The 288,358-nt window shown below is 30.9% G+C and overlaps 9 protein-coding genes and 2 long non-coding RNA genes across 23 annotated transcripts; 8 read left to right on the top strand and 3 right to left on the bottom strand.

Annotated features, from left to right (window-relative positions):
- The first annotated feature begins 67,294 nt into the window (after positions 1–67,294).
- Positions 67,295–124,796, top strand: LOC121129837 (uncharacterized). 6 transcript variants are annotated; one of them, XM_071893384.1, is made up of 9 exons: positions 67,295–67,381; positions 113,548–113,873; positions 115,367–115,570; positions 117,769–117,936; positions 119,408–119,559; positions 120,303–120,498; positions 120,549–120,724; positions 122,051–122,244; positions 123,262–124,796. In XM_071893384.1, exons 2-9 carry the CDS (start codon positions 113,820–113,822, stop codon positions 123,516–123,518), a joined length of 1,401 nt encoding a protein of 466 aa, XP_071749485.1. In that variant the 5' UTR covers positions 67,295–67,381; positions 113,548–113,819; the 3' UTR covers positions 123,519–124,796. The 6 variants fall into 6 exon arrangements, with proteins under 6 accessions (XP_071749485.1, XP_040581492.1, XP_040581491.1 ...); XM_040725558.2 differs by lacking the exon at positions 67,295–67,381 and adding an exon at positions 67,390–67,670; XM_040725557.2 differs by lacking the exon at positions 67,295–67,381 and adding an exon at positions 108,585–108,815.
- Positions 124,797–128,950: 4,154 nt separating this feature from the next.
- LOC139907265 (uncharacterized) lies at positions 128,951–129,828 on the top strand. The gene is made up of 2 exons (XR_011783729.1): positions 128,951–129,058; positions 129,122–129,828. It is a non-coding gene; the product is annotated as an uncharacterized lncRNA (long non-coding RNA).
- Positions 129,829–142,147: 12,319 nt separating this feature from the next.
- On the top strand, positions 142,148–144,262 carry LOC121129315 (zinc finger and BTB domain-containing protein 24). Its single transcript, XM_040725027.2, has 2 exons — positions 142,148–143,817; positions 143,894–144,262. The coding sequence occupies exons 1-2, from the start codon at positions 143,121–143,123 to the stop codon at positions 144,145–144,147; spliced, it is 951 nt and encodes a 316-aa protein (XP_040580961.1). The 5' UTR covers positions 142,148–143,120; the 3' UTR covers positions 144,148–144,262.
- Positions 144,263–146,019: 1,757 nt separating this feature from the next.
- On the bottom strand, positions 146,020–149,813 carry LOC121129311 (integrator complex subunit 6-A). Its single transcript, XM_040725020.2, has one exon. The coding sequence runs from the start codon at positions 149,595–149,597 to the stop codon at positions 146,733–146,735; it is 2,865 nt and encodes a 954-aa protein (XP_040580954.1). The 5' UTR covers positions 149,598–149,813; the 3' UTR covers positions 146,020–146,732.
- A 1,771-nt stretch (positions 149,814–151,584) lies between these two features.
- On the top strand, positions 151,585–155,056 carry LOC121129312 (uncharacterized). Of its 4 annotated transcripts, XM_071893334.1 has the most exons (5): positions 151,585–151,691; positions 151,753–151,811; positions 152,285–153,006; positions 153,111–153,392; positions 154,554–155,056. In XM_071893334.1, exons 3-4 carry the CDS (start codon positions 152,286–152,288, stop codon positions 153,359–153,361), a joined length of 972 nt encoding a protein of 323 aa, XP_071749435.1. In that variant the 5' UTR covers positions 151,585–151,691; positions 151,753–151,811; position 152,285; the 3' UTR covers positions 153,362–153,392; positions 154,554–155,056. The 4 variants fall into 4 exon arrangements, with proteins under 4 accessions (XP_071749435.1, XP_040580956.1, XP_040580955.1 ...); XM_040725022.2 differs by having other exon boundaries at positions 153,111–155,056; XM_071893332.1 differs by having other exon boundaries at positions 151,613–151,811.
- Positions 155,057–165,548: 10,492 nt separating this feature from the next.
- Positions 165,549–170,282, top strand: LOC121129313 (zinc finger and BTB domain-containing protein 24). Of its 2 annotated transcripts, XM_040725024.2 has the most exons (4): positions 165,549–166,117; positions 166,953–167,379; positions 167,457–168,182; positions 168,261–169,881. In XM_040725024.2, the coding sequence occupies exons 3-4, from the start codon at positions 167,471–167,473 to the stop codon at positions 168,518–168,520; spliced, it is 972 nt and encodes a 323-aa protein (XP_040580958.1). In that variant the 5' UTR covers positions 165,549–166,117; positions 166,953–167,379; positions 167,457–167,470; the 3' UTR covers positions 168,521–169,881. The 2 variants fall into 2 exon arrangements, with proteins under 2 accessions (XP_040580958.1, XP_040580959.1); XM_040725025.2 differs by lacking the exons at positions 165,549–166,117; positions 168,261–169,881 and adding an exon at positions 170,050–170,282 and having other exon boundaries at positions 166,651–167,379.
- Positions 170,283–172,347: 2,065 nt separating this feature from the next.
- On the top strand, positions 172,348–175,217 carry LOC121129314 (protein bric-a-brac 1). The gene is made up of 3 exons (XM_040725026.2): positions 172,348–172,529; positions 173,623–174,335; positions 174,491–175,217. The coding sequence occupies exons 2-3, from the start codon at positions 173,624–173,626 to the stop codon at positions 174,739–174,741; spliced, it is 963 nt and encodes a 320-aa protein (XP_040580960.1). The 5' UTR covers positions 172,348–172,529; position 173,623; the 3' UTR covers positions 174,742–175,217.
- A 5,123-nt stretch (positions 175,218–180,340) lies between these two features.
- LOC121128963 (uncharacterized) lies at positions 180,341–192,496 on the bottom strand. Its single transcript, XR_011783597.1, has 4 exons — positions 192,365–192,496; positions 183,410–184,313; positions 180,862–183,342; positions 180,341–180,760 (listed from the first exon to the last, which is right to left on the bottom strand). It is a non-coding gene; the product is annotated as an uncharacterized lncRNA (long non-coding RNA).
- Positions 192,497–194,546: 2,050 nt separating this feature from the next.
- LOC121129005 (WW domain-containing oxidoreductase) lies at positions 194,547–196,998 on the top strand. The gene has a single exon (XM_071893386.1). It carries the CDS (start codon positions 195,611–195,613, stop codon positions 196,871–196,873), a length of 1,263 nt encoding a protein of 420 aa, XP_071749487.1. The 5' UTR covers positions 194,547–195,610; the 3' UTR covers positions 196,874–196,998.
- A 135-nt stretch (positions 196,999–197,133) lies between these two features.
- Positions 197,134–206,071, top strand: Pgk (phosphoglycerate kinase). Its single transcript, XM_040724647.2, has 5 exons — positions 197,134–197,942; positions 197,999–198,208; positions 200,198–200,363; positions 203,147–203,721; positions 205,688–206,071. The coding sequence occupies exons 1-5, from the start codon at positions 197,881–197,883 to the stop codon at positions 205,926–205,928; spliced, it is 1,254 nt and encodes a 417-aa protein (XP_040580581.1). The 5' UTR covers positions 197,134–197,880; the 3' UTR covers positions 205,929–206,071.
- Positions 206,068–273,120, bottom strand: LOC121129003 (uncharacterized). 4 transcript variants are annotated; one of them, XM_040724640.2, is made up of 5 exons: positions 219,294–219,322; positions 219,008–219,123; positions 217,646–217,907; positions 215,884–216,205; positions 206,068–210,117 (listed from the first exon to the last, which is right to left on the bottom strand). In XM_040724640.2, exons 3-5 carry the CDS (start codon positions 217,894–217,896, stop codon positions 207,193–207,195), a joined length of 3,498 nt encoding a protein of 1,165 aa, XP_040580574.1. In that variant the 5' UTR covers positions 217,897–217,907; positions 219,008–219,123; positions 219,294–219,322; the 3' UTR covers positions 206,068–207,192. The 4 variants fall into 4 exon arrangements, with proteins under 4 accessions (XP_040580574.1, XP_040580577.1, XP_040580576.1 ...); XM_040724643.2 differs by lacking the exons at positions 217,646–217,907; positions 219,008–219,123; positions 219,294–219,322 and adding exons at positions 245,235–245,301; positions 272,903–273,117; XM_040724642.2 differs by lacking the exons at positions 217,646–217,907; positions 219,008–219,123; positions 219,294–219,322 and adding an exon at positions 272,903–273,120.
- Between the last annotated feature and the right edge of the window lie 15,238 nt (positions 273,121–288,358).

Raw genomic sequence — 288,358 nt, 5'->3', positions numbered from 1 at the left:
CTCATTATGTCATCGGAAAGTTCATCCTTAAGAAATAATTTAAAGGGATAAAATATATTTTATTCTTTTGATAACATAAATATTAATTATATATTTTTCAAATTTTTAGTAAATAAAGTTTTTTCGTGTGATTGTGATGCGTTAATCATTCAGGAAGAAAGAAACATTTATATTTTAAAAACAGGATTCTATGACAGGTTGATCTTTTTAGGGTTAAAAAAAGTAATAAAAAAAACTTTTATGTTGTATTCCAAATTTACGAAACCATTAATCATTCAAATTTAGATTGTATAAATTTATACTAGCTTACACGTCAATGCTTATAACTTTATATGTTTTAGAATACAAAATCAAAGACGACTTTTTTTTTCTTTTTAAGTCAATAATATAAAAATTTACTGCGAACTAAAAAAAAATACACTACAGGTTAAATGGTTAGTGGGATATTGTTGTACAGTGCCTCAAAATGGTAAAAAAAGAAGAAGTTAAAGTTAATATTTTATGGTATTGCAATATATCAAAAGAAGGGTTTTGGGGATCAAATAACTTTTTTGTGGTTAATTATTCTTTTTTGAGCAGGGTAAACGACATGATTGTAACTAGGTAAGCACATAAAAGTTATAGGCTTTAACTAAAGATGTGATGGTCCCACAACTTCGACGCAAAAGCTAGCACATAGATAAAAATTGCTGAATGACGTCATCATATATATGATCCGGTGACAACTTCATCAATCAATATTCCCTAATTTTTATAAGAAAAAAAAACTTTCATTGTGCCTGGAGTAAGAAAAATGGAGAAGTATTCTATGACATTAAAAATACTTAAAGTCTTCATTTACTAATTCAATTGTACACTGATTTACTGATTAAAAAGGGATCTGTGTAAAGAAAAAACAAAGTTTAGCTATTAAAAAACAGATTTTTGTGTGTTCTCTTTCTTCTTTTTGCTCATTATTTAATAGGTCGTCGTTGTGTTAACTTTTCCATCTGAAGTAAGCATTCTCGCCCATCTTTGTAATAAAACGTTTTAAAAATAAAAATAAATATACTTAGGTATATAATTGTGATATCAATTGTAGTAATCATTTTTTAAATGGAGAAGAGTGCTTGAGGGTACCTTGAAATTTGGGATATTCCTCAAAAAGATGTGATAGAAACGGGACAGAATGGAACGGGATATATTTTAATTCCCATATTAAGGACCGATCCAGTCCCAGTTTAAGAGTAAATGTGATTTAACCCATCTGTCATTTGTGAACTCACAATTTTTTTTTTGAAAACTTTGGATATTATAATTTTCAAACATCAGCAACTCTGTCTAAATAATGAGGTTCTGTGATTTACAGTATGTCTTGCTTGTATTTATGCCCGTCATTAATTTTACAGCTTCTAAAACATAATTTATCATGGCCCTTCCACTCCTAAAAACAAGATATTTTTTAAATCACAGCACCTCTTTATTTTGACAGGGAGAGTTGTTGAGATTTGAAGATTATAATATTCAAAGTTCTTAGAAATATATTGTCTATACACATATTACGTGTGCACCTATGATAGATGTGATAGGTGGCCTAAGGCAGCTCCTTTTAAAATAGTTGAGATCTTAAAATATTTTACATACTCTTATAATAAGTAAAAGTTATTGACTTTATGGGTCAGCCAAATCTTTCTTTAAATAATAAAAGTAGTTTAGTTCACTTTGGTTGGTTTACCAATAGCTTAGAATGGGTGTTTGCTTTAAAAGTGACTTTTTGATAATATAGAGGGTTTTTGAGATAAATTTGGACAAAATTCAAAAATTTCTTTCTAAAACTGTAGACTAGATTGAGATGTAAGCAATCAAACACAACTATCTGTTTGAAATTTAGGTTTTATTTTGCTCAATGTGACTACCCTCAGCGGCAATCCTTTTCTTGATCCTGGCCCTGAAGCTATTGCAGGCATTCTGCAGATCTGTTGCTGAGATCCTCGTCCACTCCTTCTTCATGGTTGCCTTCAGGCTGTCCACGCTGTTGTGGTGCTTTGAGCTGGCCTCTGGAGCTGGAACTTTCCCTAGAAGAAGTAATCCAACGGATTGCAATCAAGAGAGATGGAGGACAGTTCTTAGGGGGGGGGGCAGAAATAGTAAAAGTTGGTCCAAATGAACTCTTGGCTGATCTTGGACGTTTGGGAAGGACAGAGTCCTGTTACCACACGTAGGACTCAGGAACGTTTGCCTGTACCCACGGAAGCGCAGTGGACCTCAAGTACTCCATATACACAGTAGAATTGACCTTTTCTCCCTTCTTGAAGAAAAATGGTGGCATGACCTTTCCTGTACTCGTGTTAACGCCTAAGACCATGATAGAGCAGAAGATCTTGGACTTGTTCCCATAGGGGACATTTTTCTTGGAAGTGGAGACCCATCTTTCATTTCCGGGGTTCCTTTTGCATTCAATAGTGAATATTTTCTCATCTGAGAAAATGATGGTGTGACCTGCATTGGGCATCTTCAGCCTAGATAGCATAGTCTTGTAGTAGGCCAGCCCGACCTTCTGTTTCTCAGTCAACAGATGACAACCATAAAACTTGCAAAAGGGCATACCAATCTCCCCAAATGCCTTTGAGGATTGTGCTAAGAGCCACACACTTCCTCCTGGGCAGTGTTTTCTGATTCAAGGATGGATCAGCGGTCATGGTCCTCTTCAGGCCTCTCAGAAACCTAGGAGTGACCTTACGATCATTTATGGCACTATGTGGGAATTTTTCTCCTTTTGCTCCTTTTGACAGTGCTCCTGGCTTATCCCGTGAGCTTGATGATAGATACTTCTCCATGGCCTGCACGGGAGATTGCGGTGGCACTGGACCTTTTGGTTTGCTCCATGCCTCTAAGTACTTATTTTGATAAAAAAACTGGAAGAATGTTATACACAAGACAGTTTACATTAAAGTGTCTCAATTAAAAGGGTGCTAAGTACAAGGATACCAGTGTTATTATTAATTGAAATTTGTCCAGATTTATTTTGGCAACCCTGTAGGTATGAAAACATAGAACTCTGTTTCTTAAAATCTGTCTTAAAATAGCAATTTTCTTAAAACGAATTTATTTGACTAACAAACAACTATTTCATAATAATAAAGAAATAAAGACTGTAGAAGTTTAAAAATTATTATATCGGTATGTTGGTATGTATCTTTGCACACCTTTTTTTTAATGGAGACTACCAAGTAGTCCATTAAAATCTTAACACTTTGAATTTTAAACTTTAAAATATATAATTTATTAATTAACACTAGAATTTCAACAAAGTTAATACTATAAATAGATGTGTGTCTGAGCCTTTTAATCACTAATGTGACCGCCCTTAGCCGCAATGATAGCTTCTAGGTGGTTGGAGAAGGCCTGGTACCCTCTAGGGATGTAGTTCTCTGTCAAGGCGTCCCATTGTTGACTGACAGTGGCTTTGAGGGTCTAGGTATTTGGATGATGGAGACTAAAGATCTACCTCTCGACAGGCACCCAAAAGGTGTAGTCGAGGGGGTTAGCATCAGGGCTGTAGGGGGGCAAAAACTGTCCAACTGTTCCAAAGAACTCTAAAGCTAACTCAAAACTCATTAAAAATAGTCTTGCAACGGAAGAGATGGGTTTCTTTCATTGCTGGAGTCAAAAGTGCCCTCTCCATCCTCTGAAGCCTTTTTCCGCCCACCATTTTGATAGCTTTCTGGACAGTCTGGTAACCCAGAGATGTCTTGCATGTGCCCTCGTGGAATGGAGGGGATTAGCTTGGACTGTTTTCTTTAACTTCTGCGGTTTCAGCTTAGCCTTTTTAACATTGACCTCCTCCTCTCCTACGTTCCAGACTTTTTAACAGCGTAAACGGTGGCCTTGTAGAAGCTTAACACCTTGGAGTACACGAATGGAAATTAGCCGATTACGTTCAAGTGCCATTTTATCGACTTGTACTGAAGCTGGAGGAGTCAGATTTTTTTAATATTATTATTATTGAATTTGTAAGTTTTCAGATTTCAGTGGACCCCCCAGTAGAGTGAGTTTGCCCTGCGTTGCTCGGGACATTAAGTAGTTAAAATTAATTCTGAATTCCTTTGCTTTATATAAAACAAAGAATAAACACTGTAAATTTTTAAAATTATTCTCTTGCATGTTGGTATGTATATGTGCATACTTTTTTTTTAAATGAGATTTGAAAGTTTAGAGAAGATAAATTTTCAAGCTGAACTGCCGTTTGCTCATTTTTCATGTTATTGTGAAAAATCCTTTGTCTTGTTCTCTCTTCTTCTTCTTTTAAGCTCTAAAATTAGAAGATAACTCCCCGTTTTTTTACGATCACACTCGCAGTCAATACTTATATCAATTCATTTGACGAGTTATGTCCTCAAAAATGAAAGAATAATCATAAGTGTTTGAGAAAAAAGTAATATAATTTGATTATATTTTAATCTCTCCAGCTCTCACTAACAGAAAAAAACACATTATTCCCGTATGCTAAATACAAAATACATATGAGTGTCACTTCATTTTTACATAACAGCGTTTATATTTCATTCAAATCTTAACATATACTGAAAATGCATTTGAATTATGGATGATATACTTTATACATAAGAGAGTAATAACAAAATAAACAGAAAAAGTGCAGCATAATCGATGCTGCATACACAGCGTGCAGTATTATTTCATAACTATTACGACCACATTGTTATTTTTAGATCAAATATATATATATGATATGCATTAAAGATCACTATATACAGTACACCCTGTATACATGTTCCATGTTGTATGCACAAACCTATAATAGTTTATAAATACGTCTACATTGTTATTTTTTAGATCAAAATATGTTTATAATATAAATATGGGGCTGTGTTTCATACAGACTTTATTTAAATAGATGGATGGTTGAATAATCAATAAAGGAAAAACCTCATCACTGACGTCATGGGGATCAATTGGACGGATTTGGATTAGACTGTGGACATAAAGACGGACATCAACACGATTTTTCACCTCAAAAATTGAGAAATACAGGACATAATTGCCGCCTTTTTATCTTTTGATATTATAGTTTTCAACTTTACCATTATTATTTACTAAAGGATTTAGTATCTCAGCTATAGATCGAAGAAAGTGGAAAAAAGGAAAATAAAGAAGTAATAGTTATAATAACAGCTAAGGAGTAATGAGTCACGGATACAGGATCATAATTCTATTTTCAAAGGAACCATTAACTAGTGGCACATTACTCATAGCATTGATTTTAGTTTGAGGCTCGAAGAATTGTAAGAAACTCCATCGGTAGGAATAAATAAATGTTTTAATAGTACAAACTAAAAGTAAAGTTAAAATCACTAATATATAGTTTAAAAAGCGACAAATATGGCATGCGGCAAAATCTCTGAAGGCAAAAGTGTATGCGTCAAAATTACCAAAAATCGATTAATTTATTATTATTATTCATTTTTTTATGTTATGGAAAAAATAACGCCATATTGACTTTCTTCCTTTGGCATTTAGAAACTTCATTGGTACACATTTGATTATGGAGCGATATACACTCAATCAACGATTATAAACTATCCAAATTTATTATCAAAATAACCGTAATAAAAAATATGGAAAACATTTGTTTTCAACAAAACGGTGGCATTTGTCACACAACAAACGTTACAATTGATTTATTGTAAAGAAAAATTTGGTGAGTGCATTTTTTCGGAAAATGGACTATTTTATTGGGCGCCTTCATCGTACGATTTAACGTCTTTAGATTATTTTCTTTGGTGTCATGTGAAGCCATTGGTCCACACCAAGAAGCCGGCGACGTTAAAAGAGGTCAGATAAAAATTCGAACCCCAAATTGCTACAATATCGGTGAGTTTATTGGAAAAATAGTGTAAAATTAGGTTCACTTCTGCACATGTGCTCCGGGTGGTCATGCTAAAGAACTCTATTTTGATATATAAATTAATATGTTTATAATTTAGACTGAAAAAATAAAATTGGCAAAATTTTTAAAGGTTTATGTTTTATTTATTTAAAATTTTGAAGCACTTTTAATGAAAACCCCTTTATAAGTAAGGATTATAATATCACATTTACTCCATCTGACCTTGAAATCGTTTTTGAAGCTTTATAAAGCATATTGCCTTCTCACAACCAGAGCGCAACCCTACGCACATTGAGTTCAAGAGAATAATTTCACCTGAGCGCTTTGTCCATCGAGCTCCATCGTTCCACTTATTTCTTGATATATTACCAGTACTTTCACCACGAGGGGCTACCCCTGTTAATATGTCATTCGTAATAATCAGGTATCGGTGTGAAAAGTTCATGTATGTAAATGAGATTTGTCTTATTTTGTGGAAAGTAAATTTAAAGATTCTCGAGAAAAGGTAGAATATTAAATTATATTAAACGACCCAAAAATTTAAATAATTTAAAAGAAAAGTTGTTCAACAAACTATAGAAAAGATTTAATCCATTTTTGTAACTCCTGGGTGCTACAAGGATACCATTCTCATAAAAACAGAAGAGCAGACAAACATCGTACATATACAAAGTACCTATTCAAAGACTCATAAAACTTAAGGATTGATACACCCATTATAAACTCAGAATATGCACAACTATTACTTATTTGTTCGTATTTATGACATCACTTATTTATCTAATTATGAATTGATATGTGTTACTTACCAGATTCCATTTTGATTTGGGTGTGTATGTGTGTGCTTTGCCATAAAATAATTTTATTTGCATGTAAAATATACATCTTTATGTTAGTATTGCAAAAAATAATATTATTTTATTTTGTGAATCTACGTAGGAACGTGTCGTATTTATTGTTGAGCGAGTCTGTCACCTGCATATATTTTTCTATTTATTACATATAACGAATACATTAATGCAGGAGCGATGTATTTGAAGAACACCCATGGTTTACATAAATCTACACGTGCTTTTTTTGAAGACCCTGATGAGTAAGAAGAAATATCTTATTTTCTTCTAATCCAGCGTGTTTGCAACAAATAATATATACCTAAAATATATTATCATACACATTGAGATCTTATCCTGTGACAGAAAATCATGCCTTTTTGGTTGATTGATCAGACAAATTCATGTCTGTACATTTCTTTTTCAAAATTAGTTTAACCGTTTTCCCTGAACAACGAGTTTGAAAAGGTTACTCTATACATTGAAAAAATAGAAACTATTATAGGGGTTCCATTAACATTTACAGAAACACACTGAATATTTACCTATAATCTGGGGCGTTGAAAGCACTTCCCCATTAGGGCGGCAAAATAGACTTTGTCCTTTTTTGGGGGGGGAAGTTGGATGGAGTACAACTCAAAGGGAAGGAGTTTTAGGATACAGGCAAGGTGAAAACTTGGACTCGAGACTTGAGTTAAAAGAAAAAAATTGCTCTTCAAAGTACTTTTAATATGATGAGTCCCTATTTAGATTAGAGTAAGTAGCAAAATATTATTAACTAAAATTTATATTACTTAACAATTTAGATTTGGTTGCGGTCCTTACTTTTGAATTAACATGTAATACGAAGTCCAAGAAAATCCGTAGAATTCTAATCAACAATAAATAATAATGGACTTGAAATAAGTGTAACATAAATCAGGGGACTCCCAAAAATATTTATGACTTAGGACTTGACATGGACTAGCAATCTAAGGGAATTTTCTCCAATCTCAGGGATAAATGAGATCTTAATCGATTAAAGTCTTAAGATATTTCAAAATTTGATTTTTGGTACAAACTATTAGGAGACCAAATCAATATTTAGTGCAATAAAATTGGCTGAGAGGATTAAAATATGTTACAAAATTGAAACTTATATAAAGAATCATCAGTAAAATCCAGGTAAAAAATATTCTTAAAAGGTAAAATAGATTTAATTTTGTTCCAAGAGTAATTAAAGGGAATATTCAGCCATAGTCCTGATTTTAGGAAGAACAGATTAAATTTTTGGTATATTTTCATAGAATCAAGGATTGTTCAAGTACAAACTTTAATCTCGTCCAGTTTCGTCCATGATATTGGTCTTTTAAAAATAACAAATTATAAAATGCCTTTTACATGGAATTATTTTCACATATATATTATAGTAAAATATCTGTATATTTCTTTCATGCAGGATAATCTTTTCTTATTTTTCTTAATTTATGATTTAGTTAGACTATTTGTTATTCTTATGAACAAAAAGTCTTTCAAGATGGAAAGAGGTACTTATGATGACGTCAATATCTTGTTGATGTAAATTGTTCTTTAGGATAGAAGTTGCAAACGATTTTGACGGGAACTCCGTATGATCTTAAGGGATAGCTCCTTTGAGTATAAATGTAGAATAAGAGTCATTTTATGAGAAATTTTCACAAGGAAACGGATTTGACTAAAATTTGGTATTATTGACTACTAAGTAAACAAGCTTTAAAAAAAAGGAATTTTTGGATCTACAATTTAAACTAATTTATAAGTTCCAATACATTCCTACATCCTTGAAAACGAGCCTCAAAAACCAGGAAAACACCTTCACTAAACAATTAATCGTAAAAGATAAATACAGAGGTTGTTTTTTAAAAGCGTTCATAAGATTTATTTACTAGTACTAAAGTTTGCTTGAAATATGCATGACCTACATCCTATTGCAAACCAGTTTATTATAGAGTTGTATATTTTATCATCAAAATTGCTCAATTGATTTTTTTTTTCTTCTTTTAAATCACTTCCAAATATATTTGTCTTTATTTTCGAGGCATTCATTATTTGTACATTGTAGAATTGTTAAAAGAATACCATGATGACAGAATTTTCACTTTCAATAAAAATATTGTATCCTACAGTACGAAATAAAAAGTATACAAATTTGAATAAACCACTCGTATGACTTCTTTTTTTTTTCCAGTTTCTTTGTAAGAAGTTCAACTTTGTGGATCAAAAGTAGTTTTTTTTTACTTTATTGACAAACGCCGTACATAGATACGAACGAGTTGTTTATAAGGGTCATGTTGACGTCATCAAACCTGTTTTTTTCTCTCTCCCTATCTTTTCTTTTCTTTAAATGATTGAATCACCAATTATAAATTGTTTTTCTTTAATTTACGTTGTCTTTGTTATGAATTGAAAGGAAATAAGGTCTTTTGGGACATCCACAGAATAACAACTCCTTAATCTGTATCGCTACTTGATAAAATATCGTTTCTTCATTAATGGGTAGAATAATAGCTAGAATACGTTTCTAATGAGATAACCTATGTTCTCTCATTTCAGATGATGATCCCTTAAATACAATTATTTGTACGTCTTTTTCATAGAGTCAATCAGTCGAGAAGATCCTCTTATCCTTTAATTGTTGCATTGAATATTTCCTGTAGGAATTATCTCAAAAAAACTTATATATTTGAGGAAAAATCCCGAATAGTTACACAGTAAATATTATTTTGAATAAGAAAAAAAAAAGGATTTAAAAAAAGTTGGAATATCACGTGTATGAAAACTTTATAGAACCTCATCAATCTAGATTTTGTTTTTCCATTAACATATTTGGTAGTACAGGCACATAACATACTTGTTTTCTTGTATTTGTGTCGTTGTTAAGTCCTCAAATACATGTTCATTAAATTCAACAACAAACAAAGTAATATTTGTTGAGGCGGGGCAAATGTACAATCAGTGGGCCAGCTACGAAGAAAGAATATAAAGAGGTCACAAGTTGCAAAATATCTTGATCTAAGTTTCAGTTGTTAACAAATTTGAAAGAAGATACAGAGAAAAGAAATATATTGGAAAAGGAATACAGTCACACCAGCTAATTATTCGAATAGGAAGAGGATTTTTTACTTTCTGATGGGATATTGTTTAGTCTAATTATTTCATATATCCAATTAACGTAGCTGATGGAAAAAAAATGAGTAGGGTTGATGTTGAATGGTCAAACTTGTTCTTCAAAAAAAGTACATCCTTAACCAATCTCTCTTTATAGCAAATGAATTATTCTACACAAGCTTTATTTTCAAAAGGACCTCTGCCTCACCATGCCAAATTGCGATTTAAAAAAATTATTTATTAGTGTTGAGACACGGTCCAGCACCAATTTTTTTTTTTTTTTTTTTTTTTCGTTATGGTCTTAAGTAATTTTTCTAGACTGATTTGGACCGATTTTTGGACCAGACTGTAGTCTCGTACCCTGAACCGATATTTTCGTCTCACTTCGTTGACCGATTTTTATAAGTCTCACTTTATGTACCATTGTTTTCGGTCTTATTTTGTGGACAGATTTTTTTGAGTCGTACCCTATGGACAGATTTTTTTATATTACATATATTATGAGAGATCTTCTTCTTTTTTTTTTTTGTTTTCTGGATCAACCATCATTGATTTTTTCAAAAAAATCTCAAAAGTACACGATATAAAGGCCTAAGATCATTTTTAATTCATTCAGGCAGGAAGAAGTAGACTTCTATATTCTCGAATTAATTTGACTTCAGATGAGGTTTAGCAACAAGCTGAAATACTCCTTGGCTCATCAAATCATAATGAAAAAAATATGTATATATCAAGGTGTTGATCGTTAAACCTAGGAGGCTGAAAGTTTGCACAAGTGCCTCTTTCTAACCTGGTAAGACTAAGACTGGGGTACCTATGGGGGGGGGAGGGATTATGTAAGGTGTACTTATCCCAACACAAAAGCTGTTTTTACAGCTCAAGGAGACAAGATAGGGGTTTGAGATAGAAATCAAAAAGTGATTGCCGTCTCAAAAACAACTATATAACAATGTTCTCTAAATTTATTCCAAATTAAAAAAAATATGAGTAAAAAAATAAATTGGATAAAACTGCTATTTCATGTTTTTTTTTTTTTTAGGTGCAAAAAAATGAATTTCATTTCCAATCAAATAATGGACATGTAAATGAACTAATGTTTGTAGAAATTTGTCTAGAGGTTCGTTTGCATATAAATTTGACACATAAAAAATTGATGTTAAACTCAAATATTTGTCATTTTCTGAATAATTTTTCATTTTTTTATCAATTTTTGTCTGTTTTTTTATTTGTTATTTTATTATTTTTAAGTGTATAAAATAATGCATTTTTGCAATATAACGTTATAGTATTTTCCATTTCTGGAAAAGTGTATAAAATAATGTTTCCAAATATTGCAAAGATGAACCAGTCATCACGTTATATTTTTTCGAGAACGATATTCCCATAACTTCTTTATTTTTGCAAGTACGTTAAAATACTGGCAGTGGTGTGTCTCTCTTTAAAATGTCAATAAATTATATATATATTTTTTTTTTTTGTAAAAATTAGCGTAAAATGTTTATTTCGAATTTCGATTACACCATTTTTGGACAAAAAAAATTAGGACCATTTTTTGATACATATATGTTGCTATGTTATTTGACGTTTATGACACTTTTTTTAAATTCATACTACTACTACTAAGGTTGAAAGAGCTAATAGTGAGAGTATTTTGGGCGGGAGGGGTCGAGGATTGTACTATGATGAGACTTTGTGGATTACCTTACTTATCCGGATGTATATAGTTTGATTAGTATATGTAGTATAACATATGGTCAATTTCATGTTCGTTCGTTATTGTCATAGCCAGATAATTACAATTATCAGGATCTTTCTCCACAGCGACGAAACATAATTATTAGTATAATAGAATAATTCTGTGAATAGAATTATTTTCTAATTTATTTTAAAAATTATTTTGACCATTGTTGATGTGGTGTTCCTCTCCCTCCTTATCCGAGCAAATCCGGTTAACCCTTTCCTAGTTATATTTATTTATTCTGAAGGAAAGAAAGAATAAACACTACGGATTTGTAGGGGAGATATCTTGTATACAGGGTAAGGAATCAAAAATTAGTATCCTTTTCGAGGCCGTCTAGCCTCAGTTCTAAAAGTCTGACAATTTTGTATTTAGCACCATTTAAAAGAACTATAATAGAACTAAAGTTTGATGTTTGTCTTGTTTTTGTGAGATCAAAAATGTCCGAGCAACAAGCAAAACAGGTAAGAACGCCCAGAAGCTTCCTTCCTTGGATTCCTTGAGATTTATTAACTGTCTCAACGAGCATAACATTTCCCCGATCTCTTGCCCAAATTTGATTTACCTGATTATTTGGGATACAAAACAGGGCAAAGGGTGACTCGTCACCAAAAATAACAATTTTCCAGTCTTCAAGAGTCTGTTTCCTCTCAATTTTCCAGAACTCTAACATGTCAATATTTTTTTAGTCTATCTGGGAATTTTTTACCTTTTGAAGGACTTGCAATAAAGATTTTTGCTTAGATATCCAATCCCCGATAAACGACGAACCAATTCTCTGAAGCTTTGACGCCTTTTCCACAAAGATTTGGAAATAATAATTTTTGATAATAAATAGCTGTGTATTCAAATCCGTGTTGTTTTTTTGTGTACTTTTTAACCTTTTTACGCAACAAGTATGTCCGTTCGAATTAACATGAGAGAAATAGGCTGATTAATCAATGTACCATTCATTTTGAGACTTGGTGTATATGAATTAGTTTTCTATTCAACTATTTTGGATTTTAGTTCATTTAAATTTTTTTTTCCTCATGACTACATCAATATTTTTCAGAGTAAATTAAAGCATCTTGAAAAAATTATGGAATAAAAAACCTATATATTGATTTTTTTTCACGATAATCGAGAAAGACGTCTATTTTTTATTTTTTTTTAATTGGAATTTTCAAAACTTTGTGTCCGTTGTGCTTGCTCTAAACATTTTTCAATTTTGATGCAACTTTGCCAATTGTATTTTTTATCAAAAGGAACAGATTTTGACCTAGTCACCCTGTCCGGGTGACTAGGTCAAAATCTGTTTCAAGAAAATAAAAATAAGAGACACCCTAATTATAATTTTAAATCCCTCAAAATGAGAATGATTTAAAAAAAAAGTAACTAAGCGCCTTATATTAGTACAAAATTTCGCAATCGAATGTGGCACTACGTCAAAATGTGTCAATAGATTGAACAATCCCATTTTTTAAAGTTGTCCTTTAAATACCAATCAGTATGAAAATTAATTAAGAAGGTTTGAATTACAGGTTTGTATGTTACTTTAATTTTCATTACAAATATGTCAAAATATTTACCTAAACTTTTTATCAAATGTACAACCATCCCTGGATATCCTTTGACATTTGATTTCAATCAGATGTCTACGCATCAACTCATTTGTTCAATACCACTCATGAGTTGAAACATGATTTATTTTGTGAGAGACTATCAATGACAGACGTCGGAGACAATCCCAATAAAAGGGCATGAAGAATTAGTCCCATCCTTGTCACTAAGTGATGATCTTTGTTGAGGCCCTGATTAGTATTTTGTCAAATTTTCTAAATTAGTATTTGGTAAAACGTTCCAGAACTCAAAAAAATTGTTACACGTAGAAACTACCTTTATTATTTCACAGGTTCCCATTTTTCATGTAATTTTTCCTAATAAATGAGTTTGTTTATTTATTCATTTATATACCTGACAAAAAAAATTATCTGTACTTCAATTGATTAACTTGCTTATGTTGAAAATCGATTAGTTCCATCATTCTGTTTACATTTCTAACTGAATACTTATCTATCTCTACTGTTCTCACCTTTTATTGTATTTTATATACATGTATCGAACTGGGAGTATAATAGTCAAAAGCTTAATAAATACAAACATACTCATATAGAAACTACAATGATTATCTTGATACATTTGCAAAAAAAAAAAAAAATGAAATCTATGAATAACTTTTAAAATAGAATTATTCACATAAAATAAATTCAGTTGAGTTCCTATGAGTACCATTGTACTCATCATAATTGCTTGTTAATACATGTGTACTTTTTGCTTATACAATAACCATTTATCATGCTTATTTTTAGGCAATGTGTGAAACACACCACACCCAGACGCAAAAAATTGATTTATTTCCTTGTAAATATATTTATACAACAAAGGATTTGGTCGGAACTTCATGTATGTCATGTTTGCAAAATGGTTATATATTATTATTTATGAAAAATACTTGGATAAGATATTTTCCCCTTTTTGAGTCATTACAATTTTCACTTGGAGATAAAGAAAAAAACTTGGGAAATTTTGAGACCTTTTTGGCTATTTTTGACGTAGTACAGGTCATTATATTATTCTAAGGAGAGTTTGGGTAAAAAAAAAAGCTATGCCTGAGTTTCTTTACTATACCTAATAAGAGTCAAAAGTTGTACTATTAATATTTTTTGAATATTTCGTTTATAAGTAAAAAATATTTTACGACTTCTTATTAAATAGTTGAAATGTGTTCAATGATCTTCGATTTCCCAGTTTTATCAAATATAATGCTCCCCCTCTTGGATATTGATCATCTATTACTTCAAAAAGGGTTCAATTTTGAGAGATTACTTACTTATCTTTGATAAAATTTCTAAAAAATAAATCATTGAGGGCAAGTTAGGGCCATTAAATTATCAAAAATCAGGTGTACAATCTTTTTTACTCATAAACCAAATACTAAAGAATAAACACATTTAAATAATACAATATTTTTCATAATTTAGTATGTATTTTTGACAAATTAGCTGTGAAATTGGTCAAATTTTTTGGGAAAAGGGAAATGAATGTATGAGTTTTTCACTTTTATGAGTATTTTCTTAAGTATCTTCAATTTTTTTCTGTCTAAAAGTAATTAGCAAGGGAGGGGACAGTTGCAACACTTTTTGACTTTGGCTCAAGTCCTCAGGTTCTGTTGGACTTATTGTGTTTTATGAAACATATTTATTGACGCAAATTTAACAGAACATGACTCATTGTTATAATCCATTTAGAGATTAGAGCAGTCATTAGTTTTTTTCAAAAAATATATTTGAATACGGCCATTGAATGTTATAGTCGTTGCAATATTTAAAATAAATCAAGCTTGAGTTAGAAATTTACAAAAAAACTATTCTATATAATATTTTGAGGAATAAATAACTACAAATGTAGATCTTTCAAGAAGTTGATTTATTAATATTTAATGTATTACAGCGCATTAAGATATAATAATGGATAATCATACATTAAAAATTTAATTATATGCGTGTGCTGTTTTCTTATAAAGTGCAAATATATAAGATAATACGGGCTAATAAACAATACAGGCAATTCGTCTTTGAAGTCTATTTAAATAAAATATATTTCCTTTTCTAGGAACGACTGGGGCTTGAACTTACACACATTGAGTTCAAGAAAACAATTTTTACCAAGTGTGTTGTCCATTGAGCTACGTCGCAAAAAAAAAATATATTCCTACTTCAACCGTCACACATTTTTTTTTTTTTTTTTTTACCTACAAAAAGTTTATACAGGGTAGGGCAGCAAAACGTGGACTCGTAAGATGGATTTGTAAATGCATCAATAATTTTATATTTTCAATAATAGTCAACAACATAATGTTAAAAAAACAATTAGACAAGGTTTTTGCAAGGACTTGAGTGAGTCGACATTTGGGTGTGAGGTCCTCTTGGGTTCCCTCTTCCTCCTTAACATTATTTTCCTAACTTAACAGGAACTTCGTGTCCCTCTTTAAACTATGCCCTCCACTTCCTGATATCCTGGAGAGGTCTTCTCCATTTGTTTCATCCTGGCCATCTTAAAAACCAGGCTCCTAGAACACTTAACAATGTTCGTAATCTTCCTCACATCAATTTTAACATCTAGGAGATCTGATATGTGCTACCTTTTTGCTTGTTTTGCTACCCTAAACTATAGTTTACTAGCAAAGGGTTACCTGGCGTTGCTCAGGGGAGTGTTAGAGTTTCTTTCATGCATTATAATATAGCGCTTGTATAGTATATGAAATGTATTATTATGAATTTAAAAATATTGTCTTATAAACTTCAAATAACATGCCAATATACTAATAAAATAAAAAAATTGTTTAGATGAGAATTTATCTTTTATTTCTTTCAAAAAAATGGCTAATGTAAAGTTGGAAAAAAAAATTAGCTGAAACAGTTTTGCACTAATTTCGCTGTAAAGTTGTAAAGAAAAACACAAAACTACTAAGATTTTTTTCGTACTTGCAAAATCTAAAAATTTTTGGCGAATAATGTCGTCCAAAAAATATCTTTAGATAACTTCATCTTCACAAATATATAATAAAATGATCTCGAAATTGAAATACTTTATTCTACGGTTAAATTTTAAAATTCGATGCCCAAAATCTATTGTTATGTGGCATTTCTTCATAAAAATTGAAAATTGACGATTGATGAAAAAAAGGAAAAATTTCACTCACACAAACTCTATTATTTAAATAATTTTATATGTATACTAGTGTTGAAAGGGTAGAGACAATTGAATCAAAACAATTCAAATATAGAAGGCATCTACACCGAATTCAAAATGAGACCGATCAAGACTTTTTTTTTTTTTTGTGAAACCAATTCAAACCGAATTTCTCTATGGGATATCAGCCAAACTTCTTTAAAGGAACAAATTAGTTCGTTCTATTAAAAAAATCATTTTTGTCTCAAACCGGTCTTGGATTTTCAAATCAAAACCCAACACATCATCAATATCCTACAATTAGTATATGTAGTCATAATGATAAATTATATGTAGGTATATTTCAAAATGCCGATTGACGGGGCCAAAAAAACTTGCAGAAGGCGTGCTCTGAGGTCTAAAAGTGTTTTGGGGATCTATATAGAAATGATAGATTTTCATTACTTAAATGGGGAAAATCAATTGTTTGATGAATGTCTTAAGGATTGAAGATTTTTGTAGATTAATTTAATAATTTCATAACATAACCAGTTGAAATAGGTTGCTTTTTTAATTCATAAATACATTCATTACATTATGATGGTTCTTAAAACTCCTAACTATTATACTCTAACCAAAAATACCTTATTTGGTCAAAGAGTGTATGTTCTACATATTTATAGATTGTTTCTCACTCTAAGCGACAAAAAGATGTCATATAAATGTCCTGAAGTTATGTAATAATTCAATTTGAAAAATGGCAAAATCAAATTCAAATGTATTATCTAGTAATAGGACGATTCCAAAAAGTAAAAAAATTCTGAAGCGATTCTAGTAAAAATTACCAATTCCATAATATCTTAAAATCGGCAGAGTTTTTCCAGATTATGTACAAATGTACAAGCAATATATAAAAGAGTATTTTTATGTTCACAGATCAAAAAGTCCATTGTTCTTACCAAACTTGTAAATGGAACACAAAATTCACCTGTGTTCAGATGAATGTACGTTCAATGAAAGGAATGCAAAATAAAATTTGAGCCTTAAACGCTGAAAATGAGATTTTAGGGATCCCTTCTACTAATTCTTGCAGTATTTAATCTTAAAATTGAAATGAATTCCACTCAAAAAATGAATAAATAGTGTCTCTCAAGGATACGGTCAGAACTTCTTTTGAAATTTTCTCTAAAAATTGCAATTTTCAAGAATCCAACACCTATAATCTCTCATTCTCTTTGTTATGTTTCAAGCCTTTTTCAAAATGTTTTGTGTTCAATCGGGAAAACCCCCGGGGTTGTGCTTATGTTGGGCAAAGTCATATTTTTCTAATCCCCCCCCCCCCAAAAAAAAAAAAAAATAGTATAAATCTTAAAAAATATTTTTGACACGGGTCGGGTTGTTTTTTAGTTTCTGTTATAGCGGCAAGGACGGGTTGTCAAAAATGCTAACCTCTAGTACGTTAGTACATTTATTATATCATGCAACCTTTCATTCCAAAAGAACTAGAAAAGAGGCCGAAAATGAGTTAGTAGTTAGCCAATTCTTCACAACTATGGAACTAATGTTTTATGATTGTTAAGAATTGTTCCCAGTTTAAAAGGAGCCAATTATACTTCAAACAATCAACTTTCATGACAATAATTAGGAGAAAAGAAGAAAAAATATCGACAGCTGACAATAAATCCCATGTATATTTTTTATGCTAGTGGGGTAACGCCATGCTGCATCAGAAATATATATGTCACAACGAATTACTCTACAGATTCTGGATTATCTGATATAATTTACTTTAGCAGGTATGAAGTAGGCATATAATAATTTGAACTATTGAGTCGTAGATAAATAATTGTAAGTGATTGGAATCGAGTTATTAAAATTTAAAAAATAATATTTTGAGTGTTTAAAGTATTTTTGAGGCTTCACATCTTTTAAAGAAGACTTCATCTGGTCCTTCAATATTATTATTTCAGCAATTTAGTTGAACACTAAAACGGAACTAATGCATGTAGTGTTTGGATGGGACCAAATGCATAGGCTCAAAGAAGTGACCCCGACATATAATGACCAACCTTTTGAAGCTCAGTCATAGGATATTAGAAGGGGTCCTTGATATTCAGAATAGCAGTGGTGATAGTTTTTGATCATCCATAGAGACTCTTTTTTTTTTGGAGTAGGTAGGGGAACAGTCCTTTTTATTTTCCTAAGCTGATATCATTATAATTTTATTCCTGAGGAATCAACTTATTTATCTACGATATCTTGTACTATGTACTTTTTATATTGAAACCTCAATTTAATTATGCGCCATCAATTGAAATTTGCATTCTCGATCGCACAAAATGGATGTGAAAAAGTTTGTAAAAAAGCCGATGCTTCAGGGAACTCTAGGTCTTTGTGATTTTAAGACTAAAACCATGAAAAAATTCAACATTCTGTAACATGATTGAAGTATTATTCACAAGAGGAACTAGGATATGTATTCAAGCAAATTATGTTTCCTATAATAATGAGCCGACAAAACAGATATCGTAATCAAATGTATTAAAATCATTTTTTGTTCCGATTTCAGAGGAGGATTAATGAAGGTTTTCATTACAGATGGAGCAGTATATTGTATTATATCAGCCCAAACCCAAAAGAACAATTTATTAATGATCGAACATGTCACTTATCTTGCTTTAAACAAGATAACAATGTTTTGTTCTGATCACTTACCAAATAAAATGATCCCTTCTAATATTTGAATAAGATCTAATTAACTATTAAATTGAAGAATACTACATGTGCTACAACAATTGTTGAAAATTTATGTCAAGATATGTTACGTTTTAATTAATATCAATAAATACACTTCAAACACTTAGAACAGGCTAACTCTTTAATTCATGCATTAATACATATTTGCATATACTTCCTATTTACACGTTGATACTTATATCATATCATCTCCATCCCAAGCTTGATCTTACTCGAATTCTTTTTGACCTTCTGGCTTTGAGTTCATGTAAATTCCCATTGTCTTTCACACATTCCATTTCTTCCCCTTTTCTTCAGCCTCAAGAAAGGTCTATTTTGCCATATAATTCTTCCTATATTTAATCGAACTTGGTATTTTCTATTTTTTTTTTTTTTTCCTTTCCAATAATCCGTCCGTCATCCGACCATCGATTATTCATGTGATTCTGTACTATCACCTCCATTCCTATTTTCATCTCCGGTAAATCCCTATTATTAATATTATAAAGGATTTTCTCTTTCCCCCTTTCCTCCTTCATTCTCCTCAAACAGTCTTTTTGTTCTTTTTCGGATCTTGGACCTTAGCTCTTCCAATGAATAGGTAAACACAATCTTACTTGATGACCAAATAAGATCTCATTTGGTGATCTTCCATCTCCCTATGCAGTGTTTTGAAACTCCAGAATTCCATGTAAGAATTCATCAAAACTACATTTTCCTCTCGTTTTCACTAATAGATTCTTCATATATTTCACCAAACTCTCAGCATGTCCATTACTTTGAGGAAAATGGGGTGAAGAAAGTCCCCATGTTACTCCCCACATCTTCAAGAATTTCTAAAATTCCTTGGAACAAAAGTGAGGGTTTCAGAAAATATTTTTCTTAATGTCACCATTACTTCTCCCGAAGATGGAACTCTTTTGAATTCCTCTACATATGGATATCCTGAAAGTAATGGTTTCCTCCATACTCAAACAAATCTGCAGACGTACTCTCAAATGGCCTCATTGGTATCAGTTCCCTCATTATCGTTTCTTCTGGTAAACTGGGTAATCTTTCTATACATTTTCTACATGTTCTCATCATTTCTTCAATATTTGAGTTCATTCCAGGCCAATAAATTGTCTGCCTAGCTCTTCTTTTCGTCTTTTCAATGCCTTGATGTGAACTGTGCAAATAACCAGCCTATTACCATGTAAAACAAGACCATTTTAAGTATTTAAATCATTTAATATCTTGGAAAATGGTTGTTCTGAATTGTTTATACAATTAATTGTCTTCAACTGCATTGACTAAATCTTTATATATTTATTCTTTCATTGCCTCGTTTCTAATATCTTCTATTAATGGATCAACAAATCTTTCTTCATCTTCTAAATAAGTAGCTCTAATAACTGCAACTCTAATAACTTGTCCTCTATGATATTCAACATCTCTAACCAACTTTTGATGGTATGGTATAAAATGTATAAACACGTAAAATCTACTCAATAAAAAGGTGCATCACTATCTATTTAAAACAAATCCCTACGTCATGAGATAAAAGTAAATAAAAGACAATACATAACATTTCCCTTTATCCATTTCCTTTCAAATTGATACATTGATATTTTCAATTTAAATTTAATTAGTCTAGCATTATCTAGCTTATCTATGGTGTAATGATTAAGAATAGGAACAAGTGGTTTATGATCCGTAATTACACTTAATGTAGGGTAAGCCTGCTAGATACATCTGACATTTCTTTATAGCCCAAACTACACCCAAACATTCTAATTTTATCATGGAATATCTTGTTTCATCAATGATAGAATTCGGGAGCCACATTGAATTAATTTCCATTCTTCTTTGTGCTTCTGACATAACACATATCCCAATCCATCTATTCTCGATGCATCAGTTTCAAGTTTGGTTTCTAATCTTGGATTGAACGGTACTAATGTTGGTGGTGTAGTTACAACTACTTTAATTTTCTTCATTGATAAAAAAGGATTTTTGGTCTCAAATGTGCTCAACTGGACTTGACCGCTGTCATTGTTCCTAAATAAGGAGCGATATATCAATAGTTTTATTCTTAAAAATCACCAAGACTTAAAATACCTACAACCATTATCATATTTCGAAACATTATCCCCTTCAATTTTGGCAAGCAATCATTTAAAGTTTCCTTTCCTATATATGTATATTAGGGGTTAACACGGGAGCCTGAAATTGAGCTATTACGCATTCTGACCCCTCAAAAGTTGCAAATGAAAATAGAAATCCATTTTACTAATAAAATAAATCCCGGAGAAATTACACCCACTTTTTTGGTCCGAAAAGGTTTCTGTATGAAAAAAAAAAAATGAAATACACTTTATTTTTTTGTCTTTATAAAAAGCCATATGTGCTTAAAAAAATTGTAGGATAAGTAATATTTTGCTAAAGTTAAATCCCCTACTTCTACAGAGAGATAAACTTTGCACGCCCCAGGATTTAGTGCGAAAGTAGACGAAAAAGATGAAAAGGAGAAAATTCTGCCAATATGTTATTTTTTTAATTCCATATATTTAAGTTACTGGTTTTTCAATAGGTATGGATTTTTTGAATTTTTTTTCAAAAAAAAAAATAATTTTTTGTGAAAAACTGTGTATTTTTGAAATATTTATGGAAAAAATTTAATTTTTCCATAAAAAACTGTGTATTTTTGAAATATTTATGGAAAAAATTTAATTTTTCAATTTTTTTCCGAAAAATGTACTATTGTGCAAATAACTCTTGATTTGTGTAAGTTTTTTACTAATATCTATGGATTTTTCAAAAAAAAATCCATAACATTTTATATCTAAAATTTCATTTTTTCCAATAAATTTAATTTTTGGAATTTTTTAAAAATAAATTAATTTTTGTGAGTAGCTATAGATTTTCGAAATTGTAGGATTTTTTTAACAAAACAATGAATTTTTTTATTGTTTTTTCAAACAACCAAGCCTAACCCCTCCCCCCCCAAAAAAAGACCATCTATATATAATCCTGCGGACGTCCCTGAGTCAACTCATAATCTATACAACCCTATTCATACGTGTATAGCTAACCCTTATATTAAAAAAAGAAAAGAAAATAGTATATTATATAAATTAAAAATAATTAAATAGATTTTAGCGGAGCTTTAGCAAAGAGCGTGTGTAGCTAAAGCCCAGTCAGGGAGCACTGGTTCATCATGTCATATTAAAAGAGGAGTACTTATATTTAGCGTTGTAAATGCTAGGCATTTTATAAAACGCGAGTTGTAGATAAAGGTTCATTTTTATTTTTTGGCAATTGGAACAAAAAAATATTCTTAATCTTTTTCTTCTTTCATCTTTTGAGAAGAGCCCATCTAAGTATTGAGTAAGTAAATAAGTGTGTGTGTACTCATGGAAAATGGAAAATAAGACTGATGATTGATGGGGAAGTATTCTTTTATATTAATAAAACACTGTTTGTCTGTTCTTCGGCACACAAATATATGCACTTCAGATATATGTATATGATTGACGTAGCCAAACCATTGTTAAAAGGAGTAAATTGATCAAATACGTCATTTTGAATCTCATTGTAGCTCAATGTTTTTGTGTATCAAGGATATGTATTTATTTTTGATTGCTAGGTGCATAAATATATAAGAGGGAGATGCCTTTATTTATAGATTTTTTTTAAACTGATGCATTTAAGTATGTAACAACTTATGTCCATTCAAACCTGACAAGCAAACGTTTGATTTGACGATGCAATTTTAAAAATAGGAAAGTGAATTGCACTTTCAAACAAGGGAAGTAATTGGGTTTTTTAAAAGCCAAAATCATCGAATTATGTCATAGGAAAGAGCAAATACACTCAAAGCATAATGATGACCTGTAGTTAATGATGTTATGTAGGTATGTATGTATATATTCAACAATATATCCCTCAAGTAATATATGAATGTACATTTCAAGAATCGGAAATGCCAAATTTAAGGATACCAGCATTTTTATAAATCTCAACAATGTGTTGTTAAGATTACTCATCCCTCGTATGAGATAAACAAAGGACTGCATCTTCATGTAAATTAAAGACCATGACTAAAAGTGCATAAGCCTAATCCTTTAAAAAATTGTTATTATGTAGATTATTCAATTAATTTAGCTTAAGACGTCACGTCATAGGGATCATTCATAAACCACGTGGTTATTTTAACATATAATTCTCCCCCCCCCCTCTTTTGTACCCCTTCAAAAAATGACGTTTTTTTAGAAAAGAATATTTTACTTTATTTTTAAACAAACTTTTTTCAAATGCCTTGTTCAGACATATTTGAATTTTTTTTAATCTTTTGACGTTTTAATAATAGCAAATAATTGTTTCCAGTGCCTAAATGACTTTTAAAATTGTTGAAAAAGGTCGATCCTTTTTCCATTTTTTTTCCTTTGTTCAATATGATATTACTTATGCCATCTTGGTATATTGTTTAGATATACGTGTTTTAACGTTGATCCCCTCTTGATAGAGTAGACGTAGTTTTAGGCCTTAGCCATCCCACTAAGTGGCCTCGTGGCTTGTGAATGTTATCAGTCCTATTCTGCAGAAACCATAAACTAAAGAGACTAACATGCTTCATTTCCCTCTTTCCGGGGACTTTTTTAACATTTTCTGAAATCTACAGTCTGATGTGGGACAAAAAGTTGAAAATCCATATACAGTAAAAATAAAGTACGACCTAAATAAAAATTTTAGAAACAAAGTATTATTTCTTAATGAATAAAAAATTAGAATATTAATAATATTTACATTCTCTTAATCTAAAAACCTGATTTAACTAGAACAGGCACTTGATAGAGCGCAGAACCTCCGCCTGAAATCAAATATTTACGTTTTGTGTTGTCAAATATATTCATAAATAAAATAAAATAAATTGCTTACAAATTATTAATACAATATAACTAGAAAATATGTCTGCAAAATAACCTCACATCCAGTGAACTTCAATATTCCCATATTTATAACAACCCTGTTTTCCACTAGAAAGAGACTAGTATTTCTCTTCACTAAAAAAAGAATAAAGATTCCTATTTGTTATCCTAATAAAATTGATTCGACATGATTTTCTTAATTTCTAGATGTAAATGATTTAGTTAGTGAGAAGGCTATATGGAAGTATAAAATATTCATTTAAGTATATGATTATTCAAGAGGAAGAGTAACAATTAGGGTTTGATTGGGAGTTATAATTGTAAGTCTTTGTCGGACTCGGAGTAGAATTGAGGATCGACGTCATTGTAATGGTAGTGTTGACATGTGTGTAGGGAAAAAAAGAAGGCGAGGAGAAAAGAGGAACAAGAAATATGGCACTGTTGAATTAAAGACCTTGTTAATATCAGCTGCTAGTTATATAATTTTAAGAGGAGAAAATTAATAACTGCTATCAAGAGGAGACTCTTCTACATTTAAAATGGCATATGTGGGGAAAAAAATATCTTCTTTCACTTAAATTCATAAATATTTATTTTATTATGCATTTTTAAAACAACTTACATCAGAGATTGGGCAGAAGAATTACTTTAGAGAGAGAAGTTAACACCACAATAACCAATTAAAAAATAGACAAAAAGAAGAGAGTGAACATGCCATAACTTTTTTTTTCATTTTCTAATTTGTCAAAGGTAGTTTTCAACTCTGGTCATAAGTAACTTTACAAAACTTTTGACCGTTATATATTTTCAAAAAGAGAAGGACCAATTACACTTAGCCCGCCCTCCTATTCTGGTGTCTATGGAATATGTTTCTGAATGTAGAAGAAACCATAGATAAATATTGATTCCTTTAGGGTGCTGTTGTGATATATATGTACTGTTGCAGGAGAAACTTTCTGTTTATATATATATATAAAAAGCCACACCCTACAAACAACCCAAAAATGTCCAAGCACTCACAAATATACGAAAAAGAGGAATGATCAAAAGATAACTTTATTACTATAGAGACTAACTATACGGAAAGAAGACGAATACAAAAGAATTAAAAAGTTAAAAATATATGGCATAAACGCATCTACCAATAGCTTACATGGAATACATATAGCATTTTATATATTTTACTCTGTGTTTAATCATGATAGAATAATAACACAGGTCCACAAAATAAAACTTTTTGTTTTGAGGTACGAATTTCATAGCATTTTTCTAAACACATTTTTTGTGCTAATTTCAAATCTTTTTTTTTTTTTTTTTTGATGTATTAACAGAAGTGAATCATTTGCTTCTGAGAAATGATATGGTAGCTCTTGGAGACCTAACGGGCTTCCATCAGCATCTTCTGGCTAGATTTATTTCTAAAGGTTAACGTAGTTGCGGAGGAAAAACAGTTGCAAACTACATTGTTCAAACAATCTTTTATGCTGGAGTCAGATAAAATAACATTAATGTTAAAAAAAACCATGGTTGTATTTGTCATAGGATACAATCAAATCCGTATTAAATGGCAGAAACGTCAATATCTCCGCATCTGAGAAATTTGTTCCCGTATCGAGTTATGGCAGGAACACTGGAAGTATCATGATACTTATCCAAATTGTTACTTCTACTCTTCAGAAAGAGAGACAGCTTCAAACCTTCTGTGGGAGTGTCCTGTTTTAAAACCTGTTTACCCGCTCTCGGAGAGCGGGTAAAGGAACGCTTCGAAGACTCAGTGAACAGAAATTACTTTTTTACACTAGCTTCCAATGACAAAAAAAATCAGGATGCGATCATCAAAATTAGATTTTGCATCAATGTCACAAAGACATCCATCCCACTACAAGCTTGACGGGTGCGTGATAAATATTTAAAAAACTATATTAGCATTTTTTAAATACAATTAGGCTTAAGTCTGGAATATTATATTAATATTTGTGTGCGATGTTTAAAATACTCTATGGAAAAATATATTTATTCACTTTCCAAATAAGTAACAAACACATTTATGCCGAAAGGCATATAAAAACAATTAAATTGTTTTTCCATAGCTTATGTTTCTATGGGGGTTTCTTTTTCTCGATATACGCAGAGCTATTGATATTACAAACATATTATGACAAAACTAACTATGAGTTATATTGTCACTTTGTTTCTTTGATTATAATAGGTAAATTAATGTTTGTTTGAAATAATATTTTTCACCGGTACCTCATAAAAATCTTAGCAAAAAACAAAAATACAACACGAGTCAGCCAACTCCAAAATTATCTGAATCATAAAGTTGCTAGCTTATACACATTAATTGCTTAAACTTTATGCAACTTATTTATCAACATTGCTGTAAAATGGTTTGTTGTAAGTATGCTTCAGTCACAAAATTTTGACGTCCTTCACTCATTTTTAAGGACGCGACCAAATTGGACACAAGAAACGTCCAATTTTTTTATAAATGACACCATTACAGACATCAAAATAAATCAATTTCTGTTTATTTTAATAAGCCAAATTTAGGATTTAATTTGGGCAAAATTAAGAATAACGGCAGAATATTTACGTGCTTTAAAGATTTCTAAAGTTTTACTAAACTAATTCATACAGTTAACTGATATATTTTACCTTAATATTAGTGAAAATAATGCCTTGCAAAGGGTACTAACACATTTAGGACGTTTTTTTTAGGACCGATAAAAAGAGCGAGACAGAGAGTGGGACGTGACCAATTTTGAGTCCCATACTAAGGACTCCTACGTCTCTAGTTTATTGTATTTTTTTTTTTTTTTTTTTAGCTTTGAGAATTAAAAAAGCATTTGTGTCTCCAATGGAAAAACTTTTTCTTTTCTATAAAAAAAATAATCTTTAACGACATTTTTGCGCAATATTTTTACTGTAACAATTTAGACAAAATACTGGTCTCTTAAAAACGCTTTGATTGACAGTTTAAACATGAAAAATTATATTATTGCTTAAAATTAAACAATTTCGACGTCTTCTACCATTTTTATTTAAAAGAAATGAGCCAAGTATTCTGATTTTATTATTGCATAGATCTTAATCCATCCTTAAAAAAATACTGTCTTAAGATAAATGAGATGGCTTGTATTGATTCAAGCTAATTAGCCGTCAATTCTATTATCATAAAAATATTTAAGATTAGTTGGAGCAACATATAATTTGACCGTATTTCAAACGCCTTGGATTATAAAGGACGTCAAGTTGCACTATAGTACTCTTTTGTAAATTTAAGTCTTTGCAAAATGACAATATTTGCTTCATATCTTCAAAGCTGTAAAGTGTCATTACTATGGACAAAATAGCTTGAGGGACCTTGAATTTTACAAATAAGCCTTATGAAACCCTCTAAAAGAAAAATGTCTTTGTAGAATTTTAAAAAATACTACAAAAAACAAGACACTCTACTCTATATTACAGATTTGTCTATCTTTTAACCTGTAGTAATCAAACCTTTTTTCATAGAATGTAAAAGAAATCCTGGGATAATTGCTTCTTCTGGTTAAAATCATTACCCAGATACTAAAGAGTAAATATTAATTATATCTAATTAAATTACCATTTACATGTATTCCCAACATCGACGCTCTAATGACGTCAATCTATTTAATATCATCCCATATATATGTGTACAAAGTATGAATGATGGTAAGCAATCCTACTAATCATAGATAATATACCTACATCAGTAAGATTCATAATTAAGTCAGATTTGTCAATTATATAATGATTGCCTGATTATGAATGTCTTTCTATTTTTAATCAATCGGGAAGAACTTATATACATACACGCCTTTTTACAAAATAAGCATGATTAAATCACATTCATTTTACCCTCTGATTCATCATCAAATACACTTGCATTAATGAGGAATCTTGTATGAATGTTTTTCTCTGAAATACGATGCCTATATATTACATTTTATTATAAAAATTTATAGCAATTCAAGCAATAGTACAAGGCATCCCCTGGAGGAATTAGGCGTCGGCTAAAAGACAAATTTTGCTTGAATATTATAGAAGATAACAACCAAATAAATCCTTAATATAACTCTCTGTTTTTCATGAGCACACTCACACGTAAGAACTCAGTACTTATACCAATTCATATGACGTGTTCTCTCATCAAAAATTGAAAAAAAATAATTAGATTTTGAGAAAAATGCTGAAACTCCTAAAATGGAATCGTTTGTTTTCTGTTATGCATTGCAGAAGAAGCAATTTCCAGGTTTGTCATTACAATACTGTGCAGCAACATTGAGAGTGCCAGATAGTATTTTGTATTTAAACTGCCTTGAAAAAATCGAATAATTGAGGGATTTGTTGTCCAAAATATTTGGAAAAGGCACGGAGTCCTCCTTGGAATATGCACTAAGAGTAACAACATAAAAATTGCTCAAACACTGGGACTTAGTAAGACGTTCGTGTACAAGGTAAGAAGAGAATTTGTGGTCTTGAAAGGTAATTTTGAGGAAACATCAAAGCGGGTTGATGTAAAGATCGAAGTGACTTTGTCCGGATGCCGGAATTTGTGACTGGAATCCAGAAAACCGTAAATGAGGACACAAGGGAGGCCCTTCAGGGCATTGCTTGAGAAGTTGGGCAGTGAAAGCCGCTGATCTGGCTTTGCATTAACGAAAACCTGCGTTACTTCTTATACAATATGAGAAAGGGCCAAAGAAAAGGCGAGGAAAAGTTCTTACAGTACTCCCAAAAGCTCCTCTACCGCCTCAAGCACTAACTTCATAGAGACGTGTTCTAGTTTTTCTATGACGAGAAAAACTTTTTCCAGGACCAAAAGGTCAACAGCCAGAAGAACAAGTGTCTGGCCTTCTGCCTGACGTAAAGTAAACAAAGTTCCATGCCCACTTCATGGTTTTGGGGTGGTTAGCTTTTAAAGGAACGCTATGCCTCCTCATGTGTTCCCCTAAGCCTTCATTGTCAACACTTTGCCTAACTGGACGTGCTAGAGATCCAGGTGACACCCTGGATTTACATGGTCGACAATTAGAGGCCTTACATGTAGCCGCAGGACTCTGCTCCTTGCCACACCTAAAAAAAGTATCAAATGGTTCTAAGACAATTTTGACCCCGGGACTTTTGGGCTCCAAGCTCAAGAAGAAATTCTATGACTTGCCAAGGATCCAGGTGACGAAGGTTTGCTCACGCTTTCAGCCTCATATAGAGGATGTAATTAAGGTTGGAGGGGATTTAATTTAATTTAATAAATTAGAATCCATCAAGCTTTCAGAATCTTGTTTTATTTTTTTCTGATATGTGGTTGGAGAGAAAATTATATTTTTTAAAGATAATTTTCACGGCACTGATAGGTTGTGCACCCTGTATTTCTTCATGTTTTAAGCTTTTGAGAAAATAATTTAAAACTTTTGTCATATTTTATATAACTATTAATAGTTCTCTGGGAAGATCCTTTCAAAATTATTAATCAGCTGGAAGTTTATAGGTATTTATCTTATATCTATGTATATCCACATCTGTACTTAATACATAGATTATTTATCGTCCATTAGGAACGAAAATAATTATTTCATCAACAGAAATGGGGAAAGAGTAAACATGATAGCTGGCATTTCCATGTTATTAATAAATGATCATTAATAGATAGTCAACAAATGTTCATTAGCTATTTCGATTTAATACATTCGTAAATATATATCCCTCATTCAATTATATATATATATACCGAGTGTTTTAAAAGTGTTTTAACACTTGAATATCAGATTAACCTCTCGCCTTAATTCAGATTGATGAATTTACACAAGGTTTTGTTTTTAAAGAAATTTATTCGACTTAATCAATCATCATTAATATGACCTCCTGGCGAGACGGGAAAGTCATACAAACCTTAAAACTATAGTCATATCTCAATTTTCTCCATTCTTTATTGACAAATGACTTCAGTTCAGAATATGGACTATATATTTGTCCCTGCACAGAAAACTGCCCTGTAGAAAATTGCCCGTATTTCGTTCAAACTTCATGATTAATTATAACACATTATACATTCGCTTAATATTATTTATAACAAATGTCTAAACATTTTTGTTAGTTCCACCCGCAAGGGAGTACCTTCAAGTGTGAGCCAATATTGTTGCCGTATAGAAAAATGAATGAGGGGGGAAGGGGGAAATAAATAGCTTAGGGCCTCTTAAAATATTGTTGAATACTCTCCGCCTCGGATTGGCCAGTGTCTCGGGGGTAGTTTGGGATTGTTGAGAACACCACTAATTCATCCAATACACCCAAGGAACCCCTCTAACACCACAAACTAGTTCAAAGCATTCGGTTTAGCCGAAGTCTGGGGATAGTGTGGGATAGTTAAAAACCACTGCCAATGCATTACATACAGACAATGAACCCTTCTTGTAACAAAAATAGTTCAAAACCCTCGGTTTGCCTGGGGGACTTGAGGGTACATCAGGATCCTTAAAACCCACCCCAAAGTATCACAAACATCCAAGGAACCTCTTAATACAAAAAAAAAAAAAAAGTTTCAACCCATTGGTAGGAATTGGCGGTGGTTTTTAGAAATTCCACAGTACTTCCGGGCCAATGCAAGGGCAGAGGGTATTCAACTATGCTTTAAGAGGTCCTGCTATTTATTCCCTCTCCCTCCTTACTAATTCTCCCAATCCAATAGAAGATTGGATTGAATTTAAAAAAATGCAAGGAAATTGTATTGTAATAATATTACTCATACATGAAGGAACTACCTTGGTGGAAGGAACAAACAAATATGTTTAGATTTTTGGTCATAAATAGTATTAAGCGAGTTTATAATGTGTTATTACTCATCATGAAGTTTGAACAAAATACGGGCAATTTTCTCCCGTGCAATTTTCTCCATGGCAATTTTCCTAATACCATTATGAAAAGAATGAAAATATTCAACTAGGCATTCGATACTTCCTAGTTGTTTCATATATATGTGGGAGAACCTATCCTCAGAGATCACCAATTAGTCTCCCATTCTTAATCACCATCTTTTATCAAATCAGATTAGTGGTATTTTGTTTTACGTATAGCATCATTGTGTATACTAAATATTTTGTCTGGTTACGTGATTAAATTCATTAGGGCTACTCTTGACATGGTTATTTTGTCGATTTATGAAAGAATCCATATCGAAGTTCTTCTCACCCAAAAGAAAAAAGGTAAACAACATTTCCATCATGCTTAATAAAGTTTAATTGACACTAGCCACGTTCGAAACAGAGCTCCCTGTGCCAATTAAACAGAATGAGTTTATTTAAATATATAAAGGACTAAACCTTGCATCTTTGATAGAATGATACAGGGTGGAATGGAATATGGACATTTTCTAGGAAAGTTCTACTATGGATATTCTTGAATTTTTTAAACATTTTTTTTGTAATCTGACGATCTAGTTTGACCTCCCTCCCCTCTTGAGTAAAGATTAGCCTTAGACCATAAGGTTTTTTTTTTTTTTTTTTTATCATTTACAAGCATTGTAAAATTTAAAGCGGCTGATCTTCGCCTGTTTAATGATTTTGGGAATGATTTTCTTGGTGTTAATCAAAGTAGCAACTTGTAACTCTTCTATCTATTTATTTTCTAAGTGAGTTACAAATATGATTAAGGAATTGTTTTGAAGCTAGATACACTGACTTTACTTTTCCCTCAAGGAACAATGTCATAAAATATCTTTAAAGCCTTCCAAATGCAGTTGATAAGGTTCTATAATAGTTTTTTAACAACCGATGTATATGTTTATATGGAGGCCCTCAAAAGTGCTAGGGCAGTAGAGAGGAGGGTTCTGAGATTTAAAAAAAAAATATGTATGCAGTGGGTCAATAAGGTCCAAGCCTGACAAATAAAATGAAGTTTGTTTTTCAAAACTCGAATTTAATTTTAAAGATAGTACAATCAGTCCATTGCTTCTTTCACATTTCAATGCCTTTTTTATAGTACGATTTGTTAAGCACCTCAAAATAGGATTCAGTTTCGGCAATTGCCACATCGTTCGATTCATATATTTTTTTTGCTGGAGCATTTTTTGAGTTCTGAGAAGAGCCAGTAGTCGCTGGGGACCAGATCTGGAGAATGTCTTGGGTGCCGCAGCAACTTGAAGCACAATTTGTGTATTTTTACCATTGTTTTTAAACACTTCTGACATCTCATTTGGACGTCCAGAGCGTTCCGCATCGACAACGTTTGAAGTCAGCAAACCAACGTTCCATTGTTGTTTTCTATGGCGCTGAGCCCGGATAATACTTATCAAGCCAAATTTTTGTTGTGACGGCCTTTTTCCCATCAAAAAGCAATGCTTTATCAAAACACGAAATTCAGGATTTTTTTTTATATTTTTCGAAATAAAAAAAGTATGTCACTTAGACCACTGTAATTTGTAAGCAAATGATCAGATTATCTTGAAATTTGGACACATGACATATGAAGGATGGATATTTCCAGAAATAATATGTATTTTATATTAATAGTACCATCTATATGTCAGCCTTGAACTTATTGACCCACCGAGTAATGGACATACGAAATTGAAAAAACTACTTTATTAACTTAATGCCGTCTCTAAATTAATATTACTATCGTCATATTTCATTATTATTACAATAAGCATTTTAAACAATAAAAATACTTTATATAAGGGACATTTAGGATTTTGACATACTAAACTATTACAATTCGAATATTTTGGTCAACTATTACTATTGCTATTTTTGACGGCGTCAAAAAAGAAGTTCACATCATTTATTTTATTTTTATGATAATAACTAGTTATAGAATAGTTACCAGTTGGCTATAAGAAAAATACACAAGACCCGTTTTGGTTTATATTTTCCTTTTCCATTTTGACAGTGGAAGTTGAGAGTGAATAAAAAACTAATCTTGCCTGTGATAAGTGAAAATGCAAGAAAGACACTATTTACATATATTTGTATACAACGTAATTGTAAGCATGTCTTACTAAGTTTTGAAGACAAATGAGAACGCCATATAAAACATCTTTTGTGTTAATTATTAAATCGCGCCTCACATAAAAAAAATCAATTGGATTCAGATCCGTCGAGTTTGGAGGCCAAAAGTCCAGCGAGATGAAGTCGTCAAAATTATCGTTTTCTCAGTCATCACTTGTACACAAGTACTCATTCAAAAAGGAAAAACTCAAAATTACTCGGATACAAATGGGTACGAGTATTTCTTTAGGCCAGTAGTATGTTATTATTTCATTTCAATATTCAGAAGACTTACATTCATTATTTTCTTGTAATTCTATGAATAAAAAAAGTGTACAATTGTTTCTACTTGGAATTCAAAAATCAAAAGTTTTAAAACAATCTGTAAATGTAATAGCTGGCTTGAATCAATAACTTATTTAGTACGGAGTGGTCATTAAAATCTGAACCCGTTGAATTTTAAACTTTAACAAGATATAGTTTATTAATGAACTATAGAATTTCAACAAAGTTTATAAATAGACGTGTGACTCAGCTCTTTTAATCCTTAATGTAGTATGCCTTATCGGCAATGATGGCTTTCAGGAGGCGGCTGAAGGCTTGGCAGCTACAGCAGGTGTATTCCTCTGCCATGGAGTCTTAGTGCTGGCTGACAGTGGCTTTGAGGGCCTGAGTGTTTGTATGACAGATACTGCAGGGATAAAAGTGTCAAAAAAGAGTTCAAAATAACTTAAATGGTTCATTCAAAAGAATCTTGCAATGGAGGAGATGGGTTTCTTTCATTGCTGGTGTCAAAATTTGCCTCTCCACCCTCACAAGGCTCTTTCCGCCCACTTTTTGATAGCTTCCTGAACAGCCTGGTGTGAAGCCCCGATACTTCTTACATGGGCATCATGGACTTGAGGGGATTAGCCTGGACTGTTTTCTTTAACTTCTCCGGGTCCAGTTTGGCCATTTTACAGAGTCCTTCTTCCTCTCCAACGTTTTGGACTTGTTGATTGCGTAGACGGTTGTCCTGGAGACACTCAAGTACTTGGAGTGTGCGAATGGAAATTCCTGGTATCGAAATATGAATTAATTTCAAACACTCAACCTTCATTAATTATTGAATTATTAAGTGTTTAGATTTCAATGTAACAACTGGTAGTTAATGAGGTAAAGTTATTAAAGAAATGTAATTGGATTGATTTTTGACTTATGCACCGATTGAATTATCCAAAAAACTACTGCATTTATACATCCATTTGAAAGAGTGAAGTCCTTAAAATGCCCTACGTAAGACTGTGTCTTTATTGAATACAAGTGTACATATTTATCTAGAAATAATAAGTACAAATAAAAGTTCTTTTGAAAACAAGTGCTGGAGAAATGTGAGTCTTAGACAATTATTTGGTTGTCGATAAAATTATTTAGATATTTACATTATATGCCAGCTGGAAGACGATACCATAATTAGAACAAGTTTTATACGAGTTACCACCAATACATATGAAGAATTTAAAATTGAAAGTACAACTTGTGATATGTATAATGCAATTATTTCCATTTCAATAGATATTGAACATATTAAGAGTGTTTGTTTGTAATAACAAATGCAAACTAGAATGGGCACATTGTAGAGCGCAACCCTCCGCCTATAATCATTTTCAGTTTAAAAATTAAAATTCATTAGTGGAGGTAATTACAAAATGATAATTATTCGTTAATTCATAATTTAATGAAATTATCCATAGTTCCATCTTCATATTTAGATACTTGCACTTTAAATAAGTGATTTTAATGGTACATCAAAATGAAATGATGGATCATTCATAAATATCTGGTAATTCAAATACCATCTTCATCAAATAAAATAATATTATATACGTACAAATTAAAACTTGTACGATCTGCTAACACTTGCTGCAACTCGTACAAAATCTTGATTTGTACATAAACCTCCGTATGAAAAGTGTAACAGGTCGCATATGGTAATGGAATCATCAAAATAAGAACCACGAACAATTACATTCAGTTTCTAATCCAGCGAAAAAGGTATAGTATTGAAGATTTATCAATAAATTTATTCATCCTCAGATCGTTTCATTAAGTGTTCATTACTTTTGAGAATGCTGTTTTTTGTATAAGGAAAATATATATTGGCGTTCTTTCTCATTTGTATTGTGTTCTTTCGAGGATTGTACGTAAATGAGTACTTAATGAATTTGCTTGAATGTCCATAATCACTTTTAAACGGAACACAGAGACAATAGAGTATTTTAAGGGGTGCTTGCCCAAAGTGCGACCCTTAGCGATCAGAACTATTAAATTTTGCCGTTCAGAACTAGACTCACCATGTTATATCCAAAATATAGGTTTTTAACGTATGTCGAAATAGTCTCAACGCTATTGTGTCGTTAGCCTGAGATCAATGTAATGCGTTTTATTTTATGAGAGTTGAATCATACAATTCAATGCATTTATTAAACCCATATACATAACATGCAAATTATATGGCATATATTTGTATAGGGTTTGATAACAAAAGATATAGTCTATATACCATAATATACATATATGGGCATATTGAATGGAACTTAAAAGCCAACACTTTATTGAATACATATGTTCAACAGTTAGTATTGCGACTAACTAGGTGGCATTGTACTTCGTAAGTACATTTATCACTAAATATGTAAAATATCTATTTTTTTGTTCTTAGGTACACACATACGTATATAAAGAAATACATTAGACCAGGGGTAGGCAACCTTTGAGACATGGAGTGCCAACTTCAACATTTCTAATCCATGAGTGTGCCACTATCAAAAATAATGATAAAAGACATACAGAAACTACAGGAATATGTTCTAAATTTGCACGTGCCAGTCGTGTACTCAGCATTGTCAAGAGTTATTGGGCATCAACGAAATTTTGCTGTAATAATATAGGAGATAACTCCTCAACAAATCCTGGGTGTTACTTTCCGTTTTTCATAAGCACACTCACACGTAATTACTCCCTCAATACTTAAACGTTCTCTCTTCAAGAACTTAAAAAAACCGTTAATAAGAGCTAAAGAAAAAACAAGTATAACTTTAGTTCGTTGCTAAACCTCGCTAAAGTCAAATTATTTTCTTTTTTTTAATTATGTATAAAGTACTTCCCTTTTTTTTCTTTTTGAATATGAGTTGAACTAAACGGTGTCAAGATTTCATTCCTTTGATACAGTCCTCCAAGTGTATTTTTCTCAGTTTCTTCTTCTTTATACTATGTCGGTAACTGATATATATGAGAGAGCACTGTATAAAATGCACCCTGTGACTGTTTATCATACATTCAGACCCTCATTAAGACAGACTTTACTTTATTAATAAGATTTATCTCTAACATTATCAGTGTTGGATCGGTCTAAAAAGCTAACAAGGAGTGGAAAAAAAGAAAAGAAGATATTGCTAGGACCAACTAATCGGTCGTTAGGACTGATGAATGTTGAAAAATACGGGACCGAGTTGAAATTTAGACGGAAAGGGAGGAGAAGACTTATTAGGAATGCAGTCCTAGGATCTATCTAACACTGATCGTAGAATCACAATTTTTCAAATTAAGAGATACCAACTCCTATCAATAAGCCCTAGAAAAAAGCCACAAGTCCTGTTTAATGTTTTTCTGAAGTCAATAAATATTCTTCATTTGTCAGTTGATATTTAAAAACTTGTGAGGCCAATTAAATGATGCCATAATAATGATAACATCATCATTATTATCTATATTAACCAAAGGAAAGTTTGTCTTTATGAGTGTCTGAATGAATGAATATGGGAATAAGAGTAAATATTCTAGGCGTGTGTATATGGAATCGAACTGTTATACAGGATGCACTGTAAATAGTGGTCATGATGTAAATCATTTAAACATATTTTGATCTCAGAAATTTAGTCGATTTAGTCTTATAAATGAAATATCGCAGATGTGTGTATATAGAATTGAACGTCAAGGGCGTCCACAGGATTATATATATATTATTTTATAGGTGGAGGGGGCGTGGGGGAATCTTGGTTTCTGGATTTTTTTTAGTATGGATTTAAAAAAAATTTTAAACAGCTGTGGATTTTTTTTTTTTTGTCAAAATCTGTTTTTCTTGCCCAGCAGTCGCTAAGATACATTAAATTAATAATTCCAGCAGTAATGACGTCATAGACTTTAAGTCGTTGCGTGTTTTGTCCAAATCTGCCTATCTTACCCAGCAGTTGGTACAATACATCAGATTGAAAATTCTAGCAATCCCGATTACATGATGGTCTAACCTTGTGTTTTTATTAACCTTGGGTATGAATCAAGGTTAATAGAAAGACAAGGGTATACCATAACTTGTGTACGATTGATATTTGACTTCCACACTGCTCTTAATATTGACGTCATAGTAAATGAGTGATAGTGTGTCTTTTCAAAATATATTTTTCTTGCCCAACAGACGGTGCGATACATTAAATTGAAAGTTATAGCAATAGTGTTGTTATAGACTATGAGAGGTTGCGTTTTTGTCAAAATATGCCTGTCTTGCCCAGTAGTCTCATGAAAACACTGAGGAAACAGCAATTTAAACCGAAAATAAACAATAACGACGTATAAACCTCATTTAATTATATATTAAGTCAAAATATTCTTAAAGCGAAATATCCTAAGGCAAAGGGGTTTAAGGCAAAATGTCCGGAGGCAAAATAGTTTAAGGCAAAAGTACCTAGCGCCCTTATTACATTCTCATTCAGTAATTAATATTTTATTTCATAAAAATGTTTATGAGAACACTATTTAAAAATTATAACGAAATTAAAAAATGTTTAATAAATAAATTTCGGTTCTCGGACAATTGGCGAAAAACATTTCGCCGCATAACAATTTGCTGAATAACATTTCCCCTAATGAAAATTTGCCGAAGGTACATTTGGCCGAAGCACCATTTGGAATATTTGGCTGAAAAACAACATTACATTTATTGATATATCGATTGCATATTTTCCTTCAATTTATAAGGAAGGATGGTATAATAAAAGGGTAATGAGTGTTCTTTTGCAGAAAACTATAAATTTAATTAAAATATACAATCATATATATCAAGAAATTTAGTACTGTTTTTGGGCCAAATATACCAAATGGTCCTTCAGCCAAAAAATATCTGTTCGGCAAATTGTCATTAGTCCAAAATGTTTTTGGCAAAAGTCCGCTCACGATAAATTTCAAGACCTCATTTTTTAAGTTATTATGGTAAGTAATTTTTTCTTGCTTACTCCTTTCATTCGATAGACACGTTCCCCTTCTACTTCTTTATATTTATGGTGAGTCAACTAGAAATGACGCTAGAAGGAGTTCTTCTCCAAAAAGTGTGGGATGGATTTGTATTCTCAATCAATTTATCTTCCATTTCTTTTAATAAATTACTTTGATTAACACTACAGAGGCCTCGTTATTCATACTTAAAGATTGCAAAAATTTACAGTCACAATAAAATAAAGTAAACATATGGTGTCTGATTTAATTTTCTTTTGATATATGAGGTGCGTCAATATACAAGTAATATCGAACATAAATCAAGAATTTGTAAAATCCCAAATTTATTCGATAACGTATTTAATAATTATACTATCTTCGCAAGTGGGTTCTAGGATTTAATAATGAAGAGAGCGTTAGGGCAACTACTCTTTAATGAACCAACTAATTTAGAAATCTTTATTGAAGAAGCTCATCCTGTATATATCATTTGAGGTTCGTAGTCATAGTGAGAAACTCTTTTGACTATTGTATACTTCAACTTACAATTGAAATACATAGAATAACACGAATGTATTGGCTGTATTCGTCTCTCTTTTACCAATACCTTCCAATATTTCCAATGAATCCTCTGAATCCCTTTACTTCAACTTCTGTTATAGCCATTGACAAATATAAACACAATATTATTGAGAGGAATATCAAATATGAATTAGGATCTACGCTCTTTGGAGGATGAAGAGGACGGTGATTTCTTCATTCTAAGCCGCCAGAAGTAAATGAATAAAAGGACTACGCGTTAAAAGAGTGGACGTGCAAGAGTTGTCATAACAAAAAAGAAATGTACGTAAATAAGTAGAGCAGAATATAAAGAATTAGTTATTATAAACACATACCTTTTTTTAGGTACATTGGTGTGACTTTTTGGCCAAAGAATGTTCAAATCTGGATTATTGTGAGGCCATATTTTAGCCCAGACAAAAAACGTGATCCTCTCTGATAGGAATGACTGATATAACTGGGAGGCATCCTGTACAAGTACGACATTGTTCACCCCAATATTCTTCTCCATCCAGAGTTGCAAGACATCCTTAAGGATCTTCAGGTAGTCAGCTGTGTTGATCTTACCTCCAGCCTTGATGAAATGTGGTGACATCATGGCAGCTCCAAGAACCAATTTTGAGTACAAAAGTTAAAGATGGAACCGAGATATAGCAGTTTGAAAAATTCACAATTTATCTACAATGCTCTGTGTTACTTCTGAAAAAACTTTACACGCTCCAAATATTCATAATTTCCTTCAATATCGGAAACCTATATAAATATATTTAAAGAATCTAATTCATAAATTGAATAATTCATATAATTTATATAATTAAATGAAAATCTTCTCATGTCAAATGGATCAAGTCCAATCACTGTGATCGAAGTTCAAGTAAAGTATCAAGTCATTAAATTTACGACTTGAGCCCAAGTCATGCTCCTACATGACACGAGTCAAGAACTTTGATATATGTATACCTCTAATGATATAGCAACATTACGATTTCTTAATTTCTGTAAATATTTATGACATAATAAATAAGATCCTTATTTATTTAATACAAACATAATAAAGTTAGCCATAAGTTTGAATTTATGAAATCAAACAATATTTGGCCATATTTGTTAAATAGATTCCTCTAGATACTTATCTTTAGATATGGGTTACGCTCTTTAAAAAAATGAATAAATGGATGTTTTACCTATATTTAAAGAGTTTTTCTTTTTTTTCTGCAAGAAATTTCATCCCATTTTTGCAAACTAATGTTTTGAGATAAATTTGCAGACACCTATTATAACTAAATGGCATTAGTCATCTAAAATATATATTAAAACAGTTTGCATTGGCTCTTAAGGAGGAAAATAACAACTGGGTAAGTACTACTTAGATAGATATTTACAACAATGGCTGTAGATGATCTCAAATTGGCAGTTATTGAAATAATAGAAAAATATACTCTTCCATGCAATGCCTACAAGGAAAGTTTGGGAGGTAAAATTTCATTGCAAAACATCGTATTAAATAGATTGTTCTTTCGCAGATGTTCGTATATGTAAACACTAACATCCAATATCAAATCTGACCTCAATAGTTTTGCTTCAAGCTCAATATACAAAGACTTACTGACATCTCAGGCTATAAAAATAGGTTTATTTCAAGTTATAGCTATAGGAGATCTTAGATATTTATTAAAAACAACCCAATTAAGCCTACCCTGACGTCTACATACCTCAGCCCCTTCCATTTTTTGTCAAATCACGGTCGGATTTTCAAATTGGATTTGGGACATCGGAACGACTCTGTTTCAATCAATTGTTTAAAAATAACTTATGGAATAGGAAATTAGCTTGTAGGGAAATAATTCAGTTCCAACAAGGAAAATAGTCAAATGGCATGATCTTTGTTTATGTAAATGTAGTTTGACAACCACTTCTTGAACATTCATATAGCAATCATCCCCCCTAATCCTAGGAATTGGTACACTAGCATGACACACTACATGTATTACTAAATTAAATACTGTTGCGACATTATGCAGATACAAAATATTTTTGGTTTGCGCATGACTTATTGAGGACATCCTCCCGAATTTGAAAACTATTAACGAAGCCTCTTTTGGTTAGAATCTGCATGTAAGAGTTTTATTATACTCTTTTATCACTAAGTATTTTATTTGGACTTTGATATTTGTATTCATTATATTTTTATAACTCATTCACATTTTCAAATGTCATTGTAGCCATTCTATTGCATTGTAGGAAGACTAGTGTAGGATCTAGTATATGAGCAATCAAAATGGAATGGTCCAGGCTCTATTCCAACTATATTAACTCTAAAGCCATTCTAAGTTTAAACCTTCTCGAGTCAATTTCCTTCTTATATGTACATATGTCTTATTTTTTTGAAAAAGGAACATGTTAGTTTCTTTCCTTTTGTGTTGGTCCTGACAACGCCATCAAGACTTTGAGGGCTTGAAACCAAGACCGATCTCAAGAACTACATTACTATTTAATAGTGATGTCACGATCCAAGTAGTGATTCCGTTACCGAAATTAGTAACATTAGATTGATAATTTTCCATACTTTTACGTCTAGAAATATAAAACAACCATGCCATGTAGCGCAATTCAGATGCACATACAAGGAGGGTCTGCATGATTTTTGCCTAGAATAGGGAGGGGCTTATCTCAGAAATTTGGGGGTTATTAATTTCATGATACAATGAAAACTGAAAATACCAGTTATAATGCTAATGTAGTATATGGTGTACTAATGGTGTCTAAAATATGTCCTAGAATGCTGGAGATTATATTGGGATTTGTGTTTACTTACTTCCTCTTAAGGCAGCTTGTAGCTCATGTAATACAAATCCATGACAGCTAAGCTTCTCTCCTCCCAAATACTCTTCAAATTGTCAGCCTGACAGCGTTAATTATCTGTTTCATTTTGGGCACGACAAAAAAAACAAAAATCCGCATGGATACCCTGATAATTTGAAGAGTGTTTTGGAGAAGACTAGCTTATTTATCATGACGTTTGATTAAATAAGCTACAAGTAAGTAGCTGTGACGAGAGGGAAATGGAAACAAACAAGGACATGGGCAAGAATGACTGTTCAATTAATGTTCAATCCGATTTTGTATATAATTCTATATAATAGCAAAGGAACTTGCCGGCTGATGAATAAAAAATTAATAACAACAGCATTGGAAAAGAAAATTAACTCTTCCGTTTTGCCAACTCCAAAATAACAGGCGACCCAAAAATTGCACCTGATTTACATCACTACAAATAGGCCTAAGAGAAAACTATAAATAATTGGGAAATAAATATGGTATTTTTGGAATAAAGGGGATTAAAAAAACTCCCAAATTCCTTGAGATTAATTTCTAACAAAAAGAAAATAGAGCACTCGCTCTTACCGATTTCAGTTTATGAATCTGTAAACTGCGTTTTTTCTCTACAAAAACCCAATTTCTATACCTATATAGAGACTATATAATGGGATGTCATATCATCTCTGAAACAAAGAAGAAGAAAAACCTCCCATTTGTATACCTTGGGTCTTTTATAAAAAGCTAAAATTTGATTTAATTTTCATTATAATGAAGTATGTATATTTATCCTAGTCAAAATAAAAATAGGATCTAAATAATTAGGTTCTTATATTAAAATGAGTCGTAAGAGTATGTAAAACAAACAAAAGGCTACTAAATATTTTATAATTGTGCAACTAGAAATCCCACAAGGTTAGTAAATAGGTACTAACGTATGAAATTGGATATGCACCAGAGTTTGGTGAATAATTGCAAAAAAGACGAACTTTTTTTAAATTTATGAGGAATCAATTAAACATTAAGTAACTTTAATAATTAATTAATTCATTGAGAAAGAAAGACAAAATGATGAATGATCTAATGTCCAATCATTAAACAAACAAAAAAAAAAGATCAATTAGTCTAATAATTATTATATTTAATTTTCTTTGACACCATTAAATAGTCACATGAATATTAAAATATTTGAATAATTATTGCATAAAATAATTTTGATTTTTAAAAAGAAGAGTTCAAATATTAAAGGGTGGATTCAACAAGTTGACCCTTAATTGATATATATCATTTTGCTGAATGTAAATATATGTATGTATATGAATTGACAAAACAAAGTCATTGCTTGAGAAATCCAGTTATATAAAAAATCAAGTTTGATTTCTTGTGACGTCAATTTTCCCCGATACTTGTTGACTTTATTCCCATATTTGTATGACACTACTTAAGTTATAACTTGTGACCCATGAAGTCACTGGCATGGAAATACGACGTCACAATATATCACACTTGAATTAAAATTATGCACATTTTTCAAAGCAATGAATTAGTTTTTATGCATAAATACACACTCAACTGAACAATGTGATTCAATTTTAGGATCAACTTGTTGGATCATATGGAGTATATTTTAAGAGGAACAAGATATTACATTTTTGGAATTAACATTTTCCCATTTCATTTTTCTGGTACTTGAAAAATGACTTCCTAAAGTCAAAAAAAGTATGTAAAGTTGAAATATTGTGTATCTTATGAACATTTTTAACAATAAAGCAGACTGGGGGCAGTTGTAATACATTTCGGATTATAAAAAAAAATTACTTTTACATATCAAAATTTATACCAAAACGTACCAACAAATGTCAACTATTGTTCTATTTTATGTTGAGGTTTTACCTGGTGGTGGTTCTAGCTGAAATGACGCCCTTGAAGAACCTCATCTCCTGCGTCTAACACCCCCCCCCCTACAAAACCCAGAAAATGGTGAAAAATTCGAACTAACTTATTAATTAATACCACACACACACACACAGTAGAACCTATAATACAGATAATATCAATGTAATTACCGAGTCGTCGATTGAAATCTGAACACTTACTAATTCAAACATTAATTAAGGTAGAGCAATTTAAATTTATTCATATTTCTATATATGTATTAAAGCATAAGCAATTAGTTACAAAACAAAATAAACCTGAACTCTTTAGGTTACGTCCAAGTCGAGAAAATGGCACTTGAACGTTATTGAAGAAATTCCATTCACGCACTCACAATATTTGGGCATCGCCAGGACCACCATATACACCGTCAGCAAGTCCAAAACGTTGGAGAGGAAGAAGGTCTCTGTAAAAAAGATCAAACTGGACCTGGAGGAGTTAAAGAAAACAGCCAAGGCCAATTCCCTCAATTAATATAATTTTTAATAAGGGTCCATGCAAGAGATCTCCTTGTGAGGATAGAGAGGCCACTTTTGACACCAGTAATATAAGAAGCCCATATCCTCCGTTGCATGACTCTTTTGAATGAGTCTTTTTAACTCTTTTTTGACAATTTTGGCCCCTTTCAGTCCTGATCCCAACCCGCTCGACTACACCTTTTGGGCGCATTTCGAAGGGAAGGCCTACAGTGTCTTTCATCCAAACACCGAGGTCCTCAAAGCCACTATCATCCAGCACAGGGATGCTATGACAGAGGACTACCTCTGCAGTGGTTGCCAGGCCTTCCTCTGCCGCCTGGAATCCATCCTTTCCACTAAGGGCGGCTACATTAATGATGAAGAGAGCTCAGACACACATCTATTTATTGTATTAAATTTGTTGAAATATTATTATCAATTAATAGATTATATCATGTTGAAGATTAAAATTCAAAGGGTTCAGATTTTAATGGACCACTTGGTACTAAAGGGTATCCTTTATGTTTATAAGATTTATATATATTACATCACAAATTTGGCCGTGTCTATCGATGAAATTTTCACAAAATTGTGTATTTGACATCCCTTATCTCTAATTATCCATGTTGAAACCAAAATCATCAATATAATTGACAATACCATTGTAATTATAAGGAATAACTTTGACCTTTTTTTTTAGTTTGAGGTCATTGTTAAAAAATAAAAAATATATACCGAAAAGCTGGAGCCAGAAAATCCCAAGAAATAAATAATAGTCTGAATAATTTAGAGAACATTCTTGATGAAGAAATGTCCATCCAAAATAAAATTGACTTATTGATCGTGGAATTTCTGAAAATCGAAAAAATAATTTGTGATGAAATTGAAAATGTCTATTCAAAACTATGAGGTTGGTTGATTGTGAAAATACGAGGGAATGCACAAAAAGTGAAATTAACAAGGCAGACTTTTGCTATGACTATATTAGTTAAATTCATAGCTCCCACAATGACTTTTCAGAAGACAGCAATCTAATCGAACACCATATCGATGTTGAAGAAATTTGCCAATAACTATTGCTATTACCAATAACGCTAAATTAATTGGGCACCTGGCCCCTCTGGATATACCTATGAATTTTATATAAAATATGGCAAACAATTATTTTGCCTTTTTGCTTTATTTTTATGAAGAAGTTATATAAATTGGTTCTTTTCCTAGTTTTGCATCTTAGAGAAATATGGCTTTAATTCCAAAACCCATTAAAGATTCTAGATACTAAGATAAACTACGTCCTTTAATAAGTAAAATGCATTATATAAAATCTTCTCCTATATTCTTGCTAATAGATTTAGTATAGTTTTATTCAAAATTGTACATATGGTTTTGTAAAAGGCAAAATAATGGACAATGTAGCTTTTACCATAAAAAATCTATTATAATCTGATAATAATGTATCATTAATGAAAATTGATTTTGCTAAAGCTTTGGATACTGTATTTATTATTCGAATGGTGTGCGATATCCTATCCAGAAATTGACATTCTTTTCAATATGGAACTCAAAAATGCTTCTTTTAGAACAAAAGAGGGGAGCACTAAGAAGAATCTTCTTTTTTGGTACTTTTTATTTTATGCATCGACTTTTTAATACAAGATATCCACAAAAATGACCAAATCATTGGATTAAAATATTCGAATTCTCTTTTTAAAGGCTAATATTATGCAGATGACTTGACTTTAATTTTTACTGTTACTCCACTTCAAACATTGAGTGTTTTAAAATATTAATAATTGTACTTTTATATATGATCTTCATTATGACTTAGTGGATAATGGTTGTTTGTTTGTTATTGTTTTTAAGTGTTTATATGGATCCTAGTACTCCATACTACTCTTTTGTCTATTTTTTTGTTTGTAAAAATTTGAAAACAATGAAAGCTAATAAAAAAAATAAGTCATTAGGTTCATCAAATAGAAGTGTTGCTTTGCAGAAATCACCGGTTTTGTTTTTAGACAGACTCCACATTAGGGCGGTTTGTTTTTTAACTTTTTTCGAATTTCACTTACGGCTAGTGCAAAAAAGTAATGACATGGCAAGAAAATAATCTATAATCTTTTCTTTTTTTTTTAGTAAAGTATTACTAAAGTTTTACTTTAAAGCAAAAGGAAAGAATAACAAAAGAAAATTTTGATCTTTCCTTTCTGAAAATTATAAAAAAAAAAGATGTGCGTTATACGTAAATTATCAAAATGTCCTAACTTTTTTGTTCCTTAAGCGAATTTTTGAAAAAAAAACTTGTAAAACACGGTTTAAAGGGTAAAAAATGTCAATCAAATCTATCATATGCAAAATAACTAAAAATGTATTTTTAGTTTCTATATTCATAAAGAAAAGAGTTTTTATCCTTTTTCATAATTAGATTGAGATACAGATGACCTCATAGGACAATGAAATTTTGCATAGATAATTTTTATATCATATTACAATCGAAATTCGAAAAAAGTGAAAAAACAAACCGGCCTACTCCACATCAATTTGTTTGCAGATATCTGCTGCTGTTATTTGTTCAGCCAAAAAGTATGTTGCCCCGTGATAACAGAGACCTCTCTCCGTTTTTTTCAAAAGCTTGACCTCATCATCAACATGCATACTACGAGATTTATACCGCTTGTTAATTGATTTCGATTTTTTAAGGTCTTTGTCTAAGTATCAGCTCCTCAAATACCTTGTCTTTCTAGCACTGGTAAAGCTGGTAACCTTAAAAAAACATATATATATATATATTATATAACAAAAACTCCTTATACTCATGTATTTAACAAATGGATTATATTAATTTAAAATTACATATTTTATTCACCGTGCTAATGATACAATCCACTTTTAAAATTCGTTTGAACATAACGTTTAAAATATACAAACTGACGTAAGAATGTCTATGATGCAAGGATATCAAATATTTTGATTCTTAATATTTGGATTTAAATACCATTTAAGGTATGCAAGACATTTAAAGCATGCTCAAGAGAACAAAAGGTACTACGTACCAATAAGAAATTTATTAATTAATTTTTTACATATATTTGACAACTAATAAAATAAAATATAACATATAAAGCATTTGTTAGAGTACTTTTGTTGTTTTAGAGGGTGGGGGAATCTCCATGGAAAAAACCTCTGATAGGACAACCCCTATTATTGAGAGATAATATTGATGAAAAGCTGAAATACTAAATGGATTAAAACTTGATGAAAAACTGAAATACTAAATGAATTAAAACTTAATAAAAACTGCCATCAATCAATATTTTCCATCGCATCTAATCCTTCCTCTGCTAGTTCTTAAAGAAGTTAGTTACCTTCTTGTACATTTGTTGTCCTGCTAAGGGTTTTTAATAATAAAAATGAGGATGGAAAAGTATATTTATAGCTTTGAAATTTTATGGTCGTACTGAATTACTTTTTATCTAAGTATATTTAAACACGAAGAATTACTTATAATAAATTATTTGGAAATTATTTGAAAATATAATTGAAAGGTTTGATCAGAAAATGGAACTAAAATCTTTGGAAGTTGACTTATAAGTTATAATTAAACTAAAGCAGCGTTTATCAAACTAGAGATATGCTGCATGAGACCTACCTGGAGGGATGTGTTTAATTGGAAAATATTATTGGTTTATTCATTTATTTTCTGAACTTATTTGTTATAGGGAACGACGTAGCTCAATGGACACGGCACTCGGAAGCAATTATTCTCTTGAACTCAATGGGCGTACGTTCGCACCATGGTTGTTCCTAGAGAAAAAAATATACATTACGTATATTGCCTTCAAAGAAGATTCCTAGGCCGGATGGATTAATTGTAATTAAATTTTCTAATTTATTAAAAGAAAAACAATTCATGAGCTAGTGTATATGAATTTAATCTCTAGTATCTTGGTTATTTATTTATCAATCAGGTTTATTTGCAAGCTATTTTTGTTTACCTTTCCATTCATTTTTGAACGGATAAACGTTGAAATAATTACGAAATGAACACCGTTCATTTTGTAATTAATTTTCTTATTGTCTCTAACGGGTCATTTTGTAACTATTTTTTACACGGATTACCTCTATTTTTATTTATGTCATTATTACTATCTTTGTGAAAGCCTGGAATAAAAATTGATTTATATTGAAAAATTATGGAATGGGTTTTGTGTATCAATTACTGTGTAAAATGATTACTTTCTATTAAATGTCGTGCATATAGTGCACATTAAATATCAATGGTATCAATTTCTTGGGGCCCTGAAGTGATTAGTATTAGATCATGTATCACCAGGGTATTGAAGTTAGGAGCAAAGAGAAGTAATAAATGAGGTTTTGACATTTTGAAAAAATGTAATAAAATATTTTTGTTCCCTTCATATCTTCCCATCTGATTTAAGTTTCTATTGATTCAATTTTATAAAATATTTAATATTATAAGGCTTTTGTCCTCTAGACATGACCAATTAGTTGCAAAAAAAATCAAAAAATAATTGTTTGTAACAGCTTCCTGTTTTATTAATAGATTTTCTTTAAATATACGTATGGATCTTGTGGGTATTGGGAGCATAAGGAAAACTCATAAAGGCCTATATTTCCATTAAAAAAACAAAGGGGTCGAGTCTTATGAAAACCTTAATATCAGGCAGGATTTATTTAATCAATCATTTTTTCAAATGATTGATTAAATACAGGATTTATATAATTACTTATATGCCCCCTATTCAAGTGATGATGATTTTGCATTAGTAATAGCATATAAAGCATTATTATTAAAACAAAAAGCTAGGGAACCCGAATCAATTAAAAAGTTTAGTTTCTAACTTAGTTCCCCCTTAAGTAATTATAATCATTGTTATTTCAGTAAATGCCCACTTATCAGGGGAGTTAATACCACTTCAACAAGCACATCATACAAATTTAAACTCTCAAGTCTTACTCATTATGGGATATCACAAATATAGTTATAGTTTTATTAAGCTGTCAGATAAGAAAAACTGAAAAAATGACCTCACAGAACGATGACAGACTTCAAACAAGTGGGTATTTTTTTATGTTTTTTTCCCAAATTCAAAAATGAGAGAATGAAAGAAAAAACGGGTTAAGGGTGAGGAAGTCTAAGTTTGGTTATTTTTCATTGATGTTTTTTTGTTCTAGATGGGTATATCTCGAAAGGTTTTCATTTCCAAAAACTTAATGGATTCCGGCTTAAGAAACAAGTAGGGATTTCTTTTCTATCTAGCCGATTTCTTTTTACAATTTTAAGAAAGATACAAAAAGAATCCACGTCAGCTACGGAGAAAAGACCAAAATAAGGAAACGATGCTCTATTATATTTGTATGTATATACCTATAAAATATCAAATTATTTTTATTTTATCGTATAACATAGCGAATAGATCAGAAAAAAGCATAAACGCTTGTATGCTGTTTTTACAATGATTATATTATTTTAAATGTCTTTTGGATATCTTCAATTCCAATCAAATTTAATGTTGATAACTTTTTATACATGTAGCAATATAATCAAGATGTATAAACAGTCAAATCCAATAAAGTTTTGCAATATATACATACATATTATATTAATAATGCAAAGAGATGATACATTTTTATGAAACCAATCTTATAATAGGCTTTATTCGCTCATATAAAGATTTTTGTCGAGTCATTTTTTATGCTAATATGAAAGTTGGCAAGTAAGGAGTTGCAAAGTGCTTAATAATTTATACATGATATGTATATATGTACATTATACAAAAAGTTATATACTGAAGTCCTTAAATTATATGCAGAAGCCCTCAAAAGCTTTTTAAGTGACACTTTCTCATAAAATTAAATGAGAGAAATTAAAGTGTTTTTTATCTTATGAACAACGTGAAACTCCCAACAGTGGTCCGTGGGGGGAGGGACCTCTAATCTAATTATCATAAGGTTCAGATGCCATCTTTATGAGCGTTTTTGATACCTACATAGATAAACAAATAACAAAATGATTGACTTCTTTCAATGATTAACTTTTAATAAATTAGGGTTAGACGAGAAGAAAAAAATAAATAGTTCTTTATTATTTAAAGTTAAAATTATTTAAAAAATTATTTTTTCTCCGTCCTCATAAGTAAATTTATTCCTAGTTGGCTCATATATATTGCTAACACTACTGAATAGACTTTTATTTCAATAGATTGACCTGAATTTTGTCATGCAGGTATATTATTATTGAACTTATTATTTGATAAAGTAAAAATCAAAGAAAAAATAGTTTTATCCGGGGCCGATGTAGGTAGGAGCTCTTAGTCTTAAGCCTAGGTTAGTCTATAATATTATATGATTGGTTGACCATTTGAAATAATAAAATTAGAATTTACCGTAGAAAACTGTAAAATCTGGGGTATATTCTCTTTGCTGATATCTATTTTTTACACGCACTCAATCAATACTGAGTCAAACAATCACTAAACTGTCTTAATAGTTTCTTTAGTACGAAATATTATTTTTCTAATCCCTTTTAATTTTTTTAAGGTTGTTTTCGCTATTCCTTCATTCTTGAGAAGAGAATAACTAAGTTTAAAGTAAACACAAAATAATTAACTCATGAAGCTCTTATTGTACTCAGAGTAGAATTGAGAATGGAATGTGTGTTTATTTCCTCGCACTCAGTCCTGCTTATAGTTATTCTCATACAACTGCTCTCCTCTCAAACATTTTGATATATTGTCAGAGTTGTTATTTTGAGCATACTTGCATGTCAGCTTATTAACAACTCTACCTATGATGATATTATTGTGCAACCGTCAGAAATGGGGTCCGAGTGGATTTTGTATCTGGTCCGACTCTGAAGCAGCAATTGGAGCCTTGCGGACGATCGAAAACTCTTTTGAAATCGTTCGATAGTGAGTTTCTTCTCTCTCTCTCTGTTAGGTAAGAGGTCCCAGGAATATCACTGGAAATGAGGTGGTTGATATGCTAGCCAGAGCTGGAGCTCTGTATCGACCTCCTTCCCGAATTGTTTGTATCCCTTGGTCATCTCTTAGCGAGAAGGTATCTGTCCATTAAATAGAAAAATGGCATAAACTATAGTCAAACCTTGAGTATTACCGTCAAAGCCGTGCAATGCTACCAAGTGTTAGCCTTGGGAGGTGGAAGCATCTTTTTTTCGAAAGGAAAATGGAACTCTTTAGCTCAGTTTACCACTGGGCATGGTCTTCTACGCTGACGTTATCACCTAATCTACCATGAAGTTTGCCTACTATGTCGTGGATGTAGTTTAAGAGATGAAAAACCACTTCATATGGTTTATTACGAATGTCCTAAATTTATAATCGAGCTGACAAAGCTTCTGGACAATACGACTTTTTCAAAGACATTCCGTCTCCAGCCTCTCCAGTTTCTTAATGAATTCTGATGTCGGGGACGAGCTGAACAGTACACCATCCCTAGAACACGTTCAGTAAGGACAGGAGTAGGGAGACCTAACCGGTAAACTATTGCGAGGGAACCACAAATTAAAGTTAATTTTACATGTGCCCGTAGTGTGTGTATGTTATTATATGATGTGTAGCAATAAGGGTTTAAAATAAATAAATAATTTATTATGCAAAGTTTTTTTCATCATGGAAAATACAAATCATAGAGATTTAATGGGAAGTTTTTTGTGTCCGATTTGAAGTGTCCTTTTAATAATTAGGACAGGACATTTAATTATGGGACCGATATTTCTCATATAATACATGGTGTTATGAAATTTTCAAAGATATGTAAATAAAAATAAAAAAAACTACACTTTCATTACATAGGTTTCTTCAACAACAAAAAAATGAACAACTGCATTTCTCTTTTTATTTCTTCTTAGAATAAAGATTTCACACTACAAATCGAAAGGGTATCGATATTGCTAAGCCGACAAGTCATTTATCTGAATAAATACATACAAATTTAGCCTTTAATTCTTTTTACGTGTCAATTCATTGTTTTGCTATTTGAATGATTTAATAATAAATCTTGAATATAATCAAAAGGCATTTTGAATGAAATTTCTTATAGTAGTCTTTTTTTTCTTGGCCTTTACTTGGCAATCATATATTTTCAACCTTTACTAAACAATCAAAAAAGACATAACCACAAACAAAATTAATAACAAAATATACTATGTCATAATGGAGATCATATAAAAAAAGTACTATTACAAATATTTTAGAACACTTGCGTACAGCTTTAAGACGTTTAAAACTCATCCTGTGTATTTATTCATCCTTGAACTAAGAGCCCACGAAATATACAGTGTCTTTGATAGGACAGTATTAACCTTTTGATTGTCTGTCCCACAAAAACAAAGGGTAAAAAACATTCGTTTGGACCTTTCACCTAAAGAGTAATATAAAACCGAAAGAACGTATCTGTAAACCTATTATACTTAAAAGAAGGCATGCCCACAAGAAATGGTCAGTCGTTTTCATTATACAGCATAAAGGTACACGTTTTTCTTTATAAAATTGACTTCCAACTTCCAAGGTACTAGATAATTTACGATAAGTAAAAGATTTTTCTGCCGAAGTTAGAGGTTTACTACTTAATGCTCCGATAATTTCATACATATTTACTTCAATTTTTCTTAAGAGTTATATTCTTAATAAGAGTACCGTAATGCAATTTTCTTAACAAAAAATGGGTATACATATGGAAATGTTAGCAGGGACATACATATCACGGGTTCTTAACTCTAATCCTACACTGGCCTCTCCCATTTTAAAGATAGTTCATGACACTTGATAATTGTTAACATATGTATAGATAGTAGTTTTTCACACTGGATGTAAGTAAATATCAATTAATTACATTTTAAACGTTCTACATACTGTACCTTGCCTTGTTTGTACCTTACATTTCCCAGAATTGAAATGTATGCAGCTGTAATATTCGCCTCAGATTGACCAAAAACGTATTTCAAATTATTCAAATATGGAATTTAAGTTTGACTTTATTTCAATGCGTGCATCGCATTGATTTTTGTGTACTTTAAATGTATATATGAGTCCAGTAATTATTATGGAGGAGACAGGATATGTGGTCAGGAAAATATTATATATCTCACCATCTTTAGACCTAAATTTAAATATATCATTCAACAATAAAACAATTCTCGTATCCTTTGAAATCCTGTTTTAGCCTTTCAAAAACAAGATTTATCAATTATTCTATATTTATCTCAAAAAAACTTCTGGGAATCCTTTTTTTTAATGTGTTCAAATGAATTGACTCAAAATTGGATTCTTATCATCAATGACCAAAACATGTGTAAGGAAAATTACTGATTTAAAAGTTTTTTGACCTTGTTTATAAATATTTATTTTTGCAAGTGGTAATCTTAATGAAAAACTAGGAGGTCGGGGATTTCCAGTTAATATTATGGGACAAAAGAAGATTTTTTTATCATGGGGAAAACCCTAGTTATTCCGATATCATTAATTTGTTGACTGATGATTAAAATTTAAAATTGATTGAAAACTTTCATAATGGAATATCTGTAAACTTTTCTTATTAGAACGTTATTTCTTTGGCATCTTTAAAGCATCCATAATCATTCATTTGATCTACATCGCCCTCAATAATGACCTCCAAGTGAAGGTGGAAAGTCATACAAACTATATATTTATATAGTCCTTCTCAATTTTATCCATCCTTTGTTGACAGATGACTCAGATTTTCAATTTTAATATGGCATATTTGGCAGCCTCTGGAATATACCTCTCAATATTTGGAGTAGTTGAATGGTTTGAGGCTAAGGCTCTCTAGAGGTCAAAGTTCTTTGTATTAAATATTCATATTTATGGCTATTCACTCTTTAACAATATCTGTAGTATGAGAATACCAAACAAGATTTTTGAGATAGCTGAGTGATTTTGTAGATCTATGGGAAAACCTTTTTCTCTGAAATCAACTATGTAGTGAGGTGCTGGTGTTCATCGACATCTTTTATCAAACTAGATTGGTACATTTTGAGCTACATCACCTAGCATCATTACTCATGCGGGATGTTTCGACCTGAATATAAGGTGAATTTCATAAGAGCTAACGTTGACTTGAGTATTTTGTTCGGATCTATATAGACTGTCCACTTATCCGAGATAAAATCAACCAAAATTTTACAATGTTTCATGGAACCGATCACTCTCGGAACGGAGTTTCCTGTGCCTTTGAACCCGGAAGAACTTCTCTAAATAGCACAAAGAATTATCCGCTGGAACTTTGATTAAATTGCACTCGCTGGTGTGACACACAGACTTCTCTTGTCAAATTCAACCACGGAATTTTTTTAATTCTCTTTAAAAACATTTTTGGTAGTCTCAAGATCAAGTTTATCCAAACGTTTTTCTAAGGTTTCCCCTCTTTTCTATGTATTTATGGACATTGTAAGAAGTAAACAGCTGATCTCCAGCTCTTTGAGAATGTTTGGAGCGCTCTTGTTGGCATTGATCATAATGGCATCTTGTAATATTTTAACTTTCTTTCTTTCTTCTAATTGAGCTACAAATATGCTTAAGATCATGTTTTTTTTAGAAACTAAAATGATTCTGTTTTCATTCGTACAAAAATTTCACGAAAGATGTTTAATGGGTTTAAAAATAAAGTTAAATAGGTGTTAAAAGACTTTTAAAACACCTTGTATATTCATTCTTTAAGCAAGTGAATATATTTTTTAATTTATTTAAAGCGAAATAAGAACAAAAAATAAGGTGTGGAGCTATTTTGATGTATGTGATATACTGGAATAGCCCACGTTGAAAAAAGTGCCTTGCAATTTGTATTTTCTAAGCCGGAGTCTTCCTCTTTTGGAGCCTAGATCTTCTATTTAATTAACTTCCTATCTTTAAGCCAAGCTTATCAGTACGGGACATTGTGCTCCCATAAGTAAAATGTTTTTATGTCTTGTTCGTGGATGTTTTTTAAAGTCTAAAAATAGTTGCATATCTTCAAACGTATAAACTTTTTCATGACGTTCTAAATTTTACATCTTCCTTATGATCAAATGTTATTAATGTTTAATACAAGTTCAGCAAAAAAAAGACTTAGTAAAACACTGCAAAAATATAATGAAACCAAGTTAAATAGTTTAATTTTGAAAAACTTAGGTCAGAATCTAAGAAGATTCCATACCGAACTAAGTTTAAAAATTCTGCCTTATCTCATACTTTGATTACTAATAGATACTTAGATTTCTAATAGTAAGATTTTTTGGCATTTTCAATTTCATTTTATCCATGATTTTAATCTTTCTCAGGCTTAATAATATTTTATAGGTTAAAAACTAAGTAGCCCTTCGAAACTAGCTTATTAACGGGAGAGTTTGGTGTTTATTTCCAATTGTGTTTTATATTATATTGATGACGGAATACTCTAAGAAAAAAAATCAAAATTTTACGTTTTTTTAATAAAAGTTACATGTACAAGTATGTCAAGAAATTGATGATACCTTAAAAAAGAGTCAATAATACAATACAGACTTAAAATAACACATTACTTTATTTGATTATGCAACCACCCCTTAAGTTTTATAAGCCTTTTTACTAACTACTTATTTTTGACCAGGCAATTTCACATTTTCAAACAAAGACTCTTCACTTGTTGCTGGATTCAAAGATTAAAGTTCCTTCTGGACAATGGATGATTGGGCCTTTGACTCAAAATGAGTCCATACTTTGTTTGAATCCAATATTGTGCCAAATGGGAGTGTTGAGAATGAGCCCGTCCTGCTGAAAAATTGCCTTGGACCATTAGTTTCCTCTTCAAAGTTGATCTATTTTCTCTACTCTTATGTATTTCTTGCATAAGAGACTTATATAGGATGTTCTCCAAATAATATTTGCAGTTTGCCCCCGTAGCATCATATGCAAGTCACTCAGTGCTTTGTAGCTTATAAGTAAATAAATAAACTACACTTGAATTTTCAGGGGAAATTTCACAGTTTCACTCAACATCTTCCTTACTACAATCCCATACTCGATCAGTTTGCGGATTGGGAGGTGGGACAACTAAATTGAGGACTATTCAGAAAATAAAACCTTCCTCCACTCTAAAATGCCCCAATATTAACTCGCCTTGCAGAATTTAAGGCGTTTTTCCTATTGAATTTTGGTTAATTTTAGCTGAATCTGGGTGTCTCTGGAAAACATTTGAGATATTCCCTCAAATGTTTTCCCACAGTTTCATAGGAACCCATATAACCATGTTTCTTGAGTTTTGTGGCTAATTTCCTTTTAGATTGACGTCTTCAGGGATTTCGCATGGTGATTTTAGCAACTCTTGAAAGTTTATTCTTCCTCCCCCTACCAGGTTAGTTTTGTACTTCCTCAACAGTCTTCTGTTCGGCCCACCAACTTTTCATGGTGATAAGGGATACTCCAATATGATTGGCCACTTCCTTTTGAGTTTTGACACCTGTAAGCTAATCAACGGCCTAGTAGCTTCTGTTTAAACTTTGCTCCTTCACCATGACAACACCTTATTCCAACTAATATAACATACATTGAAAAGTACCTGCCTTTTGATGGTAAATATAGCACAATGCTACAAATTATTTAACCAGCTTTTGAAACAATTATAGAAATATTGAAATTTTATTTATTTCAGCATGAGCAATTTCATATAAGTACATATGTCCAAGCTTCTTTTTTTTTTTTTAAAGTTTTCCTCAATTGGTAAGTTGGAGTGGCACTTATTAAGATAAAGTAGACATTATCATATTACATTTGCCAATTCTGACCTAGGCATCTTCTTTGAAGTCATTATACATGAAGTATATTTCCTTATAGAGGAACGACCGGCGTGTAAGAACCTACGCTCATTGAGTTCAAAAGAATAATTTCTCATCAGCGCGTAGTCCATTGAGCTACGTCGTTTCAATCGAGCTTTTAATGATTTTTCAAATGTATCATAAATTTCTTGACATACTGTATCTTTGAAAATGAATACTCCGTACTTTTCAACTCTAATGATTTGGAAAAAATCATTTGAAGTAATAATTTGTTTTCAAAACTGTTATTATATGGTATTTATCTAACTCTTTCCCAAGGTTAGCGCATTTAATAATAGAAGGGAATTATTCACAGCTTTAAAAAACTAATTTGAGGTGATCAAATCAACGTTGAGCACCCTAAAAAGGAGTTAAGGGTATATACATATAATCCCCTGGGGACAAATATATATATATACGCTATTGATGTTCTGATACTAACCATGATTGTGCAATGGAGAAGTTAGGGAGAACTATGTAGATAATTGTAATATTGTTTACGTAAAGTGTCAATGTGAAAATGATTAATTTATTTTGTTGATTATGTAAAATTATTTTACTCTAAAACGAAGGTAATTCAAGAAATTTAACTCTTTAACTTTTAAATACGAATGTGTAGCATCATGTAATTGACTCATTTTTTGCATCAAGGAATTAACATCTTATATAATAGACAACTTTATCAAAGTTCAAACCTTATAAATGTTTAAACAATTTCTAAAGAATAAAGTCAAATAAAAATTATTAAGAAATTTATATTTACAAATGTTCACGACCTAATAGCATTCTTCTGCTTTAAAAAAAAGGAGTAAAATTAGGGATTGGCATTATCTGTTATTATTTTTTTGCAAAGGATTGTGCATTGAGACATTAACCTCAAACATTATACTCATAAATTTGTATGTATAGGAAATCTTATTTATAAAATTGGAAGGGGGCTGGAAAAAGAAATTTAATTTTAAATTTTGTTTTTTCGTGAGACTTTGCATATAGAATATGTATTTAATTAATTCAATAGTGTTGTACGAGACCTCATCATTTAGCGGAAGTTGGTCAGTCGGCCATTTTTTGCGAAACATAAGCAACCTAACTTTATACAGGGTGTTACTTACTTAGATAAAAATTTAACTATATTTTATTGTCAACTATTGATTTTTCGTTTTTTTCCCAAATAGTAGGCTGGGCCGTACTTTTCATTTCTTGAGAAAATCAAAAACTGGTAGTATTTTTTATAGTTTTCTTTTTTTTTTCACGTAAATTTCAAAAATGTAATTTTTAAAAAGATAAGATAACCCTAAGCTAAAACAATTTCACTTTGAGAATTAGAGAAAATGTGCTGTTTTTTGTTTTGTTTTTCTATATTTTCCATTAATTGATTTCTTTATTTAAATTATAGATATTTATATTAAGGGAATGTACATTTATTGTCCTTGATGCAAAGAGTTTAGATATAAAGAAATTTTAATCATAACTTAACATTGAATAATGTAAGTTTACGATTTGATGATGTTATACTCGGTGTAGAAATAAAAGTCATAATTGAGCCCAATTGGTAGTTTAAGGTAATTTTGAAATATTTTATAAATCCATAGCCAAAACCTATTTAAACATAACTTACATAGACTGTATATTAGTTAACACACATGATTATAGAGTCATGAATTAATTTAATAAAACGTTAACGTAAATCATTGACAAAAATAAGATTAGAAGAGCCTAGGAGAAGTTGATTAAAGAGATGAGAGACGAGTTTGAGAAGAAGTGAGGAGGGGAGGAACCAATCTCCTGTATTATATTTGATGGAATGTGTTGATGGAAGCAATGGGCAGTGAACAGTCATTTATGGGTAGGATCAAGCATGACTTTATACCAGATAATGCAAACAAGGAAGAATTACACGCTGTACAACTTGTAAAGTTTATTTTTAAGTTGTTAAAGGAGAGGAGTTTTCATAAAACAGTCATGGGCCGTTGGAGGGGACTCGACAAATGTGAACACTTATTGTAAATAGTGGAGTTATGCGAAAACTTGTAATTCTGTTTTGGAGAAAACGGGTCTGGTTGGAGTTTAGTCTGCATAATAATGAACTTCCCTTACGCAGGCTAATTCTTGAGTTTTATACCCAACTCTCTTTGATATTTAAACCGTACCCATAAGAAAGCTGATAGGCTTGCAAACTGGCTCGGATACAAATCCAAACTTTCCCCGAATCTCTACTCACCCACCATTACTCAAACTGTGTGATGAGGTTATTCAAGATTTGTCTACAAATCAAAAATACGGGTATATGATAGTGTGTGATATTAGAGAAAGAGTTATTCCTGAAAGAATTAATTTATTGTCGATCGGATCTGTTTACTACAGCCTCTGGCTCACCACTGCTAACAAATTTTTAAGACTCTTTGATCAAAGTTTGGTGGTAGGAGAAAAATCGACAAAATCTGAGACTTATAGTTGAGTTTATAATTGGTGCGTATTATCCATTTTGGTTCATATTTCAACTTGATTGTCTCCAGTCCCATAAAAAATACGTGTGTTATCTCGGGATGTCAAAGTAGAAAGATCTGCTTCAAAAGCCCACAGTGAAATGATTTTACAACCTTTGTGTTGCTCTGATGGCCAGAAGAAGATAATCATAGGGGTTGAACGAATCATAGCAATCACAGAAGTGATTGGAACAAACGGTCAACCGTGTATTCTATCTTTCAGGATCAGAAAAACGCCTGCTATAATCAGTGGGGCTTCTACCATGATTGGCCTGATCAACCAGTCAGAAGGAGTGTCAGAGCCACCTCTTACCTGCTCCTCAGCAACTTCCGAGTTGAAAAGCTTCATCTAAACACTATTGAAAGTGTTCAAATGGTCATGCCACACACAAAGATGTGAGAGGGTTGTTAAAATGGGCCCAGCAGTTTTTTCACAGTATTTATGTCAAAAAATAGATATGGGTAATTAGAATTCAGGAGGCCAGCATGAGACAAATGTGAAAGAATGACTCCAAGCAGGACCTCTATTACCTTTTGAAATTAAGTAAAATATAAGAAAGATATACTGAAAGAAAAAGTTGAAACTTTTTAATTAATTAAAATGTAATTTAAGAAATTTTTTATTAATAAATTATTCAGGATTATGATATTTATATTCTCTGATTAGATATTTGGAATCAAAAATAAACGAACTGATAAAATATATAATCAACAGATATGCATCATAAGGTTAATAAATAGAAGTATATATTTTTAAGTATTCTACAAAAAAAAAAAACAGTATTAAAATTACTGTTTATTTGTCTTTTTTAAAGTGCACAAATAAGTAGCTTATAATAATTTAATGATTAAAATTTCTTCATATTTGAATTTTTCACTTCAAGGACAATGCATGCGCATTCCCTTAATATGAATATCTATAAAGTATAAATAAAAAGGCAGCACAGGGAAGTATAGAAGAAAAATGCATTTTCTCCAATATTCAAAGTGACAATTACTTATTGGAAATCTACGTGAAAAAAAAAACACAGTAAAAAAATGCTATCGGTTTTTGATTTTCAAAGAAATGAAAAGTACGACACACCCTAAACTATAAAGTTTTCGGAACGTTGATTGTTTGAATTTCTCTTCACTCTTCTTAAGCTGTAAATAAATTACAACAATTATAAAAAAATCCTTTCATAGTTGGACAGAATTGGTGATTTTGGGTACTATTGGGTGTTTCTTTTTTTTTATCGTTTAGCGTGGAGCATTCAGTCATTATTTCTGTTCTATTCCTAATTCCAATCATAAGGTGGTATACACTCTACGACAATAAATCCCAACTTCCACTTTGATAGTCTCAGCCTCATTTGAGAACTAGGTTTTCAGATTTTTTTAACACAATTATTCGGTGAATATTAGTGTTCTAATGAGCTAAAACTGATTAAAATCGGTTGATTCATTGTCTACATAGAGGACAAAAGGCAAATACAGACCTCCTTCCCCTGTGCCACTGCTACAAAATAGGCCTCCAAAGGGTTTGTCTTTGCTTAATCAGCCCTTTATATTTTATTTAAAAAAGTAAAATAAAATATAATATAGCCATACCTATTGACAAAAAACACTAAACATATAGCCACCTACATTTTAATTTCTAAGGATTTCAAAATATTTGAATAATAATACTAATTTAAAAAAACTTCTATTAGGCCATAAATTGATAGATCCCATCATTTTATTAAATGCAAACCAAAAAATATCACAACTTATTTATACACATATATACTTTTTTTTAAACATTTCTTAAGTTTTTTTGTTTTTTTTTGCCTTATTGCTAAAAAACATTTCTTATCTTCAAAATAAAATGGAATTAATGTTGAAATTTTATAAATCTATTTATATAATATTATTAGGAAATTTTTTTCATATAGTCCTGGCAATCTCCAATTTCAAATCTATTTTTAGGTTCCTAATAACTTTTTTATTACAGAAATAGTCTAAATAATTGAAATATTGGTCCATTTTCCTCATTGGAACAAGTTGTACAGGCATTAAAAATTGATTAAATTCATAAATAGTTCACTAGGTTCAAATATAAAGTTTACAAGAGTAAGTACTAATTAAATCTGTACCCTTACATCGCAAACCCATTTTTCAAAATTTACAATGAAAATAAATTACTTAAAACTAGGGATGTACCAATGCATCGGAATTGACCAGTATAAGCCTTTTTTGAAGTATTGCAATCGGCTCAATACTCCAAATTCCACCGATATCAATACATATTTATTTATATACATTATTAAGGAATAACAAAAAAAAAATTATATTATTTTAAATGGTCAACCCATAAAAGAAGGTGATGTTCATAGTATAGACTAATCTGTTTTTAAATTTAGAGGTTTCTACCTGTACGAACCCCAGATGAAATTTAAAACTTATAAAAATATAGAAGTGACTTAAATAACAAAATTAAGGTCATAACATGTTAAGTATTTTAATTGTAAGTCGTTAAACACAAAAATGATTTTTAGAACCTTTAAAAGATTCAAGTTTGGGTTTCAGTGCCTTTAATAAAACTTGAAGTTTTAAGGATATTAATGTTTATTAGATGTCGTGTTGTAATAATTGGTCATATTTCAAAGATGTATAATAATATTCAACGAAATTTTTTTGGATACACAAAGCTTGGGAGCCCTATAAAACCAGTTGTTTCCAACATTAAGTCTAACGCATTGGTGGTGAGATGCATGCACGTTCCTCTCTGAAATACGATTTTTTTTTGTGAAGTAAAATGACATAATATATACAATTCTCACTCAAGTTCAAAATTTGAGAGCCCTTCAGTATAATCTAGATTTACCTAATCTGAGCAAGTACCAACTGTCAATTACACTAGAGCAGGAGCATTACAAGAAAAAGGTGCTAAAGTATTGTCATCTGTCAATTCTTAGAAGTGATATCTTCGGAGAAAAAAGGATTATTCTAACTCAAGGAAATTTCCTTAAACTAACAGGCGCGTTTGCCCACTTTGTTTTATTACCAGGATTCTAACTAATTACGGGAGGACATGGCTGGTGTTTCATTTATTATAAATATCTCTGACATGCTAATTTCTCTAATTCCAAAATAGTCCATTTTGTAACATACTCTTAACTTTATTATCCTAACTTTCTGTCATAATTTTTAACACTACACCCTGGTTTGTGATCTTTAGCCAATAACATTTAAAAAAATTAGTTTATTTGATATCAAAAGTTAATACGAAATTAAAACTACCATAGAAAATAAAATAAACCATTGGCAATCGTCGTGACGATTATCTTCTATGAAAATGTAAAATTTATTTATCATAAAATCTCATATTTCTGAAAATAAGTACATCACTAATTTACGAAACTAAAGTTGGTGGAAATTAGCCTTACTTCTCAAAATTACAAGGATTTTTTGTTTTGCAAATGTTGTCAATTGAATACAAGACGTCAATAAATTGGCTGAATGACGTAATTAACTAAATAATTTATAGACTTTAGTTACATTTTTATCTATTCCTCTTTTTTAACCTGTAATGCCTCATTTATCATTTATGATCCATTAGTTTTGGACTCCTAGAATAGTTGGCGACTATTTTGACTCAAATACTTCATAGATACAATTGCAAATACATAGTCAATGAAACACTAAACAGAAACAAATATAAATATCTTACATATGACCTTCCAGTCTTGCAAAGTACAAATAACTACATGTTTTTGAAAAACTACAAATCCAATTATATGAGTTTTATATCAAAACAATTATTTGTCTTCAAAAAAAATAAAAAAGCAAGAAATAACAATCAGCTACTTGCTTTTTTTTAAATATATATTTATCTCCAAAAGCTCAAAAATCTTTGATTTTTCAAAGGAAAAGATTTTTATTTTTAGAAATGGAAAATGATTTATTTGACGATTTATAATTTTTTTAATATTTATTTAGGCTATGAATAAATCATATGGTACCCTTGTCTACATATATATATTGAATAAATGTTTCTCATGTATCTACCTTCACACCGATTAGATATGTCAAATTTTGTAGGCTATGAAATAAAACAACGCATCACTCTTTGATCTTCTCCTTTTGAACTTTGACCCATTATATAAGTTCCCTTTAATCATTGTTCCTTTAAAATAAATCACAATGGTTCATGTTCAACTTTTGCAAATAAAATAAAGAAGAAGCGAGGCTCGTTTAAAAGATATATTTTGCAAATAAACAGGAACGAAAACTATTTTAATGGAAATACTTTAAGCCAAAAGCAAAATTGTATCCACCAAAATAATAAATAAAAATGCTTCACTTGATAAGGACAAAACATTAATGAAAAGTAGAAAAAAAATCCGCCTGGTTGTGAGTACATAATATTATATTATATATGTAAACTCTATGAAACCCTAAAAAAGAAAGAGTTTCAAATTACACTTTCAAATGTTGTGAAGAATCTGTGAATGACCTTCACAAAACATGTGAAGGATTGAGTGTGTAAATTGTACATATGTGATCCAAAGAATTTGATATCAATTCTTAACCGTTTCAGTACATTTTATGTGTGTACTGTCATCTATAAATAGAATATACACTATACAGACTTTTTTTACTTTAATTTAGAAAAGGATACAAAACGACAATCTATTTTTTAACGTACAAATTTATTTTGGATTTTGGGAAATAAAGAAAGTACTCTTAAAGCTAGGTCGTTAGGGAATGATTTATTAAATGTTAAGAGCTACCTAGCAAGGAAATTAACTGTAGGAGAACCTGTGCTTACGGAGGATATTCGTGCTATTTTAATTTCAGCGGCGGCAAGACATGGTGCGTTTGAATTGAAGATCCCTAGGACGATTTAGTGTGCTTGGGACTGGGCCTCAAATATCATTCATCAAAAGATATATTTTTGGACTTTACAGAAAATACTCAAACTTGTTAGAAAGAGCAAACAAAAAAAGGCCAGTTGTTAATTTGAAAGTAAATTTGCTCTTAATGTTAATTGTTTGTATTTTATTGATTTTAGATACTAATTTCATTAGATCAGATATATGAGTATTTTATATTTGGAAGCCTTAATCAGGTAAATGAATTTTAAACTATAAGGCGTAATTATATTTTTGTATATGCATCTTCACCAGAGAATTTTAGATAATTCTACTTTTTTTAAATTATTTGCTGTCTAAATAAAGGGTTAAAAAAAATGGGGTCACTTTTTTTTAAATTAAGCCCCTTACGGACGCCCCTCTATCGGAACCAGTATGTACTTGCAGCACCATGACGTTATTAAAAAAAGTGTCTTACCGATAACCTAACTTCCCAAATTTTTGAGGTACAAAATTATTCATATATAAAACAAAACTAAAAAAGAAAATGGTCTTTTATAACCTCAACACGATACTCAGCTATCCCAATTCCCAAACAGAAATCCTGCCAACGGTCTGGCAAGTGCCTGGAATTCCTTTCCTAAGATATTTCCTTAATCAATCGATATTCATTACCACTATTTTATTGCTATAATCATTACCCATATGTACTAGCAGGTGCTATTACAATAGTTCTAACAGATGGAAATTTGAAACGACTTTTTATGTACTATTTGATATCTAAACTTATTTTGATTTTTTGCACACGCAGAGGCCTATTTTTTAATTCTCCTCGGGTTTGTGCTCACTTCCCAAATCATTACACAAGAAACTGGTAAGGATAAAGCTTCTGGTTCGTCGGGTATAGTCCATGCTATAGTATCTATCGGGTATTTATTGTCGGCTTAAACACAGAAATCCACGCTTATTTTAAGGCCGCTACTATACTAATTGCAATTGCAATAGGAATTAAGTTATTTTTAGAAGGATGGAGCTCATGGATAACACGTTCGGGAGAAATTATTCTCTTAAACTCCTTGTTCGGAGGTTCGCGCCCAGGTGATTCCTAGAGAAAGAAATATATATATATGGATTTCACCAAAAAGATTCCTAGGTTAAAAGGAGTAAAGTTAATATTATAATGTTTACTTTTACTTAATCAGAGCAGCTCCATCATTCCAATTAAAAGAACAATACAAAAAAGTATTTAGATGATTAAAGACTTTGGACACTCAAAAAATGAACGGCATTTTTACTTTAGTAAAAATATAATCGAAAAGTATTAAAATACCAACACTTATTTTTATATGGGAAACGGCACCAATTTATTGGTATTGTAGCACACTAGTATGCTCCGAGGATAGTACCTTTTCTCCACTTTGGTGGAGATGTGTATTTAATGTACTGTCACGTGATACATTCTATACATTCGCGGAAGATATTGCTCAAACTATAAGTATTTTCACATGATGTCAACCATTTTGAGGACATAAACAGCCATGTTTTATGGCAATGAAAACTCTTGTTCATTAATATTAACGAAAATAGTAAACTATTAAATGTTAAAATGGGTCAACAAATCAAAGGGCATTAACCTTACTGTCTATTATCAACTGTCTGCCTCTTTTGGTTAGTTTTATTATATATCTTATTCTAAAATGTATTAAAGATAGGGTATGGCATTGTTGTACATGCTTATTTTCATGCTCTAGGTAATAATTATCTATTAAAACAATCTTTCTATTATGGTCTCAAATCGATACAAAAAAAAATTTATTAATTGTACAAATTTAGATTTTATAAGGGATGTTCAGCACATTTTACTTTGATTTAATTCAAAAAATAACTCTTTACCATTGACATCAAGTAGGATTCCATGCAGATGTTGCGTCTCTCTTCATTTTAAAGTAATTGGATTAACTTTAATTAAGATTGATTGAAAAATTTGTCTATTTAAGTTTGAAAAATATCAACTTTGAGCCCCAAAAGGGTGTCTCCTTTAATTATGATTGAATTTATGACCCCAGTGAAAATTCTTTAGTCGGGAAGTGCTTGGACAAAAGATGTTTGTCATCCCAGGAATTATTCTATTTCTACTACTAGAATGACTTTATAAAACATTTTATATCAGATGTGACTCTTGGAAATGTTCCATGGCGTAAAAAGACATGGTTTTCTGAAATTATGACTTTTAAAATATGTATGTATGGACATAGTAAATCAAATCCGTCTTATAAAATATTTGCTTTGAATGTTCATACTCGAAAAGTCAATGTACTTTTAATTAATTAGACGAGTGAATCCATTTAGTTCATTCCAATAGTGGATAGATAGAATTACGATAATGCCTACATAAATCCATCTTACGGAGAGGCCAAGAAAACTCTACAACAACGAGACAGGTATACCCATGTACATAAATATACTATGTATATTTCATTGGGCATTCATCATCAAGTGTGAGAGACGATGATAGTCCTTAAACCTCTTACTCCACCTTCAAGTAGTAGAACATTCTTCTCTTATTGTCTATTCAATAGAAGAAAAAGAGGAAAAAAGTTGCTTCAGAAACTGCGGGTATGTTCCATTAGTCTAAATGTAGGCACGACTTATGAAGAACTCTGTTACTATGCGCTAGGATGATGGAATGAACACACACTCAGAGAGAGGAGAAGGATTCTATCTACATACATATGTATGTAGAAAGTAGAAAATGACGTCATGACACCTGTGGATCCTCTCTCTCCCTTCTTCTTTAATCCTTTTCTTTTCTTTTTTTCACTCACAAAAATATAAATAATAAAAAACCGTCATTAAACACAATACATTATTTTTTATATAATGGAAACTCTCCCAGTTTTATAACAGGGGATTACGTATTCGTATTATTCTATTTGCAAAAGAGAACTGACGTCACATAAGTATGTAATGTAGGATCGTACAAACAGAATATTGTTTACATTAATCAATACATTTTACGCATGACGTCATTGCTCAAGGAACATGGGTATGGCACTACTACCAAGACTACTATGTACCACATCTGTGCAATAAGGTGTACATATGTATTTAGCTTAGCAAAACAGAAAAGGTATTTTCTACGGTGTCGTTATCTCATTTTTTTGCTATTATTTTTTTCTTTAGTAGTAGTCGTCATGAGTGTTTATCATCGTCTTAATAAGGAGTTACGCGTAGGCAAAAAATAAAAAATAAAAAAAATTGCGCACAGGTAAAGTTGTAATTTTTTTCTTCTTCTTAAGCTTTTTTCGTTGTTTTTTCGCCCAGTTATAAGTATTTTTCTGATTTTGATGTTTGGAAAAAAAAAAGAATTGAAAAACCTTTTTTTTTGTTCGAAATAAGAAGAAAAAAGGATTCTGAACATCCTCCTCACGTGTAACTCTGTGCTAATTATATTTGTTTAATTTATATTTACATGTGTTTTCATTTATTTATTTCTACAAAAAAAATAAAGTTGTTTTGAAACGTCATCATTCTTCCATATGATCATTTTTGCAAAGGTAAGAGAGTTGTTTCTACTCTATATCATACTATTACATAATCCCATTGAGTCACATAAATACATGTATTTATAAATGAATATTTGAGCATCAATGTGGCCCAATTTGTTCATATATTGGGCAAATACAAAAAGTGTTGTAAATATGAATATTTATTACGCATTCCTCCACCCTCAAGACTTATAATTGATGCAAGAACAAAGAATCCCTGTTTCTATCTTCTATACCAATAAATATAAAGATGTAACTATTTCCACTTATCCTAAACATTTTCATTTCATTCAAGATAGTATGAGTTTTCTATGAATTTATCCCTTAAGGTTCATATATTATTGAGAGAAAAGAAAATAGAATCAACATTTACTCAACTCAAAAAGAAAGCCTTTATCAATTGTAAACATTCTACATACGATAGGTCATTGAATGGAGTAGGTACGTCATCATAGCAACAGTGGATTTTTGTGCCATACAAAACATACTCATACTAAATCAATTGGATATAATATAAAGTCTATTGAAAAAAAATTTCAGAGTCATTACGACACAAATAAAATAGTGATATATCTCTCAAATCTTCAACAAATTAAAACTAATTACTATCCATTTTAACCATTAAAAATACATCATATTTAGAGCTGTGCAACCAAACATTGCCCCATGGATAAACAAAAACTATAGATACTACTCAAAACAGTACCATAAAGTAAAATATTTCTAGCTGATTTCATAGTTCAGTTGTTGACCAATTGTTGGCCTCTGGGTTTGATATAGGATATAACCTTGTTTGAATGCCGAAGATTATGCCATGGATAAAAGAAAATTCAGCACTATGATAATCTTGTCTAAAAAACTAGCTTTTGGTGTAGTCGAAAACTAAAACTTGCTATAAAAACAAGCAACCCTCAAAGATGTTAAAGATCCGTTTTCCATGTCAATTCAAAAGAATACGGAAAAAAAACCCTTAAAAATCATAGCATTGTATATGATATTCTGTTAATTTATTCTGCGCGGAGCTAAACTTCATACAGACACGTTCATCACTCTGAGATTTTTACTACTTGTTTTCAGCATAAGGTCAAAAATATATTCATTCAAGGTCTTATTTTCAAATTTGGCTTTTTTCATCAAACATATGGAAGGCGATATTATTCTCAGTTTCCAAGGTCTAATCTAACTAACTATACAAATAATCTGATTCTGAACATTTTATAAGCCAGACACAAGAGACATTCAGCTTTATTGTTAACGTACTTTGAATAAAATCGGATAAATTCAAGATAGGATGTCTATGTTTTCATTGTAGCTACCAAAATGTTGGTCTTATTACGTTGAAAGTGATACCAAATGAAATCTAATAAACTCTTCATGAATATGAAAGTTAAAAATTAAAATGTCAAAATTGAACTATTTTAATGCACTAACATAAATATTTTTATGTTCGGAAAGAATGACATAATATGATACTTATTTTTATTTTTTAAAAATTCCTTTTAATACATAATGAGAAGACATCAATAAATATATAAATGACAATGCACACTTTCTACTAAAATGGATGATCACTCACATGGTACATATTTCAGATCATGACAAAGTGTTTAAAAATAAATCTAGTCTAAGAAAAGCTTCTGAGGTCAGAGAGAAGTCAGGATGTTATCATAAGAGAATGAGTTAGCAGACAAAGTTAAATAAATTTATTTTGATGTTCATCAAAACCAAGTACGGAACACTTACACTTTCTTTGTTCAGTTTTTACAAGTGAAGAGATTTGTAGCACTGCAAATCCGTTGTTAGTCTCTGATAACCAGACTACAGTCATGATGTCTACTATGTTGAAGACAATAGGTGTAGATTTTGATGACTTTGTTAATTCAGCATTCACTAGAAGAAGAAATCCAACATAGCTTTTGCCAAAATTAAATGAACAGCTTCGTGGAAAATATGCCAGATTAGTTCACATTACATTGGGATGAAATACTCATTAGAGATGTTCTTGTTGAAACATACCTATCTTATCTCTAGTGTTCCACAATATGAAGAAGGGAAACTTCTTGGTTTATCCTTCATAGAACTACATTAGAGTTGATTCAAACATAGATCTCACAGACAATAATGTAGTCATAGTACTTGATACCACAGCGAGTAACATGGACATTAATATGCGTAAATCGAAGCTAATGAAGAAAAACTAAGGAGAAAGGTATTTTACTTCACTAGTCATCATCATAAATCAGAGATAGTGATTGAAGGTGCATGGCAGGTTATTTTAGGGAAATTTACCAGTCCTGATAATCCAATGTTAAACCATTTGAAAGAATTGCGGGAAAAATTGTATAAGGACTGGACAAAAGTTCTCGTCCAAGCTAAAAAAGACTTGAAATAGAATATGACAAGCCCAATTACAACGTAAGCAGCATCCTTGAGAAAGCAAGGCCATGGGTATATTACAGAGAAGTGGCAGAGCTGTCTATGATCCTGCTTCGTGAGAAAAATATTCTATGTATCCATTGAGCCAAGCCAGATACCATTCAACAAGACCATTAGATAGCCAGGAACATTTATTGCATTAACATACTCAAGTTTTCCAAGGAATTAAAATACTGCAAGGACACTATCTTCTAGCTGGAGAAGATGAACTAGTTCCGGGCTTCATTCTACACCAGCCATTTGGTGAGTACTACATCTGGTCATTATGCACCTATTCATAACCTGGAGCAGCTTATTAAGAACATACTACAATACAAGCAGAATAACTATGAATAGGCAACCTTTGATCAAAAGAAATGAACAACCACAGCAGGTATCTGACAAAGACACTGGTGCCATTCATCTTTATCCAGTTTACATGACAGCATGAGAAATTCAGATAAGAAGAAGCTCGAAGTCAAGCAATCAGAAATAGAGAACCCTGAGATTTACAGAAAAGGCAAGTCACTGTTTTTTGTCATCAACAACTGTTAAAACCAGAGTCTCACTTTCTGTTTGAAGTTCTTGGAGGGAAATGTGACCGGCTCACCACTCCTGCTGACAACTACAGGAAAGCACATAAGTTTGTGTCGTAAGTAAAATTGACCAATTATGTGAATGAGAGAGGTGTGAAACTGATGCATGATTTCAGAGCTTGAATCACAACTGAGCCAGAGCAGATAAATTGCTTACTAAAATTCTAGAGTACCCTAGGAACAAATTTGGCAGTTTCAAGAAAGCTACATTACACTAGCGATAAATAAATATATTTGTATGCTTGAGCATTAAAGTAAGTTAAAATTTTCATAAATATTGATTTGTTCACATTTTTTTCAAGAACATTTTATTAACTTTCATTTGATACCAATTGCAATACAATAGCAACAATCTCTGGGTAACAACAATGAAAACAAAGACATCATTTCTCAAATTTTGCAGCATTTTCGAAAAACCACAACAGTAAAGCTAAATGGCTCTTGCAGTTGACATATAATACATCAAAGTTATTTTTATAGTCAGTTATTTCAAACCTTAAAAAATGGTAATAATATTAGTTTCCATATATTTGATGAAAAAAAAGTCAAATTTGAAGAGGTTTACAGCCTTAGGTCATAAGTAAATTTGTAGAAACGAAATATCCAACTGGTTTTGTTTGAGTATCTCACTATCATATATCAGCAAATCATTGTAACTTCCAAATCTTGGCTCACTGATATGTACAAGCCATAATTTATTGTCAGTTTCTGAGCCCTCAAATTTGCTATGAATACTAGAGCTATACTATAGGGATACAATAGATTATTTATAGTTGTTTGACTTCTTGTAATGTGCAAAAATTTGTTTGTAGAAGGAACCGGAGGGGAGTTCCATCTGTTATTCCGGTTCCGTAATCACAAAGGTATAAGGTATGTTCTTCCATGTTATGTAATGCAAAATCATGTGCAGTCATTTGTAAAGGACAGACATAACATAAATATTTTTGTAGGCTTTTTGCAAATCCATATGGCTCCAGATAAATTGCTAATTGATTTCATTACGGTCATCTTAAACACTCCTTCTTCATCAAAAGGTTCTTTTGAATAATAATTTGTTTTGTACCTATATATGTATATGTGTAATATGTTTTTACACATTGTAACAAGTAATAAATAAAAATTATGGCACAACTCTGAAAGATTTTCCTTCTTACTTTTCACGACTTAAAATTAACAGAAAGATCGATCCATTTTTATTTCTTCATAATTTGTAATTGTTTTTAAATTACTATTGGATTGCATTTTGGTTCCTTTGTTATATACCATATATGTTTTGCAATCTAAAAAACAAATATCAGATGCATTTTTGTACATTTATCTAGTCACATAATAACTTGCAATTATTATAAGAGGGGCACAGTTCCTGGGAAAATGATATGAAAGAATATAATTATATTCCAATTTATCAATGGTTGTTAAATAGTACGACTTATGGGCTTTGATATTCGTATCATAGAATATATTGTGGAGAGATAAAGGACATTTGATACTTTGAGCGTATTATTCAATCAAATTTATACATTCCTAATTACGTGAGTTTATATTGTTCTTTTACAAAAAAAACTAAAATTTAGTCTTTTTTAAATTGTTCTTCCAAATTTTTAAGAATTTATATAAACATTTTTTTTTTTTTTTATACAAATTTTCAATTCTTCTGTCAAAATTTTTTATAAAAATTTGTTAAATATACATATATTACAAGCAAAAGGTTAGCCGGCAATGCTCAGACCAAGGAGGGAACGGGAGACTACATTGCCAAGGGTCAATGTTATTTTTTCTTCATGTTTAAACCCCTTCGATACGAATGAGCATTATAATATAGCACATGTATGTATATTAAATTAAATATATTATTACGAATTTATAAAAAAAATTGTGTTATAAACTGCAAATAACATAGCAATCTATACGGATGAAAAAATTTGTCTAGATGAGATATTGTAAAAATTATGAAATTGAAAACACTTAAATTATTAATAAAATTTGAATGCATGGTTTTTTTGGCATTTTTTCTTAAAAATTGAAATTTGATGAAAGAAAGGTAAAATATGAAAAAAAAAGATAAATTATTCAGAAATGTCAAATATTTTCAGATAACATCGATTTTTAAGTGTCAAACTGATATTCAAATTAAAGTCCAATTTTCACCGATTTCTTCTTTTGTCCATAACGGCTTTGATTTTGAATAAATTTAGAAAACATAATTATTCATATAGTTGTTTTTTGAGATGGGAGTCACTTTATTTTTTATAACTCAAGCCCTATTTAGTCTCCTTGAGCTCAAAAAATCCCCTTATATGCACTCCCAGACAAACAGCACCCCTATTTTAGCCTCGCCAGATTGAAAAAAAATACCAAAGCAATGTTTCAGCGTTCTAGGTCTAACGGCGTGGGCATTCATAAAAGAAAAACATCCAAATTTTTAATATATATATGATTGATTGATCACACATCTAAATTATTATTATACATTATTTTTTTGAAAAAACTCTTAAACAAAATTATCTTTTATATGTAGTTTATAGATTATAAATTAACCTTGAAAACTTAAAAAGTACACTATTATTTTTTAGAAATAATACGGTATACATAACATTCAGAATAGTTCATAATCTATCAATCCGTATCGTACAATAAGAAATTCTAACCATATAACTTAAATGTATAACAAATTGAAATTAAAATATGTTTTTAATTTGAGAATCACTAAGGCCTATAATAGTTCTTAATTCGTTAATATTGAAGTAAGTAAACTTCTTTGTTCTCCAGGAGTTAGAACCAGACACATAAAGGTATATACTTTCATACAAATCAAGAGATGCTCGAATTCTGAGACCCGTATTCCGTAAGGGATGACAGTATGAAAATTCCTCCGGCCTATCTCACTTTAAACAACTTACAAAGTTATTGTACTGTGTTCGCAATTTCAAAATACATATGTTGTCATAAAAAATTTATATATAAAATCATTCTAGACCAAATTTTATATAATATCTATTTTTTTTTTTGGGATCGAACTACACCAAATTGTTCTTTTGGACCGATCTAGACCTATTTTTCATTGAAACCACTACTGACCAAACTTTTTTAAAGGTTTGAATTAGTTCAATTCAACAGAAATCAAAGCAGTCTTAGACCAGCCTAGGTTTTCCAGACCAAAATCCTCTCAACTAGCAGCTGTAACTTAAGTAAACAACTATTATTCCTTTGTAAAATGTATTTTTGTATCACAATTTGGTATACACAAGTCTGTTTTTTTTTAATTTATACATTTCCTTGTGGAACTTTCAAATATTTTTTTTTTCTTTACTCGGAAGAGAAGTACCAAAACCTGATGTGTATACTCAATATAAACCGGTTTTAATGAAAAATTGACATTTTTCATTAAAATATGAGCAAAGTTAATGCATGAAAAGTGGGAATTAAATCTCTTCCTTTTTTTTAATTTAGGTAGCCACTTATTTGCAATCAATTAAATTGAAAAATAAGTTAAAAGCAACAATGCCAAAAATCAATATATTTTTTCTTACTTATTAAAACATCAAGAGCTAAATCAAATTGTGGTAGCAATATAAGGTCAGCATAAATTAAAAGTTAATACAAATATTTAGAAAATATGGAGGAAATTTATTAAGGGATTCTACGTTAGGTTCGTAATGAGATAAACATTCTTTTTTTTCGGTTCGAATTTCCAAGTCCTCATTTCTTTGATTCAGTAAAAGATGGATCATAGCTACATGAATGGAGACGATTTTTTCATGGAAGCCAATTCACAAAAAAATGGGTTTTATCTATCAACCTGAACAATTACTAATTCAATAATTAGTTAAGGTTGAGTGATTGAAATATATTCATAATTTTGATATATTAAAGATTAAACAATTAGTTACAAAGCAAAACAAATCTGAGCTCTTTAGCCCACGTACGTACAAGTCGAGAAAATGATACTTGAACTTGATTGACGAATTTCCATTCGCGCACTCCAAGCAGTTGGACCTCCGTATACGCCGTAAGCAAGTTCGAAACGTTGTAGAAGAAGAAGGGACCTGTCAAAAAGGCCCAACAACACCCAGAGGAAATAAAGAAAACAGCCCAGGTTAATTCCCCTAAGTCCTTGAGGGCTTGTGCAAGAGGTATCGGGATTGGTCGCCTGACTGTCCAGAGAGCTATCAAAAAATGACTACACCTTTTGGGTGCATATCGCAGGTAAGGCATGTAGTGACCTTTATCCAAACACCAAGGCTCTCAGAGCCACAGTTAGCCAGCATTGGGACGCCATGACATGAGACTACATCCTTAGCGGGTGCCAGGCCTTCAGTAGCCCCCTACAAGACATCATTCTCGCTAATGGCCGCTTTAGTAATCATTAAGAGAGCTCTCACACTCATTTATTTATAGAATTAATTCTGTTGAAATTATATTGTTAATTAATAAATTAAATCTTGTTGAAGTTTAAAATTCAAATTGTTCAGATTTTAATGGACCATTTGGTAATATTAGGAATAACCACAGCTAAAATTTAAAATTAACAAATTAACGTTCAGAAAACTAATAAGTAGTAGTATAGAAATCGACAGCTAACAAAAAACAACACTTAAAGGATTCTTAATGTTTTGAGTAAATTTTGAATTTGTGTCTAAAAAAACACCTTAGAATACATGAATATTCGGCCAAATCCGGAAATAAGGAAAATACACTTATGGTAACTATTCTTTCGGATAACAATTTTTTATCACATAAAATACTTCGCATTGAAGAAATATCAAGTAGAAAACTCGATATAAATGTAAAATTTTTTTCTTCTTCTTCTTTTTTGATATCAACTTCATAGGAGTTTATAAGAAAGAAGAATTCCCATGAGGAATTTTATGGTAACAAATCGTAAGCTGGTACCAATATATTTTTAATGTATGCTTATTTTTAATCAATACGGTTAGATATCATGAGTGCCCCCGAAAAACACTTTCGCTGAAAGATAAGCTAAAAATCCTGGAGTATCTGTCAAAAACAGGATTCAATCAAACACGGGTTTACAGGAAATAGGAGATTTCAAAATTACTTATTTACGTAAGTATCCAAAGATTGTAATTTTTTGATATACTTCCAATAAAAGAAAAACCGGAATTTATTCAATTTTAATCTGAAAAAAAGGAGTTTCCTTTATCCGGATTTAACTCAAGGTATGTTATTAAATCCACTCTTTTCTCAAACCCCATTGTTTTAACTTTGGAACATTCACACCTACTAAAAAAATGTCGAACAAGTTCAAATCGTGGGCCGGCATTTCCGTTTCTTCCTGGTTGAATCCTGAATTAATATTGGGACATTTTATCATAAGTACATTCATACATATCTAATGATGTCAATTAAATGTTCCAATTACATAACGTTTCATATGACTTGTCCATATTCTGAAGAAATGACATCTAAAGATAAAAAACGTTTAGGACGGACACAATCGCATTATTTATTGCACTTGTGCAATACATACATAGGTGGGGTTACTTAGGCATGTATATAATAAATGGTTATCAGTATTGACAGCAATAGATAAATACGTTAAGAAAAACACATTTATTCATTTTTAAGAATAATTTTAAAAAACTTACAATATAAATCATCAATATTTTTCTTTGTTTTTCTTAAGCAGACGCATTTGGGGGTTAGTTTATACTTACATTTTTACTATTGCTTTAATTGGTTAGATGGAGTTGCACTGGTTACATATAAGTAAACACTATAGTATTACCTTTACTCCATCTGACCCAGGAATCTTCTTTGAAGTCCTTATACATAAAGTATATATCCTTCTCTGGGAACGACTGGGGCGCGAACCTACGCACCTTGAGTTTAAGAAAATAAGTTATCATAATTATGTTGTCGATGGAGCTACGTCGTTCCATTTAGTTATCATTTCATCAAGAATGGAAAAATAATGAGAGGGTAAATACCAAATTACCGTTTTACGATCATTAACTAAAAGATGATACTTCTAGAATGTTGCTCCATTTAGTATAAACTGAGCTTTCGTTTATAATAGGAATCACGGATCACTGCTAAAGACTCGAGTGTATCTCACTTCCACCCTAATTTTTGTTTATCACTGTACATTAAGCACAATACTCTTTGTTGAGGGTATTATTATAGTGAACGGTAATTGATAAAAGCTTTGGAAAATGAAAAACTTGTCACAAACTTAAACACACTAGAAAATGTTTGCCATTTACAACTCTACCCATGAAGCTATTTATCTTTGGTGAACTGATGCTTTAATACAGGTCCTTATATACAGGCTCCACGGAAAGTTTTTTTAAATGTTTATTAAAGTACTAACGATATAACTAAATACGTAATATGCAAACAACTATAGACATAAGTCGACACAAGCTTAAAAAAATATGACATAACCTTCATTGGAAATGGTAACAATTAGCCTTGACCACAGCCGAAGTATCTCTGGAAAGGACTTAAATGCTGCTCACGCCAAGTCCACGGGAATGGAGTCCCAGGCAGCCACCAGTTTGGTCTTCAGGTAGCCCCAATTCTGGCTGGGGGTCACATAGGATCTGCTCTCACTGACATTTAGCTCAAGACTGGAGGAGACCCAGACTGTCATGTCTTTGAAGTCACTTAAATTGCCTTCATACCACCACTGCGTCTCTAGGGATATGTATGAGGGGGCACCATCGTTTTGGAAAGTCTATGGCTCATTCTGAAAGTGCTGTTGGCCCCAAGGAGCAAGACTTTCCTTCAGGATGGTACTGATGTATACCTTGGTGTTGATCTTCACCCCGTCCGGCGCAAACACAAAGGGGGACTTCCCTGTGTCAGTCATGGACGTCCAAACCATTAGAGACTGTCGCTATAGCACTATATTACATCTGTGACCATCCTGCACACCTTATTTGGGGACAGAATTTGATCATTTTGGGGTTTAAAATCCTGTTCCACAGTGAAAATCTTCTCATCACTGAAGATAATGTTGGGAGCCGTGCCAGTCCTCAGCTTCTAAAGAATGACATTGATTCTCTCAAGTCTTTTAGGCTTGACGTAGGCATGACAGGTACCCTTGCCTTTTCAATTTGTAGGCATACATCCCAAGGCCATATCGTATAAGATATCTCATTGTAGTTGCACCAATGTTGAAATTCTTGGCCATCTTAGTGAGGTTCCTCCTGGGATTTCTAACAATCCTGGCCTTGACTGCCTTGAAGACTCCAGGCGTCCTTTTTGACTTTGGTCTGCCTGATATGGGTATAATCTTGATAGAATAAGTCTTCTCGTACCTCTGAATGGTTCTCTTGATGAGTATGGGTTAACTTCCAGGCTCTTCAAGTACCTCATGGTTCCATTTTGGTTAACAAAACGGTTATTTTATTCAAAACTGTTTGCTTTTTAACTAATTTTGACGCAGCTAGAGTTTAAACATAATATCTGGCAACCTTTCACATAATTATGATTTATAAAGTTAATTAAACAGGAGTTTCCGTAGACTCTGTATATGTGCATATTTTTTATTCAAGTTGCACCTCGGATATGCAAATTGTCCAAGTTTCAAACAAAAAATGAGAATAATAATTTCTAATGAAGGATTCTTTGGATGAGAATAATGCAATAATTGAATATTCCATGGATAATTGACATATTGATGGCGTAATTTTTGACTTTTTTAATACAAAATTACTAAGTACTTTGCAGCACATTTTAAAGTTAAATTGTCCACAGTTACATACTTCATAAATACATAATATTAATAGATCAAAATAAAATAAAAGTATCAATGTATAATTGTTATTTAGAATGATAAATGTGCCTTTCAAGATGGAGAAATTGCAATTTGTACAATTATTTTATTCCAGTTGCATCTTGTACAGAACATATATAGATCAAAGTGCATTTTTTTATTTGATAAATAAAGTTTCATAAACGTAAATATTTCATCAGTAAAATGAATGAATATTATTTTTGGTAATTAAACTCTATATGTACGAGTACATATATAAAACATTATTATATTTTCCCCATCCTGTTCAAATAAGTTTATTTGTTAAGAAGTGACCTTATATCCCTATGCATGATGAGACATTTTTTTCCCTGATGTGTGTCAATATTTACATGATGACACGTATAAGAGAAATTCATCAACTTGATTGTCGAGAAATCAAGCAATCATTCAGGTCGTAAGTTAACTGTGTATATAATTATAATGAGATCCATTCTATTTTTGTCAATATTGAAACGTCATGGCGATTTGCATGTGCTTAGTACTTTACCCATGGGGCATGAACCGGTCCATAAATGTTAGGAAACAATTTTATTATAAAAAAACATCACATATTCATATGAGAATATTCATGCAACTTCTCATTACTATGGCTTTTCAAAAAGTGGAGTCAGGTGTCCTTGCCTGCTCCCTGTTCCAATGGCACTTATTTGTCCCACACCTAGGTATAGTTGAAAGTTATGGTTCATTAGTAGGGCAAAAATCAAGAAAATAAGAAAATCCCAATGTATTTTTTTACTTCCTGTAATTCAAGGTGCAGTGATTTAATCTAATAATTTGAAGAAATAGCAGATGAGTTTATGACGTCATGACGTATCATTATTTCAGCTGCACGCAGCCATAAGAGGAAGGAAATAAGCCTATTAACCTACAAGGCCTATAGGCTGGATTTACTCCGAGTCCAATAAAGACTTACACTCACCACTCCAGAGCAAATCCTCAGTGCTCCTCATGAGGTGAGTGGCTACTAACTACTAAAATTCATCTATTTACAACTATGAATAGCTGTCATGACATTTTATTAGATCCGCTCCAAGGAAAGGAACACAAATCCCACTACGTATATGACAAGGAGATATTACAAAAAACAACTGTTTTACAGAATTTTAATGGATATGTTACTTGTGCTTGCTATATTTAAAATCATCAATATTTGATTTTGTAGGAAAACTTTGAGAATATATAGATATATTATTATATTGTTTCGTATCATAGACCAAGGTCAAACCAATAAAATTTCCGGCGAGCAGAGTGAATGTGGAAAAGAGTTGGAAGTGAGGGTCTTAAATCCTCAAGGACAACGTCGGACTTTGAACTCAATTTATCTATATATTTATTCGAGGTTGATGCTTTTAAATAATAAAATATTTGACGATGTTTGAGAAACAGAGAAAGAGGTCAAAACTATAGGTAAATACAAGGAATAAATTTTGACACATGGTGTAATTATCTAAAGGAAGGTGATTGTTAATTTATGTGGAAGTTCTAGCAATTAAAAAGAGCATTTATTTATGCCAAATATATCCCACAAATGGTAATTCGCTAAATGATTAAACATTTATGGTTAAAACAATATATAGTGACGTCATTTGTCCACTTAATAAAACAAAAAACCAATATATAAGTAAAACTGGACGGGGGGGGGGGAGCAATTTAAACTATAAGGTCGTTGCATGGACTTACACAGTAATATAAATATCAATGATTTGGTTCGCATATACCTCTTTTATTATTCATTGAATACCAGCAACATTTGACGAACAAAAATATTGATTATTGTTTTTTTAAAACCCTATTTATTAATAAATAATTAAGTTCAAAATGATTACATATTTTCAACATATAAAGTAAAAGCTTTTGCATTTTTTGCAAGAAGGATTGTAGAAAAATTAAACTACACAGGATTATATTTTGAGGGGCTCAGTTTTGGATTTTTTTGAAAAAAAAAAATTCAAAATCCATAGCTATTGATGAAAAATTAATTTCTTTCGAAAAAAATTTTAAAATCCATAGCTACACACTGAAAATTAAATTTTTTGGGGGAGAAAAATTATAAAATTAAATTTTATATATTAAATTTTCTGGAAAGAAATTTTTAAAATCCAGTTATTCCCAAAAAATTATATTTTTTGAAAAGAAATCTTACAAATTCAGTTATTCACAAAAACTAAATTCTTAGGGAAAAAATTTCAAATATGAATTTTTTTGCTCTGCTGCATAATTTGCCCGAATGACACAAAAATTCTTATAAGAAGCAAAAATTCCTTAATTTGGGTTGGCTACAAATATGGCTAGTTGTCATACTCTTCACAGAGATAGCCATTAAGAATCACACGTTGTACAAACGGATGTTTATATTATTTTTGTAATATAATATTTTGTAAAATTTTATTTCATTTTTGGTAAAGAGCAATTGACGATCATTTTATACAATTTTTGAAGACGTTCAAGGACTTGTCATTTAATCAAAGAAATAACCTTTGATGGATGGAGAATTGAATTGAAGCCAGAAATTAAAACTTTATACTTACATAAGAGGTCGGAATTTAGTATTGCAGGATATTTTTTGTTCGGCATTTATTTATATAAACAAGAAAATAACTTTCAATCCACTAAAAAAAATGTAAAATGTCGAGAGAAAAAAAAAGTTCATATTGTTCCTTTAAAATTATAGAGTTTAATCGGGATATAATATTTTTATAAAATTAAGTATTGTAAATTAGAAGAATATCTTTTAACAAAATTTGAACAACATTTCTATAATCCGTCTCACACTTTATGAGTATTTTAATACTAAAGATGTCGCGAGTTATTAAATATACTTTTCAGTACTGCTTATTACGCGCAGGGGTATTTTGAGTTGTTTTTTTAATTTTCACTACTCAAATCTCGTTTTTGATACCAAGTGTGTAATATGTTATTATCAAATGTACTTCCATAGCTCATGTATACAAAATAAAAATGCCTATATTTTAAAGATTTTCAGATCAAAACGATTCATTTTTTTGGACAATTGAAGGTAATTTTCTCGTTTTTATGAATAAAATACAATATATCAAGCAATATCAAATTTAGATACATTGTCATTAAGGTACAGTCTTATGTACATAGGTATATGTCGTATACATTTAGAATTTGGATCAAATTGTCATTTCTACAAACAAATTGTAAAAGTGCATATGGGGACTCAAAATTAATCATTTTTAGAGGATATCTTTTGCATTTTTGAATCCCCATAACCTGTCGAAAAACTATTTGAGAAGTCTAAAACTTTAGGAATATGTTTTGTTTTGTTTTAAATTGTTAACAGAAGAAAATTTGACTAAATTCTTAAACGTAATTAAGACTTATTTGATAATTATATTCAATTTTATTTTCAGTCCCTTTCTTTGAGTTCAAGTCATGTCCGTGTGCTCATACTCCAAGCCCCTATGATAATAACAAGAACGTAGTACTCTACTGCGGACTTGAACTCGATGTATGTTTTTGAGCTCAGTCTTGGAATCATATGTGCTTGCAATATGAGCACTTAAATACAAGTCTGCGATATGGTTCTGAGTCCGATTAAATTCCAGATCAAGTCTTAATCAATATAGATCCATGTCTAATTGTAAAAAAATATTATATTCTGAACTTGGATTCGATTTTTACTACAGGTCTGATTTAGAGTTATTCAACTTTTCATTTAATGAACCACACGAAGAAAGTTTAGATATATATATTATAAAATAGCTAATGTGAGATTTCCTGGTAGGTATAAAACGCTAAAAATCCCGGGAAAGAGCCCCAACTATGTATTTATCATCCTTGAGCACAATTGATAAACAAATATGTATTTAATATGTGGCACGTTAGTAATTCAAATTGCCCGGACACCTCAAATTGTTGTTTGAATAAACCTTCACGTTTCACTTGGTGCTATATCTATTCATTTTTCTAGATTCTACAGGAAGTTTATCTAAGTATTAAAATTACGATAAATCCCTCAAGATAATCTGCATGTAGATACCTAAGCTTTTTACTATAAATATGTAAAAGTTCATTGAACCTATGGAGCTCTGAAGAATTTTACAAAATCAGGGATTATTCAAAGGACACCACATTCTGTATATCAATGTAGTATATAATTTTTTCCCTGCCTGCTAGCATAACTTTATTCCCGACAAATATAAATACATACTCCAAAGGCTTAGTTCACCTTATAACATAGATTTTTAATACTAAGAAACAGAAAGAAAAAAAACAAGGGTAATCAAAATATAAAATTCTTCAGGTTAAAAACAATTATACAAATAAGAAAAATCAAAAACCAACATACGCTTTCTACAATCTAAAGAATGACTGTTGGCTGGCAGAGGACAGATTTAATGTTTCTCTTGTGGTTAAAACCCAGCTCCAATTCAAGAAACTCCAATAACATATCATCTCATACAATCACCGGTTTTATGTTCCTTTGTCTTTTATATTTTTTTACATAAGTCCAAATAACAATTTTTGTAAATAAATAAATACATTCATTTCTCTTGTGCTACTTACTTATAAGCTGAAGATCACGTGTTCATAAATTTGTATAAATTAAGACTAAGTACAGCCATACATACATCCTTCCAAAATATTTTATGGTTTTATGAATTGAACTAAAGGCATATTTGGAACTAGCATGAAAAATGTCTCCAAGGAAAAATTGCTCTATTTATAGGGCTATTTTTTTTTCTCCTTCTAATTAATTATCAATTCATGAAGAAGTAAAAGATAGAAATGAAAGTTCTAAAAATAGATTCTTCCTCTTGTTTTTGTTTTTGTTTTTTCATAGTAAGAAATGTATTCTTTCATGTATAAGATGTACAATTTAATTTACATATATATTTTATTGAACTATCTTCAAAATTTGTCATTTTATAGGACATTTTTCTCAAAATAAATTTAACCACGGCATTCATTTGTCAGCTTTCAATTTTTCCGCTAACCTTGGGTGCCTCTTATTATTATTAGTGTTCTGAAGAGGTTCCTGGACAATTTGCCTTAAAAAAATTTGCTGAACGCACAATTTGCCGAAGGACCATTTCTGACATTTGGCCGAAAAATACTATTTAATATATGGGAAATATTTATTTTAATAATCATGTTCATTAATGATTATTATATAAACGCAACTCAGAAACTAATATTAATGTAAACTCCTAAATCATTCTTTAATTACTTGAATTAATTTATTTATTGAATAAATATATATACAACTTTAATGACTAAAGAAATGGAAATAAAAAATTTATACATCTTTTCATGTAATTATCTAATTTAGTTAATTTGTAGAACCTATGGTTGAGGTTACCTGCATGGAAAGGTTTCAGGCCCTCTACAATTTCAAGTATAGACTGAAACTACTTTCCATCATTCTTCTGTGTTTATATAATGACCATTAATGAATATAATTTATAAAAATATTTTTGTGGAAAATACCACACATTAATTTACCTATATGAGATATATAGAACTTAACAAATATCTATTTATCATTAATTATAATATGTTGAATTGAAATATGCATTAGATATATAAAATATCATTTTTTGGTCCAATGTTCCAATTGGTCCTTCGGTAAATGTCCTTCAGCGAAATGTTCGTTCCGCAAATATTTCCTTCGGCAAAAATGTTTTCGTCGATTAACCCCTCACGTTCTGAACACAATATTGATTGGTTGAACTCAAATTAGCTCGTGTAAGTTGTGACCAATTTCTTGTGAAATTATTAAATCTAGAATAGTCAAAAAGATGGATAGGATTGGGACTCTCAAATTGGAATGCTTGCCATGATGGCCGGAGGTCTATTGAGAGTTTGATAAACGATAATCACAATTAAGGTTTTACAGGTCCTCAAAATGAGTCCCATCCTTTTTTCATATAATCAATCATTGAAAAATTCCAACATTTTAAAAAGCCCTCTACATTTTCATAAATATTTAACTAAAGCTTATCAATTGAATTATCACAGTAAAAAACCTTAAATATTTACGATAACAGCTTACCAGCATTCTTAATTCAAAGTTGATAAAAGTATATATAATTCTTATAAGCATTAAATGTTAATAACTTTAGGATAGTCGAAGTAGGTTGATGATGACGTCAAATGACCTACCTTTTGTAAATATTCTTCCGTTTCAGATGGGCCCTTAAAATTTGGAACAGTGCTGGATAGGAAGTCCAAAATTTGGAACAGATAGTTCTTTAATGATCCTTGCACCGTTGCGCCTTTCAATTTTGCTGCAGTTATGAGTAGATTTGGTTTATATTTTTTCGTTCCATGAGAGGTCCCTATCTCAAAAAGTTAACTATGACCAATGTCCACGTCTTGTCCACTATTTTATGTAGATATAAAACTTTTTACATACCTTCAAACATAGTGTTCAAGAGTTCTTCTTTGAAGATACCATCTAATATAAGGCCCAGTCCAAAAGGGTGTTTAAAGTGCAACCCATTTTAATAAATAAATAAGCTCAAATAATTCTTATACAATGATAATTTCATATTTTCAGAGTTTTATCTTATACCTTCCTTCAATATAATTTTTAATTCGAAGCTTTCTGGAGTCGACCTTTAGACCAACATACAACCAATTAAAAGAGCTCTGAGAATAACAATTGGCTGTTATTATTATCAAAACTAATTACAAACTAAAACAATTGACAAGTTATTCAAAAAAGCTTAGTTTTTATTTATTCAATTTCCTCGAAATTAATTTTAATTAAACTAATTACAAAATTAATAGTTAACAAGTTATTTAGACTAATTCCATTCCTAACTCATTTATAAGTTATCTAAATTAACATTCAAATATACATTCGATAAAATCAATAGTTATTTTAAGAATATAAAAGATTTATGATTCTAAAGCCATTTTAAAAATCGATGTAAATGTTAGAATTTTCATTCTCCCCCCCTTTTTTTTTGTGCTTAAATTGTACTCAATATATATACCTACTTGTTTAAAACTTCAAGAACACAATGTGTGTTTACAAGATCCTATTCATTTGCTATTTGCGTGTTTCTTCATCCTTTTCTCCGTGAGTCGTAAACATGGGAGGGCGAAGCTTGGCTCATTGCCACATTAGGCTATTATAAAAGACTAAGATGACTTCTCAAAGTATATATGTTTTTTTCTGCAATATTTTGTATTGTTTCTTCATGTCAAAATATGTATTCAAATATTGTTCTCTCCTTCAACATACAAATAATAAATAAACACAAAATTGAAAATATATGTATATGTTGGGACTAAACATAAACGAAATTATAAGCAAAAAAGGAAAATATTGAGTTTGTATAATATTTCTGCCTTTTTTTTTTTTACTTCATATTAAAGACATGAATATTGTAATAGAAAAGTGAGGTTTTTTTATTATATAGTATTTAAACATTTCACAAATTGGTTTTGAGTTGTCTTTTTATATAAAAATCACGTTTTTCGTAACTTAGTTAATCCTACAGTAACTTTTTAGTCCTTACTTTGTAGACGTGGGATATTGAGACAAACCTTTGACATTATATACCATTAAAAGAAATTAAATAAAACAAATCTCTTATATTAAAGAACAACATTATAAAAGTGTCTTCCTTTTTTTTTTCAAGTTTATTAACCCTACATACATCTTTTCAAATCCTAATGTGAGTACTTATCTGCCACAACCCAACATTAAATTGGACATTTTAGTAATAAATTGAATACATTCTACGGTTTGTGAATTCATAATCTAAAATTTAATTATGTAGACTCTATAGATTATTTTTAAGTTAATGAATTATTATCAAAAAAGGTGTTGTGTTCTGAAAAGAATAAGACAACTCGCATTGAGTGAATAAGTGATAAAAAAGGGAGAAGAAAAATTTGTTTTCAGTCAGCTGTCACAGGATGTCTTACGTTGAGATTTCAGAGAAAATAAAACGAAATAAGTCCTTTAAGAGGTCGAATATATTATATATATATATATATATCCTAGCAGGTGATGTTTGTCTAGATAGACAAGACAATATCACTCTCAGCTAGTCCATAGTTGTCTAGGTATATTAGGGAGGTGGGAATTCCAGTTCTTTTTAGTGAATCGGCTCGGCTCACTAAAAAATATTTTTTTGTTGTTTTAATATATATTTTACAATGACAGAGGTGCAACCCCAGGGGAGGACTGGATGGGCTGTAGCCCCCCAGCCCCCACTATCCAAATTTAAAAAGAAAAAAAATAAATAGCTACGGATTATTGAAAAAAAATTTCAAAAAATTTAATATTTTGTTTATAGCTGTAAATTTTTGACATTTTTTTCGAAAAAATTTAATATTTGCAATTTAATTTTTGAAAAAAAAAAATTATTTTGTGTGAAAAACTGTGGATTTTTGAAAAACAAATTAAATATTTGAAATTTAATTTTTTATTTTTTTTTTTCAAAAAAATTTTAATTTAAAAAATTCAAAAAACCAATCCCTCCCACCACAAAAAAATGTATGTATATAATCCTGGGGACGCCCCTGCCACAGGATTATATTTTGGAAAAAAATCTTCGGCTACATAATTGTCCCGAATTACCTTTCTTAATAAAAAGCAAATATTCCTTCGATTGGTTGGGATCTAGCTCATAGAACTCTTACGTTCGGGAACGACATATAACTAGTCAATATAGAGCAAGGACACTTAACATGCAGTAGTATGGAGTTGGAATTTTATTCCCATAATTTTTAACTGCGATGTTTCATTACGCAACAAAACGATGGCTGAAATGAAAATAAACAAGTTTTGTTTGTATTCCATGTCTCTAAGTGTAACAATATTGGAGCAACAATAATCTACATCAAGAATATGCCCTACTTCTGTCTCCCTTCATATGCCCTTCTTCCAGCCCTGACGTCAACTCCCCAGACTTTGTAATTTGGGGTTTCTTGGCAAAGAATGTCTGCCGCACTTCTGCGACCATGACCAATTGGTACGCACAAGACACGATCTTCATCATCAAGAGTTGCCAATTTGTTTGCTGACGTGTGGAGGCTGTTATTGCTTGCTAAAGAGACATATTGAATATAAAATATGTTATCCATGCTATACCACGATCCCATAATGTCCAAATATAGTATTTACAAATTGATTTTGAGATGTATTTTCTTGATTCAATCAAAATCCCATTTTCCTACTTTTGTCATGGAACTCCAAGTTTTGGATCCCCACTCTGTAGGGTGATCAAATAATAAGAACAAATAAATAACATTATTTGGAACCCCGGTAATAATTCAGAATTCGTTAATTACAAAGAAACTAATGAAGGGGGGGGTTCAGGAAGTACTTATATGATTAATAAAGAATTTACATATAAGGAGAAGTAAAAATATGATACACATAATTATCATATGGATATTTAAGTTATTGGGGTTAATAAATACCCCAGGGAAGTTATAGAGGTTTAATATTCGGGCAACATTAAGGTTCTCCCCTTAAAAAATTATCCTTTCATATGCCTATGTTTGTTCCTCACGTGTTTATAAAATTAGTTTTTTTATTAGAGAATGAATCATGGTTAAAAAATGCATAATTTAGACAAGAAAAATATTTTTTTAAGATTTTAAAGTAGAACTCAGCAACGTAATAAATTGTTAATTAAATACATGGATGCATAATATTTAAATAATTATACTAATTGTGCTTGCAATAGTGGTAATAATAGTTTTTTTGAAAGAATTTACATATAATGTTGCTAAAATATTTTATATTTATTTAATTCGTTTAAGAAAAGTGATTCATGTAATAAAATATTAATGTACATGCTTTATAACATAGGCTACTTTTTATCAGTATCAATATAATAGAAGTTTTCTTATATTATCATTTATTATATTAATTATCCCTACCATTATATTACTTTACTCTAGCAACACTAATTGAATACAACCTTACAAAATAATTTATTGGAACAAATCCAAAGATCTAACAACAAGAATCTGATATAATTACATTATTAATTTTAACTTTAGTTTAGTTTTAACTTTCATAAGTAGAATGATCCCTTTCAACAATAATTCTTTGATTTGCACTACAATTCATACCCAAAATGATAAAAGCTTAACCCATTATTAATTCATTGGATTTTGCAACTGAAATGAATGGATTAAAATTCCTTTCATCGGTTTGTCTGACGTACACAAAAAAAAATGAATTTGAGTCAAGTATGGAGTCTTTGAGATACAGTTATTGTATCTCCTAAACTTTTTCCAAAAAGAAACCGAAGAAACGTCCAAAATCAGTAGTTGATAATTTGCTAATTTTCCACAAGAATAGTTGGAGTTGCTCAGGGCATCTAACCTAGAGTCAATTGGAGCTTAACCAATCAACGTTCAGAAAATTGATTGAAAAATGGTAAAAATCTGAATAACCTATAGCTGACAACAAAATAAAGTCCCCAATTTTATGCGGGGTAAGTAACGCCGTGTAATTACACTTAAGTGCGACTCTATTCGTTGAACCGAAAAGGGATTTGTACATTGTATACAAAGCCTGGATATGAAAACTCATCTATATGTACAGATAACATGGAACAAATTGTATATTAAGTATACAAGAAAATGCTTTAACTAGATAGAAACATTCTCTTCTATTAAACTAACCCATAAGTAACCTATTTCAAAACCCTAGTTATAATAAATTATTTTTGTTTTTTTAGATTCAATCGCTAACAAAATTGGACTGAATTACTTATTAAAATTAAAACATGGTTATAAAACTTTGAAAAAGAGTTAAATTACTATTCAAGGGCACATTATTCTATTATTATCATATATATCCAAAGTTGACATGGATCTACTGATCATCGCTTGAATTCATTGCAGTATTGATCCTTCATTCGTTCTTGTAGCTTAGATTATTTTCTGTATTTCAGCTATCAAGAGAGATATTATAAATATCTCGGATTGACTCTAGTCAATCTGTTGTCAATAGCCAATCCCCCTTCGTAATTACGTTTCCGTCTCCTCCACTCTGTAAATAAATTGTCGTACAAACGGATAAAGGAAGAAAAGGTGCTCAGTTTTTTCGATCGTACGAGCTCAAAAAGTAAAGTATTTCTTTTCCAATATTGACTTGTTGGCTTAGAGCAAGGATGTGTTCAGTCGATGTTGGAACCCCTTTTACCCATAAGAAGACAATTGTTATTATTTACTGATCTCTATTATGCAAATTTTGAAAGGTTAAGACTCTTTTTATTTACAATTTTCCTATGAACAGTGTTGTAGAACAACATCATTGGCTGTCGATTGCTAAAGAAAAACATTGTCCTAATCGCCAACAAGAGTACACAATAAAAAATGAAGATTGAGATATCAACGCTCTTCTGCGCGGGATTGTCCCAGAAGACCAAAGAGGAGCATACCGGTACCTAATGTTCCCCATCCGTGAAGCAACATTGCTCAGAGGAAAGTTGTAAAATAAAAAGGATTCTTAACCTTTCAAATTTTGCATGATAGAGATGAGTAAATAAGAACGTCTAGCCCGGTAGGTTCCTCAGTCCTATTTTAGGATCCCTGTTAAAATCCAAGTTACCCAGTTGACATCGATATACCACTGTCCGACCTCTGAGCTTATAATCAATTGCTGACGTAAAAATACTTTAGTTTAAATGTTTTAAAGAAGTCGTTCAACATTAAGTATATCCATGGACAAATAAGGGAATAATCTTTGGTAATGTAAGAGCATTTTTCTCGTTTCCAAGCAAAATGTGCATCAAATTAGAGGTTCCGTATTTAACAGATGAGATACCTTTGAAATAGCTTAATACTTTGTACATACAGTAGTCAAAGTGTAGTAACTGGAATTGTCCCGAGTAATCAAGTGTCGACTAAAAGACAACTTTTGCTTTAATAATATATGTAGAAGATAACTACTCTCCAACACATCCTCAGTGTTACTCTACATTCTCAAGAGCAAACTCACATGTAGCTCCTAAATTTTCCTTCCTCAAGAATGAAGGAATAAAAATAAGAGTTTGAGAGAAAAAAATATGATTTAATAAACCAGAGAGCGTGTACAAGGGGTGGTCAAGTTTAGGTTAGAATGAGCTTATAACTTTTTTATTTGAGATCTAACAGACAAACACATCGAAATTACTTTTCAACACAATTCCTTATGACTTCAATACACTTCACCATTATTTTTATGCAAGCCCCCATGACGTACATGAAGCCCTCCTCGCTTATAAATGTCATGCATCACTGCTGAGCAGTTTATAATTACTGTTTGGATTTTTACACGAGGCTAAGAGCTTATATATGGTAGTTGACCCTAAAGAGAAAAGAGATAAGGGAAAGAGGAGTCATATATATCTATCAAGAATGTTTTTTTCTTATATTTAATGCTGATTCGTATATATGCGTATTTTCATTGTTATATCATGTCTTTTGACGAAGATTAATCTAATATAATTTAATAGAACGTTAAAGTCAATGTTTTAGACTGGGTTTTTCTTCAGTAAAACCAGAAAAATAAACTATTAATTAATACCATAGTTCACAGTATCTTAATCATATGTATGCTCTAAAAAATTATAAAAATTATTTTAAAACAAAAATGCATAACTCTAATCATCTACATAGGGTATTTATTTATATTATATATTTTTGATCGAGGTTTCGTGAGTTCATATAAATAGTTTTGTTTACTTTTTATTTGAACCATCTTGTGGACTCTTTCCCTTTAAGTCTCTTTAGTTGGCTTCAAGGTCAATATTCTTCTTATTCCTTTTGGTTGACTTAGCATATTTTTCTCCATCATTATTAATGATCTCCCGATCGTTTCTGAACTACTTGTGATGTTCGAAAACCCTGGGTCAACTGAGACTAAGTTCCCCATAAACTTTCAACAGTAATTCATACCACCAGGGCATAGGATTTGATGAAGCCACACTGATCAGACAATGAAAGTTAAAAATATTGTTAGGTGTCTTAGAGGATTCATCAACTTTGACAGACTATTGTGTGTTTGTTATTGTTGATATTAAAAAATCACAAAAAATATAATTTATTAGGAATAATTAAAAAAAAATTCCAAACTTATTGAACTAATAAAAATGGATAAACAATGAAACTATTGAGGTTGTCCTCCCTAAACTTCATAACCTATTGTACTTTAGCCCTTAGAAGACAAACTAGATATGCTTTACCGTGGGCGTCTGCAGGGTGGTAGGGCTAGAGAACTCTACCTCCTTCCCCCACACACACACAAGTTAAGGAATTTTTTCCTTTTTAATACAAGATTTAATATTTGAATTTTTTTTATTCAAAAAGTATAATATTTTAAATTTAATTTAGTTTTTCCAATTTTTTTTTTTAAATTTAATTTTTATAAATTTTTTCCCAAACAAATTTAATATTCTTTTTTTTTTTTTTCATCCAAAAAATTTAATTTTCCAAATTTTTTTGTTCAAAAATTTAAGTATCTGAGAAGAGTTATAGATTTTTGAAAAAAAAAAATTAATTTTTCAATTTTTTTCTACAAAAGTTAATTTTCTGTGAATAATAATAATCCTGCGAACGCCTCTGTATACCTACAATTGCTCGTTGCTAAGCCTCATTACATTTTACAATAAGTATTTTTAATTTTATAAACTCTTCTTTTCTTTTTTCCTTTTTTTTAATATACATTCATAAGTTCGTTGTTAAATTGAGTTCTTCTCTGACAAGCAACACATTAGAAAATCAAACTTTGTATTCTTAATATCAATATATTTTCCTACAATAATTATATTTCTTAATTACATACAATTAAGAAAATTATAAAAACAAATTATTTTGTTCATAATATTAATAAGGATCGACTGATTTTCTAATTTGTAGCGTAAAAATATTTTTTTGCCTATTTTTACTTACTCAATATTTTAAGAAAATATATCCAATAATTCAATGATAAGAAAGAGAATTGCTCTACACAGATGATTGAATTTCATATTTAGAAAAATCAATTAGTTTCAAAATCAATTTACTCTTTACTTCACTGGATCCAAATAGAAATAAAACGTCTATGTGAAAAGTGGAAATCAGGAGTATCCGTAGTTAACAATTATCCCTCTTTGTAGTATATGTATTGGCGTTCAAAATCAGTGAAGTCATTATAATTCAATCGAAAATAGCAGAAAAAACATTTAAACTAGGCTTTGTTATATGACATTTTACAAATAGAGCAACAACAAAAAAGTATGTCAAAATTAAGGATGTATTGAACCGAATTTGTTCCTTCCAAAATCATAAAAACGCATCTTAATTGTGTACAAAAATCGTTCCATGGGACAAACGTTGTTCAATGACATCCTCATAGATATCAGCCAGCTATATCATTATCAATCTGAATTGAATGTATAAACATTTAGTAATCGTAAGAATAATATATTTTTTATGGAAGATCAATTTAACTGAACAACAAATTTAACTGGTAAACTAAAGTCCGACCTTCTCAGTAATTGTAATTAGTATTTAGAGGACACTTTAAAAATTATTTTAAAATATATATATGTTTTGATTTAATAGTGTTTTGGGATCCGAAAGGTAGCTTTGGAATATGAAATTTAACTATAATAGAAGTCAGATCATTCAAACATGAATGGACAGTTTAACTTTGTTTTTCCATAAATGAAAAATTTGGGATATAAAATACTTTGAACTTGTTTTCTTATATTTCCTTACAGTTTTAGTAAATAACTAATTTAATTTTTAAATCTGCATTAGTTATATATACATAAAATAAATAGCCCAACTGACTGCTTCATAGCAATATTTCTTATAATTGCAATACTCTGTTAAAATTTGATCAATAAATTTTGACAGATTGAATAACTTCTTCTTTTTTTTTTTTAATTTTCCTTAATTAATCATAATTATAATTAATATTATAGTATTACATTTACTCCATCTGACCTCGGAATCTTCTTTTAAGTCCATATACAAATATATTTCCTTCTCTGGTAACGAACGGGGAGAAAACCTACGCACATTGAGTTGAAGAGAATAATTTCTCCTGAGTTTGTTGTCCATTGGCATACATCGTTCCAGTTGTAGAGGTTAATTGTTTAGTCAAAAACAATAGGAAACAATTTTTAACACGTGTTTATAATTAAACATTGATTGATTATAATTGTCTTAAATAAGGGGGAAATATCAAATGTTATCTGTCAATTTTAAAAGGAGACATTAAAGCAAATATCCTGAATTTTCCAATAAAAAAATCGGGGCTTCATATGAAAATGTCGTCAATAGGAACGAGATTTAAAACAAAGATTAAAAATATATTTTCTAAAAAAAAGACAAAATTGGAAATGTAATACAAATTTGTAAAAAGAAAGAAAATAGCCCTTCACATTGACTAGGACTATTTCGTCATTTTATACATGTTAATGTAAGGACATTCCTCCTAGAAATTCATATTATATTATTGAATGTTTTGTATATATATATATGTCTGATATGAATAAAGATCAATAAAGAAATTGTATCTATGAACAAAATAAAAACAAAATACTCTAAGGGCATTCACAGTATTGTTGCAACTCGTTCCAGCAATGATTTTTTTTTTTTTCAGTTTGGTATTTTTTCTAGAACGATTAGACCAATCTTTTCGGATTGTCTATGATCATTCTTGATTAATTAATATTGGATTAAGTGGACATATGTATTCTCCAAAAGTTAGAACCAAAGGAAGATCAAGGGAATCGAAGTAAATTAATTTTATCTTGATAATTCATCACAATAGATCCTCGAATTCGAAGTTTTGTATTCCAGGAGGAACGACAGGATGAAAACTCCTCAGTTATCTCACTTTAAGCTTCGTATAACCATGTGCCCAATTTGAAAATACATTGATCACATAAACAATTAATATGCTAAATCCGTCTACACCGAATTTTATAAAATAACAACTTTGTTGGGATCGAAGAAGACCGAATTGTTTTTTGGACCGATCTAGACAGAAATTCATAACGGTTTCATAGTAGCCTAGGATTTCCAGAACCAAAATCCAACTATTATTGCATACAGAGGGCTCCTGGAAGATTTTTATTTGTGTAAAGGGACTAACTCAGCAAATTGATGACTTTTTTAACAAATATATAGTATTTTTATTCCGCCATCGACGGCATAGTTGTATTCCAAAACCAATCCAGTAAGCCGAGTCAGTATCCTAACATTACCATAGCACCGGTATACTAAGCAACACTAAATAATATCTTAGTAGGAATCAACATTTTATAGCGAAAATATTGAAACAACTTCATGACGCATCCACTTAGATACGTTAGACTTTTGATATATATTTAATCTTATATTACGTAACTATAAGTTAACTTCATCCATAAATATAATTCCATAAAACTAATTTTTGTTCAAACTTGTTTAAAAATGGATAAGTAAACAAATCAATGGTTTTTTTAAACAAAAAAATAAACATTGTGTTACAATTAAGAGGGATCATCTATCTAATGATTATTTGTAGTTAATACTCGTATGTATTATGACAGAACAAAAATCAGTTCAAAAGATTACTTTATTATTAACAAGGGACTGTTGTTTTTACTTGTCATGTCAAGAAGCTTGTTAATGTAATAGAAGAGATAAAAATTTGCTTATCAGTTAATACATATTTATGCCCCGAGATAAGAATTATCCATTTTAGAAGTTCTTCATATTTATTTAAGTGTATTTTTAACAAAACATAGATACTATTCTACTTACATAAGACCATCATGTTAATTGATTATTGGAATGGGATGATGAATGTCTACTAGAATGCCCGTCCCTTTTTTTGGGGTTAATATTTTTCTATATATTTTAATAATTTTTGGCTTACCTGTTTAATCAAACATATAAATCTTACACTAGTTGAAGTGTTATAGTTCTTGAACAAAAGGAAGGAATAGAATCTTTTATAAACCCGAGAAACTGCAAGTCATTAAGCACATCTTAAATCCCTTATGAATATTTTTATCTCACTAAATAAATACCGTTTTTGATTCATAACATCATATTTGAGACGATACAAGTGTCCTAAAATATGTCCAATTTTTACCCAAAAGTTTTATTTTTCTCATTAATATGGCCTGTTCCATGCCAAAAATAGCCTAAAAGGGCGCAAACTTGTCTAGTTTTTTATTGATCCAAGCAAAAAACGTTTTTGTGCAGGAAAAAACATTATACCAAAAACGGTACCGTCTAAATCAGGGATTCTCAGCCGGTGGCCCAAGGGACAAGTTCAACCGCGAAAATTGATTTAATGACAATAATAAAAGTTAGTATCTTCTACTGAATAATTCTTAATTTGAATGCTACCAGAATTGAGCTTCTAAAACGATTGGGTATTCATGTTAGTGGAATGTTCGGATCAGTTTGTTGTGCATGTCTGTTTTCTGTGATGAAAAATTATATATCGTACTAAACTCATACATATTCACTTACATCAGCTGGCACAACAGGTCTGCATGCGAACTCCAAAAGATAGCAGAGTATTCAGGGATCAATACTTAAAATTAAAGCCAATGTTTCATTAGTGCTCCATGCAGGACGATCTCTTTATTTCGATTTGGGTAGCATCCCAAAACGGTTTAAATTATTTAGAACGTATTGACTTATCTCTTAAACCTTCAATGTTTTTGACGTTTTGTTTTTTTAAGTTCCAATAATTCATTGAAAATCCAACTTGCAAAAGAAACTAAAATCATAACTAAAATATAATAATGAAGACTAATAAATCACTCACTTGCTTATTTATCTATATCTATAATGGCCTCTCTATTCTATTCCTTGGTGTAATATTATGTGCCTTGTCCAAAGTGAGATCATTCAAGTACCATTACCTGTTATTGATTGCAAAAATATTTTCTTTGTAGGCAATGAAACAAAAAAATATATGTATATTTACAATTTGGTCATTAATCTTATCTTTCTTCATTTTTTTCTTTTTTTTTTTCAAATTACAATTTGCTTGGTTGTTAGTCCAAACTAATTTTTCCCTTCACATTCATAGAAATTTTTAGTTACACTACCAATATATCTATGTATGAATCTGTAGGCAATTATTCGACCTCTATTAAAGTATATCATAAATTAATAAGAATTACGGCATTGCTTAGAAAATGGAACCTTTTTAAATTCAAGTTGCATGCCTTGTGACGTGCCTATTAACTATTTTCATATCAGTGACGCCATTCCCTCATTTGTTCATTCAAGTGGTATTTGTTTACTTTCACCCCCCTTCCCCCCTATATATGACATCAATAGAAGACGAGGTTGGATTTTCAACTTTTTTCGAATTTCGATTACAGGTAATGCGAAAAAGTTTCCTTGGGATAAGAAAATTACCTATGCAAAATTGCATTATCTTTGAGATCATCTTTAAGTCGCAGATCTCGATCAAACTATGAATAAAACCGAAAGCTCTTTACTTAGTTAATGCAAATAATTAAAATACATTTAGAGTTATTTTTTTTAAATAGTATTGATAGAACATTTTTCTAATATATAAAAAGTATTAAAAGAGGTTTTTTTCTACAATTTTGTTATTGAGCAAAAAAAGAGGGAAAAGTAAGGAAAAGTTGATGATCCACGTATAACGCGTATCATTCTCTCCATTTTCATGAAAGAAAGATCCATTTTTTCATTTTTTTTTTTTTTTTTATATATTAGAAATATGAAATTTACCATAGGTTATTTCCTTACAAATACCAACTTTTCCGAACTATCTTGAATCGAAATTCGAAAAAAGTTGAAAAACAAACCGCCCTAATTATGATTTATGGAACCAAAAATAAATGACATCATTTGTCTGAAAGTAAGAAGGGTATAGTAACATATTCACACCCTGGAGCCTGGATTAAATTTGTTAATCTTCGACATATAAAGATAATAGTTTTCCATGTACATCAATAAAAAATGTGATTTAATCCTTTGCGTATACCTTGTGCATTGTACTTAAAGATTGCAATAATTTGCAGTTACATAATGAAAGATAATATGATGATAGATTCTTCTGTTTGAAAGGGGATATCGGAGCCAAATCAAGGCTCATAAATCTCCAATAAAGGTTATAGATAGAATACATTTTTAGACATATTAACCCATCCCAGAAATTTGAATGAAGTTATGTCAATAGAATACTGGATGTGTGTGAGTAAAAAAAATCTCCTTTTCTGATAATTTTATAACAAAAACATACAAACTAGTGATGGCACGATTCCCAAAAAAATCCCGATACAGATTCTTTAATTTTTTATATAATACTTAAAAATACCTTTTTGCTATGAGGGGAGTCCTCAGAATTATATAAATATATATATATATTTATTTTTTTGTGAGGGGGGTTCTTAGAATTTAAAAAAAAAAATCAAATATAAAGTCTTATATTTAAAAAAATTTAAAAATCCACAGCTATTAACAAAAAATTAATTTTTTGGAGAAAAATTTCCAAAATCCACAGTTGTTCACAAAAATAAAATTTCAAAGTTTTCAGCTGTCCTCAAAATAATAAACTTTTTGAAAAAAAAATTCAAATATTAAATTTTTTGCATGTATATCAATAAAAAACTCTGATTTAATCCTTCCTGTATACCTTATGCATTGCACTTAAAGATTACAATAATTCGCAGTTACATAATGAAAGATAATATGATGATAGATTCCTCTGTTTGAACGGGGATATCGGAGTTGGCTACGATATCAATGCTGATAAATTTTTTGGAAAAAAAATTCACAAATAAATAGTTATTCATAGAAAAGGAAATATTTGGAAATGAATTTGAAAAATGAAATTTTTGAAATAAAAAATTGAAAAATTAAATTAAATTTGTGGGAAAAAAAATTGAAAAATCAAATTTTCTAGTAAAAAGCAGAAATTCCTTAATTTTGAGGGGATGCTGTTTTTTTTTTTGTTTTGTTTTTCAGAACTTAGATGAGAATTGCAATTGCAAGTTAAAAATTATTTTCCCGACGCCGATCCTGATTCTCGAACCCGGATTAATTGTCCCTATATATACATATATATGTATGACAGAAACTAGGGATTGGGTATGACAAAGATGGACTTTTTTGATTCCAAAATATGTGTGCCTTTGAGCACTAATTGAATGGCTTACATTTTTATATGGATGTAATGACAATATTTCGAGGTTTTAATTGTCATACATCCTTGTGACTACATCCTACATACAATCTCTTGTGTGTGTGAACAATGCACATGCGTATACCTTCAACTTTAATTAGATTCTGCGTTTATTTGATATGCATATAGATTAGTGCATTTATACGGATGCAATTCAATTATTATTGCTATAAGAAAATGACATATTCATTTCCTTCAACTAAAAAATAGAATACTTATTATACCATAACTGTCATCTATTCTTCATGAATGAATAAGTAAGTCAAATTAGGTTTACACTATTCGAGGTTTAGATTTATTGTTTAAAGCTATATAATATATTTATTTTGTTCGTGAGAAGCATAAAAGTATTTGCCATTGAAAAACATGGAGCAAAGAATTTCCATGAAATTTTGTGAAAAATTGAAATTAAGTACTATAAAAAGACTGGAAATATTAACTGTGGGATATGATGAAACTGTTCTGAGTAATAGAAAAAATATAAGTGGTACTAACTCTTCCAAGATGGCCGTGAATATGCCAATGACGAGCCTCCTCGCTCTGGACGCCAAAGTACTTTAAAAATAGTGAAACAGTGAAGGAAATTGTTTTTGAAAATAGTCAAATGACTATCAGAGAAGTTACTGAGGATATTGACATATCGGTGAACTTGAACAATGATTTTTTTCCCCGAATCTTTTAGGCATGAGACGAGTGCCAGAGAAGTTTCTTCCGAAACTGCTTAATTTTGAGAAAGAGAATCGTGGCATGAGCATCGCTAATAAGCTGTTGAGAGACGTCAATAATGATCCTGATTTGCTTAAAAGAGCCTAGTACGTTTAACAAAAAATTGCCGAACACGTAAAATACTTCTACCATTATGCCTCTCATATGGGTTATATAGGAGTGAATAGAATATCGATATGTAAGATCCGAGTGTAGGACAAATACTAATTCATTTTACTTTGTTGTACATTGCATGTACAACAACTGATATAAAATGCTGATAAACCCTTATATATGTAGTCATTTTTATAAAAAAAAAAGGCTCCCACCCTCTACTTGCGAATTGGATCCGGTACCACTGTATGATAGTCAATATCCACGTACCTCCAAGACCCTAATTGCTAAAATGATGTATAAAAAAACACTTTAGTTAAAGTAATAAAAAATATATTTTGGGTAATGTCAGTACTTTCGAGATTATATACTTTACTCATGAGTGATTTTTCTGACAATCCGGAAAGCAATATAAAAATTAACAACTTTAAACCATAAGGAATTAAACATTTCTATTGTAAAAATGGATTTTTATTTTTTTATTCACAGATTATGGGATTTTTACTTTATATTTTCCATTATTTTAACAACTTTTAATGAAGGAAAAGTTGTTGAATATCTACCTGCATGAATATTTAAATTAGATATTGACTAAATAGTTCTAAAGTCGTAAAACAATTTACAAATTTTACCGTCAAAGAAAATATTTATCCCCAAATTTTTTAACCAATATTTTATGACTTGAATCACTTTCATTAGAAGTATTCCTCAGGCCAGTGCCGTAACTATATGGGAGACATTAGTGGTTGTGTAACCTAACTGAAATAAAAACGGAATTCAAATTTTATCATGCTAAAGCAGCAGAATTGAAATCATATACTAAATGCTGAAGCATAAATGAGGTATTTAATAATAAAAGTTATCTTAAGCTAGTCAAACCGCAATGAAAACTCCTGGTTATGAACAATGATTATCCTCAAATTTATATATATGTCTGGTTACGTTACTCTCTAAGTCTATAGTATTTTTTCTTATTCAGATATCAAGTAACTCATGCAATACATATTAGGGAAATCTGACATTATAAAATTAGGTACTCGGCTCCAAGTCAAAATAAGACTCATGTTCAGCCCTTTAATCAATACAAAAAATAATTCATTTCAAGTCATATTACTTATTTTAAATAAGTAATAATCATAGTATACACTATAAAGTCTGAATAAGTCATTTAAAAAAAATCATTTTTCATCATTCCTCTGAAAAAATACCCAAAAAGGAGGAACAAGGAGTTTAGAAAACTATTCAAGGAGATCAAATTTTTATCTTATGTTTAGAGTTAAAATACCACGGACTACCTACTTTACATAGGTTTGAAGGACAATAATTGTAACTATGATTTAAACAAAGTGTAGCACTCTGGCATAAATTTATACATTCCGGGAAATTTAGCGGTGGGATAGTTAATAATTATTATTTTGTTAAATTTAAGTAGTTTATTTTATGTTTGAAGAAGAAAGCCTATATTATAATGTAATCGTGAAAGATTCCAAATTAATCCGTGTTTCTTTTATTAGAAGACGAAGTTCTAATTAAATATTTGATTTTTTCTTTTTTATGGGTGCTTTGTTAGCCATCATTTTCGTCGGTGCTACTGTTGTTTAAATCGTTGAAAAACGATATTTGGATTAAATCTATAATTTAGAGTTATTCAACTTTTCATTTAATGAACCACACGAAGAAAGTTTAGATATATATATTATAAAATAGATTTCCTGGTCTAAAAACGCTAAGAAATCCCGGGGAAGAGCCCCAACTATGTATTTATCATCTTTGAGCACAGTTGTTAATATGTTTTATGACACGTTAGTAATTCAAATTGGCCGGACACCTCAAATTATTGCTTGAATAAACCTTCACGTCTCACTTGGTGCTATATCTATTCATTTATTTACTTACATTTAGAAGCATTATTTCACAATATGAGTCATTTCTTAAGAAGAAGAATTTGGTCATATCCTAGTGACATCATCCTCATTTACATGCCCACAATAAGTAACAAATATAATCATGCTAATTAATGTTTAGACTGCCCATCTATATGCTTTTTATACAGGATTAATCCATATATTATTTACTTATTTCATTAGGTAAATAAAAACAATTTTACTCCCACACCTTCTCATCATATCCAAAATGCATCCACCAAAACATATCCACTTACCATCTTACCTATATGCACTCTATTTTCTTAATCACGCAGATGTTTCTCAGTAGGATGTTCGTGATGGTAACAGGGTATATGCATGCATAGATATTTTGTCATCTAGGCTTTTTTTTCTTTTTTGTGATGGCTTGAAGCAAGAATGGAAAAGGGATCCAAAATATATTTTTGCAAACTTGAAATCGATATTTGTTACTAAATAAATATATTTTTTCTCAATAATCCCCTTCACTAAAAGGATATGAAAATCCTCTAAAAAATGGGAGTCAAATTTTGCATTCTATTCATTTGTAGGATTAAGCTTTGTTCATAAATCAACCGCATGACCTGGTTGTTTTGTATTCCTTCAGGATCTGCGTAAAAGAATGAATTACAATAACAATAAGAGTTGATAGATTTTTATGAGTGAAATTAGAGAAATTTACCGACTATAGTTCAATTTTTACTATTACTCACTCAAACATCCTTTTAAATTATAAAAAAAAACTCACAACCTCGACTGACAAAAGAGAAAGGAATCATTTGAAGAAGAATAAAAAACAGAGAACCTTTCGTCATTTTCTTCTTCACAACTTTAAATTATATTAATAATTTACCATAGATATAATCATAGATGAACGAATATTATTTTATCTATGGATACTTTATACAATATTAGATGATAGTCCTTGATATATGTATATAAATTAATATAAAAATCCAATGGAATACCATTTTTTTGAGTCTACTCATGAAATTTAATTAAAATATCTTAAATGAAAATACAATGTACCTTTGTTTATTTCAAAAAAGCTTGGCGTAAACATCAACTGATTTATTGTATTTTTTGTTTGTTGTCGATTTTCGACTTAATTTAGTGTCCTATTAGTGTTCTGAACGTTTGATTCGGTGGGCTCAAATTAGCTCGTTATGTTAGAAAATAACTATAACTATTGAAAAAAATATATATATTCCAACAATTGGGGAGAATGAGGTAAGTGGCTAACTACAAACTGATTTTGAGCAATTTGTCTTTTTTATTCTTTTAATAAAAGGTTAAGATATACTCTGGCCTTCCCTGCTTTTAGATAAAGAGCGCCAAATTCTGGCATTAGGGGCTTCTTTTTTTTGTCGAGGTATGACCATAGTTATTATAAATAATAATAAAAAATCTATATCATATAGCTTTTGTAGGGTTCCTAAAGCCCTGCTACTAGCCTTCATACTAAAGGCAGAGGCGTTCGCAGGTGTGTGTGTGTTATTGTTGTTGGGGTTATGTTAAAAATTATATTTATGAAAAAAAAAAATCAAAAATCCATAGCTATTCACAGATAATTAAATTTTTTAGAAAAAAAAATTCAAAAATGTATAGTTATTCTCAAAAAATTTAATTTTTTGAAAATTAATTTCAAAAATCTAGAGGTGTTTGCACAAAAGTTCTAAAATTAATTTCAAATATAATATTTGTGAAAAAAAAATTATATTTGTTAAATTTTTCGGGGAAAAAATTCAAAAATCCATAGATACTACTAGAAACTAAATTTTGGGGAGACAAATATTAAAAATCTAGGACTTTTCAGAAAAGAAATTGAATTTTTAGGAAAAAAACCAAAAATCTAGAGCTGTTAACAAAAAATTAAATTTTTTTGAAAAAAAATTCTAAAATAAATTTCAAATATAATATTTTTGGCAAAAAAAAATCAATCATTAAATTTTTCGGAGAAGAATATCAAAAATTCATAGCTAGTCCCAAAAAATTAAATTTTTTATAAAAAAATGTCAAAAAACCATAGTTTTTTCACAGGAAAAAATTTAATTAAATATAAAATTTTCTTCTAAGAATCAAAATTTTCTTTGATTTTGGAGGCTACAGCGGACTTCTCTGAAAGGATATTATATTCAATTACAAAAGTAATAATTTTGCTCTACGAACACTTCTCACCCACGAATATTGAGCTAATTGTCTAAATGTTAGTTGTAAAGAAATACTATTTTAAAGTAGAAAATTAATGATTCAAAAAAATGTGTTCAAAAATGGTTTGGTTTGCTGTTGTCCTTGATTAAATATCCCGACTATGCACAAATTTCGTCTTTTTAATTGCAATTTAAACCCTATCTACTTTAATAAAATAGTAACTGATATTAATACATGACTAAATGATTGAAAGTACATATTGTATAATACATAAGAATAGTGTTCAGATTCTGGTCATAACGATCAAAATCATGGGAAAGCCAAAGTCACCTCTATATATACTTACAAAATATCTGAAGGAATTTTAAAATGATAAGTATGCTCAGATAAAATAGCATGTTAGTTCAGGATTCAGCCGCTATAGCATACTGGCATGTACGCGAGATCTAAACAACTTGTAATCTCATTTAGTTGAGCCTTATTTGCATTCTAAATATGTGCTGTCTCTTATTAGTTAGTGGATATATAGGGTACAGGACTGGCTACAAAAAAAAACAGTCCTTGGGGTGTACTAGGTCACCCCTTTTTCCAATTAATCCTTCACTGTGAGGCTGCATATGATATGCAAATACATTTTACTTTATTTGATTTTGTTTTTATTTTTCAAATTAAAAAATGGAAAAAGTTGCATTTCTAAATTAATGGTACATTGCCATGAAAGTAGTATTTATTATGATCTCAAACTTTTGTAGTTATATTTTATAAATCGTTGGCTATTAATAAAGTACAAAACATGAGTATTATTGACATTATTACTTGATACCATATATTTAATATTCATGGACTTTTGAAGATATAATGAGCTTTGCTTATACAAATAAGTAATTATTTTTACATAGCGAATAAATAGCCATTTTAGTTTATATTGGATAGGCTTTTAAAGGAACCTAATAGGTTACTTTATAGATTATTGAGTAATGTTGAAATTGCATATATAATTAATTCCCGTCTAGTATTTGTAATGAATAAATTTTGCAACGTTTTCAAAGTCAAGAGAGGTATATATCTTGATGAATTTTTTTACATGAACAAACCATGAGCAAAGATTGAATAATAACTTTGCAACTTTCCGTTATCTACTTCAATGAAGACAACTTTAGTATATTTCTTACTGTAACATGTGACACGTATCCAACTATGATTGTCCTAAAAGTTCAGGAACATGTTTTTGAAGACCTTTACAGGCTCCGATCTTCAACTTGGAGTATTCATTCCTTTTAAAAATAAGGAGATTGATTAAGAAAGAAAGTTCGTAGGAAAATCTTCTTTAGGAAATTATTTTCAACATACATAGTACATAGTTTTTCATGAACCCTGGTATATTTTTGATTTGAATGTAGGTATTTGATTATAGAAAAGTCCAATAGCCAATGACGGAGCATTTTTTCAAATAATTTATTTTGTATTTGCTTTACAAAATTAAAAAGATTAAAGCTACTATTTTAATTTATAAAATACCAACAGAATCCATTGTTGTCTATAAAGAAAGGAAGATTGTTGAACGATATAAACTTTGATTACCATTTGACTAATGATTATACCATGCTGAAAAGTAGAAGTGGAGAAAGTTCCCTTAATTAGTCAAGGTCAAGTTCTTCAATATGTAGTTTATTGAGTCCTCATATTTCTCTTGAGGCATTGTCAAGGATGCGAATATTGGCTAAATTGCACTGAGTACAAAAACCCCGCTTGAGTTAATGTGATGAAAAATATGTCATTTCATCGGGCAGAGATACGTTCGAATTTTCAAAATAGGGATAAATAATTAATAAGTTAGTTCATATTACCTCTTAACAAGAATCACTCATGAAAAATGAAAAATGGTAAAGTCTGTAAAGTAAATTAACTAAAGTACAGTAAAGTCTGGATTCTTGGATTTCGAGGTCAAGTCCCTTAAAATACGGATTCATTCGTATCAAAGATTTGGAACTTCCCTTAAAAATCTGATGCGTCTAAGTCAGTCCAACTTGGAGTAATTGAGGCAAAAACAAAAAATGTATCGTGAACAATTATTTTGGTTAGAAAAACGCCGAGTACTATTTGGATGGGTTACAGAGATCGAAGCGTAGCTCGGAGAAGTATGTTAAGTTATAAGTAGACTATATTGAAAAATAAAAATTTAGAAAAAAATTATTGGATCTATGTCCGGTGGGAAACTTTTCAGACAACCTCATATTTCTTACAAATCCATAGCTTGTTCATACGTATATGAATGATAGAAAATGGAAAAAATAAATCGATGTATATGTATTAATGTATAACGGACAACTACAAAAGAGTTTAGAGGAAGGATATCTTTCAAAAACACCTGGTAATTTAGTCCTTATATACTGGTATTTTCTAGCGCACATATAAAAAAAAATAATGTTTGATGCCAATTAAAGCAATATGCTATGTAATACGATCATCTAATCAACAAAATATTAGGTTCGAACTTTGTTATATAGAAAGAAATTAGCAAATCTACAAATACAAGGTTGCTGGAAATAAACTTAAAGTACATTTTGTAATAATGTACGACCACTTGCAAACCTTTTTTCAGTTTGCCTAAGTAAATAAATAGAGTACTCTTATTTGTCTTTTCTCTCGCCAAGTTCCGTTTAGATAACCTAGAAATGAATTTAAAATAACAAAATCGGGAAATCATTCCCACTCTCCTTCATGCTCAAAAGAACTCAAGGAAATTATAGAGAGTATGCCGTAAAAAGAAAATGAAGGATATCCAGCCTTCTCCAGAGCTCCAGGAGGTGTCTCGAAGAGCAAGATGGACGAAGCCTTCATGACAAATCTCAAGGACAGGATCAACACTGATCCAAGGATTTCCCAGAGTACATAGACACTCAATTGAGGTGTGCATCATGACCAGTTCGGCCATCCAGGAGGCAATCAAATATGTGTTATAAAAAGTAAAATCATATGTCAGACCAAAAATGCAGGACTCAATGAGAATCCATTCCTTGTATCTTATTTCCAGCCACGCAGTAAACTTCACGGATTTGGGTTTTTTGTCTTTTTGTATTGTATGTTTTTTACTATTTTCATACTTTCTCAGAGGGTTTGAGACCGTTTTTGTGGATTGTTAAAGAACACATTGTAAAATAGAGATTGATTTCTGAAAAGGTTATACTTCAAACTTCTTCTTAAAATAGTTGAAAGATCCAACAATAATTTATCCTTTTCTGAAAAAGGATATCTCTTTGAAAGAGGGATGAATGCTGACATTATGGCTAAAATGACTAACTGATGTGATTATTTTCTTGAAAACATTGGCAAATTTAAATAAATGAAAAATGGTCCAATGCAATTGGGTGAGTATTTTTATGTGATATTAGCAAAGCTGCCCCGAGATTGTTTCGGGAAATATATTAATGAGGCTTAGTAACTATATAACTACATTATACATATATCTCAACAACTATACCACAAAAAGGGTGTTGTAATTATAAAATTTCTGACATCAATGACAACGATCTAACATTTAGCCTCTAAATTGTAAATTCCAATTTTTTTAGAAGTTTTAATCAAGATAAAGTTTTTCATCCTACCCCTTTCGAAAATTGTTACTAGAGACATTTCTTTTTAATTTAGTTTAGAGTCAATTCGTATTACTACTCAAAAAGCTATCTATTTGATAAAGTAGACCCAAGTGCCCAGAATTTTGAGACCTGTAGCCTCAGCAATATTGCTGATATATATATTTGTGAACATATGTAGAATATTGTATAATGTCATCGATTATAAAAAGCTATCTTAGAGAATCCTAGTAGATTTCGGTATTAACAACTGTTATCCATTTAAGTGTGTAATTATATTGAGATTGATTCAAAGCCATCAATGGCTTTGAATCAATCTCATTTCTCCCTCACAGTAAAAAATATATATTTTTATATTAATTGATTCCATTGACGTCAGAGTTAATTGATTTTTTATAGAAAAAAAAGAGGATGAACAATGTGTGCTGAATTGATACTGATTGAAATAATAATAATAATAATAACAATCAAACAGAAGTTAGTGAAATAACAAACAACAGATCAGAATTTCATAAATGAGAACAAATAAAAAAAATCAAAAAAAAAAGTGTTAAATGATGAAAATCGAAAAAAAGACACAATATGTACATATGTGTACATAGAAAAAGATAATAGTACATAAAAAATTTCAAATTAAAACTTGGCAACTATCCCTCAGTAGTTGCGGTTAGAAGCAACAGAAAAGAGGGGGAGGGGGGAAAGGTTGATCTCTTTCTCTAAAGAGCAGGACTACTAATTGATAAAAAAGTTATGATACTATAAACTATCCCTAGATAATCAATTTTGATTAGTCATTGATTTTTCTCCTTCCATTTTATTGGATATTAATTAATATATATATATATAGATGAAAAAAAGTAAATTAACAATTTGGGAAGATGAAAGATACAAAAATCAAAGATGAGAAGAAGGGATCAACAAAATATGTGCAGTTGTTGTTTTTACAATAAAAGAAAAAATTACTTTGTACAACAAGAGGAGAAAATAAACGCCACTTCCGAGAAAATTTAATTATTTTTGGCATTAAAATATAAAAATAGAAAGCAGTTAATTTTTTTTCTTCTCCTTCACTCCATCAAAATTCTTGTAAGTATGTACCTACCTAAGAAAAGAAGAAGAAAAAGGGAGGGAGGGAGGGGGAAAAATAAAATGACGTCATTGGACTGTTAAGTAGTAGTACTTTATGAACTCCCTAGATCTTATTTCAAATTTAATATATAAATTAATATACATTTTGTCAAATCTTTTTTCCACTACGTAATAGAGGATTGAGCTACACTTGATCAACATGGGATTAAAAGATACTGTGCTGATATACGTGAAGTGTCATCATGACCTTGAACAACCATGGAACAGGGCCTAATTTGACCTTCATAAAGGCCTTTAAATGCTAAATATATACATGTATGATTGTATTAGTATAATGTTTATTTTATATTACGTCTACGACTACAAGTAAAATGAGGAAGGGAAAATTACAGAGAAGAGAAGAGAAAAATGAAGAAACAGTATTAAAAAAGAAGGAATAGAATTATTAGGAATGTAGGAAAAAGCTGTTTCTCTTCCCTTATGACGTCAGAATTACATGCACACAAACGCGCCTAGTTGTTGAAGGTCGGCCTAGGGGAAATTTTGCTGTTTCTCTCATTTTTTTATTTTTTTCATAATAGCGTGTGTCTAACCTTTTATAAAAAAAAACAGCAGATTTTTTTTTAGATGTTCTTCTATCTTTAGGCAGGTAAGAGGGTATTTATACACAAAAAAAATAAAAGTATATTATTAATTATAAGACGTAAAGAACAAAAAAAAATAATAATTAACTGTGGGGAACATTTTGTTCAATTGTTAAAGTTGTTTGTTGTGAATCTAAAATGCATTTTAAACATTAATAAATAAGTGATGAAGTGAATATCTACACCAAAGCAAAAGACTGTGTCTTCTTCATTAGTCTCTCTGGATACCAAGGAAGATCAGATCCTTCATCTTGTGCTCTCTTGCTTTCACTACTCTCAACTCTACATCTAACAAATTAACATTTGTGACTGATATTGTATTAAATTTAACAACATGATATTATGAGTGCATTGAGAAGCGCCCTCTGTTGCTGCGAAAACAAATTAATCCATCTTTCAAAATATATACATAAATTGCAAACAGAATGAATTCTTCCTCGTCCACAAATCTTCTCCATTGGCCATCAACGTCTGCTAATCTCATCATCACCTCGACCAACGTCGAACATCATACAATCAGGATCCACCTTCGGAACTATATGAAAATTTGAATAAACAAACACAACTTATACCAAAGATTGATTGATTGATTTGTTTATCCAATCCCTACTAAACCTATATTTTAAGAATACCAGTAGTACTGCGTGGGGTTTTTGTTTATGTGTGGTTGTTGATTTTTTTATTACCCTTACATTCCATTGATTGTATAAATCTGCAGTCGCGTTTCCCCAGGGGTGTCTGGAGAAGTGGCAATACGAGGATCATTACTAACTTAATTCCAGGTAATTAATTAATCACTGCCTATTTTTAACCTTTTTTGTTTTGTTTGTGTATGATTGATTATTAATAAATGCATATTATGATATTAAAGTGATACCCCTGGCCAGAGGCCTTCCCTACCCCTTTTCTACTTTCGGAAATCCTTTTTACCACTCAAATATGAGTCAAATGCTATGATCGCGGATGTTGAACATTGCACAGGCATAAGTCATAAGAACTAAGTAAGTATGTTCCTTCCCCTCATAACACACCTAATCACAAATGCTGCTTGCTAGCTACTACAACTTCATTTACAAACAGCGTACAATAACATACAACTACTTTTATTTCCTAAAACGCGACTTTGAACTAGTTTTTGGTGTGATTTTTCTTCGTTATTTATATAATAATATTATATCTAATTCCATTTGTACATAAATATGTACATTTTGAGAAAAAAAATCGCAGTTCAATGTTCTTCTTCCTTTGCTTTGCTTCTCTCGAAAACAAATTCGGAGTATTAACCAAGTTGCCTGACATGTTAGCAATTGACGACGATGTCGTGTTAGTCAAATATACATTCCTCCATTAATTCCAATCATATTTGTTGCTCCTGCCTTAGTAGTAGAACTAAGGTACCCTGTCTCTCTTTCTCTCTCTCTTGCACTCTTCGTACCAACTACCTAGGGCCTGTTGTACTACTGTTGTTGTCTGTGTGCGCGTGTGTTTATCACTCATTACTATTAGTTTTTATGTATCATGGAGCGAGACACAACTATGTTGAACTCAGATAGTCAACTCATATCTAACTCTTTACCCATGTATGGAGTTGTAATACACACATTGAAAGGGCTAGATAGACTGAGAATCAAAAAGTACTATCTTACATTTTTGAAAGAAAAATATTTATTTAATTATTTTTCTGTAAATTGGCCTCCTTAGATGGGTTTCTTTTATGCTTAATATTATATTATTATTATAGGTAAATAACTGCCTCATCATCATGCCTAGGTGGATAGTGTTGTACCGGTTCTTATTAAGGACTGAAAACTTCGGTCCAGATCTAGTTCAGGCCTGCATGTCAGTCCTAAGACGGATATAGTTAAGTACTTGATGACGTCACTGCACGTTATTTCTTCTTCTTTTTATCAGTTCAAACTCTGAGATTACCAATAATTTACAATCAGGTTCTAAGTCTGGACTGGACTAGACCGAATAAATAAGGACGGGCACAATACTATAGGTGGATAGAAGGGAGTACAAAGGTCAGCACGATCTTTATATGCTGTAGTATCTACATGCCTATTTCCGGTTTTATGGGATTTTTCTTGACTGATTTAAAGCAATGCTTAATCGTTATCAAATTGGGACAGATCTTCTTTCCTACCTTGATTCACAGGTTGTACTGATTAAGTCATGATGCTGGGGTTCACAATATGGAAAAACAGAACCCATCATCAACAATTGGCTCTTAGTACTTATTTAAAGGATATAATTAATTTAGCTCTCTTTGTATCGTACAACCTTTCCTATGAAAAGAAACAGAGACAAAAAAAAAGCCCAAAAGTATATCCAACTATAAAACTACAATGATTCAATAATTGAACTGGGAATCGTTCCCCGTAGCTGAACAAAAGCTAATTCTCATGTAACCAGAAGCAAAAATATATATACAGTTGATAACAAAAATTCACTGTATATTTGTCGTGAATTAGTTTGGTCTAACAGAGATTATTACGCTCTACAACTCGTAAACGAATAAGGAACTTACTCAGCATCAAAAATACATGGTCATTTCTTCTTTTAATATGTCAAGAAAAATTTATTTAAAATCTTGTGAATTCCTTTGCTTTTTTGTCATATACTTTTAGATACATAAAGGTTGACTCCTTCTTATGAATGCATTTGATTTCCCCTCCCTCCCCAACACCCGCTCCCCACTACTCTTTCCCTAACTTTATTCAACTTCTCTTCTACCCCTTCCAGAAACGAACATGCTACTAAAAAAAGTGACATCTATCCATGACTTTCTTTTCCAAAAGACAGTCGTGAGAGGGGGGGGGGGATAGCAGCAACAATCTACAACAACTAGGTACATACTACATCACTCTTACTTCTTAGGTATCTGTCGATGTGTTGTTGTTCTATTAGGGAAGGGAAAAAAACTACTACTCCTAAAAAAACCTCATTTTTCTTCTTAGTTAGCTAAAAATAACTTTTTTCTTTTCTTTTTTCTTGGCTGATAAATATTTTATTCAAGAGCGACTCTCTTCTTTTTACTAAGACGATAATAAAAATTTCTTCCAAGTTCAAGGATAATAATATCTATATTTGTATGAAATGTCTATTTAAAGACTTTAAATTATTTTCCATTACGAAAAGGAATCCTAATTTGAGCAGCAAATCCTTATTTCTTCCTCATAATCCCCCTAAAAATATCAATAACTAATTAATTTTTAGTCATAAAAAGTTTTTCTCGAAGGAAAGAATATTATTCTAAGATTTATTTCATTACAATCTGTCCCATCAACGCAAAAATAAGGCCAGATTTTCAAATATAATGAACATTTATTGTTTGTTTTTTTTTGTTTTTTTAATATAATTTTCTTATATTTCTATCAATACTTTGCTATTATCAGAGTCATATCTAGCCAAAATCGTGCTATGTAATATATTAGATTACCTATCCTTCATTTCAATTTAGTGGTGTTTTTTTTTATAAAATACATATTCTATACAAACTAACACATAGCCCTTCCGCCAAATGAAATTGGTTCCTTTAGTATTTGGATGGTTCTTATTTATTCTTTGGTGGCACACAAAAATGCCGAAGAAATGAGTAATTACTTTGTATATGGTACCATAGGGTAGATTATTTTTTGGGTTGAAAGGCCACCAAATGAATCATACTCGGGGATTACAATTTTTTTTTTTTTCCTATCTATTTTTAGAGAAACCATTATAATGGGCCTCTTGCCTGAATGATGTTTAACGCTCCTACTCTAGACTTTATATGAAATAAGCATAGCTTCCATTATTGGATACACTACCATATATATGTACAATGATGTAAAAATTGTCGAAATCCCGGGAAGTGTAAATTAAAACTATATATATTAGTGCGATAATTACTTATTTATCTCTATTTTGATCTTTCAAACGCACCAGCTAACAAGGAGCGCTATAGGGATCTCTATCGGGAGATATGTCATCTCTCAGAGTTACCATATTTTGCATGACATATTCCTAGCCATAGTTTTTATACTCACCACAACTTCGACAATATTGACATACCTGGTTGTATATACTATACATACAGGTATTAACCCATTCAATTAATTTGAGAGAGTAATAAGCTCATAATTGCCCACCCAATGATATAATTATAAAATATGTGGCTCTTCATATTTAAAAAGTAAAGAAATATATAGTGAATTTCTCATGTTATTGATTAAAGATTGATTCTATGTTGACTCCTGGCATACATATTTTCAATATATATATATATACGTGTAACGATATTACAGATCGACACCATTTTCCTTTTAAAAAAGCCACAACTACTATATAGCTACCTCGGTAATTATTGGTGATAAATTGTAAAATGAATTATTGACTTCCCTTTAAATTTTGCTAACTTGCTTGTTGTGTAATTTTAGACCCTTGTTTCATACCTCTTTCATCATCATTATAAATTCAATTTTAAAAAATACCTCTTCAGGTAAAAGGAGGCATCTGCATTAATATATCAAAATTTAGACATGTAAAATAAGGGTACTTCGATTCTGTTCCATTAATACCCAGGTATAACAATTAAGGATACTTAAATGTATACTAAATTAATTTAAAGCCTTCTAGAGAGCACTTTAAAATTTGGTAGGTTGTGTAATGAACCATTTTAAGGGACCTTTGCATACATAACCATTGTTTGACATATCTTTTATTTCTAATGATTTATCACTTTGTTTTATGTTATAGGTGAGAATAGAAGAAACAGAAGGAGAAGACGACGAAAATCCATTGGGTGTTTTTGTGGATTACTCACCAAATGAAGACTTGGTGAAGGATTATCAATCTACTACAAATTGAATTATAATTAATTCATTACAAGATTGAATACATATCAAAAATTCCTCTTACCAATTGTTTATCTATATTGAGTCAGTTCAGCCCTTATAACAACATATACGAGCACGAGCATATCTATAGCACATAATACTTTAAGAAAACCAGGAGAAGAAAAATCAGATATGGGTCGGAAAAAAATACAGATTTCTCGGATAACAGATGAACGAAATCGACAAGTAAGTACTCAACAAAATCTTGACGGCAAAATTATTTCCTTTGCAAAAATAAAAATAACATGTCACGCTCTTACCTATATTGTACCTCTCAAGCCTTTCTCCATTAAGCAACAGAAAATAAGGCCTAAAATCAGATCATTCGTGGTTACCCAATCATTTTGAACTATTCCCAACGTAGCTTAACAAGAGCACATTTAACCACCAATCGACGTTTAAAACACAGATCAGGGGAATAAAAGCAGAAATATCGACAGCTCAAAACAAACTGCAGTGTTTTTTGTTTGTTTGTTTTTTTAGTGTGTGTGTGTGTGTATGTGAGGAAGTAATGATGTGATGTACAATGATCAGTGATCTATAAATGACACAACATGTTCTTTAATGTCTCCCACAAATCCTTCCTTCTCAAAAAAAGAGAAAGAATAACGGAGCTGGGATAATTTTTTCTCTGGATCTCAATGAGCGTAGGCTTCCATCATACTCAGTCGCTCCTCGAAAAGGAAATATATTTTATGTATATTGTCTTCAAATACTACTCCTCAGTCAGATGGAGTCATTGGAATACTATATAGTGTAGCTGTGCAACTCCATCCGACCAATTAAATGAGGATTTACAAAAATAAAAAGGAATGAAGAATAGTCCAAGAGTATTGCTGTGTATTTTAGGATTTTTTTATAGGAGCTCTAGAACAATCAAGGGAGAGCCCAATAAAGATTAAAATATAAACTACCGTTTACTGACATAATGTCGGGTTAACGATTTTACCTTATAGAAGGTAATTATTCAATTGAAAGTAATATATCACTAATTTTGATCAAATAATAATATACTCACTGCCTCAAGACCTACCTTATATATCAATTTATGTCAGCTGTTTATATCTCTACCTATTCCCCAACTTAGTTTTGTTCTTTGATACTCGAACTAAAACTTGTTGGTGATTTCCTTGACCCATACATGCAGAGATTGCGAATGTCTCAGACACTTAAGACTTCATGTAGAATATTAAGTACCTAGTATGTAAATAAATAACAAATATTAGGTCTCTCTCCCGTTTGTATTTCAAGCTTTGTCAATGCTCTTCAGTATTAAATGTAGAATCGTTCAACACTTTGTCATTTAGGACATTAATATAAGACCATAAGAAGAAAAATCGATAGTAGACATAAACGTCAGGGTAAAATTGTATACATATTAGTTAGTAGTGATATAACAACGTGATCAATGTATGTATAATATATATTCATTGTGTCTCTGACGTCAAATGGGAATACTCTCTTGTTGTTGCGAAGGGCCTTTTTTACTCTTAGATATTTTTTAGCACACCAGAGTAACTCAATTTTCATAAATTAAGAGAGGCAAATATATATATATATATATGTTAGTTTGTTTTTAAAAAAGAAGAAAGCTTCAATCTATGTACTATATACATTTATATTTTTGACTTTTTTTTTTTTTAAATTCTTAATAATATATTATTTTTCAAATCCTTTAGGTCACGTTCAATAAACGAAAATTTGGTGTGATGAAAAAGGCATATGAGCTCAGCGTTCTTTGCGATTGTGAAATAGCCTTAATTATATTTAGTTCTTCGAACAAACTCTATCAATACGCTTCAACTGATATGGACAAAATATTGCTCAAATACACAGAATATAATGAACCTCATGAATCTCTAACTAACAAAAACATTATAGACGTAAGGAAGTTTGTTTAATACCTTTAACACTTAATTTTTGACACTAAAATACAAGAATAAGGGGGTATAGCCGCCAGACTCTTTGCATATTGTTGCCATCAAAAATGATCCCACCTGTTTTTAAGCAATGTAAATGAGTCAATTTGTCTAAAAAATTATTTTGAAATTGATGAAATGGTTTGACGATCTTTCTTCATATTTTTTTTTTATATATAACAATAAATACACAATAGAATAATTGTGGTATAGCACTTCTATTCGTGGACGGATAGTATCAAAAATGATATCACCAAAGTTTCAAAACTATACTGGCCAATAATTTTATGACATTTGAATCTGTTCTCATTAATATATCAAGAATAATGAATGATTTTTAGTCGGTTTTGATTAGTTCTGATTAATATAGCTTCAATACAAGTATTAACTTGCTGCAAAACATCAAAAGAATGAATTCATATATATCTGAGTATATGTTTTAACAAATAAATAAATAATTTCCACTCGTAATCTTCAATGGCTTAATAAGTAAAAAAATTGAAACAATAGGGTTTGAACGTTAGAAAATGTTATCAAAAGAGATAAGAATTATAATTTACACAATCTAATGGACATCTAAGGAATGTCAGTCTTAATATCAAAAGTACCCTGTAAACCAATTGCTCCCAGCCTTTTGGCACTTGCAAGCAGTCCCGTTAGTATGATTTTACTTTTTGACAAATTGGAAGTAATTTTTTGGGAAGGATCCTTTTTTAGAAAAAACTTGCGACAAAGAAAAAAATAATTTTTTTACCAAGATACGAGGTTTGATCAAAAGGAAACCGTTATTTTGTCATTCTAAATTTAATTGTTAATTTTTACTTAAATTTTCGAATACTGAAAAAATGGAAAGAAAAAATTAATTTCGGGGAAATCTTTAACAACTTTTGAAAACTTTTTTTATATTCTTCAAAATTTAGCATTTTTTAGTAAGTAAATGCTTTTGAAGAATATAAAATCTTTCCAAAGATTTTAAATATCTACGTGAAATTAATTTGTTTTTTCTATTTTTCCAATACTATAAAACACAGCAAAAGCATTTTCGTCTGTAAAAACAACTGTATTGAACATGTGTACCAACATAATAAAAAATGAATTTGAGAGTAGTACAATCATTTTTTGACAACGATATTTCAGGGACGGGCCTGCTTGTGAGTAAATCAATTTGTACAATAATAGAAAGACATTGTTTCAATAATATAGATATCTGTTCCCCTTTTGTTTTTATTTTGATATGACATGCTGAGCTTTAGCTACACACTCTCCTTCCTAGGATGTGCACACTCAAAAATGATGAATTGACAAATAAATAAACACCCTGTATTAATCTACAAAGTCCCAACTTATTAGCCACAGCTGGTACATAAATTTAACATTTTGAAGAGGTATTTATTTTGTTAATATATTTAAACAAATGTTTTAAGGTACGGATTAATTGTTACTTGATAATCAGATATTGGAATTAAAGGAATTTATTTCAATTAAGTTTTTTTTTTATTTGTATGCCAATTATATTTTACTGCAATTTTTATTTCCTCTAAAAAAATTCATATCCTTAAGCTTCCGTTAGTGAACATCCTTTTTTTGACGTAGTTAATTAACTTGGGCTCAACGTTAACTTAAATATTAAACAGATTTTATTTCTTGATATACGGTTAATAATAACTCAAAACTGCGCTAATTAATCATAACAACATTAGATTTGGTCATCAACAAAATATTATTCCTTTTCGATAAGAAATTCTATGAAATTTTAATTACTTGGAACAAACTTTTTGTACTAAAAATGTACTCATTTACTTTGATGATATTGAGTGTAATGTATGGGATAACAGCTGGTAATTGATTTGTAGCAATGTGTATACCCTAAATTGAAAAACGACAAATAGAAGGAACAAAAGAACGGCTTAAATGTAATCAAATTTTAACATTCATTAAAAATTCCAAATAGTTGAAAGAAAATACATTTTTGCAATAATAAAAGTTGCATTCATTCTTAAATATGCTTCAAGAGCATATTAAAATCTATTTCAAACAGATTTAAAGCAATTTTATTAACATTGGGGTGCAGAAAATCCCAGTACAACAACGAAGGGTTAATTTGTGTTTTTATTATAAAATCAAATTGATGCTTGTAAAGTCATTTTATCAAATCTTTATAGGCTTTAAATAAGAAAGAAAACAAGGGTGGACCAGGGTGCAGTCCTACGGGCGATGACTCTGATTTGGATTGTGAGCCAAATTTAACTCCTAGAACTGAAGCAAAGTACAATAAGATTGACGAGGAATTCCAGAGTATGATGCATAGAAATCTTCTAAATGGAAATAGAGTGAGTCATTTTAATATATATGTTGTGTAATAGTTACGATTCTTTCAAAGTTGTAACGTGAACAAATTGTACAAGCTGCAACACAAAAATGAAATATATTATTTTATAATTATTTTTAGAATAATTGAGAGTATTGGTGAGAAGGATAATGTGTAATTGAATATTCTATTTATGATTGATATATTAGTAATTTAATTTTGGCCTTCTTAGGTATTTTTCAGCACATTACCATAAAGGTCAAATTCACACGGCTATGTTACTCGTAAATACATAATAAATAAATATATTTTTAAAAGATCAAATTGAAATAATTGTTCATTAAAATGACTGAATATGTAATTAAATAAGGCATTATTAGATGTCGAAACTTGTAACTTGTATATAAATGATACTATAACATAAAACTGACCTGGGCAGAAAATAAGAAACGGAAACAAAAATGACTTATGAGCTATGTTTTTGCTTCTATAACAAGCATAGCAATTTGAAGACAAGGGTCCAAATAGTATTTTGCCACGTAGTAGAGTTACTTTAATACTGTAACACAGGAGGTATGAACAAGCTAACAAAATAAATTATTAAGATGGTCCAGAGATCCTGACCCTTGTAAAAAATCAACCAATTAAAAAACGTTTCTACACCATTTGAATTCATTTATTCATCATCTTTATTCTATTAACTCTATTGTTTATATGATATATTTGTTTTTGATATGTCAGGCCCTTACCTATATTGCATTTCCCAACTTTTCTTCTAAAAAAAATAGAAAAAGGTCCGAAACTAGTTGATAGTTAGTCAATTCATCCTAACTAATCTGCCTAATTTTTGTAAAACCTATCACCCACATGTTTTTTGCCTTGCCTCCACAAAATAAATGATGTTTTCCAGATTTGCTTGCTTTGATAAATTAGTTATAAGCTATATTGTTAAACAAACAAAGTAAATTGACTTAATTCTCATTCAATAGCTACTTAATTAATTTAAATAGGTTTTACAATAAATAAAAAAAGGTGGTTGTTCACATGTGAAATATAGGTTTTACAATCAGAGCGCAGTATGGAGTTATTATTCAATCATTGAACTGAGAATTATTCACAGATTAACAATAGCTAATTCAAATTTAACCTATCAACGTTCAGAACAATGATAATAGGAGAAGAAGAAGAAAATGACAGCTGTCAATAAAATACAGTGTCATTTTTTATAGATATTATTGTATATGTATATTATTTACTATTCCTCTTGCAAATCAATTGTAAAATTTGCATTTAATTTGTTGTATAATTTTTGTAAAAAAATTAAAATACACACAACAATAATAATGAACCGGTTATTTTCTTTGATTGATAACAAATCCACATTTTAAACTATAAACTGTTCCCCGGGTCAGCATCATGTTGTCGTATTACATACATATGTACTTTAAATCGAGAGATCAATCCATTAACTAATCTGTATTTTTCATCCACAGAGTCTTTCCTCTGGTTTTAATATGACACACGTAGGTGGAACACCGGGAAATGGGGATGCAACCACACATTATGGAACTCCAGATGCACTTCAGCTGCCCTCACCGGGAGCAGTTAATCATTCATCTAGTCCGCATAGACCGAATTCCGGAGCGTAAGAACAGAAGTTTTTTTCTTATTAAAAGTATTGATTAAACCATGCGTGATATTGAAGTCCTACATCACTTTTTTGCAACAATTGCACATTGACGTAGATATAATGCATATATAAGTATACTTATGTAAAAATTTCTCCTTTCATTGGCCTCTAGGTATACCTATGTATGTATATAATTTCTACAACTTTGAAAAGTGGGATTCAAGATCGCAAAAGAATTGTCATATCTATTATACATTATTTTAAATAAGATCAAAGATGGATTTGATCATTAGTTAAGTAATTAAATATATGAAAGAGTTTTTTTTATATGTGAAATTGTTGTTGAAGACCCTTTGCAAATTTGTTGGTTATTAAAGAAAGCCAAGGGTTGGAGGATAAACGTTACCTGGCTCCTAAAATATGACTAAACTATAATTCCATTGTAGAAAGGCTGAATATTATTCTTCCTCTATACATAAGGCTTCGCTTTAAAAAAATAAATAAAAAAAAGCCTTCATTCGAATCACTTAAATAAATTATATTTGAGAAATGATATAATCATGGAAAAAGTGAAAGGTCTACTACGTATCATCAATTTTTTATTTCATTTACTGCGTAGTTGACATGTTAGATAAGAATCTTTTTTCATTTTACTTTTGCGATAATTATGAGAACTTAATAACCTTTTAATTATTAATATATATACAAAATTATTAATAAAATGAATATCATTATCTACTATTTACATTGCTTTTTAGTTTATTGGAAATCCCAAGTAGTAACAATGGGTATCCAGATCCAATATCCTCACCTCATTCTCCATCTCCGAGTGTTCCCGTATCTACATCTCCCATAATTAAGAAGGATCTCAGCGAGAACTCGAGTCGAACTAATCAACAACAACAACAACAACAGTCCTTGAAAGTATCGATCCCCTCAACGAACAATGAATCTGTAAGATATCTTATTACTTTTTGGTCATTAATGTTTACATCCTTCCTTAGGTACAGAGTTCATTATCCTCTCTTAGTTATGGTGGATTTTCTTCTTCTTCTTCTTCGGGTATTATTCTATCTCATACTCAATCATCAGACTTCTCACTGAGTTCAGATATAAACTCTTTACATGCGGCATGGAATAATTCCGGTGGAGTTAACAATAATCATGGAATATCACACGGGTAGGTTTATGTCCAATAAGCTCTCTTTAGTTACGTTACCATTACTCTCGATCAGAGTTGTCTATATATATGGTCCGCAACCGTGTGATGAGTCTTTTAAGGAATTCAACTATTGAATTTTGATTGATCCATTTATTTTATGTCCTGAGAAAAATAATCAATCGAAAAAATATTTTAATTCAATTCTCTCTTTCATTTCACAAGTAGTAAACTAATAGATAGTGTGGTCTCGGTCCTTATTTAGGACTGGAGAACGTAGTCCGGTTCAGTTTAGTCCTGCGTATCATTTCTAAAAGGATAAAGTTCAGTAGTCCTTAATGACGGGACTCAACTTTATTTGTTCGAGTAATGACAGTCCGACTCACCAGTCCTAAGACTGGACTGGATAGAATAAATAAAGACTCACACAACACTACTAATAAAAAAAACGCCTTCAGTTGGTCAAAAAAAGAAAGAAAAAAATAGTAAATACATGTTACATGTATGTTTTCTGACGTCATGAATTGCATTTTAACTGAAGGAGACGCCATTTTGAGCTCAAAATTGATATTTTTACATTATAAAAGGGATATATTTTCAATAAACCTTGATAAAACTCTATCAAATGGCTTTATGAATATAAAAAGATTGGATACACTTAATAAAACTAGGCAATTGAGCGATAAAATTTTATAAGGACTAAGGTGTAAGTCTTTCTATTTATTGGTCACATTTTGAAATCCAATGGTGCATTGTTTTTCTGTATATTAATGAAAAAAGAGTTTCCATTGTTCTAAAACTTGGTTGTTTAGGCCAAAAATGATCGACATTAAAATTGCCATGTCACCTGAAAACGCTCCATTCCTTGCTTTAATGTTACATCTATATGAATGTTGGCTTTCGGTATAGAAATAATTCTGATTGTTTTAATACCTAACTAATTCGGTCTGACTTTGGTCTGGGTAGGGTTTTATAGGAAAATTTGGTATACTCAAAAAAAATCGATCTTGATCGGTTCTACAGAAAAAAATGATGTTTATTTAGCTAAGAAGTTCCATATTTTTTTCTTTTTTACTGGTTCACGTTTTTAATATCGGTCTACAATTTAATTTTGGGTCGACGGTTCCAACTTCAATTTCACCCAAATTTTGGTCTAAGTAGGTCTAGAAAAAGTCACTTAAAAACCTCACCTACAAAATTATCCGCCTCGGGCCGTTCTTAACACTGTAAAACATGTATTTAATGTCCTATGAAACTCTAAATGTTGTCAACCGCTGGTTTTTCTCAATACCATATCTATATAACCTATATATATACCTTCTATGTTGTTTTTTTCTCTTATTTCAGAATTCCGCAGCTTAGTATATCAAGTAGTTCGCCTCCTCCAGGAAAAAACTCGGGAAATCAGTCCAATGCAGATAATTTACTTAGCCATACAGTGAAAGCCGAACCATTATCTCCCAGAGACGGTGGGGGGCATCATTTACGGATTGGAACGCCTTCCATGTCACATTTATCCCCACTTCATATCAATACTTCGGGTAATTATATACTTATCTTAACCCCATCTCAATCACTACTTTTTTACCTGAAATTATAAGATATATCTTATAAATATGTCCAGGATATTTCTTAGATATTGAATTAAATAGCCACAGGATTTTGATATTTGGTAAACTTGTGTAAATGGCATTGACAAAAATATTAAACGGTAAAGTACACTAATCCCTAATGAAATTGTCACTCTGCCTCCGAAGTACGATAGATTCACAATGAGGAAAAATATTATATATTATTTTTTGGAATTTTCCCTGATCCTCCCATCCCCAGACCCAATCTATCACTTCAAAAATATTAACAATACTACTACGAATACTAATAAGTACTAACTTACTCATACTTGATAAAATATATCTTTTGTTTATTAGTCCATAGAGATCTAAGAGTTTGGAGTGACAATGTCCTAAGAAAGAAGCATTTTGAAAAATAATTCCCATTACCGGAAATTAAATTATTAAGTTAATCAATTCGATGGAGTGAGTTGAGGTTTAGCCCTTGACCAATAGTAGAAGAAGTTATCCATTTCGTTTTAATTATGCCGAATAATTTTATTAGTTAAGATAGCCTGTTACTTTCTCAGTTTTTCTCAGGATTTTGACCTATAAGTTTATTATTCATAAAGCACTTTAAAGACAATATTAGGTTTTGCATTATCCAAAGCATTTTATACTACAAGCTTAATTCTCTTGGGTTCCTGATGCACTTATTAACTTTTTGAACTATTTCTGAACCACCAGACTTAATTATTTTTTTTAAATTTAACTTTAATTAATTTTAGATCCAATTTAACAAATACCAATTATTTACTCATCATACAATAGTTTTCTCCTCTTCCATATGTTGCCACATATATTTTTTTTAATTCATCAATCTTTACGGGATTAAGTGGGTGTAGATCTAGCAATCGACCCATGGGATTTTTTTTAAACTCAAAAATCCAAAAGCAGTCCTAAGAAATATATACATATACTAATTCATGTGTGTCTATTTATCTATAGGTCATTCAACCCCCACATCCGGGCTACACAATCGTCTTTCTCCCAATCTACCGGATCCAGCACATTCACATAATAGCGGTGGACATCCATCAGGCAACACGAATTCGCACCAACCTCCACCGCCAAACTCTCTTCATCACCATCATTCTCAATCCAATAATGATAGCCTCTATTCAGAGCCCAATAACGGTTGTCATAGCCCGAACTCTATGCCACCTACTAAAAGGCTTCGAATGGCAGACAATTGGAGCTCCTAACGTCTTCTATCTCCGGGAATCGCACCCGGATATAATCTAACAAACCAACGTTTTTTTTGATTTGATGAAGGAGTATGGCCGAGTTAAGTCGAGTACAACTACTATCATAATTATGAGTGGAAATATCAACTGGCTCATCACTCTTTCTTCCTCTCTTTTTTGTGAGAGGGAGAGATTATTATTATTATGTTTGACCACATCAATCATAAAACTCATTCACTACTACTACTAGACATACATAGGAAAATGGATGAATTCGCAGGTCCTCCAAGAAAGACATTGTTTGTTTGAATGATCGCAAGAAAGAATGAAATGAAAACAAATATTTATAATTTGTGCTAAATATGATTTTGATGATGTTATAATGATATTATCATAATTATGATTTATTCATATATAATAATATATTAAATCCGTACTTACTTTGTACCATTTTAATATTATTAAATTGTAATTGTAATGATTAGATTTGTATTACTTAGCTTGGCCGTGCTGGCCGCATTCGTATATCCATTATTTAAATCTACAATAGGATGGTGTGAAACTCTTCATAGTTCAAAACGTCTTTTTGAGTTTTTTTGTACACATAAAAAAAAATTTAATGAGATTTTTGTACATATTCCAGCCAGGCCGGCTCTCACCTATCTGCTCCTTGATGGACGATATTCAGGCATTCAACACCGCCACTGTCGCTGCTGCTTCTTCATACTTACATAACATAGACTGATTTTTACACGGATCTACAACAAACATACATAGATACTAAATATTCGTTCGTTCCTGGACTTTGTTAACGAAGAAGACTACGTTTTTTTTCTTCATACATACAATACATATTTATTAATATTGAGAGGACATTAGATCAATTTGTTGCTTTTAGTTTAATCCTATACGTATTACATACATATGTACACACATATAAAATCACCGTCCTGCTATAAAATGATATATCAATTATTATATATAGCTCCACCAATGCGTTGGATTTAAGATAAGATACAAAAACCACGTAGAATTCGGAAAAATTATTCCTTTATTAGTATGCATATTGTGCATATTGACTGATATTGTGTTAAATGGATTACTATGATTATTTATATGTCAACTTTTCTGTCAAATAAGTGGCTCATTTGAATTAATTATTACTATTTTATTATTATTCGTCAATTTATACACGTCGTACTTAATGTTGTAACTGAAGAAGGTTTTATTTATATTCAAGGATACATAAAAACATAGATAAAATATAATTCTACCTCAATTATTATTTCTTTTAAATAATCGCAAAAAACTATTTATTATTTAATTTGCATTTCAATGAGGTATGATGTATAATATTAATTATCGATTGAAAGTTTTATTCGTAAAACAAAAATTCATGTCATTGTTTTTCCTTCTAATACTACATACAAACACATATTGCCAACGCTGTCTCCCTCCTACTGTTTCCGGCCCACCCTGTCCCAAAGATGATTTACAATCAGAGATGTTATTTTTCAAAGTTCGTTATTATTTGAAATAACCTCCCAAGTACCGCGCGGTCTATAAAAAAGTATTTTTCTACAAAAAAAAATTATATTTTATTTCTCAGAGTATTTCTGTAATTCTAATTTATTTTGAAAGAGAAAACTAAAATGGCTGCGCAAATTTACGTCATTATATACACGAATATTTCTTAACATTCAGGGTATGGAATTTATATAGAAGTTATCTACATACACGTATATTTTTTTTCGATCCAAAATGCCTTGATATGCTAACAAAATATATATCTCTCTATTCAAATATACATATATATATCGTTTGTGATTTCTATTCGTTACTGTATAATCAATGTTTATGATTCTTTTTGAATGTAAAAAAATAAAAAAAATACTTATATATATATCTATATATTTATTTTAGCTTCATTGACATTGCTAACCCTCAATTCAACTCCTCCAAATCCTCTTCATCCATCTTATAATCCTCCTGAGGTGGATATTAGGGATGCCAATCCCAAAGGAACTATAAATTGTTTTGATTTTTTAAACTTTCGATACTATCATAGTCTGCACAACAGATTTTGTCACATCCCCAGCATTGGACGGCATCCAATTCATTTTGTACTTCTAGAAATTGGCGTAAGGAATGTATTGTGATGGAAGGACATTCGTCCAAGAGTATGTTTTGCAGTCCTTTGCATTCTACGGATTAGAGTTAAATATTTTTATGACGTACACCACAAAGGAATTTAAATTATAATTATAATGTAAAATAAGGAGAAGAAACCTTCTACGATATGTATCAAATCATTGTCCTTCAAACTTTGTATACGTCTCAGTACGAGTTTCTCTAAAGAGTTTCCTGAGTTGATAATGAGAAATTTGTACAAATCAGGATGTATCCAAACTTTGTTCTCATTCCATAGTAGTATGTTTTTCAATTTAGGAAAATCTTCCCTTCGGGAAGTTTGTTTCATTGAATATGGCGAAGGTATCTTCATGTGAGATCGATGGAATCGAATTGTGAAAATCCATGAAAATGGAGAGGGCTGCTGGTGATACTTGATTTTCACGAACGTCCATTATTTGTAAGTTTTTAAATCTGTGTAGTGTAAATGAGCCATAATATTTATAATAGGTTATATCTAGCCAAAAATCTCATACCTGATTTCTCCATCTTCTTCAGAGATGGTCATATATCAATCCCAATATCCGTTAAAAAAGTACGAGAGGCATAGAGTTCCATTCATTGAGGAGGATATTTAGCAAGGGAGTTAAAGCCATTATCATCCATCATGGATCCATTAATGTTCAAGTACAATAAATATTCAAAATGCCTACAGAGAAAAGCACTCAAAAGATATTATAAATGTATGAAGTCACATATGTTACTTACTTAAAAAATTGAGTAAAATATTGAGTTGGAAGGTATATACTTTGATGAAAAGAGAGCTTTTTGAGTTGTTTGCAGCGTTCAGTTAAGAGATTGATTGCAATTTGTATATTTCCGTTCCTATAAATCGCATAACTTGTGATTTGTGGTTGAATAATCTAAAATGAATTAAGTTAATAGATTTTGTTTGTTTTTTTACATACAAAAAGTTTTATTACCTGATAGAGAATAAACTTAGCACCTGAGCGATATATAGAAATGTATTTAGCCAACTCCTCGAGCATAACACCTTGTCATTCCTTAAATGGACTAGATACTTCTTTGTACTGATCCGTGTTGAAAATAGTTAAAAGATCCTTGTTCCCCCGAGGAAGTCCATAGCAAATCTTTTCAATGTTCAACGCAATGGATTGATAACAATTGTGTTGTAGAGATTTGGGTGAGGTACGAGATGGCATATTTTTAAGAAGAACTTATTGTCAAAGTCTTTCATAAGGAGTAAAATAGCATTCTTGAAGTTTTGCCAGATGAAAAAACTGACGTAGAACATACTCTTCTTATCACTTATATAAATTAAATAATAGAAAGACTGCTAAGAGACATCACTAAAAAACTTAGAGACATGATTGTACCTCATTTTACCCATAATTATTGACCGTTAAAGAACCACATTTGCTCATATTGTATTAATAGGGACGTCTGCAGAAGGTGAACTGAAGAGGCTGTAGTGAAATTTAATTTTTTCTGAATAGCTATAGATTTGAAATCTTTTGTGAACATCTTTGTATTTTTGAAATTTTCTCCAAATATAAGGGTGATATAAGATATAAGGGTAAGAATAGAAAAGGAGGCGAGGAGAAGAGAAGAAATACTTCTGGCATCATTGATTAAATAATTCTATCAATCAGGAACGTTATCATTCCCACCTTTATTATTCAATATTAATATAATATTAGATGCTGATAGTCGATAGAGAACTGAATAAAATGCTTAAAATAACGTTTGGAAAATACTTACCGGATGAGAAACAGATGGTTTGTCGGATTTGTCGATATAAATGTGCCTTTAGTCCCCTGTCTAGAATTACACGCCACTCATTATCCTCATCTCATATCAAGAGCATGGATATTCATCTAAAAAATCAAGTTAATGATGAATACATCAAGTGAGACTTTAACTCTGAGCTCACAAAGATGCTTATTGCATGTAATATAACCTTATCCATTGCTAATCATCTACGTTCAAAAAATTTATGGAGAAATACACGGGTAAACACGTCCATTCCCGAGGAACCATCATTAAATTAATGGAGGATGTTGGTACTGATGTCATTTATAGAAATACATATAAAAAGGTTATGAGTCATCCACACCAAATGACGATCAAGTTATCAGTAAAAAGTATAAAATATTTACTAATTTCGAAATGGAACTCTGAATTTTGTACTATCTAACCGTAAGTATTCAATTTTTTGTAAATGTAACCCTAAAATATGATTCTATTTTATAAGGAAGTGTGTTCGTATGTTGTTGTTTTTTTTTATTATAATTTAAAATTGCTATTACCCACTATATTTTAGATATTTTTATTCATTTATAATTTGAATTTTAACCTTTTGATTTAATAAAAGGCTGCATTGTAATATAAAAAAAATAAAACATACGAACACACTTCCTTATAAAATAGAATAATATTTTAGGGTATACACTTCTTTTCAGAAAATACATGGGTTGACATAAACAATCATCTTTAGTATATCTACGTATAGTCTTTTATTCAATCAAACGCCACGTAGATTTACTATAGACGATTGTTTATGTAAACCTATGTATTTTCAGAAAGAAGTGCACTCTCCATGTATATATAGTGATCCTTGGTTTATCAAACAAATAGAATTCATTTTTGGTGTCAACAAAATTATACACTCAATATACATCCCAAGAACCTATTTAAAGTTCTTGATTCGTTTTTTTTTTTGATTTTTGTAACCTACCTACCTTGTAATTAAGTATCTTGGTGTAGGAGTTTTAGTAAAACTTGTTTTAGTATTACTATGGGTGGATATGGATGCTAGAGAAGTTCTGGTATTCATTCGGTAGATGAATGAGGGAGTGAAATCCTAGGTGTTATAAGAACATAGGGTAGGTGTCCTGGTCCCCAATCAGTTAAAATATTTTCAACGGGGTAAAATGAATCATTCAAAGACGTTTGATACTTAATTATAAAAATATACTATAATTATTTCATAACAAAGGACCCCATTTTTGATAATTAATAAATTTTGTATTTCAGAGCATTTTGATATTCATTCCGATGACGTACTAAAATGACGATCTTAATGCTATTTACTCTGTTTTAGGGAAGTCAGAAACATTTTCCACCAATGCCATTTGGTTATTCAAAAATGGAGTTCAAATAGCACCAACAAAATGATATAAATGTACCTTTTATATTGATTATAATATCTAACAGTAAGTATTCAATTTATTTTAAATCTACCCCTAAATTTTGATTCTATTTTAGCTAAACATATCAAGAATTATGATACACAACTCATTAAATGGCAAAAACAACTGCTTAAATGCTCATAAGAACGGGGGTAGTAGCTTTGGATGGTTCGCAACTAGTTTGTCTGACACTAGTTTCTTCACTTAAAGACTTGGGTATGATAATTAAGTTTTCAAATATTACATAGTCAATAAATATTAGTTTTTTTATCACTTAAGGCTTAGAGCTATGGTTGATAGGCTCCAAGAAATGGTGTTCAAAAAACTCATAAAAGGCAAAAACAACTGGTTAAATGGTCACAACAACGGGGTAATTACATTGGTTGTAGCATTATAATTAGCAATTTTTGTATATCCTTCATGATAATACTATGTTGTTATATAAGCATAAATAACGGGGGGGAAATCTTTTTTGATGCTCTTAATAAGGAGTAATATCGCCGGACATTACTACATAATTAGCTTTTGCTCTAAATCTTTAAGATGGATTTATTTGTAACATTTTTTTTTATTAGTATATTTATTGTCTAATTTTATGATTTTGACATTTACTTTATTATTAATAATCAGTTAGATCTCATCAGTAGAGATATATCTATCCTGTGCACCTATAGCAACTTCCACATGAAGAAGAGGGGTGATTATTTTTTTGATTAAACTCCACGTTTCGCTTGTGTCTTGCAACCTAAAGTTATGACATATTTAACTGGATTCCGATGTCAGAACAAGAAAATATTATTTGGATCAATCTATTATTTCAATATTCTGTATATGTAATTTATTGTTATTAGTTATATGATTCCAATTGTTTAATCTTGTATATTTAACATAAATGTATGATAGTATATTTTTTAGTATGTACATTATATTTAATTAAAGCCTTCTTTTTTAAACTTTGAACTTCAAATATATTTCGAAATACTCTATTTTGTCGTTTCATTAGCTATTATTCTGAAAGTAAGGTTCATAATGAATTACAATTTCATGGAGTGTGACGTTTTCAAATCTATGATGGATAAAAAACGTCGAGGTCAATTATACGTACTATATCTTCATTAAACATTTTGCTAATAAATACTTTCGTTATACACTCAAAAATCATAATATAGCATACAGATGATAATCACATCAGTATTCAAAACAATGGTATCGTGTCTTTCCCCCCCCCCCTTCTCCTTGCACGCGTTTTTCTCTACAATATTATTAACTTTACAAATAATCTAACAAACTTAATTTTAAAAATTTTTGTTCAAAAATTTAATTTTCTCTAGATTTTTTTAAAAAAATTTACCAAAAATGAAATATTTGAATTTTTTTGTGAAAAGCTGCAAATTTTTTAAAAAAATGGTGTTTCAAATTTTTGTTCAAAAAATAATTTTTCAGATTTTTTTCCAAACCCCCCACCCCCTCTCCATAAAAAAATATATAGCCCGGTCACGTCTCCCATCGTTCATACACTGAATTATTTTAATACCTGGTATTTTTTTCCTTATTCGTAAATAACTTTTCCTAGAGAGTCTTTAGAGGATAGTTATTGCATCCAAAAAGATGCCAAAGAACTTTATTAGCAACATATATTATTTCAACTATGTGGATGATAAGTTTCTAAAAAATAAACTTTTTTTTTGGTGATATTGCATAGGCCTATAATCCATTTCCAAATTCAAAACTTTAGAATCTTACTCCATGAATGAAACCACGCCCAAATCTCTACTACTTCTACAGTCTGATAGCCAGGAATTATAAAAAAAGATATTATGTTCCATCACCCTGTATAACCATTTGTGATGTTTCGTTCGTAAACGTAACGGCTCTTTGAAGTGAACAAAGGAAACCGGCTCCCCAACAATCAGGAGCCGGCTCACATCAATTGATCGATTTCACGCCTTATTATTATGAAAAATTTTGTGATTCGGATAAATTATGCAGCAGAGCAAAAAATTTCAAAAAAAAAAAAAAAAGTCGGGATTTTTATCACTAGTAACAATGGCATTACGATTTCATCAATATTTTGTGTATAGTTCTTAGTAAAATCTATAAACCTAAGTTCAAATTTGATCATTCGAAATCATATATTTTCTATTGTTAATTTTTTATTCAGCAAAGATCCTGTCATAAAGAGAGCTTAAAGTCCAAGCTAGTTTTTTGAGTTCTTAGGCAATTCTACGATAAATTTCCAATTGAAAAAGGATTTAAATCAAATTTGGAATACATCTTGAATACATTAATATAAATCGTAATTTTTATATGTACATATTTACTTTTTAGGGTATATTTGATTAAACCTAAATGAAATTATGATTTTTATTCATGACATTAATACTCTTATTGAAGTTACCCCTCTACAGTTTTTTAAAAAAGAATTTATGATGGTTAAAATCTAAACATAAGTTAGGCCTACAAGCCTTGAACTATTAAATGTCAAAAATTAAAAAATACGATTTTCTACTCAGAAATGAAATATTGTAACCCGTCACTCAATCGAAACTCTGATTTCTGAGATCATAGATATGATTTATGGCATATCGTGAACCAAATAAATGATAGGCAAGTATAGTACATCATTGAAAAGCTATCAATAAGCTTTTAAAAAAACTTTTTTTTTTTTTTTTTTTTATTTTTTTTTTTTTTACATTTCTGCTATGAAAAAAAGTTCATCATGATCTTCGTTTTTAACCTTTAATAATTTATTATTTTTCCAAATCATACAATTCCTTCCAATTCCATAACTTTACTAGTCCACACCTTTTTTTTTTTTTTAATATTATAAGTTTTTTATCTGCAGATGGTTAAAATTTCAAAAAGATTAGAAACCGCCAACATTAAAATATTTAAGGTCATGGTTAATTTGGTTTATGATATATTAACAAACAAATCAATAATTTATCATATGTTAACTTTTTTATCTTTAAGATCTCAGAACTCAGAGTTGGATAGAACTACTATTAAAAATACAACATACACAACTTGTGTCAAACCCGTTTCCTCCAGTAAATTTACCGTTCAATGATCCATGCATACTTACACTTTTAAAGCCATAACCTAAAAAATTATAAATTAAAATCCTGGTAAGAATTTATTTATGTAATTTCTTTAATAAAATTGTTATCAAGGCCTACTCAAATTTTGATTGGGAGTTTAAGGGTTTAAAGCCTCTTACAAACATCCAAAGACTGCAATTGTAGGATCTGAATATAATTGCTGTTCAATTTACTCTTTGATCTCTACGTCACTAATCTTAATCAAAAATTTTGAAAGAACAGAGTTACTGTTACAAGTCTAGAAATCTATTAAAAAATAAAGTCATACTAGCGATAGTAATCGGCATTGCCCAGAATTATTATGAGTCGACGAACAGACAAACATTGTTTTAATACTATAGAAGATAACTCCTCAGTGTTACTCGCCCCTAGTTACTCAATACTTTGATTTTCTCACCTCAATAATAAATTAATAATAATAACAATTTGAGAAAAAATAATAATAACAATTTGAGAAAAAATAATATTAAGTAATTTAGACTCTTGAGGTCTACCTGGTGGAACTTTAACTACATACACTCGTTACTAAACCTCATCTAAAGTGACATTTATTTCTTTATATGTCTTTTAATTTCAATTTTTTAATATTAAACTTAAAAAAGTAGCTTGATGTAAAACGCATCTAAGATTTCATTAATATGAGTCATATTAATTAAATGTATAAGTCATGGTTTATTACTACATTTAGGGGCGTCTGCAAGGGGTAGGCTGGAAGGGCCCCCCAAAAAAAATGAAATAATTTTTATCTTCACTAAGAAAAAATTATTGATTTGAATGAAATATTTTAATATTTCAATCGAAGTATAACATTTTTTTAAAGATCTCTTTGAAGTAATAATATAATATAAAATACATGAAAAGAATTTATATTAAAATGAATACTCAAGAGTAAAAAAGGATTCAAAAATTGAATATTCGGTATAAAAATAATGATTTGTTTAATTATAATTTTTAAAAATGTTTTTTAAAAACTAAATAAAAATTTTGCTGGTGTAATTGTGTTGTACAATATTATTATTAATATTGAACAAATTCATAAATTCACACCAATCTACTCTTATTTACAATAATATACCTATCCATGAAGTAAAAACATAAGAATACCTAATGATGAAAATCCCCTGTAGAACGGGCATGTTAAAAATAAGAAAGCAAAAATCAACATGTTAACCCTGACAATTTGAAAAATGTTTTGGAGGGGAGAAAGAATCATGCTCAAGACGTCTCATTAGATCAGCTACAATCAGCTATGACAAGAGAGGAATGAGAAAAGGATATAAGCAGGGACATTTACTAGAATTATTCCGCTGTCGATCCCCAATTCTACTCTAAGTACAACAAGGATTTACAATTATAACTCTGTAACAAAATCATCAGGGTTAGCTCCGTCTTTCATGAGCACACATGAATGTTCAATCAGGTTTTGAATATAAGTGTATCTATTTAGAAAAAGATGTTCACTACTCAGTCAATGAATAATAATGATAACTGCTAATTCATTCTTCAGATTACAAAATCAAAAAAAAAAAAAACATGGGCCAGCCAATTTTCATCAATGTGAATACCCTAAAGCTTCAAAACAATTAGCAAAACTACGACAATTACAATTAACAAGTATTAAATGTCTTGGTCCGAATTTACTTTTTTTTCCACCAGAGGAAGTAAGTATTTTGTTATTATTTCTAACTTCAAGAAAAGGACATTTCTAGCTATAAAATAGAATTTATACGTGTATTGATAAATAAATAAAATAGCTAGAATTGAGTCAGAAATGTAGAAAGTAGAACATGATGTATTCTACTAATTCTAGTATTAATAAATAACTATTAACTATAGTGCAGTTATTGTAGAGATAAATTATGGGAGATGATACGATGAATATGTGTGAGTCTTCCGAGAATGGTCTTCCTTGACAGCTCTGCAACTTGTCCTTCAGGGGAGTGAATAAGCTTTTTCAACCTATCAAGAGTAATTTTAGAGAAGACGTCTGCTAGTCAACTGACCCCTAAAAGTACTGTATGGCTTTGCTGCTCACTTGTCGCATGATATTTAATGGAAAATTAGTCTCCATATTTTGGAGTAGTTCCATTTTAAAATTCACTAAATCGTCCTTGAGGAGGATGATTTATTTGAGTTTTTTGTTTGTTTTTTCTCTCTCTCTCTCTTACAAAGCTTCAAAATCCAATGCTCCATCTTTAAATCCTTCCTGCAAAAATTTTTTGGGGTCTCTCCGGAAGTAGAAAAATTAATAGAAATTCGTGAGGTTAAATCAGAAGTAGGGAAAGCTCAATACTGGTCTGTAAAGGTAATGCTCGTTTTTTTAAACGGAACCGAGAGCAAATGGACCCCGGACTACAAGTGACAGGTATTGATGGAACCTCCAAAAGGAAGCTACAGAAGAGGCCTCTATTGAATTTGCAATATATTAAGTTTTTAGAGTTTACTTCAGATGAAGGATATACATTCCATAATAAATTAAAAGAAATAAAGTTTATAAATTATTGCAGGAGTGGCCTCTGAATTCTTCTAAGCAACCTTCTTCCAGCCTTTTGGATGGCCTGGCCAACAGTAGAACGATGTACCTTATTCTTCTTGGCGTACTCTGACATCTTCATTATTGGGTTGACCTTAAAGGCCTCCATGATGTCTTCAGGCTTCATTTTGAGGTCTTCCACTTGTGGGTTTGTCCTTAAGGTTGTCCCCATCAGCCAAACGATTTCTGACCCGATAAACTGGGGCCTTGCTGACTTTTAGGACGCGGATTAAATTGCTTAAGATGTCTCTTCTTGCCTCCATCGCGCTATATACAGAGTTTGTTGTTTAATTTGAGTCAAAGTATTTAATATTTCTGAAGAAAAAAATACGAAGCAACAGAAACTTGGTTTCTGAGCAAAATATCCATGTTTCAGAACACGTGATATTGTGCAATCACATGACCAGCAGATATTAAGATTGACTAAATCAAGGCCCAATTTGTCGACTACATGTTCTCAAAACCACAGGTGTTTGACTAATTGATTCATTTGAAGAAACCTGAAAATACTGAAGAGCTCTTTTTATTTCTGTATTTTTATAAATACATTTACAAAAATGAGTATATCAAAAAAACCATTGCATATTTTGTATTTCTTAATTCTGATTTGAATTTTACATAAAATTTTGCTTTACAAAACATGTATTATTAGTAATAATTCGAAACTTGATATTTTCCCAATTTCGGCAGTGAAGCCAGTGTCGAATCTCAAGCCATGTCATATCGACAATCGGCAATTTTAATTTATTTTTAAATGGTTTCCTATTGATGGTGTGTTTCTTTAGTTTTTATGAACTTAGATATCTTGTTCATGACTATTTAATGATTCTATTAGTAATTTGAATTCATATTAAAACATTATACGGTCAAATGTATCGCAAATTCCTGGTATAAGAGCACATTTAAGGTCAATTTTCCTGGAAAAATTCTTTATACGTAGCTTGTAAGAGGATCTTAGAGTACAAACACTTATCAAATTCCATGGGACAACTTGGTACCGAAAGCTAAGATCCAGAAGATATATTGACAGATAATGGGAGCGAGTGGATCACTTCAAGGAAGCATGGAGGTGAAAATTCATTTATTTAAGGAGATACGAAAGAATTGGGGCCTTAACAGTATAAATGATATTTTCGACTGTATTGAAACTACTCACCCTGCAATAGCGATGCTGAAACGATAGCTTCAGCTCCCTTGATTTCATCTCTGTAGGTATACAATTGTATTCTTCAAAGATGGTACTGGGAAATTTGCGAATAATTTGAGCAAAAGTTATGGAAATTGTGTAATGTTATCTCCTTTAGAGACCAATTTCCTTGCTTGAACCTCCTATTTGAAAAAGAGATCCCAGATGTTGAAGCATCAGTATTAATTATGTACTGAATATGGATTGAATTCCCGGAGGATATGAGAGAACGAGTCTCTTAAATTTTACCATGATTTTAAGTGACTGAGGCTCTAAGATGACAATCTGATAGATGATTTATAAGGGATACGAAAGTCCCCTTTATGGAGAAATAAAATAGTAAAAAAAATATTTTTTAAATTTTATTATTAAGTATGCTCTATTTCTGTAAATGTTTTATTTGTTTATCTTATATTTGTCATTATAAGTATTGACTTTATGCTGACAAACTGTAATAAAAAGGGAAAAAAATGCTTCAATAACAAATGGCTGTTTTTACATGTTTCTTCTTTTGTTGCAACAGGTCTAATCCTACCCTGTTTCATGTCTACTCCTCGTGTATCAAGTATCCTACTTTTGGTTAGTTTTGAAAACACTTATAAATGGCTATTAATTATTGTACTACATCAAAAATACTTTGGAATTAGTTTTCTTAGGTAACTACATTTGTCATGTTGCCCAGGCATTGAATTATCTTTTAAATTGTGAAACTTATGACACTTTAAAAAAATTAATGATTTTTTGTAACATGTATCCTCCCTCTCGCGTTATTATAATGCGACAACACATGAGTTTAAGTTAGCTTGCTTGGGAGTAGAGGCCTGTAATAACATATCATCATGATAGATACCGCCACTTATTTGAAGTTCCGATTTAGTGAAATTAACAACCGGTCTTCTATTTTTTTTTTAATTAAAGCATTTTAACATAAGGAATAGCTTGATTTAACTCAACATAATAAAAATATTTATTTGGTCATTTTCATTTTATTAACAGCCAATCTCATTTACATACTTTTAGAACTATGATGACCATTATCTTTACCGTCATTTCTAATTTCCTGTACTTTTTAAAGACTTTGCAAATATGAATAATCTTAATCTAATGAATTTATTCATTAGTTTATCTTTTAGTGAGTGAAAAAGTGGTACTTGGTGCAAGTCTTTAGTTATGACATCACTTGCTTTCTTAATTTTAAGGGTTAAATTTTTCTTTTAAGATTTATACAAAGACTTATGTAAATTTCTGTTGGAATTTTCTAATGATAAAATGATATTTTTAATTTCATGTGAGTAATAAACGAGGCTATCTCCAATGTAATCTGCAATAGTTATAAGTTTAGTGATTTTATTATCGTAATATTGACTTTCGGTTGTTTTTAACATATGTAGACAAGATTTGCAATGTGGATCATACTTTTCAATTTTATAAATAATATAACCTGCTAAATAATATAATATATTAACTTCGGGATTACATAGCTGTGGTGCCTTATAATCCTTGCAGGGGAAATGATCGGAAAAGATTCACCTTGACGAAGCTTCTTTCTGGTTCCCTTCGAAATGTGTCTTCGCATGATCAAAAAGACAGTATTCTCGCTTGAAGGATAGGTTGCAGAGCTAAGAGACTAAAGCATTATCTGAAGACTCTGATTCATTATTTTTATCATCTCACATAATTAATTTATAAATAAAAAAATTAAAAATTAACTCAGTATAACTTTATAAAGACCCTAATCTGAATATCAATAAGTTATCATATGATTATTGATAAATATAAACTACGTGGGATTGTCTTCAGTATAAATAAATTAATAACTTCATAGTAAAAGCGACATCTTGCGAAAAAATATAGAAAATACTGACCATACTATTTCCTCAGGCTAACCATTGAGACTATGATAGTTCCTAGAAACTCTAAACCTAATAAAAAGGTGAGTATTGTACTTAAATCTAATAATGCTGCTGTAAAGCAGGGAGTAAATAGAGGAGTGAGACACAATAAAGGTAGCCAATTTGTTAAGTGTGCAGATGTAGTACGTAGAGGTGTTGATCCTAAGTACCTGAAAAGTCAAGCTGTAAAATACCCACCCACAACTGTTCGTAAGGGCATCCCCTAGTTAGTACCCCAGTTCTTGCGTCAACCCTGGCCCTCAGATCTGACTTCGTTGCCAATGTGACTAGAGAGGCCAAGAAGGTTGAACTAGATCTAGAGATCTCGCTGATACCTAATTATTTCATAAGCCTCGATAGGTAAATTTATATAATTATATAATAAAGTTAAATACCTAGTAAATCATTATTCAATTGTTATGAAACAGATGTGACCGGCGAAGATTAATAGGCTACACCTTTTTGCAGGGGCTACAATCAGTGGTCTGAATGATGATAAATTGGGCGTTCAGGCATGCAATTTCATCCTTAAATATTTGAAAACGAATCGTTACCCAGTGTGGTGGGTTGTTATAAAGGCTGTTCTGAGAAGGATTGCGTTTCTTTCCGCCTTCGAGCAACATGCCTAAAGGTTTATTGCTAACCATATTAGGAACCTTCTAAAGGCTGCTAGAGCTACCCTCGCACCCCCTCATGAGCTCCATCGAAAGCACTCATTCCTGGAACCAAATTGATGTCGGAAGACAGGGAGTTGCTAAAAAACGAAAGAACCTTGATAATAGGCTGAGTGTAATGTTCCAGAAATCCAACAAGAGTAACATGGCAAACGAATACCAGAGAAGGCAAGCTCTGACCATACAGAATAATGCCAGTAAAAGTATTGAATATAAAAAAGCGTACCGTAATACCCAGCAAAGGCTTGAAAAATCATTTTAAGCGGGTCGCTAAGGCTATTGTCAAGGGTACCTTTGACCCTGTTGAGCGGTGGACTAATATGGATCCAGCAATACTGCATGAATGGAAGTCAATCTTTGAGAAGGAATCAATTAATGGCGAAAGATCACCACCTGACTGTAATAAGTATGGTGGACCTAAAGCCCTTAAGATTATGATACTATTAATATAGACGAACTTAATAAAGCACTTCCTCTGGGAAGAGCAGTGAAAGATCTCTTTGGGTATAAAAGAGAAATTGATATCATGGTAGTCAGGCCAGGAGTGACTCATTTAAGGTTTAGGCAGCGGAACGTCAAAGATCGGACTGCCTAGACAGGTTTTAACCCTTCTTAAATAACTTTTGGTTTTGTAGGTTGTAAAGGATATTTTGCTTTTACCTAGTTGTTAATATTATAAACATCATAAGTTTATATTTCAACATTTGTGTTGTGTCAGGACAAAGGTGACGAGGTACAAATTATTTAAAAAAGGAATGATCCATGACGAACAGGAGAAATGAGGTAAGGAATGACGTGGAGGAATACAAGGATGATTTAATAGGAACAATTATATTCTTATTAATACAAAACACTACTCTGATATATACATATAATCCATGGCTATCTATACTTATAAAGAGGTAAAGACAGTACTTTACAAGCATATATATATACAAGACAATACAAGAACTAAGAGAATAAGAGGGAAGGAGATACGAATACATTACCCCCAAGCACCATATCCATGCCGGTGCTTATCCAGGTTCTGCTACACGAATAGAAGCCTATTTATCCGCTCCATCCATAACCAGGCGCGGACAAACCATTTACTCTTGTATATACAAAATTTATCTCCATAGACGTGCCGTGCTCTCAGCACACGCACCGGAGAAAGGAGACACTACTCCTCATAGGGGTTTTAGGAACGCGAGCACCCTGCCAGTTCCTGGGAGAAACATCATTCCCCCTTACAGAGTTTCACGCACACTTAGAGAGGTTTTAGGAACACAAGCACCCTGCCTGCTCCTGGAAGAAACATCATTTACCCTCGATGTACCCTCATCCAACTCTGGATGATCCATGGGAGAAACTATTCACGTTCATTAACCAATGAAGTGAACGCGAGAGTAGGAACATCTGAGAACCAGAACTTAATGGGATGAAATCCAATTGGAATTATGTGGTTTCTGACACGGACACACAATTCCCTTCTTGTAAGTGACCACGGTTCTCTTCCTTCCTCCACAAGGCCCAAACTGCCCGTATTGATCCACCTTCCGTAGACGAAAGAGCGTTCTCCCTGTCGACGAAAAAGGGATATCCATCTCCAGCAGGGCTAGCTTCGCCGACGATCCCACAGCAGGGAGGTCACGTGATTTTGATCCCATCCTCGTCGCCACTTGTAGTGTACTGCGAACCCTACCAACAGTCAGAAGTAACGGACCAGAGCAAAGCCACTAAGAAAACCTTTAGATTGGGGTTACAAACATACACTGAATATATATATATATATTCAGTAAGGAAGTAATATTAAAAGGATGTACATAGACATAACTGCTAAAATGTATAAACACGTAAACTTTACTTAATAAAAAGGTACATTACAACCTATTTAAAACAAATCCCTTCGTCATGAGATAAAAGTAAATAAAAGACTTTACATAACAATTTGAATAACTAGATTTTTCCCTTGTTTGTCCTTTTGGGCATTGGGATAACTATGTAATTTTCTCTAATGTACCATCGGCATAGAATTAGATAGATTTGTGGATATTAATTCAGATTCAAAATTATCGTTCTTTTGATTGTTTTTCTCTTAGTTTACCCTCTAATTTGATTAACTACATATTTAATTAAGTATTTTCATTGTCACTAGATCCATTTCTAGCCTTTGTTCTACTTAATTTATGGAATTGAATTCCTAAACGGGAGTTTAACTTTGATTAACCTTCTTAATCAAATCTGCGTCGTTCAATCAACCCAATAGTTTTATGCTGCTTTGCTTTTCTTTTAAAGACTTTTATAGACAAGACACCTCTTTCATCAGGTGTGATGCATGTGTTTTTTTGTTGTTGTTGTTTTTTTCTCTCTTATTTAACCTAAGCATTGATATGTGGACTATGTTACATAACTAGATAATCTTATTTTATGAAGTATATTGTGCTGAATAAAACACCTATTGAATAATTATTTTTGATATTAAATTGTGTAAATGTGCATGTTTTCCATTTTGCTAGTCTTTTTTTTTTTCCCCTTTTCCTATAGTTGTATTTTTGCATGGATTGTAGAGCCCATTTGGTTTTTTTTCATGTGCAATCCTACATTGTGTCTGGATTGCCATCAATTGTACACACTCTTGGTAATTATCATGTGAACATCATCTTACACTTAATATAAGGATCTAGACTTTTGATGTGTGTAATTTAAACATTTTCAGGTCCACAACTAAAAAATCAACGTATCTCAATGAACATTAAAGAGTTTCTAAACTCAATAAGGAGTACAATAAGCTTGTTATAAGAACACGCGAATAGAAATGACTTTTCAGGACAATTGAAGCGTCGTTACAAATAAAACTGTAGTGTTTTACCCTGAAATGACAACAATGAATTGCATTGTGATCCCACATTGATTTAAAGCTCTAAACGACATGAAATTACATTTCATCAATGCCTTCGGGGTTTTTTTTTTTTTTATATAATTGTGTCATTAATTTTTCAATTTAACTAATTTTTTTTATTTTACGTAATCATTTTCTTGCTAGTGTATATTATTACACTAGAAGTGTGTGTGCTGGTATTATTTTTACGACTATTTATAAGTAGATTCTAATATGATATATTTAATTATTACATGATTCTATTTTTTTAACAAAAATAAACGTGGGAGGAGGAATCAAAACTGAATTCAGATAGGTCCTATTAAAATTTTGTGGTGTGACTGTAAAAAGTTTTTTTCAATGTTTTAACCCGACCCACTATAAATAAAATAAATTAGGAACCCCTCTCCCTTTGAGTTTGAAAGTTTTGTTAGTTTTCACCCACTTATCTAGATTAAGGGCTGAATTCCGATTTTATTTCCTACTCCTCAAAATTGGAGACGAAGTAGGGTTGACTTAAGGAGAAAAAGACTCAAGAACTTCAATGAAGGAGCAATGGATGGTGGATGAGAACTTTCTCTATTTATCACTGGATCTTCAGTCGATTATTTTGTCGTTTTATGTAACTCAATAGTTCATATATGTAGAAGTATTAAGTATATGATGATTCCGTAGAAGATCTGGTGGAATTTATGTATTTTTGAGCGTAGAAGCAATAATTCACGAGGTCAGCAACAAAGCATTTCGATCTTTTAGATGAAGATAAATTAACGAAAAAAACACAAGACTGAGGTAGATATTTTTAATACAAATAATCAGTTGTTGACCTGGATTTCAGCTATTTAACGCACGACAAAAGAAAGCTGTCGATTTATCAGAACTACTCGAATTGCTCTTTTAGTTCTTTATACATTATTCTTTGTAAATACTCCATGTCGTATCTCCTCTCGCTCGTCTTCTCTTTCTTTTAGAGAAGGTATTCATCAATCATTATTCATTGGATAATTACATGATCGAGTTTTGAATAATTTTTTAGAGCCGCTTCCGACGTCATTAAATTAGTATTTACATTTATTCAATAAATAAATTAAGTGATGGAATTAAACATTGATAAAAAAATTTACATTATTATTTGTTTTACAAGTTTCTGAAGTTGGATACGGAATATCATTCTAAATTCGAATTAATATAGACAACATAATATATTAGTGATGCATAAAATATGTTCCGCCGGTATGTAAAAATAAAAGAAACCGAAAATTAACGTTGTAATTCAGAAAATTTGAAGATTGTTTTGGGACAGAGGAGCTAAGCTATGACGACGTTTTATTAGATCAGCTGCAAGTAGCTGTAGGAGGAAGGAAATAAGCACAAATCCCACTACGTAATTGGCAAGGGCATATGGGCTGGAATTACACCGGTGCCATAACTCAATTTTACTCAAGTCCAGCAAGGACTTACATTTAGGACTCCCGAGCAAGCCCATATTGTTGCTCTCCGTCTTTCATGATTACACACACACGTTATTACTTAAACACATAGATATTCAAGAATTGAATAATAATAATAGCAGCTTAGGAAAATTAAATACCCTTGTTTTGATTGCCAAGTAGAAAAAGGTGCTCCTGCTCTCTAAGAGATACTTTATATACCTCTGAATATTACCTAACACCAAGGTAATTGTGATTCTATTACCTCTGACCAAACACTACTAATGAGTGATGATTGAGTAATACTTCTGATATCAGTTATCACTCATCATAAGTGTTGACAATTGGCCATATAATTATATAAAGGCAGGTATAGTCTTTAAATAATAAAATGTTTGAACCTGCTTCCGTCTCCCCTACAGTCTTTTTTGTGAAATAAATAAACACTATTTTCTACCAAACCTATGATGTTGTTTATTCATTCAAAATAAAAGTATAAAATTATAATTAATTGTCCTCGGAAATATATAAAAGTATCAGAGTTGGAGGCAGAATACGAAGAAGAATCTTATAAATATTTCCAATCAAGCTACATTTGAATCATGGGCTCGAATGAAACGCTTTGTCTTCGTTGGAATGAATTTGAGTCCAACATAAAATCTGGCTTTTCTCAACTTAGAAACGACGAAGATTTCTTTGACGTGACCCTTGCCTGTGGCTCAAAACACATTAAGGCACACAAAGTGATTCTCAGCGCCTGTTCCTCCTTTTTCCGATCTTTGATTAAGTCAATTCCTCATCAACATCCACTTCTGTATTTACGAGGAATCGACTTCAATCACTTGGAGTCCGTACTTTGCTTCATGTACAATGGAGAAGTACGCATCAAACCCCATGAACTGGATCAATTCCTGTCCATTGCTCAAGAGCTTAAAGTCAATGGGCTCATGCAGGATCAATCCACTAATGGAGTGAACAAGTTTGAGACCACGGCGCCGAAAAGATCCATCTCTACTACGGATGATCTTTCCCTCCACGAAGTGAAAAGGGAATCATCTCCGCCCCTTCATTTGCAAAACAAAAGGATTGCTCTGAGTACAACAGAGGAAGATGAGGATTCCGAAATAGAGGATATTACTCCTATGGGAAATAGTACAATGATGGGAGAACCTTCCAATTTAGAGTATCAAGAGACTGACAATGATCAAGGAGCATATGAATCTTCCTTTCAACCTGAATTTCAAGAGGAGGATTCTAATTTCAAAAAAGAATCTGAAGATGGGACAGTTAAAGCTAATGGTATATCAATTATTCATAAGAGGAAGTAACAGAATAATTTATTTTCATGCTCCCTATATGATGTTATTAATTTCAGAATTGTTGGATGCAAAAATTTTTGAACTTGTTTCTCCTAAGGACCCGAATGGTAAATATAAATGCCGTAAATGCTCTTACAGCTCATCAATCAAACGTGACATAAAAAATCATGTTGAAGCTAGACATTTTGTAACAAATGGGTTTGCTTGTGATAAATGTGGAGGCAGATACAAAACAAGGCACTCTTTAGCCATGCATAAAAGGAGTACTCACAAAAAGGATATGGAATTCTTCAATACAGATGATTTATAATTTTTGCTTAACTGTATCTATGTTTGTAATTTAAGATATGATATATTTACAATAGTGTTTTGCTTTTATTTTTGTTAAACCTTAGCGTTATAAATATTACTTATTACTTGTTTAATTATGCTAGACACATTACTTTATCAGAATTCCATAACCCTTGTTCCTAACTAGAAGCCCCAACTGCAGGTATCACAAAGTAACAGGACGTCATTTCCATTTAAATTAGCATAATCACTTACACTAGAAACACACAAATATATGTGACCACCACAATGTATTAGCACGTCAGTTCAACATCTCAAATAAAATGTACAATTTAACTACTACAACAAGAGGGGTTTCCAACCTTTTTCTAATTTTATACTTCATTCTGATGACAAAAGTCATTCAGTAAATACATTTGCTAAAATAAGAGAACCAATAGAGTGTTTTCACATGTCGTCAGCATTGTTAATGCTGACCATTTTTGAGGGCGTAAACAACCATTTTTTACAACAATGAAAACCCTTTTTTATTCATATTCAGGAAAACGGGACGTCAAAATTGAATTACCAAATAAAAGTACTTAAATACGCTATTACATCGTTATACAAAATAATCCTAAAAACCAAAAAATTATACATATATATGTAGACCTCCATTGTGACACATTGTGTTCTCACAACGTCAAAGGGAGGAAATAGAAGAGTGTAGTGGCGCCAAGCTTAGTTAAAATAGCAAGATTTTTTGAAATAAAACTAAATTTACAACCACTATCCAAACATTGATCCTTATGTATTTAGACACCACAAGTATAGATCTAATAATCCCCAATTTTTGTGGCCATTTCAGTAAATAAATATGAGCGTCTTCCAATCGTAATGAATTCATATCTCTTTCCATTGAACTACCATTAACTTCAGCCAATTTTTATTACTTCGTTTATTCATCTTGTGATGTCTGGAAATGATCTCTCCATCCAAATGAAAGCCTCTCCGTCCTGCTTGGACAATAACAATGATCCCGCTAGGACGACTGGTCAATAAACTAAAAATTGTGCGGTTAGACATTTCACAGAAATTAATCAATCTACAAAGTAATTAAGAGTTGCACATACAAAATCAGATCCATATTAGCCATCATCAAAGATAATAATTATATCCATAATCCAGAAAAAAAGTTGTAGTAATCTTCCGAAAAAATAGTCAAAAAGTTACACATAAAAGACAATAAGAAAATGAACGCCGTTCATATTTTTTCCGTTCATCATTCATTCGATCAACAAATGATCGGAAAGCGTGAAAGCAGTTTGTTTTGCCGTTCAATGTCCAAGCCTGTTGATAGTGTCATATTTATCCAAGAAATTGTGAATCTGCTTTGTTTAGAAAAAAAGTCCTCAAAAATTTTATTTTAATTCAATGGCCTTTTTTTATATATGAAAATTTTAAAAAAAAATCTTAATTACCTTTATTTAGAAAAAAAATCCTTAAATTGATTTCGGGGTTTTTTTTTCTCCATTAAAGTGTTTAAAATTTCTCCCTTTTGCGGACAACCCTGAAACTACTCAAAACTACTCATGAATATAACGTTAGTTGTAGTGTAGAACTCGACTTTTGATAGCAATTGCCTATTTTTTCAAGTTAACACTTTATGGTGTATGGTTGCATATTTTTAGCAAACGATTTAATAACTCATTTAGGTATGTCAATCTCAATGGTTGATTATTTTTCAATAAACTTTATAAGTAATATCATTATCATTTGTAAATTGTATCCAAACATTGGTTCTAAAATATTTGATATTAAATACATTCTTTTATTATTCATGGGTCTATTGCAGACAATGCACTTGGTATGATTTTTTCAGATAATAACTTGATCTATAAGAAGATGTTGGTGGTTAAAAATAGAGTAAACAATTTTATTTGATAATGAACATGTATTTATTTGAGAACTACAAGAAAAGAGGGCTACACAAAAAAAGTCAATTTTCGCATACAGTCCCAAATTTCATTAATACAGTTTGAATGAACTAGCTATTAGATTTAATCAATTTCTGGATTCTTTCAATGAATTGTTTTATTAAGCATGGATTATTTAACATGACTGGAAGTATTATTTACTCCTATAGTATATCTCGAACAATTAATAATAATGATTAAAATAATAAATAGTCAATGATATTATGAGTACAAGATTGAATATTGAACAAGGATTTACCTTACTATGAAATACCTAAAAGTAAATCGTCTCTGGAAGGGATAAAAAAATATTGAGGATCCATATGTTATTAACATCCTTCTTTTGCCCAAATTCAGAAAAAGAAAGGGAGTAGGACAGCCCACTCCAAATTCTCTTAGGAAGAAACTTGATTATACTAATGAATAATGACATTTTTTTCAGTTTTTAAACCTTCATAATAAATTTTATTGCAAAAGTATGAAAAACAATAGACAGAAAATAAATTAAAAGAACCAATGGCCAATATCTCATTCTATAGCTGAAAACATTAAAAAAATAATGTGTTGTTTCATATACCTACATAGTAAAAATATACTTATACATTCTTCCAATAATAAACATTTTATCTTGATTTAACGAAATAACATCTCAAATTCTAATTAATTCATCCATTTTTAACAAAAGATATTCTGCAAGCGATTTCCTTTTAAACCTAAATGCTTCTTCAATCATTTTTTCAATGTAATATCTTCGTATTTGTGAAGGCCCATGTAGTTCTTCTTTAAGTATCTGATAAAGTCGATCATGATTTTTACCAGGACGTTTCACTTCTTTACAAATTATTCGACGTATGTTTTGATTTCTCAATTTGATGCTCCGAAGTTCTTCAGTATTATGTCTAAGCAATGACTGTCCTTCCTCATTTAAATCTGATAAAGGATCTAACGAGGTAATAGAGATCTGATCTTCATCGCTGTCGTAAGGGGTATTTAATTCCTCACGACAGCTACTCTCAAAAATAATGGAAACAGGAGCATCACTATTATCTTTCTTAATATTAAAAACTTTGGAACCTTCAATTGCATTACCCGAGAGCTCATTTTCTGTACATAAACCGTCTTTTATCATTACTGATGGTATCAAAGTATTTTCCGGTATTGATAATTGAGGTGGATCAGAATCTTCGTGTAATTCTACAACCATCTCTGGAGTAATCGTATTGGAAACATGATTTGAGTGAATAACTAAAGAATTATTAACGGAGTTGGTAGGAAAAACTGAATCTCCTGAAACTTCATGAATCAAGAGCGATTTATTTCCTTTATCTAAATTTTGATCATCAACATTATGATTTCTAGAGAGATGGGCGGAATGTGAAGGACTTCGATAAATAAAATCTCGAGGAAGGGGCCCCTTCTTAAACTTTTTAGGAATGTGCGAATTGCTAGAATCAGTGAAACGTTTCCTGTTAGTTAATTGATTTATTCCCCCTGAATGAATAGAAGTTCCACCAGCCAGAGCAATTTCATCAACTACCTCATCCAACATAATATTTTTGTTTATTTTAAAAGGATTTCCAAACATGTGTTGCCGAATTGGAATATCTTCGATTTCTCTAAGTGGAGGAGGCATATGTTTTAGAAAGTCTTGATAATTTCCCATTAGCCCAATAGGCAATGAATGTTTAGTGTCATCATCAACTAATTTTGAATTTCGCATTGACTTTAAAAAATTTGTTTCCATTCGAACTATTTGATCCAATAAGTCATGACGTGGGACATCAAAGGGGTTTCTACAAGTGTTGTAATGACATGTTTTACTCTCTCTGCATTGTAAAGTATAGCCAGAGAAATCGATCAATTGATCTCGAGAGTGAACAACTTTATTTTGAGGAAAACTAGATAACAACAATTCCTTCCTAAGAGGGGATCGAGGTACAATATTAAGATTTTCAATTCCGTTTCTCTGAATAGGAGTAGAACTCAGGGTTTTATCATACTCTAACTTAGCTTGATTTTTAAGTCTTTTGAGATAGGTAGTTACTCTATAACTTAAACAATTATCTAAACTCTCTGGTATAAGAGACATAGCAAGATTTCCAGCTCCCATTCTTATGAGGGCTTTCCTCAGTGGTCCAGCATAGTAGGAAGGCATTGTTTTTAAGTAATTATTAAACTCGTTTTTCCACTCATTCGTAGGTTTCAATCTATGTTGACGAAATAGTACATCTAATAGTGGGAGAAGTATGGGGTAGTTATAAGGTAGCACAAATAAATTAACAGACAATAAATTAGTAGATGCTTTCAAATAACCAAAAGGATATCCTTTATCTTGAAGACCTCCCTTGCCAGAACCCTGAATGAAAACTTGCCAAGATATTTTAGGCTGTTTCCTGGCCAGAATATATAAGGTTAAGGGACTAGGTTCAAGTTCATACTTATCAAACGGTAAATTGTCGATTATCATGGGTTCCTGGCTACTACAAGTAAATTTAACATTAGGATGCGCGGAACGTTTAATAAGCGTAGGAGAATTACTATCTGGAAGAAATGACTCCGGAAACGGCCAAAAACCAAGCGTAAATCCTTTTTGCGTAGATTTAGGAACATAAATTAGCCTTCTACAGTTATGCCAATTAATATTCGACGGAGATAAAATAGGATTGGGTGTATGAGGCATAATATTACAATTATTTTCATTAGAAAAAGTTAAAACTTTTGCATTCAAAGTATCTTCATCAGCAATTTGGACAGAATCATCATTATCAGGATGTTTATTGAGAATAGGTGGATCGGGACCCATTTTTTCGAAATGGACAACCACTCCAGACTGTAGTTTTTGAACTAAGCTATCAATGCATTGATGAAGAACTCTATGTGAAGTAACCACATAGGAACGTCCACCCGTAACTTCACACATAGCATCTATTGGACTTTTGTCAGTAGCTACGTGTCCATCCTGGGAAGCTGGTGGAGTACCAGCCATACGAAGAACAAGCGCATAAAGCCTTTGATCCCAACGAAAAGGCTCACGAGTGAGTTCTGATCCAGGTACAGTGGAATGCATAGGTAGGTTGAGCTCTGTCTCAACAGTGTCTTGAGTCGTGAGTTTCCCCCCGTCCGATATCACAATAATGACGACGGGTTCCAAGTAAAAAGGGTAGCGCCCTTGTCCATACATATCTATCCCTGTTTGCATTCGGTTCATGTTGAGAATGTCGAAGACTTGCTTCAAGGCAGAGCCCATTGTTGTCATCCCAGACCCCACCAAATTCTTTAATTCATTCATAAAGGTTTGAAAATTCTCTTTCCAGCCCGCTTTGATATTCCTAGGATAATCCTCGAACGTGAGTAGCATATAACGATCCCCACGAGACTCGGGAAATTTTTGCCGCATCTTCACGAAGAACTCAACTGCTCCTTTAGCCACGTCCAGCAAGGAACAACGACCAGAGGCATACGCCTTCTGCTCCATTGACGCAGAAGTATCTACCAAAAACACAATTATCGTCATATCATCAACTTTAGTATCTATCGCCTAAAGGTCTTTAGACCCAACTGACAGCTTCACTTCACTTCATACCCAGAGGCCAGAACTTTACTTCTCACATTGACATTAAGAAAGGATTATTAGAGAAAGAAGGACTAGCGACATCATTAAGACAGCTGTTGACTCCAGTCCTCAAATTTAGTTCATTCATTATTTTTCCTTCATTGATGAATTTTTAATTGTTTCACAGTTATGACGTCACAAATAAAGATAAGATGTATCCACATTTTCTCGGATCTGGGTAGGTTCGGATCTTATTCGAGTAAATTTTGGGTGCCTGAAACCAAAATTAAATGGATACTTGTATGCCGAAACTATGAATATAAAGTAACCCAATGGTATTACTATTAGAACATAATTATTAGTTATTATTAAAGGACTCTTTAGTTATTATAGCTTATAAGATTTTTTTTTTTAAACTATAGAATAACCACGCGATGCAACTGCTCCCAGCACTAATCAAGATGAATAGAGATGCTACGTTTGATTAAAAATTAAACAACAATAAAGGTTTTTAAGATCGGAAAAATCCCTCTGATATTTTTCAAGATCCGTAAAATTTCGAGTACGCAATCTTGGATCTTTTCGTATAATAAAAGGTTACTTGTACTATACCCCAGTACTTCAGACCCGAGTCCAACATCCGTCCTATCTTTAGTCACAAATAATAATGAGTAATGAAGTCAAAGGACTACAGTCAACAGATGAATCAATTATGTTTCCAGTCCTTCTCTCTAGCATTCCTTGCATTAACTCATTAATAATTAATCATTAATATCGAATAAGATTCAGGGTTCTCAGCCATAGCAACATTTAAAATATATAAATATTTTTTATCTCCATGGTCTCAGCTTAAGTTTTGAGATTGTTATACTCCTTGTCAGTGTAAATCAAAAATAAGAGTATAATATAAATATGGCAAGATTATAGACATCATATTATTTGCAAACAGAGCTTACTATAAAAACTAAAGTGATCCTTATTCGCTAATACTACGTTTGAATCTTTAAAATAGGAAAAAATAATTAAGAACCTTACTAAAATGCCTTCCAGATTACCATCTTTACATTTTTTTGATGTATGTTAACGAGGATTTCAATAATTTTTACAACCCTGATTATAATAATTATTTGAATGAGACTTACTATATATAATCTTGTACAAACACGAAACTGAAGTTGATACTTTATTTTTGTAGGAAAGATTTAGCAATTCAAATAATTAATTCAAGATTTTTTCCGGAGCATTTACTCAGATTTGAGTAGTAAACACACAGTAAGTCCATCATTTGTCACTCAAGAACAATTATTGGAGAATTCAAATATTGCTCCGAAATGGAAGAGTTGATTAATATACCAGGTACTGTTGGTACTATGACAAATATTTGTCTTATACAGTGGAAACCACTTATAGTGACATCCGGATATATTGAAAAAATTCCAGGTTCCTACTTTCTTATATTATTAATCGACCCGGATTTAGTTTCATTTGATGAATATAAAAAAAATGTATTTTTTAATAAATAAATATGTATTTGAAATAACTTAGTGCAATTATTTATATAGACGATAATTTTTTTTGTCTATTATGCCTTGTTTCATACTTGTTTACAATATAATTATTGGTATTTCATTGTAAAGGGATTTGATAAAGTGATTATCTTGCTCTTTACAAACTACTTCAAGAACAGATGCAGAATACACATGCTCGTTGTTAAAATGAGCTCTCATCAAGACATTCAAACAAATAGATAAACAGGCAGACAAACTTTGCTTAATTAATATAGAAGATTTGTTCTTTTTATGACGTAAAAATATCAATTTTAAGCCCCTATGTTATTATGTATTAAGTTTGTAATATTAATTTATGAAAAGGAATTTCTCATCAAAAACGATCTTTTCCTGACACAAAAGGTTGCGTGATTCGAATTGGCGCTCCTCCAGAACAGCTCACTGGCGCAAGACATTGTAAAGAAGAAAGAAAGAGAGAGAGAGAAAACTGAAAGTAAACAATCAATGAATTAAATTCATTTCGGATTGTATTTTCTTCCGTAGTAAAGTAATTCATTCCCAACTTTTTGGCATAAATATATAAAATATAACATAAAATAATTCCCAAGCATAGATCATCGATACTCTTTGTTCAAACGTAGTGGTTCTATACAATTTACTTTTGAAGGTAAGTTTAAAGTTATGGATTCATTGATTGTCAAAATTATGAGAAAATAAGTAATCATTGAAATGATTAATACACGTCACAGAATAGAATGGTTATTACTTAACTGTTATGTATAATTTAGAACTAAAAATGAATTAGGCTTTAGTTCGACTTAAGCTCATATGCTATTTCTGCACGGGGATGTATCTAACTTTGTATGTCATCAAATAGGGTTTCAAAGTAATCCATAGGGACTGAAAATCATTACCTTTCTAAAAAAGTCACGATTCTCAGTAGAAAATATTATGAGTTCTGATAAATTGAAATTAAAAGAGACTGAATGCAGTTGATATTTAGTAACTGAAATGTCTTAATCTGTGGTTGTACCCCGGTCCTACCTCAAAAAAATAGATGTCAATTCTGTAATAATGTCACTTTGAAATAGAAAGAACTCATACAAAGACTTTTAATAATGCCTTTTTTCTTTATTAAAGGATGGGTTCGAGTGAAACGCTTTCTCTTCGTTGGGATGAATTTGAGTCCAACATAAAATCTGGCTTTTCTCAACTTAGAAACGACGAAGATTTCTTTGACGTGACCCTTGCCTGTGGCTCAAAACACATTAAGGCACACAAAGTGATTCTCAGCGCCTGTTCCTCCTTTTTCCGATCTTTGATTAAGTCAATTCCTCATCAACATCCGCTTCTATATTTACGAGGAATCGACTTCAATCACTTGGAGTCCGTACTTTGCTTCATGTACAATGGCGAAGTACGCATCAAACCCCATGAACTGGATCAATTCTTATCCGTTGCTCAAGAGCTGAAAGTGAATGGACTCGTACAAGATAGATCCTCTCAATCCTCTAATGAAGTCAATAAGTTAGAGCCAATGCCGCTGAAAAGATCTCTTCCCACTACAAACGATACTCCAGTTCATGAAGTGAAAAGAGAATCATCTCCACCCCTTCATTTGCGAAACAAAAGAATTCTTTTGCAGAATATTGTATCTGCTCCTAATACAGATGTAGATGAAGATTCAATGATTGAAGATCCTTTAGGATCAAACTCAATGATGGGAGAACCTTCTAATTCAGAGAATCCTGGATCGAACAATGATCAAGTGACATATGACTCCTCATTTCAATCTGAATCTAATGAATCCTTGACTCTAGAAACGTCTGGCATAAAAAGAAGTACATCAGCGTTAACTTATGGTATCTTATAGTTCTTTTTTCCCTATTATTAATTGTGATAATTAAGTACTCTTAACCGTTTCGCTACAAATATCGCAACTCATACTGACTATTTATAATTTCAGAACTACTTGATGCAGAGCTTCTCAAATACGTATCAGCTCGTAATTCAGACAACCTATTTTGCTGTTTAAAATGCTCTTATAAATCTGACCGTAGACGTACTGTGAAGAGGCACGTAGAAGCTTTGCATTTTATAACTGATGGTTTCTCGTGTGATAGATGTTCAGGACTATTTAAAACGAGACAATCTTTATCGAGGCATATTTTAAAAGTGCATAAAAATGATCCTATCTACTTTTCTACTGCAACTTGATTTTTTTTCGTTAACTTTTTTTTATTTAAATGTATGTTTGTGGTCTATATATACCAATACTATTTTGTATAATGTGCATTCATTTTAGAAAGTCTCATATCAACGACTTTTTCATATAACAAAGTTAGTAAGATAAAATCATTTACATGGTTATTGCTCGTAGACAGCGGCGTTGCTAGTTCTTTTTTTATAGAACTAAAAAAAGGGATTATGAAGATCCCCCCATCTAAATTTTTATCCTATATATAAGTAATTACCTATATAACGGTGTTGATAATTTTGGGGCAAAGCTCCCCCAAATGAAGAAAACTAGCAACGCCCCTGTTCGTAAATATAAACGATCTTTTTTGATGGATTAGCCATTTGTCTGAGGTTATGAAAACAAAGACCCCAAACTCCTTGACTTCAATAACAAGAACATAATGTGTTACTTTTCCGAGATACAAAATATATTATTTATTTATAAATATAGAATGGGCTTTTCGAATATGAGAGCTTCCCGGAACACGAAAGAATGAGAGTTCAAATTGGAATGAATGAATCTATCAATTCAAGATTGATATTTTGAAAGACTGACAGAATACTGACGATGAAGGGTTTGGAGTCTATGTTTTCATCCAAGATTGAAAAGATTTGATTGCGTCTAATAAGAAATTGACTGATCATTTTAAAATGTTCCAATCATATAAAAAACTCGTTGTACTAAATACTCTCTTTAATGAGCGTACACGATTTAGTATGTAGTTTTAATGCTATATATTAGGCCGTTCGGATATGATATGCACTGTATCAATAAAACTTAGGCATTTTATTTAAACTATTAATGCATGATAAAATCATACATATAATATTGTTTCATTATTGGTACTATCACTCGAAGGCACACAAGCCTTCATGCCCTTGAAAATTGTTTCCCTAGAATCCATATTATAGCTTTTGGAGTACAAATTGATCACAAATATTCTAATCTGTGCTGTAAAGAACCTGTTATACTAGATCTATATTATTTTGTAACAAAAATAATGAAAATAGTCCGTCTCCGTAGCGCTAACCAACATCTCATGATGTATTAACCAATAATTTTCCCACTAGAAAATTGAACAAATAAGACTTTTTGTCATTTGGCAGAATAGATTATAACACTTCGAGTACACTTGGAAAATAGTATCGGTATAATGCAACAAAAATAAAGTTATAGAGACTCGTAGAATTTATATCACAATTTAAACGAATGCTATCATCTATTGAGTAATTAATTATTATCCAAGATCATAAGGGAAATGTCGTTTTTTGAAAAAGTTTAAAATTAAATTTTAACCGTGAGAGCATAAAAAAACTACAACATGTAGTTACCATTAATCTGATTCAAGAGGCAAAGTATGGATTTTATCCTGAGCAGTTCTAGCTAAAAAAATTTGCATGGTTAAGTATAAAAGTGATGTTAAAATTTCTATTGAAAATCATATTTATTCGATTGAATGTTTAACATGACTGGCAGGAAGATATTAATCAGAATTATGTTAATAAATAAGATGCCAATTGTCTAAAAAACTAACCTCAGACCTTTTACAAGTTTTGAAATCAGTATGGCGTGATATTTTACAAAGTGATGTCATCCGTGTTATTACGCCATGCTCAAGTTTTTAAATTAGATATAAATTAAAATAAATGAAGAATAATACGTGCAAACAAAAATATTTATTGACTTTAGATTAAACAATCCATTCCAAATCTAGGAATATATCACATTGTTCCACATACCAACATCTGTCTGCTATTTTTTAAATATATTTAGAGATTAGACCAACAAGTAAATTTATGTATATTACGTTTAAATGCAACCATCTAAAGTTGCAACTAGTGATTAAAGTCGTGTTTATTTTGTGTATGTTTATAAAGAAAAAACCAAAACCAACATAGTAACCCTAACAATTTGAAAAATGTTTTGGAGGAGAGCAGATTAGCTGTCATGACGTTTTATTAGATCAGCTGTGACGAGAAAGAAGGACATTGTCAAGAGTCTCATGTCGATCCTCAATTGTACTCTGAGTCTTCTTTAAAGCTTTGCCCTGACCTAGCTAACACACATGTTTGCTGTCAATCGTAGATATATATAATAATTAATAAGTGAAGAAGGATCCGTTTAAAGAAAAAACTATGTATAGCGATTAGGTAAGGGGAAAAAATTGGTGCGTCTGCTCTTTATTCTTTTTTGCTCATTATTTTATAGGTGGTCGTGGTAATAACTAATAACATCTCCCTCAGAAAGAAAAAAATCTTTAGTGTAAATTGATTTAAAAATACATAGAAACATAATATACAATATAAGGTAGGGTAGCAAAACGTGGACTCCAAGATATATAGAGACAAGGTAGTTCCGAGACGTTCCTTTCAACCTACCAGTACACAAAAGGCAAAATGACGTCACAAAGTAGGTCTTTAGTATTAAAAACTAATTTGGTTACTAAATAAACTAAATATAAAATTATATTTTTATAAATAGTCTTGGAAAAAGTTAAAAATAAAAATTAATTATTATAGGTAATTTTCTTAATATATATTTTTATTTACCTAATATCATGTGAATATTTTTAAATATCCTCCATTGAAAGATAACTATTCCTGTGTTTGAAGAATAGAAGCATTGTAGTTTTTTTGTAATGAATGGCAAATGTATTATAAATACATTTCAAATGATTTATTTGACTCTTGAACGTCTTTCGAGAAAAAATGAACTCTTTTGGAATTGATAAAAGCTGTTAAAATTTACTTTAAGTGTTTGTGTGTGTTGTTTTTTAAAAAAAAAAATACTAAAAATAGGTCTTACCTTATATTTTTCTGAATTATACAAGTAAATAATACAAATTTAAAGATCAAATGAATTTCAAATAAATATTAACAGAAACTATTAAATTTAATATAATAAATTTAAAAAATAACTTTTAAAATTTTAAACAAACTGATAATTTTTTATTACATTATCATGAGTTTTTATCGGTCTCTTTTTTAAATGTATCCTGAAAATATTTTTCTTTCAATACTTTAATTCTTATTAAAGTCCTTAATTTGAAAACTTTTTTATCACTTCAGAGGGAAGTTTAAATTCAGATTCGAAATTATATTTTTGAAGATGATGATTAAGCTTTTCTATGACATTTCCATGAAATTTTTTAAAAAGGTATTCATTTTTTGAAAAACTTCTACTAGATGCTTAAGGGTTGCATTAATCCACCTTTAGAGACACTTTGAAGCCAGGGAGATATTACTGACGAATTCAAATTACTTGTTTTTTCAGATAAATGAGGAAATCTTGAAATTTGTAGGCAATCCAGAAACAAAAAAAAATCCCTGATTGCCCATAAAATTGTCTTCAAAGCCTGTGTCTTGGATTGCTTGGTTTGTAAAAGTAAACTAGGGAAGATCATCCTCAGCTTGTAAAAAGATTCATACTAATTTTTTTCATTGAATGTATGATCCATCGATGCTGTAATGAATTATACATCTTCAATATGATCAAACCTGTTGGATTCGTCCAATGTATCTCCAGCTCCTTGTTTACTTCTACATTGAACTGGAGCAAATGGGACAGAAAATTCGGTTTGTCGACCAAGCATAAGGAGATGTATACGAATGGGTGCATCAACAGGAGTTGGGTGTCATTGGGGCCTCCAAGTTGGTACAACCGAAAAATAAATTCTCAAGAGAGTCTTGATCATAACGAGAAGTCATAATAAATTCAACTCCGTAACGGTCCTTGACATACAGAAAATTTTGTATAAGGGTATTTGTTGTCATTATAATTCCTTTTTTGGAAAGGCCAAATAAATTGATGAGTACCGAATTTCCGTAATTTCTCCATTTGTCTCACGACTTCTTCAAGTAATTGTTCATGTAGATTAACCCCACTATACCCACATTTAAGTTTTTCGCTATTGTATTTTCGTCTGGATGATAAGTTGAGTACTTTCAGCCAGATTGGTATATTTCTATCTGATAGATGAATCAAGGAGTGGAGTGATTTTGAAAAAATGGAGGAAAAATAATTTCGTGTGTTGATTAAATATTACTTTATGAATTCAAAACGAGATGATAAACATTATGGGGACTCTGCACCTTCGATTAGAACAGTTTATAAATAGTTTTATAATTTTCGGAGTGGCCATATGGACACAAGTGACGCTGAACGTTATGGACGCCTTGTTGAGGTTACTACTCCAGAAATCATTGATAAAATCCATGATATGGTGATGGATGACAGAAGAGTGAAGGTGCGTGAGATGGCTAGTGCTGTGGTGCAGAATAACTTCTTCAACTTCTCAGTGTAAAATTGTCTCAAGTCCCATAAGCATAAAGTTGAAAAGAGTTATCGATCCGAGGATTTTGGCCAGGATGTTATCTTTTTTACATATCTTCGTGTATAACCAGTGATGAGGATGACTTAATAAAGTTCTGAGATATAGGGGACGATGCTGTCCCCAAGTTGTTACAGTACAACTGGTTTCAATTCATAATGTCGCGAGCCTTTGTATGAGCAAAATGAGTTGGAAGATTCCCTGACCTTATTGCTATCCAAGAAGTCTATATTAAAATAATTTACTTGCATGGATGTTCTAGAAGACTTACTGAGTATATACTGTGGGAAATGAGTGTCTATGAGTACTTATAATGATTCGGCAGGTGACTGCACGTAGCCCTGATCTGTTTTAAGAAGACCAATAGAGTTCTACGTCGTTTTTTTGAAATCCTAGAAGTTGAGCAATAACTTTTGGACCTTCTGCTTTGGTGCAGAAACTCCTCCATGATTCTCTCTGCTCTTTTCTAAGGGCTGAACGATAAGCCAAGGATAAACTATAGTATATGGATTGTGCTGATTAATAGAGATACTGCACAATTTAAGGCTACTTTATTTATTTTATTTTTTAATTTGTATTGTGTACCTCGTTGGAGAAGGTTGTGAGCTCTGATAATAATTATTTTTATTTAGTGATTCTATACTTATTTGCTGCTAATTCAACATGTAAGAAAAATGTTGACTTGTTGTGTTCCTAGTTGTAGAACTGGCTATCGTAAGACGAAACGATCTGAACATCATTCGGATTCTACAACTACCGAACTCAAGCATCGTTCACACATATTCCTAAAGAATGTAGAACTGGAGGATATGTAGATAAGTCTCATATACAGTAAAAATTTTGTTCATACTAGAGATGCTCGTTAGCAGTTATCGTGCAGATGTCTGTCTGAAAATTCTGGAACTGACCATGCTTGCAAATGGTTGGCAAATCGTATGCAAGTTTTTGGATTTGACCCAGGTGAGTCGTGAATTGTAAATTCTCAAAGAGCGAGACTTTTCGTTGTGCCATTACTGAAATTTGGCTCAGTTATAAGGGATATTTGGAATGTTCTCAAATTGAGCTTCGATTTTGCTGGTTTAGAGGCTTGTCTGTTAATATACGAGCAGCTGTTTATCACTATTTTTTGGGTGACTTTTGTAGCTTGATTAATTCTTCTGCAGCACTATCAAAGAACTTGTCTATTTTGGATTGCTTTTTCGGACTCTTCCCAGTTGGGTTTTTAACTTTCATTGTTGGCTTCTTTGGGTCTGTCATCTTCATTGTGAGCTTGAACCCCTTCACAATAAGGAGCGAGTGGGAATACTAATTTGCTCTCTTACATAAGGTATTTAAACACTATACGTGGTGATAAGGATGATCCATCTCCTACCCAACTTGGAGCTTGCTGAGCTCCGTGCCTGAGAATGTTGATGAAGTAGAAGAGGAAAAAAAGCTGAACTGGTAGTGATAATTTGTAACCATCTTTTTAAATACTGGTGTGACCCTAGGGACTTTGATTTAGTGACCCCGGGTCCTACAGTGCCTTATACTGAAGATAAGGAGCTGTCCGACACGACTGTCTTATAGTTATTTATGTGTGTGCTCAGTTTAGCGCTACTCGGAGCGTAGTTCAAAATTCTTGAGCGAGAATGCACTCATTGTTTTTAATAATGATCGTGAGCGCGCTTATCATTTTAGGACAGCGATAAAATGGGTCGAATTTTATATAAGTAGTATTACTTTTTCTGTTTCTACCTCCAAAGAAATGACATTTAAAAAACTTAGAGCTAAAGATTACAAGAATTGACGTTTGAAGTTATGTCTAAAGATAAGTTAGTGTATTTTTTTTTTCATGCTGTATCTGCCACTGCTGTTTCGGTTAACGGGTTTGCTTCTGATGTATCTTGCCACTCTAAAAAGAACAAACATATATGTTCCCTCAGAAACACTGCCAGCTCCTTCCGGTCTGGAGATACGGAAATCTTCCTTTTTTGTAAACGAATTTTATCAACTGAAATACGATTTTCTTATATTTTTATGTTGTAAATTTGTTTCGCCTTCCGGTTGATGAGTCTGGTCAATTTACAGATCCTACTGACTTAGATATGGTAAGAGCCTTATCTAAGGTGATTTCCCCAGAGTCGACAATACTGGCTGATTTAGAAGGGGAACATTAACTCTCTAAAGCAATTGAATCTTCAAAAACTTGAAATTGGACTGCAGTGTCTGAAATGGCATACGTTTGGAAACTGGATTTTCTGTGTTTAAGAAGTGGTATATTGTTTTCGTGGTACCAACTTTCCTCTGTAGAATGTACCTAAATAAGCTCCACATGAATCGCTGAGCGATACTCAATCTGAAAATGGTAGAACACAATTTTATTTGGTGCCCAGGATTGGACCAAGATATTAAGGACGTTGTCCAATTGTGCAAAGTGTACCAAGAACTCCGCCCAAATCATCCATCCGAGTTTATACCGTTTCACCCGGCCTTGGAGTGGGAGAGAATACATATTGATTTTACTCAATTTAAGGGCCGTTATACTTTAATGATGATGGATGCATGATCCAAATAGATTGAGGCACAGTATATTTAAGATACTTCAACGCAAACTAGCTGAGGCAATTCTTTAAATGGTTCACCCGTTTTGGGTTTTCTAAAGGGACTCACTCAGATAACGGTACACAATTCATAAACTAATTTGTCACTTTGAGACGAGGTCAAATGAAGTATTTGGCTCTGAATGTCATTCTGTGGCCTAAGTTACTTGAGAAATTGATTTTTTTATCTCCATGTCGTATATTCCAGAAAAATGTTCTTGCTCCAGAATTACAGCGGATTCTTTTCTCACCTGCAATTGAATGGGTGAGAATCCAAATTTGTTATGGAAAATACATAAATGGGAAATAGTTTTGCATTAATGTCTGATGCTGAATCCTCTAGGAGGAAAGCAGCATATATGACAAATAAATCGTCAGAGGTGAGTGTTAGGTAGCTTTTTGCCAGGTTCTCACGCCATAAATTACCAAAGTGTGTGCATTTGGACAATAATCAACAATTTAAAAACTTAAAAAAATAAAATAGTGGAGGGGTATTTTGGAAATCTGCCCTGAGTTCCATGCAAAGGTTTCCCAAATTTTCCTTCACAAATAATTATAATTTTGATCTTTGAGATTTTAAATGCCTCCAGTACTCCAATTTTTTGAAGACCTAACTAACTTTTCAAAATGTTCAGCAAATTTACTTTTTAGGGCAGCCTCGTACCCTTCGATTAATTTTCAATAACATCCCTATTCCCAATGCTTGGAGAAATTTACAGCGATTGAGAGGTAAAATTAACCTAGCCGTTATTTTGGAGCAAGCTTGGAGGTAGAGGATACGCATTACCTGAGCCCATCGACTGAGTTTTTATAATATTATTTAAAATTTTACAAAATATTATAAAAGATCAATAGGAAATGGGGAGGGGGGATTATATAACGGTGACATAATTAGGGGCATTTGGAAAGAAAAAAAGTTTATAAAACTAATCATTTTTAATTTAAAAAAAAAAAAAAACCCTATTTATTAGATATAACATGAACTCTTCCACCGAGTACTTTAAAGTACTCAACAAGTTCAAACTTTAATTAATACGTCCATTTTCTTCAGAATTTATAAACTTTGCCGTAGTAATACTGTTTAACAGATTTACATTTACAACTTTTAAAAATATTGAAAAATATTATAGTTTTTTAATTGTTAAATCAGACAATAACGTGAATTCACACATTTTTGAATATGACCTCTTTTTACTTTTGCAAAACTGATAAGAGTTACGGATTTTGAACGAATGCAAAAATATTTTAAACATGCCTATCTATCATTTACCTTATTATACAAGCTTCTACCACTTCATATTGCAGCATAATAGTGCTACAAAGTCAACCTTAAAACACATACTTTTAAGGACATAAGGAAGTAATGGATTTTATATCAGCTGCCTGTTTTATGATTTTGGGAGCGAAAATGAATTACTGCTTTAAAGAGAAGAACCTTCTAATTTAAAATAGCATTAGTGCAGGGTAAATATTCTATTTATATTTGAATTGATTTTTTGGAATTGGTAATATGAAAAATTATTTTTTTTTCCTTAGCAGTTGTCATTATTATATCATTCCTGATTAATGAACTTCCTCTCCTAAATAGATTCAATCATATTAAAGAACTGATGTAGTATTCATGTGTGGCAATTAAAGACGGAGGGTAATTTTGCAAATATGTTGTTGAATGATATTTGTAAGTCCTTGTTGGACTCAGATTCGAATTGAGGATCGACAAGTAGCCTAGCCCCCCTCCAATCAAGGAATTTATTTTGTCTGGAGAGAGATTAAATTCTTTAAAAATGTACAATTCAATTCAAGGAGAACAAAAAAACGTCCCCCCAAGATATATCTTGCGGACGCCCTTGCTTATACGTAGGTCGATGAGAATAAATTTACTTCGAATATTAAAAAAAAAAAATCGTCAAATATTATCTTTGAAATTTTCGATACATTACTTCAATAAAGGTTTTATAAAATATCATCATATAAATTATGTATTAAATATTCACATTCTATGAAGAAGAAAAAATCAGATTGATAAGAAGTATGAGTTTAATTCACAAATACTTTGGAAGTTACAATAAATTGTCAACACATCAATATTTCTTTCTATTGCAAAGAGATTAGTGGGCTCCGATAGACATAGTATTTAGATTTCTAAGAATGGTATGAAAATAAATTCTTGATAGATGTTCTTTGTTGTCGTTGCCTTCATTAAGGAACTATAAAGTAATCCTACCTCAACGATTAAATATATCGTATCTTTAGTGAGAATAAATATTGGTCCCTTTCCTTTAAATTCCTTTAAATGACTATTCATGCAAAGACTTCATGTTACTTTTATTTACGTACAAAAACAACATATATGTAGGAAATCAATCATTGCGCAGTTAAGACTTTTTCGAACTCCCCTTAATTTATTCATCTATCACCAAGATAATGATGAATGATTCATTTTAGTGTTCCCTGGTTTATATTTATAACATTTAGATATTTTATATATATGACGTCACAGCATTAGGCGTGTGTATTAATTAAATTTTCATGATAATAGCGTCTCTGACTCTGATATACCTTATCTAGACGGCATCACAATAAAATTATCATACCTACCTTTAGAGGTTTTTTTTGTTTTTCCTAAAAAAAGTTAACATGTACACTTTTTCTATCGCTCATAACTCCGTGAATTTTATTTTCTTTTTCTTTTTTTCAGCTAACTATTCTTTATGGACCGATTTACAATTCTGTTTAATTTTTGTTTTGTTTTAATAGCCCTAATACATTTAAAATCGACTTTTTAAAATTTGGCTTTTGAAAAAAGTTATTTTTGCTAAACTTCCAGAAGTATCCGGTAAAAAAAAGATATGATTAAGTAAACTTAGGATTTTTTCCATCAAGTATCAAAATTTTAAAACAAAATGATCGACTGACATTGACATTATTATTTGCAACTTTTTTTTCTTTTTCTAAATCACAAATTTAGTTGGCTAATAGACATAAATAACTAATTTGACTATGGCTACGAATACTTTCTTTTGTCAACTACAACATTGTGTAAAAAACAATCGAGGTTAAACACTTTTAAAACATTTAAATTCGACTTTTTAAAATTCGTCATTAAAAAAAATTAATTTTCATCAACTTCCGTAAATCTCTGGTAAAATATGGGTTTGATCTGGTAAACTTTATGCCTTTTTTATCAAATAGCAAAATTTTATAAAAATGGATCAACTGACATAGATATTATTGGACTTACAAAAAAGTATTCACAATGACTGATGAGCAAAATATGAAATATTGAAGAGACGTCATGACGTCATGTATAAAAAAAAACCTTTAATCGAAAGTGTGATGTTATATTTAAGCTCTTGATATGAGATGAGGATAATGAGTGGTGTATAATTCTAGATAGGGGACTAAAGGTACATTTATATCGACAAACCATCTGTTTCTCATCCGGTAAGTAATTTCCAAATTCCTGGGCCTCCATTTTCAGAAATCCAGGCAGAAGGCAAAGTTATTTTAGGCATTTTATTCAGTTCTCTATCGACTATCACCATTTAATATAATATTAAATCATAGACATCTTCTTCTATCAATCAAGAACGTTATCATTCCTGCCTTTATTATTCAATATTAATATAATATTAGATGGTGATAGTCGATAGAGAACTGAATAAAATGCCTAAAATAACGGCGCCTTCTCTCTGGATTTATGAAAATGGAGGCCCAGGAATTTGGAAAATACTTACCGGATGAGAAACAGATGGTTTGTCGGATTTGTCGATATAAATGTGCCTTTAGTCCCCTGTCTAGAATTACACGCCACTCATTATTCTCATTTCATATCAAGAGCATGGATATTCATCTATAAAATCAAGTTAATGATGAATACATCAAGTCAGACCTTAACTTTGATCTCACAAAGATGATTATTGCATGTAATATACCCTTATCCATTGCTAATTATCTACCTTCAAAAAATTTATGGAGAAATACACGGGTAAACATATCCCTTCACGAGGAACCATCATTAAATTAATGGAGGATTTTGGTACTGATGTCATTTATAGAAATACATTTAAAAATGTTTTGAGTCATCCACACCAAATGACGATCAAGTTATTAGTAAAAAGTAATTACTAATATCAAAATGGAACTCTGAATGTTGTACTATCTCACAGTAAGTATTCATTTTTTTTTAAATCTAACCATAAAATATGATTCTCTTTTAGCTAAACATATCAAAAATTAATGATACACAACTCATTAAATGGCAAAAACAACTGCTTAAATGGTCACAACAACGGGGGTAGTAGCTTTGGATGGTTCGCAACTAGTTTGTCTGATACTATTTTCTTCGCTTAAAGACTTGGGTACGATCATTAGGTTTTCCAATATTACATAGTCAATAAATATTACTTTTTTATCGCTTAAGGCTTAGCTATGGTTGATAGGCTCCAAGAAATGGTGTTCAGAAAACTCATAAAAGGCAAATACAACTGTTTAAATGGTCACAACAACGGGCGTAGTTACATTGGGTGTAGCATTAAAATTAGCAATTGCGTATATCCTTTATCATAATAATAGTATGTTGTTATATAAGCATAAATAACGGGGGAAATATCTTTTTTGATGCTCTTAATAAGGAGTAATATCGCCGGACATTACTACATAATTAGCTTTTGCTCAAAATCTTTCAGATGGATTTATTTCTAACATTTTTTTATTAGTATATTTATTGTCTACTTTTATGATTTTGACATTTACTTTATTATTAATAATTAGTTAGATCTCATTGGTAGAGATATATCTATCCTGTGCACAATTGTATATAACAACTTTCACATGAAGAAGAGGGGTGATTATCGTTTTGATTAAACTTCACGTCTCGCTTGTGTTTTGCATCCTAAAGTTATGACATATTTAACTGGATTCCGGTGTCAGAACAAGAAAATTATACGTAGTATATCTTCATGAAACATTTTGCTAATAAATACTTTCGTTATACCCTCAAAAATCATAATAAAGCAGGCAGATGATAATCACATCAGTATTTTAAACAATGATACCACATGTATTTTTCCCCCCCTTCTCCTTGCACGCGTTTTTCTCTACAATATTATCAACTATAGTTATATTATAATTTATAACTAAGGGTGATAATTTTGGTAAGAATAGAAAAGCGTGCGAGGAGAAGAGAAGAAATACTTATGGTATCATTGATTAAATAATATACATCTTCTTCTATCAATCAAGCACGTTATCATTCCCGCCTTTATTATTGAATATTAATATTATATTAAATGGTGATAGTCGATAGAGAACTGAATAAAATGCCTAAAATAACTTCGCCTTCTGCCTGGATTTCTGAAAATGGAGGCCCAGGAATTTGGAAAATACTTACCGGATGAGAAACAGATGGTTTGTCGATATAAATGTGCCTTTAGTCCCCTGTCTAGAATTATACGCCACTTATTATCCTCATCTCATATCAAGAGCATGGATATTCATCTAAAAAAATCAAGTTAATGATGAATACATCAAATGAGACTTTAACTCTGATCTCACAAAGATGCTTATTGCATGTAATATAACCTTATCTATTGCTAATCATCTACATTCAAAAAAATTATGGAGAAATACATGGGTAAACACGTCCATTCCCGAGGAACCATCATTAAATTAATGGAGGATGCTGGTACTAATGTCATTTATAGAAATACATATAAAAATGTTTTGAGTTATCTACACCAAATGACGATCAAGTTATCAGTAAAAAGTATAAAATATTTACTAATTTCGAAATGGAACTCTGAATTTTGTACTATCTAACAGTAAGTATTCAATTTTTTTTTAAATCTAACCCTAAAATATGATTCTATTTTATAAGGAAGTGTGTTCGTATGTTTTATTTTTTTTATTATAATTTAAAATTGTTATTACCCACTATATTTTAGATATTTTTATTCATTTATAATTTGAATTTTAACCTTTTGATTTAATGAAAGGCTGCGTTGTAATATAATTAGTAAAATGAACGTAAGCAGATATGATAGGCTATAAGATCTACCTATATAAACATAAAATTCAAAAGAACAAGTGACGTCATTTTTTGAGGAGGTTTGAGAAGAAAATTCTAATTTCGGGTTAGAAAAAGTGCAATAACTCATTGTTTATCCAGAAAGCACTATATAGATGGAGTCTATACACTTCTTTTCAGAAAATACATGGGTTGACATAAACAATCATCTTTAGTATATCTACGTATAGTCTTTTATTCAATCAAACGCCACGTAGATTTACTATAGACGATTGTTTATGTAAACCTATGTATTTTATGAAAGGAGTGCACTCTCCATGTATATATAGTGATCCTTGGTTTATCAAACAAATAGAATTCATTTTTGGTGTCAACAAAATTCTACACTCAATTTACATCGCAAGAACCTATTTAAAGTTCTTGATTCAGTTATTTTTGATTTTTTGTAACCTACCTACTTTGTAATTAAGTATCTTGGGGTAGGAGTTTTAGTATTAAATATGCTATAATTATTTCATAACAAAGGTCCACATTTTTGATAATGAATAAATTTTGTATTTCAAGGCAATTTGATATTCATTCCGATGACGTAATTAAATGACGATCTAATGCTATTTACTCTGTTTTAGGGAAGTCAGAAACATTTTTCACCAATGACATTTGGTTATTCAAAAATGGAGTTCAAATAGCACCAACAAATAAATGTACCTTTTATATTGATTATCCATTTAATTGTAGGAGCTAGAGTAAAAAAATCATAAGCTAATTATCTTAAATGCCCAATCATATGTTCCTTGACAATCGATAGTTGTCTCCCTTAGCTTACAACACCTATAAATAAATGGTGCAAGACTAATTGAAGAAGAAAGAAAACTTAACGTAAACAATGAATTAAATTCCCTTCGGAGATTTTTTGTTGATTTCATTATCGATTTCATTGCCGCCATATTTCAGAATCTAGTATTAATTAACTAATTATATATCGTTAACATTAGCTATCGGTACTCCTTCTACAAATATTATTATTAGTATTTAATATTCAAGAGGATTTTGAAGGTAAGTTAAAGTTCTGGATTCCATTTGGGGATTTGAGATATAGAACCACTTGACTAACTCTTTTCTTGATTCTTTAGTTCTGTATTAAAGGATGGGCTCGAGTGAAACGCTTTGTCTTCGTTGTAATGAATTCGAGTCGAACATAAAGTTAGGTTTCTCTCAATTACGAAATGATGAAGATCTATTCGACGTGACCCTTGCCTGTGGCTCAAAACACATTAAGGCACACAAAGTGATTCTCAGCGCCTGTTCCTCCTTTTTCCGATCTTTGATTAAGTCAATTCCTCATCAACATCCACTTCTGTATTTACGAGGAATCGACTTCAATCACTTGGAGTCCGTACTTTGCTTTATGTACAATGGAGAAGTACGCATCAAACCCCATGAACTGGATCAATTCCTGTCCATTGCTCAAGAGCTTAAAGTCTATGGGCTCATGCAGGATCAATCCCCTCAATCATCTAAGAATGTCAATAAGATTGAACCAATGCCCCTGAAAAGATCTCTTCCTACTACCGATGATACTCCAGCCCTAGAAGTGAAAAGAGAATCATCTTCACCCCTTCATTTGCAAAACAAGAGAGTTCTAATAGAGAATACTATATCTACTCCTAATACTGGAGCAGATGAGGATTCATTGATAGAAGATATTACTTCTATAGGATCTAACACAATGATGGGAGAACCTTCCAATGTAGATTATCTAGAATCCGACAATGATCAGGACGCATATGACTTCTCCTTTCAATCTGAAGCTATCGAAAATCTGAATCAAGAAACAGATCCATTAGCGTTAAGATATGGTATATATTTGTTATTTTCAAAGAGTTTTAATATTAGTTGCTAAAAACACCTCAACTCACATTGACAATAATTTATAGTTTCAGACGTACTTGATGCAGAGATTCTGAAATATGTTTCAGATCGTGATGCAAACAAAATGTATAGCTGTTTAAAATGTTCTTATACGTCTCTTTGTAAACGCAACTTAAAGAGACATGTAAAAGCAAGGCATTTTGATACTAAAGTCTTCTCTTGTGATAAATGTTCACGGATGTACAAAACAAGAGAAGCATTGTCAAAGCATGTAATGAGATTCCATAAAAGTGAGCCCAACTACTTTCGTACGACTGCATCCTGATAATTATTCCTTAATTTTTTTATTTGAATATATGTTTTTTGGTTTTATATATTTTCCATGTAATTTTATTATTGAGTCAATGCATGTCAAATCACACTGCTTGTGAACTAAATATCTTTGATTTAGCTATTTCTTGAATATATTTGAGATCTAATTGTAATATGAAATCCTACAAAACTTGGACTGATTTTGATTAGTGATTACATAGATATATGGTGTTTTTATTCGGTCTCTTTTTTCCAATTGTAGGAGTTATTTTTTTATGAAAGAAAAGTTTTAAATGTGAATATTTTGACAAGGAGCAGTAATCCCATAGACTTGAAATTAGCCTTTTTTATCCATTTTTAATGCAAAACCCACAAAAAGAAATTTAACTCCGCAAATGCTTCAAAGATTACAATTTTTATTTTTTAGGAATCTCCGATTTCAATATCTGAAAACGTTTCAATTTTTTAAATAGAAAGTTACATCAAGGATACAATTGGCCTGTCAACACAAAAACAATTTAGAATATTTTTTTCGAAAATGGAGTGTGGATTACATTGTATTTTTTGACGGATTATCATCAATTTATCTCCCCAAGTTATTCTTATTAACCCTTGGGTTGTGCGAAAAATTACACTTAAAGTAGTCTAAATTGTTCGTCCCAATAAAAGAATGAGAAATGGATGTTTTACTCGAAAGGCCATATCGGGGCCGATATAAGTTTCGTAAATCAAATGAAGGTTCTAAGCGATATGTAAAAATCTTGGGTGTCTTAATCGATCCCCCAAATTTGAATACAATGCCTATAATTGACTCAATTATGGATATGAAATATTGGGGTGTATGAAGTAAAAATAAATAAATTGAGATTTTCTTGATTTTTGGTGAAAATTGTTTTAATGTTGAAGCGCCACATAATTAACAAATATTATTTATAATTTTGTAAACAAAAGATTAGGAAATTTCAGTCTCACTTAAATCTGTTATATTTCATTGACGATGCCCCTTTGATGAAACTGGCGAAAATTGTAATATTTAAAACATTTGCTTTGGTTTATTGGAGTTATACTATGAATTTTGCATTACAAATCTGATAAAATAAGGGTATTTTCAACTTAATTTGATGATTCCAAGTGTCCAAATATTCACATTTGCACTTTGCTTTCCATCATCAAATTACTAGAAAAAAGACATCTGGCTATATTTTCGCAATCACTGATCAGAATTATTTTAATTTTGCACGATTTCATATTACAATTATATCTTAAACATACCTAAAAAAATCACCAAGATACTGTATTGATATTTGGTTCTCAAATTTGTGCGATTTGACATGGTTCATCTTACTATCTAAAATAAACGCTATAAAACTTTAATTTTTGCCTTTATCTAGTATATATGAAAAATGGTGACTATTCTATCTCTGCTCACAGTATTAATTCTTTTGAGCTCAGTTTTAAGTCTAGTTATAAACCAATAAATACAATTTATATCTCTTCCTTCATTTCTATGTGTATACTTGGCATATAATATAATTAATGAAGATGGATGTGTGCCTTTTGCTGGATTAAAAAATTTGGATTTACAGAAGCGACTTGAAAAAACGATTAAATATGGTTCTAGTAGTTAATGTATGTGCATACAAACTCCATAAAAATATTCAAATCAACAAACGCAAAAAAACAACCAATACTCGAAATCTCAGATGTTACAAACAGTTCAAGCAATATGAAGGTGGAGATATTCTAATAGATAAAAATGTTATTTATGACATGGTTCAATCAACAAATTATATATTATCTAAAATTAATTATAAAATACATTAAACAAAATAGAGGTCACATGTCACGAAGCATCACATCCGTTTTTGTCAGCAAAATAATAGAATTACACTCTAGTAATCTCCTATATTAATTATTTGTGTATATATTTATAGAAAAATATACCTAATACTACCGAATTGATGCATATCATCTAATATATATTTTTTAAATTGTTCAATAATTAATAGTTCAGGTCAACGTATCTATTTATTTACCGTTTTAACATGTATTAAAGTAAAATTTATGTATCCAGCGAACTAAGGAAAATATCATGCCCAGCTATATTGATTATTCTCTTTAATATATTCCAGTCTAAGTCGAGTTATTATTTATTAACCTTTCATCCGACAAAAAAAAAATATAATTATTCTTTTGATTGGGATCACAGAGGCAAAAGTACTATACTTAATAGCTTATTACCAAGGTTGTGCCAGGTTCAGCGGTTCTATCGTTCCCGGTTCTTTCATTTCAACGGTCTCGGTTCTTTTTTGTACAGGCTCAATTTGGTAACAGACACTTAAAACAAGGGTGTCGCTAGAAAATTCGAGCCAGGAAATGATATTAGATATAGTGCCGCAGCTATCTTATACGCATAGTGCCCCAAGTTCCAACAGGGCGCTGGAAATTAAGGTTGCTTAAGACAATGGTTTTCAAATTGGGGGCCGTGAAGAGAGGATGGTGGGGTGACACAGTTTCGTATAAAGGGGACCTCAGCTAAAAATGTATTAGTATAGGGCCTTCGCATAGTAAAGTTCGGGAACACTGGCTTATGAAACATTATATTTATCATATTATAGGGGCCCCGACAAGCTTAGTAGCAGACCTTTATTTTTCAGTTTCATTTTAGAGGAAAGGTTGCGTCATACAATAAAAATAACTACATGTAGATGGAATATTAAAAGGTTATAATGAATATTCCCAAAAATACAACAAACGAAAATAAGTCCAAGAACCGAAACTGATAAGCAAACGATTGCAGTCTCGGTTCGACTTTGTTGGTTCAGGTTCTAGCGGTTACATATTTGTGGGTACGATTTTTTTAAAGGAGAAAGAAAGCCGTGGAGGAGACTTAGAATATGTAAAACTATAACTCTTTATTTACATAATCGCCAATAACTAAAATCATATTAATTTAAGTTACATACTATAATATTCGCGGATAGCTTTTTTAAATAAACAAAGATGTAATAATGTATTTTCCTATGAGCTGTTTTCATTAATTTCAATAAGTTGACTCTTAATTGATAATACAAAGTAGCTGACTCTACGTATTATGAACTCAAAAGATGTATTACTTTTTAGTTACATATCCTATGATTTATGAATGATGAAAATTCAGTCTAGAATGGGCGTGATATAAAAAAGAAACCGAAAATCTACATATTAATTCTGACAACTTGTACCTTTGTATATAATTATTGTAATTTCATACTCTGTCTTGATGAAATTATCAGTCCAATGTTTATAATAATTAATAAATATTCTTTAAATAATAATTAACATTTGCCAACAAGAAAAATACAGAAGACCATGTTTTTTTTTTAAATTTTCATTTACCTTTTGACAGTCGAGGTTGAGAATAAGTAAAATAAGCTAGACGTGATTATAATTAAATTTGTATTGAAAACATATTGTTAATCAATGTTACTAGAATATTAAAGAACATGAACGTGTTTCTATTAGCATTGTTATTAATATTAATATTTTATTCCAACGACGTATAATCACAATGGAATGAGAGCTAATAATTAAGTCTGTTGTAGGGAAGCCACAATTATTTGTAAACAATGCTATTTGGTTATCTAAAGATGGAGTTTAAATAGAAACAACAATAAAATGGACTGTTTATACTTATTATATTTCTTGTTTATTAAATTCTAGGATCTAGATTATAATTATTACTGATAATCAGGGTTTAATCTAAGCTAATGCTTAATGATATATTAATTGACAATCGATATCTGTCTTCCCTAACGCGAAACACTTAAATAATTGTGTAGGGCTGGAAAAAAAAAAAATAGAAAGAGAGAGAAAACGAAATAAAACTGAAAGTAAACAAACAATGAATTAAATTCATTTCGGATATATTCTGTCTTATTATTTCATTCCCAGCTTTTTGGCATAATTATATTATAAAATTAGTATAAATCATCGATATCCTTTGTACAAACGTTGTGGTTCTGTTCAATTTGCTTTTGAAGGTAAGTTATGTATTCATTGATTGTCAAAATTCTACGAAATGATCATTCCATGACAAATGAACGTTACATGGTGGAATGTTTATTACTTCCTTCTAGAATAGAAGCTTAAAATACTCAAATTTCAACTATAATGTATAATCTTTAAGACAAAATTGACTAAACATGACATGTTTTAAAGTGAAATCCAAATCCTCTAAATAGTAAATAATACTAACTATATATTATGTATGCCCTCAAACGGCTTTAAAAGTTGCAATTAGTTGAAAACGTTAATTCTCTCATTAGAAAAGGATTACAACGTCTATGAAATTTGAATTAAAAGAGGCTTCGAATTCATTATCTATAATTTATGAATTGCTGATATTTAGCAAAGGTGGGATAGGTCACTAATCTACAATTTTCATGTATTCTATCTCATCTCCAAGTTAAATCTCAAGCCGTTACAATCACGTCTCGTGCTAACAATGGCATTCGATCTACCTTATTCCAAATTATAAGGGTCCTTGATTTCTAAAAACAATTATATAATGTGTGCAAACCTGTATGTCAAAGTAATTGTGAGCTTATGAGGTTACTTTGAGTATGGATGCTTGCTTTGATAACCCAAATGGTAAAATTTTCGACCTAAATAAATATTTACCACTACTTGAAGAAAATTTTATTTTTAAAAGTTGGGCTAAACAATACATCTTTGTGTGTTGTATAGAGAAATTGGAATAATACTTCTAAGTAGTTAATAAAACTAAATAATTATCATGCCAAAAGTTATTTCGTTCCACCTTGAAAGCATATATATTGTCCCCTGAATTAGTTTTCTTGCAAGAATACTCACATCTAAGTCATATCACTGATCTGTCAAAGTCTTACTTGATTGATTTTTTCTACATTTTTGAATGTCTAATGAAGAGTAAACAAGTTAAAAATCAAGTTTGATTTTCTGATTTGTTTATTAACGGAACTTTCTATATAATTAATTTGAGCTTTTATACCCCCTACCTCAAAAATACCATTCAATTCTATAATAGTAATCTTTAGAAATAGAAGCACCTAACGAGCCATCTCTTTTCTTGATACTTTATTTTCTTTATTAAAGAATGGGGTCGAGTGAAACGCTTTGTCTTCGTTGGAATGAATTCGAGTCCAACATAAAATTTGGATTTTCTCAACTTCGAAACGATGAAGATTTCTTTGACGTGACCCTTGCCTGTGGCTCAAAACACATTAAGGCACACAAAGTGATTCTCAGCGCCTGTTCCTCCTTTTTCCGATCTTTGATTAAGTCAATTCCTCATCAACATCCGCTTCTGTATTTACGAGGAATCGACTTCAATCACTTGGAGTCCGTACTTTGCTTCATGTACAATGGAGAAGTACGTATCAAACCCCATGAACTGGATCAATTCCTATCCATTGCTCAAGAGCTTAAAGTCAATGGGCTCATGCAGGATCAATCCCCTCAATCCTCAAATGGAGTCAATAAGTTTGAGCCAATTCCGTTGAAAAGATCCCTGTCCACTACAGAAGATAAGCCAGTCCATGAAGTGAAAAGGGAATCCTCTCCACCCCTTCATTTACAAAACAAAAGGATTGCTCTTAATACAATAGAGGCAGATGAGGATTCTGAGATAGAGGATATTACTCCTATGGGATCTAGCACAATAATAGGAGAACCTTCCAATGTGGATTATCAAGGAACTGAAAATGACGAAGGGGCATATGACTCCTCATTTCAACCTGAATCTAATGAAACTTCGAATCAAGAAACAACTAGTAGTGCAGATAAAAATCCATCAGCTTTAAGAAATGGTATTTATTTTTATTTTTCTAGTATTTAATTTTAAGGATAACTTGATAACTAAGTACCTAAGTACTTCTGTTTGAATTAAGTGCTATATTCTTTAACTCACCTCCTACAAAAATAAAATAAATCAATTCTTACCTATAGCTATTTATCATTTCAGAATTACTTGATGCAGAGATTCTCAAATATGTTTCACCTCGAGATGCAAACAACATATTTAGATGTTTAAAATGTTCTTATGCATCTGCTTGTAGACGCAACGTAAAAAAACATATAGAAGCAAGGCATTTTGTTACTGATGGCTTCTCATGTGATAAATGTATGCGACTATTTAAAACGAGGGAATCATTGTCGAAGCATGTTGTAAGAGTGCATAAGAGTGAGCCCGTCTACTTTTCCACTGCAGCATAATTATTATTTGTTAATTTATTTTATTTGACACGCTGTGTTCATCCTTGTTTTTGTCCTACACTGGGGCGTTGCTAGCTTTCATCATTTTAGCCTCTAAAATTATCAATGCTTTTGTTTAAAAACAGAAATAAATTGTTTTAAGCCTTAAGCTCCCCACCCCAAATGAGCTTGTAACGCCACTGGTCCTACATATTATGTATAATGTAGGTAGGTATATGTATATTACTATTATGTGAAAGGCTGCAGAGTTGGTACATTACATGTCCGACTCTGACTTCAGTATTTTGAATGTGTATGAATCCAACACACTATTTTACAATAATATATTTTATACACGAATAAGTGTTATGTTTTCATTTTATATTAGTACTATTCAGTCATTTGAGTCTATAAATATAGCTATTGGTAATTATTAGTTATATGTTGAAATAATTGTGCACCGTATAAAGAAAATATTTAATATGACGAACAACAAATGAAATGGATCAAAAGTTATTGGACTTATATAGTTGATTCATAAGTTTCTGAACATAATTTATGCACTCGTAACCGAGGAACGTCAATACTAAGTAATGAGCTATCCTGGCTAGTGGCTATGTTCTACGAAACATAATAATTAGGACTTTACAAGTGTTCGAGAATTGTTATTTTATAGATCACAGAGCACGTTTGAAATTTGTGAAATAAACTTATCAATTACACATTTTCTAACTCCACCAAAAAAATCTCTGACTTCAACTCCACAAATCCGACTCCTTAGCTCTGGTTAGGTTAGTTGTATTTTTTTATTTGTATTTATTTTCTTTCATAAGCTGTATGATTATCCATCTGTTTAATAACTCGTTTGTTGTTATATAAATTTCGATTGTCTTACTATGGACTAATTACTAATTGGTATTATATTACTTATTGGTGTTTATTCTCGGTCTGAGATATAATTTTTTCTCTTGGTTTGTTCTCAATGGATTTTATCTAGCACTTCGTTACACCTACATATATTGTATCTAGTAACCTTTACTCCTAATTGAAACAGATAAAAAGCCTAGAATCAATTAGCAGATTGCCGATTCTTCCAGACTATAGAATTATTATTCAATCATTGCTGGGAATGGTTCAATTCAAAGCTTAACAAGAGCTTATTCTTATTCAACCAATCAACTTCCGGAACACTGGTTACAAGAAAAGAACCAGACACATAGACAGCTCAGAAAGAAAATAAAGTGTATATTTTTGTGCTGGCGAGGTAACACCGTCCAGGAAATATGGGATCCTGTTAGTAAATAATAAATACTGCGAAATTTAATCATTTCTTTTTATATTTTAAAAAGAAATAATAAATTTTATGTTTTTCTTATATGCCCACATGTTCTCACCTCTCATTGTTATCATTATATCTAATATGTGAGCGAGTTGGGTATTTACAACCAACGGATACCATTACTTTGAACTCCGTAACCTGGCCCCACTCACAACAAAGAATCTTGAATATTGAGTGTCGAACGAGCTAATTTTTGATAGAGCTGGGTGTTGTAAAATACATTAACCGACCTGCGGACTGAAAATCAGCTCCTGCATCACTAGAATCCATGAAACAACGCTTTTTATAGAAATTCGAGACATCTAAAATGTAAAGTACGTTTTGCACTTTTTCAAAAACACGAAATATATTCAAAATACGAAACTTTTGAGTAGATATAGAGCATAGTTTACAATTTATTTAGCCAACACAAAAAGAATATATGATTTTTTAAGGTAGTACCAAGGGGCAAGGTTAATAGAAATACCAGATTATACCATAACGTGTGTACGACTAATGTTTGACTTCCACCACGCTTTTAATATTGACGTCATAGTAGATAAGGGGTTTCGTGTTTTACCACAATCTGTTTTTCTTACTCAGCAGTCGGTACGATACATTAAATGGAACATTCTAGTAATAGTGACGTCATAGACTATGAGTGGTTGAGTATTTTGTCAAAATCTGCCTGTTTTACCCAACAATCGGTACAATACATCAGATTGAAAATTCTAGCAAGCCCGATTACATGATTAACCTTGGGTAGTCCTTAACTCCTTTTTCTATGTATCCAACCTCTACAAATTCCGGGAAAATGGGATCTTGGTAGAGAACCCCAACTAGTTTGCCAATTATTTCAAACTCCAAGGCTACGCTAAAATTATCGTTATGGAACGACGTAGCTCAGTGTAGAACGTGCTCGGGAGAAGTTATTCTCTTCAACTCCATTTGTGTAGGTTTCATACCCGGTCACTCCAAGAGAAGGAAATATGCACTATGTTTATGGACTTCAAAGACAATTCTTAGATAAGATTGAGTGTTTGTAATACTTATACTGTAATGTTCATTTATACGGTTTGTGGAGCATGTAACTAAAGATACTGTAAGTAAAAGAGGAGTCTTGTATATCAATTAAGAATTTTTTTTCTTATCTCTAATTCTGATTCGTCTAAATTTTGTATATGCACTTTGAACTTCTTTTGCACAGTTCATTGTTATCACGTCTTTTGGCTAAGATTCTTCTAATGTAATTGTATAGAAGTCAACGTTTAGGATAAGGTTATGTATTTTTCTTTAGATTTAACTAGAACCCTAAAATATTAATTAAAACAATAATTCATAGTATTTGAATCATAATTATGCTCTAAAAAATTATAAAAGTTATTTTAAAACAAAAATACATAACTCTAATCATCAACGAAGGGTATTTATATTCCATATTTTTTGATTGAGGTTACGTGAATTCGGAGCATAATTCATAATTTAGTTTTTGTTTAGTTTTTATTTGAACCATCTTGTCTCCTCTTTCCGTTTTAGTTTAGGATTACTCAAAAATTGTTTGGATTTGTTCAACAAATCAACGTTCGGAACACTGGTAACAAAACATTGTGTAAATTATTATGTAAGTAATGTATGGATATTTTGATCCAGACCGCGATCCACTTTGAGTTATTTGAAATTTAAACAAAGCTTCAGTATATTTTCCTTTCAGATGTTTTCATTAGTTTTCCTGAGTTGAAACTTATTTGTATGCTTTTAAGGAGCTGACTCTACGTAATTTTAACTCATAAAGGTTATAACTTGGATTTTGATTCTTCAAAAGCATTTAATGTAAATTGTTCCTAATATCTATATTTGTGAAGCAAAATTTGTTTGTATCCTCACGTTTGGTTATTTATAATAACATCAACTTTTGCTTCCTTTAATCTGAAAGGATGTTCCATTCAGGACATTAGGGCACTTCATTATGTGACCATGAGATACAATTTGAGTATTCAGTGAGTTGACGCAATTTGACTGAATTGAGTGAAAAATGAGATGTATATATGTAATGCGTACTTTCATTTTGGCTCATTTAAAAAAGAAAGGAAGAGGGACGTACATATAAAAAATAATATATATTACTTTAGATGAGGTTTAGCAATAAATGTGTGTAGCACAACCAGTAAGCGTTCTAGGTACTAAAGTACATCATATTAAAAAAAATCTCAAGCTGTTATTCTTCTTCTTTTACTCATAACTCATAAGGATAAAACATTGAAGTATTGAGTATGCTCATGAAAAACAGTGAGTAACACTGAGGATTTGTTAGAGAGTTATCTTTTATTTTATTAAACAGAGTTTGTCTGTTGACTCCTAATTACTCCACACAATGTCGGATACTTACGCTAGTCCACTGATAAATTAATATTTCTTTCTCTATTTAATGTCTAAATAATAAATCCACCCATAATAAGTAAGAGTTGAAAACATAATCCACATAGTATGTCAATGTTGACTATATAGCTGGTTTTAGTTTAATTGTAAAAGTACTTTCTTATAAATACTCTATTGATTTAACTTATTTGACCATAAAAAGTTAGTAAATTATTCTGTAAAAAAAACAACAACATAATTTACAGAGATATTTATTGACATATTATGTGTGAGTCACATAATATGGATGCCATATATGAACATAAATAGCGGCAATATTACTAATAGACTTGTATGATACTGTCCTGGATTCTCCTTCAATTCATAAATGACATCCATAATAAGTAGATGATGGCCCTTCCTTCAACTTCAAGGGTATACCTTTGATTAAATATAAATTATATATTGGTTGGGGAAAAATTAATTTCGTATTTGTTACCCACATTCATCGAGTAGTAAAAATAAAACAGTAGATAAAACGATAATGTCAAAGTTTTGAAGATGCATTGGCAATTATAATTAATTTACAGAAAATTCAATTTATTCTCGTTATTACCTTTATTTTGTATCGCAAATCAGAAAAAAAGGCCAAGCATCAGATGGTAGAAGCGAATTCTTCCCACCTATAAAAAGTAGGGAATTGCTCATAGCTTGACATGAGCTAATTTAAATGCAACCAATGGACGTTCCGAATACTGATAAGGGCAAGCCAATGTGACCATTTTGATCCTTAGTGTTTGATAATTAATTTATTAAATTTAAAAGCTTACTTTTGGCATTTTATTAAGTAAAATATCGCTTAAGAAATATATAGTAACCACTTCTATGATAATGATATCATTTATTTAAATTTTTACTTTTAAAATTTATGTAGTATCAATAACCAAGACCAATGACGTCACAAGAAGTAGAAAAAGATATATATATTTATTTAATAAATCTGCTGTGCATGCCCAGCCACTTTCTTGTTGCCTAACCTTGTTCTAATAATCTTGGATGAGACTTAATTGGATTGATGTAGTGTGAAGAATTAAAGATAATTAGAATTATTAGGATCTTTTTCGACAACAACGAAAGAGGGATATTATTAGTATGTGTAGTATGGTGTGTCTTAACGAGGTTGACAAGACACAAACTATTAATAACAGGGAATCCACGAAGGACGGAGAGAAACAAGGAGAAAGGGTGGAGGAGTAATTCTACGATAGATTTAAGAGTAGCCCATGACATCTTTGTACTTAACATTGTCTAAACTATTATTCCACATACATAAGTGATGTCAGACTATTTATACCATAAGAATAAAACATAGTACTTTACATGGATATAGATCATATTACATAATAAGAAGAATAATAAAACGAGGGGAAAAGAAGAGATTGTACATACACTACTTAGTATATATAGGTATTTTCTGAATAATCTTTTTCTCGATTAATTTGACCATTGTCAATGTAATTTCCCTCTTCCTCCGTCGCCCAAGCAACGTCGAGTAAACTTTTAATAGTAGCTTATATAATAGAAAATATGTTCTGCGCTCAAAGATAAATTCCTTCCTTGGTTTGAATTTATTTTTTCAAAATGAGTGTTCCGCTGTATTATTTATCCATATTTTGAAAATGCAAGGGTATTAGGGAGCAATGAGCACCTTTTTGATACAGATCTCTGTTAGCAGATATGTCGTTTATCAAAGTTGACAAACTTATATTTTTCTTTTTGATTTACATTCACGAGGATTTAGACAATTTTTACATCCTTAGTTATCATAACTTAATGAAGTTAACATTAACATTGGATTTTCATTTTTCAATGAAGAAATACCGATTGAAACTTACGTAAGAATGATTAATCATGTTATGAGTGCAAAAAACATATTCTAATTCATTATTTATGGATATTTTTAATTTATTTAGGTAGAATACAAAATAACTTTTGAAAATTCTTGATATTTCTGAATAACTTTTACAATATATCTTTCATTTGAGTGGTTAAAAAATAAGATCAATGTTATTGCCTACATAAAAGTCATGTGAACCATTTGTGATTAAATTAATATTGTAAAAAAAAATCAGGATTAAATTAGTTTAGGCTCACGGACCACACGAAGAAGGCTGTTTCTATAGCGTGGCGGTAATTTCATCCTCTTCTTTTCATTCATCACAGATATGCTTTTTTCCTCTTCAATACAAGTTTGAAAAGTTCGTGCAAAGTCCAAGAGATGACCCTAATGCCGCATATCGAGGTTATACTTAGTTAGTAACAACTCTTCGAAGACAGTTATCGTTATTGGACCGTTTGAAAACCGAGCTACAAGAAAAACACCCACGATTAGACACAAAAAAGCATTTTCATAAAGTAATGTTTAATAATCGCACTAAATTAGGTTTCGTCCAAATCACTCCACTTACTTTATTCAAATGAATGTCAACCAGAAAGAAATGGACCGATTTGGCTGAAAGTTGGTGTGGGTTCTTCCAAGAGATGCTACTGACTAAACATAGGGATTAATCAGACTAATTTACAAATAGAATAAATAATATGTTGAAGAATACACATAATTTTGATAATAAATCCTTCTACCACACCTCAGCCTCTAACATTTTTTTAGGTAGATAATTTTAACTAAAATATCATACGTCTTTATGGGAGCTGAGATTAGAGAAAAACAACTCATTGACTTGATGAGAAGTATTCGAATTTTCAGTTCTTAATATTTTATTAAAGTTTAATGGTTTTTTTTAAGTTGACTGAATTTTGACTCATCGTATTAGATTTTTTTACTGATTGAGAGCGTGGAATGAATCGTTTCCCTTTCACGTCAGGACAATTTCGAGTCAAGGACATTAGTGAGCTTTCTTCAGAATTACTTGTACTTGAACTATCTGAATAATTTTGTTCTTCTGTTAATCCGTAGTATGTTCTATTCGATGAAAATCTTTTTAATTGTTTTGATTTATTTTTACTCGACTTATCATTTTCAGACGGATCAAAAATGAATTTTTGATTGTATGTAAAGGTATCATCAGAACACATGGGCCAATGAAATGATTCACATTCCAAATCTATCTTAGAACTTAACTTTTTCTTGAAGGATTTAGAAGAATGATATGTCTTAGGTCTAGATGGTAGCTTTATTTGAGACCATGTTTTGTGGGATTTTCCTTTACCCGAATTATGTAGAAAGGCAGTAGGAGGATCATCATAAATCAACTGTTGATATTTGTCGAAGATATAGTCGTAAGACATTCTTCTTGGTTCCCTTTCTACACTTTTATCAAGTACCCACTCTTTTTTGTGTGCGATATAGAAATTAAATCTGGTTTTGAAGAGTGAGATAGTTTTACTTGAAAACACTGTTCAAGGGAGTTTAATGTTAAGAGTCGTAATAGGTCATGTGAATCATAAATCTTCTTAGTGCGAAGTTCATTTCTAAATTTGATAGTAATATTTAAGGGTTTCCATGATGACTTTCGCAACCTACGTGAAGGCTGTATTTTTATTTTCTCCGACTCATTTTTAGTTGAATTGTTATCAGAAAGACTTTCATCTTTTGTCATTGCTGGGGCTTTTTTTTTTATTATTTATATCTGAATTCAATCCAGAAATAAATTGTTCCTTTATCCTCATTTCAGAGGATGTTGTATCTAATTGATTATCCGTTTGAGGTGGAACAAAAATGAACCTTTGACAGACGTCGTTGAGGGACATAGTGCCTTGAAACGATTTTATGTTACGACTTTGTTGTCTTTCTTTTGAAAAATACATATTTCTATAGTACGTACTTAATGTCTCTATCTCGTTTCCATCAAGCGATCGGAAAATCCTTCTTTCGTAAAAATGCCCTATATTAGAACAAATAAAAGTCATAGTAGATTCACGAAGATGCTCGAAAGAGAATTCAATGGCATTTTTTAATATTTCAATTGCATTATATACATTTAGAAATTTCCTCAAAGGTTGTTTACAGATTAATGTTAATCCTGGTATGAAATACTTTTTGCTACAATGTAATACATGAACAACATCTTCTACCCTTTGCAAATACTTTTCTGGTATAGTATCACTATATATATATTCAAGCATGACTATCAAACACTTGTAATCGTACTGTAGCCTCACCATTTTCCTCTTTGACCAGGCTCCATCTCTAAACATTGTACTAAAATACTTAGACTTTTGAGAAAGTATAACTCGGTGTATAGGAAATTTCATACCGTCAGAAGAAATAAAATAAGCATCAGGTTTGATCCAGGAAATTGTAGTAAAATATTTTGTACGATTTTTTGTCTTACTCGGGAAAAATCCGTATTTTATTATCAATTGTGGAAATTTTATTTTTAGATTTTTTATAGTTCTCCAATTTCGGTAAAATAGATTAGCTGTTAGTTCAAAAAAGGATTCTACAACCTTTTGATCGGGTAATGGCTCTATTGTAATGGTTGATAAGGGATTACCTTGGATTTGAGAGGCGAGACTAGGATTTACTTGATATAAAATAACTGTATGTATATGAAAGACCCTCGGGCCAACTCTAATGAAACCATCTTTGAGATGATCATGATCGCTTGAATTTATTTTGGATATTATTCGTTTGCTATAAGATACTTCTTTCTCATGACAGAAATGTGCACAACTCAAAAAAAAACATTTTTTCTTCAGTATCACCCACAATAGATTGTACCCTATGAGCCCTTCGAATCCTATTCACTTGAATGAATCTGTTAAAAAACTCATTTCCTGATTTGTCTACAGTTTTTTCAACTGAATGGATATCACGATTTGACGATTTGTAGAGAAAATGAGTATCCGAAGACACGACAAATAGGTTTTCCTTTGAAACAAAGAAATCATGTACTGGAATATTTATATGATTTCTGAGTGCTTGATATCTGAAATAAAGTAGATACAATAATATGTATAAGCAATGTATGCAGTACTAATGATTTTGAATAATACCTTAGCAATCCAAACTTTGCACTCCATGAGTATAATGTTTCTTCTCCAGACAATATATACATTTTTAAGGGAATTATATGCCTTTGAGTTGAAAAACAATATTCTTCCATGATTTGAACTTTTTTAATTGATTTAAAGGGAAACTGTAAAGGCTTGATCTTCTCATCCTTAAGAAAAATCAATTGATCATTTTCAGTCAATATCGCAATACTACTGTCCGAAGTATAAACCTGTCTTATTTTCATATTATTATTTAGAGTATATACAAGCCTGGGAGATTCTATAAAATGATTATTTGTAATAAATTCAAAACCCATTTGGCCTAAGTTTAGGCCCCATCCATATAGTGCACATTTAGACCAGCAACAAGAGAAATAACTAGATGCTCCAACTCCAATTATGACATTGTTGAATGTTGTGGACAGTAGTCTCGGCCTATAAATTGAGGAATAAATATCCATACCTAACTGCTTATAAAAATTGGAACCGGTAACATAAACAGATGTGTTTTCTTTGCTACTTTTGATCAATAAGATGGAATGAGTCCTTCCAAAAGCAAAATCAATTATTTCCTCCGATGGTAACAGCTTCACAGGCTCGCGTAGAAATCTATGAATCTATGAAATTGTCCTTTTCCTAGCATCCCATCCGAACTAGCACCAGCAATAAACAATGACCCCTTGGAATCGAGAACACCAGAACAATACCCACTTATTTGTATTTTTTTAGGGCAAATAAAATTTTCATTGTAAAATTGATGAACTTCAGGGTGGTATGATATTGTTCCAAATTTATATCCCAGCCCAGATAGATTTTTACCCCATACAAATAAAGTAGGTTTCGACGAAGTATTAATACTATCAAGAGCCAGAAGATCGAGTGGTGTATAACCTTCCATATCTCTCTAAAAAAGAAAAAATATGGTTATTAATCAATGTGTAATATGATATGTGTTAATATGATAAGTTCATATTAGGTATATTAGATTGTACTTTTTTTTAATGTAATTAAAAAAAATTTACTCTCTTTTTTTTTATTTTTTAAATACATTATTTGAGATTCTTTAATACCGGGTGTAGAAAAAGTACTGATACCTGCCTCTAAGTAGTTATTAATATACTCGACATTGATCAGCATAATGTTATACATAGCAAATTTTATTTTATGTTATGTTTTACTACAACAATGTACATTAATTATGATTCTGGCCATCATCAGCCTCCAAAACCCCTTGCACATATTGGCATATTTTTCAAGATCCTCCACTGCTGGTTAACGGAGGTCTTCAGGGCATCAATATTCGGCTGAAGGACTTTGCAGACCTTCAACTCAATTTGCCACCCAATGGAGTAACCCAGTGGATTCCGATCTGGCCTCTGAGGGGAGGGGCGAAGGTTCTTGGAGCAGCAGTTCATGTTCCTACCCATCTACTCTTGTACAATATTAGCAGTACGGCCGAGAGCCTCGTCCTACTGAAATACGTACGTGCCCTTGTTGAACTATGGGATCATATTTTCCTTCAATACCATCAAGTAGTCGACTACGGGTAACTGGTATCCAACAGGAAACCAAATTGGAGGCATTTTTTTCTCCAGTTGATGCCAAAACCCCAAATATCACAGAGGTCGGATGTTTGGTCATGGTGACTCTTCTGATAGTGTTGCCAGCTATACTAATGCATACCAGCCGATCATTTTGCTTGTTTTATACGGGGTCAATGGTAAAGGTCTTTTCATTAGAGAAAAAAATTACCCAGTAGCTGTTGTGCTTCAGATCATTCAAGAGTTGTTAACATCTCTAAAGACGGAGTTAAGTCGAGTCAAATCTATATATAAGACCAGAAATATCCATATCAAGTGTACTATAAATTTTGATCATTTTTGGGGAGGGTGTTTATCCTAACTAAAAGAACACTGCAGGGTAGGGAAGCAAAACGTGGACTCGAAACATAGATTTAGAAATACATCAATAATTTTATATTTTAAATAATTGGCAAAAAAATAATGTTAACAAAACATGTAGACAAAGTTTTCGCAAAAAAAAATAATAAAAAAATCACTCAATATAACCACCTTCGTTATCAATCATAGCCTTTACACTTCACCTATAGGCCTTTGTCGGAGTTGATGACAGACTCCTCTGACAAGTTGTCCCATGCAGTCCTATGGAGGACTTAAGCGAGTCCACATTTGGCTGTTGTGAGGTCCTGTTAGTTATAGAAGTCTAGTGGATTCAAATCTGGTGAGGAAGGGGGCCATACATCCTTGGACAGAATCGAGCCATGTTATCTGAGTATAATTTTTGGCACGGACATGTGAGAGGAGGCGCCGTCCTGAGCCCACACGTAGTAACCCTCCGGATAGTTGTTATTTAGCCATGGCAAGATAGTGTACCTAATCACCTTATAGTAGGCCTCCTAAGCGATTTTCTTTCAAGCCTTGAAAAAAACAACGGAGGCATCTCCTTTCCATCAGAGGCCAAAACGCCCAATACCACTTTTTGGACCAGATGTTTGGTGTGGTTAACCCCTTGGACCTCTTCTTTTGTTTCTGCAAGCCAGCGGTCGTTCCAGCGGTTGTGGATTGATCAACTGTGAAAATCTTCTTGTGCGAGAACGTTTTCACAATTGACACATTTGCCTTTATCCATGTGATTATTTTCTTGCACCTCTCGAGCCTACTGGCTTCCATGCCCTCTACCAGAAGGTGGCTTGTGGTCCTTGTGAAAGAAAATAATCTCAAGTTGTGCTTTTCTTCCCCCCCTGATGGTCCTAAGAGCCACAGATAAGTCGTTGGCGAGGCGATTCATCGACTTAGTGGGATCCTCCTTTATATTCTTCTCCAAACTTAACAAGAACTTCGTATCCCTCTTTAAATTATGTCCTCTACTTCCTGACATTCTGGAGAGATCTTCTCTATTTTTTTTTATCTTGGTCAACTTAAAAATCAGGCTCCTAGAACACTTAACAATGTTCATCGCATCAACTCCAGCATCTAGGAGATCTAAGATTGTTGCTCGCTCATGATGATGAGATGGCGAAAGGATTAGTATAGTATGGGTGATGTCCATATCATAAAATTCAAAAAAGGGTATACACATGACATAAATTTCTAAAGCAACCAAAAATGTTGATCATACTCAAAGTGATTCTTGCACTTGATTTAAGATAATATGATTGAAGAAAAAAAAATGTAGGTAAATTAGATTAGTAGAACAACATATCGATAGTGACATCACAAGTTTTAAGTTAAGTCTGCTTGGTCCAACCGGACTATGGGCTGCAACATTTGACCCGCATACGTTTAAACTTAAGAAAATTTAAACTGAGTGCATGAAGCAACGTAGTTCACTGGTCAATGAGGTCGATAAAAATTATTCTATTGAAGTCAGGGTCCAATTTACGTTCGTTACTTGAGAAGGAAATATACATTTATAGGGTTCAAAAATTGTATTTTGGGCATTTAGAAAATAGAAAACCGATAATTACCAAAGTAACTCACACAATTTGATTTTTTTTTTTTAGAGGAGAGCTGTTTAGCTGGCATGAAGTGTCATTTAATCAATTGGTGGCAGCTGTGAGGTGAATAAAACAAACAAAAGTCCCACTCCGTATCAAGGAACGACATAGACAGAAGTTACTCTTACTCTACTTATTTTGATATCTCATCAAATAAAAGATATATACTTGTCCTCAAAATTATTTATACTCTTGTAAAGTAGTGTTCGATATTTTGTAAAATTGGCCAAATTCAACATTATCATGGATCACAAAAAAAAAAAAGACACGTTATCCTCCATCCGCTCAAAGTTCCAGTGTACTGGAAGTACTTCAAAATGAAGTCAAATTAAAAAAGTAAATAAATCTTATTATAGTTAAGGCATAAGAAAAGAAAAAAAGATTTTATAACTTTTTTGAATTTGTTTGTAACTTTTTTGACTTTATCATTTAGTCAGTTTTGTAAGTTAAAACTAATACAAAATACTATTGACGGCATACAAATATAGATAAATAGTTATGGATTTTCTATTTAATCAACAATTTAAATTATAAATTTTTTTCAAAAACAAGATACAAATGGCCATATTACACATAGCTTTTTAATCTTTGAATCATCAGTAAATTAATTCATGAAATCAGAATTTTGAAAGGTTTTATTCAATTTTGATCTTGAGTGACTAGTAACAATTAAATTTATGTGTCTTTTCTCATAATCATATGTTTTCTGGGATTCCTTTGTTGTTGATGTTGTTTATTTGTTTACTTCACATGAATGACCTGACTTTAAAAAAAATATTTGAGTACTATAAAACGAAAACTAAAGGGCTAAAATCTTAGATAGCTCTCAAATTTTCACTATAACATTTGTGGCTATCAAATGAAGTGTACCAGACATAGATGGATATTTATATAAATGTGTAAGCAAAGATCAATAGTACTTTGTCCAGATTTGTCAGATTGTACAAAAAGGGCCACACTATGTACCTAAAAATTTTCTTGAAAAACATCCTGGAACTATGTAAAATGGATTAATTATGACTGCTTTTACCCTTTTAAGATTATACATTCAAAAAATCTATCAATGGAGCTTCAAAGACTTGTTATAATGATTTTAAATGACTATGGTCCCACTTTCTTTCTATAAAATATTCCCTCATGTCCAACACGGATAGAAATAATTTTTATTTTCAATCAATCAAGCAAATCAGCATCTGAACTCTGAAGAAAGAAATGAAAAAATCAGTCTCGTTTAAGACAAATTCCTGATTTATGCATCCACAAAATTTGATTCAAACCATAGCACAAGAAGAAAAAAAAACCAGTTGACCATCATAAAAGATCTTAAAAATGAGAAAAAGGCAATTCAGACAAATTTTGTACTACAAAAGAATTTCAATGTTTACGTACAACTAAACTTAACCTCCTCTAACATTTGATACAACAAATAATCAATTGTTAAAATGTGCCCGAAGTGAAGATTTAGCTCTACCAGATATTCCGAGTCATTCTCAAAACGTTGAAAGATATGTAGCATAAAAAACAAAGGAATCTCAGAAAACATATGATCAAGAGAAAATATACAAAAATTAAATTGTTACAAATCACTCAAGATGAAAATTAAATAAAAACTTTCGAAAGTCTGATTTCATGAATTAATTTACTGTGTATTCAAAGATTTAAAAACTATGTATGCTTATGGCCATTTGTATCTTGTTCTTGAAAAAAATTAATCTATAAACTTCTGAATAAACAGAAAATCCAAAATTATTCATCTATATTTGTTTGCCGTCAATAGTGTTTTTGTATGAGTTTTAAATTACAAAACCGACAACATAATACAGTCAAAAAAATTACAAACAAATCCAAAATTTTATAAAATATTTTTTTTCTTTTCTTATGCCTGAACTATGATAAGATTTATTATTTTTTTTAATTTGACTTCATTTTGAAGTACTTCCGGTACGCTGGAACTTTGAACAGATGGAGGGTAACTTTTTTTTATGATCCATGATAATTTTGAATTTGGCCAAATTTACAAAATAGCACTCACTCTATTGTACAAGGAGCATGTATATAGTCAAAAAAGACTCTAGTTATTCCTTGATATAGTGCTACATGCCTTGTACTGAGGCTAGGACTATATAAAAGGGACTTACAACTTCTTTTTGATCCACGAAATCTTTAAACGAGTGTAGGTATGAAATTCAAATAAATGTAAATAACTCAGTAGAAGGAAAAGGAAGATAAGAATTTGAACTGCTTGGAAATCAATGGAATTAATCTTCATTTGAATAGGTCTTTCCTACGGAGCACTCGGATACATGGATCCTCATCCATCCATTGTTCCGGTTCTTAGGAATTCTTATTTTTCCACTTGGATATCCAATCCACACTCCTGATACTCTCTTCAATGTCATGGTTTGTTCAAGGGATTTCCCCTCATTGTGCTTCACTCAGTTAATATCATCTCCTTGAATGGAAGAAACATTGAGTGTGCAGATCCTTAATAACATCAAGGTCTGTGATAGTGACTTCTGACCTCATCAATCATTGTCCCTATCATAAATTCCTCCGGATCTTACACAGAACTATCGTATACTTCTACATATAATAAATTAAAGAGTTCCTTAAAACGACTAAATAATCGACTGAAGGGCACAGTGAGGAAAAGAGAGTTCTCATCCTCTATGGACAGCTCCTTCATTGAAATTCTTGAAAGTCACCTTTACTTCGTCTCCTGCTATAAGAAAACTATTTGATTAATAATAGTTCTTCAATGTCCTTGATGTAAATAAAACAGAAATCACTCTTTTCAATCACATTTCTATCAATTCCATTTATAAGTTGGACTTCGTAGTATAAGGTCTATATGGATAACTACATAAACAGGACACTTCAAGTTCACGCTTGATTTCTTTATTATTTGTGAGTCACTTTTGTAATTGGAAAACAAGTAAAAAAAATTTCTAGACTCTTAAAAACTCTCTTGCTTCTCTTTTTACGATTTTTTGTATTGAGTCGGAAATCCTCTTCGAAACAACTAAATTGCTTGTTACCGTATTGGAATATTACTCTAGCAAATAACATGATCTCCACGCAAATAAATTAATCACAGATAATACAGTTATTTTGAACTCTTAAGTGATTATGTGTTTTATAAAATATATAACTCCTTTTTTAATATCTGAATGTCATTACAACTCCCAAACTTATTGAGTCAGGACTCAATTTATAAATAGCTAAATTTGCTTGCAAATGTATAGATACGTTTTTAATAAGATAACACAATAATAAAGTATACAGATAATGTCAACTATTACTCTCAGGAAGATCTAGGATTACCACACAAATAAATAAAATATTAAATTTTCACAATACGAGATAATTTTAAGTTGTTTTACTGAAAAAATTAGTTGAAATGTAACATAATAATATGTTTTAAGTATTGATTGAGAAAATAATAAAAAGATTAAAACACCAATGATATTTTTCTTCCTTATTTAGTAATTCCCACTTATTTTATTTTATTATCTAATTGATTCATTTGGTTCTATTTTGGATATGCAAATGTAAGTACAAAATTCAAAATCCTTGTTATTATTTAGTTTTTAATATTTATTAAAAAATGTAATAAAATAATATATCTAGGTTGCGTTAGTATTTATTACAATAATATTCCGAAGAAAAAAATTGTTTATATCGATCAATTAATTATTATTACTTAAAAACTAATTCAAATGTTCAAATGTTTTTCCCCGAAATATTTTTCATCTGTTTCCACACAACCTAACCAACTTATTTTATGAAAATTCCTTAATAATTAAATTGACCAAAAAGGTCAATTAAAATTGACCTTTTTTAAAAGCAATTTATAAAAAATGGAAATGTAAGGTCTACACTACAGCTTCAGCTAGAATATAAAGCATTTGAAAAAAAAAAAAAAAAAAAAAAGGATATTCGCTTCTAAGTAAGGTGCTTCATTTTACTCGATTTTTAGTGTTTATATACATTTTTTATTAATTGTAATCAAAATAAATTAAAAATAATTCTTTTTTTAAATGTTGAATGTTTGTATCAATTTGTTATTTTATTTTATTTTTATGTCGAAATATGGCACGGAATCGTAGCTATACTTAAAAACTTGATTTAAAAAAAAGACATTAAAGGGCAAAACCTGTAGAGGTTGAAGGTTTTAATAGTCATTTTTTTGATCTACGGGTTTTATAACAATAATAATGTGGGGGTCAGTCGGCGCACAAGAATGTTGTTGCATGGGGTTCTGAATTTAAAAAAAAAATATTTTATAAACTTCCAATAACATACACACATATGTGTATACATAAAAAAATTGTCTAGATAAAAAGTACATTTTTAATTTTTTTCCATAAAAATTTCAAATCGAAATTGGAAAAGAAAATTCGACAAAATTGTTTTGTACTAATTTGGGAAAAAAAATTAATAAATAGCATTTTTTGACATTGTAAAGAGAAATACAACCCTACCAATATATTATTTTACTTGCAAAAAAAAAAAGCAAAAAAACAGTTATGGAAAATAATTTCTTTGAAAAAATAACCCTAAATAATTTGTTTATTTTAGGCATTAATCCAAAGGTTGCAGAAATAGAAAATACTAGAAATTTCTAAGTATGCTTTAGTCTTTTTTGTTTTGAACGAAATTCATGGTTTTGTGGATTTTCTTTATAAAAATTGAAAATTGACGTAAAAAAGAGAAAAAATAATCAGAAAATGACAAATATTTAGGTTAAATTATTAGGTTTTATGTGCACAATTTATATGCAAATGCATTTCCAGAACTTTAATTAATCTATGAATCCAATGTTCCATTCAAAATCAATTTCTAAAAAAAAAAAAAAACGGAAGTGCAATTTTTACCAATTTCCTATTTCGCCAATATTTAGAAAACGTTTTTATTCATTTATTTGATACGCCTGTCACTTTTGTATTTTTAACTTAGCATGAATAGGGTCAAAAGAAGTACCCATGCAAAATTTCAGCCTCCTAGGAGAAGTATGGGCACCTATTAAGGATACGGACACAAACTCTTTTATACTCTCTATAGAGAGAGTACAATCAAAATCATAAGACAAAATAGGCTTATTCAAGGCATCATATTCGGTTCTGTCAGCAAAATAATTACACCTCTACATTTATTATATTCAAGATAAATGACAAATAAAGATCCTATTGATGTTTATGTTTTTCACATGAGAGTTATATGTTTAGTACCTAATATTCACTTATTCTTAATATATTATGGATTTTTTCGCTATATGTATCTTAATATTATGAAAATATACCTAATATTAAGACATATATCGTATCTACTTAAAATTAGATAAATAATCCTAAATGACATAGATACTGTCGCTCTAAGTTACAAGGCAACTAATACAGATAATTAGTGATATAAATCTTTTTTATTTTTTAACTGGCCCGTTTTTATGGAATTGGTAATCTAAAGAATGAATTTTCTTTTGTCAAGCTGCTGTCATTATTATTTAACTCATGAGTAGTGAATTTCCTTTCTGAACACATTCAATTGACAATTATATTCAAAACCTGATTGAACAACGTGTGTGCACATAAAAGAAATCGGAGTAATTCTTGCCAATTAACTTGTTTATTTCCGTATCCCTTGTCACAGCTGATTGTAGAAATTCCAAAATATTCCAATTCTCTTCCAAAATATTCTTGTATTTCTCAGGGTTACCTTGTTGATTTTTGGGATCCGTTATTTTTTAACATGCCCATTAAAGGCACCATTTTCCCGCTAGGTACAGTATGAAAATAAGATGCAAGTCCCCCTTTATATAGTCCTAGACTGAGGCCTCATATGATATACGTATACATACTTACATACCTGATGATCATAGATCCCCTGGCTTTGAAGCAGTAGTGCTGTTGTCAAATTACCATAGTAAATAGCTCTGTGAAGAGGAGTCCATTTATAGAAATCCTTGTACGTATAATGGATTTTTCCCAATAGTCTCTTACAAATTTTAGTCCGACCATAAGTTGCTGCAATATGTAACAAATTGCGATGAAATTCGTCCGTACGAAACCAAGCCCTTATTACAATTTTAGACAAATAGGAATCAATGGCCTCATCACTCCCATATCGACATAACTCTATAAATAATTCATCATCCCATATCTTAAACTTCATGTCGGCTCTGTTATTCCTAATTGTGGTACAAATTTTTCAAATAATGAAATATAAATTATATTAAATTAATAATTAATAATAATCAATAACTTAATAAGCAAAACAAAAGGATTTTTTGTTTGATCATGTAATCATGTATATAATATAGACAATACGTACGGTTTGTAAATCCGGTCCGCCAATCACAATTCAGCCTTATGGTATCTTTAGAGTAGGGACTTAATTTTACAAGGACTTTGCAGATTATGTTATTTATGTAAATTTACTATTTAATATAATTATTTATTCTTCAAACATTGAATAATTCTCCTCTTCAAAAGGTTAGGATTTTGTTTGTTAGAAAACGCCTTTGTTTAGTGAAAATGTTGCAAACGAACTAAAGGAAATTAGGTAGGACCCATCCATTTTCTGTTTATAACGTATATTGAGAATAATAAGAAATTCAATTGATCGACTTTAATATATTGAAAAGAAAAAAATTCATTCAAAATTGTTTCATAATTTTATTAAAGTATTTTGTCAAAAAGTAAAATTATATATAATGCAATCAAGCTTATTAACTTATTAAAAAAAAAAAAAAAATAATAATTTTATTAAAGAAACAAGATTCAAAATTGATCCTGAAAAAAAAGTTTAAAACTTTAAAGTATTTGGCTATTCAACTCCTGCCTGGTCTCCCCTATCAGTTTATAATGATTCTTGAATAATATTACGTCGAATTATGAGGAAGGATAAGAGGTTGCAAACCTCTTTTTATCCTCCCTCCTACACATGCATTACAATTGTCATTATTTAAAAATAGCTATTGGCTAAATTGAATAGTTCTCCCAATGTCTGGAGTGGAACAAGGCTAAGTTACTTAACCTCACATAGGGGCAAGTGTATTTTTTCTGGTTAAAAATCAAATGGAAAGACATTCTTCTAAAATTAAAGTTTGTATAATAATACTTAATGAAATAATTGTATAAATTAAAGCAAAGAAAAAATGGAGGTACACCTATAAAAAATCATCAATTACTAACTTATGTATGAAATAAATAATTGCAGTCTTATTATTTAGCTGTTAGATGTAATTTTGGGTTATCATTTAAAGATTAAAAATACTTTTAATGATAAATAATTAAGAATCCTCCCTTCAAAGATACATAGTGATTATATTATTATTATATGAAATCAAATTAATTGATAATATTTAGTAAAGTAATGAAAATGGCACGCACACAACTGTTAACAATAATATTAATATTACTAATCAATTAATAATTCTTCGTCCCTTCAATCCTCTAGCTCTATTTATTGTACACCCTTTGCCAAAAAGATGATTCTTAACTTTAACTGAGAAATATTTTATCTAGACTTCCTTTTGGTTAATTTTTTTGGATTTAAATTGTAGAAAAATGTTAAAGTTAATATTTGTAGCAACTTTCAGGTTAAAACGCTTAGTTTTTTAAAGTTTAAAACATATTTATTTCAGTTCAAAAATGCTGATGGGATAAGACTTAAGAAGAGAGTAATATTGTACGAAGTCAATTAGTTTTATATTTGATTTTTAAGCATAAAAAATAAACTTCCCCCTACATGAGGATGAGTGACTGAGCCTGTTCCACTCCAGATATTAGTAGAACTCATTGCTAATGTCTATTGATCATTTGTCGTATTGATATTGGCTAGCTTCGCGGGAGCTGCCCACGTTGTGACGTCATACCTCAACAAACGTTTTTGTTTTTCATCAAAAATCTGGACTCTTGAAATTAATATTAACTTTTATTAAGTAATTAATAATGAATAAATAATAATATATTAAAAAAGAAACATGGAAGGCCCAAAGAACAAGCTCTCTTCCGTTCTGCCTCTTCTACTTTCACGACATTGTCATCGTGCTCCGGATTTGGGTCCCCTAGCCGATCGTCAAACGAAGGTTTTTGAGCGGATTCAGAGTATCGACACTGCTTTACGACCAAGATCCAAAGTAGAGGAACTCCGTATTTGGTCTGAGAAGACGAGAAGTTATGGAGATAAACTTCGAAGACTAAGGAGTGAAATGCAGTCCTTGTCAGCTCTGTCCAAGGACATGAGAGAAAGAGCCTCTAAGCTCCGGGAGGCAAAGGAACGCGAAGCCTTGAATCGTGAGTTGAAAAGGGAGGAGGAAGAAGAAGAACAGGCTCTTTTGGCTCCCAGAGAAAAAGTTTGAAAAGACGACTAAGACATCTATATGTTTCATTTCTCAACCAAAGGTTCCATTTTTGTCCAACTTCCAAAAATGAAATATATGAGGATGTTACATACTAATGATAATTGAGGATACCGGCCTTGTACAAAGCGGCATATGACTCGCAGAGTAGAGCAAGAGACCATCGTCAAATATAAGAACTCAAGCTATGTTGTTCCATGCTCACATTAAAAAAAAAAGAAATCAAGACAAAAAAACTATGTTTTCAGTATATCATATCTACATTATAACCCTCTTTAAAAATGTGTTGTATTCATAGGGATACTTCTCTTTCAATTTTCAGATGATTTACCTCCCTGAGTCCGACTCTGAGGATGAACTACCCCCTGAATGGGAGGAACGAGTCACACATGAGGGAAAAGTTTATTTTGCAAACAATAAATCCCAAGTTACGCAATGGAGTCATCCTCGTACGGGAAAACGAAAAGAAGTCTCCTCACATCTTCCCTACGGATGGGAAAAAAAGGAATTTGAGGGGAAAACAGTCTATGTGGATCATCGACGTGGAAAGACTTCCTTCATTGATCCTAGATTAGCCTTTGCCTCAGAAGTGAAAGATAGTAATGCGTCATTCTATGAAAACTTTCGCCAAAGATTTGATGCATCCACTTCTGCAATGCAAATTCTTCACGGCGCTGATTTGAGTGGGATGATTTTTATCGTCACAGGAGGAAACTCTGGAATAGGCTACGAGACCGTGAAAACGTTTCTTCATTATGGAGGCACTGTAATACTTGCTTGTAGAGATATTAGACGCGGTGAAGAGGCAATAAGTAAATTAAAGTCAACGGAAGGAACGGCGGATGATTCACGTATAATTGCTTTGGAATGTGATTTATCATCTTTAGAATCTACAGATGCCTTTGTCCTTAAATTTAAAAGTCTATTTGATAAACTTGACGTTTTAGTTTTGAATGCGGGAGTGTTTGGACTATCTTACTATCTAACCGTAGATGGCTTTGAACAGACATTTCAAATAAACTTTCTTTCTCATTTGTATTTAGCATATGCGTTGCGAAGATCCCTCATTCGTGCTTCCTCTCCAAAAATAGTCATTGTTTCGTCAGAGTCTCATCGATTTGCTTCCCTTGCCTCAATACGCCCCTCCTCTTGGGACGCTATTACTTTTTCTAGTCCCTTCTCAAAGGATCATTTTTCTTTCGATTCATATAACAATAGCAAATTCCTGTTGGTTGTACTGGGATTAGAAATGGATAGACGATGGCGATCCATGGGAATAAGAACTCTTCTGGTTCATCCTGGCAATTGTATAAGCTCTTCTCTTAGTCGTCATTGGTTTCTCTATAAACTTCTTTTTACATTTGTGAGACCATTTTCCAAGTCTCTACAACAAGCAGCAGCTTCAACTGTATTTGCTTCTGTGAGTAATGAGATGAAAGGAATCGGAGGAATATACATTAATAACTGTTTTCCATGTCCACCGCATGAGAGTGCCGTGAGTTCAGATGCTGGATGGGCTGCATGGCAGATTGCATTTGAAATGATAGAAAGTCGTATAGGGGAAAAGAAGTTATCGAATCTGTGAAATGTACAATTATTTTGTACTTAATAATTTTTAATTTAATTTCTTCGTTATTATATATATATAATTAACCATTTATTTATGTTCAGTTAGGAAATATATCTTCGATCCGAAGAAGTATAATGATATACTTTAAATGTTTTCAAAATTAAATGTAGAATAACATAAATATATATAAAACATTGATAAATCTTAGAAAGACCTGAGCGATTCAGTATATAATGGGCAATAATAAAACATGACACTCATAGAATACGTAATAAAAATATGAGCCGAAATAATTAGAGACGGAACGTTTGATGAAGATGTCACAAACTTAGCATAAATTTAGGTCTAAATATTTTTATTATATTTTATGTAAATAATATCATAGGGAGTACTATAAGTATATTACATTCTCTAAATAAGATAACAATAGTCAGGGATGGGCCAACTAATTATTTCATCATATTTTTCATTATGTCAGCGTACTACTAGCTTTCAATCCATTTACATGAATCTAAACTTATGAGATATGAAATGGATTTAGAATGTAGATATTTTTCTATAGTCGATAAAAAGACTCCAAATTAATTACAATTCATTTTACATCGTCTAATTAATTGATTTTTGAGTTGGAATGGTGGAGTGTATGACGTAAGTGGACTGCTTATATGGATCCTTTGAAGTACTTATTCAGAGGAAGTTTTGATGCTTTTTGGATAATATATACAATATATGACATAGTTTGGATAGTTATAACGACTTTGCATATGCTTATCCTTTGGTTTACGTACTTATGCAATCGTATATATGGTACTAATATCACATTTTTGAAAGGAAAGCAATTTATATGAGTGTATTAGTAATATTACTTATGCCCTTGGAAGGAGAACACAAAACTTGATTCTCAAAGTCACAAGATATTTCCTTTTTTTCTTTCAACAGAAGCACTTAATTCCTGTTAGTTATTCAAATCTCCGGCACAAAGGCCTTCACTTAGTTCTCATTAAACCTTTTAATCCAATACCATGACACTCAATAAGTTATCCATTGACAAAATTGACCTCAAGAACAAGAGGATTTTAATGAGGTAAGTTTTTTACTTGACACAGGCTTCATTTTTAAGGTCTAACTTTTCTCCCTCAGATGTGATTTCAACGTTCCTCAAGACAAGGCCACGAGTGCTATTACGAACAATGCCCGTATAGTTGCCGCTCTTCCATCCATAAAGCACTGTCTAGATGCCGGAGTAAAATCCATTGTGTTATGTTCGCATTTAGGCCGTCCCGATGGAAAGCCCAATCCTAAGTTCACTCTCAAACCTGTTGCAGAGGAATTGAAAAAATTACTTAGCAAGTAATTAGTCCTTTATTTTTTTCTGTTCTTTCCCAATAATTACATCTTTTTTTTGGGTAATAGATTATGCCATTCATAATACTTAATATAATGGACTACCTTCAGTTTTAATGTGTTTTAACTCATTAAATGACAAAAACAAATTGTATTAAACGTTAAATCGTCAAAAAGGGTTTCCAGGTATTATGAAAAATACAAGACAATAGGCCAATAAATTTAATTTAATAAAAACAAAAAACACAATTTTTTTTTTGCAAGGATAAATAATAGTTTTAAACATAAAAATGAGCTTGCTATGGGCACCCGGTTGTGTGTCTCATAATAAGTTATAACTTTTTGTTGAATATCTAAGTATCTTATTAGTTTTGTGAAAGTAATTTGTTGTAATGAACAACTAAAAATGGAAAGTTAATTAATAGTTATAACCCATCAATTCGACATAATGTATTTTCATAATAATTCAAATGCTGTAAACGGATATTTCCTTACAAAATTAAATTAGTTCATATGTAAGCCTTAAGTTATTTAAACTAACATTCATAATAATTATGTTTGTTATGAAATTTAACGAAATTTCCGTAAGGTATGACTGACTGATTTGCTATTTCGTTTTTATTTATCCTATACATACTTGTTTAAAAGAGGTGCTTTATATAAATGTGTATCTTATAAGGTTTTGTGCTATGCATATGTGATTTTAGAAATCTATGTTGAGAAAAAATGTATTTTGTCAACTTTAAATGTCTTCTTTGGTTATTAGACTGTTCCTGTTTTCGGGTAATATCCACCCATCCTCCCTTTATAGGAACTTTTTATGTTGGGGACAATGAAAAACTGAATTTGGCCATGTTTGAAGACGTTGAAACCCTTTTTGGCGTGTTAATGCCATTTTAATTGAAAAAAAGGGGTTTTGATCGAAATTTGCCATTTTTAAGCATCTTGTACCGTCTCAAATAAGATGTTATGAGTCAAAAGTTGTACTTTTGTAATTATTTCTAGCATCCCTGTTTTATTCATTATTTTGAAATTCAATTTAATATTTTTTATTGGTAGTTTGAAAAAGGGAATTTTTATACATTAGTTATTTACTCTATAATATGGAAATAAAAGAGTGATCATTTTATTTAAGTCATATTTAGAATTTCTAATTGTATGATACATAGCTTAATGAAGAGATCGAACCCTCATAATATGTCGAGCAAACATTATTAAAATTTATATGTTTAAATTTTTTATAAGAGGTTTTGTAAATGTTATTTGTTAATTTTTTTCCATTTTATTTTTGGAGATTCGACCGGTTGATCATGAAACATAATTTAAGAGTACTTTCATACAGCTATTGGAATTTCAATATTCCATGAATAATTGTGGTTGCAAACGGAAAATGCTTGTCGGAAATCCCAATTTTTGCAATGAGAAATGCAACTTGAAAATTTGATACTATATAATTTTTGGAGAAAATAATAAAGAATCCTTCTTAATAAATAATTTGGTTGTTTATATGGTTTGTTTGATTACGTTTCATCTATTTTTTAAAAGTCTTTTTTTTAAATATTTTTTTCCCCAAAGTGTCTCCAATTTTATTATTTAGTCATAACGTAAATAATAATAAAAAAACCTTTTTTCATTTTCTATGGGGCATTAATTTTATGAAGCACAATTTTTTTAAAATAGCCCTTCTAAAAAATAAACACATTAGTTTCTAATTCGTTTGCAATTTGGTTCTATTGTGATAGATTTTGTATATATTATTAAACATATTTGCTTGCGTTGTATATTTTTGGAGATTTGGAAGGACTCAGCATCATGAAACTGGTTCATTCTCGTTTTTTTTCGTGTTTTTTTTTTACAACTCAAATAATCTTTGTTAACAACCTATGCATACGATTTTTTCATAGGCAGAAAAATACTGGTTTACTAATAATTCTATAATGATTTTTTTAAAGTTAGTATGAAATTTAATACTATTTCATTTCATTTACTCTTTAGAGATATTATTTTCCTTTCGGATTGCGTTGGACCTGATGTTGAGAAAGCTTGTGCGGATCCTGCTTCAGGAACTGTGATCCTTCTTGAAAATCTGAGATACCATATTGAAGAAGAGGGAAAGGGTGTAGATGAAACTGGAAGCAAGGTTAAAGCTGATTCTGCTAAGGTATGTTTTGATGATCAACATATGATACTCATGATATATTTACACTTCAAAATTAAATACTCATTTGGAATAAAAACCTGTTATAAAAGAATATATTAAGATATTATGTATCAATTATTATAAATATCATTTTTTAATTTGCGGCAAGTTTTGTAAAATAGAGTGATTCTCAACCTTTTGGCCTCTGCAATCCCTTTCAAAAGAAGAAAAAATTGAATAACTTATTTATTATCAACAGCTTCATTTTGATTTATTTTCTGTAATTATGTTCCAACCACATCTAGTAAAACTGCTCGATCTGCAAACTAAGTACTCGCGATCCACCAGTTGGTTTTTTATAGACAAATCAATAAAATTACTTCTAATTCTGAGTACTTGACACTTGTTCATCACGAATATATACTTGATTTTTCGTATCTAATCCGGGGGTTGACTTTTAAACATAATTGATCTTATTTTAATTTTTGTTAGGGGTTGATTCACTTTTGAACAAGAACTGAGCCTATAAATCCATCTAATAAATAAACTTATCCCCTGGAAAATTGTACCTTGATTCAAATTATGGGCCTATATTATTTGTAAAACAATTGAATCCTGAGAAAATTGAATGTAAATTTTGTTAAAGATAAATAACGTCTCAGTGAATTAGATTCATCTTGGAGTGTGAGTAATTTATCATATAATAACAAAAAATGATTTACTTTTATATAGTTTAGCAGCTATATTGGCTTGATTTTAACTCTCTTGAAGCAAAAATATGGCTTGAGATGAAGGGTTTAAATTTTTTAATATCTGTAGGTCTGAGAGAAATTTATCAATATTGTAAGTATTAAAAAAACAAACTAAACTGGGCACTTGGTAGAGTGCAAAACCTCTGCCTAAAATCAAATTGAGTTATGTATCTTAATGTTTCCAAAATTATGATCGATTATGCAGTTTATACGTTTTGTTACCTTGATCTCTCAAAAATTTAATAGTCTCTTACTGTGACCATATATAATCTTAGTAGCAAGTTTGATCAAAATCGATCTATAACTCTTGGTATAATCCTGTTGACAAACAAACAAGTAAACAAAGGCAAAAACAAAACTTCTCTTCAACTTCGTTGGGAGAGGTAATAATAAATACGGATATGTAGTGTTTTTACGTTGAGTTATAATATTTGAAGTCAGCCATCTTCGAGGGATAATTAATAAAAAATGTCATTACAAAAAAAAGACCTGGATCTTTTTTAATTAATAAAAATGTATAATGTATTCGGATGTCATAAAGGACTTCAATAATAACTGACAACCAACAAATCTATTTTTCTTTATTTATATCTTAGACTCTTATGTTTATCTTCTAAAAAAAGTTATTATATCATTAAACTCACATCTAACGTGATTTATTAATTAGATATTATATTAATTCTTAAATTACCCTATACTTCTTTCCGATTTGTAATCCAAATGGAACAGCATTGATTGTAAAGTTACAAAAAAGTCAAGGTATCGATTTTTTATAGCATAAATCTTACCGGATATTCTGACAAAATAATTAAAAATACTAAACTTTTAGTTTTTGGTACAATTTTTGGGTGTGATGATATGAGACGATTCTTTATTTAATAGGCCCAGATATATACAGAGTAGGGCAGAAAAACCTGGACTGATAATTAATGTTTATGTTCTCATTACTATGATAATAAGGTTTAGTGATTATCTTTGATATTCTGTTTCGCCGTCCTTTTTACATAAACAAACTACACTCATCATTTAGTCATTTGATCATCATGGGCGAGCAACAAGCAAAAATGTAACGCATCTCAGATCTCCTAGATACTGGAGTTAATGTGATGAAGATTACGGACATTGTTAAGTGTTCTAGGAGCTTGGTTTTTAAGTTGGCCAAGATAAAAAAATAAAAAAAATAGAGAAGACTTCTCCATAATGTCATTTTTTGTATTCATCGACCCCCAGGAGTCCTTACTTACCTCTTGAGATACCTCTACTCTACACTATAAATATACATGCTAATTCGAATATGCATTTTTAGTTTAGTTACTCAGATTAAAAAGAATCATTCATGCTCACTGCTTAGTGGACATATTTTCATAAATAAATAGATGCAAGAGTAATTGGGATCTATATGGCCTACTCCATTTAATTGGTATTACCTTTTAGGTTGATTTTGTTGAAATATTGTTACTTGTCTTTGGCAGTAGGTCGTGTTTTATTAGACAAGTATTACTTTACTTTCATTTTTAATGCCATTATATGAAGTTTACTTAAGATTTATGAAGGAATTTTGCGCGTTTTATTTAATAGCAATGTCTCCGACATGGTGGCACTTAGCATTACGTCAGTTAAATTATATTAATATCCATAAAAATAATCAATTAATTCATTTTTTAGTCAGAATAAACATAATATAACAAACTGTGTTCTGTGACTACTTTCAAATATAAATCGTTAAGACATTAAGCCTATAAAATACATAAAGTAATATTTACATAACATAGTGGGTCATTTTTTTCCTTCAAGAGATGTAATACCTCCTAGATCCTTCATCATTCAGATTAATATTCTACATGCAAATTTCATTTTATAGTTTCTTTTTAATATTTTTTCCCCACGCATTCAGTTACGTGTTATGTATTTTAGCATGTGATTGTTTTAATTAAGTGTGCCTAGATACTCACATAATGATTAATGATGTACAAGACTATATTTTAGATTAATTGGATGTACTTCATCATTTCTAATTCTACCTTTTATATTTATGATTCTAATCTATCATAGGTCAAGGAATTCAGAGAATCTCTTCGCAAACTTGGAGATGTCTATGTCAGTGATGCTTTTGGAACTGCTCATCGTGCTCATTCCTCCATGGTTGGAGAGGGATTTGAGGTAAGGGCCTCAGGTTTCTTGTTGAAGAAAGAGCTAGAATATTTTGGCAAAGCTTTGGGCAACCCTGGAAAACCCTTCCTTGCCATTCTTGGAGGAGCTAAAGTTGCTGATAAAATTCAACTCATTGATAACCTTTTGGAAAAGGTTGATGAAATGATCATCGGGGGTGGAATGGCCTTTACATTCCGTAAAGTAATTGACGGAATGAAGATTGGTGGATCCTTGTATGACGAGTCCGGGGCTCAAATCGTACCAAAACTAATGGAAAAGGCCAAGGCCAAAGGTGTCAAGATTCATTTGCCCGTGGATTTTGTCACCGGTGATAAATTTGATAAAGATGCTCAAGTTGGCTCTGCAAATGTTGAGGAGGGAATTCCTGACGGATGGATGGGTCTGGATATTGGTCCAAAATCACAGGAAGAAGTTGTGCAAGTGATTAAAAATGCCAAAACCATTGTATGGAACGGGTAAGTTTGCTCTTAATTGAAACGGTTTTTAACCCTTTAGCGTTTCGTTGACTTTCTCTTGAGAGAATGAGTTTTTCAAAAATATATTACTTTTTCCCTTCCTCTCCGACATTCCCTCCTAAGGGTTAGATTTTGTTTCATTTATCATTTTAAAAATATTTCCGCATATATTCTAAATCATTTATATGTATACGGTATTGACGACAGTTTATTCAGTGTCAAGTGAAAAATATAACAGTCTGTATAATATTTAAGTGCATAGATTAGAAGTGGGAATTCTCTTGAGCTTGAGGGGACACTACAATTTTATTTCAGATATGAAAATGTATTTCTGATAATTATTGTTTTGTATATTTCCTAGTTGTACCTTCAATATGCATTATTAATTATGAAATTTTTACAAAACAATTAACAAAGCTAATTAGGTTCAGTTGTGTTATTAGTTTCTCGGATTGGGGAGAGTTTATTAAGTTTTTTATTAATTATCCACTCACATCATGCGATTGGGTTAAGTGCATCCAACTTCTACTGGATTTTAGTGTATTTGACCATTTTAAACGATTCATTTTATCTTCTTTATTATTGATAGAAGCATCAATTCCAACCAAAAAACATTTTTGTAGGTCATTAATTAATAATTTTTTTTCGCACTCCCTTATGAAGGAAGACCTTGTTATTTGAAAGAAGGGTGCAATTGGTGTGATAACCACACAGTTCTACTCTCAAGCCACATTTTTTATTTCTTACGCATTTGTACTCTATCAACAATCATGATAGGATAAGTGAATAGCAATTTAGAATCACAACCACGTTTCAAATGAGAGCCACCCAATAATGTTTTATATGATATAAATACATTTTTTTTGTATATAATATTCCTCATTTCCCAGAATTTATTCAAAAGCTTGAAAAATCCAATAAAAGGAACATAAAAAAGACTCCTTTTAGCAATTGAATTTTTATTTACCAATCACTGTAGCAATACAGATAATCTAATATTTTTTTTTTTTAGAAATTATGTGTTATAATTTTTCTGTTGTGCATGTTTAAATTGAGGGCTCAAGTCGATTGTATACATGGGCATTTTATGCAAGTTTTTTTTTTTTTTTTGACAATAAAGGATCACTAGTTAAAAAAAAAAATAATTAGAATTATAATAGTCTAAGAATGAGACGTAAATTAAATTATATTGATTCAAAGCTTCAAATAGAAATCAAAATAACTTCCAAAATGGCCGAACCTGCCACATTTAATTTTTCAATGATTAAGTAAGTAAAAACTTTGTAATCCAATTCTTGATTTTGTTTGTTTATTTGAAGAAAAAAAATTGACTTAACTTTGTCGTTAACACATATTTAAAAATTACGGGACGACATTCCAATTGTCATGAGTCATGACTATAATTTTGTACACCTCAGCATTTTAAAAAGGAATAAAATATTTCCTTCCGATATCGATATTTGTTTTGCCAATATTTTCGTTCAATTCTAGATCAAAAAACTGTTTTGCTTCAAGGCTTTTAATCAAAACTTTAACCATAGAGTTGTAAATTATAAGCATTTAATTGCTCCGTGTGGGTTTTTTTTTTTTTTGCATTTGGCAATCTGAACAGTGTTTTTTATATTTCAAGATTGGATAGAGGGCGCCCTAGTTGCTATTCTTGTATAATAAGCAGTACTTGTAATGGCGATGTTGACAATTTAAAAAAATTCATAGGACGTATCAACAATTCATCAATATAATTCGGTCTGGACCCAATTATTAAGTGCGACTGTTTTTTTTTTTTTGTAAAGCAGAACCAGACTGAATTCTTCTTTGAGACCTATCTACACCAAACTTCTTTAAAGGACCAAATTTGTTTGGTCCACTAAAATTTATATCAGTCTAAGACCAAATCGCAACACTAATATATACTCTATATAAATTACATGCATCTAAACACATGAATATTTACTTTTTTTTTTAGCCCCGCTGGAGTATTTGAATTTGATAGCTTTGCTGCAGGAACCAAAGCCATGATGGACGCCGTAGTAGAAGCAACGAAGGATGGAGCCATTACCATTATCGGAGGGGGAGACACTGCCACCTGCTGCGCCAAATGGAACACAGAAGACAAAGTTAGTCATGTATCTACCGGTGGTGGAGCTTCTCTGGAACTACTTGAGGGAAAAACTCTTCCTGGTGTTGCCGCTTTGACGGATGCTTGAAAATCATCATTTTATTTAGTCAAATAAATCCTTTTCAGAAAAATATTATATATTATATCCTATACTCATTCTAATGGTATTAAATTATTATGATTTCAATAGAGAAAGACAAAAAAAAACACGAAATAAAAGCCCTCAGTTAATCCTTTTATTATTTCTTTTTTTATTCAATCCATAGAGAGAAAAACTTTTGATAATAAAACAAGTACGTAATGATACTGAAATATTGAGATATTGGATACAGTTTGCACGCTTGAGAAAGAGAAACAGAGGAAATGAAACAAAAAAAAAAACACACATAATATGCATATACAATCTTTTATACATTATCACAGAATATTTTTGCGGAAAAAACCATCATCGTATATTTATAGAATGAACGAACAAAAAAAAAAAAATTTTTTTTTCTATTTCAAATAATAATTACGGGAGAAGGGAAAAAAGTTTTTGTATGTTTTTTGTTTTTTTTGCAAAGCTAAATATATATATATAAAGATACAAAGACATTTTTGCACCTATTATGTGTGGCGTACATATATATTTATAAATATGAATTTTAAACTAACAATTAATAATAATAGCTTTGATTAGAAATGCGAGAATAGGATTTTTTTCTATGGACACATCAAATGCAGTATTTTTCTCTTCTTCATAGAATTTGTGGGTGTATATGATTAATTAATTAATAATACATTGTAATTGTAGTGTGTATATATATATATATATATTATATTTGAGGAACGAAAACATGCGTAATTATACACGAAAAGTGATTTTTACATATTGTATGTTTTTTACTTCATTTAAAAAATACCATGACGGATATTGTAGTGTCAAAATGGTAGAGACCTTATTAGTTCAAATTTAAACACATTTTAATGAACAAAGGCCTCTACTTTAATTAAATCATTTGCCTTTAAATTTGATATTCTATAACTCTGGATGAGGATAGGGATATTTTAATGATGAGATTGAGCCGGGAAAATGTCTAATGAAAAAGAAAATGACGACAACTACTTTCATGTTTGTTCCTCATATATTATAAAAAAGATAATGGGATGGACGACGATAATACCTACATACATACGATGGGTATGTAAGCAAGCCCATGTAGCTTTAAATTTAAAAAAGTTGAATATAATAATAATAATAATATTTATAGCAACAACAAACAGGACAGACGAGAACTTGTCTTTAAATATCTAATTATAATTAGATGACATTATAATAATAATAATAATAATGTTGATGTATACAATGCTTTTTAGTGGGATGTGAGATGCGTTTTTTCACTTCGTCTAGGAGGCGGTGGTGGAAGTTTTTTACTACTCCCAGTGGATCCAAAGGATCCGCTCCTATTAAAATGAATGGTGGAGTAATTGCTACACTCATCTAACTGCTGCTGTGTTTGTATTGGTGGCTGTTGTTGCAAGTGTTGTGGATAGATGATTTCGGAACGGAGTGAATAAGGATCATACTCTGGAGTAGGTTCCCTTAGGATTACCATTTCGTCAGGGATTTTGGATGATATGGCATAGAGAGGTTCTTGGAGTAGTATTTGTTGTTGTTGAAGCTGTGGGGTGTGTTGACTTGATGATTTGAGAGCACTTTTCGTTATCAATATGGGGCGGGGGTTGGGAGAGGATACAGATGCAGTATCTGAATATATTTGATTTTGGAGAATCCATTGTCCAATGGAGTCATCTCTAGAATAGCGTTGGGAAGTTCCAACTAGATGAGATATTTCGTCTCGGAAGCCTAGCACATGATGAGGAGTGGCTTCTCGATCCTCTCTACACTTTTCTGCAATTTGCCACTTTTTCGTCATAACACGTTGAAGGTCTCTAAGAAAGGCCTTGGGTGGAGAGCCAATGCGATTTGGGGGGCGAGAGCTGGGTGAAGTGGAAGAAGAAGGCTCAATGAGTTGAACACGATCGTCAAAGGATATCTTCCTCGTTTTAAGAGTTATCAAGGTAGGATCATCATTCAAAAGCTCTGGTGGGGGTGGGGGAAGATCAGCCAAGTAGCCCAGACTCTCTGAATGTTGAATTGGAGGTGGTGGAGGAGGAAAATCTTCTTCATCCTCAAGGTCTGGCAAATTATTCTCAAAGGCCTCACTTAGTGGATCCGTGGCTGCTGATGGAGGGGGAGGAGGAAAGGAAGAAGAATATGGAGGAGATGGGAGTCGGGACTCTTCACTCTCTGTACGGTGAATCTGTACCTGATGCAAATTCATATAGTTACTCTGACGTGATCGAAGGAGCGTGCCTCCCCCGCCCACGCGAACATTGGCTCCACCCTCATCCTCCTCTTCTTCATCCTCTGACTTTTGATCTTCCCAGGAGGATAGACCTTGTAGTCGAACATTTGGACGTTTCTTTATGGTTCCTCCGAGGGGGAAATCAGATTCAAATCCATTCCTTGGATGTGCTGAACTACTGGTTGAGCTCAAACAACCAGAGGAGGATGAAGATGCTCGATCCATTGTATTAACAGGGGTGGAATCTCCCTCTTTCTTCCGTTGTAGGGTATAATGTTGCTCTTGAGGAATAGAAGTGGTTCCGGATGTGGAATTCTCGGGCCCACTACAAATGTCAGAAGCAATTCCACTGCTGGAAAGTGCGGAATCAAATGATTTATTTTCACTTGAGGGAGTGATGGCATCCTCCTCCCCACCGTGAGTCACCCCTTCCTTGACAGGAGAGTCCTTGAGTGGAAGGGCTACGTCCTGATATTTACTATTGATTCCAGAGAATCGCTTGGATGTGAGAATGTCTAGATCCTCATGTACCATTTCCTCTTCAATACCTCTGAAATTCTCGTAGACCTGATGACCATTCTTCGCGATTCGAATACCAGTCACCCACTTGTGAAGCTCTTTCTCTGTCTCAACGCAAAGGTATCTAATATATTTCGGGGTCTTGGCCTGTATGGTTGGGTTTTTAATGGCAAAACAAAAATCTGAAGGAGCCTTGTACTTCTTTCTCCATCCTGTGCCGTAGTAGACTTGATTCACATCAAAAGTAGAAAGACACACAAGATCCTTTGAATTCTTCTTTCCTTTTGGAGCATAGTAGAGCCCAGAGGAGCGAAGAACAAAATAAAACTTTTTCCAGGATTTTTTACCTTCAGCTTTCAAATGAATAAATCCCTCCACTTCGGGAGCACCTACCCCTGAGCTAGAAAAGTATTCTTCTAAAAGCTCTTGACGAGAGTGTTCCTCCATTTGCTCTCCACTTTGTGAGGATGAAGAGCCGAGTAAATAATTTTCCGGCCTGAAAAATACATCAAATTTCTCGGGTCTCTCTATAAACCAAAGCGTGTTCTTGGAGTCTATTTTCCACATGAGGCAATTTTCGACTAGGTTTTCGTGGTCCTCATAGACACGCTCCATATAAAGATCCGGAATCAACTCCACAAGAGCCCATTTTGTATCCAATTTAACATGATTCTTTTCAGCCAATATCCTAGTAACGTGACGAACCGTCATTTTCTCATCCACCAAAATGGACTTGGCTGACTCATCTGCCGTAAACACCTTGATAAATAACTTTTTAATGGAGGCCTCCTTAATCTTTTCTATGGCCAATTTTATTTTTTCGGCCTTGATTTTAGCCTCCTTCTCCTTTCTGGCCTCTTCAGAATCCGGCTCATTTGACGTAGTTGGAGAAGCAGAAGAGGATATCCCCGAAGAAGATTTTGCAGATTGATCCGTACGGACAGAGCTTGAGCTTGATAGCACAGACGCATTGTCACAAAAAGCAGAATCATTATCAGGACTCTCTGTCCGGGTCCCCGTACTTGAGGAGGATGAGGAAGAGCCACCGCTACCAGCACCTGATGTGTTATTACTACTACTATTAGGACTTGTCTTTTTTATTACTTTATGTTGCTGTTCCTCCTCTGGAACTACACTGATCGTGCTGGGCTTCTTCATAATGGAGGGATTCTTAGTTTTGAAATCAGGCGTTGTCGAGGGTTTTTTAATCTCCTCATTGAATTGTGACTCTAAAACACTCAATTCTCCTAAAATAGCATCTAGTTCCTCATCTTGTGTTTCTTCAATGTTGATAAGGGAGCATCGATACTGATGATTGGCTTTGGGTACCTTTTGTCGTCGTAGTAATGTTGAGGATCCTCCTGCAGATAGATTGGAACCTTTGCTATTCATTGTTGGAGAGTCCAGGCCCTGAAAAGGAACATAAAGATATTATTACAATTAATATATATGTAAATGTACACCCACAATATATATATATATATATAAGAAAGTCCTGGCAAGGGGATTAATCAATGTATATACATGAGTTACTCATTATAAAAGAGTTAGGGGAGGATATGGCTAGCCTAGTTGTACTTCTTTGACACAAGATCATCATCTTATTAAGAAATCACATCTCTTCCACCCTACTTCCTTTGATCATCTTAATGATGAAAGGGAATTCTTGACGGTTTCCAAGTATTACATATTAGTTGTACAATAAGAAATGTTAATGATATTATTGCAATAAAGAAAAGAGAAACGCCTGCTATAGAAATTCATTTTATAACCCTTTTCAATTATACCCCCCCTCATCAATTCATTCAGTCTACGGATATTACATATATACATATTGGATGAGATGTGAAAGAAAAAAATAAATCCCCGGCCTGTGGTGTAAAAACCAAGCCTGAACTGATGTCATAAAAATGTGGTAACCCTGATCACGTTGATTTCTTTATTGTATACATACTACCTTTCCTTTAAAACAAAGACCCAATATACATCAACAGTTGACAAAAACATACGGTGAACATTTTTGTGTTAGGGAGGTAACGCCGTCTGTGAGACCTTCTGTCAGCTGATATTTTACTATTTTATCCCGAAAATGGTTTTATTTAATCCATTTGAGCATGTCGCTATGAAGACGATGTAAGAAATTAATTCGTATTATGTGCATTTTCACATTTTTAACTGCAAAGGTAACATATGTTTGAAAAACAACAACAATTAAACAAGTTCCTTTTAAGCGGGAAATCTTTCATCCTTCCTTTGTACTAAAAAGTTTGACTTTATATTTTTAAAGATTAGATTTTCAAAAATTGACTTTATATTGCTGCTCATCTCATGTTTTTTGTCCATTGATTTGTTACTTCTCATAAGATTCGGATTCTGGATTTCTTTTTATTAAATGCTAAAAGAGGGTGCCCGCGTTGAAGGGCTAAATAGAGGTGAATAGAAACAAAAAATGAAGGTAGAAGAAAAGAGACAGAGAGATAAATGTAGATTGAGAGATATAAAATAAGGTTTTATTTCGGTCGCTAACAGTCCCTTAATTAGCTCAGGGGTGCACAAAAATATCATAAAAACATGCTTGGTTAATTTATAGGTCTACTTTCTAAATTTCCGACTGATTTGTTTGACCGTTTCGGATTCCATGACTGATAACATTAAGGATCATAGTTGTCCTTGTTTAGACGTTTGTAGTAATTTTGAAAACCCGTGAATCAACTGACTCAGGGATTATCGATACGACAACTTCAGAATTATTTATTTACATACGTAGGCCCCAAAATATACGTATCGCTCAGGTATATTAGACCATTAATATTACATATTATATGAACTATTAACAGACTAAGAGTAATATTACATACACAATGCAGGCTATAAAATAAAAATGATAAGAATATTCATTTCATATCAAAGATTCATAATTCTCAGAATGAATCCGAACCACAAAAATTACTTTTCCCCTCATATGTAGTTGTATGTAATAACTAGAAATGATATCTTTGTAAGGAAAAAAGAACGCGAGGAGAAGGAGAAAATTAAGCAGCCTGTTATATGATTTTGAGGGGAGAAAATTAATTACTGCTATTACTTCTACATTTAAAATAATTATGTATTTATTTTATTATGCATTTTTAAAACAATTTACACCTAAGATAGGCGATAATTCTTATTTCAGAGGGGCAAGTTAACACCACGACAACCTTTTTAATAATGAACAAAAAAGAAGAAAGAGCACATACAACAATCTTTTTTCCTTTTCTAATTTTTCAAGGTAAATTTTTCATTACAAGCCACTCAAATCTAGGGCCTACATACATACTTAATAGGTAAATTATATTCGTGATTATTAATTCTACTTTAAAACAGGGCCGTTACAGATGCGTCCCCAGGTTTGCTTTTTTGTGTTATAGCTTTAAACTTTTTGGGGGGGATGAGTCTAAATGGGGAAAAAATGACTTTTTATTTTTATTTATAAATTCTGAGAAAACTTTACTATAATGTTTTTAACAAATAAGTGACAAGTTTGGCGAATAAAATTTAAAAACATTTTAACAAAATTTGACAACGTACTTTTTTTCTTTTAGTAACAAAAGTTTGGCAAAAAAACTTTTTTGAACAATTTTACAGATGTAATTTGTTTATGTCCCAAAATTTGACCGAATAACCTTTTAGAAAAAAAAAAATTCACAATAATTTTTCTTTGAAAAATATAATCATTTGTTGTATAAGCAAAATTTTGACAAATTTTTAGACACAGCCAATTTGACAAAAGACGAAGTTATTTTGACTTTCAAAACTGTGATAACCAACAAAAATAATTTACAAAAACGCATTCTTTCCTACAAATTTGACAAAATTTTAGTGAGGGTGTTTGTAGCACCTTCCCCTAGTCACGGGATGTTTCAAGGGCACACTATATGTTTCTTTCCTTATTCCCCTATACTGAATATTACCATATTTTGTAGTAAAAAATAACGACCTTGAGGGGATTACAATTTTCTTCTTTTTCCTCTAACAAAATGATTTTTGATGACATCTAATTTGTATTAATGTTTTTATATGCAAGTATTTTAGTTAGTACTAAAAATTCCAGAACTTGACCTTTGCATCATTTTTGAAAAGGTCATGAAACATCAAAAAGAGGAAGGAATAATTTGATGCAATAATGATGGGGAGGACTTGAATTTGATCAACCCATCATGTCCTTTATATTCTTAACATGTTGAAGCGTAGCGTTGTGTTGTAGTTAAAATAATATATATATATATTATTTTAGGTAGTGATTCTTAACCTTTCATCACTGCAGAGCTTTGGTTTCACCGTGGTTTTTTAAATTAAAATTTATTAAAAAAGTTTCAAAAATCCATAACTACTCACAAAGGAATTAAAAAATCCATAGTTGTTCACAAAATATACCTTTTTTGGAAAAATAATTTAAAAATGAAATTTCAAATATTAAATTTTTTTCGAAAAAAAGTTCAAAAATCCACAGCTATTCACAAAAAAAAAAAAATTAATTCTTAATAATATTTTACGATCCATAAAATATACTCAACAAAATATCTTATATATTATTGATTTAATCTCTCATGAAGCCCTGGTTGGGAAACACTGTTCTAAGTACATAATTTGAAGAATCTTTATGTTTTAATTAACAAATCTTTTGATCCATAATATAAATAGTATTATTTTTTTTGAAGAATTAATTAATTATACACATTATAAGCCATAAGGAAATTATTGAAATGCATTTCTTTTTTTCTAGTCAACTATGATTTTGAAGAGCTACATCCCTGGTACAGTGCTTCTGAAACCAGGACATCCCTGAGAATAGCCAGGGTGCGCAGTGCACTATTTAAATGTTACTTTTATTATCAAAAATAAGTACAAAATACGATACTGTATAACTGTACTTTATGTAAAACACATTTACTTATAATGACCCCCATTATCAAAGATTGTTCCGTGAAACAATCTTTGCGTCTGATTTGGACTTTTTTTAACGAACAAATTACCGAATGACCACATTGACGAAAAAATAATAAATATGTATATTTGATGATGATTCATACTCTAAAACTATTTAAATATGATTCTCATTCATGCACCTCCAATTTTAAAAGATAAAATGTTTAATTATTCGCCACAAATTGCAATGCAAAAGTGTGCATGAATTAATTACCGACTCAATAATCCTCATGACGTGTTTTTCATTGGATGATAAACTTACACTATACAACACATAAACACTACTCAATGAGCAAAAGTCCCTGCAAATGGCAATACGAAAAATAATGCCTCAAGAAATCCAAACATTGATAGCAGACAAAAAAAGATACAATATATTTTTGTTTGAGTGAGGATAATCGTCATGATTTTTATTAGAAGGTTTCTAATAGCAGTTCGAGCTGACTGTTGAAGCATCCTCATAATGAAATGACTCAAGTAATTATTAAATTAATGAACACTTAATCATTGCAATCTGTTGCTAATAATGAGCATTGGAGTAACATGAATGGGAATTATAATTGCAATCTATTGCAGTAGGAATTATTATTCTAAAATATATTTATTATTTTTTCGGTTAAGTGTCGTCCGTTTGGCATTTTTTCCCCCGGTAAAGTGTTCGCACACGATATATACGATATAATTATGAATAAATATTGATTACTTATTGATAATAATAAGTAATAATGATTCATTGTACTTAACATATGCATGAATACGCATAGTATATCTTTGAACAGAACTCTCTTGATTAGGCCCTATTGTTTCTTTTCAGTTATTAAAATTCTTTTTTGGAGGGAGATTATGCAGTATTAAATTGGGCAGAGAGATAGTAATTTAAAGACTTTCAGGTAGAGTTTTCAATTTGGTAGAAGGATATGAGGGAATGAAATAGTCGACACTCCAAATAATAAAAAATATAATATATATTTCTTTTAGTAGATTATATATTCGACCCATAATGGTATTGTTTAAGAAGTATAGATATATGTATATTAAAAGGTCAACAATGTGACATTTCGTATAAGGAAGAAAAAAGTATAATACTTATTGATATTCATAATCCCATCAATATGAATGTAGATTGTCAGGGGCATCCGCAGGGTCTGGGCTGGAGGAATTGTAGCCCCCTCTCCCAAATTAAGGAATTTTTGCTTCTTACTAGATTTTTTTTTTCGTCATTCAGGCAAATTATGTAGAAGAGCAAAAAATTTTCTGTAAAAGGCTATAGATTTTTCAATTTTTTTTCCCAAAAAATTAAATTTTTTGTGAATAGCCATGGTTTTTAGATTTTGCCCCCGGAAAATTTTAGTTTTTGAGAATACCTATGGATTTTTGAAATTTTTTTCAAAAAATTTAAAATTTATTTTTTTTGCAAAAAAAATCCAAAAAATTTAGTTTCTTTGTGAATATCTATGGATTTTTGAAATACTTTTTTTAATTTTATATTTAATTTCCGGACATTTAAAAAAAAATCCTGTGGACGCTGCAGATTGTAAGGCCATAGTGTTCCCTTTAATATGCCAATGAAAAAAAGATAATTTATTACATAGAAATTTTGATTTTAGTCCACAGTAGTGCTTCTTAAACATATCACATTGCATACCACTTGAGGAAATTTCAAGAATTCCCAGTATTACCATTATACCAAAAAATCGACAATTTTTGACATAATGTTGTTATGCAACATTCACAAGTACCTTTTTTGTATGATTTTTTTAAATGATATAAAATGGATATTTGATTAATTTTTTAAAATAAAAAAGTCATATTTTTTTAATGAACTTTTTCTTTGACAAATTTATATAAGTTTTTTTTTTTACAAGGAAATTTATGTTAGCCCATCTACCCTCCGCTACTCAAGCCAAGTTTTGAACGAAGCGCCAAGAGTATAGGATAAAGTAGAACAGACACTGAATTTACATGCACACTTGGTGTAAAAAAGTGTCATAAAGGGATTGATTAATGGAATCAGCTCTATCACTCTACTAGTATTTGGAGTTTGTACCTCACAAACAGATGGAATTCGACAAATATATTTAGTTCAAGAGCAAAATTTTGAATAACCTTGTTCCCTGGCTTATATTACCCCCCAAGGGCAGCCCAGTAAGCAAAGTTTGTTCCATCACGTCTCATATACACAGAAAATTAAATTATTAAAATAATAGTTACCTGTTTCATTTTATCCAATTCTCCTAGCCATACATTGAGTAATTTCCCTGGATCATCCTCTATATCCGAGTCTGCACCTCCACTACTCATGTCTAAGGGCTTTGAGCAATTACTACTCCCCACAGATGATGCTGGACTCGAGGACGGGACTAAGACAGGCTCCATAGCTGCTGCTCGTGAATGACTACGAAGATGATTATGAGGGGCAAAGTATGGAGGAGAGTATCCACCTTTTGTTGTAGTAAGAGATGATGGAACTTCTTGGAGTTCCTCTTCCTGTCCTTCAAGTTCCTTCTTCTTAGACTTAAATCGAAAAGAAGAACTGCAAAAATAAAAAAATATATGATTATTATATCAACTATAGAGGGAAATCAGAGTTGAGCATATCAATAATCTTAGAACAGAACTCTGATAGCGTTTGAATCAATAAACTGATAAGAATAATGATTGCGCAAAAAATAGCAACCGTTTTGCCAGAAAAACAAAACCTGACTCAAGGACCTTTTGGGGAATTTTGTTAACTTTTGCAGAAAAAGAGGATTCATTCATAGAGAGGAGACCCAGTAGGATTAAGTATATATGTATATTGAAACTAACGAATGATCAAATTTCAATTTCTTTCTTTCTCTCCTGTTCCTAAGGTCATAAATGTTTCTTTTAAAATGAATACATACATAATAAAAAAAAACAGAGTTAGTTAATATAAAAAATGCAATGAAACAGAATATATTTCTGTTTCTCTTAAAATAATAATAGTATGTACATAAATCCAAGTGTTGATTAAACTCATTTTTCGACAAGTTGATTGATAAATCTCTCTCATATGTATCAGAACAATCTATACTATATGTATAGTATGAAATTCCATTAATATCTCACACTTTGTGTGTATAGAATGAAGAAATACGAAAAGTCTACAACTATAATTCTAAGTAATAACTCGTTTGATGTATTTAAACGTTTACAAATGAACAAAGATTTGGTTCATTTCATTATGTACGGAAAATGAATAGTCATTTAGTTTGAAATAATAAAGAGGGAGCTCTCCTTCAGTTTCGCAGAACATATGTTTTTAATAGTGTTGAGGCTCAGTCCAAAACCTATTTTAAGATTTCACAAATCACGGAAAATTAAATGAGAATAAAGTAGTTGAATATATTATGTCAGGGGTGTCCAGAGGGGGTGGGCTGGAGGATGTAGCCCCCACCCAAAAAAAAAAAAGAAAATAATATTGGGAAATTTAATTTTTCTTTTCTTTTTCGAAAAAATTTAATTTTTCAATTTTTTTGCAAAAATTTCATTTTCTTTGAATAAGTATTTTTGAAATTTCTTTCCAAATAAATAAATATCTAAAAATTTTTTCAAAAAATTATTGTTTTTATGAAAAGTTGTAAATTTCTTAAATTTTTTCGAAAAAAATTAATTTTTTGAGAATTTTTATATTTTTTTCTCTTTTTAAACTCAATATTTGAAATTAAATTTTAAATATTTTTTATTTTTCAAATTTTTGGATTTTTTTTTTCAAAGCCCCCAACAAAAAACATCCTTCGGACACCCCTGGAGAGATTTCTTTATTAAATTTGTAGATGGAAATTGTTTACACCTCTGAACAAGAGTTCATTTCTGATAGTGATCCATCATTTTCAGACCGAATCACAGCACTAATATTTTGTTCAAATCATTCTACATACATTAGAAATCTTCGTTCCAAGAAACTTTTTTTTTTCTTTTCTTTAATAGCAGCACTGAGTTTCGAGTATACCTGAAGGTTCGTCTCCTCACAATGGAATCCTTTCTTTGAAATTTAAAATGACTTTTATTGTTACTAAAAGTATTCAAGAAACATCTCCATCGATTCCCTCTGACTCCTCGTCCAAATCCACCACCGCTCCCTTCCTCCTCATCCGAGTCATCACTTAAAGGAAATGGAGGGGAATGGTTGGGTGGAGGGGTTTTAAGAGGACGGATCCACCAATAACTTTGTATCCTTTCACTCCAATACTCTAAATCCATGTGTATGAATACTGAGGACGCAATTAATTTTGTACAAAGGGGGAATTAGGAAATGCTGTTGTGTTTGTTTCATATTTATGAATATAATTCAAAAAGAGAAAATGACGATCCAATCATGTGACAAGAGTGTTTGTAGTAGGTAATAATTCTATTGCTTTTGCTACTTGGGATAATTCCAAATCAAATATTAAATATATCTACATAAGGCGGAAGTTTACTTTTTTCCACTTCTTATTAATAAAATTAATTATATAGACAAATAGTTGGATACATTTCTATATGTAAGGATATATTCTCACAAATGGAATACAAAATATATGGGCATATATGTAGTTGCCGAGGTATGTAGTATCTCCAAAAGTGCAAATATAAATAATTAATGGGTTAAGATATATTTTGATATAATTTAAGTAAGTGGAAGATGTACACATAATTTCAAGAACGCTTTGAGTTATAAATTAACTAGTCAAATAATTTTCTTTAAGGGTTTTAAAAAAATAAATAAATTTGTTTCTGTTTGTTTATATATATTTTCCTTTTAAGGTCATTAATATATATTATATGCCCATCGTAAGAAACCCTTTTTTTAAAAAGATATGATGTACTTAATATATGCCCCGTCCGTCAACGCAAAGGCAAGCAAGGATACACTTTTTCTCGCCAATGAATCTGGATTATATATACATACATATGTATTCTACAAATAGTAATTATCTTCCATATTTATACATAAATTATTCCAAATAATCCTTTGAAAGGACCCGCAATTTGAACTCAGAGGTCAACAGGTTACAATTAATGGAAATAATTCACTTCTAAATATGGTTGAAAGGACATATTAGAAGGAATTAAGGATTCATAAATGACTGAAAAGGGCTATGGGCTGTTACCCAAAATGGCAATTGGAGTCTCCTCATAATTGACGCAAATATCAATGAGATATTTGTGTAGTATTTATAAAATAAATATATGTATATTTAATACTGTTCCAGATTGCCTGCGTTTGTGTTGACGCATCACATATGTACTCATACAAACAAACATCTCTGGTCTGTCAATCAAGCACTCCAACAAAAGCAGCACCTCCGTTTCCCCTTCGTACAAAAAGTACCTTTTTGAAGTCTGAGTTGGTTATGTATGTATTAACAGTTTATGATCAGAGAAATTCACCATCATCATCACTCGTGGTAGACGACACTTCATCCTGATGATCACATGATCACATCACTTCTTGAGTGAATGAAGAAAAAAACATTATATCGTTTATATACCATGCAAATGACTTCTCTCTTAATGCTTAGTCAACAAAAAAAATAATTATATATATAATTTTTTTTAACAATTGCAAATGAGTATAAATAAATGCATTGTATATAAAAGGTAGAGGATACACGCACAGTGTCTTGAAATGACCAAATCAACATTTAAACTGATGATGGAAATACAAATATCCGAAAAACAAAATTGCAAAAATTTCAGGCCATATTACCCTCCTCTCCTCAACATACATAGGTATAAGCGAGCTTTAAAGAGTGCCCGTTTATTTTATATATATGTATGTGGGTATAGACGTTGCAATCGTTGCTTCTATATATTTATACATTATTAATTATTATATATAATAAGCAAATCTGTCCAAAAGATAATATAATTACATAGACTTTGAAATCTCAATTGGTTCGCTTCCACTCGACTCATGGGAAATCTGCGTATTAGGGGGAGGTAGATGGACCAGGGATATAAATAGAGAGAGAATGAACAATTAATTTATTAAAAAATAATTAAATAGGATAATCATTATAAATAATATCATTGACATAAATGATTATTAACAGACATACTTGAATGATTAATATAAATACTAATTAGTGTTGAGACTCGATTCAAAACTACATTTTTTTTTACTGGTTCGGTAATAAGTGATTTGTTAACCACAGATTTAAACCGATATTTCGGACAAAACCGCGATTTTAGACTGCAGAGTCCTGGACAGTTTTTCTCCCGGAATCCTCATTTATGAGAGGGTAAATGTTCCAAAATTTTGAAAAACACATGACGTCATCAATTTCAACAATTCGTCTAAAGGTTCGGTCTAGACACGGTGTTATCTCACTAAAACGGCCCTATGCCCTTAAACTATTTTGCATCAGAACATTTTGCCTTAACCCCACTTTCTCTCAAGGATATTTTGCTTATATATATATATATATTAGGTATATACGTCGTTATTGTTTATTTTTGGTTTAAACCTTTAAATGAGTATTTGGATTATGCCCCAAAATTACACTACATACTATCAAAATCTCAGTATTTAATGGGTTCGAGCCAGAAACAAAATAGGCAGTATAATTTGAACGATAAGAAGAATCAACAAAGGCGACAACTGTTCGAATGGAAGAAATGCTCGTCACTTCTCTGTTATTAATTGCCATTATACATTATGGATCAGTCATATTGGGAAAGACTCGTGGATATATGAACATGCATAATATGAGGAAAGATCAGGGATTTCCACTTTTATATGCTCCATGATGTGTCAAAAGAAGAAGCGGTTATCTGTGGTGAGGCAACCCACTGAGAGGATTCGGAGAGGTTGACTAAGGCCGGGTAGGCATAGTAGAGCAAGAAGAAATGAGAGATGTAAGCTCTAAAGCTCAGTATAGTTGGAACAGTATATAATCGAAATAGTATGATGATCTTTATGATTTTGATTTCTTGTCCAAAGAGTATGAAACAAGTTTCATTACGTAGTCACTTAAGGGGCTCGAATACCTTAAAATTTTATATCTAGGACTGGGAATGAATAGTTATTTTGATTGTATGCATTGAAAATTTTGGGGGATATAAGACAGAAAACAACCATTTGTTGTTTTTTATAGTAATAAACATTACATATTTTTTTTATCAAATTAAGAATCTCAGACCGATCTATGATTTTTAGACTGAGCCCCAACACTAATACTTGTATTGTGTGCAAGTTAGGTTTTTAAACAAGTTACAGTTTGTTCTTTGTATAACGTCTTATTTAATTAAAATGACGGATGCCATTTTAATTACGAACTATGCATAGAATGATGCTTTTATTTAATTTTGATTGATATAAATTACTCATTTGATTATGTCAAGAGTACCAATTGAAATTCTTCATTTAAAATATTGTATCTCATTTTTTTGGGTTGCCAATTGCACAAATTCAATGTAATTAGTAGAGTTCCAAAAAGTCAAATTTAATTAATATTATAATACCGGCATTTTAATTACCATTAATTAATACACTCATGCCCTTTTTGAAATATATGAGACTCACTTACAGACACATGTGTACGGGACCATTTTCTGCGTGCAGTTTCGATTATTTTAATATTCTATTATCAGAAGTACTTTAGATAAATCAAGCAGGAATTTTAATGGTTCAAAAAAAGCATTTTTACCTTGTTTAAAATCTTAATATATCTTATGTAGAGTGTCCCTCTAGATAAAGCTGACTTAGAAGTAATATAAATAATTTTCCATAGATCCTTACACCACACAATATGTCCAATCAAATAGTAATTTTAATCCATGGGTCAAAGATTACACCATTCATCATCATATGTCGAATATGTTTTATGAAACTTCAATAATTGCATATTATATGATGGACTTATCACAGGTCCGTTAAATTCGCCCTTTTAAATTAATAAATAATACCAAATATCATGTATATTTTCCCATACCATTCTGTATGCATTAGTTGATCATTGTTCATAAATTAAGAAATGTGGAGCCTCAACACATATAAACAATCTTGAACAAAAAAAATCAAGAAAAAGAGAAAATCCAAATTATTTTTTTAAAAATCCATAATACATCCTAGCCAAGTTTCCATAGACATATTTGAGTCTATTAAAGGCTTATTATTCAAATTAGTGGAAGATGCCCAAGAATTTTAATTATATGTAGTTTTAAATAAAGTCCATTAATTTTGCTTGTCTTTAATGCTTTAAGATCAAACTGTGTTGTTTTTTTTAAATAAAGAAAGAAAAATTTAGAAAAGGAAATTTTGGTCTATGAGTTGAATTTTGGTCTATGGTCAAAATCTTAGTCTCAAAAGAAGTATCGGTACAAATCGTTCCAAAGAAATTAAGTTCCGGAGCAATTCTCAACACTATTGGAAATATCAACAGCTGACCCAAAGCAAGGATGTTTGGATATGCTATAAATTATTGTGCATAGTACAAACTCAATAGTTGAAAAATTTGGGAATTTTGATAAAAAATAGAAATACGTTTGTCCAATTGTAAAGAGATCTTCTATTCAAAAATTATGAAGAAGAATTGAAAGTATACATGGAATAGGTAAATAGGGAAATGTAATTATACGTAATATGTATAACGCATATAGTTAAAAAAAGTTTACGATTTCGAAATTACATTATACATAAATAAATAAGTAACAAAAACCAGTTACTCATAAAATATGGCTTTGGTTTTTATACAATTTTATCTATTAAAAAAAAGTGAAATTCGTCAAAAGAAATAGAGGAAAAAACCCTTTAACATTATATCTCTCATGTTTCAAGACATAACTTATTCCCTTTTAAATGCCCTCAATTATTAGTAGGGGTATACGTGTTATAAATATATGTACAAAAAATAAAACTAATTATAATTTAGTGCCCTTCTTCCAAAGAATCTCCTCTTCTTTATAGGTTAATAATCTTTATAATAATAAAAAAAAGCCAAAATAAAGTTGCACTTCGTCTCCTATTACACGCTATTAAATAAGTAACATTTATTCAAAAGTATTTTCATCAGGTCTTTGGAAATAAGGAGGGGATATTATTATACATGAAATTGTCCTTGGGGATAAAAGGGCTCCTGATGTGTAGATTGATATACCATGTATGTGATACATATTAGTGTTGGATTCGAATAAAAAATTTAAAGCTCGGTAGAGTTATTGAGAATTTCCATAAATCATCAATGTAATCTACAGTCTGCGATAGCAAAAAGTACTGTGCCAATTAGAGCTCCCTTAAGTCATGATTACGGGCAATCGATGTTGGGCAACAAAATAAAAAAATCTTTCGAAATTTATCAGCTGTCATATTGGTTGTGATACCTCAATAAACAACGGCAAAGGAGGTGAAAAGGCAACAGGTTACAAATCTTTTACGCACCCATCACTCTCTAAAGGAGATCGAAGAGATTGTGAATTGCTCTGTTGATCTTTTCCTTAAGGTCAGAAGGGCCATTAACAGCGGAGAGAGGCTCTCCAGAAAGACAGGAAGTGAGGACACAACAAAATTGTCACTGAAGATTTCTTAACCGGCGTGGCCTTTGAAATTGAAGCCATGGAGTAACAAGAGGTAACGAAAGAGGTTGTAATTATATGCCAACTACCCCCAAAGGAGATTACTGTTGGCAACAAGACTAAGTCCCTGGCCATAACAACTCAAGCTTGACGAATAGAAAACCTCCCAGATTTATGGCCTCCAAACCTGTGGCTCCATTATCAGCAGACAGCTCGCGATTGAAGTTTGAACGGATCTCAAAGAAAAATTCGGCCTATTTCGCTCCAACAGAAAAAATACCTCTAGATTGGTCATACAAACCAATCGGTCTGGATCAGTTTCATATAAAAATTGATATATATCTATTACGTAAGTTAATTGATGATGAAGTGATGTGTATTTTAAATATGTGAAATACGACCCCCAATAACGTCATATGAAGATAAATGTGTTGTATAAAACATGTTTGTGCAAATCATAAATGGGGATAAGGGATAAAATCGGTCCATAAATGGATATATAAAAAATTGGTCTATATATTGAGACCAAACAAATGGGGCCATGATTTGAAAACGATTAAATTTCGTTCTACAGACTGAGATCGCGGTCTAGACCGAATTCGGTCTTGGACTGAGTTTCAAAACTACTTTCTAACTATCTGTAAGTATAACAAACATCTCAACCAACTGAAGAAGAGAAAATTACGAGAGGAGAGATTCCATGATTTATGTCAAATATATACACATGTACCCTATACCTACGTATAATGAAGCAAGCCTTTGAATACTAAGGAATGGAGATGAAGGAAGGAATAAACATGGGTATAGAAGGACCATGTAATTGCTTTTAAACATATTTTAATAATATGGGATTTGCGTAGGATGAAGAATAAAAAGAAAAATAATACGAAATGAGATTCCTTTTAATTTATATTATTATTTCTTCGAGTTTGGAAGAAGCCCTTCAGGGAACTGATATTAATGGAAATGCAAATAACTTCGTCCTAAATGGAAGACAGAGAGAGTTAAGATCGAAAATAAAATACACGATCTGTAGAAGATCCTCAATCACTATTCCGACATATAACCATAGGGAGGTGACAAAATACGCAAGAGGTTGATCCATTGCCTTTAGCTCTTAACTTTAGTATGCTTCAGGGATATATTAAATATCTTCTTCAAACTCTGGGTTTTAAAATATGTTTTTTTGTTGTTTTTTTAAATTGAGATGCAACTTTTTGAACAGAACTCATAATCTATTAGTTAAATGCTGGTAAAGTGTTTGAATCTTCCTTCTTTTTTATTGGGGTGATTATTTGTTTATGCATTAAACACGCGGAAAGAGCCCTTAATTTAATAGGCTAAATATATCTTCCTTGCTGTAAATACCATTAAGATGATGATTCAAATGATTAGAGAAGTTCTATTGTTTTTCTTCGGATTATAATATATCTAAAATTACAACAACAGATGTATTAAACTTATCAAAATCAGAATTTTTATAATCGGTCTGCCTAACTAAGCCAAGCAGGCAAATAAAAATCCTTGTCAACTCTAGCTTACATTTCTCAATGGTACTATCCTGGATTAGGTGGAGGGGGGGGCATTAGCATTGAAAGAGGTCCAATTTTCTAGACCCATCAGGACCAAGAAAATTCAAATTACAGATCAAAATTTCCTTTTCTAAAAAAAGGTCGTACATCAAATTTTGTTATCACTTTTCTAACAATATCAGAGAAAGGTAATTGTTTCACCTCATATTTCTTTTATAAAAAAATGACGTGGGACTGAATCGAGACTGAAGCTTAACCGAATTAGTTACAATTTTAACAATCTCAGACCGGTGTAGGAATGAAAGATCGAAACCCAACCCTTGTGATCACATTTTGATTTCCAAAAACAGAAATCCTCCTGTTATCTGGCATAGAATACATTTTAACATTTTGAAATTAATATTTACAAGAATAAACTATTTCCATTTTTGATTTTTTCATTTAAAATATCTTGTATTTTTTTTTTTTTTTACATAATATATTTTGGATTTAACATTCTTGTTTTTTAAAGAAAATATTTTGGATTTTTGTCTTTTTTATTTAAATTTCAGGGTAAAATTGCATTATTTCTAGTTCGTCTCAATTTTTATTTAGGATTTCCATCGTGATGTCATTGAGGGTTTTTTCCATTGTAAAATTATTCTGTTATATAAAATAATAAATTAAAAAACTATGATATACTTGTCTTATACTGCATTATAATGAGAACCTTAATATTTTTTGCAAAATTTATGCAATTCTTTTAATAGATCTCTCAGTTATCATATTTTGCTTAATAAACCCTCGACATTTTTATCAAAACTCCAAGGAACGATATGACCGGTTCTAAAACTGGATTGTCCGAATAATAAGGACTAAAATACATTAACCAGTTTTCTTTAATGAGCCCCGACACTTCAAAAATTTATAAAAAGTAACCGGGTAGGATGTAAAAAGATGACTTGTCCGTTACGAAGAGATGGATTGATGACACCATCAAAAGATTATTTAACATCTGGATAGGCACTAACCACGCAACCCTCCTTAATAGAGCCTTTCAAATAAATATTTTGCAAAAAATAAGAATCATTTTTTGTTAAAAGGTGATGAATCATGAAATCACAGAACGGGAATTATCCCATCGTCTATTAAAAGTCTCATTTTTAATTTTGGAATACTGATGGAGCTGTGAAAAATTAGTTAGTTTAAACGAATGAACTTTTATTAAATCTCATCAAAGGTAGAGATTTTTTGAGGTAGTATCCATGACATGGATATTATTATACATATTGCCAGTTCCTCGCAGTTTATCATATTTCGCTTGTATTAAAAAAAAACGTCTCTTGATGAACCTTTTTTTATCTATAGATTACTTTACATTAAGTAATTCATGTTTCAACTCAATGATAAAATAAAATAATTCATTGAATCAAAATAATAATGGTTATACGAAAGAGGTTCCGCCATTTTGATATGATCTACCAACCAAAAGTAATTTTCAGTCTAATTTTATTTTTTAAACTCTCCTTTTCTTTTGATGCATCTTCTTCCTTCTTTTTTTCCCCCCAGAAAAAGAAGAAATAACAATTATTTTTTATGATTCCTTTAGGGATGATGGACCGACCAGCCATGTCAAATCATTATTACCCCTTATTTTTACTGCTACTATATACATTACACATACCTACTACTATGTGTTTTAATTTTTACATAATAAAGTAACGACATACATAGAGGGGTAATTAATGATACCTTTTCAACAGGAGGAACCAGATATTATAAAGGGAGGGGGGATAGGGGAAATCATTAAAACCAATTAGGGGTGGAGGGAAATAGTTTCGTAGTAAATAACTTCCTTATTAGTTATTACTGTCAAAAGTATACACATATACATGAATTCCAAGTAACCAGAGTCAACACAATAATCAGGGGCGTCCGCAGGATCATATATATATATATTTTTTTTTTTGGGGGGAGCTATAAAATGATAAGAAATCAAATCAAAATATCAGAATGGAATAGTTAAACCATAACTTTTGAACTTAAAAACCTTTTAATTAAGTTTTACTCTATTGACTCTCTTTGATCAGTTGCATCACCTAATTTCTTGCACCTATCAAACAACAGACTCAATTTCTCACTATACATACAGAATGAATAACAACAGATGAGGTGATGTCGTCATTTTGAGGAATAAATGTGAGCTAGCATATTTATCGGATGTGTACAAGAGACGATGTGCTTGGGAATGGACAACTCTACAAATGATCTTCCAACTTCAATATTCCAGAGGTACTCTGATCAAAAATGTTTCTTGTATATATGTATTTGTGGAAATGCCATGAAAATAACTATTTGGGTTAGACGTTAGTAACTCTCGTACTTTTAAAATGTTATTTATCATTGTAATCAACAAAAAATACTTATTTTAAATGAAAAAAACCTCTTCATTTAAAAAGGGATAGATATTTTAATTTGTTGACTTCTTAGAAGAAATGGTAAATTATACAAGTCCCGGAAACTCAGCTTAGCACATTGCATACTAGATAGTATTCCGCGAATAATTGTAAATTCCTCTTATTTAAATTATTACTAACAAACTCATATTCCTAAATCCCAGTTTGAGGATGTATATCCTCACAATGAAGTTCTCCCATTAAGCATTTATATAAATGAATATAAAGTAATTCGAAGAAAAGGGTATGATAATGTGCCTTAATTGTATACAATATATACTTTTTATTATTTAAATAATCCCTTTGACCATAATGAGAAGCTGAATTTCCGTTACCCAAAAACATAATGTATATTAATTCTATTCTTATCACTGTCATTAAATAATGTTATTTTAAGGTTGGGTTTGTCGTCATTTACCATGATGATGTTAGCACTTATTTTTCTTTTTGGTCAATTCATAAAGGACGGGATAAGTAGTACGGCAATTGCATCCTTGGGGATCTCATATAGAGTACATATATGTGGCCCGTCAACAAAAAAAAAAAAGACCCCCTCCCAAAAAAAGATAATCTGAATTACATTTGTATACTTCTCAACAGGGGCGTTCGTAGGGGGTGAACTGGAGGTGCTGTAGCACCCCCAAAAATAAATATATTTTCCTTCCTAACTAAAAAACTTAACATTTAATTTTGTTCTTCAAAATAATAAATATTTCAAATTGATTTTTTTTTTCCAAAAAATTAAATATTTTAGATTTTTTTTCAAAAAATTAAATTTTCTGTGAATAACTATGAAAAATAACGATTTTTCTCCAAAAAACTTTGATATATAAAATTTGTTCCAAAAAATTTAAATTTTTGAGAAACAGCTGTGGATTTTTTCATTTGTTTCCAAAAAATTTAAATTTTTGAAATAGCAATGGATTTTACATTTATTTTTAACCCCCTACACAAACACACAAAAAAAAAAAAAATACAAACGTGTTCACGCTCCTGTTCAACTATTAATTTTCGTCTTTTTCTATCGACAAAATTATTCTGATTCATCCCCTGAAGGTGCAAATTACACTACAAAAAGCAATCAAAATTTTTCGTCACATTAAAATAATTTGATTGATTTTATTTTTAGTCGTATAAGGACCAAATTAAGTCCTATGAATAAAAAAAGTGTCTAAAGTATAGTTGACATTCTTGGGTACATTAAATCATCCCATAAAATTAAATACTAGGTATATGATGGACTATGTCGAAATATGTCCAAGAAATATTTGTGTATATGTTTTTTTTTATTTTCTTATTTTAATTTTGATTCAATATTGTTTTTAGTGTTGACTCACTACATATATTGTACATATATGAAAATTGGAACAAGTTGCAATTTGTGCCTTTTTATAACGTCTTATTTAATAATAACACAAGGCATTTTAACTGCCAACTATTTACTATTGACATCTAGATTAAAATAACTTATTTTTGTGAGATCATGGAACTGTGAAACCTTTGATGTGATGTTGTAACGTTTCATGGAATGTTTAAAAAATAGTAATTCAAATATTTAAAAATTCATAAATTACATCCTTAATATATTAACGATTCAATTGGAATTTCAATTATATTATTTTCCTACTTTAAATTCTTAATGGTTTAATGTAAGGATTCATCTTATTTGATTGGTTGCAACATGTAAATAACATATTATAATAAGATAATTTTCTTTCAAAAAATAGAGTATAAAATATATACATTTAAAATTTTTGAACAAATTATTAGCTTCAATTTTTATTAGTTAATTATTCCAATAAATCCTTGGAAAGTGTAATAAATCCCATTTAAAGGTTGCTGTCCACAATTCAAAAATAAAGTCTTATTTGTTAGATCAGTCCCAGGACTGATTGCCTTATTAGTCTCCCTCCTCCCTTTCCGTCTTTTTTACTCATCAGTCCAATCTTTATTACCATTAAACGGTCCCAAGGACTGATACATCCGTCTTTCAGTCCTACGGTACTAGCTATCTTTTTATTATCTTCCCTCCTAGCTAGGATTGAAGAATATAAGAACTAAGAAAATAATAAATGATAGCTAGAATGTATAACAATACGTTTTAGTCACACATCTCTTGTCTCTTTGGAAGAGATTAGGAGTTATGATGAAACTTTAGCGATTGAAATGACGTAATTAGTAGTAAATAAGTAATTTCAGCTGTTGAAGTTTCTAAAAAGACCAATCCTTGCAGGAACTAGGATTGATAAATTTTAATAGGACCGGACTTATACAACTGCAGTTTTTTTTAGATCAATCCAACACTAATCCCTGTGTATCTTGGCCCATCTCAGAAATTTGAATGTAAAGTAATTAAATATTGGGTCAATTTTATTTATGAAGTATTTTAACTAATAAAGAAGGTCATAAAAAGTCAATAAAGTCTAATTTATTTATTTTGTTAAAGATTGCTTTTGCGTTGACACACTGCTTGTATAAAAATACATGATGATAATCAAGATCTATTTGGAAATGTATAGTACCTTTATATATAGACATAAAATTTAAAGGGCAAAATAATTTGAAACCAAGTTTATTTTTATTTTATGTAATATTTGGACGTCATTTCAATGTTAAAAAATGTAGTGTCCTTAATTAAGTCAAGCCACGCATTTTTTTTCAGCAAACCTGCCGTGAACACTGGGTTTTAGTTACTCCTGAGTACTTACTTTTTTCATGCCAATTTTCTGCACTTGTATATATATGTTTTATTTGTGTACAAGTTGTAATTTCTTTGTCTTAAAGTGTAATGTTTAAATTCCAATATTGGTCAATCTAATGAACAACTATTAATTGCTAGTATTTTGATCTATTCCAATGGCATAATTATTATGTGTTTATGAGTAATTTGATTGTGGGCATTTGAACTTTAATATGTGCTACAGAATATTTATTTATTTTTGAGTAATTTGTATTCAAATATTCAAAAATTACACCATCATTATATCGAGCATTCATGGAATATTCAAACATTGCAATATCATCATTTGAAGTACTATAAGTTATAAATTGTACGCAACATACATGTAAATAAAATTTATATTATTATATGGATGCATTAAATATCCTTCAAAATATAGGCCCACAACATCGTCAAAGCAAAAAAATAATATAAAAAATAGAGCAAGATGTCAATATGTGGTGTGATATCTCTATAAATCCAAGGATAAATCATCTTGGAAGATAAGGTACATATATAGTACATAATTTTTAGGACGAAGGTACATATTTCAAACCCTCGTATTTTGGCAGGTTTTTTCTGCAATTTAACAAAACAACTTTATATAGGGGTATAATATGTACAATTTACGAATTATATGAGTGGTTACAAGGCAAATTTTTATTCTTTTATGAAGGCACTTTATGAATATTTAGGGATTTTGAAAGTGATTATTACGTACATATTATAATATATTCTTGGCTCACAGAGAAATCTTTTTATTTACACGAGAATGTAATAAATATATTATTATACTAAAAAGTAATAGGTCGTCATCGTTTGGAGGCCTTTTGGTAGAGCGATGATTATGATGATAATAATAATTATGGTAACATGACTTGCACAATAACAAATGGCATTGTACCCATATTTAAAAAGATGAAAATTATGTATCCAAAATAATAATACATTATAATTGTCTTTATTATTATTTACCTTGTCCAAAAAGAGAAGAATATTCAATTAAGAAGTTGATTTAAGCTGGCTTTTGCTAGAGAGACTCAATGCAAATATTGTCAAAAAAAATAATAATTATTATTATTATTGTCATCCATGACAAAAGAAAAGAAAAAGGGGAAGAATAATAATTCCACGGGTTGGATTTGGACAATCTATCCTTTTGAGCTTTTTACATCTATCACCTAATTTTAGAATCTCCATAGGGCCCTTAATAGAAATTGGAAATTATTGCTTTAAAAACATATATATATAATCCCCCGTCCCAACAACGCCATCGACCAAACATCAACGATTCGCAAGTTTTTTTTTTTTTTTTTGTCAGCTTTTGACCTGTGTTCTTCATCTCACTTAATAATAGGGATGTAAATATGGTCCAAAACCTTCTAAAATAAAAGTAAATGTATGTATATTGCCAAATTTGATAGACTACATATCTGCAGACAGTGATCCTATACAATCTAAAGCGCTCCTTCCTCACTAATACGTTTGAATACTCAAAAAAGGGAGAAATAATTAATAGGAGTACAAATATCTTGCAGGTTACCCAAGATTAATAGAAATACAAGGTCAGACCATCGGGCATGCTAGGTATTTTACCGACTACTGGGCAAGCCAGGCAGATTTTGGCAAAACACACAACTCCTCATAGTCTATGACGTCACTATTACTATAATTTTCAATTTAATGTATCGTACCGACTGCTGGTCAAGAAAAACAGATTTTGACAAAACACACAAGCACTCATCTATGTACTATGACGTCAATATTAATAGCGAGTTGGGAGTCAAACATCAGTCGTACACACGTTATGGTATAACCTTGTATTTCTATTAACCTTGCAGGTTACCAACATATACTTTTTTTTGTATACTCATGAGGATTTCGACAACTTTTACTTCCCTTTTTATAACTAGTGATGTCAATCGTGTGTATTTTTTAGCTCCCTCGTTTTTTTTTTTTTTTTTTAAAATTAGTAATCTGAAGAATTAATTTTTTTTCCTTTGCTGTTGTCATTATTATTTAATTCCTGAGTAGTGCACATCCTTTTCTAAATAGATTCAATTATATTCCAAACCTGATCGGACATTCGTGTGTGCATATAAAAGACGTAGATTGAGGATTTGTTCCGGGGTTATAATTGTAGGTCCTTGTTGGACCCAGACTAGAATTGAGGATCGAAATCGGAGTAATTCTTGACAAGCTCCTTGTTTATTTCTTTCTCACTCTCCTCTCACGTCACATCTAGATGTAGCAGATCTAATGAAATGTCATGACAGCTTAGGCTCTTAGGCTTACCATGTAGATTTTCAGTTTCTTTTTTTTTAATATGCCCAAAAAACACACCATTTTCGTAACTATTCATAACGTTGATGTATTGAATTCAAATTATGAGTAATTCTTGTTAAGCTATAACAACTATAAAAATCGAGCGAATGTAAAAAAAAAAAAATCGCTTTGTCTCAGAAACTCTTCATTTTGAGAAAGAAAATTACTGAAGTTGGAAGATAATATTGAGAGTTCATGTAAATAAATTGTCTATTGGTCTCTTCTATGTATTTGATGCGTGCAAATTAACCTTTATTTATTTTTCATTTTTTTACGTAAAACTATTATTTAAAAAAAAATGTAGACAAAGAAGTAATTTGACCTATCTAATATAAAGTAGTGAATCTCATTTCTCTCTGTCAATAATTATAATCCTTGAAATGAATAATTTATAACCAAATATTAATAGACAATAAAAAATATTTTTATCCTCCCAGTTTGATGATCCCTTTAATCATTTGTAAATATACAAATATATCCCGCAAAAATAGTCATTCTACTCTTTTCATCCCCTACCTATAAAGAGACGCCCTGGAGCACACATAAAGCAATGACCTTTGACTTTGTCTGTTCATATAGCAGCAAAATATTTGGAATATCTTTGCAAATCCACAACTGAAGGGTAAACATGGAGATTCCCTCGCATAAACAAACATTAATACCTTTTGCTCCAATTCATGGGAGTCATTATATGAAATCAGGTTTGTCTATGAAGAAGAAACAGGGATGGATACACAAGGAGGCTGGATTTTTAACCCCTTTGTACACATATGTCCCCGTTGTTAGTATATATCAACATATCAACTGCAATAAAATACAAAGTGAATTTTGTTCATTGTTTTGACGCCCACTGACTGTTACATATTATGGACATATCTTGGGACTCATAATAGGAGTATAAATATTTATCAATGGTAGTCGATTTTGTTAGTCTAGAATGTTGACTCCTATTTTTTGAAATGTAATAAATCATATCCGGTTGTCAATATTTTGAGGAATGATCTTATGATTTATGACCTTTGAATGAATCAAATGACGTAATAATGGATGTCTAAGTTACTAATGACGCACATTGAAATGAATAATAGAGTTTTTGTGGTTATGTATGATTCCGATTTGTCAAACATATTTTAATTATTTAAAAGTTCTACTTATTCATTGTCTACTCCGGAAATAACTTTTAAATTAGAAGTAAAGGGAAATAAATTGTAATTAGTGTTCAAACTTGCAACGAGACCGATTTTTTTATTCTGTTCAGTCTTGTGTTATTTTTTTCGGTCACAGAGCTTAGACCGATTGTCTCCCTATCCCAGATATACTCGTTTTACGAAAAACTTTTTTAAATTTGATATGACGTCACTGTACCCATGTTCACAATTTAGAAGCACACATTGCCCATCAGCAATTCATCAATTTTAATTGACATCGATTTAGACCAATTTTTTCTATATGATCGATCCAGTCCAGACTTGTTTATAAGGCCTTCTTAGTTCCATTAACAAAAAATTTGAAGGTTTCAGAGCCGTCTAGGATTTACAGATGGAAACCACCCAATACTAAAAGTAATATTTCCTCTTCCAAAAAGAGAAAAGTCTAAAAAGTAGGCCAAAGTTATTAGCCAATTCTTCCCAGCTGTGAATCTATTCTTCAATATTAGTTGGTACTATTTCATAACAGCTAATTTTTGTTCAACCATGGAACTCGTAGGGACCTGGAATAATCACGCAGGATTTATATTCCTTCATGAGGGGAATATAAAAAGAGGTATTCCTTGGGGGAAAAAAAGGAAAAAAAAAGAAGGTTCACGTCAATTTTTACTTTATTCCTTCATGAGGGGAATGAAAAAAAATAAAAAAATAAACTGTAATCATGATCATTCCATGGTTCAACCAGTCAACATTAAGAAGCTTAGTAATAATGGGGAAGAAAAGTAAAAAATCAAAGCTGAAAAAAAGTATATAACTAGGAGTTATTAAATTTTAGAGAATCCCATTTTGGGGAGATCACTTAAAAAAAGAGTTAGGTACTAATTAACGTGGAAAAATATATATATAAAAAATAAAGACTAAACTAACCAGTCTACTTTTTACACAAAAATCGATGTCCCTTAATAATACATATCTCTTGTTTTGTTTTATATCTATTTAATTGACTATGTTGAAATATGCAAGCAAAGAGGATTAATTATGTTTGAAGGCATGGTCAAATCTCCTCAAGGATGATTGTTAATACTGCAAAAAATTTATATAATAGCTATATTAAAAATAACTTAATATCTTGTTAAAATATACATTCAAGTATATATATTTTTTTAAAAACACCCCTATAACTTTGCTCAATCAAGAAACTCAAAAATGACCACATAAATGAACATACACAAACGACATTGAGAAGGAATCCCCCGTTTTTTATTTTATTTTAATATCAAGTTAACTACTTTAATACATGGTTAAATGTAGGTAAGCACAATTGAAGGTAACCCCACCACTACTCACTACTTTAACCATTAATTAACATAAGTGCCTTTTAAAAGCTTCCTTCTTAGAATATATCAACAATCTATTTAGGGAAAGGTTTATATTTTCTTTGCACAAATCAACCTTTCTACTCTTTCTCTCTTATTTTGTCTTCCTTTTTGCGTGAGAAAACTTTGCAAACAAAATTGCTTTGAATATAGATATATATATAGGTACATTTTACATGTAAGAATTTCATAAAAAATTCTACAGGAATGGTCACTCAAAATAATAAAAAGGTTATATTTACCCATGTACGTAGTATTATTATGGAACGTCTTTTTAAATATTCCTTAAAGACATATTATGAACCTGCATATACATATATGTATATTATAATAAAATATAATATAAGAGCCCACAAGGTTGCAAACATAGGTAGAAGAGAATATAAAAAATCCTTCCCTTTTCTCTCTGTCAGGTTGACAATCAAATGCATTATTTTTATGCAATTCCCTTTCTATTCTTTATTTAAAAGATCAAATCACATTCAATTCAAAGCACTCACTCACTCCCTCTTCAAGTCTACTACTCCATGTACAAAAGTTTGCATCTACAACAATTTGTATTATATATAGACTTGTATAAAATATGACCTGCGGGTTGGTAAAAATAAAAGAAACAGGAAATGGATATGATAACTCTGAGGATTTGTAGGAGAGCAACATATATGTCATAAAGTTTTATTAAATCAGCTACAAGGAGCTGTAATCATAGCGAGACATATAAAAATCATATTTCTATTCATAAGCCCAATATGGACTTACCATACAGTTATAACTAAAAAAAATCATCATGAGTCTTTCATGAGCACACGCACTAGTCATGACTTTATATTTAAATGTTCTCTCTTTAAGAATGAAACAATATTGAAAACAGCTTTTGAAAAAAAAAAACACTCTTCAAATTGCAAACAAGAAAAAATACCGCACGCGTTAAGCTCATATTTTATACAACTCTATACATACATTATGTAGTTAAAAGGAAAAGGAAAAACTAATTTCATGAAGAGGTAAAAGGTAACACGCACGACTTCTTTAAATTATTATGTTTATAATTTTAGCTGGAGGGGGAAATCAATGGCTCCTAGATTTTGTACAAATAATTTTCCTTCATGCAAGGGCATAATGAGAGTGAGTGAACAGCTCAAATCTGCAAATAGGTAGTATAATAAGTCCTTGGATTCCGTATTGGAATAATTACTGTTTGTATATCAAAAATAATTTCTTTCACAAAAATTGCATTCGATAGCAATGTGCAAGAGGCGGCTGATTGGTTCTTGTTTTAATGTATAATTACATATAAGGTGATAAAGATTGTATTTTTTTCAAGTTAGGAAACTTAACCAATTTATTTAAGTTATTATCTTAGGATTTTTAACTCAAAATAACTATTTCAATCTGTAGATTGAAAATTTTAACGCCACAAATCAAAATGTTTGAATTACGAGATACATCCCTCCCAAGGAAGTGCTGCCTATAAACTCAAACTAATTTCACCTTCTTTACAATAAATGCCATACAAATTAAGATTGCAAGCAACATCCATATCTTAAAAATACTTCATACATACTCTACTTCTATGGCAAAATGTCCTAATGTAAACATTGCATTTGACCCCGTTCCCCGGTTTGACATTTCTAAATGTGTTGCATCAACACAAAAAAACCATGGTGAAATTCCTTTTTTTTTTAACTTCATATTTGGTAGACATATAACTGTATAGTTTAAAAGCTATAATTGATTTACCAGACTTGGTATGTACCCTTTCAAATAACATCTGTCAATTTATGATTAAATTGTTATTGTGACAATCAATTTTACCCAATTCAAGTGCAATTTGTGTCATTCCCAAAGGGCTAATAAGAATCATTTATTGATAGGAATTGAGGATCATTTATCGAAGAATACAAATAATGTAATCCACACTTCATTAATAGATGAATTTATAGCTTGTTTTTATGTTGATATATATCCTCATATGTCTCTTGCACTAGGAGGTTTTACTGTATGTATAATATAAATGTGTAAGAATATAACTTAATAAGTTGAGATAATCAAAAGATAAAGCAACCCCCCCCTAATGAATATATAATTACAGCAGGATTATTTATACTTCATAACTCAACAAGAAATTTAATTAGGCTTATCGATAAAAGAAAGAAAGAAAAAAGAGATTGAAAAAATATATGTATTTTAAACATTAATTACATACAATTTCTATTTCTTCTTCTTCAAAAGGAAGACATTAGATTTGGGAATCTTAATTGACCCAGTTTCATAATGTATGTATACATGGATTGTATACATATTGTAACCCTATAAAACCTTGGTCAAAAAATCCTATGATTACATCCGGACATAGGCTAATCCAATTATCCATAGCTCAATGAATGCAAATGAATTTATCTCATCCTTATATAATTTATTTATTTATCATTATAATAATACATATTTGGTTTGAATAAATTGTGTTTTCACGAAAAGTAATTTTATATCTACATATTAGAGAAGAAACGTATTTCAACAGTCCTTAACTTTCAAATAACTTTGATGATATTCTTCTATGTATGTATGCTATTAAATATTTTATTATTATTAACGAGAAAAAAATAATATTTATATAAAATGCACCGATTTCAGGTAAAAAAAAAACTCATGAAAAAACCAGTCTCTGATAAATGCTGCTACTAAATTGAGCGTATTTAATAATGGGTAAAACATTGTACATACATGGGTACCTTGTTTTTTGAAACCATTTTTCATTTTTTTTCTTCTTCTTTTTGCAAGACTGTACAACGTACGTAGTTGCAAAATATATATTAATTAACTAAGGGACATTTCTCTGTTCCTCCCATAGAGAAAGAGAAATATAGTGGTGACAGGGGGTGGAAAAGACTTGTTTCATTGACTTCAACTGTTATCTTCCTATACTTTATGGACATATTAAGTATCTTATTCGAACTAAGGGATTTTAAAGTACTTTTAAAAAAAATTGAGATCCGACATTTTGAAATGAACTCATAGAGGTCAAAATGATTAGCTTCACCATAATTAAGAAAACAATTCATTTACGTACAAACAGAATCACTCAGCATTCTGTATTCATCATTCGGTACCAAAGAAAATAAATACAGAACTAGATGATCAACGCATCAGCTCAATGAAAGGCACAAGTAACAGAAAAGAAGAAGACAGTCTTATGACTATGAGAATGAGGACGTCACATTAGGACGGCTTGAAAAGTCTACTAATCAAAAACATTACCATTCTGCAAATGTAACACTTTGTTCATCTATTGAATTTTTTAAATAGTAGTTTATCATATTCCCAAACTGAAGGTTGATTGGTTGAGTACAAATGAAGAGTTGGTAAGCTATTAGGTAAGTATCAAATAATCCATTAGATGGATAGAATGAAAGGTTACTCCAACTTGATTTTGAATATTTTTCTTACGCTTTTTGGAGATGGAAAGGTTGAGCGATATATAGAATAAAGGTCCATTATACTACAAATGCAGAGATGCATTTTAAAAAAGAACAGACATACTTCATTATTGTCAATCTTGCGACAAAGGTCATAAATATAGATTATTTACCAAAAAAAACACAAGAACCAATAGATAAGGCACTTAACGTTTTTTTTTAAAGTCATGCAGTTACAATCTTTTTCACATACTGGGTGCGTAATTGAAAACTAGACATTTTGAATCTGGAATTTTAACAAGTTAAATTACGGAAACTAGGGATGCTAGATTAACTAAACTTTATACAGGTGTTGGCACATGTGCTGCCATTTTTAGACTTAAATGTGGTAGTAATGTAATTGGAGGTTTGGAGTTCCAATGCTTATCAACGGGAAGTATTGATATATTTTGTTCCTTTGTCCGGCAGGCTCTGGCCTCGACATGCGGCCAGACGGTAGAGTCGAGTGGTTTGGTATCTGGTGGCCACATTATTTTCAGCCATAATGGGATATTGGTCTCCAAAAAAGACTGTGTATGCCGGTGCATTATCTTGTTGAAACTCGACTCAATACCAATACCGTTATTAGTAGCCTTCTTGACATTTTAAATATGTAGTCTGCTTGCCTAAGTCAAGTTTCGAATCTCTGTTGGTGTATTTTAGGCGGGAAGAAGAGCAGGAATCTCCATTCCTTGTCTCTTTGAGCCCATTTTTCGATTAATTGTGTTATTATTACTTTATTTTATTTTAGAGGGGGTTGTCAATAAAACCAGTTTGTCAGCTGGTGGTAGGAATTATCAAATTCTCTCAGTTGTTTTTCTTATTCATCTCTTTTAAAATGAGTAAAGATTTCAATTACGCACTCAGTAACATATAAGCCTGGGCGCGACACATTCATGATGAAGACCCTGTCGACAATATTGTACAATGCATATATATATAAACACGGGATATGATTTATGGAGTAATTATCATCTACGAGACAACACCAGCAGAGTGTCTCAAAAAATATAGATATAAAGGAATGTGCTGCTATGGCGTCGACCATGTTGTGGACAAATAAATATATGAGGCTTTAAAGCAGCAAATAGAAAGTACGTGATATGTTTTATTATTTAAAAAAGAATAAGAAATAAATAAAGGCACTGAGTGAGACACGACACAAAAAGAGATCTATAAACATATAAATCAAATTTATATATACCTTTATCATTCATAAAAAAATCCTATTTTGGAGGGGAAAAGGGGGGAATGAAGAACTCCTCAGAATAGATACACAACCTTTTGCAAATAATAAAATCATTAATATTCAGGACCAGTGTAGAGAGGGGGAGGGGGGTGGGAATTATGGAAATGTAAATATTAATGTAAGCTTGATAGATGTAGTAACTCTTTTCTCGCAGAATATCCGTAGAAATTTTAAAAAGAGGATGGATGATTATTCCATGTGTCTAGAATCCCATGGCTGGAACCCAAGGTTACAGAATAAAAACTATTAGCTAGTCAGTTATGACCGACTCAGCTCTATTCTCAGTGTCGTCAAATACACTCACGATTAACAAAATACAACATGAAAACAGGTACAATGTAGTAGTTTTTCAATTTAAAGGACACGTATTTTATAAAAAAATTTCAGTTATTAGTAGTAAACTTCAAGGCTGAAAAATTATATGACTAAATCGGATAATATATACATATGCATAGGAATTATTGTACAAAGTGAGTCCAACAATTGTGCTCAAACCCATAGGAGAACTATATATCGTCTAGCAATTTCTCATATCTATCAAAAAGTGAAAGTGTAAATATTTGAAATTCCGATAATTGGTTGGGTATTTTAGGGTAAAAAAAAAAATATCAAGATACAGGGAGGGGTTTGTAACTTGATATAACTTTTTAAAAGAGAAACCGAATAACATCCTTGCATATATGTATGTATAAATATTATTTCCTAAACACCAAATATAACTTATTTACTAATTTATAAGATGAATAGTTAGTAAAACCCACGATATGAATACTTGAATATCAGCACTGTTATCCCATACGCACCCTTTCAAATGTTTATAAGCAACACCCGTTACTTCATTCCCTAAAACAGAAAAACGACTTTTTTATAAATCCCATAGTAAATGACCCGTGAAAAATAATAAGTAGGTACTTTGTGTAAAGGTTTATATGCCTTTTTATCTTCCAATTCAACCTTGAAGGCCTATTTCGCAAAAAATTACCCAAAAGGATCATTTTCCTTCTATTTTCTGGTTTTCGTTTTGTTTGGTTCATTGTAAGTTCATATCAAAAACGATAATAATAATAATTGAAAATAAAATGAAATCAAAAAACAGGGAAAAAAAAACATGCAAAACCACATTTTTGAGGAAAAATAAAAATGGAAAACATGTCCGGCCATGTGACTAAAAGGTAAAAAAAATCGAGAAATATTATACCTTGTAGGTTAGTTTTTGGTTATATCTGATGGTATAAATATATGTACATATGCCTGTGGTTGTGTAGATTGTCATAATATTTCATGACTTGAAGTCACTTTTATCCTTATCACACAAATGCACTGATCTATGTATATATTTTGGTCAACTACTGGGTATGTGACAAGAAATGAAGAAATCAGTTCATACTTTAGTATGTATTAAGAAGATTTTTCTCAAAATGGAGTCTTTTAAAACGCGTCATATTGCGCTACTTCCAGTAATCAAAATTCATCGTAACAATGAAAGAATTAAAAATGATTTATTTCATTCAAAAGGGGCCTCCTATATCGGGCCCAAATTAAAACTCATACATGAAAAAAAAGGTAAAGGCCATAGTTGACATTCTAGGATATCCCCCCTTAAATGGAAAATAGAAAATGGAATATAAAGTCCATAATGAACCAAAACATGTCTCTAAAATATTGGTATATATGTAGGTACGAGTTGTTCTAAATGAGTGACCCACTCAGTTCAATGAACTCTTAATCATTTACGAGTGACTTTTTTGGTAGCAAAAATAAAAAATAAATATTTTGCACACCATTTTGTCTTTATGCACAAAATTTTATTTCAATCAAAGCAAATCATATCGAAACGATGGAGCTTGAAATTAAGAGTGCGGCCGTGTTGAAAATGTTGGAAAACAGCTCCTACAAAAAAAACCACAAAAAGGCACTCAATGTTAGCCGGACCAATAAGGACCAGATAATGGCTGCAACTGATGCTTTTTAAGGGATATACCAGAAGACAAAGTGCGTGAAGTGAGATTTCGGTTCAAGATTGATTTTGTGTTCACTCACCACTTAGTCATATATTATATGTATACAATTTAAGTTTGAGGTGGTCAGTAAAGAAAAGATGTAAAAATATATGTGTATATAAATGATCATGACAAAAGTATTTAACTTTTCTCTTAGTATTAAGAAACTCAGAGCGTGGCTTTACAAAAAGCAGTTTTTTTTTTTAAAATCAGATAACAAAGAAATACCAAAAATAATCATTAAAAAAAATGTCTAATGATGTAAAAAGAATCTCGCAATAAAATACAATAAAAAAATTATAGCATTAATGTACATTGTGCTATCTTTTACCTTACACATATTGTATACATAGATAGATCTAAATAATGTAACTACTGCATTTGGGTTTTGTTTTTTATGTAACCAAACTTCTTATTTCTCTCCTAAAGATAAACATAATGGATGCATAACAATAATAAAAACGGTTTTTTTTTGTGGTCAACCAAATTATTAAAAAAACACAAACCTCACATGTCTAATAGGGTGACCCTTAAAATAAAACTTTGCAGTACAAAAAATTGTTACTTTATTTAAGATTTAATGGTGGCCCTCCCTTCTTAATGTTTTCTCCTATATTAAATAACTAGGCGTAAAATTTAATGACACCAACTTTTTTTTAAAACACAATTTAGCAATACCAACATTGTCTGTAAGTATAAATTAACTTTATACCAGTATTTTTATAGTTTTAATATTCAATCCTTTTTTTAACATTAATTAGATTATTTAATAGTGTTTGTATTAAAAAGTATTTTATTTACAATATGAACCATTTAAAAAAAAAATAGTAAGGTCATAAAAATATTGAGGAATTTCCAATTTTAGTAAAGAGTTTAAGAGCAAGGGCCACCTCTGAATGTGGCTCAAACGGCAGAATGTTTGGCAAATGAATCAAATGTGAGAGAATACAAAATATTGATTTTAGAAGTACAAAATAAGAGCCACCCTAAATTGCCTATATTACATACATATTAAGTAGTCAAAAACAAGAGAAAGGCATTACGATTCCACAACCGATTATTCTTAGTGTTTCAAATTTGAGATCCTGTACGGTTTTGATTGGATAGAGGGCGCCTTTGAGCTTTAAACAATTTTGGTAATTTTTTTTTATATAAATGTAAAATTGAACAAATATTTTTTTTTTTAGAAAAGTGACTTTCTTCAAAAATTTTACAGTTAAATATTTGTAAAACAGAAAATAGTTAATTTTAAAACTGTGACAACAAAAACTAATTGACAAAAAGCGTTTTCTTTTCAATAAATTTGGAAGAAGCTTTTAGTTTGAACATATAACGATAATAGGCCATTTGTATTGGGTTAGATATTGTAGTCAACCACAGCTTCAGAGTTAACGGCAATCACAATTGAATACACAACCACTTTTTTTTTTTTTTTACCCACTTTAATAATTAATTTGTCAATGGTGAGTCGATTAAGCAATAAGTTGAAATTTCTAAACATTTTTAATATCATCTTTACAATTCCATGCTTTGATTCTTCGATGTAAAAGACATAGAATAATAAATAATTATTTGTAGATTATCTTCCTATAGGGTTTTAAATAACTCCTCCACAATCAAATTTCCAAACCCTATGGACAGTAAATGGAACCAATTTAAACAATAACCAAATACATCTGAAGACGTACGATAATGACCCATTATTTTTTCCAGTTCAGTCTTAAGTGATTTCTTTTCTAAAGTGATTTAGACATATGTTTCGGTCCAAACCTCGATTTCAGATTTCGTATTCTGAATTTTAAATGAGACCTGAATTTTAAATGAGACCGAACCAAAATCGATCCAGGCCGAACTCCAACACTAGTAGAGAACCCCTGTGATTTGATTAAACACGTTACTTAAAAAAACACAACAAATTGAGGTCAGGTATTCTTCATATTTTATGTATAACATGAGTATGATGACTTTCATTCAAAATATAAACTTATATGCCTAAAGATATCACAGACAGTATCAAATGGTATGTGCAAAAAAAAAAAAAAATCACAGGTGAAAATAATTTTAATAGGATTATACTTTTATATGCATGAAATTTACTTCAATAGAAGATTACTATTTGTATTTTGGAAATATTCCTTTATAAAGTTGATCTCAATGATTGTTTTTTTTTTGTTTTTTTTGCAGAACTGATCTTAAACAAGTTTTATTTACCTTATACACAATCTGACTGAGAAGAAAAAGGATGCAAAAGACTCCCGGCTACTATTTTAATAATATTAAAGAATTGGCAACAAAAAAGGGGAAAAGTTAAACAAAACATTTAATAACACTTATAATGTGTACATTCCTTTCATAGGTATATAATGTGATGGATCAAGCACCAAACTGAGCCATTAGTAAAGAGGGGTATATTCTCTGAGGGAGGAATAAAGTGTGACATCACATTTGTTTCTGAATAATATGTATTTATTTCAATTTGAATCTACAGCAATATCTCAAGCACTTAGAGATAAAAAACAGATAGAGATAAAAATGATGTTGACACCGTCGTAGTTGAACAAAACATTTAAATTCTAGAAGTAATAAACGGGTATGTTAACAACAAATATGTTCCCAAATCTATTATTTTTTTCTTCATGGAACTCTTCATTTTTTATATAAGTACGAGTATAGGAGGATTCCATACAAGATCTGGAGCGATTGATGTATAAATTACTATATTTTCTAATGTCAACTACCTTTCGGTTTCAAAAAAAAATCCCTTGCTTTTGCCTAACGTAAGCACTTTATGTGTTGCATCTTTATGCTCAAACAGTTTGGTTAATCGTAACTGCAGATATACCATACTGTTTGACTATGCACCTTTGAAGCTACCAGTTCTACAAACAAGCGTGGAAATGGTGGATTTGAACACTATGATGTGTGATGGACTTATCTAGATATGTGAAAAGAGTCCTTCAAATTCTGGCTAGTGTCATTTTTTTAAAATGAAAATCATAAGTAGGTATCCTGCAAGATAATATCCGTAGGAGCTCTTTTTAATTAGTGCTCCCTAATTTGAAAGATCAAACAAGCAGATATCATGTCTGTCAAAGTTACCATATTTTTTAAGACATTTCTTAAACGTGCTTATCACAATGACAGGGATTTTGAACCATTTCACACCTCTAGACTTGTTTGTCGCAAATTACTCTATGAGAGAGAGAGTTTTGCAACCAATTCCTACGTGTTCCATAGATAGAAAACTAGACGGAACCTTAAAATTTCGGGATCGATGCATCACTACAGTTCTATTAATTGTACATTTCCCCAGGTGAATTTATGGATCAAACATATTATTTTTAATTCATTTTTGCTCAAAATATGGGGATTTACCCCTAAAAACAAATCTCTTTGACTCCTCCATATCTTTCTTTCTCTACAACTAAGGAGTGGTTTCCCATTAGTTTGTTATTTGGTATCTCAAATAACTGTTTGACAGACCCTGTACATGAATGATCCCTAGTCAGCAGCAATAGCGGTAGCTAGGACGACGACACAACAACATATCATATACATTCCTTTATGACAAAACAAAAAATATGTTTAAAATAATAAACAGACAAATTCCTTTCTGCATATTTCTTCCATTCCAATATTATAGTCATTATTCGTATATGTAGGTATATAATACTAATAATAATGATATCTGCAAAGCAGCAGAGACGGGCAGCTAACAAGCCCATCAATTTTCCCTCATGAAGAACAACAGCTCATTCATGGTTTTAAAGATATGCGTATTTAAATTCTAAGTATTTTTCTTACTTTTGAAATTGACTCGATTCTCTCTATGTAGGCCTAGAATGTTTCTCAAAGGGAAGAAGATTCTTACCTAAAAAAGAGATTGGAAAAACAAAAACATGAAATAATATAATATAAGATAATAATATATCATAAATAATGCGTCATCAGATAAGCAATTTGTAACAAAAATACAGATGTAATAAAAAGTTCCCTACTTATATTTTGGTACTTCATAAATACATAAACGTCCCAATATTATTTAATGGGCATAATGTTTCGACGGATTAATGGAGGGGGGAGGAAGTTTTCTAAATGTTGGGCGCGCAGTTCATTTGTCATTTGAGTGAGATGATGTGAAAGTTTTCGTGAAAAAAAATTCTAATTTTTTTAATGGGGGGGGATTTGTATATTTAAGTTGCTGTGATTGGTTGAGATACTTTGAAATGTTTGATATAGTCTATAGCAGTGTTTCTCAAACAGTGCGTCCATAAATTAGTTATGTGCGAAATCAAATTTATGTTTCTGCTATCCGACTATTACACCCTGAGAAAAAAATAGATAATGTATTTACATGTTGACGCACTGGTCTATACTGCCCTTGTCTTTAATCAAATTTTACAGGAGGACTAAGACCGTAGGAATAATAATAATAATTGATCCTTTATTTTGAATGGGTTGACGATATCGGAAATGTGGCTCAAGTAAACGTCTATGAAGTAGTGCTTACAATTTTAGTTTTTACAATCATGATATTAAATGGGAGTTTAAAACTAGTGGGGGAGAGTATTATTTAGATGCATTGTTTCCCCAGTCAAAAAAGTCATATATCTATAATATATATAATCCTTAAACTCCCCATAAGTATCTCATTTAAGCTAAAAAATAAAAAAAATAATATTATATTGTTTTGCCAAAGATGGGGAGTATAGTCATTATTAGGCTCCGATAGTGCTTTTAAACTATAGAAGCTATCATTTTCTTTAATTGTAACTGTGAATTTTTGCAGCCTCAATATACAATTTAACTGTCCTATAGTCAATACTCTCAAGCAGTGTTTCTCAAGTTGTAATGCATACTAAAAGGAAAGTTATGGTGAAATTACTGGGAGAGGGCAAAATTTAAAAAAAAAAATCAACATGTATTTATGTATAAAAAATTGATAATCCCTCTGCTAGAATAAATAAGTTTTTAAGGAGCTCTACAGCCTTCTTTGTTGATTGATGAACCCTATTTTTGGCTTTGACATTAACTTTCAAATACGTAAAACATAACATATCCTTTAGCCATAATCCGATATAGGATTAATCAGAATAATTTGTTAATAGAAAAATGAAGATAAGGGCCTATGTACAAAGAACGTATGCAGGTAGAAGGTACATTGAAAGTGCACAATTACACAAACTATAATAAAGTACGAGTATGTATATAGTGTGTACCAAATGTGAACATGGGCTAGGGAGGGGTTAAAAAATGCAGAAACTTGCCCATCAACTTTTTACAACGTCCCTAATTAATTAATTAAATTTATGTAAGTCAGTATTTACCAACGTGGGGCATACACCCACCAAGGAGGGGGAGAATTGCATTTCTCACACAGTTTTCAATTAAAAATTTAAAAAAAATCAACAACTTAGGAAAACGTCATTAACGTATTAAAAACAAAATAAAAGGGATGGGGAACATCCTGATTCTTGGAGAGATTATGTGGAACGTGGCCAAAGCAGCATACAAACGTAGGTTTTGAGAAAAGTCATCTTAATTTGTTTTTATGTTGACGAGCCACAAAGCTAGAAACATATTTCATACGTATATCAATCATTATTCCTGAGATTGTTATTCAACTTTTATTTGTATTATTTTTTTAATGTTAAATTATATTTAGATATAGATAACATACAAACAAAATATGTATCTACATTTGTTGCTTGACCTTCAAAAACAAAGCATTTCCCTTATAAATACAGATGTACGAGTAACAAATTCAAGCATTATAGTTGTAAAAAATATGACTTGCCGGATGCTAAAAAAAAAGAACTCAAAAAGGTACATGTTAAACCTGACAATTTGAATAATGTTTTGAAGGAGAGCAGCTAATCTGTGATGATGTTTCATTAAATTAGATGAGAGCTGTTGTGATATGAGAGAAATACACACAAATCCCACTCTGTATCTTGCAAGGCTATTGTCACCGAGAATTACACCGATGTCGATCCTCAATTCTACTCTGAGTCCCAAATCCTCAGTGCTACTCATTGTCATTCAGACATAAGTAATTACTTTATACTAAGCAAAGCTATTCACTATGTGATCAATATTTGTACAAAGTAGTAGTAGTATTAGCTACATTTTTTTTGTGTCCACTAGAACCATATTATTCCTTAAGTTACCAAGTAACATGGTCCATAACTAAAGTTGCCATTTTTGTAAGGAAAACAGAGCAAGAGGAGAAGGTGTGAGTGAGACATATGGTACTACTCAATTAAGACACTTGTTAATATCAGCTGCCTGATATATGATTTTGTGGGAGAAAATGAATTACTATTGTAGAGAGGACACCCACTACATTTAAAATAGAATGAGTGCTCAGAAAATATGATAATTATATTTAAATTCATATATATTTATTATATAGTGCCCTTCTAAATCAATTTATAGCAAAGATAGGCGAGAATGCTTACTTCAAAGGGAAAAGTTAACATCACAATTGACCTATTGAATAATGAAAAAAAAAAAAAAAAAAAGGACATACGCAACAATCGTTTTTCCATTTATAAATATTAAAGTCAGTTTTTTAATGACAAACCTGTCAACTCTATCCATAACTGACTACGCAGCCTCCAAGAATTTGTCCTTTTTACTGAATTAACAAGGAAAATTCTAGTAGGGGATAAAGAATTTATATTCGGCATTTAAGAGATAGTGATAATAGATAATATATTGATGACATCTATAGTATTATATTAAGTGGATTGCAGGGATATATCACTATACTTACATCATATATCTCCTAAAGCTAACAGGGGCTACTTTTTAAAAAAGCTGAAATACTTCGACGTTCTCTCTTCAAGAATAAAAAAAAATAATTACAGTAACTTTGGGAAAAAAAGGAATATATTTTTTTACAACTCTACTCACAATTATGATCACTCTAGAAAAGTACATTGATTGAATAAGGAAATTTGCTCAAAGAATCATGAGTTATGAGACTCTAGGGAAATAAAAATAATAGGTAGTAGACACCTGTGCCATTACAAAGAAAAAATATAAGTAAAAAAAAACATATGAGCTGTATTAATCATTATATTACATTATTTATTGGCTCATTCCCGTATTACTAAATAAATTAATCAATTGATATAAATTATACCTATGTATAGTCTTAAGACTCTGTGGAGTAGGTATATTAAATATAAAAATAGAACTCTATAATATGTAGGCCTCAAATAAAATTATACACAAGCGTAAAATGGATTTGTATAGCCTATAAAAAAGAATTATCCGTCCTTGGAACATGTTTTTGTAAGCAAAAAAAAAAAAAACTTTTATTGAGGATCTGAAGTGTATCTTTTCATCATAAATATATATATCTATTAAGTATGTTTATATTATTAAATGTACAAACGAACAGTCTACTCAACTCAAGGATGTTTTCTATGTATTACTTATTAAATAAACTAACTAACTACATACAAAACATCCTTTCCCACTTCTCCTTCAACCCCAAAAAATAGAAAAATAACCCTCTCAACAACAACAGACAGGTGCATTTTTAACAACCCCTCCCTACACACGCGCCACAATTATCTAATTATAGAATATATATAAATACATGCAAACAGTAGACAAAGAATGGGGTTGAAAAATCAATAAAGGAGGTTGCGTGATTTGCAATATTGCATAAAATTCCGATCTATTATATAGTACATTAGTGTACGCGTACAAGTTGGGATATTGGGATCGTGTACATGTCATAAGCAGTTACCAGATGGAATTTCTACAAATTCCTATTTGTAAGGATCTTATTATAATATCTGCATTGATTTGTTTTGGGATCTGTTAGGCTGAACTTATTAAAATTTGAGTCCTTGATTCTCCAAATATGACTATAGTTTTTCTCTATCAGGCTCAGATTCTCCTAACAAAGGTCTTAAATTTGTTTATATAAGTTGTTTTTTTAAGTACAGCAATTGTCAGAAGAAACGTCAATATTCACTTATCGATCATCCAATGAATATTCAATCATTGCAGTCTCCTTATTACAAAGTTATTCAATGAAAATTTATTTGTAAATATTGCAAATTGTACAGATTAAAACTTGAAGAAAACCTTAACTTGTGGACTAAAAATACATGGATGTTGTTTAGTAACATAAAAACTGATCATAGGTCTCTTTGTATCATCATTAGGACATCACGCTTTTATTCATGTTTATAAATGAATATATTTGAGACTCCAATTTCACAATATTTCAAAAAGATAAAAAACCGCTTTGTTTAATAAAAATCTTTAATTTTTTCTCTAGATAATTATCATTGTGCTATATAATAGAAAGAAAAATAAAACTCAATGATAAAGAGATTCAAAGAGGATTTCTACATTTTAAAGAAGGTGTGCTTTAATCTATTTTTCTATCCATTATCTCCCCCTGTTATCATATATTTAACTGAAAAATAAGCACTTGCTTCTTATGATATAAGTACATACGATAAAAGACAAAAGTTCACCGCTCATAAATATATTGAAACTAAGTCAATAATGATGATAAAGACATAAAAATGACCATTGCCAAAAAGTAATATAATATTTTTTTTAGTGTGGGATGATCATAGACGAAATTTCCGAAAATTCGAATTAGCACAACCCACACAAACAATTTCAAAGAGACTACATGCTACCGCTATTAAATACAAATAAGTTCATTGAGACGATGTCTAGTTCATGTCTGATCAATACTAGAGTTATATTTAGTAAATAACTTACATATACAAAGATAAGTATGAATTAATTCCCCCCGCCCATAATATAGAGGTTTTGCAGATAATTCGCAAACTAATAGTTCCGAAAGATTTAAACATATACGGGGTTATTTCATTATAACTATGAATATTTACTATACATATATAGTGTTTTGTCGGTCCTTATACTGAAGACCACAGTCCCGTCAAGCTCGGGCCAGTCCTAAACTTAAAAAGTTCGGTCCTTGTAAAGCCACTCAACTTTAATCAATTCTAGTACATTCCATCGATTTTATGGCGCACTGATAAACCCTCCTTTAGAAATATAGTCTAATTCGAATATGAAAAACAATTCAGTTAAAAAAAAAGTTGCCCCTTTCCGGGGGTTTGCCCCATCTAAAAGTCAACTCTTTAAGAAAAAATATTTAAAAAATAAGTTATTTACTTAGTTCATAAAAATTCAATTATATGCACTTTAAACTATGTATGTTTTTGCTAATGAAGTACAGCATAAGCATGTAAAATAAATATATTTATTCCAATCATAATCAAGAGTTAAACTATGGAGTTCATATTCGGAGATGTTTTCTACTGTTACTATGGACAGGTCAGGAGAGAAATTTATGACAGGAATAAGTTCTAAAAATAGTTTTTTATCAATATACATATATGTATATCTGAGAATTTAAGAGTCTTTTTCTAATTTAATACATGGTAATAGGAAGATCCTATAATAATTATTTAATGGAAGAAAAAGGTCATATATTCTCCTGATTTGTCTTATTGTTCATAAATATTAAATAAAAAATCTGTAGTTGACATCTGAGATCCCCTCAGACCCATGTGCTCTTGATTGATCATGATTTCTTCATAGTATCTATGGGCGGTGGTAAAGGGTTTAATTAGGGGGAAAATAGTAGGATTTATTTAAGAGTAAACGCCCTGGAGTTATAACTCTGTTCTATTATGGAGTCAAATGGGGAGGGGAAGACAGGACACCTGGTATTACAACTACTCGTATATGTATATTTACATTGTGTGTATGTCTATCTCTCCCATATTATTATTACAATGGGTGGAGACGAGGTTCAGTGGTCATATCTCTGAGGGTATACCCACTGACATAAAAATATGAACAGAGACACTATCAGTAAAAGTAGATAAAATACAGGAATTTTCACATTAATTAAAACGACATGAAAGGAATGTTTTAATTAATTTAAATAATCATAAAAAACACGGTAGTAGATTTAGAGTCCTCAAAAACGAATTCACCACAGATATTAGAAAGAAACAGGTCGTTAATTATATCTACATGATACGCCTATTTATTCCGGGTTTCTTCCTTGTACCATTCCAGTACGATATTTCATTTAAAAACTCTTTTAGCAAGTATTGTACAAACCCAATATTAGTTCGTTCGTAGTAGACCTTACAAGTCAGTCTCAAATAATCTTCTATATCTGCGGAATCAATTAAAACCAGTTTGAAGTATTATTATTTTCACATATTTGTGGCTAGAATATTATTGTCTCAACCGAAAAAGAAATATTTCCCCTTAAGCCTCACAAATACATAAACATGTAATTATGTACAAGAAGGACCGCCTTTTGAGGGTTAAGGAGCGAGAAAAAGAGGGGTAATCGCTGTATAAAATTCACATTTAAATGTAAAGTAACTCAAACAATAAGCAAGTATAATTATAATAATACATATATACAGTTAAAAAAGGAGGAGAGTGGCCCTTTTGAAAAATGCGATAAGGATCAGAAAATGGTTTTCTTCTTTAATAAGGATTATAGTACGATTAATACTTTTTATTCAAGTAAAAACTTTATGAATTATTTATTCTCTTTAGTTGAAAAACAAAATAGAATAGTATATAGACTATTGATCCAAACTGGCTCTTAAAACTACTTCAAAAATCATCATCTCTATTACAAATAAATGGTCTTTGGAATAAATACTTTGTATCTAAGTTTCTGATTTTGAGTGAACTCCTCTAGAAATCGTATCATAAATACTAAAAAGCTAAAATATAACGTTTATTGGCCAGAAGATTATAAATCCTAAAGAGCAGGAATATGTGCCGCTCAATATTGATGAAGTCGTCTTTCCCTCCACCTAAACACTCAACCGGAAACACACGTTTTGACATCAGTAGTATTTGATTGTATTCAAACACTTTTTGATCACTATAAATAAGTTTGAGACAAGGATATTTTGATTTTTCAACAATAAACAGTCTCTTAGTAGAATTAGAAAGTTACTTTTACTCCCAAAATCCCCAGTAGATATCTATTGGAAATCAATTTAAAAAAATGGTGACTATAATTCCTTACCAAAATATTTACTAGGCTCAAAAGAACTATTTACAGGAGGGTTAATATCAACCTTAAATTGATTAGAAAGTACGTATGTTTAATACAAATGATTTGAATATGGTTGGGCTTCAATTTTTATTAAATGTACACATTTGATTAGGATCGTACCTACGATTTTCTCTATATATAAGTATCATATACATACAATGCTTTAGTATTGAAAAGATTGAGATTTTTGGAGGTTGCCAAAAAAAAAATATGCATGTATAATATTTAGTTTGAGATAAATAAAAATAATAATCCCACAATCTGCAAAAGTCCTCTTCCATACAGATCTAAGAGTATGTACAAAGAATCAAAAAGTCCAAATCTGCTATTTTCACGCTAACTCCATCTCCTCATTATTCAATTTCAATTCCAAGGTCTTTGTACATTTTATATATAGTACATACATACATTCATAAATACATGTATTAAAATAAGGATGATTATATAAGACGTAGAGAGCACATTGTACACATTTAGCAGACGCAACTATTACTCTCTCTGTCGACATCTCTCTCTTTTGATTTTTTGATCATTTAATTTGATATCCTACATCATATATTTTACTCCACTCAAGCATTGTTTATCTAAGTGTGTAAGAAATATATTATAGGAGCAGAAATAGAAACATGTATTATGTAGTACTTATATAAAAAACTTGTTTACAGGAGTCAAAGAGTTTACTGATTTCAAGGGCAAAGTACAAAAACTCAATAATAATTAAATTACTTCATTGTTTGACAAAATTTTCAATTATTTGATAAGATCCAAGCACTTTGTAGGAATATATTGTAATTTGTAGGTACATATATCAGAGTGTACGTGACTTATGAGTTATGCATGTAGACACCCAGACCCCGTTTTCAATTTGCATGACATGTTATTAGAGATCAGAACGATCGAGGAAATTTCCTTCCTTAGTCTCACCAAGAACTCACACTTTAAAGGATACGATCATGACTCAGCCTCTAATGACTACATAGACATGTTTTTAATTGCCACCGATGATTTAATAATAAATCTATCTTTAGGAATCAATTCTGTTTTGCTTTGGATTACAACAGACATCAAACGGTCAGAAAACTTTAATTCAGTGTTAGATTCCGCAATCATCTCTCTTAAACAGGGATGAAACCCGAAATTCAAGGATATATCAGCACAGCAAACTTTCATGTGTTGCAGATTTAATTACAAGCTTTTACTTTGAACCAACAATGAACATTAATAACACGATATATATATACATATACTAGGGATACGTAGATTGACATTAGCCCACAAGATCCACAAGTTAATTTGTGTATTTTCCACCCGCAATAATAATTTAAAAAAAAGCTGATTCGTCACTTAGTCGTGAAGTCTTCATAATCCTTTCAATGTCATATTTCTTACAAAACAAGTGTCCATTCCAGAACTTTCAAGTCTCAAACAATAGTCTAAAAACTCAAGCAAATCCACCCTTTCTCATGCTCCTATGTCACATATTGAATTCTGCACGTATTTTTCAAGATAAAATATAACTTTGAATTTGATGCAATTACCTTTTTTTTGGAAACGCACATTGTACCTAACAGTTGAGGGTGGGAGATAGAGTCATTTTAATGACAAGTTATTATATGAATTTTGGGTCTATTTAAAAACATTATGTCCCTGTAAAAAATAATTTAGAAGGTAATTTCGTTATGAGTGGAAGGGTTTATGAACAATTTTGTAAAATAAACTTCTAAATTTCAATTAAATTATTTTGTATTCGATAAGATTTTAGAACAAGAAATAATTAAGTATTATGTGTTTTGATTGTACTGAGTCATAGATGTCGTCGAACAGACAAACTTTAACCTTATAAACATAAAAGATAGCTACCCAAGAAATCATCTGTGCTCCTCACCGTTTTTCAAAAGCACACTCACACGTATGACATAGTCACTCGACACAGCTGTTCTCTCTAGAATGAAAGAATAAAAATAAGAGATTGCGAAGAAAATAATAATTCAGCGTTATGACTGATGACCAGGTAGTACTTTAGTTTCTAGAGCGCTCCATAGCTGAGCCTAAGCTACATGTAAAATGTCATTAATATGACTACATTGTTATTTCTTTGATCAGAAATAAAAATATAATATACATCGGGGAGTACTATATACACGCTCGATGCTACATGCAAAACGGCTGCAATATTCCATTAATATGACTACATTGCTATTTCTTAGATAAAAAATGTATCTACGGATTACATCAGACATAATTTGCTTTATTAATATAGATCCCTCCCTATTTTCAAAATTCTAATGTATCACGTTGAGGGTAGCACAATTATTGTATCTCGCAACCTTTCTCCAAAAAGAAACCGAAATGTACCAAAATCAATTGGTAGTTAGACAATTCTTCCCAACTATTTGGAAATGGTTCACAGCTTTAAAAACACTAATTCTTATTTAACCTATTAATGTTCCGAACACTGAATAGGAGAAAAGAAGGATAAACATCGACAGCTGACAACAAAATACAGTGTGTATTTTTCATTCATACAAACTTTACTTTATAAATATAGAAGATAAAGGAACATAAATATATATTTTGATTAATAATGAATAGTCACGCAACCTTATTCTCATGATGAACATACATTTATGACTTTTTTAGCATATTTGTCATAGTTGCTCTCTCTCTCTCTCTTCAACAATATGTCAAATAACCAAATTGCATATCCTTCTTTAGAAAGAACTACATTGAACTCTAAAAAATAAATTTAGTATACATATGAAGAAAAAAACAGGTTTTTACAAACTACTTACTAAAATGATTATTATATTCATAAGAAATGTTTGTTAGTGATTGATCTCTTTTATTTAGCATATTAAATTGCCTTTGTATTTAGACACATATATTATTATATATCTTTTATAGTATATATGAATTTCCTCCCTGCCCACTAAAAACAAAACAAAAAATAAACTCTCAAGGATATCGTCCATTTTTAAATGATTCCTTCAATTCAAAAGTTAATTTGATTAATATCACGAGGAGAAAATAATAATGTAATCAACCAAAATATATAACAATAATGAGAGTACAAGATATTTTATAACTTATAAGATACCTCTTTATTTAAAAATAAATAACATATATATGTATATAAATGTACAGCAAGACCACACATGATGTACATAAAAAATATAATTAATTAAATCTTTTTTTTTTTTTAAATTATATCAAAGTATCATATCACTTAACGCACTTTCAATTCAATTAAAAGCAAGGTTTTTCCATTTATTTATTCAAGAATATATTTTTTGAGTTGAGGTAAAAGTCACGAGAGGTTAAGAAAAAAATATCTTTGCTGCCAAGTATGTGGCCCGTGAGCACAAAAGCAAACTGTAATGATTTTTTCTCAAAATTAACTCTGGATTTCATTTGTATTCTTCAATGAAATTATTGGCAATTTTAATAAATTATTTAATAAATAATTTATTCTTGCTATCCCCTTGCCGCCAATACATGAAATTAGCCAAAATTGGCTATCATAATAAGAGAATGCTTTTATTTTAAAGGCCATATCAGGAATCATTAATTAAGTAAAGGTTTTAAACTACAGCTTCAATTTCTTAATTCATTCACAAAGTTGAGTTCAAAGCCTATAATTTACTCAAATATGAGCCTACCGGATGCGTAGTTGAAATTTGGACAATTATTAAAGGAGAGGAATGAGATACAACATAAAAAGAGTTGATAATTTCTTTCACCAGCTGACAGACTGTGTGTATTGTGTACAAACACCCTCAACAACAACAACAAGAAAAAAACACACACACACAATGGAAAAATGGCCTCGCTGGCTGTTCCCAGACCTAAAAAATATGCTTGCTGCTCTAATGAATAGGTTAATGCTGAAACTGAGTACTATTTTGAGGCAACAGATACAACTTTTTCTAAAAGTGGCATTGAAATGTTAGAGCGGCGCTGGAATGATTGTGTTACTCTAGATGGATATTATTATTATTGATGAATAAAGGCAATTTTGAAGAATTTGTTTTTCTTTGTTAAGCCCTCGACTTTTCATCGCATGTCTTATTTGTATAATAATGTATGACACATAACTTCATGATGACTCAGCTACCGAATATTTATACAAAAAATAGAAAAAAAAGATTGAGTAAATATTAGTACATTTTAGGTCAATTTTTGGTGAAGCAACGGACAAAGTAGAGTTATGCTTCATAATTGTTTCTTGAAGATTTGTGGAGTATAATTTTATAGTTCTACTTTGCCTTCTTGCCCAGTTCTCCAACCAAAAGACTAAACAAAAAACTATCGGTCAATTGGGAAGGCTCCATACGGCAATGAAAGATAGTTCTACTCGGCCCCTTGCTCCACCAAAAATTTACCTAATATGTATGTAACTTTTGAATCCTATTTATACATTCAATACTGAATATGTACAAGTTGCAATTCAAAAATGAAATAAAACATTTTTATAAATAGAATTGAAAGTGCTGTATTTGTATTAATCAAGGTACTCCAATGATTGAAATTCCATTAGATGGTCGAGTTGACATTTTTGTAATGAAAAATTTAGAAAAGGAAAAACTGTTACTAGGTGTGCTCTTTTTTTCCATTATTTAATCGGTCGGGGGTGGGGTTGTTAACTTCTCCCTCTGAAGTAAGCATTCTCACCTACCTTTAGAGTAAATTGTTTTAAAAATGCATATTAAGGTGAATAAATATGAATTCAAGTATAATTACAGTATTTTCCCTGCACTAACCCTATTTTAAATAAAGAAGTTTCTACTCTTTTTAGCAGCAATTCATTTTCTCTCCCCAGTATCATATAACAGGGAGCTGACAGTAACAAGGGTCTAATTCAGTAATACTATAGGGCGTGCTCCCTCGGTGTTATACCACTATTATAAAAGTTTCGAATGGCATTTCTTATCAACTGTCAATTGTTCATCTACTTTTCTACCCGTTATTAATTATTAGTATTATGAATAACATTGCTTTGTAATTAATACGAATTATCATGTTAATTTGTGTACAATTGATAATATTATTGAATGAAGAGTGCTCTCCCAGTTCTGAAAAATTAGCCAATAATTACCCCTGAATATAATTTAGTCTCTTTTGCTAAATCGTCTCTATGAGGAAAGGTTGAGAGATATAATAAATATATTAATAGATCAAAATGAAATAAATTAATCGATATATAAGTAGATTATAATTAAAATGAATGGTAATATAATAGCCAAGTATTTTTAAGTTATTCTGTTATACAACTTTCAACTTGCACACGATATATTAACCTACATGTTAAAGCAAAAAAATTTGAAACGGACAGATAGGAAAGCGATGGAAATGGACCATTATCATTTGAGAATGCTTAAAATACACGATATGTGGTTGTTTATGTTAGAAAGACACGGGATGTGACTCTATAAAATATCCCTTTTGTAAGTGTGTAAAAAAAAAAATCCAAAAACCAAGTACCATTTTTCCTTTATGCATTTCAAAGTCCAATGAAGGATGAGTTAAATGTTTTTTTTTGTTTATTACAATTATATATTTTTATAGTAGGGCAAAGGTAGATTTAATTATACGATGCGACAAAACGGATATGAAAAGCTATGGAAGATTCATCATTCATGCTTTCAAAATAATTCTTTGTTTGATGACTATCGATATTATTTTAACATATTAGAAGAAAAATAAACTACAATAAGGGGGTAATTATTTCAGTATTAATAATCGCCGTACAATATGAATGCAATTGGTGACTAAACAAAGACAATTTAAAAAATGGTTTTCATATAATAAATTCAAGATGAATAAAAGAACAGAGCTGAGAGATTCCAATCTCAAGTCGTACTTAAATTTCATTAAACATCAACTCCAGACTCGATTGGACTCGGTTTGCCTTAACTTTAGTGGGATCACATTTTAGAACAGCAGTCCTTAAAGAGAGGTGATTTACTACCGTCGTTCTAGTGAATAATTATTGTTCATTAAAGATTATGATTAAATTTTGAAATAACTTGTAAGCAGCATTTTAACAGAACGGAGTGGAATTCTTCAACTACACAATTCTTTGGACTATTTTTTAATAGAAAAAAAAAAGTTCATGATACTTTGGAAGTCTATCTTAAAATGAGAGATTTTCAAAGTATCATTCACTCATTTCTAATTGGATTTGTGAACTGAAAAGCCATAAACCCCTAAACTCACTCAGTTGTAATTATTTTAAAATTACAGTAACCTGACTATGGAACTACTACAGCTTGAACCCTCCCCCCTTCATTTACACTCACTACAAAAAATGAAGTTTCAACACTCATAAAACTGTCATTCCATTATTATATTTTTTTCATGTTGATAATTTATGGTTCACCTCTATAGGTATACATATATTATTATGAACTAACCAGTGTGAATGTGTAAAGAAGTTCATTACTCCAATGCAACACAACACCAAGGGACGACGATTCATTGATTGAGAAGGGGGGGGGGAGGGAATATCCTTTACATAAAAGGGCCTTTTTTGAAATTGTAGATAGAATTGAAATCCCTTCCATTCAAGTTATATAATTCATTTTTTACTCATACACAGTGATCTATAAGTTGTTCATAGATATATTATTCAATATTTCACAAGGCCGTCTGTTCCTAATGCAATTCTTTTAAAATTTATATATATCTGGAAATCAGCATTATATTTATCGGATAAAAGTGACTGTAATCTACATTTTGTTTCATAGTAGGCTCATAAGTATTCTTGAATCAATTTAAGAATATCAGGTATCAAAACAGTAGCTCTACTCAATCCAGTCCGGATTATTTTGTAAGATCTTAAGACCAGAGCTGTATGTTACTCAATTCTAGAGTTGTATTTGAGTTATATTGTATGAAATAAAACTCATCTCAGAACTATATGGACTCGGGCTTGGAAAATGTGGATTCGAATACAGCTTCGGAGTTTGATTCAAGTCCACAAAAAATGATAAAGAACGAATTACTCGCAAATGATGTGACTCGAAAGGTACTATTTTATTTAGCTCGATAGGAAACATTGACCCAACTAAATCGAGTCATCATAAGTCCGAAATCTGATTCAAATCCTGCAACTCGAGTGTACCCATCAAATCGTTAGAAACTTCACAATATTTTGTAGACACACTCTCTCCCTCTTATCTGACCACCATCTACAAAGATACTTAAAAATTTATATGCATTAAAAATATCAAGAGAGAAATATAGCCCATAAGTTAGGTAGGTACTAATCAGGAGTCAAAACCCTCCTTCATTTAACTGAGTGAGTGAAGATAGATACCATTATTTTAAACCTCATGGCATAGACATATATACATATCACGAAGACTTAACGAGCAATGGTTATGTTTTTTTTTCTCCACTATCTTTTTTTGGGGGTAAAAAAACCCTCCAAAATTTATTGGTCAGTCTCTCTTGTTACATATTTTGTGTGTTAGGCGTTAAACCCTTTACTTTACTTAATAACAACAACCCAAAGATGGAAGTGGTAAAAAATAAAAATAATAATGTCTGAGCCATGTATAAATAATAATAGGAACCTTTCTTCTCTACCAAATTAGGAGGACCTTACTTAGTAGTAGGTAGGGGAATGATAATGGATTTTTTCTCCTTTACAAAATAGAGACTTATTATAAAATGTGATTATAAAACACAGTTCTGAGTCATCATCATTATTATGCAATGAACACAACACACAGCGATTACGACACTTTAGAGAGAGTGGGGTAACACATACCATATATGTTAAGTAGAGTGTAGGTACATTATCGTGAGTGTAGAGTAGGCTATTATTAACAACTCATTCAAAGCTCCAAATGACTGTAAAAACTTGATCAATATTAAAAATCAAATTATGTATTGCTCGGGGATGAGCAAATTAAGAAAAACATGTATAGCCGCAAAATGGCGCAGATGTACAAAGTTGTCAAAATACAAATAGTGTATTCATGACGGGTCAGCATTGTTGATGTCTGCCATTTTGTCCCCTAAACAACAAAAGTTTTATAAGACAATATGAAGGTCAATAGTGAATTATTGGATGTCAAAATTGGACCAACAACTAAAAGGACTTAAACCTCACTGTTTATCAAAAATATATTCCTCTAATGCATAATTTTATTATATACCTAACCCTTCAATGAATTATAAATATGCTGTAACATCGTTATACAACCTTATTCACATATTGTAAATAAATATTAGCTATAATATTGGAAAGAATAAGATACTTTTCTCGTCTTAATGGATCATCAAGTCATTTTTAGTGTATATTACTTTGATTATATTCCAATATCAGTGTTTATCAGTTGCATCAGGAAATATTTATTGCAGATATGATTCTTTTTTTATTCTGAAAGCCATTTAATGGATTTTCATCAAGGATTAAAGGAAATTTGTCCATTGTATGTAGTCAAAATATCAACTTTGAACCCCAAGATGGCTTCTCCTTGAATGATGGTATAATTTATGACGTCAGTGAAAATGCTCTATAAGTATACAACCACTGGGTATGCAAACAAGCTACTAATAAGTAAACAACGTACTTTTAAGTTGCGTTTGAGCTAGAGGCTGTTTTCTCGCCATTGTGAGCAGAATTAGGAATATTTTAATAATTTCGAAACTTCAGTTACATCCCCTAGTTGGCGTTGTTGTTTTGCGGGTTTAAAAGTGCCATTGTAAGGCTGCATTCCAAGATTTATATCCTAATTTTAGTTGTTTTATGTACTATTTTATGGATCGTAAGAAAAACAGAATGTTGTTTTTTTTGCATAAAAAAGAAGTAAGTAGACTTGATACTTAAAAATGGATTGATCCATTTAGAGTTATCTTTTAAGGGAAACATTCATTCTGAACTGGACTACTACGTACATAGCTTTTTGATGCTTTTTCCGGAACGAATTAGTGTCGAGCTCTGGGGTTATACTCTATATGTTGTGTACAAATTGGTGATATTGTACATAAAGAAGTTGCAATTTGTACGTTCCACAACTATTGTTGTGTCAGTCCTTATTTATAAAGTCATCTAGAGTCGAACTATATTAGTTTTAGGGGATTGGACTGAAACTGAACTGGACGATACTTCAGTCTTCATTCCTAAATAAGGAGCGACAGAACATTACATACAACTTCTTATTCAATAAGTCTCTTGTAAAATTGGTCTTGAATAAACACGACAAAAATTATTAATAGAGATCGAGAGGAAGAGTAACAAATTGATAATATTTAAAAAAAAATATTATTATTATAATTTGGTTGCTCAAGTCGTAATGATGATAATAAAAGCCACATTACTAACACCATTTATGTAAATTACTAACTATAAATTGATGTCATCATTTCATTTTGCTCTTCATATATATTTTATCTTGTACAAGTAATAAAGAGCTGTGGATACTTATTTAAATAGGTACCAAAAAAATACATATATATTACTAATTTTCATTAAGTAAGTAAAAATTACACACTTAATATATCGAACATCATAATATAATATATTCTACATTAAAATTGATTTGTTGGTTGCATGTTACAGCTTGAACAAGTGTACCGAGTAATTTAGCTATAAATAGACTTCATTAATATTAAAGGCTAACAGAAGCTAATAATTAATTCATGCCATTATAAAAAAAATTTAGACACGCTTCTGTCAATTCCTGAGTATTGATGTCCAAAAAGTTAAAAAAAATCAACACATCTTTCAACAACAAAACGGATGAAGAAAGGGATGTTCAATACTTCGCCTTAAACTATTTTACATCAAGGATATTTTTCCTTACTATATATTCAAAAAATGAGGTTTATAAGACGTTACTGCTTATTTTTGGTTGAAATTAATGTTTCTTTTAATTTGTTTATTAAAAAAAATGTAATGTTTATTACTATAAAACACATTCAAGTGTTGTTTTCTATTAAAAAAGTCTTGGAAGTATGCTCCCACCTTATATTAAGCTTATTCGTCAATCTTCGAGTATTTTCCAATATGAATAATTCATCATGTCTAATAATAATTGATAACGGAAAAGTGATTCGCACTTCTTCCATACGAATCCTTGTCGTGTTTGTTATTCTAATTGTATCAAATTTTTTTGTCCCTGCTTCGAGCTTATTATATAATGAGATTTCGATAGTATATATGCCAAAGTACCTAGCGCCGAAAAAAAAGTAAGTTGAAATAACACAATTTCAACCCCTAGGGCAGTGATTCCCAACCGGAACTCTGTCGAGTTTATAAATATATGTCTTTTTTTTTAAAAAGGTCATCAAGAAATTATTTTACTAAAAAGGTCATAAAAATTGTATTTTGTAAAAAATTAGATGCTTCATCAAATAACCGTACGGATCAGCAGTAAGGAAAAGGTTGGAAATCACGAGATATTAATAAAATATCTCCTGAATGTATAAAAAAAAAAAAAAAAAAAAAATTATACAATAAGCCCAACAAATTAAACTATGAGCCCAACAAGAACTTATATTTTTACCCCTGCGGGCAAAGCCTCAATGTCACTCTCCATCTTTTATTACCACAATCACTAGTTATTACTTAATACTTAAATGTTCTTTCTTCAAAAATAAATAATAATGATAACGGCTTTGGAAATTAAAAAATCCCTCATCAGATTGTCCGGCTTTCTAGAACATATTTTACATATAGATCTCTGGAAATCACTGCTATAGTGTTTGAGATGTGGTAAATCAAACCGGAGATTTCAATGGTATTTATTCTGTTCACAGAACCTCTGAAGTACCCGGATTCAAATATGTAGTCAATAACAGACTCAAAAACGATGTAAAGCAGGAAAATAACTCGCACATTGTAAATATTTCATGTATAAAAAGTCTACTTGAGGAAATAATTATGGAATTCAAATGAAATATAATATATATATATATATTATATGAAAAGATAATTAGGGAAATACGTAAATATTTTTACGTTTTCTTTACCAAAAATATACTCAAATATGTATTGTATATAACATTTCCTTATTTGTCTTTGCAGTACCTAATTTTCTTCTACTTTTGGAAGGAAGTATGTGGAACCGATATATTAATATGTATGTAGTAGTAGTTGTATTAATATTCCAACTGCTAGAAAAACTTCCCCAGTTTTTGTTATTCTTTATTTTTTTGCCTCATGTTTTTTATAATACAAAACTAGGTTAGGAGAAAGCCATATTCGAAGGAGAAGAAGGGAGTGAGGGAAGGAAGGAAGGAGAAGACTCAGTCATCTCATCTCATCATCCTCATAGCACAGAACGCAAACTGCATATTTATGATTCCTTCTTAGTTAAAAGGAGAAGAATGAACAGTTTCATGTCACTGTTTTACTTGGGTAGGTAGTATGTGTACCTAATACATTTTGGGCGTTGTTGCTACAAGATCTTTCCAAGACACAAAAACTGATATGGGATAATCATGAAGAAACAAAATTTATATACGTGAAAAGAGCATTTCTGGGACAGATATGAGAGCCGTACATATAGAGGGTGATCTAAAATGTTTCCAACCCAAGAAAGATATAAGAAATTTTTCTTAATTTTATTTTTGAACACAGTCTCTTTGTAACTCTACACAGTTTTCCCAGGGATGCTCCTATCTCTGTAAGCCGTCCAAATAGTACTCGGGGTTTTTCTCTGCAAAATAATTGTTCACAAGACACTTTCTGTTTTTGCTCCCTTACTCCGAGTTGGATTGACTTAAACGCGTGAAATGTTAACAAAAAAAGCCTTTATATGTCTGATATTGTAAAAAAAAAAAAAAAAAAATTGAATGACAGCTCGATGCTCGATTTTATCCATTTTCACAAAAAAACTCACATGAACTCACTGTTACATAACAACTGTGCGTTCAAAATGACTGACACTTTGGTGAGTAACTGGCAACAGATGCTAGATAGATGTGACTAGCTTTTATTTACAAGTGCTGTCATCTTCAGGTTGAGGTCGGAAAAATTTACGACCCCCTCGTATATGTACGAATTTCCCGCCTATCAATAGAGTATGTTTTTAAGGCATGAACAGGCTGTGAAAATATTATCTGATATGAATATGGAACAACGGTTTTCCAACCATGAGGATAATTAAAAAAATAAATAAATAGCAAATCAATATTTTTACTGGTAAAGCCTCATTCATTGAAGACGGACATACTAAAAGGAGTTTGACACCAATGGTGTTGAGAATAGGACAGAGAAAAACTTAAGAATCGATTCCAATATCAAAACAACTGTTTCCAGAACTTTTTATTTATTCAACAATGCAATAAACAAAGTATACAAAGTTATACATATACTCATCGTTTATCCCATGATTAGTAAACCAGGATCTGTATAGCACAAATTGTACAGTATCTCATGCAATCTTATCAAAACCATGTGAGCAATAATTTACAACCCAAAGTTTATTTAAAGTAATGAATATTTCATAAATTTTTTTATCTTAAATGAAAGTATATCATTATAATAATTACAAATTATAATTTTTGGAAATCCTTAACTAATTTTTCTAAAATAAATTAAATATATCACTATCATCTAAGAATAAAAGCTTTTGTCATCTCTAGAATGTAAATTTGCCAGGGAAGTCTATTTTTAAAGCTTGGAATCATGGCTGGGTTCTAGAATTTATTCTAACCTGCACACTACCGTATAGAAGAATCCTGATTACCCCCTCATAATAGATAGCGCCTTTATAGACAATGCATGTCATTTATGAGCATTGTATAAGATTTTTCATAAATCCAAAAATAAGATACATTAATTCAGTTTGCTCAGAATAATAACAAATTACTTAAAGACCATACAAAAAGTAAGAACGCAAATTTTTGGCATTCTTTGCCCAATCTCCTTCCCCATGTTCGCATTTGACACATACATATATGTACGTAATTTATTAGAGCTTTTGTTTTGCAATTTCCAAACCCCTCCTACCTGCATACGTACTTTGTACATGGACTATTATAGTTCTTCGACTAGGTTTTATAAAGTTATGTATAACAAATCATGGTTCTGATTGTCCATTATTAGGGAAGTGAATATTGGCAAAATTGAGGTGAGCGTAAATTAAAAAAAATATATATATTGGTAACAGCATTGCCCGGAGTTATTAGGCTCTTGAGGAACAGACAAACTTTGTTTTATTAATATAGAAGATAACCCCCAAGTAATCCTCAGTGATATTCTACTTTTTTCAAGAGCACGTAATTACTCAATAAAGTTATCTCCTCAAGAATGAAATAGAAATTATGGCAGCTTGAGATTTTTTTTAAAAATGAGTCAACAACTCATATTTTATACAACTCTATCTAGACTCATATAACTCAAATATACTTCCTTTCCGTTTTTTAATACTACGGCACGCTCGATGTTACATGCAAACCACCTGTTAGATTTTATTAATATTACTACATACTTATTTCTTAGATCAACAATGTCACTCCGGATTACATACAGACATGATTTGTTTTATTAATATAGACTACTCCCTATTCTTGAAATTTATAATGTATTACACGACGTGACCACCTCTATTATACCTTGCAACCTTTTATCCGTAACCCCCCACTTTTCTAACGAAAAGTGACCAAAATGATTTGGCAATTAATCAATTCTACCCAGCAAGTTGGGAATGGTTCACAGCTTATAATAAACTAATTTGAATTCGACCAATCAATTGTCAGATTTGGTCAAAAGACGCATACACATCAATAGAGCATATTTTTATGTTATTAAGGTAAAACCGTGATCAAGAAGTACTATAGTTTATACTGATGTCTGACAGCAGATATGTTGTCTCTCGAAGTTACCATATTTTGTATGACGTTTTCTCAGGCGTGGGTTTGACGCTCACCGCAAATTAGACAATGTTTCCATTCATTATACGTAATAAAACTTAATTTGGAACTTCCAAATAAGTACACACTGATTCAATGTATCAAGATTAGAAATTTGAATACACTCACCATTACTCCAGAAAAGTATGGCTAAAAAACAAAACAAAAATATGGACTCAACTGCAGTCATAATGAAGAAAATGCAGGAAGAGAAAGAAAGAGATCCCCTGACAAAGATTTATTTCATATTTTTTTTTCTAAATAATAAAAAATATTATGCATAGAACCCGACTCCAAATACATACATTTATGTACTTTTTGTTATTGTTTTTGTTATTTTTTGCAAAATAGAAATTAGAGCACTTTTTCCAAAAAAAAAACCTTTGAAAATTACATATATATAATTTATTAGGCCCTACATAGTATAATATGTACTATGTTAACTCCTAATCTGTCTTTTAACTAACACACACACAGAGAGAAAAAGAGAGGGAAACATTTGCAAAAAAACAAAACAAATGGTACAATACCGTAAAATATGTAACATATTAAATTAGGTAAAACATTATAACCACAAAAAAATAAAATGTAAAAAATGTATTTTAATTCCGCATTTCTCCTCTCTCATATTCATTGTACCTAGGAAAATAAATGTGTAGGGAAGGGATCTTGATTGTATGTAGATTTGTATGGAGAGACGCGTAATCTAATAAGTAGTAAAATTAAATAAATTGTAGTCCAATTAATTTTATGATAGAAAAAAGTACGTAGATATCTACGATCCGGAAATCCAAAATTACCTCACTCTTTGCAATGTACAATAAAAGGTACATATGTATATAATACGATGGCTATGGACTCACGATTTTGCTTTTTTCTCCGGGCTTGGACTCGAGGACTCTCGAGTTTGCTATTTTTTTTAGAAATCATCTAAATTTAGCGCGAGCCCCGAGTCCTTCCTTCTATTTAGTATTATTCATAAAAGTTTATCATGATCCCCGTTACTCTGGAAAAAGAGAATTGTTCAAAAATTTCAGGCTAGCTCAAGAAAATAGCATTGAAGGATGCAATCATCAATGCCGAGAAGGGACCTCAACTCCGAAACAAAAAAAAGGATTTAATGCTATAAACGAAAGATACTTCCATGTATTCAATCGGACTTTTGTGGCCTTGCAGGTGAGTGTCGAACGATTGTTATCTACTGTGACATTAATTTTAAGTGACCAGAGGGCATAAATGAAGGAGGATCTTATTATGAAATCATTTTCTTCAGAATAAACTGAGATATGTAAATACTGGTTTGTTGTTTTGTCTTATATAGTATATGTAAATATACATAATCGAAACGAAAAAGTTATTTTTCATTTAATTATTACCTTACGTTTTTATTCTAATTAAAACTACATTACTTAAGTTTCTATTACACAACTCCTTTTGTATGTGGATTGTCATAGTGTTCATCAATATTGTAATAAACGTATGTATACATCTATCCAAGTGCTTGACTGGCCAGATTCGGAACTCAGACTTGAAATTCCAGTTAGACTCGAAACTTGATTATTAATTTCAAGTGGAATGATGACTCGGACTCACCCTGAAATTTCAGCAAGTCCACAATACTATACTTTAATGAGACCAAGTTGTAACTTATACTGTAAGCAGATTGTAGAATGAAAAACTCGGTCTTAGTCAGAGTTAAATCCGAGTTCAAATATTTCTTAATCGATTCTGATATAATAATAAAAGTTACTCCGTAACCGAACTTTGACAATTATTATTTTTGTAAGTCAAGGCTTGTTTTATTTTTTTTTTTACAGCCCTTCTGTAGACCTTTCTATTATTTAATGCACCCTAGAATACACATTCTAAATAATTGTTATTCGAATTTATTCAATATATAAAAATACAATGGTATGTCCATCATTGCATTATCACGTCGTTACCTCTATTGTATCACGCAACATTTCTTCCAAAAAGAAACAGAAAAAAACCCCAAAAATTCGTAGTTGGCCCATTTTTCCAACTATGGAATTATTATTATAATTTTTAACAGCTTAACAATAGTTCAACCAATCAACGTTCAGAATATTGATTAGGGTGAATGATAAAAATGCACAAACATCCACAGCCGACAACAAAATACCCTCCTATTATACTCATCAAAAGTAGGTAGATTAGTCATTTTTCATTTAAAATGCTTCATCTCATTTATTGACTACAGTTCATAAAATTTGCCTACAGAAGGTACATGCAACTTGAACACAATCCCAACTTGGTCTCAATGGTCTGTATAAACCATTTAACTATAGATTCTATGTTATTTTACTACTTTCCTTTGTTCCTACAAAACATACAGAAAACGAATATGTTAATTGAATCTAAGTCTGGAGACATATGAAGATGACTGGTGGACCAGGCAAAGTATCAGACTCCCCTCCCTTCCCCTTTTTTATTTTGCTACGACAGTATCAGATTAATACCTACAAACCCTTGCTGTCTCCTCTCTGAGTAGCAACATCCCCACCACTTCTGTATTATGCCACTTCCGTCTCTTCTAAATAACAACAACCTACATAAGTAATAATCGATATCCTTAACAACTCTTTCAAACTAAGGCTTTTTATTATGTATGTAGGATATCCATACTCTTCCCTTTAAAAAAATGGAGTGTTAAAAAAGTTACAGCAACTCTACTAACCCTATCAATCATCAAATGGACCTCCAGAACGATAATGCACCTCCTATAGGGAACAATTATATATAGTTCTATATGAGTGCAGGACCATTTTGAATTTTGACTCTTATCGAGTTATAACATCATATCCAATATGTATGATCTAATCAAAAGAAAATCTAACGTATTGTTAGATTTAAAATGAAAGCATATAAAATCGTTGTTCCCAGATTCTGTGACGTTTTGATTAAGTATATATACCTTGATTCAAAGCTCATGTTTCAATAGACAAGCCAATATATACTTTGATATTTGAAACGTATTCAAATATATATATAGGTATATATATTTAAAAGCATATAATTTAACGAATAAATATTCGTATTAAATAATCTTGTTATACCAACATATTATATTCAAGATCCTCTCTCTCTCTCGCAAATCACTTTAAACAGGATCTACATTTTCTTTTTCTTTAAAACAAAAACTAAGGTAACAAAATGCAAAAATAAAACATTCATGAAAATTACTTGCCTAATTGGCACACCTTTCTTTCTATTTCTGAGAAAGGATTTGAAATCATCATCATCATCATATAAAAATAAATTTAAAATCAACAAATGATACTAACATGAATCAAATTATCTAATGGATAATTAATTAATAACTACAACTATGTACATATTCATAAGGAGGTTATCATGCAGCAAAAAATAGAAAGTTGAATGAATATTAAAAGTATTCATTCACCTTTTCCTTTAATCGACTCAAAAGTCAACATACTGTATGTAATGAAAGGAAAAAGAAGGATTATGTGAAATTAATTAACTTTGTAGGAATACGCTTATATAGAAATACATATTATATATATATATATTTGCAAATAAGTAATTGAATTTTCCTTAAGTAAACAAATAAAAGAATCAATTAGGGGAAAATTAGCCTAAAGATAAACAAACTTCCAGACTACTCTCCTCAATCACCAATATAATTCTGTTTATGGCTGCTTCAGGTCTCTTTCTCTTTCTACAGAAGTTATTGTGTAGACTAAACTTTTAACCTCATTAAACAAGTTATCCAATTAGTTATTAGTATTAGTCGTCTGTTCATTAAAAACATAAATCAATCAGTTGGAGAGCTGAATGGATGGATGGGATCAAATAAGGCTACTATAATTTAAGTATTTATATACTGTATAATATTCATGTTTATTGGGAATACATATTATTTAAAGTTTTAATAATAATGGATGATCACAACAAAGAGCTCTCTATCTATCTACCACTCTAACAACAACATTTTTATACATATGTATGTTAACTCTCATTCGATTGTACTAAAATGGATTTTGATGGAAGAGGTTTTTGGTAGCGTGTGTTGTACTTTATACATATTCATTGTCTATGTTGCTATCAAATATTCATAAAAGTACATATTAAATATTTGTAGTAATATATTCTTTTTAATAACTATTGATCAAATAATTATAATATGTACTTATTAATAGAGCTTTTCAAGTAACGTCGGCTATTTTTGGGGTTTAAACAACCAAGTTTTATAATATTAAAAACCCCTTTTCATATATATATTAAACAAAATAGTGAACAAATAAAAGGACTTGAACCTAGCAGTCTATCAAAAATTTATACTTTATTGCCTAGTTATATTTTATATCTGATCCAGAAATGAATTAAAAATATGTTATTATATTGTTGTGCAATCTTATTTCCATATTGTAGATCAAAATGAAATATTATATTAGAAAGAGCAAGGTATTTTTCTCTAATTATCCTACTTTCCGCGTACATTATCAATCAAAAAATAATAGAAGTTTAGACATTGTAATATGGATTTTCAGTACATATTACTTTGATTATATTCAAATATTACTGTTTATCATTGGCATCAAGTAGTATTCAATGCAGGAGTTAAGTTTTAATATTTAATTAATAAAGCCATTTGATGTATTCAATATCCTTCAATTAGGAGGCAATTTATGACGTCAGTAAAAACTCTATACAGCCAGTCAAACAAATATCCCTCATTATATCCTAGCGATATTAGACTATAAGTACAGAATGAGTGAATGGTCCAAATGAATGTAGGTATATGTTCAATGTTCATATTCACCACACTTTCAATTGTCAAAGGAGACCCCCACAAAAGAGTTAGGTACTACACAAATTGACTTTTAAATATGTACAATATAATATGAATTTGTTTTTTGTTATTTTTGTATGGCATGGGGTATCCTTAGTCAAATGCAGTGACTCATATACCTATGAACCAATCTCTCTCTCTCACTCACCAGGGGTGGTGGTAGTAACACATTGGGAGATTAAAAGAGGCGCCAATGGACTAAGGGATTTAACAGAATATGTACATTGTACCTACACAACATAATATTATGTAATATCTGGTGCTTTCACACAAAAGTAATATTCAAAAGAAACTTCGCAATTTTTATACATATATTACATACTTCTTTAATGCATAAATTATATGGCTCAATATTTCATAGACATATTATTATGACCTAATATATTCAAATTTATAGAAAGGATGAATATTCACAAGGAAAGTTTTAAATTATTTTTAATTTCAATAGAGCATGGTTGTCAAACTCAAGGCCCATGAAGTAACTATATTTGCTTCAATTTATTCTATTATATAGTGACATATGGTCCTTAAGAGGGCAATCGTAATATGCTTGTGGGCTTCAGTCACAATGGGTTTGACAACCCTGGTGGGGAGCCCTCATTTGGCTTAGATATATTCTTCCAAGCGTATAGAATACATCATATTACTTTTCTTTATTTTAAACCCTTCAAAAGTTTATTAAGAATTTAATAGAACTGAAAGATGATCATTAATTAAGTGAAAATACACAGATAATCCAGACTCCCATTTTTATGACCTTTCGTACTGTGCATACTATGTAATATCTATGCATTTAAATGTATTATAGGGACAGTATTTAAATGTGGTGTCAGGATTGAATTGTACGAGGATTCATTTTTCGCATGATTCTTAAAGCATTATACTAAGGATTATTAGTATATATATTTTTGCCGGGGGGAGAAGGGGATGGGTTTTGGTTTAAAAAAAAGTATGTTTTCAATTTCTAAATAAATTTGCTCCGCCCCAGGACTTGATCAAATGACCTTCTTTAGACAAAAAATTATCTCTCTTAAAAATTAAAATTTTGTCAAGGAAAATATTCCTTCATTTCTCGGAGAGCTATACGGAACTATGTGGTGAGATCTTCATACCCTGATAAAAGGGGCCAACTGTGCACACCCGGCTTACTCACTCCATCATCATTCTCATATTCATAGTAAATGGAACCATATGTCTATATACATTTGATTTGCTATTGTTTGATGATGGATACGAGAGTAGAGCAATGTTCTTCATTTTTTTCCATTCAAATATTATCTTATACACATTTTGTGCAAAAAAAGAAGAAAAAGTCCGTAGACAAGAGTCATAAATGGCAAACATCTGCATCCCATTTATTTATTCGTTTCATCTCTTTGTAGTATTATATATATACATTACACATGAAGAGGAAATATAAATTCAATTTTCACAGCCAATCAATAATTTTCATCGCATTACTCCTAAACATTGACAAAACTTTATTACACTTCGTTTCTGACATGAGCGCAAAGACCTTCGTTCTGATATATCCTACAAAATCCCTCCTATATATATATTTATGAGTGACATAAAATCATGAATTCAAAAAGCGATAAATTGACATCCATCACGGATGAACGCCCCGTGATCTCCTTGCATCAACAACCCATTTCTTACCTCTATCTCACTGATGAATACTATTACTTCTCCTTCTAGTGTTTGCTTAATCAAGAATAATAATTCACTATTTTTATCTTTATAATAAACGACAACTCCTCATTCACACATTTTTATTTTAATTAAATATTTCACGTATATAAATAAATGACAAAACCTCGAAAGAAGGAATAAGAGCGTGCCCTCCTTTCTCGTTACTATAATAGAACGTGACTGATGAGAAATTCAATTATTTTTCTTAGTATACAGAGATAGAAAGGAAGACTCAAAATGATAGACTCAGGGCGTGGCGCTCCCTCTTTTTTTTTTGCTGGAGCATGCCGGCGAGTGCGCTCAGAATTATTGAGAGAAGAGTAAATATCCCCAGAGATTGCTCACAGTTATTATACTGTACTATGCTATACTGTTATTGTTATTATTTAGTTCAAAATCATCATGATGAACGCGCCTGCGAGGGTGTTTCTTTTCCCCCTTTTTATAATAATTTGAAATTTGTTTTGTTAGTATAGAAGAAAAAGAGCTTTACCGTCCATACTGTTCTATATACATATTACTAGTGAGGGGTCCATGTTGTTCGTAAAAAAAAGGAGACTGAATTCTTCTCTCTTTTCTTTTCCCTTTTATTATAACACGCGCCTGATCACTTATTATTTAACGGGATTTTCACCGTACAAAAAATATTGTACATGCTATTTTTAATATATTGTATACATAATATATTATTTATTGTCAATGAAAAGAATGAAACATATTTTCGCATAATTTTATCTTATTTAACATTACCTTTGTTTATTATAATATAATATAATTCATATTATAAACAAAGAAAGAAGTACTTAGCTATAAAGGGGTGTCCGCAGGGTTTGGGCGGGAAGGACTGTAGCCCTTTCTTTGTAAGGATATTTTTTTTGAAGGATTTATTTTCTAAAGAAAGGTCATTCCATCAAATGACCTTATGGAATAATTTTTTAAATCCAAAATCAAAGGCAAAAAATAAATATATATATATCTATAGTACATTATAATAATTGAAGAATAAATCAGAGCCTCTTTGTAAGAAGCAAGTAATTTGATCTACTAAAATTGTTGTCAAAACATAAAAAATCAATGCTTGTATGTTGATTGAGCGCTTAGAATGATAACAAAAAGAGAATTGAAGGTCATACAAATGTATTTTTTTTTCTTCCGACTTCCAGGGAAGTTATATCCTGACTCATCCTTTATTTTCATCATACAGGAGTGCCAATTGGGCAAATAACAGTGATGATTATTTGATGAACACAAAATATGAAGCCTCATCATTTCGAATCCTGCACTTGAACTATGAACAAGTAATTATTCATATGCAATCCTCGGAAAACGTGAGAAATTTATTCATCGTTTTTTTTTGTTTTGTTTTTAGTTTGTAATTATTATGAATATCTAAACGATTCTAATCAATTTGTTCCCTTTAACACTTTCACTTTCTCAATATATCCCCCCCCTCCTTCTCTTGTAATAAAAACCTATTTATGAAAGTGTGAGTCGCAAATATTTATTTATTGATTAATTATTATGAGAGAAGTTGCTAGGATTTTTGATTGTAGGGTTCTAAATATATTTTTCAAAGTTTCCGACTAATGTCACATTTGAGTTCTTTTATAAAAAAATAAAATAAATAGCAGAATACCTTTTTGGTTCTCTTAAAATAATAAAGGGCCCTTTTGATGAATAATTTAGTTCATTTTTAATAGAATAACTTTTTTTTAGAAAGTGATTTATATAATATTTAAAAAAAGTTTTTTGGGTCCTTTTCCTACTTTACCTTCATATATTTAATTAAATGACACTTTTTTTTATAAAGTATTATTTCTAAAAAGACATTTTTTCAGAAACAAAAATAGTATTCTAACAATGTATGCACACAATGCCCGTCGTTAGGGGTCATGTTGAATCTTGTGCCGGTTCAAATGTAGAACCACGGTCTAGTCTAGTCCTTAAAGAAGGTTAAATTGATACCTCGTGAATTAATTGAGGGTGTTTTTTCTTTTTTTGTAATTATTCCTTTACATAACAGAATAACTTATATAACTAAGTAACAATGTATGTAATATGTTCGTATTATATTTTTTGCAAGATATGTACAATAATCTTTATACATATCTCATATATCTTATTTGGCTTAATAAACAATCGACATTTTGAGGAAAAATACCAAGGACGGACAGTTGTTGCGACCGACAGTCCTAAGACGGGACTAGCCGGAACTGAATAAATAAGGACTGACAAAGCACTATACTCATGTTCATTGCCAAATTTTAAAAAAATGGCGCTTGTAAAGCCCCATCTTTATGGGGGGTAATATTTTGGATATAATTTTGTAAAAATTTAAATATATACACCAAGAATACATTTTTAGGAAAGGATAAAAAAATATTCATCTTTTTTTAAACAAAGGCCATTCATGACAATTATTATTAAAAAGGGTGCTCAAAATTTTGAAAAAAAAGTACCCCTTATTATAAACCGTTTTTCCAGTTACAAAAAAAAAAGAATATACTTATAACAAAATTTTAAAACAGGACAGAAAGAAAATCCCCAGGACCCGCTCACGCTAAAACCGACCCTGTCCATGCTTCCTCAGATTTCACGTAACCTTCATTTATTATCTTCCTAACTGTACCGTAATTCCCGTTGCGGCTCTTTAAGCTACTGAATATACAATATAAAGCCTTATTGATTATTTTGCATATATTTTTTTTGATAAAGAAGTTTCTAAACTATTCTTTATAAACTATTTTAATAAAACTTTTTTAATGTCACTCTACAGAGCAAAAAGGGGGAATCAGACAAAGAAATATTGTTTTTGCTCTTCTGAATGTGTAAAAAAGGATGTGCATTAGACTCAGATTGAAAATTTTGAGTCTTTTTTAAATTTTATTTAGCATATACAAATTTTTTCATTTTTTTCAAACTTTGATCGAGATGTGCGGCCTAAAGATGAAACCATAAAGCAATACAATTTGGCATTGATTATTATTATTTTTTTTAATTTACAAAATGACAAATTTACCACGCTAGCCGTAATCGAAAGTTGGAAATACATACTGCCCTAGCGTGGGTTTTTTTTTTCAGTAGCCGTGTAAATGCAAATATTGTATGAATAGTTATGAATAAATATGTTGAGACTTGGTCCTGGACCCACTTTTTCCCGGTCCAAAGAGATTTTTTCCACAAACAGAAATAGATTGATATTTCTTTTTAGACAACGATCTCAGACCATACACAAAAATTTAATCGTTTTCTAAACGTGGACTGATTTTTTTCGGTCTCCTTCCATGGACCCATTTCCTCCCCACTCCACATTTATGAGTTGTACAAATGTGATTTATGCAACATATTTAACTTTATATGCCACTATTGTGCCAATGTTCAGAATAATTCCTCTATTTAATTGGTATAGACCTAGTTTTAAATGAGACAGATCTAGATTGAAATTTTCTTTAATCCCGGTCCACTAAAAATTATAACATTCTTATACCGGTATAAGACATTAAGGCCGAAATCCAGCAGTGTAACCTTGAAGGGGATTATTAAAGAGATGTTACCACAATCGGAATTTTGGATTAACATCTAATGTAAAGCACTCCTAAAGATTGCTATCCAAATTTATCATTGTAATAAGGCCATATTAAGAAAATAACCATTTTTAGTAGGTGATATTCAGATAGAGCTAGCAACCTGTTTTAAAGTTATGTTAATTAAAATACATTTAAAAATGCAAAAAGAAAAAGTAAAAATCAATAAAAGATAAAAATCATATTTATATTTAAATGAGCTGTAGAAACTTTACCTGAATCAAATTTATAAGGCTTCATGTAGTAAGCTTTTCAGTGGACCACATTAAAGTCGTAGTTTCTTTAGTTCTAGTATGGTAGAAAAGGTTATATTTTGGAGAAATTTCCATTGGAGGGAAAGTCATTACTCCTTACTCTAATTAATAACAGCATTTTTTTTAAAATCTCAAAACATTCATAATCGGAAGTGTAACATTTATCACACCCCGTATAGAAATATCAAGGGTCCATAGAAATAAAGTATGTTTATGCTATCGATATTTAAAATACGTCGAATGGACAGGTACAGTGTTTTAAACACATTCACTTATTTGACATAGATCCCCTCTTATTTAAATATCTTATTTTAATATACCTCTAATTATTTATGCATAGATCTGCTAAATAAAATTGCAAAAATTTAAAGTCAATTAGAGGTGATGATAATCCAAGAGATTTGTCTCTTACTGGTCATATATTCAGGTTGTCAATACAAAGGCTAAATAATGTACTAAGAGTAGGCAGACATTTTTTTATGTGGACAAGTTTACCTACGGTTACCATATTCTTAATAGTGCCCAGGGATATAAATAGTATTTTTCTTAGCGTTGAGTTACTTTTTGAGAAAACTTTTAAAAATTCGGATAATTTTTGATAGAATGTTAAACAAATTTTATACCCCTCTTTTTTACAACATTGAACGGTTTCTACAACCTTTAATAATAAAAATTAATAAAAAAGTTATTAAAAATAGTAAATGAATCAAAACTTCATTACCTCAAGAGAATTATTTTTCTTTTTTAATAAATACATCGAAATATAATCAATTCATAATTAAGAAGATTTTTAATTCTTTTTTGTTTTGTAATATATTCATAAGCACACAGTTTTATACTTGAAATTAAAAATCCCAAGTCGGAGGTACATTTAAACGAATATAAAAAACCGCAAAACGTCGTCACACGATTAATAAAAAAATTGATCGTTTCATATTCTAAATTTTCCACTTAAAAAAATTCTCAAAATCAAACTGGTGCATAACCGATATGCCCATTATTTTCAACTATTGAATGATTCCAGAGGTTATCATCCATGATGGTCAGAAAGTATGTCGTATACACCCCTTTCACATTGTTAACTGTATTGTATCACACAGCCTTTTCTCTAAAAAAATAAAAAAATGGCTCAAAATCAGTTGGTAGTTAACCAATTCCTTCCAACTATTGAATTATTCTTCAATAATTGATGGGAATTGTTCACAGCGTAAGAGGAGCCAATTTTAAGTTCAACCAATCAACTCTCTGAACACTGATTAGTAGAAAATTAGCATACTCATTGCCACTTGACAATAAAATACATTATTTATTTTTGTGAGAGGAAGGTAGTGATGTGATTGAAAACAGGATTTTTTTGTACATTATTGGATCTTATTTAAGACATTTTGGTCTTGTTCTGCGTGTCAGTCTTTAAATAATTTAAATAACCAGGGCTGTTAGGAGGGGGTAGACTGTAGGGGCTGTAGCCCCCCCCTCAAATATACAAAAAAAATAATCTTCAAGATTTTTTTTTCCAAAAAATATGATATTTGAAATTTTTTGTGAATTGAACAGTTCTGAATTTTTGAAATCCTTATGACATCATGAATCGTATTCAGAGTATTATTGTTATAATTGAATTATTTAAATTCGGCATAAATGAAATATTAGAACTACACTTTGGTTTTTTGAATTCTCTGTAATATTAAATGGGATGTATAAATGTACTTTTAATTAGCCTGTGAGTTACTATTTGAGAGGGTCTCAGTTCCTAGGACTGACGGTTCCAAGGACCAATATGAACCTTTTTCTTTTAAATCACTGATTCATAACCTTTTAACCTCCATCACAATTCGTTTTAGATTTACGATTTTTTAATTTTATTTCTATATGACCTGTTTTAGTAAGTTACATTATTATTTGCAAAGGATTACCTGCGTTAGAGTATTCTAGCCATTATAATATAGCACCTGTATATTATTTAAAATGTATTATTATTGAATTAAAAAGTAAATGGTGTTATTAAGTCCATATAACAAATCAACATACATATATGCATGAAAAAAATTGTCTTGAATCTTTTATTTTTGTCAAAAAATCGCCGAATCAAAATTTGGCGAGGAAAACTGTTTTCACTGATTTTGTGAAAAAAGTAGTTAAAAGCATTTATTGGCATTGTAAAGAGGAACGCAAACTTACCAAGATCTTTTCCGTACTTGCAAAAACAAAAAAAAAGTTATGGAATAATGTTGTCGGAAAAAAAAACCCCTCGATAACTGATTTATTTTACTAAGTGTTGCAATATTATGTAAGAAAATGCTTTGGAAATTAAAATACTATTGTGTATTGTTTAGTGGCATTTCTTCTTAAAAATTGAAAATTGACATTTGATGAAAAAGAGAGAAAAAATTTGAAGAAATATTCAGAAAATGACAAATATCAATTTCTATGTGTTTAATTTATATGCTAACGAATGTTTTTACAAACACTTTATTTCATCTATAAATCCAATATATCATCCTTTTCTTGCATTTCTTTGCACCTAAAAAAAATAAAAACAAAAGTACATTTTTCACCGATATCTTATTTTGCTCAAAACTATTCTAATTTTGAATAATTTAGAAACCCTTTTTATTCTTATAATCGTTTTTGAGACACAAATCACTTTTTGAATTATAACTCAAGGGCCTATCTTGTCTCCTTGATCTCCAAAATGCAATTTCTCTTTTTTTTTAGAAAATTGGGACCCCCCTCTTGGCCTGAACAGGTTCAAAAGAGGCACTCAAACAAAGTTTATGCATCTAAGGCCCAACGGTGTGGGCACCCATAAAAGACACACACACACACAAATTGTATTATATATATACAAATTATTTCTCACATAGATGGTGTTTAATACTTGACCTTAAATTCCCCCTGTCTAAAAACCACTATTTTAGAGATTGGACCAAATTTCTGATGCAAATTCAAAATGCAGTTATAATCCCTTCTAACAGGGGTATTCGAACTGGGTCATTCCTATGGTTTTTTCTTTGTGAGACATTTGGGTGTTTGAAATTTTGACAAAACTTTGACAATTTCAACAGAATGTTTTTTGTAGGATATTTTTTTAGACATAGAAAATAGAAAGATATTGAAAAAGACAAATTTGGAAAGAGAAATAGCCAAAAATGAATTTTATTAATTTCATTTTGTAAAAAACAATAAACTTTTGAGAACATATTCGTTTTTTGACAAAAAATCCAGTGTGTTTTGACAAATTTGACAACAAAATTTTAGTCCCCATACCCTCATTTAGTCACGATTCTGTATTCAAACAATAACAAATTTATCATTAATGGTAAATTTTTAAATTTTAGAGGGTAAATGATGGCTTATAATGAATAACATTCTCTATGAATATATATATAACTTCTACACATAACAAAGATGTTAATTGCTCATTAAATTTACCTATCCATGTTAAATAATTACTATAATTATGTGTCAGAGAAGGGGTAAATCTGCATAGTACGATCGAAAATGTAAATTATATACATAAAAAAAGGTTAATTATCACTGCCGAATAAAAAACTCTGGAGAATATTTACTTCCTAATTAAAAGAACTCAAAATTCACCCCTGGAGTTAAACTTCAACCCTCTTGAGAACCCTAAGGCTATTTCTTATTTATTTAAAAGTGGGAATAGCAAGTAAAAATATACAACATATTCATAAACGAAGAGTTGACCATGAAAATGTCAGGAGTAGCCAACTCCAAAGACACACTTTAGATTAAAATACAAGAACAAATACCAAACTTTGTATTTATTTATATTAAGTAAAATTACTGAGGAAGCCAATAATTATTTCTAAATGAGATCAAAAACAAAGACCTCATTCATTAAGTACTTGTACTAGCATGACTAAATTACGAAAAAAGTCATTTTTATGGAATCAAAAACAGACAACTCAAAAATTGAAATATATTTAATTAGAGTGAATATATGATTTGATTCAGGAGATTAATCAAATACATACATCATCATTAGATTAGATTGAAAGACTTAATTTTTTTTTTTAAACCGATATTTTTTTACAACGATTATACTAATACAATCAAATTGTTGGAGCTTATAGCGGAAAATACTATGTTTTCGATAGTTTTGGTCAATTATATTTTTTCTTTCCTTTGCTGTGATGACCTTAAAGAATTTCTCTTACTCAGTAGAATCACTATATTTGTTTTATCTCTATGTTCCCACACCAACAATTATTAAATTTTGAACAAAAAAGAATAAAGAGCACACGCATCAACCGTTTCTTCTTTTCTGATCTGTATACTTAGTTTTTTCTTTACACACATCCCCTCTTTGCTTTCTTATGATGAATTTGGCTTTAAACTTGAAATTTTCACACTTTATAATATTTTCTGTCATAATTATTCCTTAAAACTATTGAGTTTTGCCGCGATCCTAGTGCCGTGCAACTGCAGACAAGCTTTGCCGGGCGTTAAACAGTTGACAAATATATTTCTTATTATCAAACAAAAACTTGATATTGTCTTTAGGATGTATTGCTCGAACAATTTGGAGGTCCTTTCCAGTATTGTCCAAAAATTAAAGGCGCGTCCGAATGGAATCCAAAAGAACCATCTTTGATATAGGATCATCATAGATTACAGCCAGTGACGTCATCATCAATCCATATTTAGCCATTTTTATAATTATAATTAATAGTTTAATTAGGCCTAAATTATCAAGAATAATGACAAAGTATCCTCTTGCATGACATAAGCTCAAAGTTTCACTCAACTAATGCAATGGCTAAACAGAGATAATTTGCAAGAATATTTGTTAAAATATTGCGTTGTTGAGGGCGCTTTAAAATAGGATACTTTTTCAAAAGGATGGAATGGGATCGATTACACATACCATATTAAGGATAGATACATAGGAACCCTATTCTTTGGTATATCACAATTTCAATTCGGAAAATAAATATTTTTTTTAAACAGCAGACAAAAAAAAGTATCTTTCAAAAGCAATTTTCCTGTTTTCATTCTCGAAAAATAAGTAGAGAGAGACTAAATATACAAAACTCTCAATGTACATAATCTCATGTAATTTTATATGATGTAAATTATCTAAATAAAGATTCATATAACAAGTGAGTCACAGGTGCGTAATAATTACCAAATGATCATCTGGAACTCTTTTTTTTTTTTTGCAAAATTTATCCACATATATTTAATTATTGCATCTCTTAGAAAATTTGGGCTTGACTTACCTTCCTAGGTAGTTATATCAAATTATTATTTCCCTTTTATTAAGGCCCATAAAAATAAACTCAATAGAAAAATCCGAATTTTTAATTAGATTTTTTTTTTTACTTATTTAATGGCTCATATATAATCGTGATTTATTTTTTGCAAAGGAATAAAGTAGTTCTAAAACAAACAAACAATGACTTGAGATGATCCCAGGGCCTAACCTTAACCCCCCTCACTCTCAAATGGGGTGTGAAGAATTATTATTTGAGGTAATATATTGCTTTATTATGGGGTGGTGATGAGGGGGAAGGAAAGGTGAATGAACTTTATTAGAGCAGTACTTACTTTACTTTGCAGTTAAAGAAAGAAAAGTGCTCCAAGAAAAAATAATCATGTTTGCTTTAAAGCAGCAAAGAATATATTATTGAGATTAATAAATAAATAGTAATAGTTAGAGCTCAAAAGAGCTGTCATAAAGGAAAGATTCCCGGCGTGTGCAAATCACTCGTCAATAATCTGAGTTTGTCACGCATATATTTAAATTATTTTTTCAAGGTAGAAAAAAAAAATATTAATTCTTATTTTGGGGATCAAATATGTTCAACGAACATTTGGTTTTTACCCTATCTTTGCTGACATTATTACACGATAGGTATCCATCCCTCTTTATCACCAACTCTTCATAAAAATAATCATCAAACTTCCGTTATGTCAATTGAAGGGCTCATCGATACCTTATAATTTATTGCCATATCCTGCCATTAGAACGAATATGACATTCATGGTTCTTGGACTGGGTACAAGTTTTCTAGTATTTGTAAAATTCAAAACAAGTTGAAACATTTCTTGGGCGAATAAATACAATTGCACCTTCTAGATTATTTCCAAATTGCCATAAATGCTGGAATTGGGGAGTCTTAAACATTTGTATTGTATTTAGAAAACTTCGTTATAAAATACCATTATTATTCTTGTAGTATAAAGAAAATAATTCAAATTCAGAAATTTGAGAAAGATTGGTGAGATAATTTTTTATGGCATAATGGCACTGCAAGAACCGATTCCAATATCCATTTAGTCTGTACTACCGTTTTTAATGTGTTAGAATTTCCATACTAATAGTGTTATACTTACTGTTAGTGTTGGGATTCGGCTGAAAACTCTAGACCGGTCCAAGACCATTATGATTTTTGTTGAGCCGGACATATTTGGCCATTCAAAAAACCGGTCTAGACTGGTTTCATAAGAAAATTATGTCTATTTCGGTCCAAGGGAAAAAATCGGTGTAGATCAGTGCAAAGGATCAATGCGGTCTATTTTGATACCAAAAGAAATCGGTTTTATTTAATTTCGGTATAGAACGATTTAAAAATATATGTACACAGTATTTATTCTGGAATATATTGCGTACTTTTTATATTTTCAAGATTATCCAGATATTTAAAATCTATGTAAGATCTTTGTTTAATATAATTGAAAATCAATGACGGTTAATCTAGAAAAAAAGAAAACCTTCTCTCATAATATATGTGACTGAAAAATAAAAAAATCGGTCTGAGACCGTGGCTTGGACCGAAAATTTGTCTACAAGAAATCCCTTAACCTTAAAAAGAACCATCGGAACATTTATTCTGCAATTCAAACAAATCTGGGTATAAGCAGAAATAACTTGTTGAACGAGAGTTTTACAACTTGTGTAGTAGCCGACCATTCCATATTTTATCGCTCACTCATCATTAAAAAAAACACCCCAAAAAAAACACCTACAATGTGTCTTGTATCATTGTTTGCATTGCAGGTGCATCTCACTCCACTAATTCTTATATTTACTCCACTTCTAGGTAAGCTATGGACAAGAAAAAAAAATATTGAATAGCATTTAACTTTTTAAGCTTGAGCTACTAATTTGCGCGTATATGTGCCATTTGGGGGGAATGTTTTTAACATCTATTCACAAATTGGTACACATATGTTCCATTTCAATAAAAAGTGATTGATTTTTTTTAAGTTTCTCCCAGTTATACTATAAAAAACGAATATTAATTGCTAAAACATATTATAAACATTTCAAATTTTGCAACAAAAATAATTCGGTCCTTATAGGTTTAAGACCAAATTGAAAAAGTTATAAAAATAACTGATTTGTATTTAGGTCACCTTGCCTCCATTCCCTTAAGAACGAATAAATTTTTAGCAGATATCTACAACTATTTGATTTTTCCGTCTACAAAATGTTACCACTATAAATACCTCAACGGGGAGTCTACAGGGAGTGGGTTGGAGGGGCTCTAGCCATCCCCCAAATAAAGGATTCTTTGCTTTTTAAGAGGAAATTTAATATTTGAAATTTAATTTTTCCAAAAAATTTAATTTCCTCTGAATAACAATGGATTTTTGAAATTTTATTCTACAAAATTTAATATTTAAATTTTGTTGAATAAAATCAAATTTTTAGTGAATACCTGTGGTTCTTGAATTTTTTTCCACGAAATATAATTTTTTCTGAGTAGATGTGATTTTTGATTTTTTTTCAAAAAATATAATTTTTTAATTTTTTTCCAAAAAATCCTACAAACCAAACTATATATATCATCCTGCAAACGTCTCTGCCTCAAGTTATAGTTGATAAACTCAAGTTGCCCAAAAATATAGTTGCATAATATTTAAAGCTAAAGCTTTAGTGATTCACAAGGGCTCGTCATATTCCTCCTTGATTAATTTAATATATTTTTAAAGTAAATATGAGGACAAGTAATGACAAAAAATTAAGTCCCTCTCCCCTCATTCTATGTCCTAGATGCATTGCATTAATATTACTTCTTTTTATTTTGCAATATCCCTTGCATATTTAATGTACATACATAATATTATTATGGCACTAGCTTTATGGAATATTAAATAAGTAATTCTTTGCAAAAACTACAGTACTTAGTACAATGCGAAATATTTGGTTTATAAGTACTGCATGTATTAAGACAATGCCTGTTTTCGTTTCGGACATTAAATCCTAATGTGTCCTGGATTGCGTGCAACTTTCCTATTATTAGTCAATTTCCAAAAAAGGCTTAGTTTTAAGGAAGTTGAAATATCCCAGGAACGAATTAACATAATGTTTAGAGTATAAAATTCTAAGCACTGCCGATATGTTAAAAAAATAACCATCAAAAAATTAATAATTAAACGATAAAAGCAATATAATTAAGTAACCAGATTCTCAGATGACAAAACTGTTTTTACAATTCTGTGCTTTGTTTTGTTATGTATCTATGTAGTAACCATGTTTAGACAATCAGGTGGGATCCCTGATTGGAAGAGGGAGTGAAATAGAAACTAGAGTATTCTTTAGTCATGGAGATTTATTCTTCTACTGAATTCCAGGATATAGCCCGTGGGCTGTGTCATAGAAAAATAAATAAATATAGAGTCAACTAGTTGGGAAAGAGCTTAATCTAAATTTCAGCTGTTAATAAGGAGGGATTTAGTAGAGAAGATAAGGTCCAAGATGACAGTATTAACGAGTAAAATATTCCAATAGGTGCTTAATTTAATTCTAATGTAATTCTAGACACATGGATAGTGATGAAAATCGTGTGCATAATGGGCATGTTAAAAAAAGAAACTGAAAATCAACAATTTGCCGAATGTTTTGGAGGAGATTAAAAAATTAAAATAAAGTAAGGAAACGAGATCGTTAGTTTGATGCGATACAAGGGTGGAGCGTTTTAAGATTTTTTTGCAAGATGTTGCTTTTCATAGGATGACACTCTGTTATTTTTTTACTAGCGTAGAATAGGATAAAATAAAGAGGGTATATGATGATTAATGAAGCATGCCTCACACTCTAAAATTGGTGTAGGGAAAAAAGAAATTATTTTATTCTTTGATTTTTCCTTTTTTGAATATCCCACCAAAAAGAAGATGAGCTTCAAAATTCCAATTATACTGATTGATGATTTATTGATTGTTATTATAATAATTAATAGTAAAATAATAAAATTATAATTTAAGATACAATGATTAATTATTGTCAGAGATGGGGACTTGGACTTCATAGTTTAATTATAAAAAATATACATATTTTTACATAAATATGAGTATGAAAAAGTAACGCAGAATAAACATCTAATCTTTGAACTGGAATAAACAAATTATTGGGTTAACAAAACTCCATATTATAAGAATCTTCTCTAGTTAAGCTAGTTCATCTTCCGAAATACGAATGGGTATCTTCTAAAAAGTAAAATATACTAGATAACATCATAACTTCTGATTATATCTCCAAATAGTCTAAAACAGTAGTACCTCTAGTGGAGAAAAATAATTTTTGTGCAATAAAACATTTTTAAGCTATTGATCACGTGGGTCCTCGTTTCGCTACTTGGTTTAAAGCTTTACGGATATTAGCAATAATCAGCTGTCACAAGGGGGAAGAGGAAATACAAAATAAACAACGACATCAGCAAAAGTTACTATGATGTCGATCCCCGATTCTACTCCGAGTCAACTAGGACTTATAATTTTAACTCCGCAACAACTTCTCAGGCTCTGCTGCATCTTTTATGGGCACACAAGAATGTTCAATCATGATTTGAATATAATTGAAACTATTACGGAAAGGATAAGTGTGACAACTGCTAAGGAAAATAACATTCATTCTTCAGAAAAAAAAAACCAAAAAAACAGGCCAGCTAAAAAATTTACAGGATTTACATCACTACACATTGAATCATCACACATGCAGCTTAGCTTGTTTGCTTGTTTCCCTTCTTGAAGGAATGGGGTAAAAATGAAGTTGACTTCCCCCCCCTCCCTTTATTTAAACTAATCAATCCTTTAATGTTCCCATCATGTGGTAAGAAAATTATGCGTGATTTTTCTAGGTCTGTAGAATTCCATGCGGGGGGTTAACGTTGAATAGTACAAACTTGTTCTTCAAACCAAGGACATCCCTACACAATTCTACTCTTTGTACTGAATCTGAATTCTTTTCAAAAAGACGTCTGCCTAACAATGGCCAACTCCCATCAAAAAAAAAATTAACTTGTCGTCTCTATAGGTATATGTCATTTTATATGGGCCGTATGTTTAAAACCATTATTTATATTAATACTTTGCAGTTTGAGACACTCAGTTAGTGATCTTTTGGATACTGAGTACCTTTTATTCATGTAACAAGGGATACTGTGTGCCAGTTTCCTTGCTCTAATATTTGTCTTAAAAGGTCAAGTATTCTAACCTTAGACAATGTCACGTATGCAAAAGCTCTGCAACTTCTTGGCACCAGATATATTCCCATTAAATAATAATAAAATAATTGTTCGGAAGGATGTACTAAATTGATATATTCAAGATTAATATTAAATTATTGAATCACGTGTCTCCCAGAGGGGTGTCTAATTTTAATGTTGTAACTAAAAAAGGGATGTGTGTAAAAATACAACAACTAAGTATTGTGATTAGAAAGAGAAAAAGGGTTAATGCGTGGGCTCTTTTTTTTGTTTTTTTTTGTTCATGATTTAATAAGTCGTATGTGTGTTAATATTTGCCCCTAAAAGAAGAATTATCTCCTACCTTTGGTGTAAATTGATTTGATTTAAAAATGTATAATAAAATAAATATTAACGAATTTCAATATAATTAAAATATTTTCCCTGCAATAATGCTATTTCAAATAGCTATTTCTTTATAGCAATAATTCATTTACTGTCCCCCTTCCCCCCCAATAATACAAATACAACACTGAGCTGATATTAAGAATGACCTTAATTCAGGTGTACTATATGTCTCGCTCCTGCATTCTCCTTGTACTCTTACATAATGACTACCTCTAGTTATAACTAATAGATATATTATAATCTTGTTATACCGTGCCCCTCCAGTAAGAAATATTTGACAACAGAGTGGTCAAAGGGCCAGGAGTAAGATTTAATATGGTCAATCTTTCATTTGACTGTCGATGCTGAAGTAGGTTCCCATTGACTAATTGGTAGAAAAATGAAATATGTCAACTCATGGAGAAAGGCTTCTTACGTACAATCCCGATGTTGATCCTTAAAAATAGGTGAAATATAATGGATTTAAATTCTTCCTTCATCTTTCAGAGTGGGGTTACCCCCATATTTTTCATCACATATTAATTAATAATGATAACTATACAATCTGAAGGCACTCAATCCAACGTTATAATAAATCAACAAAAACAGCGAAAGACTAGGTCTGAGTGTCTAGAAATGAAAAGAAAAAAGGAAGAACTTCATGGTCCTCCATTTAACTGTTCTTGGACGAATACATTCCTTGTGTCTCGAATAGGCTGAATTCAAACAGTCTGATAAATCTGTGAAACTCATTTAAGTATG

Source organism: Lepeophtheirus salmonis, chromosome 14 (genome assembly GCF_016086655.4).
Source record: "Lepeophtheirus salmonis chromosome 14, UVic_Lsal_1.4, whole genome shotgun sequence".
Lineage (NCBI taxonomy): Eukaryota > Metazoa > Arthropoda > Copepoda > Siphonostomatoida > Caligidae > Lepeophtheirus > Lepeophtheirus salmonis.
The sequence above is the reverse complement of the archived record's forward strand: the minus strand, read 5'-3'. Positions and strand labels throughout refer to the sequence as shown.

What these genes read in the sequence shown, in the direction of transcription:
- LOC121129837 (XM_071893384.1), top strand. Translation starts at nt 113,820, where the DNA reads ATGGGTCGGAAAAAAATACAGATTTCTCGGATAACAGATGAACGAAAT. An exon ending in ATCTTCTAAATGGAAATAGA is followed by an intron (nt 117,937 to 119,407) that starts GTGAGTCATTTT and finishes TTTCATCCACAG; the next exon opens with AGTCTTTCCTCTGGTTTTAA. An exon ending in CCTCAACGAACAATGAATCT is followed by an intron (nt 120,499 to 120,548) that starts GTAAGATATCTT and finishes ATCCTTCCTTAG; the next exon opens with GTACAGAGTTCATTATCCTC.
- LOC121129313 (XM_040725024.2), top strand. Translation starts at nt 167,471, where the DNA reads ATGGGCTCGAGTGAAACGCTTTGTCTTCGTTGTAATGAATTCGAGTCG. An exon ending in TCCATTAGCGTTAAGATATG is followed by an intron (nt 168,183 to 168,260) that starts GTATATATTTGT and finishes AATAATTTATAG; the next exon opens with TTTCAGACGTACTTGATGCA.
- LOC121129314 (XM_040725026.2), top strand. Translation starts at nt 173,624, where the DNA reads ATGGGGTCGAGTGAAACGCTTTGTCTTCGTTGGAATGAATTCGAGTCC. An exon ending in TCCATCAGCTTTAAGAAATG is followed by an intron (nt 174,336 to 174,490) that starts GTATTTATTTTT and finishes TTATCATTTCAG; the next exon opens with AATTACTTGATGCAGAGATT.
- LOC121129005 (XM_071893386.1), top strand. Translation starts at nt 195,611, where the DNA reads ATGATTTACCTCCCTGAGTCCGACTCTGAGGATGAACTACCCCCTGAA.
- LOC121129311 (XM_040725020.2), bottom strand. Translation starts at nt 149,597, where the DNA reads ATGACGATAATTGTGTTTTTGGTAGATACTTCTGCGTCAATGGAGCAG.
- LOC121129003 (XM_040724640.2), bottom strand. Translation starts at nt 217,896, where the DNA reads ATGGATTTAGAGTATTGGAGTGAAAGGATACAAAGTTATTGGTGGATC. An exon ending in GTGAGGAGACGAACCTTCAG is followed by an intron (nt 216,206 to 217,645) that starts GTATACTCGAAA and finishes TTATTTTTGCAG; the next exon opens with TTCTTCTTTTCGATTTAAGT. An exon ending in AATTGGATAAAATGAAACAG is followed by an intron (nt 210,118 to 215,883) that starts GTAACTATTATT and finishes GTTCCTTTTCAG; the next exon opens with GGCCTGGACTCTCCAACAAT.
- LOC121129312 (XM_071893334.1), top strand. Translation starts at nt 152,286, where the DNA reads ATGGGTTCGAGTGAAACGCTTTCTCTTCGTTGGGATGAATTTGAGTCC. An exon ending in TACATCAGCGTTAACTTATG is followed by an intron (nt 153,007 to 153,110) that starts GTATCTTATAGT and finishes TTATAATTTCAG; the next exon opens with AACTACTTGATGCAGAGCTT.
- Pgk (XM_040724647.2), top strand. Translation starts at nt 197,881, where the DNA reads ATGACACTCAATAAGTTATCCATTGACAAAATTGACCTCAAGAACAAG. An exon ending in TTGAAAAAATTACTTAGCAA is followed by an intron (nt 198,209 to 200,197) that starts GTAATTAGTCCT and finishes TTTACTCTTTAG; the next exon opens with AGATATTATTTTCCTTTCGG. An exon ending in TTAAAGCTGATTCTGCTAAG is followed by an intron (nt 200,364 to 203,146) that starts GTATGTTTTGAT and finishes AATCTATCATAG; the next exon opens with GTCAAGGAATTCAGAGAATC.
- LOC121129315 (XM_040725027.2), top strand. Translation starts at nt 143,121, where the DNA reads ATGGGCTCGAATGAAACGCTTTGTCTTCGTTGGAATGAATTTGAGTCC. An exon ending in TGGGACAGTTAAAGCTAATG is followed by an intron (nt 143,818 to 143,893) that starts GTATATCAATTA and finishes TATTAATTTCAG; the next exon opens with AATTGTTGGATGCAAAAATT.